This window comes from Diorhabda carinulata, chromosome 8 (assembly GCF_026250575.1).
Source record: "Diorhabda carinulata isolate Delta chromosome 8, icDioCari1.1, whole genome shotgun sequence".
In the NCBI taxonomy this organism is placed as follows: domain Eukaryota; kingdom Metazoa; phylum Arthropoda; class Insecta; order Coleoptera; family Chrysomelidae; genus Diorhabda; species Diorhabda carinulata.
The window spans coordinates 6,225,128-6,468,920 of record NC_079467.1 but is presented as its reverse complement, the minus strand read 5'-3'; the positions used below and the strand labels follow the sequence as shown (position 1 = coordinate 6,468,920).

Here is a 243,793-nt window from a genome sequence, read left to right as displayed (position 1 = left end):
AGGCACCTGACAACCCTATTTCCGCCACATTAGTTACTATAAGTTACTATGATTTTTCCAATTCAAAATATTCATATTGTTATTTACTTTGTTTTTAAAAGTGCTACATTTTGCATTAAAACAAAATATTATTATTTCAATACTAGACATGTGCTTTTAATTCATTTTTCAATAGTTTAATGCTTTAAAATTATTTCTGCTAATAATTCATGCATACAAGGCTGTGTGCAACGGCCCTGTACACATCAAAATGCTGTGTGGCCATGTTACAAAATGTTTTTTTTTGAAATGCAAAATTAGCAAATGGTCAACTATTTACAAATAGCATTTTGATCAAAAATCCCTCGTTTCCCCTATAACATAGTTTATAGTCATCCATCACTAGATTAATATTTCCACTCCAACCAGTACTTCCCAGGATTCGCTGTCCAATAAACTCTATAGATTCATATTTTTAATATAAATATCTCCTTTTTTATTTTAATCAAATGAGAAGAAAGGCTACCGAGGTTATTCATGGATACTTAAAAATAAGTGAAACAAATACATAATTACTAATACATATAATAATTCAAAATACACAGTATAGAAAATTATTTCAAAAAAAACAATAGTACTACTCCTGTATCTGCTGTGTAGCCCCTAACCTCGTTGGATCTTGACTTGGATAATGCACAGATTTTGGCAGTCCCACAGATTCGCTTCCACTATTAACACTACTAGTACTAGCTGGAGGAGCAGTGAAAGGGGGCAACTGAGGTGGATTAAAGAAAAATGGTGGAATCGGAGGGGGAGCAAAAAGAGGTGGTACCATTAAAGATGGTGGAGGCGGCATACTAGGCAATGGAATATGACCTGGTTCTAAATTAAAGAAGTTGTTGCTAAGCTCTGGTAAAGCACCTGGAAGTCCTGGTACCGGTTCATAGGTTTCCGCTTGTGGTCCAATTGATGAAGGTCCTGTTCTTCCTTGTGAACGACCCCATTTGATTGTTAGTCGTCTTCCTCCTAGTATGAGTTTATTGAAAGTTTTTTCAGCTGCAGTTTCTGCTGCTGACCTTGTAGTGTATTGTACAAATGCACATTGTTGTTTTGGCACAAGACTGATGGAGCGGATTTCACCATATTGATAAAAGTGATCCCTAAAACAAAAATTCTGGTGAACACAAAATATTTTGAAAGAAAGATTCCAAGGTTAATATAGAATATACATGTGTGGAAGAAATTACCTGATATCTTGCTCGGTCAAGTTTCCAAGATTACCAAGGTACAATGTTGTAATTGTCTTATCATCCGGAGCAGGAAGAGCAGGCATAGCTGCAGCTCTTTTTAGTAGTTTATCAGCAACTGGATCATTCACACCATAGTAACGATCTTTAATATTCTAAAAACCAATAAAAATGAGAAAAAAAGATGATATTTCTTGTATATCACTAAAAACAAACCTGATCTGCTAGAGGATCATCAGGATCTGTTGGTTTTTCATGTCTGTAAGGACACTCCTCCCCTCTACGACATTCACCTTTCACCCAAAATGAACATACATGAGGTCTATTTCTCTTGTAATAAGGTGCAGTGCGAGCCAAACGCATCAAAAGATCATTTGGTTCACTAAGTTTATTACTAATAGTATCTGGATCAGACCTTGCCAACTGAAATATATGGAATTTAGAAGCAGCTGGACTGATTTGAAAACATATTTGATATCTATAAAGTTTCTAAATACCTCACGTTCCATATTTTGAATGTAATATTCTTTATTAACATCACTTTTAGGTAAATCATCTTTCATTTTTAAAGCAGCATCTCTCACTTGAATAGGTAAACCATACTCTAAGTCTAGCAAGCAAGTTTGACAAACATTTTTCAATTTGCTACAAGTCTGACATACTTCTGTCTTCTTAAAGCGCATTCTAGCTCCTGGACACCAACGAAATACTGTAAAGGGACGTGAACATATTTTGCATTCCTTACCGTATTTTTCTTTTGTCTAAAATAAAGATTTAATAGAAAATTGTTCATGGTTCGAATCGAACGACTTACCATTCTAATATATGGGTTATCTCCCAAACAAGTTTGGCACAAAATTGGAAAATCCTAGAACAAATACAAATTTTTTTTCTTATTTTATGTAATTCAATCCTACTTACAGCATCTTCCCAATTCTGTCTATTGTACGTATTAGTTGTTTTAGATGTGGCCATTTTCTAATATATTGAAAATTACTTAATTTTGAAATTTAATGGATATATAACTTTGATAATATTGACTTCAAAATGCGTTAAATATGAATCTATATTATTATTATATTAAACTACTGATTCAAACGAATACATAATAATTCGTCAATAATGATTTCTTAACCTATTTATGAAACTACAATATATATGGCTATAAATGTTTAAAATATTTGAATGTCATTTCTAGGCATTTTTTAGGAATAAAATATTCAATACTCTAATGTTAACTAGCACCTCCGTGAAGTTGGCCCCTGATTTAATTATTTTTGAATTTCGTTAATACTTATCGCTAGAGAGCGATTAGTTTTCATATAGATAGAAACGATTTCAATTTATTGTGTGAATTTGCTGTAAAAATACAAGGACTCTTCCACAAAGCAAAGGATGGTCTACTCAACCAAATCTGCCAGACTGCCTTCTGACGTCACAAATTACACAACGCTATTTCAATTTATAATAAAATGTGAACAAACAACTTAATAATAAATAATATAGTTGCTTTAATATAAACATCACTTTACAAAGTGGCCATTGTTGTTGTCAATATTAAATAAAAACTTTCTTACGATGGCGACACGCTTATGACGTCATAAAACTGGATTGGGGTTAGTGAAAGTAGACAGTCTTATTATTTTTGGAAGAGTCCTTGGTAAAAATGGACTTATACGTTTAATTTTTTTATAATCCTTAGAGAGAGAGGAAAAAAATTATCAGAGTGTAATTGGTTTTTATATTAAAACGATTTTAGTTTATTGTGTGAAGCTGGCTCTCTCATTAAACGTCCATTTTCATGGCATCAGGGCTTAGATTCTAACAATTAGCATTAACAAAATTTTGAAATGATTAAATCAGGGGATTAACTCAACTGAGGTCCATTCAACTGTCTATATAGCTGATTTTATTAAATTACCTTAAAGTATAAAGTTTTTCATAGTACGTTTAATAACCATCAATTTATATACTGCTCAGGGTGCATTCCACTAAGCAGTCTCAACAATCACGAGACATTTTGAGCGTTGAGATAAATATTAACGAGTGGCAAAACAGAAAAATGAAGCGAAAGCTTTAAAAGGTTATGTTATGATTTGTAAGATATTGAATTTTTTAGTGGAGTGCTCAACTGATTTATATTAAAGTAAAATCAAAATATCTTCTATGGCTATAGTAAAATATTTAGTGGTGCGTCACAAGAATCTTTCAAAAGTACTTATAATATCCCATACCGCATCAAATAATGAGAAAGATTCTCATAGTTGCATTCTACATTGCTTGACTTTTGAAAATTCCATTAATTCTTTCAACTCTCACTTCGACCTACTTCTTGTCAAAGGTCGTCGTGAACGTTAATCAAACGTCATTAGTGAAGTTCTCGCCGCGACCACAACTATGGTAGTCGCTATGTGGAACGTCCAAAAGAATATTTCATCGCCGTGAACGCTTAAGTAGAATGCACACTCAGTAAAACCACTTTATATTTCATTATTCGTGAAAAAAGGTGAAAATACTATCACGTGTCAAATAACCGTTTATGTCAATTTTCAACTGTCACACGTTAAAGCCAAAATTCCCATACATTCATGCGTATTTTGATTTATGTGAATTGTGAATTTTTTAGTTGTAATATACTTGTGTTGATTCTGAAAGTATGAATTGTATTGAATAATTGTTTAATAATATTTATATATTTTCAAGGTAGGTGTTTCATTCGATTGAAATGGTATAACTTACCTAACACGTTAACTCAAAAATAATGTTTTTTTATTAATCCTTTCCCTTAAGATATTAATGTCAGTTCTGGTCAAGAATAGATTGTGTTCGTTGAATAAGTTGTTTTTTATATCTATAAAACATGTTTCTTTAGAAGTAGAATTTTGATTACAGGATATGTATGATCAAAATAGTTCATTTGAATATACGTATTTATATTTGTTGTGTATATTATTACATCACTTCCTGTGTCAAATTCCATTAAATTCTAAATTCATCAAAACAAAATATAATGTATAGCAAAACATGGAATTCATTATGTTTGTGATTCTGAGAATTATGAAAAAATAATTTGTATTTAGTAACATAAACACCAATACTTTATAAAAATATGTTTTTAAAAATGCAATTCTGAAAAGTGTAAACAAGAGTAAAAAAATAATGGTTCATATTAGTCATTACATTGTTTGAATGAAAACTTAAAACTTTAAAATAGTTATATAGTGATAGTTTATAGTGATTATTATATCAAAAATTATTTTTTTAAGAACATGAATGATGCCTCATCAGTTGGTGGCCCGGCTGGGCCAATTACAATAAATAAAGACCTCATTGTTAAGGAAGGATGGCTACAAAAAAGAGGAGAACATTGGAAAAATTGGAGACCAAGGTAGGGTAAAATGAAATAATATGTACATCTGAATTTATTCATAAATAAACATTGAATTCTTGTTAAAAATGAAATTGAAATTGAGTTACTCATATTTATATATATTTATGTAGGTATTTTGTTCTCCTCAATGATGGAGCTCTGGTAGGTTTTAAAAGCAAACCTGATGACTACTTTCATGTTGAGCCCTTAAATAATTTTACAGTTAAAGGTTGTCAAATTATGTCTACCGATAGACCTAAACCATTCACTTTCATCATTAGAGGATTGCAATGGACCACTGTCATTGAACGGATGTTCTGTGTTGAAACAGAACAAGAAAGGTTAGTAAAGAATTTTTGAAGTTATCTTTAATCACCACAGATGCTAGAAAGAAAGAAACAGTATGAAACATGTTATTAAAGTACTCATCTAGAAATTATAAATTCAGCTCTTTCATTTGCCACATCTGTAACATTTTGACTTGTTCTTCAATTAACCATTTTCCAGCATTTTAATGTAAATAACTATTATCTTCTTGATAATGATATTGACTTTTCTCATACTTGTGATCATATTATTAGGGAAGAATGGGTAGCTTCTATAAAAATGGTGTCTGAAAGAATTTCAGACTGTGAAGATGTAGAAATGAATCCTGCAAACAACGAGTCTGGTGCCATGGAAGATCTTTGTGAGAAATTCTCATTACAAGGTACATCTATTTCTAAATCAACGGGAAAACGAAAAGTTACACTGGAAAGTTTTGAATTCATTAAAGTGCTTGGTAAAGGTACTTTCGGAAAAGTTATTTTATGTAGAGAGAAAGCAACTGGGAGATTATATGCTATAAAAATTCTGAAAAAAGAAGTAATTATTCAAAAAGACGAAGTCGCTCATACACAAACAGAAAATCGTGTTCTTAGGACTACTCATCATCCATTTTTAACTGTAAGTGTGTGTGTAAAAATTTTTCCAAATTTTAACTGAAATCAAAATTCACAATGTGACCTGTGTGAAGTTTCTACCACTAATATTTTTTTACAAAATAAACTGAAATTGTGCAAAAAACGTAGATAGAGGAAGAAAAAAGATTAATTAAATGGATAAGGGATTGTACATATTTGACAATTCTGACCCAATACTCAAAAAATAAAAAGTTATTATCTAACCATTACAAAGTTCACTTAATTAGAAAAGAGTTGACCAAAAAAGTTTACATTTGAGCAATGTCGCACATCGCTCATTTTGAAATCGAAGCCTCAAAATTTTTCCACATTTCCTTCAACTATTGCAAATGACACTCAATAAGGAACCTATTAACAAAAAATGTGATGTAAGAAATTTTAAGAATGAAAAAAAATCCATAAAGTTTACATTTTGAAATCAAAACCCCAAAATTTTTTCAAATATCCTTCAACTATTGCAAAGTACACTCAATAAAGAACCCGTTAACAAAAAAATGTGATGTAAGAAGTTTTTATAATGTCAAACAAAATCCCTAAAGTTGATATTTGAGCTATGATACTTATATTCCGTTTTGAAATCGAAGCCCCATAATTGTCTGTTAATATGTTCTTCATTCTTCGCAATAACTGAAGAAAATTTTAAAAATTTTTGAGACTTTGATATCAAAACGAACGATGCGCGTCAGCGCTCAAACGAATACTTCATGTATTTTTTGGCATTACAAAAAATACTTACCTCACACATTTTATTCATTTGTTTTCTAATAATGTAAACTTTGTAATAGTTGAATAATTTTTTTTATTATGAGGGTCTACCGTTCAGAATAATGAAATATGTACAAAAACACATATGTACAAAAAATTTTTAACCACTTAATCTTCAATTTTTCTCCTCTATTAACATTTTTTTGCAAAAGTTCAGTTCATTTTATAAAAAATATTTGTATTAAAAACCAGTGGATAACTTCACATAATAATGTATCACCTATTAGAAAAACTAAAATTGAAGCTATATCTTTTAATATTATCAATATTTTTGCCTTATTTTTAGTCCTTAAAATATTCATTTCAAACAAATGACAGATTATGTTTTGTTATGGAATACGTAAATGGTGGAGAGCTCTTTTTTCATTTGTCAAGAGAGCGAGTTTTTTCTGAAGATAGGACACGATTTTATGGTGCCGAAATTATATCTGCATTAGCATATCTCCATTCACAGGGAATTATATACAGGTAATACATTTCTTAAACAATATTTATTTTTTATAGACTCTTTTATAAAAGTATAATAACCTACATTGAAGATACAAAAGAAATCATAAATCAATTAATATTCAAAATAGTTACTATATACAAAGTGTAAATAGCAATACAACAAAGGCTAGCCTCAGCAAAAATGGATATAGGAATACAAGATCAAATAGAAGAAATATAATACAAGTAGATAATAATACTTGACTGAAATAGTAGGAAGACATACAAGAGGAATATCAGAGAGTAACAAATAGAACATTTAGAGAGTTAAAAGAAGAAACCCGAAACTGGAATTTAGAATACAGATGGAAAAACTGGAGAGATATATGAGATAGCAGAAAATACAAGGATTGTAGGAAAACAATATGAGAGGACTAGATGGTGGACAAAAGAAAAAGGAGATAAAGGGAATTGAAGATACAGAAAATGGAATATTTTTGTGGATGCTGGATCATAGTAAAAGACCATAGTTTTGTCACCAATTGATTGGATTACACTTTCTTGGTCTTTGCGGTAAAGCTCTAGAAATCTCTCGTAACATTCTTCTCTAAGATTCTTTTGCATTGAGCTGAGAATTTGAGGCACCCACCTTGCACTAATTTTGTCATATTTAAATGCTCATGTAGAATCCTTAGAACACTTGTTTTAGAAATGCTGGTCTGTGCTGCAATTTCTTGTGTTTTTAGGCACCAGTCAGAACAATTTCTACAACTAATTTAATGTTTTCTGAAGTAGTTACCTTCACAAGACCTCCCACAAGTAGGTCATCATCTAATCATTAACTAAGTAGAAATTTCTGGAACCGTTGGTGATATTCATACAGAACTCAGTGCTTACACTACCACTACACCAACACTCACAATTACACCGTCGTCAGTCTCTCAAGACAATAACTTTGTTATCAAAACGCACGTCAGACAGTGTAATTATGGGTGTTGGTGTAATCGTAGTGTAAACAGTATCATCCAATGACTCGTTTCTAGAGTCACTGTAAATGGTTCCCTTTCTGATTTTGATTTGTGTTTTGATAACGGCTCCAACCTCAATTTGAGACATTTTTCAAAACAACTTGTCTGAATGAAAGTTTGAACTATACTATAATAGATTGGATGGAACCAACAAGTTGAAACTTTGTGTAACTTGACATTGACGTGTGCATATAGATTTTTGCAAACCCACTCTATTTACTTTATGAGGCCAACTCATGGATCATACTACGCATATATTTCAATAACAAATATGCTTTCACCAAACAAATGCTTCTGGATATTCTTAATAAGGTTTTTGAAATAGCTTTGATTGATTTGTTTACAAATTCTGGATGAAAATGCGTAAGCTCTTTGAGTGTCTGATAGAAAGGGCAGTGACAAATGGGGGATACCAAGGAAGCTCAATACCACCATAAAACAAATATATATAACATTGTTAATCATTTGTATACATGTTAATCTGCACATTCATGTTTCTGTCAAGCACTAACAAATTCTGTATGTCCATTAAAACAAATGTATTTCAAACAGCAACTGTACTTCCGTCCTACTTCCTTAATCTTCATATTCTGAGTATTCAAGGAAGAGCGCATACACGAACCATTCATATTTCAACTTATCTGTGAACTATATGGATTAAAGTATCATTTCATATCTTCATTAGCCCATGGTAATCAAGCATATATATATAAATGTGTGTTAAGGTTCTCTACTGGTGGGCACACAGAAAATATTTTAGGGGGAGGTTCTAAACCTCTTTTCATGCATTTCTCAATCTCTCTTCCACGTTCCCAGTTGCTTTATATGTATGGAGGTGTGTAATGATTAACTTGGAACCATCCACAACTCCTTTCAGAAGTTGTTAACTTCATCCACAGTGAGTTCATCTCTAGGCATAATTTTAAACAAAAATATAAATTTCAAATCGAGTTTGAATAAATCAAGTCGAACTTGTTCTTACATATTTTCCTATTTAAAATTAGGCAACATTGCATGAATGTAACCCAGACAAAGATACAACTTCTTGTGTGTAAATTATCTCACCACTTCTGATGGGAACTATTAGTATCTGTTGATCATATAATTAAGTGATTCCAAGTGTCCTTTATTTGGGACTAGACACTTGAAGTTCCATTAACGTATCGAATTACTTACTTTTATTTTGGATTGAAGTGACTCTAAACCTCCGTAAATATCCATTTTGTAATTAATTATAGCTTTTGTGTACCATAGGATTTGGTATTTAAGGCGGCTTGTAAACCGATAGAGGGTTCTTAATAGTTTGACATTTCTCGAGTACAGTAGTCGGATTATTGAAATCAAGTTTAATTAATTATTTTCTTGCTTAATAAATAGTTTTTTCCAAAGTACTGAATTGAGTTATTTAACTTGTGTATGTTGACCAACCAACACGATGAGACAGTTGTTGGTTAGATATTAAGAATTAAAATTTTGGTTATTAAGTAACAAAGTAGGTTTAATATGAAGAATATGGTCAACCTTCATTGGTTAAGATACAGATAAGATTACAGAGCTAATAACTAATTTCCTTGAAAATATAAAAAAGAACATCTTGCCTTGAACTTAAACACAAAAATTAGTTAGATAAGCAAATAAAAATTCCATACATAGTACACACAAAAACTAGGTGATTGAATTGACTAATTTTTAACATTGATCAATTATTTAAGAAGTATCCAAGTTTTGTTGAGCAGATTTTAATCAAAATGATCTTTTAGAGACCTAAAATTAGAAAATCTATTACTGGATAAGGATGGACATATAAAAATAACAGATTTTGGATTGTGCAAAGAAGATATTACTTATGGTCGTACTACAAAAACATTTTGTGGTACTCCAGAGTATTTAGCACCAGAAGTACTGGAAGACAATGATTATGGTAGAGCTGTTGATTGGTGGGGAATAGGTGTTGTGATGTATGAAATGGTATGTAATTTTAATAATAATACATAAAAAGTTTACTATTATTTCGAATAATAATTTTCCCAAAAAATATTTATTTAACAATTATTTTCATTAGTCAAATATAAAATTTTGTAAGGATCTAGAGCAGTGATTCCCAAAGTGGTCCGGGTGTACCCCCAGGGGTCTATAGGAGGCTTTAGAACAGGAGTGAACTTAAATTTCCATAGTTAGATCTGATTTGGGGATATGGTGTAAATGTATTAACTTTAATTAATAATAAGTACTTTGAAAGTGGCTTATGAGGTATTTTTGATCTAAAAAGACATAATAGTTTTAGATTATATTTATTTTTTATTATTTATCTCTTCCATTTTTTCATGTGTCAGCTGAAGTTTCTAGTCCCTGTTTTCCATTATCTTGTTCCCACTTCCTTTATTTGGTTTATCCATTATCTTCTTGTTCTCCTCCACCCTTATTTTTCTCGTTCATTTATTTATCAACGGGTACATGTTCATTTGTTCCTGTTATTGGCCATTTGTTAAATTTAATAAGTACAGGTGTAACTGCATATTATAGGAATAGAAAAATTTATAATTCAAAAGGTTTCTCAAAACTTGACAACCTGATTGACATGATGCATGCATGTTATGCTTAAGAAAGAGAATGAAGCAATGGCGAGAAACCAAGTGTACAACTTTTGCATTAAAGGAACCTCTTTTCTTCAGCATATTAGAGATAAAAAATGTTAGAATATAAAGAAAATGTTAAAGCACTTCGTAGAGCTTCTCATCATATTTGTTAATTCACTATCCGCAGAGTAGATTTTATTAGTTTTTCTTTAAGCCAAAAGGGACAGAGTCTTTTATTTTCCATTTGTTTATTTTTGTTCCATATTTTCTCTTAATTGTCCAAATTTTTTGCTGGCTATGTTATTGTTGAACCACATTTATTTTTATACACATATAGTAGCGTGTGAAGTGACATCCCATATTATTTCCAGTATACATTTAACTGAAATTATATGCTAACTGTATGATATCAGAACAAGTCCCTCATTTCTAAAAATTAATTTTACTAATAATGATACCTAGAGGATAAGAAAATTATCCAGCTTCATAGCGGTTGATTAATAGTTCATTTGGTTATTTTCTTAAAAAAGGTTTTTTCTTTCAAAAAAGGACTCCTTGGTTTCACAAAGCTCTATCAAAGTCAAAGCTCAACTGCTCTGACTTGGTTCATTAGTACCTTTATTGAAAATCTAAACAAAGTCTATATTCTTTTATAAAAACGTTGAGAACATTTCGTGTCTAGTTCACTGATCTGTGATCTTAACATCTGCAAGTAAATTCCACTGTTTTTAACGAGAGCCTAAAAGCTCTGCTTTATTTTTCAACAAATTCATATCTCTTATCAAGTCTTTAAAATCTACTGTAGTTATAAGATGGAGTTTTAGTGGTTCTGGTGTAGGTAAAAATTCCTTATCAGAATTACTTCTATTAGATCTAAGAGATGAGATAATTTTTTTAGGTGGCTCAGATACTAGTTGTGTCAGGTCATGGGCAATTAGAGCAGAAGATTCAAGATCGGGATATTCGATAGGTTTTGCATTTTTTCCTTTACGTCTTTTATTCATATTTAAAATGCAAAAGTAGCACTCATGGATGTGATCTTTCTATTCTCTCCAAATTTTTAGTATTACAAATTTCATAGACCTTTTCTCAACTCGATACCAACCTGAAGTAAAGAAATAAAAATTAATCTCTATATAATCCAATTTATTGATAAATTACTCACTTTCCAAACATCTTTTACAATAATAATAAGCAATATCTAGAGTCTTGATTCTTAACAGGATAGTCAAAATATGCTTTGTAGGCTTCATAAAAACGTGAGATGTTTTTAGTTCATATATTATATCTCTAACTTCAATAAAATGACCATATATAAAACAAAATGCATCAGCATTATATTTACACCTTCGCAATGACATTTTAACATTTTCTAAACATGTACAAAACATCTGATCTTTATTTATCACTCGAATGCTATCTTGAGTAAAATTGAAATTAAAAAAATTGAAAATGAGTATTATTTCTATAACTATCACAAAAGCGTGGGTAATAATGAATAGGCCCTTTTAATGAATATCACCAACGGCTTCAAAAATTCCAACTTAGTTAAATATTTTGTGTATATTAATGATGGATTTGACTTTTTTAAAATTTTCTACAAGTGGGAATGTTAGCTGTGCTACAGTGCTCATTGATTATAGAGTAGACAATTATTTCCATTCTCATGTATTATTACTTTGCTTGAAATTCCATCTGAGTAATGAACTTAAACTTAGAAAAAACGACCTGAGCTACCAAAACCGACGTGAGTGAGTGAGTGAGACAGCAAAAATGTTCTATCTTCACATTGTTAACAATCTTATAATCACTGGCACATATTTGACTTTCCATCATAGAGTTTATTGGTCTAATCAATAATTAAATGAGTGTAACATTAAAAACAGTTTTGTTTCAACACACGTGGTATGTTATATTCATTTATATTATGATGATTACATTTCATTGATTGCAAAATATAAATAATCGATTGTGCTCAGTAGTTGAAACTTTGATGTGTTATTTAGATGTGTGGCCGATTGCCGTTCTACAACCGAGATCATGATGTCTTATTTACACTCATACTCATGGAAGACGTTAAATTTCCTAGAAATCTAAGTACCGAAGCTAAAGAACTGCTTTCTGGACTACTTGTGAAAGATCCAACGAAGCGACTGGGTGGCGGACCTGAGGACGCCAAGCAGATTATGGCACATCCTTTCTTCAGTTGTATCAATTGGAGGGATTTAGAACTGAAAAAGGTATGCTATTGCAATAAAGTTGAATCTTATTTTGCTAATAATCACAAAGCTTAGTTCCTTTTGATAATTGTTAATATTAGCTGTACCTGAATATTAATCACTAATCTTTCTAACTCTAAGAACAAAGCTTTTTTAGTTATTCTAAACTACCACTCAAAAATATTTTTAATGGCAGATTCGCCACATGGCCACCAATTTTCCCAGAATAGTCTTTTTTATATAAAAAGCATATACAAGAGGGTAAACCCTATTACACTCAAGTAGTTCGAGTGGTGCCTGAGGTGTGGAGGTGCCTGTGGATATTGAACTTCTTCTGTAGGTTGTAGTGTTCAGTAAAGACGTGCTTTGGTAGTTGATTTCAGAGGCATGCACTTCTCCGAAGAAAGGAGTCCTGATAAATTGACGTTCTGGGCGTCTGCAGGTGAACTCTGTGTTCATGAGCCATGTCTGCCTGTTGTGTAGTCATGCAAATATTCCTCCAGGTAGTATTATGTTGGACAAATTATAATATGTCATTCATGTTATAGTTTGTTCTACAAATCTCCATAAGATATAAAGACAGTATTATATGTGATTTCCAAGTTAATTTTATAACATTACACATTTACATAACATAATTCTATTAGATTACATTGTTATAATTTTCATAAAACTAACTCCACTTAAACTTGTTCCAAGTGACTTTCTTATTTGGAGTAATAACATTTTCTCTTGTTTCCACATCAATTAAGTCGTTTTTTGTTATTCATGCATTCTCACGATCTTTCTGTAAAAATTGCTTTTTGACAATGGATATGCTGATAGGTTTAGCACACTTCACATTGAACTGTATTAAAAGTATATCACATTTACTTTCAACCACTTTGATGAAGCTTCCGATTACTTGCTCTTAGTCAGTTTGAATTACGATTGTTACATTAGTGGCAAATTTCTTAAAGAAAAATCAACAGTTTTCCTTAGTATGTTTTGTGGTTTTGAGGTCTCGTTATTGTTCTAACAATATACAGTATGGGAAAAATAATTAAAGAATATAGCAATATCAATACTGAATACACTGTTTTCACCATTACAACAGAACACTCACAATTACACTGTTTGACGCGCGTTTCGATAACCAAGTTATCGTCTTCAGAGACTGAAAGTATACTCAGTTAGTGTTGGTGTAGAGGTAGTGTATTCAGTATGAATATCGCCAACGGTTCCAGAAATTCTAACTTAACAACAATATCAATGTCAAATTTGTAAACTTTAAAATCTACCAATGTAAGTCTCTATAGAATGTCGTGATAAATTTAATAAATTCCCACTTTACTATTGTGTAATGGGAGTGTGTGAGTCAAGAGTTATTTTTGGTTAGTATTTTGCTGATTGATAATCAAGTTAAAGCACAATAAGCTTTAAGGGTATTATCACTGTAGAGCCCTGTTTTTGAAGATCATTTTTGGAATTTTTATTACAAAAAAACTTTATATCAGATGCAAAATCTAATTAGATGACTTTATTATACATGTTTTGAGGTTATCAAATTATTTTTTACAGAGCGTTCAAAAACAAAATGACGTTAAAAAAGAGCTATAAGCATAAGAGGAATTTTCACTACCAACTACTTTTCATTGCAGCTATTGATCTAAAACATACATTGAACTAAAAGCAAGAGAAGTACATAGGGATTTAAAAAAATATCAAATTTTAACAAAGTGGCAAATGTTCGAAAATCTAATAATCAGTTGCAAAACAAAAAAGTTTTAAATTTATTAATAAAATCCTACAGACATTGCAATGTCTGTTATAAACTACTGTCCAGATTATAGTTTTAAACTTGTAAATCAAACATTGTCCATAATGATGATGATGATCCTTTTTACAACAACCCTAATTGCCATCCACTATCACTGGCCCCTGTAGTAAATATAAGTGGATATACTTCTTAGAAATATACACATTTCATGATTTTGTCAATGTGCAACCATATCTTTCCATTTTTCATCAAAAATCTGTTTCGTGTATTATTCCAAGATTTTCCAAATGTGTATAATGGCTCATCTTAATTATTACCTAAACAGCCACAAATCAAATTAATAAAGAGATTACAAAATAAAAGCTATTTAAACGAGAAAGACCTCAATTGAAGCGAAAGTTGAGACATTGTCCTGCTAAAATATTTCAATCCTATTTATAGATTGAAGGATACATGCTCAATATCTTTAGAGAACTCTCAAATGTAACAAAAGATTTATCTATTTGGAATATTATTACAAAACTATTGGAGAGTAATAGTTTCATCATGGCATAAGTTAACAATAGAATGATTTATTATATGCACATGAAACAATTAACGATACAAACACTAGTTTGAGGCCAGTAGTTATCGCTATTAAAGAGTAATCCATCGGAGACATTGAAAAGACCTGTATATTCATTTCTGATTACCTTTTCATTTTGCTGTTTAGTCTAAATTTACTAGTATACTATTAGAAGCTTTTTATTTTAAATTTGTCTGTCCTTTAAATCAAAACCCCAATATTTAGTTTTTTTGTTATTTATATTTATATGCTAATTTTTTTGTAGATTCCTCCTCCTTTTAAGCCTCAAGTAACTAGTGATACGGATACGAGATATTTTGATTCTGAATTCACCGGCGAGAGTGTTGAACTAACGCCACCTGATACAAGTAGACCTTTAGGTTCAATTCAAGAAGAACCTTATTTTCCACAGTTCAGTTTTCAAGATTTGTCATCGACATTGGGTAGTTCAGCATATATAAGTAGTAGTATGACCAGTGTAGCGCCAATGCAATGATTTTAAATATTTTGTAAAGGTAAACAAAATTCATTCAACGCCTTGTATGATTTGATTTTTAGTAGGATTTATGATGTATTTTTCCTTTAAATGATTCGTTGTTCTGTTATTGAATGAAGTAGTTTAATTTAGGAAACTTTAAATGATTTTATCTGTTTCAGTTCTGGGTACTTATATGAAACCATCATACACACAGTTAAGTTATAAACCTTTATCATTTTTATGATAATATTTTATACATATTGTAAATAAAATAGAAAAAGTAATCTCTTAAAAAATATAAAAATAAATATCATACCATAATTTGTATATAAATAAGTTATTATATTTCGTAGATTTTGTAATTCAACAATTTTTTTATGTGTAATCTGGAAGAATTTTTTTGTTTTCGCTTATTCAAAAAAATAAATGTTACACCATTAACGGTTTCGATATACTTTTCCTTTTTTTTTAAACTTCAGTTTCTACTGCTGGAGTCTTGGAGCCATTTTGATTGAATGTTTTCCATGTCAGTTTCATTAACATATCAATTCTTTTAATTTGATACTCATTTTTTATTAAAAAATACTACAAGTAAGTTATGTTGAATACGTTTCAGTTCCCTGTATAATTTTATCAATTATAATTTTATATGTTCTCAGATAATCAATTATTTCCCGATACTGATAAATTCCAAACATTCCTTTGATTAATTTAGTTAAAAAATGGTTTTTCCAAGCTGAAGTCTAGCAAAAAATTTGATTTCCTAGATTTAATTTAGTTAAAAATAGCCTTTTTGGCTTCGTCACCATTTTTCCCTAATCACAATTAAATAAATTTATTCATATTTTATAATTTGGCATATGCATTCTATGATTCTTTTTCTTTTTTCAACATTATTCATAATAGGCATTGTAAAGTTTAATTTATTCAAAAGGGGCTTTTTGGAGTTTATGAAAAAACAATGGTTTCTGCAAGTTTAATTTGGCCAAATATTTTCTTAGCGCCGGCCAAAAATTGTCTTTTCTTAGTTTAATTTGGTGAAAATTGACTTCTCTTGATGTTTGTTTAGAATATGATTATTAGTTTATCACGATTAACATATTGCTATTCTGAGTTTATTCTATACATAAATTGCCTCTTAGGCAAGACGCAAATTTTTTACACGTACAGCACATGTGAGGTAGCGTGAGACGACTCGTACATGCTACACGTGTTGCGCGGTGATCCGTATATTGAGACCCGCGTTTACAAAGAGGAAACTATGGAGTTTGGATTTGATTGGTAGTTCGGGGACTAACGGGCATCTAAAAATGTCTTAACATTTTTGACAATGGAACAAAACAATTTTTTTATTGGATCAAAATCGGATAATAATGAGTAGGAAATGTTTTATTTCTTGACGAGGAAGAAATTTGAATTACCTAATAAATTTATTCTATCGAAGAAAAAAAAACAGTGAACGATTTACAATTACAACTAAAATAAGTGATACCGATTTTGCTATTTTTTTCCGAATGAATCGAAACCAGTTTGCTGAAGTACATAAGATGATCTAACAAGACATCGAGTCACATGGATGCGTTCCCTCGCCGCCTATATTAACTTTTATTCATTTTTTTGGAAAGACTTGCTCCTCACCCACACCTGCGGCACAGCAAACTGTGTTTGAACTACAGCAGGACACTTTTGTGAGCTCACGTGCGTATCTTGTCAGGTCGCGCTGCGTCGTCAATTTGCGTCAATGTATTCAATCTTGTAGATTATAAAATTACGTGCTGTGCTGCGTCGCCTCATACGTGCTATACGTGTCCCAACTTGCGCCTTGTCCTAAATCTAGGCATATTATTGACATTAAATTTTTTATTTTTTTGCAGAAATTCCAATTGAGTAGACTTTTATTCAATCAAACATTCTCTTTTCCCATTAAAATTGTATGGATTTTTTCTTTTTTTCAATTTAATTTACTATAGGCCTTGTAAAGTTGAATTTGTTCAAAAATGGAGATTGATTTATGAAAAAAATGGTTTCTGCAAGGTTAATTTGGCTAAATTTTTTTATCGCTGGCCAAGAACTGTCACTTTTTAGTATTGGGCAAAAATTCTCTTTGTGAGTTTATTTTGTTCAAAAATTGCCTCTTATATCTTGGTATATTACATGTTCCATTTTTTTGCAAAAAGCTCCATTAAGTACACTTTTATTTCATCAAATATTGCCTTTTCTCATTATTTGCGATTTTTTCTTTTTTCAATTTGATCCATAATAGGCTTTGTATTGTTTAATGTATTCAAAACTTGATTTTTGGAGTTCAATTTATGAAAAAAAAATGGTTTCTGTAAATTTAATGCGGCAACTTTTTTTCTTAGCACTTTTTAAAATTTTTTTATTTTAGTATTGGCCAAAAATTGTCTTCAATGTTTAATTTGATCCAAATTAACTTCTTTTGATTTAAATTGTTCATACACTGTTTTCACTACCTCTATAACAACACCCATTTGTGAGTGTTGGTGTAGTGTAAGCAGTATGTTTGGTATGAATGTCACCAACTGTTTCAATTCTAATTCTAAACAATAAGTGCTTGATAAATATAGAAATAAAAAAATATCAGTGGAAAAAGTAGTTATTGATAAAGAATGAAGAAAATACTGCACAATTCATTGTTAATTTCTGTGTTTATAAAATCTTATTCATTGATTCAGTGTCTCGGATTTCTGTCGTCAGGATTTGGCAACCCTGTTTTTGTTGCTACATCATTCAGTATAATTTATATAATTGTAGACCAAGTTGTTTTCTCTTTGTATTTAACTGTATTAGGTTGTATGAACTGATTTCCTTTCATTTGTTTCCAATCTCTATATTTTTTGCCAATTTTGTATTCTGTACAGTGCAGTCTGTAAGTCGTTGGACGCTCTACGTGTGATGACAGTATGGTGGTTTCATGGCCATACGTTGCTATGGAGGTTAAGCGTATAGTAGAAGTATCAACAGTGTATAACAAATAAAGTGTAGGTCCTAACACCTAACACGCCTGCTCGAATTAGTTCTATTTCTGTACATGTATCTTGGAGTTCAAGTAAGACTTTAGTACTTAAAACATGTCATGGCAGGAAGTGTTATTATACATATTAATGCTTAAGCCCATCTGGACATTCGGTATCCAGTTATGGGGTATTTCAAGGAACTCAAGTTTAGCCATTTTGGGAATATTTCAAAGTAAAGTGCTTCGAATATTGAAAGATCAGTGGTATGTCCCAACTGATATAATTGAGAATAATATAAGATTTCTACCAGTAAAGGAGATTCAGAAGTATACTGAAAAATATGGTGAAAGTGTCAAAGTGTATCCTAATGTGCTCATCAACCAACTAATAGAAGAGTGTTCCAAGATAAGAAGATGAAAGCCCTATATGCCAAGAAACCTGCGAGATCACTTTTAGACTTAATTAACTAAAAAATTTAGATTATATAAGGGTATAATCATTGGAACAATCCCTTTCATGTTTCTTTAAACAGTCATACCCAATACTAATGTTCTTCAAAACTGCAGATTGTATTATATCAAAATTAACATGGTTTAAAATTTTTTCCAAATTTAATGATAACTCGAGATATTGGGAAGGGAAAATCTTTATTGGTTCTTCTCTAACCTAACCTTCTGAGTTTCTTAATTCCTTCATATATTTTTCTAAATTTTCTTCCCATTTGTCACATCTATCATATATTTCATTCGAATTTTTAAAGCAGTTTATTTGTTTTGTATTCTAGTCTGTGGTGAAACCTATCTATCTTTTCAAAACAAATATAGGTACGTTCATACATTTGTTAAATTTATTTGTATAAATATATATTTAAATAATGTTAAAATGGTTATTTATAAAGTAATTATAATGTGAAACATACTCGTACAAAAGAAAGAATTCGTGTAATTCTTCAATGTATATTGCACTTTTATATTTAAAAACATATTTTCTTTCTCAATTAAAAACTACATGTTGATATTTGTTAAGTAAATAATCACAATTAGTGAACATTTATATTGATGGAACGAATGAATGAATCAATGGGACATAAGTGGTATTGAGCTTATTTATGTCTTTTTTATCATTCTTGCAAGAAGAACAAAAAATGCAACAGTTCTAACAAAACATGAAAAAGAAAAAAATCATCAGTTTAATTATTCAAATACAAAAATTATTAATACAGAAAACAATTTAAAAAAGAGAGAATTTTACGAAATGATAGCAATCCAAAAATCTTCCTGTATAAATGATAAAAAGGCATAAATAAGCTCAATATAATTTCATTCATTCCATCAATATAAATGTTCGCCGTATTATGATTGTGCTATCTTTATTGTGATGATTTAAGTAAAAAATATCAGCAATAAGTCTTGACCAGCTAGTTTATGAGCATTTTCATAGTGGGATTGTGGCAATATTAAAAACCAAATTTTCATTACTAAGTATTGGTTTGTATTCCTTGTAGTGTTTTATTTTTATTCTATCTTCCAGGCCAATTACTTGTGCTATTGCTCTGATGCACATTCAGTTTTCTTTTTACTCTTCAATGAGTTTTCAAATAATGTAGCATAAATCGTCATGATCCTGTGCTATTATTATTTGATCGTCTGCGAAGCAAAGCGTGTATAGTGTAGTGTGGTCAATGAGAGGTATTCCCATCCATCTGCATTTTCGCTTCCACATCTTAAGGGTCTGCTCTAAGTAGATCTTGAATAGCGTAGGCAAGAGACAATGCCCTTGTTTTAAACCTTCCTTGGCAGTAAACCCATCCGATAAATTCCGGTTTGCATTAATTTTTGTTAAACTATGTTCGTTGGACTGCTTTTATTAATCTGATAGTGATGTTTGTTTGTTCGTGCGTTGCCCACAGTTTGCTAAGAGGTACACTGTAAAATGCCTTCTGCAAATCCACATATAATAAATGATTTTCTTGTCCTATTACAGTTTTATTTTTTGATTATTTGTGTAATACAGTATATGTGGTTAAATTTGTATCAGCCGGTTCTTCCGCCTCTAAAGTCCTTATATCCTCTCTCGATTTTCGTTAGCAGTATTTTTTGTAATTTAATTTGATAAATCTATTGGTCGTTGCCTCATTCAAATTATCAACTAATAAAGTAGAATCACCAAAAAAAATTAATAACTGAATTTAAATGTGAGATTAGGTTTTTTGAATTCTGTATTTGAAGTAAGAATGTTCTGTTCAAAATCTTATTAAGTAGATGATTTACCAGAAGCACCTCGCATTCAATCCCTACAAACACTGTTGAAACTTAAAAAATACAAATTAGTTTCAACTATTTCTTGCTAACAATAAGAACCTTTTCTTCTGTACGCCTATCTTACATGTGATGATTTGCATTGAAACTTGCGGAGTAATTTAATATAAGAAGCAGGAGTAGAAAAATATCAACATGTATCAAGTTTCTTTATTAAAAAAAACATGTGTTCCAACCCCTTACAATTTAAACCAAAAATAACAGTGAAAAAAATTAAGCCACCCAGTAAAAAACAGATGTGATGATTAAATTAATTCATGCCTATGCTGTCAATAAGTGATTGCACCTTTGCGATGTATTTTTCTTTAGCTTCGTCCTTACTTATTCCTTTTTTTGAATTCCATGAGTCCCATTTTGCCTTTCCTTTCAAATCCAACATACCAGGACGAGCTGAAATAGAAAATAACTTGAATAAATGGTAGTACCACAAAAAATTATGTAATACATTGAGTTTTTTGATAACTAACAATGACTTTTTTGATTTTATAACAGTTATCGTCAGTATTATTGGAAGAACAAGGATTTTCCACTCAAAATTCGCTTTGAATATTGTAAAGAAATAATTTTGGAAGGCTTTTGAAAGAGGTATTTCTACATTCCTTGTCATCACTGCACAAAAATGTTTTACAAATATCATTATTAAGACATAATTTACTGCCATACAAATACATACATGTATTTACGTCTCCTTCGTTTGCTTGTTTGAAATATCCATAGATTTCGAGTAAATCTTGATCTGATGGTTTACTTTTCAATTTTTTGACATCTTCTGCTGCTTTTTGGAATTTCTGAAAAATTAATTACAATTAAAAGTAGATGCATAGTTATTTTTTTATATACTGAAAAAAAGAATTCAAAATTGATTTATAGAAATACCATGTTTAAATGATTATTTTATTATCTAGAAATATTATCGGATCAATATATAAATATCTCGGTCATTTGACAAGATCATTAAAAATAGAAGAACTAAATGCTTTGAATGGCATTAAACTACCTTCCTAATGACGCAAAAAATTTAATTACTTTTGATAGCTCTAGCCCCTAACACTTCCTATATTTAAACGGTAAGATCTTTATTAGAGTGGGTCAAAAGAATCAATTATTTTTTTTTCACAAAAATGACACCTTGAAAATATTCTCACCAAAGCTCTTAATTTTAACAGGAAGATCCTCCGCTTTGTAGCTTTTATTTTTTTCTCAGTCCAATAGAACAGAAATTCCTACCTTTACGGGGGACAAAAGAAAATATGGGACCTACTCAGGAATAGAAAAAATCCAATAAATGAGTACATACCGAACACAAAAATCAATGTGGAAAAATGGAAGAGGTATTTTAGAGAACTCTAGGACTCAACAACAACAAGTATATCAACACAGACTTATATCAAGATGAGGAACAAATTGATAGATGTACCATATCTTTGAAGAAAATACAACAAATAAAGACTAAACTGAAAAACAGAAAAGCTCAAGGTATTGACGAAATATCAAACGAGATGATTAAGTATAGAGGTACCACGTTACACAAAGACTGCAGACTATTTTCAATAAAATACTTAACACCAAGAGTAACCATCAGAATGGAGAGAAATTATTTTGATTTCAATTTTCAAAAAAGATGAAAACAACGATCCACAAAATTATCGAGGTATTAGATGTCATCTGGTATCTTTAAGGAACAGCAGGTATTCAGAAAAAACAGATCTGCTATAGATACTATTTTTGCGATTAAGCGGCTATAGAGTTCAATAATGTGCTTCATCGATCTCACTCAAGCATTTGATAGTGTACGATTGAGGGATGTAACAACTCTACTGAAGAGAAGGAAGATTCACCCCAACATATTAAAGTAATCGAAAACCCGAACACCAATAATTATACATATATCAGAATGGAAAATAAACTGAGCAGTAGAATACATGTGACGGCCGGTATCACACAAGGAGACAGCCTCAGCCCGCATTATAATGGATGAGATTATCAATGAGGTAAAGCAAGCTGGAAGAGGATACCGGATGGGAAACAAAGAAATAAAAATCATCTCGGAATACGAAGATAACTTAATAAGGTTTGAATAAATAGCGAAAGCTGTTAACATGCAAATATCCCTGAAGAAAACCAAATCTTTTACAGTATCCAGAGAACCGAGAAGATGTAAATTCGCAATATACGATCTGAGTGTAGAACAAGTGATGCCATTCAAATATCTAGGAGCGAACATAACAAGTGATAGAAATCTAAAGAATGAAACCTCAAACAACAAAAGCGTCATTAATATGAGGGTACCTGAGAGATGTAATTTGGCGGAATAAATATATGACTACCAGGAGCAAAGTCAGAAAATACAAGACCTGTGTGAGACCAGCAATGACATACGCGATAGAGACCAGAGCGGAGTACACCATAACTAGGCGGCTTTTTAGAACTACTGAAATGCGAACTCTGAGATCAATAGCAGGACACAGATTATTGACCACAAGAGAAATGATGAAATAAGGGTGATATGTGGCATCCAGGATGTAGTGAGATGGGCGAGAAATCGGCGAAGAGAATGGGGAGATCACGTGGACAGAATGCCCGATGACAGGTTGCTAAAGATGCAAAGGAAGAAAAACCTAATACATCCCGACCACCTACAAGATGGTATGAAAGTTGGTCTTCATCATCCCAGCTGCAGCTATGCAAACACAGGACTAAGTCCTAACGTGCGATGAAGAGGAATAGAACAGAAATTCTTACCTAATCATTAATTGATTGTACAGAAAAATGTTGCTGAAGAATTTTGAAAAAAATGTTATGCCCTACAAACAAAAGGTATCATGTATTTTTCCCGTAAAGCTCACCATTTGATTGATATTGAAAATTTAATTTTGTTTATTTTAAAACAAATTTCATTTTTGTTTATAAATTCTGAAATATGACAATAAATGATTTATAAAATGCGCAATACAATTTTTTGTAACCATTCCATAGTGCCCTCAGTTTTATAGCGTTTCCCTATGTTTTTTGATACGTAGAATCGATTTTTCGAGGGTGCCAAGCTCAAATCTGGTCGATTAATTTGTTATAAACAATTCAATGGTTTATAAAGCTATAACTCTTAAACAAAGATATGAGATATGAAAAAAAATTATGAATAATAAAGATACGTTTTAAAAAGATCTACAAAAAAGGTCTTTTTTACGGTTTTTTGCCATAAATCAATACTCAAAGTTATCGTCAATACAAAGCAAAATTGACGTTTTTTCTCACTTTTTCGATCATTACTTGGTTCCTACATAAAAAATTCAAAGCAGCTCATTTTAAATGTTAAAGTTTAAGCTTCAAAATGTGATGTGGTAGACCTTTTAAATATTATTTGTTACAGAAATTTGAATATACACATTTTCATGAAAAAAAGCACCGTAATTTGTTTATAAATGTTTTAAGGCTATAGAAATTAAAAAAAAACTAGATGCACCTTATAGTAGCTTAAAGTGGTAATCAATACGAAAATTTTTATCATTTCCAATTATATTTTTGACCCTTCGTTGTAAAGTTTTGCAGGTTTTAATCTGCGCGATCAGAGGCCAAAGTGCGCGCCCGCGATTACTTTTTTACTGTAACTTAATTGAAGTTAATTTTTCATGTTCTCAAAAATATATTAATATTGCACCTTACCTTTTTTAAAACTTGTTTTTGTAATTACGACAAACATTTAAGTACCAATATGTATTTTAAATTTACTTTCTTACCATAACCGTTTCAACACGTGTTATCTTTGTTACATTTACAAAAAGAGAAGCACAGTAATTTAAACTCTTGAAACTTTTTTTCCATATCTCTCTTTGTTTAAGAGTTATAGCTTTATAAATAATTAAATTGTTTATAACAAATTACTCGACCATATTTTGGCTCTAAACGCTCTAAAATTGAAGGGAGTATGAACGTACTATTAAGCATTCAAAAGATATTCATAATCAAAGTTTCATAGGTCTGATTTTAATAGTCTTTGACTAAATAATCGAGAAATTTCAATTTGATATATAAGTTTTGAAGAAATTTACACAAACTGACAAACTACAAAATATTTTTACTTTTTGTTATTCATCATATAGAAGATGTACCGCGAATTGTGTTCGGTTCTCATCGTCTTCCTGGGAACTGGGATCTGCTCTCCAAGTTTATCTAATTGACCAAACTTCTCCCGGAAGACGGTTGCTAGTCATCGTGGTTTCTTGGTATGGGCAGGTATGTTGCAGGTCGGCAGGTTCTACTTCACTTCGGATAATGGGGGATCCGGATAAGTTTACAGTGGGTAGGCTTATGCTAGGATGTTTTGGTCTGTCATTAGTGAATAGAGATGAAGAGTAATCCCTCCTTGTCTTGGCCAGTTCCTCCTGGGTATTTATAAAATCATTTTGGTCATTTTTTAGGCGGGTTTGATATTTCTTGTATACACGCGAGATCTCTTTAACCTTTTTGTGTAGTCCGAAGCTATCGCCCCTCGTTTATAAGAGTTCTACTTATTCGCAACGATCCTTTATCCAGTTTTCCTTTGCCATCTTAATTTTTGTTCTTATCATTTCTTGGGTTTCTTTGTATTTCTGTTGGGTTTTGTATAGTCTACGTTGTTCCATTAAATCAAGAATTTCGTCCGTCATCCACTCGTTTTTATTGGTTCTTTTTTTCTTCTTTGCGACTTCAGCGTTAGCCTCATTTATAGCTGTCTTTATTTTTTCACGTGTTCCCTCTATGTCCTGATGGTCTTGTTCTATCTTTCTTAGGTTCTCATTGATATGTCTACTATAAGTTGCTTTAAGATATTCCTCTCTCATTGCGGTCCATACGAATATGTATGAAATAAATTCAATTATATAATATAATGCTATTATGTTCTATGTGAAAAAAACCTGAAACAGGTCGATTTTCATTCTTAAATTGGCAATTTACAGTATGAAAATATTATCCCCTTCCAGTAACCCCTCTGAATTATAAACACCCCCTCGAAAATTTTAAATAAGAAAGGGGATAGTGTGGCACCTTGTTGGAAAGGGATTTTAGTATTTTGTTCAGAGATAAAAAAGTTTTTTTTTTTAATTTGGTGCAATCATAACTGAGAAAATTAATTTTTAAGATGTAAAATTTTGATAACGTCTCTATCACAAAACCTCACGCAGAATGAAGATAATAATGTCGCATATAGAATGTATTCTTCAAAGTACTTTACAATTAAATTAAATGTTCAAAATGTTCATTCACTTTTTGACAGTAACCGAGGCGATTTTGGAATTCAACTTTCAAACATTTTGTATAACTTCAGGGATTATTTTGTTAATTTCTTCCGTTATACTAACTTTTAAATCAGCAATATTGTCTGGTTTATTAAAATATACTTTAGTTTCAAATAACCCTATAAGAAGTAATCGAGAGGAGTCAAATCGGGGGATCTAGCCGGCCATTCGATCGTTCAACGTCTTTCAATCCACCTATTGGAAAAAACCTCGTTCAAATGATTTCTAACTGTACGTGCAAAATGCGGTAAAGCTTAATCTTGTTGGTAGCAATAGATCGATGTATATCATTTGGTTCATTGACATCAGGAAAAAGTCTTTATTATGTAGGCACTGAGAAGCTAATCAAAAAATCTAAATAAACCTCACCATTAACTGTGTCTACAAAAACAATAAGCGTCAATAATTTTATTGTTAATGATAGCAGTCCAAACATTCAGTTTTTCAGGATATTGAGTGTGAGTCTCACACATCCAGTGAGAAGTTTCTCTGCTCCAATATCTACAATTTGTTAACCGTTCCGTTTAAATTAAAGGTCGCTTCATCAGAAAAAACTATTTTGTTTATGAACAGCAAATCTGCGTTCATTCTGTCCATCTTCAATTCACAGAATTCTTGCCTTCTATACGGATCATTATCATTTAACTCCTGAACCAACTGAACTTTGGAAGGGCGGTATTTTTATTTATGCAAAACTTTCAAAATATACGATTTACTTACATCATTGTCGACGGCAAGTTCTCGAGTTGTCTTATGCGGATTTTCCTCAATCCTAGAAGTACATCTAACTTTTTTCCATCAGTAAATCGAACATTTCTATTCTACCTGGTTTTTCAATATTTTTTACATGTCCAGTTTCACGAAACTTTTTTCCAGTTTTGTTAACTGCGGACTGCGAAACGTGTTGACCACAAGGGTATTGTTAAAAATTTCACAAACCTCCTTAAATCTCAAATAATACTTATATTAATGACAAATAAAAGAAAATTTGTTTGAAATTATTTTATTATTATTTAATCAAAAACTCTTAAAATCAGCAGGGATGAAAGTTGGATGATGAATATCTTTCCTATAAAAATTTGTATTGTGCATTTTATAATAGTCTTAACATATTCAAAGTTAAATCTCCAATACCATTCCAATGGTGAGGTTTATGGAAAAAATGTAAGATACCTTTTTTATAGATCATTAAATTTTTTCCCAACATTTTTTCTGTACAATCAATTAGATAGTTCTATTGAACTGAGAAAAAAAAGAAAAACTACGATGCGGAGGATCTTCCTTTTAAAATTAAGAGCTTATATTGAGGTAATTACATTTATAAATTTCGGTCGGAGTCCATTGCAGAATAGTAGGAGTGGTTCGTTTTGACGTAGAAGGTTCGAGTTCGAAATCAACTGAATATCTTTTTTTAATTTGAATATAGTTTATTAGTATTCTATTGATAAAATAATTTTATAATTATAGCCGTCCAAAGGTTAACAAAGTTATTTCAAAAAATTATTGAATTAAAATTTTCATTTCTGTGAAGTATATATTTGGTAGAGATGTAATTAAATATGCCAAAGTACTCACCTCGTCTAAGGACATTTTGATTATCTGAAATAAAAAAAAATATCAATAATAGAGAAAATACATTTACGACAGGAATTTTCATTTTAAGTACTGGTAATGTGTAGAATATTTTTATTTTTTATTCTTTATAGAACAACGTTTTCCACAAAAAATACTGTTTTTGTATTTATCTGTAGAATTAGCTGACCGATCCTACTTCTTTTTTCTCTAATACTCTTCAATATTACTGAATATACTGTTTACACCACCACTACACCAACACTCACAATTACACTGACTGACGTGCGTTTCGATAACCAAGATATCGTCTTCAGAGACTGAAGGTAAACTGCGAAACGCGCGTCAGAGAGTGTAATTGCGAGTTTTGGTATAGTGGTGATGTAAACAGAGTATGAATATCGAGAATGGTTCCAGAAATTTCAATTCTTCAATGTTGTGGATTCGGTGTCCTTCCGTTCTTCTTTTCATGCGTGGAAATAAGAAAAAGTCACACCGAGCCAGGTTAAGCTAGTAAGGTAAGTTTAAAAGCGTTAATATGTCATTTTTAGTCAAAACCTGTTAAACGGAGATGACTGTGCAAATGTATTGTCATTTTTCGTCGCAATTTTAACGCTCTCAAATAAAAAGTTTGCTGCCTGAAGCACAAGATCTGTAATTTTCATGGATTCGAAAAAATGATAGGCGTCCAGAGCAATGTTTGTCGTCAATAGACTTTGCTAACCGCTAACCACTCATACTTACGATTTCTTCCATAATGCCATCTTTTAAAGATGATTTAATATAAAAAGAGTTTTATCTGTGTTGTTTACCGAGTAGAAAACAAAAATTTCATACGAAACAAAAACAAATAAGCGCTAGGAAATGACTGCAGATGAATAGAACAAGCCACGTTGATAACGCAAACAGCAAATTAAAATGAGCTAAGACATTCAACGTCCCGTGGAAGAAATACATACTACAAAAGCCCCGTCCACGAATAGCAATGCTATTCTAGTAATTATTGGGTTCTCGTATTATTTTAGTATCAAACCACAAGGAAAAATGTTCAAATTGTTGTTTGAACTATAATGCAATATAAGCAGTTCCATATTTCAACAGACAATAAAATAAGTTATAAAAAATTTATTTATTTAATTGATTTAATTGTTAATTTGGGTACCATGTTTGCTCAAAAACAAAATCGTAAAAATATTTGGCAGGTAATATGAAACTTTGATCCCCCACGAACACTAAAGACGAATCAGGAATCATGACAGTGAGTCGGCACCAAAGAAGGCCAATACCGTATAATTTACATCGACTACCTTCAAAAAGACGCACAAATAATAGTAAATATTATGCCCACTTACTGGGTGGATTTGTTGACGATTTAACAAAAATACCACCGTATTGGTCCAAGAAAGAAATTCGAAAAAGTCTACTGCAGACATTGCATGGTATCAGAAACCATTTTAACAAACAGCTCCGACGTCCGACCTACTTTCCGGATATAACCACAAGTGATTATGCGATGCTACCAAACCGGTTGAAATAGCTCGGCGAAATATGTACAAAACAATTTATTTTTTCCTTTTATGAATGATGGATGCAATCGCCATCGAACCGAATTTTTATTATTCTGAAATCTTGATAGAACCTTTAACTCTTCTCGTCGCTTACTAAATTATCAGGAAAAAGTGATAATAGAAATTGTGAAAATGAATTATTCACCAGCCAAGCGATTCGCAGGAAATTAAAAGTTCATTAACAACCTGTTCGTTGTTTACATCCATATTGTTGCTCAAAAATCCCCTCATATTCTGTAAAAACATAACTTTAGAACTATATTTCGATGAGTCTATGAACAAGAGCCATGCACAAGAAGATTGCGTAATATCGAGTTCCTGCACTAAACCATCAATATCAGTACAGGTATATAACGAACTTTCCATATTTCAAAAAATAGAAAAGGCAGAAGAAATAAAGGCGTTTCTGGGTATTCTAATACTCTGGTTATAGTGTTTGCCCAGAAATAAAAAGCTACTGGGATACAAAGCTGAACATGAGAAATAAATACATTAGTTTTTGAATGTATGCGGATGGAAAGATTTATATTCATTGCGAAATTTTTCACGTTGCTGATAATACCCTTCTTGACAATAATAATGATTATTCAAACTTCGCCTACTCATAAATCTTCTCAATAAACGCTTTATCCCGTGTTTGGTGAAGTACCTCGGACCACATTTTTGCAAACAGTGAATTCGTGGTAAACCCATGAGGTTTGGTTAAAAAGTATGGTGCCTAAATACCACCTTTAGGTACATGATGTATTTTGAAGTTAATCGGGGGAAAAATACGCCAGTACCAAACCCTGAATATGAAAAGTATCAATCCCCTTGATGTCATTTTAAGTTCAATTGATTGCCCCATCATATAAAAAAATAACCTTATCACGCAGTGAGGGACAATTTATTCACTAGCTTGAACCTTCTAAAGCATATGAAAGAAAGGAGGTGTTCGTATACTGGATCCATTCGATAAAATGTAAGTTAACAACATATGAACAAATGAAGAAACTGGATTTTGATTTCGAAGCAAAATAGAAAGAAAAGACGGATTTTCATTGAGAAATGTATGGAAAACAGTGTGGTAGCAGTTGCATCAAATTCTCTCGGAGAATCTCAAGTCACGCTTGTGAAGAGATATTCATGCAAAAAAGCATATAAATGTACCTCAGCCATCAATTATTTCCATCTACAATGAAAATATGAGAACAATTGATCAAATGGATCACGACATAAATCAGTACCGTATATCAATCAGAAAGAAGAAATTGTACTGGGCAAAACTGACATGGTTAATAGACGCAGCAATAAATAATACTTGGCAGATTTACAGAATTACAGGAAGGAGAATCACTAAATTGAAATTCAGAAGAGAAATCATCATAACATATCTGAGAAGATACAAAATAGTTGTGAAATCTGTGGGTCCAACAGCTACGTCGTCGAATAGGACATCCCGAGTTTTAGAAGACATACACAACGGTATAACTATCATTTACTTGGAGATGTGGAAACTAATAAATGACGGAGGTGTGTGAATAATGTTGGATTGTGTTTGAAATGCAATATTAAGTTTCATACAAAAAAATGATTACGTATCATATGAGATGAAAAAAATACTATTAAAAATGATTAATACAGTAAATAGTCTAATATTTTCAAATATAACACACAAACATTGTTTTCATACCAATCGGGCATTGAACCTCCAATAATCTATATTTGAAAATTTCACCTCAACTTAAAAGGTGATTAAATTTAATCGAAAATTTAAAAAAACGGTGTTGGAAAACGTTTATCAAATGTATTCAAAAATAAAATGATCCTCCGAATGTGGATAAAGTTAGCCCAGCCTTTTTCGAAATTTGTGATAATTTGTGCTGCGAAAAATATTTTTTTAATATTGGAAGTTATAAGAGCTGAGAAAAAATTCAACAAAACTGAGCCCAGCCATTTTCGAATTTCGAAAAAAAAAATAGGGTTCAAATGTGATGATTTGTGCTTAGAGAAAAATTGGAAAAATTAATTAGAACACCTCTAACCAAAAATATTTTTTCTTTTTTTTCCTAGAGGTTTGCTAACCACTTTGTCATTGACACAGAAAAATCGCAAAAGTGAAGGTAGTGCTGAGTGTGGTAGCATCTTAGGCCACCGTGCAGTCGGTATGAAATCTGAATTAATGATTAAATTTCGATAATTGTGGATATCATAGGGGCAACAAAGTTCACCATCTTCGTACTAGACAAAGGAATTTTTCATCATAAAAGTAAATGTTATGGCGAGTTGTGCTAGCATCCTAGGACACTGGAACTTTAAAAACTTGTTAACCTGTATTGTATATCTTATACCGTAACATATATTTTTTCCAGAATTATACTTATCATGATTATGATAATTATAATGATAACTACGTCATTCATAGGCAAATGAAAAAAATACCCATGTTTTTAGTCGAATTTTTCAAGGAAAAATTAGACTATTACGGTAGGCATGACTAGGAGAAAAATGGTGGGCACATCATTTTTCCCATGTTTTGAGACCTCCTGAACACAATTATGATGGTTTTTCGTAATTTATATATATATATATATATGTATATATACAGTGCTTTTCAGATAAAAGTATCCACCTTTAATAACTTTTGTAATACTGGTATTTAGAAAAAATCCAAAAACACGTCAATTTATGTTGGAAGGGGCAAGCATTATGGCTTATTTAAACTTACTGGAAAAGCCACCCCCTCACCCCTAGCAGCATCCCCTTTATTTTTATATATATATATATAGTTTTATATATATTTAGTTCAAAATTAGCATACATGGCTTTTTTGGCGGCGGATTAATATTATTAGAGTTTGGTTGAAAACATATGAATATTTTGAGGGGTCGCCGTGCAAAAAAAGTGGTTTTTGATCTCTGCTCACCTCTGCAGGTCAAACGAAAAGCGACTGAAAAATGAAATTTCACATGTAGGTTCAATTAGTTGCGAGATGATTTCCTGTCTAATGTCGAAACTTTCCATCTCCACCCCTCTCCATTTTATGGTCATTTTTGTTATATTTTCTTATTTTTTGGCCAGAAAAAGTTTAACTAGAGGGTTCGAACTTCGCATGCAAGTAGGGGTGATGTTGAAGAATTGTCTTTCTCAAGTTCAAAGTTTCCTTCTTCAGTTCTTCTAGCACAAAACGCCCGAAATCATTTTGATCGTTGTAATTGTTGAACTGGACCGCCTCCTATTTAATGAATAATACGGAGTATGATCGTTGCTAGGGTGATTTTTTTACTTTCTTGTCATTATGACAATTTTTTCTTTGTTGTCAATTGGAATTGAACAAGAGGGTTCGAGACTACCGGGTCTATTGAAATTATGAATTTTCATTCGAGAGAGAGAGTTAACTTGTGAAATGAAAAGTTATTGAGGAATAGCAAATGTTCCATATAAAGAAATAAGATTGAGAATTGATATCATTTCCAAGAAATTCATTTTATGGAAACATTTGTTTGTGTATTAGTTAAATTCTTCGAATTCGTGATGGAGCTCTGCTGCTCACGGCTTTTTCTTTTGTCATTTGTGATTGTTTATAAAAAATTATTCAAAAAAATCATGCTAGAAGTTGTTGTTTCGCAAAACCAATCAATTCTACGGGAAACATTATGAAGAGAAGTTCATTTTGTCAGCGTTAAACGGTAATAAACAATGAAACAATAAATGAATATTAGTACCACTCAGCACAATCTATGAAATCCACATTTATCGAAGTTTAATCACTAATTTCCATGAAATAATTTTTCGTACCGACTGCACAGTGGCCTAGGATGCAAGCATAACCTTTACTTTTGCTATTAAAAATTTCTGTGATCTCTAGAAAATCTAAAATGGCTGAGCTATTTTTTTTTAAATTTTTTATCAGCTCATAGAAATTCCAGTATTGTAAAAAAAATTTGTTTCGCAGTACAATTCTGCAACACTTTCATTTCTTGGAATTTCGAAGAAGGTTGGGCTAACTTTACCCACATATCCTCCGAATTAATGCCTTTACCACTATTTTTCTAATCAAAGTAGGTGTGTGCAATAAATGTTAGGCACTAAAAACTTTTTACAAAACCACACGTCGCTCCTCACATACTAAGGGGTTAACATGACCGTGAAACAACATTAACATACAAAAAAACACATTTATTATCTTTGAGGTCAATAATGTCGAGCTACATTCTATTTTTATAATTATATTCTGTACGGCGATTATGTTAATAGCTATAATGAAAATTGCTTCAAAATCATGTAGAATGGAAGAATAATATTGCTTAACTGCATCAATATTCGAATAAATTTGTTTTTGAATTAACCCGGAAAAGCATACTCTCATCTATGAGAGAATTTATTCCTCAACATAAACCTGTCTAGAGGTTGGTTTAAGGTTGAAAATAACAACTTGAGTGACCTCAAATACCGATGAAAAAAATCAACGATAAATAAAAGTATATTCAATTTCAAGATAGACAAGAAATAAATATGTAACCTAAGTTTGTGATCCCCATATGGACAAAATCACTTATTGGTCATTCCGTTGAAGTGCATAACCGTCACCTGCAGTCTATGTATCATTTTACAGGATTGGAATCTTAATTTCGTTGTTTTTGTAGATACAAACAGTTAATTGTTTTTTATTGTACCTTTAGAGCTTCTCCCAGTTTTGTGCATAAATTTGATTTTCAACAATATTTTATGTATTTGCAACTTCAACTCCTTCAAGTGGTGGATCACAGTCACTTACACTACATACAATGCATACAATGTGAGCAATACTAACCACTTTTTCTGCAGCCACATGCTGCACCACACCCTGTTTTACGAGAGCAAAATGTAATTTTCAAGACGTTCATTGATGCTGTAGGTTGCATTATTTTGATTGGTTTCAAGTATTTATCTGATTTCTAACCCCAATTTTAGGAAAATATCAAAGTATTATTTTTACATTGTTGAACTTGCAGGTACACTCTTTTGATATGTAGTTTTGCTGCTTCCCGTGTTGGAAGTTATGAACTGAGTTGTACGCTCTTGTCTTTTGACGCTAATGCTATAAAACACTTGTATCGCAGTTCATGTGGGTCACAGATCACAGTCACTTCCACTACATACAATTTGAACAATACTAACCACTTTTTCAGCAGCCACATGCTGCACCCTCTTTTACGAGAGCAAAGTGTAATTTTCAAGATGTTCATTGATGCATCATTTTGATTGGTTTTAAGTATTTATCTGATTGCTAACCCCAATTTTAGCGAAATATCAAAGTATTATTTTTCCATTGTTGAACCTGCAGCTATCGCAGTTCATTAAGTTTTTGGCGCAGTTTTAGCACTATACATAGTGAGAATACAATAAATACCTCCATTAAAAAGTATTTCTTCATTTTGGTCTTGAATCATAAAAGTTTCAACTGCTGCACGTAATTTCTGTTCTTATTGAAAATTTTCATAAAATCCTTTCCTCCATTATTATAAAAAGCAGATGTAGTATTACATACAGTATGCATGAATGAAAAAGAGATGATTTTGGTAATATTTGCATATTTTTTTAACATGGTTTTTGTTGCATAAACTCGTTGCAACTCATTATTTTTAAATGATTTTAAGAAAAACATTTCTTTATCATCAGGTGCTAACGCCATTAATATCACCAAAACATCAATCACTTCTGCTATAACGACCACATCTTGGAGGAACTATCAAGAGCTGATTGTACAATTAAACATCTGCATCACTTTCTACTTGACTCCATTCAATATTATTTTCAGCCAATTTTTCATAGAAAAGATATATAAATCTATTTTTATTTTTGCTGTTTTCTAAAAATTTCTCTTTAATTGAATTCAAAGACATATATTCCTCAAACAAATAATCGATTGAAGTATCACTTTTATGTCTGTTATACTGTTGAAAAATATCCATAAACTTTTGATTTTTCTTCCATTTTAATCTATGAAGTAACATATCACAATCGATAATGTAATCTGTATGGTGATGATTGAATGGGTTCCAGGGGGTGAGACTGTCAACCAGACTAACTATTTGTGAGTTTTGGCAACACTGCGAGAACGAGTTTGTAAAAAACGGCTCGATTTTACACCAGGACAACGCAGCCGCGCGATATCTGTGAAGCAGTATTTGGCTAGTAAGCACACTCCAGTGCTCGAACATCCGCCGTACTCACCAGAATTGGCATCGTGTTTCCGAAGATAAAACCTGCTTTGAAAGGGACCCGATTTGAGTCGATGGAAGCGGTAAAGCAAAAAACGGCGGAGCTCCTAAAGGCACTCACCAAAGAAAATCAATGGAAAAAACGTATGGAAAGGTGTGTGGCGAGGAGAGTATATTGAAGGAGAACATTCGAATGTAGATAATTTTTATACTAAAACCCTTTTTCGTAACCAGTCTGTTTTTCATAATACCTCAGCAGGTATCAAATTGAGTTTTCTTCATGGAGAGCAGCGCTCTCGCGGTGCATGTCGGTTAGAGGTTAGAGGCACTCTCGCATCGCACGATAGTTACGGATGGAACGCTAACGCTCGGTGACACACTTGGAGATTAGGTTAAGTTAGTCAATTTACTTCATGCCTAGATATTTTGAGTCATAACGGCCACGTACAAAATGAATATGTATTACTTTTTTTGTAAAGTTTTTTTTAGCTAAAGTTGGTGTTTGAAACTTTTTATATCTAAAATCAATATTTTTGGAAATATTTAGTTGTTAAAATTGTCTTTGTCTAATCAAAGACAAGCTTTGGCAAACATTTCTGCAAAATTTTCACTCGCAAAAAAAAACTGAGAAATTACCAAATTTTAAAATGTCATATATTATTATAAAGTGTTCAATTGTTCCATATCGACCGATCATATGCTTTTGTTCTCGACATGTTTATCTTGGAAATAAATAGATTTCAGATTTTAAAATTATAAATGCAGAAAACAATGGAAAATATCAATTTCACTAAGAGTATTATAAATTAAGTCTAGTTGTAGATACTATTTGATATAGTCAATTCTGTCTTTGTCAACTTTCTAATTTTTAACTATAAAAATGTTCAACCTCTACTCTTAATAGTAATATTCCAGCCATAATTAATATGCTTAAACGAACAAACTTGCTTTAGAAATAGAATGCTTCAAACCGATTGATTGGCCAAGCTGCTATTACTGACCCCTATCCCCATTCTTCAACTAAGCTATGGGCGAATAACTAGGTTTCTACCATCAATACTTCCGCTAATTGTGGGATAAGAAATGTGTTTTAGAAGCTCAGGGATGTAGTACTACTAACATTGATAGCAAGATGAATGTGGTGTACGGTGACCAATGTATGAATGACTGGCAGCACCGAGGGACAATTTTATAGAAAATTTACCGAAGGTCGAACTGATGATCATGGCAAAAGTGATCAAGGGCGCAATTGCAAGTTTAGTTGACTAGAAGTCATCCGGGTTACTTACAACGGGGGAACAAAGGTTCATGCAAGCACCTGGACCGGAAAAGCACATAAAATTTGTCGAATATATCACAATTATGTAAAATTACAGTTAAAAAGAAAATAGTAATCAACTTTCGAAAATTACTTAACAAGATTCTATAAATTGCCAGCATTGTATGAACCATCTATAAATTAAGAAATTAATTTGGATAAATACAAAGTGGTGAAAAATGTCATAAACAATTAACTTTCGAAGCTGGGGTAGGTTGCTAGTATTTTATTAAATTCATTATCATTTGTATAAATTTGTATAGTGACATTTTATCTACTTTTTAGTGTTTTATTCAATATAATTGATACTAAATATATTTTGCAATTAATATACACTTTCTCTCACATCAATTGTGATTGATGATACATGAGTTTTTCCATGATATCGAGCACACGATAAACATTTCGATATGATCACATATATCTTGTTTGTCCTCTTATCTCGACGTTTCGTTAAGTCTTGAGGCAGAATTTCATGTTTATTTTGCACTTGCCAGGGTTTTATCTAAAATTATTTTCAAATGAGCAGAAATATTAATGAAAAATGATAAAGAATCAAATCAAAAGTCAAATAAAAAGGAATTAGAAATATTATCTTCTGGGTCTGTTTTTTTTTTCGTTTGTTCGTAAAAATAAATTGCTTAGTGGCAGGAAACGGCTCTACACGTTTTATGATCACGCCGTTCCTTCACTACAGTTGCCGATAGTACAGTCCCAGTGCTACGAAGTTGAAGGTAGCAGTGTTACTCACATTTATCACAAAATGAGTGCAGTGTACAGTGAACCCAGTATTAGTGATAGTACAATCATCGTGAGAAAATACTCGTATGTAGAAAATTTGAAAGTCGAACAGAAGTCCATAAGATGGTCAAGGTCGATAAGTGCAAGTTTAGTAGATCAAGCCAAGTGATCCAGGAGACAAGGATGTTTGTGATTAAAGTCTATTTATCGAAGAAAAATAATGGACCAAAATAATTATCAGGGCATGATCATCACGTGAACGTCCCGGACGAAACGGTGTGCGGCATCGTTATTGTTCTATATCAGAGGCACCATAATATACCACAAATAAAAGACCGCTTGGTGGGGGGGGGGGGCTATACCGCATTGCTGCAAAAGCCGCTAGATCAGGTGTAGCACAGGGACGGTATTTGGCATGGAATTATCGTACTGCAATGAGATTGTTCAATTTTGTCTGCTGCGTAATTTTCTTAAACATTGGCATTTATGACACGGATACAGCTGATGAAGTTGTTGACATTAGCTATACTCCGCCAAGAGCTAAAAATATTCATTTTAACGCTGCGAAAAACAAATAATTGTGAATATTTATAAGAATGGAATGCAAAAAAATGATGACAATACTGCTGATGACGTTATTTTTAAAGCGGCAAATATTTCGGGAATGTCTTCTTTAATTGTCTACCGAATGGTACAAAGCTAATCATTCAGTGGCCGGCCCAAAAAAGTATCCATCAAGAAAAATAATTAACAATTCAATTGATCATTTCGACAAGAACGCCATCAGAAGAATTATGTACAATTTTTTCTTTCAATATGAGTTACCTGTGGATAAAATTGAGAATAGTTAACGAAGATAAAGACTTGCCGGATTTTAAAATATCAACATTCTATAATTTATTGAAAGAAATGGGACTTCAATAAAAAAAACGAGGAAGGAACAGTTTATATGAAACATGGGTAAACGCTGGACATGCAAAGGATAAGGTTTGGGTGGACTCTTCCATACAATCCTCAGGACAAGCACTCTTGGATAGATTTTCCACTGGATCAAAAAACCCATCAGGTAGGTAATATTTCAAAAAACTATTTTATTTAGTGTCACCTGTCTGTGTATGTATGTATGTAATCAAATCTAAGTAGTTCATTTTGATTGACATCTACTTATAGTAGATCTCTTCCTATTTGATCAAATGCTATCTCCAAAACTATAAAACATAAATTAATTTCCTTACCTTTATTTATAATTTCTCACTTAATTGTCTAATTCTAAATATCAAGTTATTTTAACTTATTTCATTTTTAAAGCCATATTGTGAGTCCTCTAAAATATCATTCAAATAAAAGCTTGTTTCTAAAGAGATTTTTTTACTCATTGGGTTGACTTGATAATTTCCATATTCATTACAATTCAAGAGAGTTCAATTAATAGCATATTATATGTTTGGTTGTATTCGTGCCTGTTTTATAGGGAAAATTTAATGTTTGGGGAAAGGACAGAGACTAATAATTTGTCACATCGGTAGTGAAGATGGTTTTCTGCCAGATGCTTTATGGGTGTTTGAATCGAGAAAAACCGGAGACTGTCACGAGGAAATGGACGGTTTCGAAAATTATTTTTCGAAAACTCTACCGCAGCTTGAAAAGAATTGTGTTGTCGTATTAGACAATGCTTCATATAACACGAGGAAACTTGAGAAAATTCCAACAATGGCAACTTAATCAGGTATTCAAGAATGGTTTTCTTCTAAAAATATCGATTTTGATGAAACGATGGTTAAGGCAGAACTGTCGATAAGCATGGAAATAAGTATAAGTCAAACATTATTGATGAACCGGCCAAAAAGCAAAATAAACCCATTTTACTATTACTGCCCTACCATTGTGAACTCAATTCCATTGAGTTAATCTGGTTGGATCTGGGCGGAAGCTCAGTGTCATCTCATGGAGAATAAGAAAATGTGTATATTGAGGTAAAAGATGAAGATACTGAAGGTAAACAGTTCATCTTCAGTCTCTGAAGACGATAACTTGGTTATCGAAACGCGCGTCAGACAATGTAATTGTTAATGTTGGTGTAGTTGTGGTGTAAACAGTATATTCAATATGAATATCGCCAACGGTTCCAGAAATTCCAACTTAGTTTTAGTGCAATAATTCTCGATACAAATTTAGATAGTTCGCAGTCAAGTCACGAACAGTTTAGTCTCGGTTAACGGTAATCAATATGCCTTCCAGTAAGATTCGCTACCCCTGATAATACGAGGGTTTGTAGAGGTGACTAAATTGTTAATTATCGTCTTGTTTCTGACGTCATCATCAACATTTTCGTGGCGGGATGAATATAGAGAACATAATTTCGAATATTAATTAAACATTGTTTTCTGTATGGAAAAAAAATTGCACAAACTGAGTTTCTCTTCTTTTAGAAGTGGCCGTATTGATACTGCTGACTTATCGAGATCGTTATTTAATGTGCTTACTCCATAAACCGTTAATATAATACGTGCCCATGTACTTACAATATGTGAGGTAGCTAATGAAGAGTAATATCCTTTCTGCGCATGTCGATGTTTGATTGTCATTAGTCAGCTTATTGTGTACTTCGGAGTAGTGTCAAAGACATTTTAAGTTTATTGTAATTTGTAATTCATTTCTAAATAATTTAATCTTAAAGCGTTATCAAAGATTTCCCACTAGAATTTTTGAAGTGGATAAGTCTTCTTGTAACATTAGCACTATACGATTGCGTATTATCCACCTCAGATTAGAGCACGCGTCAGGATCTCACAGTCACAAGAACGCCTTTCTCTTCCCAAAACCACGTAGATGTTGGTCATACTCTTTTTGAAATTTTTTTGTTTTCTGTAAAACGACTAGCCATATACTAGAAGAACATATCTGGTATTGTATGCTTTTTGAATTTCGCAAGGGTAATAACACAACAGTTGCAACCAAAAATATTTGATATGTTTATCCAAGTGCATTCGACTTCTTAAATACCAAAAGTGATTCATTAGACATTAGACAACCACATGCTACGGAGAAAAGTGGAAGCAAATCCATGTCAGCGTGTTGATGAATTCTCAAACACCCTTAATCATCCTTGGTTGACCATCCAAGAACATTTGCAGTAGGTTGGAAAAATAAACAGAGCAGGTATTTGGGTCCTCCATAAGTTAGGCTTATTAAATTTTTTGATCACCTAATCAAAAACATGTTCTATATGATAATAAAATATGCAAAAAGCAGTGACTCCCTGCAAATGAATCATCACGAAGCAAAGCTGGGTTATATTCCAAATATGTATTGGTGTAGTGTGCGCGGTATGGTTCATTTTGAAGTGCAGAAGTATGGATAAACTGTTAATGTAGATTTTTATTATGAAGAATTGAATAGAATGAATCAATCGAAAAGTTACCGTGATGGTCAACAGGAAAGCGTTATTCTACATGACAATTGAAGATCATACCTCAAGACGAACCTTGGAAAAAATTAATGAATTGGAATGGCAGTTACTGCCTAAACCACCATTGCACCCTCGGATCTCCATTTTATTATTATTCAGGCATTGAAAATTTACACACTAGATGGTAAAATGTTGTTGAAACGGAGGTGATTACGTTTTTGCTTAAAAATAAAATCTTAAAAACAATGTTTTCGTTTTAATTTAATGTAGAAAAGCAACGTTACTTTCCGGTCTCCATTTGTAAATATTTCAACAACTTGGGTATGCAATATTTTGCTTGAAAGGTTACGCGTGAAAAACCTATCTGCGAGATACTGGTCAAAAGCTCGTTCAAATTTAAACTTTTTTCCGTTGATATGTCATGACAGATGAAACTTGAGTACAGTTTTATATATCAGAAACCAAAATACAGTGGAAATAATGGACTTTATGCCAGGAGCGTGCTGCTAAGAAAGCTGATTTGCTGACAGGTTTTAATGCCTAATTTAAGAAACAACGAACGTATGTTCATTTTCAAGGGTTTTGTAAAATCAAAAAACGATGATGGTAGAAAGTGAATTCAGACAAATAAAGAGATTATAACAGAGAAAAACGATTATTTTGCTCTCGAAAGATTATTTTTTGGATGGTTTGAAAAAAATGGAAACTTGTTGGGCCAACTGTGTGAAATTTAACGTTCAAAAAATATTTGGGTTAACAGTGAAGTTACTTTTTCATTGAAAAGTCTTTCAAACCACCCTCGTATTACATAAATATATATTATAAGTATTTTTTAATCTGGTTTAACCTTATTGATGTGTTATCTCGTAACTTCTCTGAACGTTGATATCGGTTTCAAAATTCCTTTTTATGATTTCATGAACCAACAATATTGATTAAAATAATTATACCACTATTTTTGTGCTCCTTCCTACCCGAGGGTGTATGATTTAATATTTCAATTTGTGTGTGATTTTGACTTATTCTTTTTTCTTTTTGGCTGACTCAGAGACTCTTGCTATTTTCGCGGATTAATCTTTTTAGTACGTCCAGTACTTGCTTCCTAAACTTATATATTTCACAGTAATTATTACATATTCTAATCATGTCTAGACCAAAAAGCGAAACGAACGAGAAATACCAGTACATTGGCCTTAAAATTGATTTGTATTCTTATCTTGTAAGCAGTTTGTCAATGTTAAACTATTGCTAATAACTAGTTACACTAAAATATTCGCCAAATAAAAGCAAAAAACTGAATAAGATAAGAGTAACAAATTATATGGGGTGGGCATATAGAACACAATCCACTCCAATATTTGGCAATAGTCATTATACAACTGCATAAAAAACCGGACACTTTATATTTTTCTCATTAAAAGCTAATTTTCAGTAATGTGTTTGTTTTGTTTGGGTATTCTAGTTACTACAGAGAATGTAGGGTCTAAGTCGATTAAACTAATTCCTTCAGGATTAATAGATTTACCTGTCGGACCTATTCTAATCTGTATGTAGTTTTTCGCACATTTAAACATCTTCAATTTATTAACCAAGCCTTTTCTGTGATTAATAGCCCTTATTTTGGTCCCGAATAATGGTTCTTTCAAATGTTGACATAACCCGTGCCGATGCCTCGTCCAGAGAAGAAGAAGTACAGACACAGTGCGACGGAGACTCAGACGATCGAGACAGAGTGTGGAGACGACCAGGGAAACGATTTGCTCATTGTACCATTTGTGAATCACGGCCTTTTGAAATGTACATCGAGTAAGTCCTCCTAGAGGCTGTGATCGCATTTGCTCCATTTATTAGTGATCAATTCATATTAATGTAGGATAAAGCTCGTCCACATACCGCCAGAATTGTTACCGAATACTTGGAAAAAGTGAGAATCACAGTTCTGGATTGGCCTGTACGATCTCCCGATATGAATTCCATAGAGCTTTTGTAGGATAATTTAGGGAGGACTGTTAGATATCGTCATCCTTCTCCTATTGACTTAAATCAGCTTCAAATTACTCTTCGAGAAGAATGGGATACTATGGTCGGTGGAGTACGTCTAAAATTTAATTTCTTCGATGCCTGACAGGGTTAGAGCCTTCGCCGTAGCAAAGGGGGTGATACCCGCTATTAGAATTACATATATTGTTAGAAAACCTATTAAAAAACTAAGACTAACGTGTTAATTTATCATTTTTTCTTCATTTTGTATTTTTTTGTAAATAATCAATAAAAATTATTCACTTTTGGAAGATTTTGTTTAAATAACCTATGAATTAGCCAATTCTACAATAAATTAAAAAGTTTAAAATATTTAACAAAATTATAAGACCAAATCTAAGTGTCCGGATTTTTTGCTGTTGAGTTTATTTTGACGAAACATATTTTCACCATACAGATATCTAAAATATTGATAATCATTAATTAAATACCCTGTAGATCTAAAGGTCTTAAAGAAATGTAGATACTATCAATTCTAAAAAGAATATAATATATATAATTATATTTGTGGGTCAAGTCGGTTAACGGAAGAGATGTTTTCACCAAGGAATGTGTAGTTTCAACGTAATAAACGAAAACATAAAAAATAATTACAAATTCGCTTGACCTCGATTTCTTCTTCACAAAAATCATGGTTTGCTGAACATAATACAGATTTTTTCCTAGACTGAAATTAAAAAGATAATTGGTTTCATATTCATGGCACGATAATTATGAGTTCAGTATATTCAAGTCCCGAGCCTAACCATAAAACATATTTTTATTTAAAAACTCGTCATTATTCATCACCTACAAGAGTAATGTTTAGTATTCTTCCCTCAAGAAGTAAAATATTGGGTAAAAGTACAAAGCATGAACGATTCTTGCCCCACGTATTACATCCAGTAAATAAAGCAGTTATGGATTAGCACTTCGTCACTTTTAATTCACCTCGCAGCCGTTCATTAAACATTACCGGAATATATGGAATAGTCGAGTTATATAGATCGCAGGTACAACATTTTTAAATTTCTCACCTTTTAGGGAAGCCTTGTTTTTGATTGCCTCTTAGCGCTATAGAGTGTTATATTTTCAATCCATGAAATTAATTAGTAAATATTGAAAAATAATAATAATAATTAAGTAAAACATTTATCATCTTACATATGTCACAAAGTCACCTAAACTTTCATGTCATTAAAACAGTTTGGCAAGAACACCACCTGTTTCCAAAAAATGTTGAATTATTCACATCATTTTTAGGAGATACATGGAACGATGACAAGAAAAAAGGTTCACAAGCAATTATTCGAGTGAAAAATGGTAAGAGCTCTTGATGGTGTTATAGAAGGTCAACTGTCGTTCCAGCAAGCTGCAGACACGTTTCGAGTGCCCCAAACTACGTTATAGTCTTGTCTTAAGTATATTGGAGGAAAAAAGTATTGTAAATTCTTTATTTGCTGCCAGTTCACACAGCAAGTGCTATGTGAATTCGTTGAATAAGATTTGAACCGAAAGGATGTTTGTATTCCCGTGTTTCAAAATAATCTGCCTGGAAAGGATTGGCATTTAGCTTTTTTGAAAAGAAATCCTGAACTGTCTGGAAACATAACGCTCAAGGGCACAAGTAAAAATAAAAAAATTGTGGAGTATTTTGAGAATTTCAAAACAAGTTTTAAAGGTGTGTCTCCAAAAAAACATAATAAATTTCAATGAAACTAAAACATATGTCAGCTATTAGATGTCTCTTCATTTGAACCATTAAAAGAAGCATGTACAAGAAACAAACAAATGCCAAGAAATCACAATTTCCTGGCACGAAAAAAAAAATTATATTTCGCAGATCCAAAACCCAATCCAATAATATAAACAATGAGATAGAAGTTAGCGTATCAGAAGAATTTTTTTAGGAGGACCATTGTGACGATAAGTCTGAATGTGAAGAAGAAGAATACTTAAATACAAAATAGTTTCCTAATAAGAATCATTAACAGTTTAGCAATAATAAAACTGAAAGCTTTAGAAAATGAGATGTTTGTTGTTGTGCCACAATTGTACCAATATAACCAAAATTCTAAAAAAGAAACCATAAAGAAATTTGTCGCTAAAATTGTAGATTGTGAGAAGAGCAATGCCATAATTGTATTATCTACCCAACCGCTTTGCTTAATTTTTTTTTCAATGAAAGGTATTGATGCACAGATCAGCCATCAACCATCGGATTTCATCTAATTTTTACCATTCTCAAGTTATACTCAAATGCGATTTCCCCCTGTACATTACTATCCTCAATATCTCAGGTTCTATTCAAGATAGAGACTTCGTTTTGGTTTAAGACCACTCGCTGAAACACCTTCTTTCTTTTGAGTTTTTGAACACTTAAATCGGTTGAGTTCGAGAGGAGCTAGGCGCGGACATTCAATGTGGATTTATGGATTTTTGTAGGTTTTTGGCAATTTTTCTACATTCAAAGATCTATATCTCAGGTTCCAATATAACTACAGAGTTCATTTTGGTTTAAGAACACTCGTTGAAGCACCCTCTTTCTTTTGAGTTTTTGAACACTTGAATCGGTTGAGTTGGAGAGGAGCTAGGCGCGGACATTCAATGTAGAGTTATGGATTTTTGTAGGTTTTTGGCAATTTTTCTACATTCAAAGATCTATATCTCAGGTTATAATATAACTACAGAGTTCATTTTAGTTTAAGAACACTCGCTGAAGCACCCTCTTTCTTTTGAGTTTTGAACACTTAAATCGGTTGAGTTGGAGAGGAGCTAGGCGCGGACATTCAATGTGGATTTATGGATTTTTGTAGGTTTTTGGCAATTTTTCTACATTCAAAGATCTATATCTCAGGTTCCAATATAACTACAGAGTTCATTTTGGTTTAAGAACACTCGCTGAAGCACCCTCTTTCTTTTGAGTTTTTGAACACTTAAATCGGTTGAGTTGGAGAGGAGCTAGGCGCGGACATTCAATGTAGATTTATGGATTTTTGTAGGTTTTTGGCAATTTTTCTACATTCAAAGATCTATATCTCAGGTTCCAATATAACTACAGAGTTCATTTTGGTTTAAGAACACTCGCTGAAGCACCCTCTTTCTTTTGAGTTTTTGAACACTTAAATCGGTTGAGTTGGAGAGGAGCTAGGCGCGGACATTCAATGTGGATTTATGGATTTTTGTAGGTTTTTGGCAATTTTTCTACATTCAAAGATCTATATCTCAGGTTCCAATATAACTACAGAGTTCATTTTGGTTTAAGAACACTCGCTGAAGCACCCTCTTTCTTTTGAGTTTTTGAACACTTAAATCGGTTGAGTTGGAGAGGAGCTAGGCGCGGACATTCAATGTGGATTTATGGATTTTTGTAGGTTTTTGGCAATTTTTCTACGTTCAAAGATCTATATCTCAGGTTCCAATATAACTACAGAGTTCATTTTGGTTTAAGAACACTCGCTGAAGCACCCTCTTTCTTTTGAGTTTTTGAACACTTGAATCGGTTGAGTTGGAGAGGAGCTAGGCGCGGACATTCAATGTGGATTTATGGATTTTTGTAGGTTTTTGGCAATTTTTCTACATTCAAAGATCTATATCTCAGGTTCCAATATAACTACAGAGTTCATTTTGGTTTAAGAACACTCGCTGAAGCACCCTCTTTCTTTTGAGTTTTTGAACACTTAAATCGGTTGAGTTGGAGAGGAGCTAGGCGCGGACATTCAATGTGGATTTATGGATTTTTGTAGGTTTTTGGCAATTTTTCTACGTTCAAAGATCTATATCTCAGGTTCCAATATAACTACAGAGTTCATTTTGGTTTAAGAACACTCGCTGAAGCACCCTCTTTCTTTTGAGTTTTTGAACACTTAAATCGGTCGAGACAGAGAGGAGCTAGGCGCGGACATTAAATGTGGAGTTATGGATTTTTGTAGGATTTTTGCAATTTTTCTACATTCAAAGATCTATATCTCAGGTTCTAATATAGCTACAGAGTTCGTTCTTTTCTATTATAATGATTTCTGATACTGATTTTGAAGATATTGTTTCAATAAATAAGACTCAAATACAATGTGTTTTGCCTAACCCCATAGAAAGAAGGTGTAAATTTATTTTTGACAGGGAAGTGTTGTAATGTTTTGTTCTTAAGCTTCATTGATTTTCATATTTTTTGTTGTGTTTGAATAGGTATTCTATTTCATTTTTTAGTATCAAATATTTTTTAAATGAAACTATTGTAATTTCCATGGTAAATTAATGTTATTTAAACTGCTTCAAAACCATTGTTTACTACATATTGTAGGACTCTCCTTTGAAGACTGGTTGTCAGGCATATGAACGTTAAACATAAAAGAAACTTTTCCAAAAAGGATCCATTGAGTTGGGATGATATGGAACGGCAGAAAAAAATTTAAAAAAAAATGAAAGGTATTGCATTTACATTTTATAATACATCTGAACAGAATCCCCTGTTAAACTAATACCTGGCATAATTAGAACATTAGCTGTATATTAAATACCCTTGGAGATAATAACAAAAGAGTCAAAAAGGCATTTCTTATATTCCCACTAGACGGTACTTATTACGCATTAGTTTCGTATGTGTGATTCGTTTTTTACAATACAATTTATCATTTAAATTTCAACTGTATATTACAAAAACTTACTAACGTATCACCAAATTAATTATTATTGGCGTTTCGGGTGGTAAAATAAAATATTTTCATTTTCTTTGTGTTTAACAAATCACTTTCCTAATCCGATATACCTTGACTTATGTTTTTAATAATTATTACACTTAAAGTAGGATAGCGATTATATTTGCATAGTTTTGCTTTTCAAACCCTGGAAATCTTTTTGGAGGATATTTATGTTCTCAATATTCGGGAGTGAAAAGATGCGTTGTCCATTTGGCAGAATGTGTGGTAGGAGTTAACCATTTTTTCAAATAATGCCGCGGACATATAATCGTGGGAATCCACACAGGAGTGAGAAATGTTTTTGGAGGACGAAAGTAATGCATTTGGTACAAAACCATCTTTACTATCAGCGTGAAGAATAATTACTCGTTTTCCTCTTGAGCAAGGAGTATTTAAGCCACAATTTTCAGAATTATCAACACAACCATATTTAACAACGTCGTGTGTATCAAACCAAGTTTAGTCCAAATATATTTGATTTTATCGTGGGAATGGATCTTATAAGCACTTCTTTGAAACTTGCCCATCTATATCTTTTTGCAGTCGGAGATCTTTGAATCTTTTTTATAGTCCTTTAAGTAAGAATAGATAAAGTATACTCTACTCTAACTTTTCAATGCATTATCTGTATATATTGCTTTTAAAGGCAATCACCTCTTCATTGTTTCAAATCCATTTCTCCGAAACATTATTTTAATGTCTAGGAAGAGCTGATTATAATCACAAAACATTAGTATCAGGATCTTTACTAAAGGAAAAAACTGAGGAGTTGCTGAAAATTCATAATGTTGAAGCTAGCTTGTAGGAATTACATGGTAAAACCTTTACAAAAATTTGTTGCAAAGTTGCAATCGTAAACAAAGCAGTTTGCAAAAAATGCAAAAGTCAATTGCAGATTTTATTGATGTCTTTCCAACAAAACAGTAACATTTAAAATTGAAAATTTCATGGAGGGAACTACAGCGAAGAACGAAAAGATTCTACTCCTTGCCAATTCTGTGGGTACAACAAATTAAAGCCATTAATGATTAGCAAACCATGAAACCAATAACAAAGCATGGATGATTGGAGAACTTTAGAAAAATGGTTGCCGCATAACGAAAAATTCTGCTCCTCATAAATAACTGCACAACATATGGTGACAAATCTCCATTGAGGGCGAATTTCTTCTAAAAACACAACTACAACTACCGAATCAAGAAGAAACGTTAAATCTTCGAAACATTTTACCGAAAACAAATGATATTTAATAAGGATCGTTCCTTCCATCAAAATCTTAATGTAATGGGGATGGTAGATAAAGCTTGGCGAAAAATAGCATCCAATGCAATGAACACGTAGTTATCCAATACAGATGCATTGTAATGGAAAGTGTTAAAATGCATTCAGAATGGAAATGAACGTGTATTATTTTAGAGGGTCGTCACATGTGATTTTAGAGTAGCCTCAGCGGTATTAATATCGATGATATAAACGAGGATTTAAAGGTACAGTCACAAAATTCTCTTAAGATTATATCAATTAGCGGAAAAAGGAAAATTGGAAGCACTTTTCGATTTTTTATACAGCAATGAAGGATTATATTTTCCTTTTTTTATTTAACATTGAAAATAAAATTGATTTAGAAAATGTGTTTAAAACAAATAAAATACCGATATTCTGAGTAAATCGAATCTCTTTGAGTAAAAATTAAACCAATATAAACTCCTGTAAGTAAAAACCTTGGAAATTAAAAAATATTTAACATGGAATTTATCTTATCGAGGTTTTAATGTATTTTACTTATCAAATGTAAAAATTAATAGTTGAAGAAATTCAGGTACCTGCTAGAAAAATTAATGATTAATTAGGCGTTTGACCCAAGTTTACTAGACTATTGGAGACAAGGAGATAAAACACGATTGGGTTCAAGGATAAATTAAGGGAGATGACTACTTGACTTGTTCAGCTGCAATAGCTACGTAAAACCTGGTTCAGACACGGCTAGTAGTTTAGTAGAATAATGAGTAATTTAATGCTTGCTGGTATATAATAAATATCAGTATATTAGTATAATAGCTTAGTCCAGTCGATAGTTCTATTTTTGAATTTAAGTAGTCCCCTACCACGTGCAGCTAATTACTAAACTGCCACTAAATAAAGCTTGAACGTCCGTGTTAAGTCAAGCGCATTACTTTATACTCGTAATACAAAATACCAAAATATCGCATATCACTAAAGTTAGCAGAGCAATATGAGCAGACATAAAAAACAATGAGCAAAAAATTAAATGCCTTATTACGACAGTAGAATGCTTTCATAAAAATGTCTCCGATGTTCGATGATTAATGAAAAAATTTCCTATTCTTCCAAGGAATTGGCGACTATCACGCCTGTTTTCAGAGAGTAAAAAAGCATCACAAAAAGGCTTTTTGTTTAGCATTGATCGAAAACTTAATTATTTAGAACATAGAAAGGCCATATTTGTCTATATTTTCTCGGTAATGATAGTGTCTTGTTGAGAAAACTGGAAAAAAGTCATTTTTTTTCATGACATCGGCGAAAAAATCAATTTTTTCCGCAGCATTTAATTAGCATTTATCGAGCACTGAATTATTTAGACCCTAACGAGGCCACAAGAGTCTATAATTCCTCGCCAATTATAGTGTTCTGTTTTAAAAACTGAAAAAATGCCATTTTTTTCGTAACGTTCACAAAAAAATCATCTATTCTGCAGCATTCAATTAGAATTAGTCAAGACTTAATTGTTCAGGCCCTCACGAGACCACAGATGTCTATAATTATAATAATGATATAAATAACAGAGTAGTGAGACAGAGAGAGTCATTTCTTTCTTGAAGTCTCCGAAAAATTCATTTGTTCCGCAGCTTTTAATTAGAATAAGTCGAGCATTTAATTATACAGGCCGTAACGAGACCAAACTTGTCTATAATTCTTCGCCAATGATAATGAATGATTTTTTTCTCCACAAAAATCATCTATTATTCAACATTTACTTAGAATTAATCGAACACTTAATTATTCAGGGCCTCACGAGGCCTCTAATTCCGCGGTTCCGCTGATAAAACTCGGAAAAATTGATTTTTTCCGTGATTCCTTCAAAAACTTCATCTATTATACAGAATTCAATAAGAATTAGTCAAGCACTTGATTGTTCAGGCGCTAACGAACCCATACAAGTGTATAATACTGTGGCAATGATGGTGTTCTGTTGATAAAACTGAAGAAAAATCGTTTTTTTCGACGTCTTTTTGTGAAGCTTTTTTACCATCCGAAAACAGACGGGAAAGTCACAACTTTTTCCAAAAAATTTTTTTTCTTCATGGAACAACAGAGCACTTAATTAGAGTTTACTTCAATTATATATTGATTTTGCACATTTAACTTGCGTTGCTCTGCTAACTTTATTCAAAAAGTAGAGAACAGCCAATTTCTCAAAAACTTGGACAGCAGAAGGTTTCGAAATATAGCAGTTAATTTTCTGCTTATCGTTTCTTCTTTCTGCTCATATTCTGTTAACTTTAGCGACATAAATGTCGCACTTAAATGAAGATACAACATTGCATCTATCTCTTTGTAGGAACTGCATCATGAAGGTGAGTCTCTTAGTATGAATTAGAGATTTTGTTTTATTAAACAAATAAACGAAATTTCCGACATCATGAATAAAGTACTCTGAAGGAACTTCTATTTGTAGCTCTTTCAAAATTCAATTTGAAGCTCCCAACGATTCTCTTCTACGGATCCATGTTCTGACCCTCAAGAGCATTGATTTCTCAGAGATTTATTCTTCAAAATTTTTTAAAATAATATTCACAATATTTTTGGAGTTTACTCCTTAAGAATCGATTTGCATATATAAGGGGCCCGGTATGAGAAAAATGTGAGGAGTAAAATCTATCGATGAATGACCTCGTTACGTTTTTGGTGCGCAACTTTCTAATTTGTCAGTGTCGACATACTTATATTGCTGTTTTTATTATAAATATCAATAATTAATATTGTTATTCTAAAGTTTTAATTTTTATCATTGTGTTCCGCTAAAGTGAACTGAAAGTATTTTCAAATAACTATGGCAGAAAGAGGTGTAGATGATATTGCCGGAACGTCTAACAAACACGTGGTTGCAAGGTACGTTATAATTCATGTATTATATATATTTGTATTTATTAAATATTTTAATAATTATCGATGTAGTTCATATAAATATATATTTGAAAACAACACATAAAATTAGATAATCAACCCAATATGAATTATCGAGATTATTGACTATTGTAAAAAGTTTCATGTAAAATATTTCGTCGATTAGTTATAATAAATGTATATGAAATGAATAAATTGAATAAATATATATTTATATATGTATATAATTTTCATTAATTAACAAATTTACCCTTTTATACGGTATCAATCTTTTTTAAGTCAAATAAACTCTTTTTGCGTCTAGTTAGACTATCGAACTTAAGGAGTAAACTCCAGTCGTGCGTCGGAGCTGACACACACAATTTTTATTTATACCTTTATTTAATTCCGTACGACATCTTTGCCAGGAAATTTTGATACCACGCTTACACTGCACCAGTCTGAACAAAAAATGATTAGTGGATAGTGGCTTCTCGATTAAATTACTCGTTACCTGGCTAAATTACTGGCCGTGTTTGGACTAGGCTTAACGTAAAAGATGTAATTTTAAATAACTAGACTCACAGAAAGTCGATTACATCCTAAAAAAGCTAATGGCAAAAAATTAACCCACGACCCTCGCCAAGCGCAACCTCAATTTGCTCATTGTCACGCACTCAATAACAGAGGCTCGTACTATTTTTTAACTGGAAGTTATGGACGCAGAAAATTATGGTTAAGATAGATTTGAACAGCCTTGTATTGGAAAACGAATTGTTTTTGGAATAGATTAGTGGACTGTTTTTTGCGGAATTTCTTTAGAATGAAAATCTCATCGGACCCAACGATACATCCAGGCGGTATTAGAATAATATGTAGTACCATATGCCGATTTTATAGAAGTCTCAAGTTCATCAGGACAACGTCTGACGATATACGGTAGCATCAGTTTTTCAACACCCGAGGTGGAATGAGGAATGGATAAACATCTATGGGACGAGCTTAAGAGAAAGAGAAACACTCCAGGAGCTAAAAGTGGCTATCAAAGAGAGGTGGGAAGGTATACCTTAAAATATCATTAAAAAATAATAGAGTCGATAAAAAAACTGACCAAAGTTTTCTTAACTGAATCATTTTGCTTCATTAAAATGGAGGAATCCTAACAGTAAAAAAATAAGACGTTATGATGTGCTGGGTGATTAGGTGATATTCAGGCGAAGATGAGATTATACCTTGTAATTCACTCACTATTTTTATCACAAATTTAAACAACAATTAAAATATTCACCAATAATAACAACTTTGTTCGCGGTAGAGTTTCTAAACAGGTTCTGTGCTAATAAAGCACATTCGATATCAAGAATTCTTTGTTCATCGAAGACAAACTTCAAATTCTAAACTTGTTCAGAATACATCCAATGTATCCTCGATTTTTAATCCAGCGCATGCGTATTTATAATTACCATTTTTATGATAATTACCACGGGAAAAACATTAAGTGAGTCACAGACTATAGGAATAGCAAAGTTCATAAATCTGGATGAATGCGTGTTCAGAACGTCTTCTGAACAAAACATGCCTTTTTTGAAACGTTTTTTTTTTTATGAGTAGGAATAAAAGTTTTTGTTTATTATACTTAGAATTTTATTTATCACCCTAAACGAATGGCGTATGGGCTGGTATAATTTTACTGCAGGCCTGTGTACTATTGAAGAAAAATGAAAACTATGTTCCATTAAAACCCTCACCTTTTTTTAAAAATTGCTGTATTATTATTATCATGTAGATGAAATTTTTTTCTTAGAAACTGTTCTAAACTGTTTCATATCATTCGATTATTTCCATCACAATTATTACAAGTCCGGGAATAAGTATTAATGACACACCCAAAGCCATGTGTTTGCTTTTTATCATCATCAGGATATTACCTTGAGTTTGATAAAATTTAACCAATAAAAAGGAAACTACATTTATTATCGATTCTATAATTTAAGATAAGAATTGGAACCTGACGTACGAGTTTAGACTATATCGTATGAAAGAACTGTCATGTTTATAAAACGTTTTCTACGAACGAACACAGAAAATATACAGCAGAAACGATCGAGGGGCATTGTTCAACATTTGCTGCTAAAGTACCATAAAAATTTGATTACATCTGTATCAAATCCTCGAATTACAATGGTATTAATTAGACTTAGGTCTCTATCTTTGTGATGGCTTTGTCACTTAGAGATACTAATTGTTTCTTTACCTGATTGAGGCTCAGATATTTATTTATATTAAAAATTATATTTGACAGAATCAACCTGTACAGGAGTTGCTTCAGAATAGTTATTACCTGCTTATCGCATTGGGGAACACAATATTCAGAAGCACAATATTCAATAAAAAAATAGAAGACATGCTCGAGTATTATTGATTCGTTGGTGTCGATCTCGTGAATTACTATATTCTAAATTTTCAAGATATTCTCTTATAGCTTAGCTTCTTGATCTCTTATGGTGGGTCCACATGATACAGACTTGCATAAAATTCTATAGAATTTTGTCTGTGCAAACTAGAGAGTAAAGACAAATGTCGATGCAATCCAAAAGTCGGAATATGCATGTAAGTTTGCGTGTAAGTCTGCCTATTTATCGTAGCTAAGAAAATTAAATTGTATTTTCGAACGAAAATCCGCAACTCTTTGATTCCATTTTTGCGATTGCAATATTTTTAAGACCCACATAACTATTTGATAAATCAATAAATTAATTGAATAAAAGTATTTTCTTTTATTTTTGTCCAAAATTTTATCATCAAATAAAGATCCATATCTCTATGATTTAATGAAATATACATATCCACATAGATTATTGGAATTGGAGTATCTTTCAGCAACTGTGTTTATTATTAGACCCAAATAATTATTTAATAATCAAATTGTAAATTCTATATATAAGATAACCATTTTTTTCCAACATTCTAATATTTTATTGCGTTTAATGCTCAACAAACATTGACCTACTGTCCAAGTACGTAGCCATTAAATGATGTTCAAAACGATTTTTTTATGCTATATACATAGAAAATATTGACAATTCGTGTTACATACATCCATGAAATTCATAAAATTATCGTTCACTATCAGTCAAGTTATTGGTAAAGTTTTATTTGAATATTTAAAATTCATATAAATAAAAATGAGTGATTTTCGAAAATATTCCAAGTAATAATGAAAAGTCTGTACATACATTATATCCAAATGATTGGGTTAAATTTTTTACTTCGACTTCATAGTCTGTACAGATATCTGTACGCACAAAAGTCTGTGTGGTGTTGACCTACCATTAGATAAGTTTGCATTTTCATACTTTTCTTTTCAATTTTCCACAATATCACCTTCTACACCATATTTGAGAATCGTTAATTTTGTTGTATAGTACTCTGTTATAGCTGGAGGGTCTACCGCAGCTGTAACCGTTCCTCTATCATTTAGCTTGATACCGTTTGTTTTGGGTGAGTTATTTTTGCGCCAAAACATCATACAAAATATAATCACGGTACCCCCAAGTCCTGAAGAGGAAAAGAATCCTGGATCAGGGCGATCCAAGCTCAACCAAATGCGTCATAAAAAATTCTTGAACTTATAAAAAGGAAACCTAACGAACATCTCTAAAAACTGCTTCTTAAGTTAAATATTGCGATATAAGTTATGATTATTAATTTATTATTCATAAACATTATTTTACATGTTTTGGAATTGGTATATTCAAATTTAATCAAAAAAAATTTTCATCTCCCAATCCTACCAAAATCAAACTAGCTCATTTTAAGTGTAAAATGTGATGCCGATCCTGCATTCCACGTATTTGATAGGAAAAAATGTGTTTAAAAACTCTTAACGTGAATATAATATTCATCATAATATATATTGATTAACTCAATACCCTTATGTGGTTTTGGAAAACAAATATATCTTTCTAAACCGGTTGCTTAAATACTTAATGCCGGTATAATTCTAGCAATAAATTATTAATAATAATATAAATAACAACTTGTAATGTATGGTAAAATAAGTGAATCTATTATTAGGAATAGTTTATGATGTTTACTTACAAAATTTCAATTATTTCAATGGCAATGAAACGTCGACACAAACTGTTACCCCGCCTAGTTTTATTATCAACACAAACCCTTCTCACGGCTGCTTTCAAACTAAATACAGAATTAAATCGAGTGAACGTGGAACTCTAAAATCACCTCCACCACTAATAGAACAGATCCGGACTCGATCCACGTACACTATTTAATGTTTTTCACTACCCGAGTTTTTTTGCTCCGAAAAATATATTTTTTCTGTGAAATAAAAACGTTTTAATTCTATTGACATGTATCCAATGTCACTTTTTAAGATACTACTTTGCCCCGTTTCTTGTAAAAAATACCAATTCTAAAAAAATGGTATTCCTTTTGTTTGCTATCAACAAATTGAGTGTTTTGAATGTTGAGTACTACTTTTCTATTCCATCATCTACTCTGTCAATTTTTTTATGAGAATATAATGGGATCCAACCAATCCGAATGTCTTTTCTTTGCTGATACAATTTATAGAGCAGTTCCAAAATTTTAAGGGATTGGAAAATGAGAAGGATTTTTTGCATATACATTTAATTGCACTTTTGAAAAAATGATATCATTTGATCTATTGAAATTTGAGATTAATTGAATTAATTGAAATTAATTCCGTATACTTGTTACCTTTCGGATTTGGAAGTATCAGTGAAAAATATTGGACCAGAAATAGTCCATTTTGGACTGAGAGAGTTGATTATTATAATTATATAATTTAGTTTTTTGCCCTATGAAAGACGCGGAAATCTTGCTTTTTTTGGACTCCACCATTACTTTCAATCATCTGAATTAAAGGTGTCTGTAAACTGTTCTAACGTGAAAATGTCGCGAACACTGTAGGTTCGGAATTTGATGGCTTGGTAAAAACTTAAAGTTTGTAAGAAATATTTCACATGGACTGAGAAAAAGCATGGATACCGTTGGATATATCGTAACGTTACTTACACTGTAATGAAGTGAGAGATTATGAAGAGTGAAGTATTAATTCGTCACACTAGCTTTAACAGTCATCGGATCGGTGTCTTTTGACTCTTTTAAGTTGTAGTGAATTACGTCGAGACAGTACGGAAACTAAAGTCGTTTCTTGGACTATATCGTTCAAAACCTCCCTCCAATGAACAGTAAAAATCGTTTTCAATTTTATCCTAAAGGGAGCTCATTCAAGTGGACCCGAACTGCTAGTACTACTCTACTACTCTATCTCTCTCTCTACCCTATTTTGATTTGATAGCCTTGACGTCGAAAATTCGAGAGGTGTAATTCCATTTACATGCCGCTTACTTTATGCAAATTCGTTGATGTCATTTTTCCTAGTATGCGACAAACGAAAATAGATATCAAAAATTGCACCCTGGTTTACGAACTCAATTGTCCAGTCGGTAACTGCTCACATATTCTGGGACAAATCTCGTATATTCAAGTAAGGCACTGCTGCTCTCAGACTTGCGACTTTGCAACCATCTTCACCAGCAACTTCCTGTCTTTGATGTACGTGATCAGAAATTTATGAGCGGTTTAGCGTATTCTGCATCTTTCATCTCGTAAAGCAAGCCCTCATGCCACACTCGATGGAAAGCTTATTTCTAGGAAGATTACTCCTGAGGATTCTTTTCGGTTGAAAGCTTGAATAGTTAGTCTCAAGAATTGCTGTTCGGTACTGTAGTTTCTCCTAAAGCCAAAATGTTCTACTATTATTGCATTAGAGTTCTTGTTTGTTCGTTCAGAATACAGTTTTGCGGAAAAGTGGAATCTCTTTCGGGTTTTTTCAGCATGATGATATCTGCTTGTTTCTATCTCAACAGGAGGTGTTTCGTCCTCAATACACCGCTTATTATGTTCAAAAGATAAGTAACCCCTATTTTTCGGTATAATTTTCAGCGCTCTGTTTCTTGATTTCTTGATTCTCCTCGTCTAGGTATTCTTTGATGTTTTTTGTCTGAGAAATCCATGTCTTCGTTAGGATATTCGTTCAGCGTAAACTGAAGTTCCATTGTGTTTTGAAGCGTTTCTCCCTTTTTTTTTTCGTGTACGCCATTCCATTGCTTACGGGTAATTGCGGCATTAATTTCCTTTCTTCTCTCACGGGTTTTTGCGTGTCTAATTCGTTTATCTTTTCAGTTTTATTAACTAGACTCTTCTGTTTTCTGTCGGGTTTTTGTGTCCTTTGGGCTCTTCTAGCTATTCGATTTTTTTCCTAATCAAATTTTTTAGATCGTCGTTTATATTTTCGAATCTGTCATAAACTAACAAAACATAGAAAACAAAAAAAGTCTTGACAGCGAATACTCTACATGTTTCCGATCGTTACCGCTGAATGAGACCTATGACTTCAGGCTTTCTCATTGCGGTGGGTAGTGTGTCGGTCTTGCAGGTCTTATCGCTTGATAGAATGGGTAATCCTCTATGATCTTTTCCAGGTTTCTTCTTATACTGTACCACGTAGGGGACTTTCAGATCTTCTATGATGTCTTTTTCCATCTGGGAGTACAGCTAACACGTCTTAGTGATGTCAGGCCGTATTTATGCCGATATTATTCTAGTATCGCCATTTGTAGTTTTTTTTGTCGCCTTCCTGCTAAGTAGTCCGTCTGGTGTGGACATCTTGGAGCTCGAAGATGTCCGGAATTTTATTTTGCCAATTGCGCGATCTGATCAGTGTTGCTATGCATTCTCAGTAGCTCAGGCGTTCCTTGCGTTTTTTGCACTGCTGGCGCTGGTGTTTTCTTTGCAGCTAGAGCGTAGCTGTCTACTGATGCCATTGTTGTCGCTATCTATTTTTTTCTGGCCTTTTTAGAATTTTTTGAACACGCCCTGTAGTTGGCCGTGTGCTCTCCTTCGCAGTTATGGCATTTTGGCTTTTATGCATTACTGATAGTGCAGTCCGCCATCCCGTGCTTTCCCGCGCATCTTACGCAGTGCACGTCCATGTTGCACATGATTTGTCTGTGGTGGAAACCTTGACACCTGTAGCATCGTACAGATCCGTCTTGTTTCTTTTTTTTTTACCACACTTACTTTAGTGTGTCATATTAACATCAGTTTTTTGTATGCATGATCTTCTATAGATTCTATAAATATCATGAATATGGGTAGTAGGTAGTAATCTGCAGGTGATGGCTAACTTATAGTGGTGGGTCAGGTAGATAACATTTTATATGGGTCAGTTACCTCTGATTAGTACTATTGTAAACATATATAAAAATGGTGGTTACCGATCATAACATTTTATATCATTTTGAAGCTAATGTCATTAGCTTTAGGATTTTATGAAGAAAACACAATTTCGTGTTCAATTTTTTTGCCAGTGGCTCGTTATTGCAGTGGTGTCGCCGGAGTAGATTTTTATGCTTACGAATGTATAGAGTATACAAATTATTTTCAGCATTTGATTTGTTTTCGTTCATATTGTCTTTTTCATATATTGAACGAATACAATTTTTCAAAAATATGATAAAAAAAACAAAAAATTCCAGAAAAGTATATATCTTTATTAAAACGTACAGAATCAGTTCCAATAAAAAATACAACTAAGTAATATTATACCATGGAAACAAAAAGTGACCTTACAAATCACGATGACTTACTAACAGATGATGGGTTAAATGTAAAAGTATATAAGCAATATGTTTAAGAAGAGGATGTATCTTCAAGTATTCATTGAGAAATCTAGAAAATAGTTCGAAACAAAACGTTATTTTAACCAAATCTCCGTATTTGTGACGTTTTTAAATATAAAATATATGTGTAATGCAGACAGTCATTCAACATACAGAACTTAAAAGGAACGACTTTGATTGTCACGTTTTAAGAATACGTATTCGGATTTTTGTAAACTAACTTTAGCAAAGAATATTCGCGAATATATTTTAAAAAAAAACGGGGTGTATATACGAGTGTATAGCAATTTAATGAATTTTCTTATACCCTAAAATAATATGCAATATGAGATTCGGCCAGTAACCTAAGGCGTTGAAAGATTGGATCTAACAAAGGAAAAAACTCTAATGAAAAATTCCAAGAAAAAGGTGGAGAACACAAACAAGATGGGAACACCGGGTGAACGCAGATCTAAATAACGCCAATTTTGAGGAAACAAAGAAGAAAGTAAAAGACAGGCAGTTGCGGAGATTATAGTAGAAAAAAAAGTCTCAGTACAATATTTACATAACAGAACGAGATAAGATTGTTAGTGGAGTCGCTCACAAGGTTACGCCCTGAGAAATTATTGCGTGAAAATAGAGAAAAGATTAGAGCAGAGTTAGGCCAAGGTCTCCTATTAAATACTGTATGCAGCGTCCGATTTGAGCGTAAACGTTCCGGTCGACGTCTGAACGCCAGGTACAGCGTCAGCGGTCAATACATTTCATAAGCGAACAACGACGTCACGTTCACAACAATAGTGGACAAACAGTATTAGCGTGTAGTCGTGTGATATAAAAAGGATAAATTCGTCATTTTTGGCGCCGCTTGTGTTATTTGAAGAGGAGGCACAAGACGACTGCATACGAAGAAAACTTAGAGCAACAAGGCACCGATTATTTAGGAAGAAAGAAGATGTTTCCAGATTGTGATAATGAAACACTTAAAAGACAACAATACTAAATTTATTGAATATTTTCGTGTCAATCAAGAACAATTCAAACATATCGTAGAGCTATCGTGCAGGAATCTATAATAAAACTGCCATAAAAAAGGCATCCTAAGCCTATAACACCTGAACAAAAAGTTGCTTGTCACCTCTATTATATAACGAACAATAACATTGGCCTGATTCAATCGATAATTCGTCTTTTTCTTTATCGAATTTCGACATTTCATGCTTACGCCATATACGACGTTTAGGCTGCAATGTTTCGAAATAACTATAGATGCGGCGTAAAGCGTTTGAATGACGTCTACGGTGTGCAAACGCAAACGTCAGCGTGTGATAGAGACCACAACAGTACATTTCTATATTTAAGCAAGTAGAAACAACACGGGAGAGTCGGATCGAGGAGGCTGGAAGTGTTCCTCAATAATCGCCCGCGGATCAAAAAAGACATAGAGGAGAAAACTTCGAGGAAAGTCCGGGATCCTATGTTGTTTGCCACCGCGGCTGGGGGATAATTAGCTGCGTGTAAGTTAGTTTCGAACGGTGCCTCTGGGACACCTGGCGACCTCCCAGAGTATGCAAATTTAAATCCAATATATGTTTGTCCGTATAATTATCTCATTGTTTGTTTGTTCATTTATTTATTTAAGTCTCTGTACGAGTCTAAAATTATTTTAAACTCTAGTCAATTTACACTTTATGTTTTACTTTTTATTACGCTAAATCGACGCAATAGAGGTCCACTGTGAACGACGAGAGAGGGCACCTTTGGGACGAATGGATGGCCCAACTAAACATGATAGACATAAACAATGGAAAGCACATATTCATTAGAGGAAATAGCAAGAGTCACATAAATGTGACTCTTGCCAGGGCCAATCAAAAAAATCATAAACCTTGATGTCCTCCACCCATCATAGGTTTATCACCTATAAAGTTAAAACATAAATACAGAAGAGGTGTTAAGCTACGAGAATTTGAGGTCGGTTTTGGAACAAATAAATAATAAAACGAAAAAAAAGTCCCATATTGGTGGAATGATGAGATGGAGGAGCTTCAAGGGAAATATCTTCATAACCGGAGAGCTTATACAAGAAGTGGGGACGATGTGAACAATAGAGAGGAGTATAAACAACTAAAAAAAAGCAGTAGGCGAAAAAATCAAAAATGAAAAAATGACAGACCATATGCGATAGTTTAGAGAGCGATATATGGAGCGACGCATGTAAAATAACGATGAAAGCACTAAAGGTAATTAATAGCCCCATATAAGCTAAGTGAAGAACAGCGGCTGGAGTCTGCAGTGCTCCTTTTCCCAAACAAGAAAAAAACAACTTTCCAGGAGGGACGCGCCGTAGACGTACAAGAATTCACAATGGAAGAGATACTAGCCACTGGAGAAGATCTAAATCAGGGTATACTACCGCAGACAGTAAAAGCCCTTGTGAAAACGAAACCGGATTTGACGAGTTAAATTATAGCCACTAGCAGCGCTGAGGTGGTGGATGTGAGCTTCAGTTGGCTAAGAACATAGTTTCTATGACTAGTAATGGAAAAAATGTAACTTGTTATGTCGAAAATGTGGAAAACAATACTATAATTTCCCTCTTATTGATTGGAATTTCTAATATATGTTAAGATTAAAATTTATTTGATAATAATTATTTTGTAATACGTTTAACAAATCACATCGGAATTTTTAAAAATTATCCCTTTGAAGATACATCCCTTAATATTCCACTGTTTTTATTGATTATCATTTTTAATATACAGTTCTTATAAACTAATGTAAGAAAGTTTAGTGAGTTTCTGATTATATCAATAATGTCGAACATTTTATAGTTATAAAAAGATTGTTTCCTTATGCTCCAAATATATCATTAGTTAAAATATATGCCAAAAGTCTTTAAAAACAGTATATTTCATATAATGGTGAGGTAAACTATCTTTCGTTCATTTTCGTATCATCAGCAATCAATTTTTTTACACTAAACGACAAACAACTAACGTGAAGGTCACATCAATGAATTCAAATAACAAGCAATCGTTGGAAGAAGCTCAGTTAAGACGAAAATTGAAATTCCTTTTTTATACAATGTTTATAAATTTCTAATATTAACAAATTGTTTCAACACTTTATCGCATTGCTCCGCAATAATAACGTAATCTTACTTGTTTATAATATCTTCTTTCAAATCAATAATGTTAAACAGTATATAAGTAATGATTAAGTCCCCGTTCCAAAAGTTCTTAAATTTTAAATGATTTAAAGAAATAAAATTTCTAAAAATAAAAATTAGGATGAAATAGAATAAATACATAAGACCAGACGTCATTAAAAATTCAATAAAATGTTACAGTTCATTGAGTATACAGAATTTTGATTGAAGAAGAGATAACAAAATTTTGGTAGTTACAAAAAACCAGAGCTATTAATTGACCAACAACAACAGAATATACATGAAATTATCTATTTAATGAAGGAATGTTTAGAAAATGAGGATAGAGTAGGAAAAAGAAATGGCAGGAGTATATAAGATATGTGAGAACATAAATCAGCTAGCCAATGTATATGATAGAATTCATAAAAATTTGTAATCAGTTAATAGAAAGAAGAAAACTGGATTTATTAACATTTATTTAAATATTTACCACATGGACTAGATTATCTAAAAGAAAAAGAAATTAATGGTGTATTTAATCATTGACTGTGGTGAGCTCTTTCAACAACTAAATGGTCAATGATTTATAATAAAGCAACCGCAACTGTTCCCGCATCTTTTTTTGCTTAATAAACATAGTCTACAACTAACCTCATGGACCCCATACGCACACACTCCATTTAACCTGGGAGTGGTCGCTATATGAGATTTTCTCTCACAAAAGTTTCATTTCGTAAAACTGTAAATCTTTTCATCAAGTTTGGTACCTGAGACCCCCCCTAGTTTATTTTTAGAACCCCTTCTGACTAATAGGGGTAGGTCAGTTTACCCTCTCCTTTCACTTCCTGTTCAACTTCGTTGTAAACAACATCATCCCGTTTCTGTGAGAGATTCTCTCATCGCGCGACCACTCGTGTAAAAGTTTTATTTTTATTTTTTTCAAGTGTTATTCTTAATTTTTGGTAATTTTACTTATTACTAATTATTTTCATACCATAATGTTTCAACGGGGGAAAAAGTTGGCCGATTTGGGAAGAAAACGATATGAAGAAACACATTCACAAATAGGTAAATAAATTGTGTGGTTTTATATTTTAGATACTTTCTTTTTATTTTCGTTACTTATCATGTTTATTTCTATTTCTAGAGCAATGTCCATCTGAACCAGTAATTCTAGAAGATTTGGAAGATGATAGACCCGAAAACCGTCATGATAAATGTGAAAGTGACAGTGAAAGTGAGCATAGTGAACATTATACAGACACCGAACAAAGTGAATCTGAGATGGAGCCGGAACAAGATGATACTAATATACCAAGTTATTTAGGGAGAGATAAGAAAACCAAGTGGTCGGCCAACCCTCTTCGGTTGCGAGATCACGATTGTGGCCTGCTACATTTCCCCCAATATCTCTATGATTGATTATAGAAAAATAGTAAAAAAAATGATGAATACCGTCACCGGCAAAAAGAACTTCCTGATCGTCGGGGACGTTAATGCAAAATCGTCTCAGTGGGGTTCCTCTATTAGTGATGAGAGGGGTGACCTCTGGGACGACTGGATGGCCCAAATAAACATAATAGTTTTGAATAACAAAAAACCCACGTTCGTGAGAAGCATTAGCAGGAGTCACATTGACGTGAGAGATAGAAAAGGTGGTGAACTACGAGACTCTCCAGTTAGTATTAAAGGATATTAAAGAAAAAGTAATTAAGGAAAATAAAAACAAAAAAAATAATAACAGGCAAATGCCATATTGGTGGAACGATGAGATAGAGAAACTCCGAGAGGATTGCCTCCTTGCCCGGAGGACATACACAAGAAGCGGGGGCGAAGAAAGCTACAAAAATACTTACAAACAGAAAAAAAAGCTCTGGACAAGTTAATAAAAAACAAAAAGAGGAAAAGATGGCGGGCCATATGTGAGGACCTTGAAAAGGACATATGGGGCGACGCATATAAAACCACAATGAAAGCATTGAAGGCCGTCGCCCCATACAACTTAACCGAAGAGCAGCGGCTAGAGGCGGCGTCGCTACTCTTCCCTAAAAAAAGGGAAGAAAACTTCTTTAAGGAAGGTAGCATCGACGCGGCTCTACCAAAATTCACGACGGAAGAAATCCTGGCCGCTGCCGAAGATATCAAGCAAGGTAAAGCCTCCGGCCCTGATGGCCTGCCACCAGAGGCAATCAAAACCCTGATCAAAACGAGGCCTGAAATTATTACATCCGTTTTTAACGAACTACTGTGCAGGCAAGAGTTCCCCAGAGAATTAAAAATAGCAAATTTAATATTGTTATTAAAACCTGGGAAACCCCCCGATTCGCCGGCCTCATATAGACCGGTATGCTTGTTAGACTGTTTGGGAAAATACTACGAAATCCTAATAAAAAAAGGCTAGAAAAATTCATGGACAGCAGAGCAGCTCTGTCGGATCAGCAGTACGGCTTCCGCAATGGTTGTTCAGCAGTTGACGCCGCAAAGTGGGTACACGTTGCGGCGAAAGCTTCAAGAAGAAGATGAGTGGTCCTTATAATGATCGACATAAAAAATGCGTTCAACTCAGCCAACTGGGGCCTAATAATAAAAAAATTACAAGAAATGGAGGCCCCAGGATATTTGGTTAATGTAGTAAAGGACTACCTAACGGAAAGGAGAGTATGCGTATCGAGAAGGCAGCAAATCCAATTGACCGCCGGAGTACCTCAAGGGTCGGTGCTAGGACCGACCCTTTGGAACATACTATATAACGGGGTACTCCGATTAGAACTAGAGGGCGGCGCCAAATCGATCGCATACGCTGACGATCTAGCTATATTAGCGGAAATCGATATGAATTGGGGCATCGTAGATATAATTAGAGAAAACATGATTAGAATAAAAAGCTGGATAGAGCAGATGGACCTGCAAATAGCAGTAGAAAAGACGGAAATAATAGTGCTTAGAGGACCTAGAGCGTTCCGGGATGGAATCCAATTCGATCTCGGAGGCGGCCAACTTGTCAATTCCCAAAAAACAGTAAAATACCTAGGCGTAACCTTCGATAATAGACTGATCTTCTCGAAGCACGTGGAAGCAGCGGTAAAGAAAGCAGGGGAAAGAACTTCCGCCCTACAAAGGATGTTACCTAACATAGTTGGCCCCAGTAGCCAGAGGAGAAGGGTATTATTAGAAAATATTCATTCGATCCTCCTCTATGGGGCACCTGTATGGGCGGAAGTTATGAATATACAAAAATACAAAAACTTATATACGTCCGCACAACGAAAACCGCTGCTTCGGGTCTGCAGCGCATACAGAACCGTCTCTGCAATAGCGCTACAGACGATCGCGGGAGTGATCCCTATCCACATAATGGTGGACGAGAGGGTCAGAATCTACAGGAGAGTCCAGGCTGACAGGGAGAACACGGAAAGGAGAAAGAGAAGTCAGCTTGGACAAATGGCAGCGAGAGTGGAGAGAGGAGGGTCCCAAAGCCGCGTGGACAAAGACACTGATACCGGATGGACGGAGTGGTACAAGTGCGCACACCGCAGAACGAATTATTACTTCACACAATTTCTAACGGGGCATGGGTCTTTCAGAAAATATACACATGGAATAAAAAAAACGAGAGATGACCTATGCCCCACCTGCGGTGTGACGGAGGACCCCCGTCACGTGGTGACGGAATGTCGAGTCCACCGGCAAAAACAAAATGAACTAAAGAAAGTAATAGGAAGTAATGGCACCCTGAGGTGTAGAAATATTATGATCGCTGCCATTAGAGAAAAGAAGGTTTACGATAGGGTTAGGGCCCCCGCAGACTGCAGACTTTTTATCGGCCGATAGTTTGGTCGGTTTCTTAATCAGTATGGAGAGGAATGCATATGCGCACACTACAGCGATTCAGTATCGGCCGATAAAAAAGTTTGATGGGCTACTCGATTACATTCAAACTAATCTGTCGGCCAACTGTCGGCCGACTGTTTAATCAGTATTGGCGCATACACGCCTGCGCATACACGACGATTGTTTAGTCGGCCGATAGTTCAGTTCGCTCTGTGATTTGGCGTCGTGTGCTTCTATTCAATATGGCTTCGCCCAAATCACAATTGTTGATTATAGAAAGTTCCGTCGAAAACTTAATTGAAGAAGTCGAGAAAAGACCTGCGCTTTATAAAAAAAGTTTAAAGGAGTACTCCGACGCGAATATGAAGAAAAAACTGTGGGAGGAAGTTTGCGAAGCAGTTGTTGTTGATTGGAATTCGCTTAGCGCTGAGGAGAAAACAAACAAAGGTAGGAATGTAAAAATAAAAATATTAGAGTACTTATGTGAATTTTTATTTATTTATTTATTTATCTATTTACAATTATTACACTTTGTTATATTGACACGGAATCGCGCCTCCGGGAGAAATAAAGTATGACGACATGTACTGTCGCACGTTATTCATATTATTTTTTCCTCGGTTGTCTTCATTTATAGTTAAGTTATTCATGGGACAATTGTAGAGAGTTTCTGTGAAATTTATTCCATCTTTGATTCTTACATAATTATGCAGGATACAGCAAGCTTTAATTATTTTGACACAAAAATTGATATTGACATCCATTGGTCGGTGAAATATACGCCATTTGTTAGCAAGAATCCCAAAAGTACACTCAACCATTCGTCGAGCTCTTGTATGTCTATAGTTGAAAATTCGTTTGGTGTAGTTTAAATTTCTTTTTGCATAAGGACGTAGTATATGATTGCCAAGTCCAAACGCTTCATCCCCTACGACAGAGAATGGAATAACATCTCCGACATTATCATTAGGCAATTGCCTTCCGGAGGGAATATTTAATCGGTTTTGGGACAGCCGTTTACCCATTTCTGATGATTTAAATATTTCCGAATCACTAGCTGTTCCATAAGAACCAACGTCTATATATACAAATTTATAATCTGCGTCTGTCCAAGCCATTAACACGCACGAAAAAAACTTTTTGTAGTTAAAATATGATGAACCGGAATGTTCTGGCTGTATCATCCGTATATGTTTGCCATTAATTGCTCCAATGATGTTTGGAAAGTTTGTGCGACTATAGAATTCGTCTGCGATTTTAATCCAGTCGCCTTCTTCTTTGGTTGACATATACAATGGTTGAAGTATATTCCATATTTGCTCACATGTAGTTTTAGTAATATCTCGTATTGTAGAAGCTCCCATCAGATAATCAAAAGATAATGTATTGAAACTAGCTCCTGTAGCCAGATATCTGTAAAAAAATAAAAATTAATTATATTTCAATATCTGTAAAAAATTAAAAATTAATTAAATTTCAATATTTTTCAGGTCGTGATGTGCAAAAAAAATGGGCTAATTTAAGGACTTGCTATCGTCGCGAATTAAACGCTCAAAAGAACACTAAGTCGGGGCAAGCTGCGAATAAAAGGCGTAAATATGTCTACTTTGAACAGTTATTATTTTTACTTCCATGCATGGAAAACCGACTTACTGAAGGTAACCTGGAAGAGGAAAATTTTCTATCAAATGATGAGCATGATGATCAAGCTGGTTCATCCACTCCCACCCCTATTCGTCAGCGGAAAAAGAGACCTAATGTACCGAAGCAGACGGACGTGGATGAAGCATTATTAAAGGCATTAAATGAGCCTAATACTGATGAAGATGTGAACTTCGCTTTGTCACTGGTCCCTTCACTCCAAAGTTTAACCGCAGAAGAAAAACTTGATGCTAAAATAAGTATTCTTAACGTTTTTAAACAGATAAGATCAGCTAGGTGCGCTCAGTCTCCGCCAACATGTACGTACAACAGAGTTCAGCAACCCTTGTACTCTTTTCCAATTTCGCAACCGACAACCATTCGAAACATTTCATCACCTGGCAACTCCAACGATACAGCCCAGTCTTATTATTCAAATTTTTCAGATGAATCGCAAATATATGACTTGTAAATATTTTCCGAATTTTGTAATATTATTCTAATAAAAATAGTTGAAAAGTATTTGTGGTTTATCTTACCTTATCGTAACGCTCAATCTCTCCTCCACAGGTATAGAAAGTCTTAAATTTGTATCCTCCTTCGCTATTGCTGGTCCAATTAGCTTGACAAGTTCATTGAAGCTGGTAATGCTCATTCGATAATAGGCGAAAAATTTTTTCGGGTAATCAAGTAATTTGGAATGCATAGTGTAAAATTTTCCACTAACTAATCTGTCACTGAGAATGGGATGCACCCAATGCTCTCGCAATCTCTTCTTGATTATCCTCCTCCGGAGTATGATGAGAGCAATAATTTTTCTGGACAACATTTTCATATTGTGTGACCGCTTCAACAGTCCGTTACAAACTAGTTCGAGAATAGTCGGCCGACTGTTGGATAGTCTGCGCCCTGTTCACCAACCAAACTGTTTAGTTGGCTCGGTGTGCGCACTTTCAGCCCAACCCGACTAAACTATCGGCCGATAAAAAGTCTGCAGTCTGCGGGGGCCCTTATAGATATTGTTACGGGAATGATAAAAGCCAAGGAGGAGAAAGAAAGAAGGCGTGACGATTTTTAATATGTAGTAGTAGTTGTGTTTGACGTCTTAATTTATAAATTTTACTAATTTTATTTATACAAGTTTTTAAATTTTTATTAAATGTCTATACACGGATTTTAAAATTTTATATATACAACTTTGATTTAGATGAGCTTTTTATTTATACAATTTTAAAAATATACAGCAAATTTTAACGTAGAATAAGATTAGGATAAGTTTTATTTATATTAGGATAAGTCTTTTTTATATATACCTAAATTTTAAAGTAGGATTAAGCATAGGTTTAGGTTTTTATTTATACAACAACAAATTTTAAATGTAGTATAAGATTAGGATAGGTTTCATTTTATTCAAATTATTTAAAACTTTTATATATACAAATTTTTTAAAGTAGGGTTTAAGCATAGGTTTAGGTTTTTATTTATACAACAAATTTTTAACGTAGGGTGAGATTAGGAATAGGCATTTTATCTATACAATTTTTAGGGTGTAAGTGTTTTTAGATATATGTTTACATGTTATTTATTTATTATTTATTATGTGCTGTCCCTTGTGTGTAGTAAAGTTTTTTAAATTACAGACCCACAAGAAAAGAAGAGAGAAAAAGGAGTAGTCTAGAGTAAAGCCGGCGCATGTGACACGATGTTCGCTAAGAACGGTTCTACATGCCTAGACGGAGAATAGGGTGGGTTTTTAGCTGGTAGGCGCCCGGTTAACGGGCGAATCCAGCACACCTGGGACACCTTCCCAGAAGTCTTTTGAGGATTTTCCCACCCACAACAAAAAAAAAGGTTAGGTTAGGTTAGGTTAGGTTAGTTCAATTGTAAAATGAAAGTTATTCATTATTTTTTACTGTTAAACAAAATGAAAATATTTTGCAGAGTCGCACTCGGAACCATTTGAGGAGTCTGTTTCGAAATCGGACTCAGAACCATTCAGGACTATGGTTCGGAATTCGTGTTTTCAGATTATGAAGAATCATCAGACGAACCTTCTGTTACTGACCCCCCAACAATATCCAGGGATGTTAAGAGTAGATAGCGAGTTTGCCATGAAAAAAAGTGGAGTACAAGTGTTGCCAAGAAGAAACGATGTGCTGGTGAATAGTATACAACTAGATCCAATAGAGTTGTTCCTGCGAAGTCTTTCAGTCTATGTGTATGCGGTTGTAAACATCACTGTAACAATTTGATTCCTAAGGAAGGTCAAAGAGCTTTGCATCAACACTTTTATTCATTGGATAACTTTGATTTTCAAACCGCGCACCTGTTTCCCTGTCTTTATTTTAATAAATATGTTAACCTCGAATTTCTCTTGATGTTTCAATTTTTTTCAGGTTTCTGCTGGGAGATTCGACAGACTCTTGAAGAACAAGTCAGCAGGAGCACATGCGCCTCAGGACCGTCGGGGCATACATATTCCAAGTAATAAGACACCCATTGCGAAAACAAACGAAGTAAAGTCCTTTAGTGAAAAATTTCCATGTTACGAGTCTCATTATTCATGTGAGAAAAGCAATCATAAAAAATATCTAGCAACGAACTTAAGAATAGGAAAGATGTTTGAGCTATATAAAGCTGAAACAATGATTCCTGTTACATATGCTATTTTCAGAAGAATCTTTAATACAGAGTTCAACTTACACTTTCACCCACCTATTTCATTGTGTGATTTTTTCAATATCAAAATAAAGGCATCCAATAAATAGCAGAAAAAACAACTTGAAAAGGATCTAGAATTCCACCAGAGGAAGGCCAAAGCAGCAAGGGATGGCCTGAAGCATGATATTCAACTTGCAAAAAATGGTGAAGTTTCTGTTACATTACCGACACCTGTCTTAACGACTGGAATTTGTTATTATAAGAGGCAATAATGGACGTATATTAAGAATTTTCTAACATCAAGAAAAATAATCATAAATTCCGATCCGTGCGGGGGCCAGAACCGTAATATAAAACTGTCGCTGAAGAAATTGATCATAAATTCCTGGTGAGTGGCTATCCCTATCTCCCTTGCGATCAAGACTTTGGTCTAATCGAAAAAGAGAAAAAATTTCATCCACTCATTTTTGTACCTTCAGATTGGATTTCGGTCCAGGTCTAGGAAGAAAAATCAATTTAAGTTAATTCAAATGACTTCATCTGACTTTGTGTCGACTAAACCACTGGAAAGTAACATTACGAACAGAAAACAGTCGGACATAATGACCAAGGTGCCATGGCTGAAAATCCAATGGATACGGTTTAACAAAGAATCTCCTGATAAAATTCTATATAAATATTTGAACAACGGATATGTTAGTCTTGAAACTGTCGATATACGTAAACAAGGATCACGTTCGACAGAACTTATTACACTTCCACTACTATACCCCAAGGGTAATGTAATAAATGAGGCCAAAAAGAAAGATTTGCTTCAACTAATTGAATTTATTCCACCCGTACATCATGACTTCTACAGAAACATGAAAGCATCTTCCCAGGCGACAGGTGGAGAGTTACTAGAGGAACAAGATTAAATTAATGTAGATACTATAGGTTGAAGTTTTTTGTTATTTTCGGTAATTTTAAGTACAGTAATAATTTTTATTTAGTTTCAGATATATATATAGACACTTTTTACATAGTAAAGCGAATTGGAACCAAAATAACCATTAAGAAAATTATGTGTCGATCCATTTTGAACAAAACTTTACAGCCAATTATCTCCATTATGCAAATTTGGGGTTAGTCCACTTTTCATAGCCTCAAATAACAATCGTGTATACTAAAAAGTGTTATGTTAAAGGATGTGCCAAATATTATCTTACGCCCTGAATAGCTTTTCACAGTTTTGTACGACGCAAGCTGTTGAAATTTTTAATGATGAACTATGATATTAAATTTTTCAACTCTGCTTACTTCTGCTACCATACCATACCCTTTGTCTAAACCAGCGCCATTCTGGAAGATTTTTGAACCGATATTTATCGTTTACAACTTTTCTCCCCTATGAGATATTCCTCCTTCTCGCTACCTTCCATATAAAGAACAAGCGTAAATTGAAACAGACACCGACAGTGACATACAATTTTGTTTTGTTAGTTTTAACCTTCAACAAATTTGGTTCAGTTAGATATGTATAAGGCCTATGTATATATAAACCCACCGACGATACTGAACGCTCTGGTCGCTCAAAATCCGTAAGGAGATACTAAAAAAATATTCATAAAATCGATTTGGATAGCGGTGGCATTGAAGATAGCAAAAGGCAGTGTATTTACTATTTAACATGAGCAATTAGCCATAAGAAAGATTTGTGTATCCAAACTCTATTTAGAGCTCTTTAAGCGAAACGATTCAAGGAACGTGTTACAATGGATAAAACATGGACACATATAGTTAAATTTTGTATCATAATAGTAGAACTGCTATGACCAGAGAAAGGACGTTTGACTCTGTTTCATAGGTTATGAAAAGGCATTCGATCGCGTACAGCACCACAAACTAATGCAGCTCCTCAAAAGTCTCGATATAGATCGGAAAGACATCCGATGCATTGAAAACCTGTACTGGAACCAAACAGCGCAAATAAAACTAGACAACAATATGTCCGACAACATACAGATCAAAAATGGGTGCGACAAGGATGCGAATTTTCCAAGAGTCCCTAGAGGATATAGAAATGGGAATCAAAGTTAATGAGACGTGGATTAACAATATCAGGAGAATACAGCAAATCAATGGGCCTAAACATCAATACCAAAAAAAAAAAATTAGATTATTGAGACTGGGCATCAGACAAGGAAATAAAATGTCGCATTGAACAAGCCCGAGAGGCATTCTTGAGGTTTCGAAGAGTGCTTACTTGTCCCGATTTTGATCTTAATCTACGACTGAGGTTCGTGAAGTGCTTTGCATTGGTTCGGTGCTTCTCTACGGCATGGAAGGCTGGATATTGAAGACGATTGCTATTAACAAGTTAGAGGCTTTCGAGATGTAGCTGCACCGCAGAATCCTTAAGGTGCCATGGACGGCTAGATTGAAAAACGAAGAAATTCTGAGACGCATGGGCAAACAACGTGAATTATTTGAATTAATTAAGAAGAGGACACGGCGTACCTAGGGCACATTATGCGGAACAACAAATATCAATTTTTGCACCTACTGAAGGTAAAATGGAAGGAAAGATAGGGATTGGAAGGAAGAAAATGTATTGGCTGCGAAACATCAGGTAGTGGACAGGACTACACGATATACAATCCTTAATACACACCGCAAGAAATAGAGAAGCGATGGAAAATGCTATCGCGAACATCCATTAGTGGATATGCATTGAAAGAAGAATAGTAGAATAGTGGGCGGTTAAGCCTTCTGATAGGTCCGTCGGGCCCAGGTGTCATAATAGCTAGGCAGTGATTTGGAAGCCGTTTTGGAAGTTTTTCGCCGATTCCATTTACAACCTTAAGTAACGTTTGTCAAAAACAACATCAGCTCAAATGATCAAATATTTTTGTCGTTTGGTATTTGATTTTGAGAAAAAGATAAAATATGAAATACTAAACTTTATCTAGAATAATTATTGTGGTGAAAACAAGTAAAATGTGTTATTTCCTACTGAAAATACATTTGGACTGTGCCATTAGATACTTTAAAGTAACAATTCTTGAAACGCGCTTTAACATAATTTATAAGAATAATTATGAACATAACTGCAATAATAGTAATAAAAACCCACCATAAACTACAGTTGGGTCTGTATTATAAACTTTTCTTCAACCAATAGTTGCGATACTCAAATGGATTTTCGGTTAATTTGTGTATGTAGTGAAATACCAGCTCAATTCCTTCGAGCAATCTGTAAAACTGAACAAAAATTTATTTTTTGGAAATTGACTTACAAAACCATTTGAGTGACACATGTTTATTGCTGACAGATATTAATATAGTCATTTTAAAGAGTAGAACTAGGACCTTCCAAACAACTTAGTATTGAAATGAGTCAACAAAGTATTTTAATTTGGAAATGAAGAAATAAATTATTTTCTATGTGACCTTTTAAGTAGAATTTTCATAGACATACCTAATGTATCTGTATTTCTACAATTCCAAGTACTCACAACTTACTAGTAACTTTAACACCGTATTTTTTAATTAATACATTTCAGACTGTACCCAACTAATTTTGCATATAAATTTTGAGTAGTTCAAATATAAACACCAAATATTATATAAATGTTTCCAATACCACTACTGGATTAGACAATAATTTTGACAAATGTATAACTCGCTATGAAGCTAACATATACATCATACAAGGTGTTTGAAGAGCAGAGATCAATGCTATTCAAAATGTTTAATTAATCAATTTAAATAAGTTTAGTCTAATCACTTTCTATATTAAAATTAAAATATCATTTATAGTTGAGTTTCTACCAAGCACCTTATAGAATGCAAACAATCGTTAACAGATAACATTCGCTAATTATTTAAATATTTAGACTTTATTTTGATGTTTTACAAACATTATAATTAACATCAGTTCCAAATTTAGTTAATATCTATTCATAATAAAAATTTTGTGAATTCAAATCTGCATTCATCCCTATTTCACTCTCACTGAATGATAAACTACGAAGATTTCAACATTAGATCATTTCAATTGGTTGAAACCACCCCTACCATTTTTTTTTCGCCAAATTACGCTACCGGCGAAGGAAGTATAATTGGAGAGTATAAATTCAAAAAGGTCTTAGTGCCGCTTATAGTAAAAAGAGTAGACTGGGCTGGTTACGGTCCTGTTGAGTTTACCGTGAGTGAACATCTGTGACTGTGTAGTGAAGCGAAAGCGGACGCGGGTAAGCCCCAAATAAAACTTTTATTGCAGGTTGTGTCAGTTCGGCACATTTAATTTATACGCTTTAAGATTTTCTTCGCATGAGGAAAGTCTTATAATAAAGCATTTTGATTGTGCGGAGAATTCCGTTATTTAAAGTGGCCGTACACTTGGTACGGACAAATATTAAACTTTTAAATTTCAGGCAATTTTAGAGAATTTATAAAAAAAAAAGAAATACAGACGAGAGTACAGGCATGGAGCCTGAAAACCCTAAAGGTAGGGAAAAACCCTACGATAGGGGAACTTCGAGAGAAAGGATGTCGAAAATTCTCGAAGCGACAAACAAGAAGCTGGAAGGAGAATTGAAACGTAGGAACGAAGAACAAAAGAAAATGGAGGAAGAAAACAAGCTCCTAAGAAAAACAGTTGAAATGCAACTTTCGAAAATCGACAGCTTGACCGAAACGGTAGAAGAACTAAGCAGAAAACTAACAAAACTGCTAGAGCAAAATGAAAAAAAACCAAAATAAAGGACAAACCCAAACGGAAAACAAAATATGTGAAAAGAAACGCGAGATCCCGACAATAGTAATGGAGGAATCAAGCAGCGAAGACTGCGCAATGGAAGAGGAGGATTTCACGCAAGTGAAAAATAAAAGAAAACGTAAGAATGCGAAAAGCAAACCTACGACAGAAAATAAAACCGACAGCAACGAAAACGGAAAGGAAATAGAAGAACTAAAAAAAATAAAGAGAGACGAAGAGGAAAAACAAAAAAAACCGGAGAGGAGGCCACCTCCAATCATATTGAAATCCCCACTGATGTGGACTGTTATCAGGAAACAACTGATACAGAGAAATATCAACGCCCAATGCAAAATGGGCAGCCACACTGGAAAGATCACCACGCAATCAGTGGATGATTTCAATAAAATGAAGATGCTCCTGAGCGAGCACAAAGAAATAGAGTGGTACACGTACGCACTCAAAGAGGAAAAAGAAAGAAAGCTAGTGTTAAAGGACTAGCAGTCAACACCCCAGCTCCGGAAGTAGAAACCGAGCTGTAGGATTGAAACCGAAAAAAGTATGGCAACTGACGAGCTATACGCAAAAAAATCAAGATAACACCAGGAAATTACTACCAATATACATGGTAGTTATCGAGCCTGCAGAAGAGCAGGCATACAAAAACCTCAGATATCTCTGCCACACGAAAATAAGTGTGGTAGAACAGAAAAAACACGACGGACCTGTACAATGCTACAGGTGCCAAGGATTCCATCACGGACAAAGCACGTGCAACATGTACGTGCGCTGTGTAAGATGCGCAGGAGAACACAGGGCCGCGGACTGCTCCCTGAGCAAGACCGAGAAACCGAAATGCAGAAACTGCGCAGGTGACCACCCAGCCAACTACAGGGGGTGTCCGAAAAATCCCAAAAAAGAGGAAACCAAAAAACCAACAACAAAAACCACGATCCCAGGAGTCAGCTACGCCCAAACGGCCAAGAAAACGCCGTCAGCCTCAATTCCTCAAAAACAACAAGGAACGGGCGAGATATTGAGTATGCTGCAGAACATGCAGGCAGGCACTCAAAGCGACATTAATAGCCCAACAAGTCAAATAAAATGACGAACAACCCTCCCAGTCAAATAAAGATCGGCTCGTGGAACACAGGAGGACTACGAACAAACCAAAACACCATGGGAGTGATCTTGGAGGAAGAAGATTACGATATCTTCGCTCTACAAGAAACAAAATTGCCAGGTGACACACACAGATTCACCTGGCCAGGCTACAACGTTTATAGAGACGATATAAACGGACGCTCCGGAGGCACAGCGATCTTAGTAAAAAAAGAGTTGTGCCAACACCGAATAAATTCACCGGACGGACTACTTAGCATGGAGGCGACAATAGTAGTCATTAAAACATCATACGGCGATATTAGAATAATATCAGCATACGTAAGGCCTGAGACTACAATACACGAGGAAGACGTGCTAGCAGTACTCCCAGATGGTAAAAAAGGCATTATCATAGGAGATCTGAATGCCAAGTCCCCTGCGTGGTACAGCACAAGAAGAAACAGACAAGGAAGAAACTTGGAGAAGATCATAGAAGATCACCCATCCTATCAAGCGATAGGACCAGTAAGACCGACACACTACCCACCAAATGGAGGAAGGCCCAAGGTTATAGACATCGCCGTGTTGAGAGACATGACGATGCCTGTAGAAATCCGGACCATAGACGGCGGCGACGCTCATTCACCAATCGTCGTCACCATCGGCAGCGGCAACAGACAAGCAGGAAGAACCGTGAGAAAAACAAACTGGGAGAAATTCAGAAGGCTAACAGGACAGCTGTTAGGACCAATCACGGAAATAAAAAGCAAGGAGATGCTAGAAGAACAGGTCTGTTTCTTCGAAGAAGCACTATCAGAAGCGATAGAACGAAGTACCACAATGACCGTACCAGACAAATACGGCAGATTCAAAAATATAAGCGACGATCTGAGAAATCTGATTAGGGAGAAAAACCGAATAGCTAGAAGAGCCCAAAGAACGCAAAATCCAGGAGAAAGGAGGAGAGTGAGGGAAATGAAACAGGAAATTCAAGAACAGCTACAGGAGCACAGAATCGAGGAATGGAACAGAAGGATAAACGAACTAGATCCGCAAAAACCCGGATTATGGAACATATCTAAAGTCTTAAGAGAAGAAAGAAAACCAATGCCCCCAATACACGGAAGCAACGGGATGGCGTATACAGACAAAGAGAAAGCAGAAGAGCTGAAAAACACGATGGAACTTCAGTTCACACTGAACGAACATCCCGACGAAGATATGGACCTCTCAGACACGATAGAAGAAAACATCAACGAATACCTAGAAGACGAGGACGATCAAGAAACCCTAGGATGCACAACACCGATGGAAGTGAAAGAACTACTCAGGTTCGCATCAGCAAGGAAGGCTCCGGGAATAGACGGAATCACGAACAGAGCGCTGAAAAACATGCCAAAAAAAGGTATGGCATACCTTTCGAACATAATAAGTGGCATGTTGAAGACAAAACACTTTCCATCGAGATGGAAACAAGCAAACATTATCATGCTGAGAAAACCCGGGAAAGACCCCACTTTCCCCCAAAACTACAGACCGATAAGTTTGCTACCTGCCATGAGTAAAATCGCAGAGAGAGTGATACTGAGGATTCTGAACGAACAAACAAATACATTAAATACAATACCAGAGGAACAATTCGGCTTCAGGAAAAACCACAGCACCGAACAACAAATCTTGAGACTAGTAGAATATACTACTCAAGGTTTCAACCAGAAAGAATCCACAGGGGTAATCTTCCTAGACGTAAGCAAAGCCTTCGACCGAGTATGGCACGAGGGCTTGCTTTACAAGATGAAAGAGGCAGGATATACAAAACCGCTCATAAAACTCCTGAGCACGTACCTCAAAGACAGGAAGTTTCAGGTGAAGGTCGCAAACGAAAAATGGGAGGTCGGAGAGCAGCAGGCGGGAGTACCGCAAGGAGCGGTACTATCACCAATGCTGTACAACATATACACAGCAGACATCCCGAAAACGGAGAACACCTTGACAGCGCTATATGCGGACGACACTGCAATAGCAACGAGATGCGTTAAGGTGAAAAACATCACGAAAAGACTCCAAAACGCTGCAAAAGAGATTGACGAATGGTGCAAAACTTGGAAAATACAAGTCAACTGCGAGAAAAGCCAAGCAGTTCTCTTCAAGAAAAAAAGAAGCCACCAACCCGACCGGAAAATAAAAATTAACAACGAAGAAATCCAGTGGACAAAAAAGGCCAAATACCTAGGCGTAACGCTAGACCAAAGTCTCACTTTCAACGAACACGTGAAAAACACCGTCGACAAAGTGAGACAAGCGAGAGCAAGACTATGCGGATTAATCGGTAGAAAAAGCAAGTTAAAGACGGAAACAAAGCTCAGATTTATCAGAAGTATAATAATACCGATTATTACGTACGCCTCTGTTGCCTGGGGACATACTTGCAAAACAAACAGAAAGAAACTACAGGCTCAACAAAACATAACGCTGAGACAAGCACTAAATGTTCACTGGACAACAAGTAGCGAGGAAATATACGGAGAAACGGGACCCGAAAAAGTATTAGACATCATGGACCAAAGGGCAATAAAGCTATTCGAGGAGTTGGCAACACACCCCAACGAAGAATTAAGGGAAATCATAAAATACAATAAAGAAGACTACAAGAAATACAAGAGGCCCAGAAAACAATTGGATGGATAGGTAAAGTAGGTTAAGGTAGGCTAGTAGTTTAGGTTAGTATAAAAAAAAACAAAAAAAACCCAAAAAAAAACATAAAAAACAAAAAAAAATTCTATCCAAAATCCTAGGTTTTCAGAGACAACCCACAAGAGGCCCCCCCCCGACACGGTAACTCCGCATTTCATAAGCAAGTGTAGAGTTATACATCGGGGACAGCTATAGAGAAGGCGAAGGACCACTCGGATTAGATCCTTCCGACCGGTTTTAGGTCGGAAAAGGTTTACCCGAGGCCGCGAAACACACACACACACATTAAGACGTCCAGACTATGAAGCCAAGATAGTATAGCCAACAGGCTAATCTCTTAACAAAAAAAGATAGACATCCCAGAATCTCCCATAGAACTAAGGGGAGAGGAAGGATTCTACGCGCGAAACTGCGACGCGAAAGAGGATGAGGACCTGTCGGAATTGACAGGGGGTGGTTGGAATGTTCTTCTTCGCACCCACTCGCGGATTTATCCGGGGGTGGATGCTTAGAGGGACGGGATTTCTCACGCGCAAGTGTGTGTGTGTGTGTGCCGCTTATAGTTGCTTTCTTAGAGCGCTACGAGAAGGTCGCACGTACGGATACAAGGACTACTGTATAATCGGTCACTGTTTTATTTAGAAAACATACCGGTAAACGCAGGGTCGCCTACTGCGATTCAAACTCTCGCTGACAAAGAAAGTCGTCAAATTTGAGTGTACCGTTGCAAAAATGCCCCTTTCGGGGCTCAGTTGCTTCACCTATCTGCCTTTTTCGGGGCTTTTTTTATAATGAAATAAACCCTTTCGGGGGCAAGTGTTTCAAGAATCAACGTGAGTCATAGGATCAGCCAGTTTCAGGTGAATATTATTTTCATGTTAATAAAACACTAACAGGCAATCAAAAGGGTCAGGAATTCTTCAACCGGGGAGGAAACTCACTCCGGCAGTGAGTCCGCTGTCGGCTTTGATAGCCAACTCTTGCTAGGTACTAACAAAGGATTTCAATTTTCGAAATCCTTATTCCTTATATTCACTTGATCTCGATTCTCATTTAACCTATTTCCCTTTCAAAATGCCCCGAGTAGCCCGGTCCCCTATACAAACCCGAAGCAAACCCTTATCCTCCGTCGACGAGTTCCCACCACTCCCGACCAGTCCCAATTCTCTTCCTGAGGAGAAAATCTGCTCAGAATTGATCGCAAATCTCTCGCGGTTCAGTCCACAACTATTAAACCAAATTCGTAATGCCATAGATAATACCGATCGGAAATCACTGGAGAATAGTAGAAGCTCCTCACCAGCACCATCTGCGGATTCCTATGCATCTAGGGTCTCGCAGAAATCAGCCAGCTCTAAATCCCAGCAGGTTGATTATACCCGACTAGGCGCGATCCCCAAAACCAATATTCCCCCTCTAATTTCCAAGTCAATCTCAACACCTCAAAAGCCAAAAAAAATCACCCAAAATACCACTAAACCCCAAGCTCCAACTCAAACCCAGTCCTCCAGAACCCACCAACAATCCCAAACCATCACCCAAAAACAACCTCAATCTCACACCACCGCTCAATCTCCTCCACTTCAAACCGTCAATCTGAGAAACCTCCCAAAAAAATATACCTCACAGAGAGAGCTCAACAATCTCCTCAATACGCAAGAGCTATTGAGGGGACAAATGAGCTTTCTCAAAGCTAATCCCAACGGAACCTCCCTCCTCAAATTCCTTCCACGTTTCATCACGAAACGTTGGCAAGGAAAATCCGTTACGCCATAGGCGACGAGAAAATCGTCGTTATCCCGATAAACTCTCCCCAACGAGTCCAAAGACCCCTAACCACTAAAACCAGAAAAACTGCCTTCTCTCTGGTCTGCAAGAAGGAGGAGGAGAGAAGGAGATCCTGGAGATCCTCTCTATACTAAAATTCCCCGTCATGAAAACTTGGAGGATCATAGCTAGATCCACACAAATAAACCCACATCCATGTTTCGAATCATTACAGATTCCGAAACTGCCTACCATCACGCCCTAACCAAGGGTATAAACTTCCACGGGCTTTCGCACTACTGCGAAGCCTCAAATTCAAACACCATTCCCGCAGTCCCCAAATATTGCAACCGTTGTTCATCCACCGGCCACTCCGCAGACACCTGCAATGCCAAACCCATTTGTCCAACCTGTGGTGCTTCTGGTCACAAGCCAGAAAAATGCCCAAAAGCTAACTCCCCTACCTGTAAAAATTGCGGTGGACCTCACCCCGCCTTCCACCCCCGCTGCCCGAAAAGGATTGAATCTCCGAAAGCCCCCCAGGATACGGCCCCAGTCACCCTGGAAAAGCCTCAAACCCCTTATGACATGTCTACCGACACCAAAATCCTGATTGAAATCCTGGCAACAACAATAATGAATGCCATCCCCACTTCTCGGGCGCTAGTAGCCGAAACGCTACAACGCCTCATTCCCCCTTTTTATGGTTATAATTGTACCGTAACCAGCGGCGTGGGTAACCGCATTCATTTCGCTTTCACCCAAAAACCAAACACTTCCCACTGAAAAAGTGTAGGTTTAGCCCTAACAACACCATTTATGTCAATACTGACATAACCCCCATTCCAAACCGCCTAAATGACCTCCAAGCCTTCTAATTGATTCCCTCATCCTTCCTTAATTTCCTCGATAGTAGCTCCCATATCAGTCAGATAAATTCCTACCCCCAACACAACCTCACTGTCATTCATCGTCGGAGTTGCAGGTTTTCTGCGGTTTCCCTACAACCTGGAGAACCGATTCTCCAGACAAATGTCCGACGATAGGGAATAATACAGCCGCAGCTGTACCCGCCCACCCCCCAATTAGATTAAGAAAAAACAAAAAATAAACAAAAAATATATATAAAAAAAAACCAAAAAAAAATAAATAAAAAAAAATCTTGAACAAAAAAATAACTACACCGCTAGAAGCAGCCGAACAAGCACATCCCAACAAAATATCCACAATCCCCGCTCTGCAGAGGAAAAAATTCCTATATCAGGCCGAAGCAAATCATATCCAAATTACCAAAAAAAAAAACCTTCCTTCCAAATTCTTCCCAACGAATCTCTCTCTCTCTCTCTCTCTCTCTCTCTCTAGTGCCGCTTTTCAGTTGCTTTCTTAGAGCGCTACGAGAAGGTCGCACGTACGGATTCAAGGACTACTGTATAATCGGTCACTGTTTCATTAGAAAACTCACCGGTAAACGCAGGGTCGCCTACTGCGATTCAAACTCTCGCTGACAAAGAAAGTCGTCATATTAGCGTGTACCGTTGCAAAAATGCCCCTTTCGGGGCTTAGTTGCTCCACCTATCTGCCCTTTTCGGGGCTTTTTTTTATAATGAAATAAACCCTTCGGGGGCAAGTGTTTCAAGAACCCGCGTGAGTCCTAGGATCAGCCAGTTTCAGGTGAATATTATTTTCATTTACATAAAAACCCAACAGGCAATCAAAAGGGTCAGGAATTTTTTAACCGGGGAGGAAACTCCCTCCGGTAGTGAGTCCGCTGTCGGCTTTGATAGCCAACACTCTTGTTAGGTACTAACAAAGGAATTCCTTTTTCGAAATCCTTATTCCTTATTCTCACTTGATCTCGACTATATCGATCTCTCTAATTTTACCCATTTCCCTTTTGAAAATGCCCCGAGTAGCCCGTTCCCCTATACAAACCCGTATCCACCGTCGACGAATTCCCACCACTCCCGACCAACCCCAATTCTCTTCCTGAGGAGAAAACCTTCTCAGAATTTGTCGCAGACCTCTCGCGGTTCAGTCCACAACAATTTAACCAATTTCGTAAGGCCATGGATTATATCGAACGTAAATCACTTGAGAATAGCAGAAGCTCCTCACCAGCACCATCTGCGAATTCCTATACATCTAGGGTCTCGCAGAAATCATCCAGCTCTAAATCCCAGCAGGTTGATTATACCCGACTAGGCGCTATCCCCAAAACAAATATTACCCCCCTAATTTCAAAATCAATCCCAATATCCAAAAGCCAAATGCCTAAACAAATTACCCAAAATTCCATTAAACCCCAAACACCTAGTCATGTTGCTTTTATTTGATAGATCTAAAGCTGATCTACCTCCCGTGTCAGCCTGGCGTGCAATTTCTGGGACACCCAGTAGAAGAAACAAGAAGGAAAGCCTTGGTCAGTAAAAAGCATATACAACCGTACATCTACAATACGTCCCAACTTGAAAATAAACTGAAAATATCATTATACAACGCATACATGAAATCTATTCTATTATATGGCTGCACGGTATGGTGCTCAATAACAAATACCAATTTTAAGAAACTGCAAACAATATAAAACGCCTGCTATAGATTAATAGCAGGTAAAAACAGATTAGAAATCAACAACAGGTTAGGTACTAACAAAGGAATTCAATATTCGAATTCCTGATTCCGTCCAACAACATAAATCCTCTTTTGATCTCGATTCATCATTCCTTTCTTTTTCATTCAAAGAAAAATAAAAATACCTCGGTTAGCCCGTTCTCCGATACAAACCCGCAGCAAACCCGTATCCAAAATCGACGAATCTCCACCACTTCCGACCAAACCCAATTCTCTCCTTGACGAGAGAACGTTATCAGAAATCGTTGCAGACCTCTCGCGTTACAGTCCTGTTCAATTTGAAAATATCCGTAATGCCGTAAATTATATTCAAGATCTCCAACAAAAATCTCTTCAAAATAGCAGGAGTTCATTACCTGCACCATCTGCAAGTTCTTATGCATCTAGGATCCCGCAGAAATCCCAGAAATCCGCCAGCTCCAAATCCCCATAGGTTGATTACGAGGGTGAATCAAATATAAACGAGACTTTTGGACCTGCGCGCGCAATAGTGATGGAAGAACGTTCCGCTGTTATTGGCTGTTAGGTTGGTTTGCCAGGAGTGGGGGAAGCACGTGACTCATCATCATAGACTCGCTCAGTGTCCATCATTACGATGTCCGAGCAGGAGGTACCTCCCTCTATTGCGCAACGTATTGTTATAAAGTTTTTAGCTGCAGAAGGTGTAAAACCGGCCGAAATCTTGAGAAGATTGACTGCACAGTTCGGGGAAAAGACGCTGTCGCGAGCTAGAGTGTTTGCTTGGCATAAACAGTTCGTGGAGGGCCGTGAACGTGTTGAAAATGAGAGCCATGACCGCAGACCCCGCACCAGCATTACAGCGGGCAACATCGACAGTGTTCGTCAACTTGTTGAAGGTGATAGGCGTCTAACAACTTCGGATATTGCAATTAAGGTTGGAATAAGTTATGGGAGCACTTACTCTATACTCTCAGAGGAGCTAGGGTATCGCAAGGTGTGTGCCAGGTGGGTTCCTCGTCTTCTGACAGTTGACCAGAAACTGAATCGTTTTCAAGTGTGTGAGCGTCTTCTTGCTCGATTTCGGAAGAAGGAGACCCATTTCTTTCTCACATTGTCACCTGTGATGAAACGTGGGTGCATCACTACACCCCTGAGTCGAAACAAGCGAGTATGGAGTGGAGGAAGAAAGGAGAAACCGGACCAGTGAAAGCCAAGTCACGATTATCGGCTGGCAAGGTTTTGGCTACCGTTTTATTTGACCAGTGTGGCCTGCTGCACCTTGATTTTTTGCATGAGCGCAGAACAATTAATGCGGCGTACTACTGCAAAATTTTGACTGAGGTCAGACTTGCATATCGCCGCAAAAGACGACACCTTCCAATGAGAAAAGTGATTCTCCTCCATGACAATGCTCGCCCCCATACGGCAGCCCTGACAGTACAAAAATTGGAGCAACTGGGTTGGGAGACACTGGAACACCCTCCATACAGTCCAGACCCAGACCTGTCTCCCTACGACTTCCATGTCTTTGGTCCTCTCAAGGAAGCTTTGGGAGGGCAAAAATTCCACAGCGATAATGAGGTTGAAGCATATGTGCGCAATTGGCTACAAACACGACCTGACTCTTTTTACCTGGAAGGAATTAAAAAATTACCTATACGCTGGGAAAAATGTGTTTCTAAATCAGGAGATTATGTAGAAAAATAAACTATGATTGTTTGTGCGTTTAAAATCAAAATAAATATTTTAAAAAATAAGTCTTGTTTATATTTGATTCACCCTCGTATATCCGACTAGGCGCGATCCTTAAAAGGAATACTAATATTCCTCCCCTGAAATCCAAATCAATTCAATCATCCCAAAATCCAAAACAAATCACCCAAACTACCCAGAAGCCCCAAGCACCAACTCAAACCCAACTCCCCAGAACCTCCTAACCGTCGCCCAACCACAATCTCGCACCTCCGCTCAAAATCCTTCACTCCAGACACTCAATTTGAGGAATCTTCCTCAAAAATACACTTTCCAGAGGGAGCTCTACAATCTCCTCAATACGCAAGAGCTATTAAGGGAACAAATGAGCGTTCTCAAAGCCAACCCCAACGGCACCGCCCTCCTCAAAATACCTACCACGTTTCATCATGAAACGTTGGCAAGAAGAATCCGTTACGCCATTGGCGACGAGAAAATCGTCGTCATCACAATGAACTCTTCCCAACGCGTCCAAAGACCCCCATCCAAACCCAGAAAAACCACCTTCTCTCTTATCTGTAAAAATGTAGACCACTACCATACCGACGAAGAGTTACTAGAGATCCTTTCCACACGAATACTCCGTTCTCAAATCCTGGAGGATCTTTGCCAGGTCAACAAATAAACCTACCTCCATGTTTCGTATTATAATAGACTCCGAATCAGCCTACCAATACGCCCTCACCAAGGGCAAAAACTTCCATGGGCTTTCGCACTATTGCGAAGCCTCGAATTCAAACCTTGAATGAAAAAATTGCGGTGGATCTCACCCCGCCTTCCATCCCCGAAAAGGATGGAAACACCTAAAGCTTCCCAGGAAACGGCCCCAGTCACCCTGGAAAAACCCCAAATCCCGTACGACCTCTCCACGGACACCAAAATGTTAATCGAAATCCTGGCAACCACAATTATGAATGCCATCCCCCCCCCAAAAAAAAAACAAATATAAAAAAAACCAAAAAACACAATAAAAATAACCGTTTTCACTTGCAAGCCTCACTCGTTTGCTCGGTCAAAAAACCCCTAGAAGCACCTGGACAAACACGTCCCAACAAAACCACAACCTCAGCCCTGCAGAGGAAAAAATTTCTATATCAGGGCCGAATCAAACATACCATAAAAATCCTCTATATCCTTCAAACTTTACTTTACTTTGACAAACTTTTAGATTCACTTGTTATGGGGTCTATGTAGCACACAAAACATTCTATGTGGAGAGGAGAGGTTCAATAAACTGATCCGTAAACACAGGGAAAACTAAGATGTAGATACCGACTGATTATCACTTTGAAGGAAATTTTAAGGGTAATAATAATTTTATAATGAATTTAATTTTATATCAGTCGTGAAAATCACTTCTTTCGAATGGTAAAAGCGTAAGGGCAATCATGACCAAGGACCTCACGCTGCTCTCCCATGTTCCTAGGAAGAACCAAACCGTTTTACTCTTATCATCGATGCATCATACAAATTTGCAGATATCAGGACAAATACACCAGAAATAATAGGTTTCTAATGACGCCACAAAAGGTGGCGTTGATTGCATGGTAATGAAATGCAGCAAGGATATGGTCACTGGCAATTATAACTTGATTACTATGGCAAGTTCAAATGCGCATGGTATACATGCACTAAAGACAACAATGTTCTGAAGAGGTTTGACTTACTAGAGAAGTTGCATTCGGATTGATTCGTAATTTCGTTTAGCAGAGATTGCTAATACCTAATTTGCACCAAGACCTGAGGGCGATTATCTCAGAAGCAAGTGAATAGGCAACTAAATTGAAAGAGAAATCAGAAAGTCGTCTGCGAACAAATAATGACAGTCGTACTTCAAGCCCACGTCAAGAAACATCATGACTGATATTCCGTGTAACAGGGTACAGAATGATGTCCCGGTCAGAGGGTTAATAGAGGTTACCAGTTTTCTCCATTTTAACTGGAAACGAAATGTTTTCAATCTTCATAGTTTATTAAATAAATACAGATGAATAATATGTCATTCAATCGATGTCTTACAAAGTAGATGAATCTCTTTTTATTTCAGTATAAATATAAAAAATGAATTCGAGTAGGCGATTGGCACAATATTTAGTCTTGAGAATAACGATTATTGAGTTATTACCTGATAAATAGCATGATTTAATATAAAGTAGAATCAAATGTATGAAATTAGGTTAAAACATTCAATAATACAACATAAAAAAATACATCTTAAACAAATATTATATAGAATTTAAATGTGTAAATGTCAAATCACTTATTACATTCAAGTCGCTATTTGTATATCTTTAAAGAATATGCGTTTGGATGAAAAGAAAAGTCATTCATGGAAAAATTCTACTATAAAAGAGAAATAAAGAAAATAATGTAACTAAAGCTAATATCATTTCTAAATTAAAACTCATGTTTCATGTATTATTTAATCCACCATTTTCTTTTATTTTAATAAATCATAAAACCGAATCCATTCGAAGATGAAGTGATTAAATTAAACATAGGAAACATAGTACATAATGAAGAATTTGAAAATCTACAAAAAAATTATTAAAATACTACAAGATTCTTTGTCTCAAATACAGAGATTCCAAATCTTTATCACCACACCTCGATAGTCTGCTAGTGATGATGAATACATCGATAAAATATGAGCTTCAAGTTCTCAAAAATAACGGGGATATTTAAATTCAATTTTGATAAAAAAATTTTTTCATTCTATTATGTATTTTATTCAAAGGCTTTCAAAGTTATGTACGTTAATTTCTAGAAATGTTTTATATACATTTTATCCCGAAACAAATAATAATGATGGAGATAAAACCGTTCGGAGGGATGAAATAGGACCCTAATAGGACGATTTCGAATATCTTTTAACCCTCAGTCGGTTGCAATGTGATCTGTCAGATCAGGCTGAAGGGTTTTTTGTGCTTCCCTGTCACAAGGCAGTGCTGCGCTCCCTCCATTCCAGAAGCTTCCTAACTCGAGGCGGCCATTCAGACCCCCTACCTCAGTCGCGCCCTGTACCTCTCAGTGAACGGTACTGCCCACTGCGATCTGTAAAGCTCAATGCGACTGATTGCGTCACACTTTTGAAGGTGAGAATGTTTTCATATTTTGCATGCGTTCATCTCAAAGGGTTATATGAAAGATGATTATAACGTCATTTAGCCAGATTGTGTGATTTTTTGTTTTAAAACGATTGTTTTTAATATTACTCTTCATAAGCACAATGCGACTGAACTCGTTTCAAAGGAATCTTTTGTTTCAGATTTGAGGTAGGTATGGCTCGCAGGAGTTTTAACCTGAGTAATGAGGGAGATATTGAGGAAGTAAGGAATCTTTTGTTAGCATCAGATGACGGAGACCCTGCTGAAATTGAAGATTTGGGAGAAGAAAGTGATATAAGGTAAGATGGGGTAAGTGTGTAATCCAACGTTATTTCTTGAGTGGGTTTGAAACTGCTTCTGCCATCTATGAATAACTGAAGACACATATATAAATTCTAGAACTAACATATAAGGCAACAACAGATACCTTCAGTTGAGGTGAAAATTAGTATTTTCTGTTATTATGTTAATGTGGTCAAATCATCTAGTTCGTTGCTCTTTTTTCAATCTATAATCATCGGGACAAGTACATTGATTTTAAGCAGTTTTTTTTTACTAATAAGGTAAGAAATACTGTAGTATTAACTAGTTAATGTTATTTTCTTTTTATTTAGGTTTTTGATATATATTTTGAGCTACTACACACTTGCCTCCTTAAAATATAATACCAGGGAAGTGTGTACTATTTTGAGAGGGTATGTGTGTATGTAGTACACACTTTCCCCAAGAAAGAATTGTATCCAAGGAATATTTCTCTTTTAGGATTGCGAAAGTGTATCAGTCTATACTTTAACAAATAAAATGGTTAGGAACTACGTCCGAAAAAGCAAAAGGGCTACCTCCTATACAAAAGAAGATTTACAACGGGCTATGGAAGAAGTGAGGTCTGGAAGAATTACAGCATACAAGGCCAGTCAAAGATTTAAAATTCCTATGATGACCCTGAATTATCGTTTAAGAGGCATTCGAGGGGTAAAGAGCAGTAGTCAAGGTAGGAGTACAGCTATTCCTATTCAGGAAGAAAGAGAACTAGCAGAAGGCTTGAAAACTATGGAAAAATGGGGTTGGGGTCTAAGTCGAGGGGAAGTCCTTAAAATTGTTGGCGATTATGTTAAACGAAACAAATTAAAGACTCCTTTTAAAGCAGGATTGCCAGGGGAAGATTGGTTTCTTGGATTTTCGAAACGACATGGTTTGTCCATTAAGAAGCCACAGTCAGTAGAATACGCCCGCAAAAAAGTTTGGATCCGTTCATTATTAACAAATATTTCGAATTATTGAAGAATATTCTTGATAACTTAGGCTTGCGTGATAAGCCACACCTCATCTGGAACCTTGATGAGTCCGGTTTTTGTATGGATCCATCTAAAACGAAAGTTGTAGGCAAAAGGGGAACAGCAGCTTCTCGTACCACAGCAGGTGCTGGACGAGAAAACATAACGGTTCTAATGGCGGGAAACGCTGCTGGGCATAAGGCACCACCTCTTATCATATTTAAGGGTAAAAATATATGTAATGAATGGGTTGCTCCCGATGGTCAAGGATTCCCAGGTACAACCTACGCGGCTACAGCTAACGGTTGGATGGAGTCAGATATTTTCTTAAAATATTTTGAAAAAAGTTTCCTAAAAGAAATTGGCGATGCTAGACCAGTGCTATTAATTTATGACGGTCATACATCACACGTCGACGAACGCCTTATTGAGTGTGCTTTACAAAATAATGTGACAATATTAAAACTTCCCCCTCATTCTAGTCATTTGCTACAACCGCTCGACCTCAGTGTATTTCGATCCCTTAAATCAAGGTGGGATACCGAAGTTATCGAGTGGCAAATACATCACCAGGGCCAACGAATTCCTAAGAATCATTTTAGCAAGCTAATAGGAAAGGTTTGGATGGAAACTAACCCCGATATTATAATCAGCGGATTTCGAAAGGGGAGAATATTTCCATATAACTCTGAAGTTATTTCGAAAGAGCACTTTGATCCACTTGCAATGAAACGATGGGAAAAACATCAAAAGGATAACAACAACCGCAATGATATACACGTGAATGACCAAGACCAGGATGGTCCATCTGTTGATCAACCCAACCAGATTAACAGAGTCATCAATGAAAATGCAAGTGAAGGTAGCACTACTACTTTTGAAGAACTTTTGCTGGAAAAAGTGAAGCAGCACGAGAACAACAATCTAAAAAAAAAAGAACAAAGATTGCAAGCGGTGCGGAAGTTATAACCTCTTCGGAGGTTGTTGAAAGACTACAGGAGAAACAACAAAAAAAACAACCAGCGAAAAAGAATAAACTTCGTGAAAAAATTGTGGAGACAGATTCAGAATTGTCTTCAGATATGTATGAAGAAAGTGATAATGATATTGGCGAAGAATTTCGAGATCAGGAAGAACTGAATGACTTTGTTGGGGATTTGAATAAAGATGCAGGTGTTAATGATTGGGTGTTAATTGCATGTGCAGGGAAAACTACCCGGGAACATTATGTCGGTAAAATATTATCCGTTAACAAAGATGATGACGAGATAGAAGTGAAATTCACACGTAAAGTTCGTTCCATTGATCCTTCAAGATCCATGTGTTTTGTTTGGGCGGATCCAGAAGAATGTTGTGTTGTAGGAATACAAGACATTGTTACGATATTACCTAAACCTGATGTTACTAAACGAGGTCTACATCGTTTCGGGATTTCGTTTAACAATTTCAATATTAATTAATCTTTTGTTTTTAATTTTTTTATTATTATTGTGCTAATTGGGTCAATAATATTTTTTTTCTCGGAATTATTTTAAAGAACGATAAAACATGTTAGTTCATAAAAGTCTGTAGCTCCTTTAGTCTTTAAGTTAAATAAACAATTCAACCGGCAATCGATAGCTACGATTCTATACTTTTACACACTGACCCCAAGATCGCAATAACTGAATTTATACAAGAAATAATAGCCACCTACACACTTACCCCGTTCTGCGGGGAAAGTGTGTATTATGAACAGAGTTTTAAAAAAATATTTATATCTCTGCACAAAGTTCTTATAAAACCTTTAAATGAAGAACATCTAAAGCACACACCTATAGTCGTACTTGGAATAAAATTTTAATTTGAAATATCTAATAACTTTTTTTTTACACCCAGCTAAGCTTGAACTTTTGAAATTTTACTACACACCTACCCCACCTTACCTTAGCTTCAGAAGATGATATCGAAGAAAGAAGAGACGACTCAGACACAGAGCAAGAAATCACTGATGATTCTGATGAAGATATTTTAACCAATTTTAAAAAAGCTGTTAAAGAATAGTGCACTTTAAAAGGGAAAGAATAAGTTACTTCGTCTTTATTAAAATATGTAATAGCTTATAAACAATCACTTTCTGTCAAAAGAATTATTTATATGTCACTTTCTCGGACACCAGTGAAAATATATTTAAATAAAAGTGACAAAGACAACAAATTTCTCAATCAGTATTTACTTAGTATTTAAGATTTTCAAAAAATAAAAACATCATTTTATCTCAGCCCGAGAACCACTTGTACAATAGCTAATGCTAATCGAGTAACTTGTAAAAATAGAAAAAATATTTAACCTAATTTGAAAAGAGAAGATGCAGCATAATCATGACGTCGCAGTTGAAAAAGTATACATTCGAACAACAGTGAAAAGATATCTGAAGAAACATGAGTTTACTACCATAGCCTTGAAGATTTCATAGCTACTGTTCAAGCTAATCGACAAATGCCATGAAGTTCGATATAGATGGAGGAGGTCGATTTTTGAAAGTATGTGTATCCATCCAGTCTTCAGAAATAAATGAATCAGCGGAAGCCAAATCACGTCAGAAGTATATTAAAGGAATAAAATCAAAAATATAAAGCTTCTGGTGTGAAACAGTTATTCATATTAGCCGAGTACACAAGAAAACTATAGAAATGCTTCGATGTTGTTAAAATTGTCGATCAATAACTTTGGTGGAATGGAACGATTGCTACAGATCTAAAGTTGGTAAATATTCTAATCGGCATTACGACACATACAAGTTGCTGAGATACCTATGCCACACAAAAATAGGTGTGGTAGAACGAAAAAGGCACGACGGACCTGTACAATGTTACAGATACCAGGGATTTCACCACGGACAGAGCACGTGCAACATGGACGTGCACTGCATGAGATGTGCGGGAGCGCACAGAGCGGCGGACTGCACACTAAACAGTACAGTAGAACCAAATTGTAGGAGCTGCATCATTCGCCATGCTCTGGTAACTTTAATGAGCGTGAAAGTTCACTACATATTCTTATTTCCTAAACTCATCAGAGGGCGCAACACAGCTGCGCGATTGCGCATGGTATACAATTATTTATCGATCCATCAGCTGAGAGGTACAGCAACAAGTTTATTATTTCGTTATTACTATTGTGGTTATTATTGGTGTTTAGTAAATTGGATAGTTTGATTTGTGCGTTTATAGTTTTGTGTTATTCTCTCATTATTCGGATTCCGCCATTTTTTTGTGATTTTAAGCTTATTGATTAAGAACTTTTTCAACATGGTTTTTAACTGTTGCGTTAATGGCTGTAACAATTATAACAAGGATGCCCAAATGCATATTTTTCCAAAAGATCAAATAGTAAGTAAAAAAATATGCCATTAACTTTATCCTAACGTGCATGTCATACATTCTTGCCCATGCCAGGGTTTATATTTTGGAGAAATTTTATGTGGCCTGAAGTTAACAATAACAATGGTTAACAAAAACGGCATAACATCTGGCATGCCTATTTTTGCTTATATTTAAAGGTGTGAAAAATTAAGTCAACATAATGTTATATAGGTATATATAGTAATAATAGTTCACAGAAGACAGGAAAACTAACAAATAAAATTTTGTTGTAGCTGTATGATATTTGGATTAATGCAATTGGCCGAGAAGACTTAAAGGTGAAGCCTATGGAAAGAGTCCGAAAGTCGTACCGTATTTGTACTATTCACTTTAGTGCAGAAGCCCGCTATGTTGGAACCAGAAATAAATCGACCTTAAAACAGGACGCAATTCCTTCTCTATTTCTTAATGCTTCTAACAGGAAAGAAGGTGAGTTTAATCAATTTCCAAATCTATTAATTATAAATTTTTTTCTTTTCTCTTTCTCATGGATATCAGTGAAGCAGTAATACTAATAATAACTATAAGTATTTACGATAAATGAAAGAAATATGTCTTTTTACAGTTTCTTCTGCCAAAATGGTTAAACTACGCTCAAAGCATAGTTTATCAGAGCAAATAGGTTCACCTGAAGTAGAAACAGTTAACATCTCCATACCATCAACTTCAAAATTGATTTGTGAAGAAGTTTTACCAGTTTTACCAGAACAAAATATGCAATCCCAGGTCATGATGTGTACTCCAACAAAAATTTCAAGTAAGTTTTTTTGTAAAATAAATGATAAAAGATATATAGATTAAACAAAAACCATTTTTAATTTTTAGGAAATTAAATTTTTAATAAATAATGCTTCATAAAATACCTTACGTTTGGCATAATCAGATTTTAAAAATGGTTAGTTTTTTTATGTTTCAGTATGTAATTTTTAGTCCATTATATACTGTGTTTGTAATATGTGAGTTTAATATTTTTTTATTTTCAGGTTTAAACAAATCCACAAGATTGCTTTCTAGCATCGGTGTAAGAAAAGCTTCGGAACTAACACCAAAAGCAAAAAAGCTCTATAGGGTAGCTTCCAGTCTTCGAAAAATTTCAAAAAAATTAAACTTTGGTCATACATCCCTTAAAAAAAGGATAAGGGTACTGGAAAAAGTGTCTTATACTGCTGAAGTTTTAAAAACCAAAGTAAATAAAACTACTTATGATTTTATTATGTCCCAAGTGAGGTGCCAAGGAGTAAAACCTAAGGGAAGGAGGTATTCCCTTGATGAAAAAATATTTTTTTTGTCACTTCTTAAGCAAAGTCCTAAGGGATACAAACTAATAAGAAAAATATTTGCTGCACCATCGAGAAAAACACTCACAAACCTGCTGGGAAAAATTCCTTTTAACACTGGAATAAATCCAGCTATCATGGACTCACTCGCAGTTCAGACAAAAAACATGTCAGAAATGGATAAATATTGCAGCGTTATGTTTGATGAAATGGCCCTAGATCCTACTCTCCAATATAACAAAAAAAAAGATATTATTGATAGCTTTCAAGACAGTGATGGTGAAGAAGAAAGAAAACCAGTTATAGCTGACAAAGTCATAGTTTTTATGGCACGGGGAGTATGCAAGAAGTGGAAACAACCATTAGCATATTTTTTCAATGAAGCTGGAATGAAAACGGACATGCTTGTAAAAACAATAAAAGAGGTGGTCCAATCATGTCAAGATGCTGGTTTACATGTGAAATCAATTATTTGTGATCAGGGAACTGCTAATGCTGCAGCCATAAACAAGTTGTATGCCCAGACAAAAGAGTATTTTCTACGAAAAGGGGATGATAACAGGTTGTTTGGTGTCCTCATTGGAGGTAAAGAGGTCGTCCCTCTCTATGATCCTCCACACCTACTTAAAGGTATAAGAAATAATTTATTTAAGTATTCTCTTCGTTTCAAGTGGAGAAAAAATTCTAATGAAACTGCAAAATGGGAACACCTCAACAAATTATTTGAAATTGAGAACTCTGAGGATGATGACTATAAGCTCTGCAAAAAAATAACAGCGCATCACATAGAAAATACCAAAAAAATGAAAGTGTCTGTGGCAGCACAAGTTTTCAGCAACAATGTGGCAGCTGTAATGAAGAGAATGGCTATGGGCAATACTACAAATAATTCAGAGGGAATGCCAATTTGTGGCAAAAAAGCTCTTAAAATCGATAAAAATGTGCCCGCAGTGCCGACAGGATTTGGTAGGAGGTGACCGAAAAGAACCAGATTATTTTGTTATAGATGCTAGAGCATATTCTGCAAATGCTTTGCTGGCACCTTCTACCAATTTCAATAAAATTTTCAATAAATGTATATTTTTATTAAGTAACATTTTCCCTCAATTATGTCACTTGGCAAACATTACCTCAGTGTTGAGATCATTATTGAAAAATGAATTTACAGAGGATGTTTTTCGTTGTGAAGATCATGATACGTTCAAATCGTTTCTTTATTATGTTTCCAAATTTCATTTATTTGTATGGTTGAAAAACATTAATAAGATTGTGAAAAGGAAACAAAAAGTTGAAAAATCATCAGATAAGATGAAAATATATGCTGCACAAAAATTTGAAAAGCAATTAAAATATTCAAAAAAATGAAAAATCTCAAATGTTTGAATATAATTTAAGTACCTATCTAGTTATATACTTAGTGTTAATAAAAATATATTGTAAGGAAAGTATTTTATTTTTGCTTTTCGTAATCCAAATAACCTGAACATTGATTTGAACTGAAAATTTTAAACATTCCGCCAAATCTTTAGTCGTTGCTGTTTCCTAAACCCGCAAGGTGGCGCTAGTCGCAATGTTCAAATATAATGTGAACAGTTTCCTATCTATCCCACTATCCTTTATCTATGATCCGAGACTTCGACGAGTGAACAAGTGCGAGAGTGAAGTGAAGTGAAAGCGGACTCAGGTAGTCAGGTGAGACCCTGATTAAACTTTCTTCTTTTTGCAGGTAGCTGTGCTTTGACATAGCCTTTTATTTATAATGATAAAAAAAATTTCTGCATGAAAGAATTGTGTTTGTCAACACAAATTTGATTGTGCGGAATTTATCCGTTTTTCGAAACAGCCGTACTTATCAGTACGGCTTAAACTTTTCTTTTTAGGTAATTTCCAGGTACCGAAGCAAAAATAGGAAAACCGAGACAGAGAGTAACAGGCATGGAGCCTGAAAACTCCAAAAATAGGGAAAAACTCTATGACAGAGTATCGTCGACAAAGAAACAAGACGAAGAGAAAATAATTGAGTTATCTAAAATCATAATTCAACAAAAAGCTGATTATGAAGCGTTGGTTGAGACGATGGGACAGCAAATCAAATCCCTCGAAGAGAGGATGAGAAATTATGAAGAAACGATCATCGGTAATAACAAGCATATTAAGTCCTTAGAGGGCACTATTAGAGAACTCAATGCCGATAACAACACATTGGCAGGAAAAATAATAGATTTGAAAGATGAGATGAAAACTCAAGATAAAATAAAAGAAGGAACACAAAACGAAGACTGCCCCATGGAAGGAGACTTCATGGAAGTGAAGAACAAAAAAAAAGAAAGAAAGCAGAGAGACAATCCTCAGATGAAGAAGAAATATCAACGAACAAACAAATCCAAGAAGAATTGGAGAAGATAAAACAAGATGAACAAAGGAAACAGACAAAACCGGAGAGAAGGCCACCTCCGATAATTCTAAAATCCCCACTCATGTGGACAGCACTACGCAAACAGCTAGTGCAAAGAAAAATCGATGCCCAGTGTAAAATGGGAATACACACGGGCAAAATAACGACGGCGACGAAAGAAGATTTTAACAAGATGAAGATGCTCCTGAGCGAGTATAAGGAGATTGAGTGGTATACCTACCTACTCAATGAGGAAAAGGAGAGGAAGCTCGTCATAAAAGGACTGGCTGTTAACACCCCAGTGTCCGAGGTACAGGAAGAACTGAGGGAAAACGGATTAAGACCCAAAAAAGTATGGCAACTAACAAGCCGTACACAAAGAAAGGAGGACAACACCCGAAAACTACAGGGTGCGGCAGCATAACTTCCTTTTTTAAAAAGTTCGCCATTTAGTCGGTAGATGTCGTAACGGAGTGCTAGTGGTCTCGTTTGAGAGGGGGGACTATAAAGTTTTGTCCCGGCACAGTTCAGTCGCCATCATGCGTTGGAACAGTGAGGAGCGTGCGTTTGCCGTTGAGGTTTACTTTTCGAGCGGATGTTCTGTGATCGCAACCCAGCGCGCCTTTCGGAATCGCTTTAATTTAGCCCCCTTGGCCCCTGTCCCGGACCGGAAATCAATTGTTACGTGGGTCACTACGTTCAGACAAACTGCAAGTGTGACAAGACGAAGAACTGGAGTCCCTCGGCCCATTAGATCACCGGAGAACATTGAGTTAGTTAGAACTTCAGTGTTGCGATCACCACGGCGTTCTGCGCGCAAACATGCGTCTGCCCTTGGACTTTCCGATCGTTCTGTGAGGAGAATACTTCATGATGATCTTCATTTTCATCCATACAAGATGGCAATTGTGCAGGAACTTTCTGAACGTGACTTCAATTCTCGGAGGAACGCGTGTGAGGTTTTTCTGGAAGTCGTTCCTGAGGACGCTATTGTTTTTTTTAGTGATGAAGCCCATTTTCATTTGTGTGGATCCGTAAACAAACAAAACATGCGCTACTGGGCTGATACCAATCCTCGACAATTGCATCAACGGCCTTTGCATTCACCTAAAGTCACAGTGTGGTGTGCAATTTACTCACGTGGAATTATTGGTCCCTGGTTCTTTGAGGAAAATGAAGTCACAGTGACAGTGAATTCGCACCGGTATGTAAACATGTTACAGGAATTTTTTTTCCCACGGCTAGATGAGTTGGACTTAGGGGACACTTGGTTCCAACAAGACGGAGCAACGGCACACACTTCAAGAACATCGATGGCTGTTTTGAGGGAACACTTCCCAGAGCGCCTTATCTCAATTAGGGGCGATTTGGAGTGGCCAGCCCGCTCTCCCGATTTGACCCCTTGTGATTATTTCCTATGGGGTTTTTTGAAATCCCGTGTGTATGTGAACCGTCCAAGGACCCTACAAGATTTGAAGACGAACATCCAGGAAGAAATTGCCAACATAACGCCTGCTATGCTGGCAAGAGTCATGACAAACGCCAGAAATCGGTTTACTCAGTGTATGGAGAATGGGGGACGTCACCTAACTGATTTGATCTTCAAAACTCAGTAAAACAAAACTTTATGTATGTGCCTGTATTATAAAAAACGAATAAAAATTTTCTGATTCATACAATAAGTTTTATTAACTTTTGAAAAAAGGAAGTTATGCTGCCGCACCCTGTACTACCTATATATATGGTAGTAATAGAACCTACAGAAGAACCAACTTATAAGAAGTTGAGATACCTCTGCCACACAAAAATAAGTGTGGCAGAACAAAAAAGGCACGACGGACCTGTACAATGTTACAGGTGTCAGGGATTCCATCACGGACAAAGCACGTGCAACATGGACGTGCATTGCGTGATATGCGCGGGAGTGCATAGAGCGGCGGAATGCACGCTCAGCAAGACGGAAAAACCGAATTGCAGGAACTGCGGAGGAGAACACCCCGCAAGCTACAAGGGGTGCCCGAAAAACCCGAAAAAGATGGAAAACAGCCAAGCTAAGAACACCACGCAAACAGGACGCACTTACGCACAAGCTGCGAAGAAAACAACAACGACAGGAGAAGGAACGCCCGAGCTACTGAGTGTGTTGCAGAAATAACCAACAAGAGAACACCCCCGACACGGTAACTCCGCATTTCATAAGCAAGTGCAGAGTTATACATCGGGGACAGCTATAGAGAAGGCGAAGGACCACTCTGATTAGATCTCGAGTTTATGCTTAGAGGGATGGGATTTCTCATGCGCTTGTGTGTGTGTGCTTCAAGAGTTGACATCAGATGCTTTAAAGTGGGAGAATGCATGAAGTGTACAGCGTGAGATCACGCATGGCTCTTCAACTTTCAAGGGAAATTCAAAGTGCGGCTAAATAAAATAAACATCTTGAGAAGAGACTCATTGAATTGTTTCAAATACGTTAAAATATTTTATAGTTTCAATAAAGTCGTTGATGCAGGTTTCAAAGTGAAATTCGATTAGAACTACAAAGAATGTATCGAAGAATTCAAAAACAATTATTCAAATCCCTGTTATACCAAAAGTTGATTTAACGTTTTCGATTTTTGTTTTTGTTACAAGAATGGAGGTGGTTTAGGTTTTTACAGTAAACAGGCGGTGGAGTCAGTGCATCATGACTTCAATATCACATGAATGAAATATAAAGTTTCAAAGGCGAATCCCGATTACGATAAATAATTATTGCTGACAGTTTGTGAATGGAATTGACTTTACTCCTATATTGTATGTATAAAAAGTATGATATATTAATGTTTTCTAAAGAATATGTTATAATTCTTGATAGAAAAGATGTAAGTCATTTATATAATCATTAAATCAAAAATAAAAAAAAATTTTCGAAAAAAATTCAAATTCCCATTATTTTCCAAGAGCTGGAGAAACCGACTTTCTGAATAGGCTTAAAACATTGTACATGTGCTCTAGTTTAAATGTATACTGTTACGAACAAGCTCGCGAAATTTCAAATTAATTCACATGAAAAGCTGACCAAGAACATTAGTTTAGTTACTATGCAACTAGAATATTAAAAAACTGAAAGTAAATATCCCCTAAGAAAAAGCGGTATTTATAGACATCATCAGTTTATAGAAGAACCACAATATAAAAATGATCTATCATATTCACTATGAATGTTATTGAAGTGTCTGAAGAGTTGTGTTTGGTTACATATTTGTAACTTGGTTAAATAAATTTTATACTGAACCAGTATTCAAACAAAGTGTAAACATTTTCTTGTGCAAAGCTCATATATATCATTGCTTGTTGTTCGAGGTGTGCTTATCACATAGTTCTTCATTAAAACCTAAGAAAATACCAAAAAATGTCTATTCCATATAAAATGAGCATCAAATTGTTTATATATAATGAGTAGCCTATTAATGCGAGGAAGAATACAATTCTAATTCGAATATTTCATGTTAAATTTATTCTATAAAAGTATAACATCCAGTGAAATGGTTTTGTTGTTACTAAAACGATCCCTACAATTTTTAAATCATAAAAAATATTTCATCTCATACTATTTTGGTTCGTTATAGTAGGTTTTATGATATAAAAATTGTTTTTACTCGTTATTGTCAATTCAAATGAAATATTTTGTACATTTGTAGATATTTCGAATATTATATATATATATATATATATATATATATATATATATATATATATATTTTTATATATATATATATATATATATATATATATATATACATAAGGAGTTTTAAATAAAATTTTAAAAATCCCTATGGATCAATTTTGCCAAAGATAAGTTGAATTTAAAGGAAATTTTCTTCCTCTCGTTAATAGGTAGCTCTATTATTTTTGAAATGCGATAAATAATAATGAAAAATTGTAGCCATTACCGTAATGTCAAATAATTTCATTAGTTATATATATTTTTTTTGTAATCTTATCCCAATATTACTTTCTAATTTTTTTATATCCAACACATACTTTTTTCTAGAAAATCAACTGAAATTCAAAATACCCTTGACATAGACAAAAAATTTATCTCTTTATATAAATAACCTAGCAAATTGGCAGTGGGAATAAGGTATATTAATAATGTAAGGGTCTATAAAATGGACCCTCATGAAAAGTTTAGCTATGTTATGGAGCCTACTGAATCAAAAATAGTCACATTCAATCATATGCTGATGACATTCAGGTTCTACATTACTTTGATCCTGCAGATCCAGAAGCAACAGCTTCACACCTAATTATTCCATTGGGCATAATCTAAAGCTGAATGCAAATAAGACTGAAGTTTTGCTGTTTCGTTCTCAGAGACGTAGAGAGCATTTGCGATAAAATTTAAAGTTGAATTTGAGCAGTGAGACGTTGGTATTTGTTAAGAACTAATTCTAGATGTGGACTTGAGGTTTAAAGATACTTTTGCAGAAAATATATGCTAAGATGAAAGTCTATATAAACAGGTCTATTCTTAATTTTAAGATGTGGAAAAAAATTTGTGAAACTTATTTATTGTGAAAAAATACATAATGTCATGTGAGACATGAAAATTTGTTGAGAATGCGCTTTTTTCCGGAACAAAAAATATAATTGTCGCAGTCATAGTAGGATTCGTGCGGTTGTGTAATTTTAAGTCGCGATAAAAAACTCGACTCCGTATCTTAATACATAGTGCGAAAACCTACAACCCTAGTTGGCCAAGACTCCAGAAGAAGTTATTATAATAAAAGAATATTGCCCAATTTTAGAAGAAAAATATTATATTAAAGTAGTTGAATCAAAAGACAATTGTACTATAGAAATTCTAAACGGCCGTTCTCCAGAAAATTGTTATGCAAGTGATGTGAACCTCTCAGAAACTATCAAATAAGTAACTTATATTGAAATTTTAGTGTTTCCAAACTCATTAACTAAAGTGTTATCTAAATGTGCCTCAGGTCATTATTTGGAAAAACCCATCAATCATCAGGATTCAGAAAAATTGTAGAATTCAAACAGAAAATGAAATCTTTTCAACTAATATACAAATTAAAAAAGGGAAGTCAATAATTTTGCCACAATTAGATTTTCGATTTTTAAGCTGTCAAACATATAAGTCACCAAATTTAAGTTGAATACATTTTGAAAAACTTTATGAAATTGATAAATTGCCACCAATTCAAGATATACAAAATTCACTAAGCCATACAACAACTGAATAATATTGATTAATAACAATTTTTACAGTTCTTTAGTATTTTGGTTCACTCGAAAATTTAAAAGAATATTTTCAAGAAGAAAATGGAAGATGTAAAAAAAGAAGAGATAAAAAATCCACAACGTAAATTGGATTATTTTCAATAATAATAATAATTTGTATAGTTGTTTTAGATTTTGGTTAACTCAGAACTCAAAAGAATATTTTCAAGAAAGAAGAAAATTGAAGATAAGAAAAAAGAAGTCATAAAAAATCCTACGTCATACAATTGGATTATTGTCAATAATAATAATAATAATAATGTGTATTCTGTTTCAAAATTTTTGTTAACTCGAAAATTTAAAAGAAGATTTCAAGAAGAAAATTGAAGATAAGAAGAATCAGAAATTGAAGAAATAAATCAGAAATAGAAAAATAACTCCATTATTTTTCATTCTTAGGAAAGGAGGTGTGAGATCTAGAAAAATTCAGACGATTTTAAAAATTAAAACGCAAAAAGAAAATAAATTGTATATAAGTTGCGAAATACAATTTAATGAGTTTTGTTAATTCAATTCTTTATATTAATTAAATTCATTCAATATTTGTAAAATTGTAATGTGTTTTTGTGAATAAAATTTTTTTAAAAACAGTTTTTCCGGAACAAAAATATAATTTGAGGGTGTCAGTAACTGAGAAATTATGAGATAAATTCCTTGTCTAAGAAAAAAGTAGATAAGGAACATCTGACAGTAAAACTCTTTAACACATGAACATTATCACTATTACATTAGCGCAATTCTTGTATCTTTCAATCGACAGGATCTTACATAATAAAACAAAATAACGAGATCCCATTAAATTAATACCAAAAAGCTAATAACGAATATTTTAGTTGACTTATTAATTAGAACAGATTACTAAATTCCAACTCTAAACATCCATTTGGCGAAAACTTGTCAATCAATACTATCATCAACAGTTTCCGCCTAAAGACTATACATTAGAAGCTAACTACATCACTTAAACTCCCCATTTTTGCTTCCCACATACAGAAATACAGTTAAATGTATATATAAAAGAACATATTCATAATTTTTTAACTTTGCTCTTTTTTGCCTCGCGGCATAGTGTCTGGCAAACGTTGATCCACGTCTGTTCGTAATCGCTCGTAGATACACCGGAAGATGAGGAAGGACTATGCGAGACACATTCGCAAACTAACTTGGCCAGTCAATCGACTAAAAGACCTTGGGAGACGTTGATTAATGTTTCTTTTAACACTTTGAAAGATGGTCGGTTTTCGGGAAGTGGCGCCCAACATTTTCTCATTACCTATAATAATTTGAAATAAGTTATGTTTTAACACATATTTATCTTTATTTAGTCACGAAGATGATACTATAAAAAAAAAAAGAATAAACATTAAGCTATTAGTTCTGAATTAATTTTAAAAGGATTGTGTGTGTGTTATTAGATTTGTAATCAAATGTAAAATTCACTTGGATGGAATAAAAATTGTTTTGTCATTATGTCGCCGTGATTCAAACTTATTGACTGCAGACGCTGCGCTTCGATTTATGCTAGAGAAACTTGATCTTTAGTCAAACGATCTCAGTGGAAAACTGGCCAAGAGAATAAAGGAAAGGCGAACAAATGCATTCGGTGTTTGACAATATTTGTATAACAATGAGAAATTTTTTAAAGCTACTGCAACAAAATATTTCATGAAACCATCATCGGATGATATACAAATGTATATAGTGGAACTGGAATATAATTCTACACAAATATGTACAAATTGACAACCACAACCGAGTGCATCAGACGCAATTGCCACCGAAGACGAGGAGTTGACAATCGCACAATAGTTAGACAAAGAAATAAAGAAAATGACTACTTTCGATAACACGTTCAAGCCGAACGAGCCATTTCATCCACAGTATATTTTTGTAGTAAATTAAGAAGTTCCCTGGGCGACAAAACTTTAGGAAGATTCTACAGGATGTTTCAAAAAATGTGATCCCGTCTGTAGGATATATAGAAAACTGAAAAATATTTAGGGTGTGCTCAGTAAAAAATTTTCGTAACGCCATCTGTCTTCAAGGCGATAAAGGGCAACATTGTATTGAAATATTATATGAATATGTTTTTGAAACTGATACATCGAATGGATTCGTTTTTGTCTCTCATAGAGAGTGCTAGTTACACGGTTCGTACTAAGTAGTATTGAATATAACTTTTTCATTATTATATTTATTAAGCAGAATTTCAAGTGAACTTAAACATCATTTAATTTTACATCAAAAAAGGTAAAAACTTGATACTGTGTAGCGTTGATGAAAATTCAAAAAAGGCTAATGACATTAAAGAGTTCAATTAGAGTGGGTGTACAAAATGTGCTCCGTCTCCAAGTCTATACTTTTTTCCAAAGAATCCATCAATCTTCTAAACGGTTAAGAGTCAGCTATGAGGTCATTAAAGTTAAAAAAAAAGAATACATTTCAAAAAATTTGAATTGACCTGACCTTTCTTGTAATGTTTGGACAAACATCCACTCTAACTGGTAGATCGACTGGCAAGAACTCTTAGATTTGGTCTGTAATGATAAGGATGTAGCTGTTGCTCTTTAAGTATCCACCAAGTACTTGAAAAAGACGTATTTGTTTGTCTTGCCACATTCCTTACGCTAACTGTTGGATTTTGGTCAACTAAATTAAAAATCATAATTTATTTATTAATGGTTCTTGTTCTACCAGAATTTATTTTTTTAGGTCTAACATTCCCAGTTTGTCGAAAACGTTGTTCAATGGCTATAAATGTATTTTTATTTCAAGGAAATTTTTCTGCATAACCCGTAACAGCTGTACTAGAGTTTCCTAAATGGTCGACTAAGGTTAATAACATGTCAATGTATTCAAAATTTGAGTAAATTTTGATTAACAATATCTAATTTAACAAATAATAAGGTTTCAGAAATGTAATTATTATTGACTCAACGTCATAACTATTAATGAATGACAGTTCTCCTTGGCAAATCAGAGAAAATCCTATTGCCGTGTAAAATTCAAAGTTAAATAATTATGGATACTCAGTTATTGGGGGCATTGGTATGAAACAAACAACAGTTTCAGTCCCAGAACCATTAAATTGTTGTTTCTTTCATACTAATGCCTCCAGTGGCTCAGTGCCCATACTTATTAAACTTTGACAAGTTAGGCTGGATTTTTGTGAAACGTTACAAGAAACGAAAGCCATCAGTCCCAATTTTTTTAAATGTATCTATTTTATCGCTGGAGACTCTTTACGCGACAAAAAATTTTCAATTCACATAATGCTTACTAATTAATAATAATAATAATTTATAACTTTATCATTACTTCATACCAGCATCAGTTATTAAATATTTAAATCAAAATATTTCGAAAACGGCATAAAATTGGTATAAAATTAAATGATGTTCAAGTTCACTTGAAATTTTGTTAAATGAATCTAATATTGGAAAAGCTATGTTCAATGCTACTTTGTACGAATCGTGTAACTAGCGCTCTCTATGAGAGTCAGACAAAAACAAATTTATTGGATGTTTCAGCGTCCAAAACATATTCGTGTAAAATTTCAATACACTGTTCATCTTTTTCGCCCTTTATCTTGAATACGAAATTTTTTTACTGAGCAAACCCCAAATATTTTTCACTTTTCTATTTATCCTAGAGACGGGATCACACTTTTTTGAAACACCCTATATTCGGGACGAAAAAAAAATGGTTTGACTCAACTGATGTATGATGATAAGTTCTTGAATAAATATATTTTTGTTTAAATATTGTGTTCATTCTGATAATTCCTTGAATTTGAGATAGTAGAAGATAATTGTAAAAATTGTAGATACTCAATCTACAGTATTTACAAAAATTGATAGTCAATTAAAAAAATATGGAAAAAATTACGTAATTACGGAATTGGAGAAAAAAGTTGTGTAATTAGTTACGTAACTGATATTTTCGTAATTTTGAAAACCCTATACTTGATCAAATTTTCTAATGAATAATTCAATACTTACATCATACACATCTTTGTAACAAGCTTTTGGTTTTTCTAAAATTATGCATTTTTGCACTCTTTCGACCACTTCTGTGTTTTTTAATCTACCATAAGGCATTTTACCACAAGTAAATACCTCCCACATTAAAACGCCTAAAAAAAGATTTTAAAAAAATTCATTTGGTTATTATCAAATTTAAAAATTAAAAAATCAATGAAATTGTGACTTGTAAATGGTGCTTCGATAAAAACGTAAGATTTCAATGTTACATTGTTAAATTTGGGAATTATGAATAAAACGAAATATCTTATGAATGGTCGCCACGGATTTACTGGCATATGCGTACCCTTTTGACGAAATTTTTTAATAACGTTATTGACTACATAGTCAATAGTGTCTAATTTCGGCTTTAAATGCTTTGATCAGTGACAGATTTACTATTCATCTTTTGCAGCCTCTACTCATCTCTGAAATTTGATACCTTGGTTCACAATGATTTCAATACTTTTTTTTCAATAGAATTTCAACTTTATAATTTGATAAGTTGACTTAACGAGTCGATCGATAATGCATGCATAGATAGAAAAGCTTCTCTCACCTGAACAATTTGTCGCTGGTTAAACTAAAATATGAATACATTTTTCCTACATTTCGAAACAAAGGTAGACTATTTATTTCTATACAAATTTCAAATATCGTTTTCTCTGTGTGAAAACTACTCTTTTTTCAAATTGTAAATCGAAATAAAAAAGTTTACATCAAAAATTGCCACCTCTTGATATCTGCCGCAATAGGTTACAGCCTACTCAGCCACTGGCTTCGATAGTCACCGGCTTATTGGCATAAAACTGTGACTTCAGATAACCCCGCAGCCAGAAGTCTAAAGGCGTTAAATCGCAAGAGCGTGGCGAGGCCAGTTCTGGTCAAAAAATCGGGAAATGACACGACCAGGGGCAAACTCGTGCAAGATCGTTAATGTTTCACGGTATGATATGGGACACCATCCTATCGAAACCACATGTCGTCAAGGCTTCAAAATGAGGCACAAGAAACTTTGTTGTCATATTACGATAACGTTCGTCATACACCCTTACTGCATTACCTTCTTCAGATTCGATGAAAAACGGTCCAATTAATCCTCCAGACCATAATGCACCCTATAAAGTAATCAGTTGTGGATGCATTGCTTTCTGATGAATCATTTGTGAATTTTCTAAGCCCCAATTGCGATGTTATCAAAGCCATCGAAGTGAAGATGAGCGTCATTACAGAAAATGATTTTATTTGCAAAATCAGTAGGTTGCTCAAGGATCCAATTAGCGAATTCTCTTCGCTGTTCACGGTCTAGTGGCTGAAATTGTTGCGTCAGTTGAATTGTATAGGCATGCAAATGTAAATCTTTAGTTAGAATTCGTGTCTGTTAAAATGTCCAATTCTTGTGTCCGATGGTGAATTCTGTCACACTCTCGTGAACAGCCGTGATATTTAGTTCTGAACGACCTATACGAGCTCGTATAGTGTGTTTCACACCAGTAACTGAACCAATACTTTTGAATTTTTTTATTATTCTTTTCACAGTAGATAAATTAGGCACATTATATCGACCGAGCATTTTTGACAATTAGAACGCGTTGTTCTATAGTGTAATATTCCGTTTTTACTAACTCCCAACGATCTGTCACTTCATAATCATGTGACATTATGACTGTCAAGCAATTCAAATCTTGCGCTCTTATTGAAACATTCTTTATATAAAATCACTTTTTATTCTTGACGTACTCATTTAAAAATATGTGATACAAACCCATAAAAAATCAATATAAAAATATAATGAAGCGGTGATATGGTTTTAATCCAATCGTCCTAGATTACATTATAATTACCAAGCATTTCTGATTAAAAATACCCAAAGTGTCTCGTATAAAATATCAACTGTTTATATTTAAATGTATATAGAAAATAAGGATGATCCATTTTACAAATTAGTATTATTGCTATATAACACATCCCTCAATAAGTCGTGTGACTAATTAGGAAAACCCATTTTTTGCCAAAAATCGATTTTATTCATCAATGAAATCTCATTGTACGCTTCTCTAACTTCTCGATGCCTTGCTTATACAAACAGCTTCAGTTTCAGCAATTACTTCTTCATTCGAGCTGACTTTCTTACCCACGAGCATTTTTTTGGGAATAGCGAATAGCCAGTAGTCACTGAGGGCCACATTTGGACTATACGGTGGATTAGGAAGTAATTCGAAATGTTATTCGTTCAATTTAACTATCGTTGTCATCGATGCATTGTCTTGGTGAAACAATGGTTTTTCTTCGACATATAGAGTCTTTTTTCCTCAATTTCAATTAAAAATCAGACAGGGGAAGTACTAGTAAATGAAGTAGATATAATGGAGCTTCTGGAAAGAATATTTTGAAAGGCTGCTTGATATAGAAAATAAAAGACACGACAAAAAGAAACAACAAAGAGAGAAAGAAGATGAAAAACTCAAGAAGAAAGAAGTGAACAGCTTATAACTAAAGAGGAATTGGTCACAGCAATAAAATAGCTAAAGAATGGAAAGGCACTAGGAGAAGATAAAATTACATCGAAGATGATAAAGAACATGGAAAAAAGCTACTTCATTATTGCTAGAAATTTTGGATAAAAGGAAAGACCCCTGAAAATTGGAAAATGGGCTTTATATTACCAGTGCATAAAAAGGGTGACAGCAAAGACTGCAATAATTATAGAGGAATATCCCTATTATATACACAGCTAAAGCTTTTCGAACAAATAATCGAAAAGTGCCTTCAAACTAAAATAGAACAGACTTTGGAAGAGACGAAAAGTGGATTTAGGAAAAGCAGAAGTACACAAGGATCATGTGTTGACTATGAAAGAAATGATATATCAACTGAGAGAAAATATTGAGAGAAAACGGAGTGAAAATGAATAAAAAGGAAACCAATCGTTACACTAGTGGCAAATGTATAAAAAAAAATCGAAATCAGGGTTAGTTAGAGCTTATAGAAAAGTTAGTAGCCTCCAATACCTGGGAAATGGAAGAAACAAGAAGACAGGATTTAGAATTGAACAATAGAATAGAGAAGGCGAACAAGGTATACTATGCATTAAGCAAGCGGCTCATAAATAAAAAAGAAACCTTCAAATAAACAAAAATGAAAGTGTTCAAAGCAATTTACCAGCCAATTATCACATAAGGCTGTGATTCTTGTTAGAAAGAAAAGAGTAAAATTGGCGCACTAGAGTTGAAATACCTTAGAAGCAGTAACTAGATCAGGAACTTGCTTATTAGAGAAGATTAAAAAGTTGAGCCCATACAAGAATACATAGAAAGAAGAAAACTAGCATGTCGGGACCATCTACAAAGATTGGATATCATAGTGCCAGTTAAGAAAATTTCTGAAAATAAAATGCTAGGTAAAAGGAAAAAATGGAAGACTACGAGTAACATGGGATAATATGCTAGGAAAAATCTTAAAATAGAAGGGAAGGTCATGGGTTGAAGTGAAAAATTTGGCGCAAAATAGGAAAGACTGAGAACATTTTACAAGGAATAATTAAATTGAAAATTAACACCCTTACAAACTATTGGTTGTAAAGGGGAAAGTATGTATATATAGATTCTGATGGAGCAATAAGTTTATTTACACTGGTAAATTGGAAATAAATTATTTAAAAAATTTACATTGACATTTCTATATTCCATAAAATATTTTATAATGCCATTTATTGTCCTCGTACATTAAAATTCAAAATGTATATAATATGCCAATTTATAATGCAACTTCAATTATCAATAAATAAAGTAAATACGAAAGGAGAGAAAGAAGAATACTAGGAATTGAATATATTCCATAGTAAATTTCAAGTACTTGTTTCATCATAACAATTTCATTAGAATGAATACAAAAGTGTAATACAAGCAGACCATTAATACAAATTCACTTACCGTAAGCCCAAACATCTGATTTAGAAGAAAATCTCGTATAATTGAGTACCTCCGGAGGGGCCCATTTAATAGGAAATTTCGATCCACCTGAAGAAGTATACTGATCATCTAAAACGTATCTAGCCAATCCGAAATCTGCTACCTTTACTGTATTCTCAATGCCCACTAAGCAGTTTCTAGCTGCCAAATCTCGGTGAATGTAGTTATGCCTTTCCAAGTAAGCCATACCTTTACACACCTGCAGAAACAGAAAAAAAGATGTTTATCATTTATTTATCCAAAACATTTTAGGAAAAAAGTTTAGGTATATTATCAATGGTAATAACAAAACTAGTTTACAAAATTTATCTTTTTGTCTGACGCCGCATATTTTGTGGTTAATGATGTTCACTAATAACTTGTTTTTACCATTTAAGCGTATATATTAATCAATAAATCTAAAACATAATTATTTTTGTAGAAAATCGATGAAAGCCAAAATTAAATTGAATATTTTACATCAGCTAATTTTAATAAGGAAAATTTCATTATCAAATCAATTTTTTACGTAGCTCATATTTCACTGTTTGCCTCTAATTTGAAACAACCTGTTTTTCTGAAGTTATGTGTAATGTGGTTGAAAATTTGGTAATTAGAATCTTTCTCTAGTTGGTATTTGCAACATTCTTATTGGTCATTTCCATATCTAGAAATCTCACACATTAATTTTTTATTGAACTTTTTGTTAAGATCCATCAAATAAACAACTTAAAACTTTTTCCCTTTGATCTTTCAATGCAAAGTATTCATTCACATGAATTCGTTGCAATCGTCATAGTTCTGCATTAACCTCGTATAAGTACCGATAACTGCGAATGTAGAGTCGTTTCTGCACGGTTTTGTAAGCCATAATTGACTTTTTAATATTTGGTGCTTAAGTGAGTTGTACTCAGTGTGTTGCATGGTTTAAAAATAGCGATATAGATGTTTTTTATGTTAAAAGCAAGCACAAGATGGTAAACACTTTTACACTCGAGTAACTCGAGTGGTGCCTGCCATGTGGTGATCCCTGTGGATATTTATTTTGAGCTTCTGTTAGGTGGTAGTGTTCAGAAAAGACGTGCTTTGGTAGATGATTCCACAGGCTTGCTTGCGAGCATTTTTTACAAAATGCGAATAGCCAAGAATAACTGGGGGCCAGATTTGGACTATGCGATGGATGAGGAAGCAATTCGAAGTCTTATTCATTCAATTTAACCATTATGAATCGGTGCATTGTCTTGTTGAAACAGTGGTTTTTCTTCGACATATAAGGTCTTTTTTTCTTGATTTCTGCAATCGCTATTGATTGTCTTTGCCTTTTGGAAATAGTCTATGAACAATATTTTATGCGCATTCCAAAATATTGAAGCCATAACCTTTCCAGCTCACCGTTGTGCTTTTGGATACTTCGGATGTATCATCAACACGTTGTTTTTGATCGATTGTAAGTAAACGCAGCTCGCTCTTTGAAAAAATCTTTCCCATGGTTAAATGTGTTAAAAACATATTGCCTTCTGATATCTTTACGGCCTCAGCAATCTCACACACACTTGAAATAACGATTAGATATAAGCAATTTGTGGACATTTTTGATGTTTTCTGGAGTAACCTCCTCAATTGGACGACTAGAACTTTCAAGATCATCGGCGTCTATACGACCACGTTTAAATTGAGCAAACCAATAACAAATGGTTCTTTTGGATGGAGCAGAGTCTGGATAACACTTTTGAGGCCATTGTTGAGCTTGTACAGTACTTTTTTTCATCAAGAAGCAATGATAAATTAACACACGTTTTGAAAATAACAAAAATTGCTTCACTTAAATGGCTCTCACTTTTTTTACTAATCGAAATGTTTTGAAATTTTACACATAGTCTTTTGAAAGTTGGTATTTCGTAAACGTTATATGGATTTGACAATGACAGTGCCATCTGCGTGTCAGTTATACGACTTATTGAGTGATGTGGTATTCCAGAATTGGCGAAAAATACCTATTTTGAGTATTTTGAGATACTGTTTGATAAGAACGAGAAGTCTTGGGCTCCCAATTGTGTTTGTGAACCGTGTATAGAATATTTGAAATTACGGAAAAATAGTAAAAGAAGTGACTTTAAATTTGGACTATTTAGCGAGAATAATGAAATTATTTTGAAAACTGTTATTTTTGTAGAGGGAATATAAACGGTTTAAACACTAAAAACCGGTATTAAATGGCAGTATCCAAGTGCTAATTGTGTTCAATGTCCAATGCAGAGCTCACGTGATTCCTCAGTACCTAAAAGTGGATTTGAACTCTTAGAACAAGTTGTTAAAATCACTTTTACATTTTGAGTAAGTTTAAATTTATGGTAATTGTTGCGTCTTGAAGAACTAATTCGTCTCAAACCGATAGAAGTGACGACAATAAATATTTTGTACATTGTTAGTTGTGGTTAAAATTGTTAGTATATATGATAGAAATCAATTTTTGGTCAGTCAGCTAGTAGCTTTTCATAATTATTACATATAGTTGCCGGCCTGGCTTGATATAAATCTTTTATTTTTTGTTCCAGAAACATCTGGTGGCGCTACGATTTGTTAATAGTCATAAACCGCGATTAAAAAGATTGTATGAGTTTTCAGTGATCAATACGGACCACTTACAACATCTCGAATCGTATACAAGTCGTTGAAGGACAAAGTTCATCACAAAATTATGCTGATTTTGAAGATATGTCAAATGAGCCACACCGTTTTTTTTCCCAAATGAGTTAAGATTATCTTGTAAGAAATTTAAATATTTCTTAATAAGCTTCAGAATTGTTAGCATCAAGACTGAAAGATAATCATTTGCATTCCTCAGATACTAAAATAAGTTTTTATCGTGAATGAGATAAAGAATTACGGCGTTATTTTTCCAAAGAAAACGCTATTACTTTTTGTATATCAGATATCAAAAACTTGTTGATAAAAAGGGGATGGAAAGTGGTTACAACAGTATTGGGTAAAAAGATACTGGCCCTTGAGAGAAAATATCCTTCCACCAAAAGATATTAAACTGGGCATCACGAAACAGTTTGTAAAATCACTAAATAAAGACAGGAGCTGCTTTTCTTACATTTTTCAAACATTTCCACAGTTCAAGGAAAATATTGAAACCGGTATTTTTGATGGGCCACAAATTAGACAACTTATGAAAGGTATACAGTTTAGAAATTCCATAACCAAGTTAGAACTAAAGGCTTGGACAGGTTTCCAAAAAATTTAGGAGATATTAACGAAGAGCAGAGAAAGCGTATGCATCAGGAGTTACGCGCCATGAAAGAGTGCTGCCTTGGTCTCTGGGATACGAATATGATCACTATTGTTAATCTCTGATACGCCATTCTCCAAAGTCTACACATCAGAGAAATGCATTAGAACGAAGTTTTCAAAAATTGAACGAATAAAATGAATAAGTATGAATAAAAATCTTTCAATTAATTTCTGAAAACAGCATATCATATATATATGTAATGGTCATTAAAAACAGGTTAACTGTAGGACACAATAAATCAATAAACGTGCATTTCAACTCAACCAAAACAAACGTACCATTAGAATATAATAATCCTTGTATTTATATAACGTTCACCTTATAAGTAAAAACATTAATATTTGTATAAATATATATGAGAATCAGCAAATAGATAGATAGATAGTTGTCGACAGTGACATTGCATCAACGTATTCACTGACTAGCGTGTTGTCAGAGGTCAATGAAAATATATTAGTAATGTGATAATATGGTTTTATTCAGTTCCCACTTATTATAAAACACTTGTAATCAGCAACAGCTAAAATTTCTTCAGCAACCGATGTACTGTAAACTAGTTTCGTAATTGTTTTCGCAAAATTCAAACAATTCAACTCTTGGAATTCCGAAAACTCACTCGATTTATGATGATAGTCAACATGTTAAATTCAATCGATCTTCATCTACCTAGTCTACTTTCAGAATTAGTTAAGGGCTCAATACTATACAATGGGGAAAAATGCACAGTCATTTGCTAATTGAAATCAAATCTGGAACATCTTTTCCCTCTTTTATTTTTTTATTTACAAGCATATTGTAAACAATTGTTTGACAACAACGCATTCTCTCTCTTCCTCTCTCTGTTATAAGGAACAAAAATTGTCGGGATATTTAATTTGTAGTTCGACTTGGTAAATAAACTTTTTTAAAAAAGACTTTTCTTTTATCAATTAAAATTTTATCGTGGAGATGGATTGTTGTATGACTAATAGCTTGATACAGAATAAATTAAAGATATATGTATTAGAATCGATAATTTAGACTTTTTCAAAACTAAAAATATACAAAATGTTTAGTAACTTACCTGAATACACATATCAAGAAGCAAACCCTGATTGTTACTAAGTGATTGTTCATGCCTTCTTAGGTGATTTAAAAGGGAGCCGTACCTCATGTATTCTGTCACAATAAAAATAGGTCTATCCTTACTGCAAACGCCGTATAGTTGTACTAAATTGGTGTGTTGTAATTTTCTGCAGGAAAAATTTCGTCTTAAAAATAGCTATTTGTATAACAAGGGAGGAAGTGCTACTTTTCCTACCGAGGATGAAATTTACTGCGTCGGGCTGTCATCATTCAAGGGAGGAAAAGGCACTTTACTACTACCACGTTATAATAATTTATTTATGAAACTAACGAACAAAATTTATTAAAGGACTAGAACTAAGAAGTAGGTACAGATATTTTCATCTGTTTTTGACGTGGAAGGGCGACCTGAACTTTAATCATATTCAACATCCATTACCCCATTTTTACGCGATCATATCTACGGCAAAAGAGTAGGCTTAAGGCTTTACAGCTAACAGTCGTTAACCTTTGCCGCATGCGTACTGTTCCTGTAGCAGCGCTAGTCCTGTTCATCCATTCGAGTGCTCAACTGAGGTGGTCTATTTTCTTCAGTTCCACTTTTAAGTAATTACCAGATCATTTGCTTTTTTGTTTCCCCGAAAGCACCTGTGTGCTGGTAGTACCCAGATTACGAGAATAATGTTTTCTTTGCCTAGTTCCCTTGGTGTTTCTTGACATTTCATGACAACCTTAATTATTTGTTACTTGATGGCTACCAAAGTGCCAGATAGGATTCCTGTACCTCTTTTCCTATAATTCTTGTCCAAATTAACTTGTGGATACCTTCGAAGGGCTAGAGCTTTCGCCTGGAAGTTGCTACGATGGAATCCTATTGATCCATATACACCTATTCTTTCTAATGCGGTATTGGAAGTGGTATAACATATTAAAGTATTGCATGACATTGCTATAAATACTCGTTCGAAAACAAGAAACCATTATTGTCTCTCACTTTGTCTGACAACCAAAATCGAGAAACATGGCACTAACTTTTTATTAAATAACATCGCCATTGATGTCGTTGAATTTGTAAAATTCTTAGGGCTTGTTGTGGACAATTCCTTGAAATGGGAGTTACATATACCGCCTTATCTAAAAAATTAAGTTCCTCCTGTTTTGCGCTGAAATCAATTTCCAAAGAACTGAACTTACCACCTCCTTAACAATTTATTATGCCATTATTGAGTCGCATCTCCGATATGCCCTTCTCTTCTGGGATGTGAGTGATGTGACTCAATTTGAACTAATCTTCAAACTACAAAAGATATTCAGATATTTACTTTACTAAACAGCAGGGCTCATTGCAGGGACTTCTTTAAGATATTAAAAATTCTGACTCTTCTTTCTTATTCATCTTTGAATCCGTTTGCCTAATTTGTAAGCACGCTTCTCCAATTTCAGAAAGATCGTTACACGGCTATCCACGTTCATAATTAGTTAGTGGCTCAATATTTTGCATTGCAAAAAAATGCACAATCACTTGCCAATTGAAATTAAATCTATATCATCTTTTCCCGCATTCCGCTATAATTTGAGGGCATATTTACTAGAAAGTGCCTTCTACACTTCTCTCTCTAACAATGTTTGCTTCTATAGTAGCAAACTTACAAGTGAATACGACTAGACGATTAAAAATAAAGCTACAAGGTACTTTTAAATTTGAAATCAAACAAAAATATACTACCCAATATCAGACAAAGTATTCTGTAAATCAAGTTGGAGGTCACTATTTTTAGTAATTGAAGACCTCCCTGGAAAAACGTTTTTACTGAAATGTTTGTCATATCGGCGATTTTAGTGGAATAACATTCAATCTGACCTACGCACGTGGCTGGTAATTTGCTGTCGCGTGACAATTGAACAGTAAGCGGTGGGATGAGTTGGCAAGTTTTCTTAATAGTGGAATAACGTTTGAACCGTTTAGAAATGAACGAAGCAGTTGCTGTTGTGATGTCACCAGCCGGTTTAAAATCTTTAAATAAGGTGAAAACGAAAAACTAACGTCTCAGAATGGAAGGTCAATAAAAGACGCATAGCAAGACAAGCAGAAGAAAGCTATGTGATAAGGAAAGGATAAGAAAAACCTGGATAACAAGGATCTTTGCTGGCAAGTGATTGTATGTGATTGTTTACTCTAGTTTTTGTTGAAGAAAATGTAAATGTCAGTACAAATGCGAAGAAATAAGTAACTCTGAAAAGGAATACCTGTATACACACTTTTATAAAGCAAACCTTTCATAACAAAGTGCAGTTAAAGGTTTCCTGCATGGATTTGTACTGTAATATTAAAAGACATGTAACCAGGGTGAGCATGTTTTAAGCAAATTTTTTTTAAATGAGGGCGAAGGGAAAGTAAATGTAACTAAGACATTATACAAAGTGGAATTAGGTCATTTTTGATAATAAATATAATTTATTCTAATCTAATTATATTTGTATAAAATTTAGATTCTTACAAAAAATTTCTAGACGTTTTTTAGGGATGAGGGCTTAAGTCCGAAAGCACTTCATCGTAGATCCGGTACTGGTAATTTCTATCAGAGTTAGAGCAATTTTCTCATAGAAGTTAATCAAGTTAGCCCATATTTCTGGGCATTCTCTAATAGTAAAGTTGTCTTTCTGAACTTCATCTAGAGCAATTGATATTTGTTTCAATTTTACTAAGTAGTCTTGCCCATTTATTTTTAAGTTTAATTGGGCGTAAAACTTGTAATATTAATGGCAGCAATTTGGTAGAAAATAATTTATAATCATCAATTTTCTTGCTCGACTGATTTAAGCATGTTTTGAACACGTTTTTTGCAAATAATTTCAAACTGTTTAAAACACCAAAAAACAGTTTTTAACGAAAAAAACATGTTTTTTTTCTTAAAAAACATATTTTCTCCAACCCTGCATGTAACGCCACAAAATGTAATTAAACGACATTGTTCTTTCAGGTATTATCTTACATTTCATGGAAAAAGATATGTTGTATACTAAAAAACTATATATACACCACGAAGAATTCAATTGCTTCTCGAAAAACTTGAAAATGGGCAGTCTACGGAGGATAAAAGAGGTAAACACTTAAAACGCCCTCACAAAATTCAAGAAAACTTAAGAAATATGATAGAATGTAAAAAAAAATCTGCGTGCCTTCTATTCTTAGTGTGCAAAAAAATGTTTGAATTAGTCCAGGAAAAGTTTAAGCAGCCTAAAATAAAGCTTCATTTATATAGGGATGTTTTTCATGAAGATTTTGATCTTCGTTTTGGTGTACCTCGAACCGACATTTGCGCAGGATGTTATTTATTGTATACTAAGTTGGTGAACTCGGAAAATGAAGAGAAAAGAGAATGACATCTTATAAAATCCGAGAAAAGTTAGTACACCTTAAAAGAATATACAGAGCGTTTAAAAAATGATCCATCGATAGTGATGATTTGTACAAACGTACAGCAGGTACTTTTTTCTTCTACATTGACGCACAGTAATGCCTTCTACCAGCAGCATCAGTTTTCAACTTATCACGACCTCTAAACGTGGATCTATAGAAATCCCCTCCTGCTTGCTGTCCTTTATACTTTCACATTTTAAGCCGCTTGAGAGATGTGAATCGAGGTCTTTAATCATCTGGTCCGAAAGATGTGTCGACCAAAATAATATTTTTAAAATTATTGCGTTGTCCACCATTTAATTTTGTGGAACTATTCTTCTCAAGTAGAACAAGAATTTGTATGCAGTGGTCACAGTTTTTTGCCTTGTGATCGTAATTTCGCTCTCATCGAGAGGCAAAAAAACATCATTTGGACATCACTGTATTTGAAAAAATAACCTTTCAACCAAAAGAATTTAGAGTTACACAAGCAATGTGATTGTAATTAAAAAAAGAGGATCCAAGATATGTTTCTGTAAGGTCATCACAATCTGTTCTTATGCCGTGGAAAACTTTTACATTAAGAAGAAGAATACGTCCGTTAACTGGAGTTGAAAACGTGCCAATATTATAAGCAACACCAACTCCAGTTATAGCTGAGAAAAAGGCAAATTTAGTTAATATGTACAACTACATAAAAGATGAAGAGACGAGGATTTTTTTCTAACTTTTCCAAGTGAAGAAAAGTAGACAAATATGTTTTAAAATTTTAATTCGGGTTTACATTTATGATTACCTTATATTAAGATTTCCTGTTAGGTTTTAAAAATACATAATTATCTATCACTTTAAGAATACTGTTACGAACAAGTACGCGATATGGATCCTAGAGCCGGTCCTGTCCGATTGTAGTGGAATTATAAAATTCGGCTGAAGCCCGGCGCCTTTGATATAGGTTGGAAATACCCGGAATCCGTTTGATGTTTGTTTTATATAAGTTTTTATTATAGCAGGCGGTCTATTTACAATGTTTCCTTTGAATAATTTGTAGGAAGGTCTATTTATGTATTTGTTTTGTTTCTTTATTTTCTAGTTTCGAGAATTCTTTTGGAACATATAAAAGAAGTTTATGTATCGCAGTTAGTTTATAATAAATAGTTGTAGTGACCAGACCGAAATAGAAAGTAATAGAAGAATTTAAATAAATTATCTAAGTTAATTAAGTGATAGTAATAAGTTAGTATAGTGTATATGTGTTCTAGTTTAATACTAAGATTTAATAAACAATTTAAGACCTTACGAAATTGAGACTCTAATAGAAAAGAATAAAAAAACGCTTCCTAAAAAAGGTTATTCTGTTGCTTACACCGTTATTACAGGGAGTTCTTCAATTAATGATCGAATATTGATGAGAAATATTACTAACAAAATTTATCAATCCGTGGAAATTAACTGTCTTGATAATTCAAAAATTGTATTAATAAAAAAATGTTGGTTATTTATTATTAAGAACAGAATATAAATGGTATGTTCAAAACTTACGTCATAACTTTAGCTTCTTCTATAAAATCATCTTCAGACATAGTACCTTCTTTCATCATTTTCACAGCTACATCAATGGAGCCCCTCCATTTCCCTCTCCTTACAACTCCAAATTGTCCAGATCCAAGTTCCTCTAATAGCATTAGTTCATTGGGGTCAATTTCCCATTTGTCTTAAATCGAAAAAAAAAGTTCAGAAACAAAGATTCAGTCCCAGTTTGTTTTTTCTAAGAAACAAAAAATCATATAAAACTTACATTGTTTAACAACTCAACAAAGTAAATACATCTCTAGATGATCAAGTTATTTCATTTTTGCCTTATAATTTTTCCTAATTCTGCCTAGCAATAATTTATTAAACAGAACTTAAACGAGAAAAAAAGAGAGAAATATACCCTCTAGGGAGGGCTCTGGGAATTTTTATAATCTGAATAAATCTGAGCGGAAAGAGGACCATCCCAAAACAGCGAAGTTATGGAGAGTCTTAGGACTTGGCACCTCCATATCGATTGGGGGTATGTGATATCGACAGCATCCTTCTCTTGGTGACCCTATTAAAACTAAATTTAGCTTATATAGACCAGAAGGTCGATAAACATCCCCCGAAGCCAAGTTGGAGGACATCGTGGCAACGGCCTGAATGGAAGTCGGTTGATTGCTGTCTCGAATGATTCCCCTGGGGCACTGGATCACACCCCACTGTATCCAGACCTTGCTCCAGCACGCGTGGATCTAATAGAGTGGATCAATCCTTCCCTAGCTATTCGTGGGAGTAAGCATGAATGAAAGGGAACAAACAAAAAAATCAAAAACAACAAAACACCACAAAACCTAAGACGACATCAACCTTTCAAGTGAGAATACCTTAAAAGGAAGGGAAACAGGGAGAAGAGAGATCTCCCTCTTCCACAAGGCATGAGAAAAGAATACCGGAGCTGGGCCCACCGGAAAGCAAAGACGACTTACTGACGCGTGGACTCAGTGGAGCAGGATGCCAATGATATCTTTGCAACCTCAGCAAAGGGTTTGCACCGGAGGAGGGAAAAACCAAAGCATTGGAGCACAAATTCAAGGTTGGTGGAATAAAGCACCATCTTTAGCTTCAACAAAAGGTATTGAAGCTGCCCCAACCCAAAAACCTGGAAAGAAGAAAAGAGGAGAAGCGGGCATATTCTACGAAAGGTAGCTACGCAGCTGCAGTCAAACTTATGAGTGTGATTATTCTACCGCTGGTGTTCTCTAAGACTAATCTCAGTGTGAACAAGCAAACTTCGGTGGAAGAGGCACTAGTGGAAAATATATTTCCTGGATGGAGCTTAAGATCCAACTCACAGGCATCCACTTTCGGCCGGGACTAATTATCGTGGAATGTGAAACACAAAAGTCGGCAGAGTGGTTACGGCGGAAGGCTCCACACCTCGGAAGCTGATCTAATGACGTGTGCACTAGAAGATATCTTGAAAGCACCTGAAAGCGTCACTTTAGAACTCCCTAGGAGTGAGAAGATGGAGGAAAAACGACTTCTACAGCTGATTACAGAACAAGGAACTGCACACTTCACAATGGGAAGTCCTGAATCCAACGAAAGCAATGCCATCGTTTGAGGGTAGGGATAGACGAACCGTCGTACCTGACCATCAAGGCTAACGGTTGCACCATCCACTACAGGTTTGGGAAAATACCAGTTCACGGCATAAAGAAAAAGGAAGACAACAAACCCACTACCAGCAGTTCTAACGAAGGCACTGAAGATGCTAAAGGAGATGTGGAGGAGTGGGATTAATAGATCAGCGGTAAACACTGGGATCCCTAGTATCGTAAGAAAGGGGGACACAATAGATTCTTTGGGTCTCTGTATACATGGTAACCTAATATACACATACATACATACCATAATGGGGAAGAAGGAACAATCTATTTACGCGAAATATATGCAGAATTCTTGCAGCTTTGATTTTCTAAGATTTGTGCTAGCTGACAACACAAATGGGTAACAGACGCCACACAAAAGTTAAGGCCGCGATTAGAGCATTTTCATTTCTTATTTATATTACTCAATATCTTCCGAGAAAATGTGAAGGTAAACAAAAATTCATTTATTTGGGTTTTATTTAATGTCTAACACTGCAAACACTACTTTATGGAAGGTCGTTACCACTAATATAAGGATTGAAAACTCTAAATTTCAGTTTTGATGAGCTAAAATAAAATAAAACGTTCATATTTATACGAATTTGATATAAAACTTTGAATCGTGGCAACATATTAATGCTAAGTACAGCTTTTGATTAAGCTAACTCCTTAACGAATTTTTTCAAATCACCTCCATGTAACGATTTTCTTATCCAGACATCGTGTTATGGTAAATAGAATAGGAGTTTTGTTTTATTTTTTTTTTTACATTTTATAATATAGTATCAGCAGGTTAAATGTCGACCAAAGTTGATCAACGTTGCCTTTGAACCTCGATATATCAAAATTTCACCAAGTGAACCTCGAAATAACGAACCTCGCTATAACGTAATCCTTGATACAACGAATTTTTTGTTCGGTCCCGCGAGATTAGTTATATCGAGGTTTGTTTGTGTTAAACTTTGAAAATTGACCTTAACCTCGTGTTCTCTTCCAAAAAGCAATTTGACATGCATTAGTGTGAAGTTTGGCAAAAATTATTGTATCCATATTAGCTTAATAGCTTTATCTAAGCTGTAGTATTTGCTTGGACAAATTTGAATTAACAAATCGGACAGTATTTGAGAGACTAATTCTCGAAATAGCTCAAATATATATCTACAAAGATATTCACAAATTCATAGAAAAGTAATTAAGGGTAAGGTTCAAATAGAATGAAATAGTAAGCCAAATAACCTCAAAAAGCCGCAATATCTCATTGTGCACAATGGAACTATCGTAATGTAAAGATATTTACTTTTATCAGATAGTAGAGCAGCCCTCCAAGCATATGACTTCCAAAGACATTGAATCAAAGCTAGTTTGGGAATGCACACAATCTTTGAACTCACTGGGAGCAAACAACAGTTTGTTCAGTTACTCTAATGTGGGTACCCGAGTACACCGGAGTGCACGGCTTTGAATAAACTGATCACTTGGCGGAGAAAGGTGGGACAATTCTTTTCATAGGACCACGACCTTTTATAAGTTTTTCAAAGTGCCATCAAGACTTGGTCATAAAAAAATGAGAAAGCAGAAACGTGTAGTAAGACCCCAGGTGTGAAACCATCGGAGAAATTTCTTTCTTATTCTACCCATTGATCCAAAAAAGCTCTTTCATTAAGCAATGATGAACTAAGAAGAGTTACTGGTATGCTCACTGCACTGTCCTGTGAATTACTATCTGAATAACATCCTGATAGCTCTTGTCGTTTCTGTCAGGAAGCTGAGGAAATAGCCGAATACCTCCTATGTGAGTGCGAGACTTCTTGAGGCCAGAAGAGGAAAGCCGTATAGCCCACAAGCAGGTAGTTCACTTTTCAAAGTAAATGCTACCTGACTGGTAAACAGTTACAACAGATACAAAATAGATCAATAAGTCAAAGTGTTAGCGAGGTAGATTCGCAACTTCTAAACTCTAGTTCATCTAATCCAATCAAGACAGCGAGAACAAATTAAAATATCAAGACTCAAACTAGGCCATACTCGAATTAAGGATATCCCAAGAAGATCCCTTAAAATATAACAAGTGTGATATGAGAGCGACCGTTGAACATAATCTTCTGGACTGTCCAGTGAACAAAAATCTAGTAACTCTACAACAAATACAAATAACATTACAATACCTAGAATAAATACATCAAACTGTAATGTCTAGTGAATGTTAACTCTCTGTAGGACAAGATATCAAATTTTAAAAATAAGCAGTGAAAAACGTTGCATCATAAAGGTAGCTTATTTTGAAATTGTTTGAAATAATTGTTGTGTTTAATGCAGCGGAAAGCAACGCCACACTGCTAGCACTTCATTTGCAACCCACAAGAGCACTTCTTATACTAATAGTGTACCTTTGTGTCGTTTGATTGAAGTTCGTTTTCGACAGAGCGACAGTTTTTCATTTTCGACGGTACACCAGGCTTATAAAAAGTTGTAGCAACTTCGAGCCGGAAATCAGCTGAGTTCAATTGTTTTTCCTCCAAACCCTCAGCTTTATGAATTCTGGTTGCAAGTACATTACATGTTCATTGAGAAATAACTAATTTAAAAAGACAATCGGCTGGTAATTTGTGAAGGAGTTTTTGGAGGTATGCTCACGTATAATCTTGGTAGTCCAATGTTATGTTCCCGTTATATTTTTATGTATTCTTTTCTCGGAAAGAATGTTATCCATAAGTAGCGTTTTCAATTTTTTTTTGTTTCCAGTAAGGTATATCTATCTCGATATAGAGAAACTTCCACTTATAAACGAAAATTCAACACATTCGATAATCGCTCTATGAGATGGAGATGAGACGATATTTGTCCCCGGAATAAGTACACTTTGGAAATCAATATGAGATAAATGGATATAATTTAAAAATTTCTGTAATTTTACAAAGATTCTGTGACAAAATGCACCAAAAGAAAACTTGGAGAAATTCTGAAAAATTCAATACTTTTCATACTATAACTGATTTATTACCCTGAAGTCGTTTTCGAGTACGTTCGATATCAAGGTTCAACTATGTGAAAACCATTTTTCGAACTTAATCAGTAGGATATGCTCAAAGCAACATAAAAATTCTAGAGTGAGGATGTCCGATCCATGACAAAAATATTGCAATATTGCCCATTTCTGTACTATACAACTTTTCAATCCATTTCTCCCGAAAAATCATAACTTATTCACCAAGGGGTCGGAAGAAACGGAAAGACCCAATTACAGAATTATTCCAGGCCCTCTAATGGGGAAAGTAAGCAAAACTGGAAAAAAGTTGTGCGAAATTTTATGCTCTATAAGGCTGCCAATTAACTTTTTTCTCTAGGATACATAATTTTCCTGGAAAATCGGAAAAACTACCCCTAGTGGCAATAATTTGCGTTATTCAGAAACAATTTTCGGACAAAAGCTGTCGGGAACTTCGTATACTACAACTTTGCCATTTATAATTTCCCCGGAAAAGCATAGTTTTCCAAAAAATGCAAGAAATGAGGTTTGAAAACTTCCGCGCGCCGTCTAGTGGCGTAACTATGCAAAACAAAATGTTCAATGGTAATGTTGGAGGAAATTTAATTATCTACAACTCGTCTGGGTTAAGTTCAACAGAAATTTTCGGTATACATATGTCAATTTCTCCACCCCCCCCCCCCCCATTTTCAAGACTGCGGTAACTGGAATTCAATTTTAGACGGCCAAAATACATCGGAATTGACTGGTCTCGTTGCTATGGGGAAAATGTTTAATTTGAGTTGGCAGCAGATCTTTTTTTTCGTTTCTCATTTTATTTGAAAACATCTCTTACTTTAAATGAAATATAAAAATAATTATGAGTTTTTCGTTTATTATCTATTATTTACTTATTAATGAAATGAAAATAGTTTAAATATCGCTAGTCATCAATATTAAGTATTAATTAGTAATCAATGTAAAATTTCGAAAAAATGTCATTTTAAACAAATATTTGAACAGTTTTAACAATTTTGCTGATAATCCTATTCATATTTTACATAATAGAATGGCTTTACACTATGTGGATTGAAATGATTTTTTCATGGGTTCCGACGGATGAACCTATAGAAGAAATCCTTTATGGATAGTACTTACCATGACTAAGTCCTGCTGTGGCTGGGGCAGGTCTATCACAAGGGCTCGTCTTCAATCTCGACGCTAGCCCACCACTGTTATGCTTATGATAGTTGATCAAATCCGGTATAGAACTACAACAATGTTTTTCAGAGAGGAAGTATTCACCTCTAGCATTCACTTTGATGTGGTAGTGTTTTACGTGCGGATGAGGTCTAGAATATAAAAATATAATGGTCAGATTCAATATAGTAAGTGAATAATTCAATATATTATGTATGTATTTATTTTTTTCTTACTATATAGCCTAGATGACGGTTGTCTGCACCGAAAACTCTTGCATCATAGATTTTTGATTTAACATCAACAAGACAAAGTTCATGATCATTAATAAGAACAATAAAAAACCAAGAGTGAAGACCAAGCAAGAAATAGTTACAACAAATAAGGGAACTGAGTGCAAAAGAAGAAAAAACAAAAAAAAAGAAAAAAAAGGAATTGAGGAGGATGGTAAAAGCAGTAGAATGAGTAACGGGTGGGAAACTAAATACATATATCAGGAGTGGATTATATTACAAATTCAGGTAAAATAAAAAATTATCATAAAAGTAGCCTCGAGAAACACTTAGAAATCATCATCATCATCATCACTAGATGACGTATTTGAAAATATGAAATTATAAAAGCGAATTTTTTTAAAATGTACCTAATTAAGTGGTAATTTATATTAGATAATCGAATTCTTCAGCAAATTCTGCACAGAACACACTGTCTACCTTACCACTACACCAACACTCACAATTACATTATCTGACGTTTCGATAACCAAGTTATTGTCTTCAGGTAAAGAGTTTACTTTCAGTCTATAAAGATGATAACTTGGTTATCAAAAAGCGCATCAGACAGTGTAATTGTGAGTGTTGGTGTAGTGGTAGCATGAACAATGTGTTTAGTATCATCTAGGTCTGATTCGAGTATCGTAGCGAGACTGAAACGCGCTTTAAACAGTGAAATTGTGAGTGCTAGTATAGTGGTAGCGTAAACAGTGTGTTCAGTATCATCTAGGTTTGATTCGAGTACCGTAGCGTGACTGAAACGCGCTTTAAACAGTGTAATTGTGAGTGTTGGTGTAGTGGTAGTGTAAACAGTGTGTTCAGTATCATCTAGGTCTGATTCGAGTATCATAGCGAGACTGAAACGCGCTTTAAACAGTGAAATTGTGAGTGCTAGTATAGTGGTAGCGTAAACAGTGTGTTCAGTATCATCTAGGTTTGATTCGAGTACCGTAGCGTGACTGAAACGCGCTTTAAACAGTGTAATTGTGAGTGTTGGTGTAGTGGTAGTGTAAACAGTGTGTTCAGTATCATCTAGGTCTGATTCGAGTACCGTAGCGTGACTGAAATGCGCTTTAAACAGTGTAATTGTGAGTGTTGGTGTAGTGGTAGTATAAACAATGTGATCAGTATCATCTAGGTCTGATTCGAGTATTGTAGTGAGACTGAACTGCGTGTCACAGTGTCATTGTGAGTGTTGGTGCAATGGCATTGTGATCACCAAGTATTCCAAAAATTCTAACTGCGCATTTTTCATTTCACAAGTTTGAATCTACATCTTCAAACTTGATATTGTAAAAGGTTTTGTCCAGCAATATAGAACATATAAATTCTAAACAATTTAATTAGCAACGTGTATGCTAGAAGGCGTTGTCTAATTATATATTAGATATTGTAATTTTACTTGACAAATTTAAGTAGAAACAGAAAAGTTGAATTCGGTCTTTTAAAAGTGAACTAAATTAACAATAAATTAGCGATAACCGCAAGTCTTTATAAATACCATATTTTGTTATACTCTATGTGATTGAGATGAAGCGACCTGGGTGGAAGCGGTAGACGAAGGAAACCTTAAATTTCTATTTCTTCTGAAACCTCATCAGCTCGTTATGGCCTCGAATTACCATACCAAAAATTGGCAGTATGTTTACCACTGCCATTAGCATTAAAAAGTCTCCTTTTTAGGATTCTGTAGGTATTTAGAGGATTTCTACGATCATCACTACTGGTTGTTGTCTTCCAGCTCTTCGTCTTTTGACAACAGTTCCACATTGAATTAATTTGCAACATTGTCGAGAAGACTGATCAATAGTTAATGTTCTTAGCATTGTTAAAATTGAGTGAACTCTTTAAATATTTTCCGCAGTCGTTCAATATTTTTATACAAACAAAAATAATCAGCTCTGACTCCAGGCTGCTTATCACACAAAACCAAGTAAAGATATTCATTTAATGATTTGTTCTTATTGTTAGTAATATTACCTTTACATTTGGATAATGCCATCTTATTGCAATAATAAGATTATGAGTACAGTTTAAATTACTACAGTTAGGCGAATGTAAGAACATTCCATCCAGAATAAATTTTTAATATCCGTTCTCGCCTTTCATTTCTTAGATATCTCGGGACAGAAAAAAAATATTAACTTACGGTTATCGCTAATTTAATGTTAATTTAGTTTACATTTAAAAGATCTACTCAAATTTTTATGCTTCTATTATATGAAAATGAATCACAATATCTAAAATGTACGAAACATGCCCTCTAGTATTCAAGTTGCTGATTCAATTGTTTAGAATTTTGTATTGCTGGACAAAAGGTCTTTCAAACAACATCAAGTTTATAAAAATCGGATTAGCAGAACCGAACTTACAAGCATTTTTTCATAATAAGGTTCCCACTCTCCCCTATCTCTTATTTGGAGGGTTAGACTAAAACTTGTGAAATTAAAAATGCGCAGATTTTGTTGAAGAAGTCGATTTTCGTATGTAAAGTGCCACTTAATTGAGTGAATTTTAAACAAAATCGCTTTTGTAATTTTATATTTTCCAATACGCCCTCTAGTGATGGACCTAAAATTCTGAAAATAATTTCTATGTGTTTCTCGAGGTCACTTTTAATACAATTTTTTGTTCCCTGAAACAATAATATGATCCGTTCCTGAGATATGCCCGACGGTTAATCTTAGTTGCTCACTCGGAACATGTGGAACCAGGACCTTAATTCGGCACCTGAAAAGGTACTAGAGAAGAACAAGATTTTTACTTTAACATACGGAATGTAGCTGAGTATTAGTATGAAATGACTTACATAAATAAGAGAAAAATATTTACCAACCAGGGTCCACTCTTATCTCAAAAAAATGATTATTTTACGAGGATGGTCCCAGAAATGACTTGCCTGACTTAGAGATGGCGGTAGCAGCTTAAAAAATACCACTGTATTCGAAAGTACACAATCTATACAGCAGTTATTTTGAGACTGAAGATGTTACGTTGTTTAGTCTTTGTTTCGCAGCCATCAAAAGCGAACGTTTTCAGTGAATTTGTAAACAAGGAAAGAATTGGTCATCGTTATGTGATACAATATTTTTATTTGGAAGGCTTTAGCCCAACCAATATAAAAACTGAACTAGATTTTACTCTGGATGAGACTGCTCCTTCGATATCAACAGTAAAATAATGGATAGCAGAGTATTAACGAAGCCGTACGACCTGCGAAGACCATCATCGCAGTGTTCGACCAAATGAGGTGACGACTGCAGATATATTGAAGAAAATCCATAAAGCGGTTCTAGATGATCGTTGACAGCCTAGCAGACATAGTAGGCATTTCAAAATGTGGGGAATATCACATATTAACTGAAAATTTGGACATGAGAAAGATGTGCGCAAGATGAGTGCTGCGTTTGCTCACAATGGAACAACAACAGCGTCGTGAAGATGTTTTCATCCAGTATTTGGCACTGCTACACAAAAATAAAGCCGACTTTATGCGCCGTTTCATAACCATAGCTAAGAAAAAAATGTTTCCTCAAGACAATGCACCAGTTCACTTATCTGTTATTGCAATGGCCAAAATTAATGTATGAAAGTTTCAATTGCCACCATATCGCTAGATTTAGCCTCCTCGGATTATTTTTTGTACTCAGACTTGAAAAAATGGCTCAGTGGAAAAATTTTCCAACAATAAAGAGGTGATATTGGCGGTTAATGGCTATTTTGAGAAACTTGACGATTCTTATTATAAAAAGTGTATCGAACTAATTGAACATCGCTGGAAAAAGTTTATGGAAGTAAAAGGAAATTACGTTGAAAAATAAATATATTTTTTTCTAAAATTTTTGTGTTTTCTTAGTTGGGTCAGGTACTTCTAGGACCATTCTCGTACACTATTATGATGAAAAAAGAACATTTTAACAAAAAAAAACTGAAGATTTTCAAAATGTGTGTTGTTCCGCTTAAAAATTCTAATAACCTTTAATATACAAACTAATGCAAAAGTTATATCAAAGACTCTTACACATTTATTAATGCTTAAAAACTATAATGTCTTGGGTACAGAAAGAGCTGACATAAAGAAACTTTTAATGTAAAGTTTAAGGAATAAGAATCTGGGTTGAATAATAGATGGCGCTTTACATGAAAATGTTAGTAGTGACTTTGAAATGGTTTGACCTGGAGCAGTATTTATAGCCGAGATAAATTCCTCAAGATAGTTGCAGGTTTTCTGCGGTTTCCCTGCAACCTTGTGAACCGGTTTTCCAGCCAAATGGCCGACGATAGGGAAAAATGCATAATTTAAAATAAACAAATGAATAAAAACACAACATTTCAAAAAACGCTCCTCAAAAATAAAAAAAAAACAAATCGAGAAGGGCCGTTTTTGCTTACAAGCTTCACTTTCGTTTTCTTTCGGCCCTCCTAATCTCCTTTTAGAAATAGTTAGGCAACCACAACCCAACGAAATCACCACAACCCCAGCCCTGCAGAGGAGCTATTCCTATATCAGGGCCAACTTAAAAAAACCACCTTCCTTATAAAAATCATCCTTATCCTACCAAACATTAATTAACGAATCTCTCTCTCTCCTCAAGATAAATGAAACATTTTTTTCTGTAGACGCACTAATACTTACATTTTGGTATATAAAGATAGAGTATAGAGTCCTTTTGTTGAAGAGTTTCTAACCACAAAACATCCTTCTTTATCTTCATGTTTTAGCAGCGATTCTGCTCTCTGTCTAGACATATCATTAACATACCAACTGAAAAAATATATTTTTTTAATAATTTTCTACTAAACCGCATAAGGGTTACAAGGAATAAAAATTCTGTTCTATTTAATGAAATAAATTTGTTTAATTTCTTATTTCAGTGCAGGTAGTACCACCCGGGTTTGGTTCAATTTATGGATTTACCCTATTGTTATCCATTCACAAACACTGCAAATATGGTGCCAAAGGCGCGCCGTTAGGATACTAGTAAAAAGGGAAGAATTTTATTATAACAGAATAAAGAGTAGGCATTATGTACATAGTATTAGGTACGCTTATTTTTTATTGAACATTATACAGAAATTAAATTATAAAAAATCACAACATTCTTCGTCATATGAGGAGCTGTCATTTCCTCTTGACGTTATAATTAACGGGTCGACGATCCGATCGATCAAGTAGTCAAGATCCCAAATTTCCTCCTCTTCTTTAATGACATGCTGGACTGCTTTTCACCAGTTCTGTAGTATCACCTCTTTAATAGCTTATAAAACAGAAGCTTAACGTCTTTCATTTTGAATGTCGTGTTGTGTCTTGCTACAAATCCTTTCACTTGCGCCCATATAAGTTCTATAGGGTTTAGTTCGCAATGATATGGCGGTGTGCGCAGCACAGTTACACTATGTTTTTCTGCTATATCTTCCACGGCGTATTTCATAAAACGATGTTTGTGTTAATTTGCTATAACTAATAGTTCTTTTTTTATCAAATTATCTCCAAATTCAATACTTTTGGTGGTTAACCAGTCAATAATTTCTTGTTTTCTCCAAGATGAAGTTGGAGTCTTTTCTATGCGTCGAGAATGATAACTTGCGTTATCCATAACTACTACTGAATCAGCCGGATGATATTTTATCATTTCACCAAAATACTCTCCAAAAACATCCGAATCCATGTCCTCGTGGTAATGTTCATGGCACGACTGAAAGGTTAGCAAACCTTCTTTTAAAAATCCCTCTTCGCTTCCAATATGGACGATTATTAGTCTTTTTCCTTTACCTGAAGGCACCTTAATACCCGTTGACAGGCCTTCTATGAAATCTTGGCGAGCACTGGTTATATTTTTGTCTTGCCACATTTGTGATACTGTATAACCTTCATTAATCTACGTCTCATCAACATAAAAGATTTTCTTCTACTCCGTTCTGTACTGCTTTATACTTATTAAGTATTTTCGCAAACAATTTCATCGCTTTTCAGTAAAAGTGTTTTACGGTTATGCTTTTCCCAGGCAAAATCCATATTTCTCAAAGTGGTCCATAAAAGGTTTTTAGTTATCAACGGAATACTGTGATCCTGGCCAAGCTCCATTAAAATTTTATCTAGTGGGTGTATTTCTTTTTTAAAATAAAAAAAGAGTGAACTTTACTTCGAATTACACTTTTGGTGTCTTCATCAAGGACTTTTACTGGTCTGCCTGGACTTTTCTTAGGAGGTTCCACATGACCTGCTATCTCGCAATAATTTAAAAACGGTGGACTTTCCAACTCCAATCATTCGGGAACATCGGTCGACAGTTTCTTGTACAGTAAATTTCGGGTAATCGTATTTTATGCAATCGTGTACATTTAAAATAATTAGTTTTTCATTTTCAAATTAAAAAAATTGGAGAAGATTTAAATTCTTGATTGTGTTATTTATATTATATATTTTGATAAAGACTGAACTTAAGTCGAAACGTTAATTTTTTTATCAATCTCTCAAAAATTATTAAAAAAAAACTTATTTTGAAACAGATGAAACCTAAAATAAAGAACATTTAGAAGCATTAATATATTAAAAGAAATTTATATCATTTAATATACATTATTATATTATTTTTCTGCAACTTTTAATTTCTCAGAACTTTTTATATGTTTTTCGTGATAATTTTTCTTGATTCTCTTTTCTATGAGAATCAGTTTATAATAACATTTTAAAATTAACATTTCCACCTACTTCCGTCAATTTGCGTAATTATATTAATCAATAGATCACCTACACCATGAATATTAGAATAAAGATAAAATCAAAATACAAAGACTGTTTTTTAACTTGAACAATTCATTTTTCCTTAGTTTTTACATATCAAAAATTTGTAGCAGCTAGCAGCTAGTCAGCACCTGTCTATTAGGCACGGTTGATTTCTTTTCGCTCTAGTAGTGCTCGCACTGTTTCACTGTTGGACTTGAGGTTCTAGACGAGTCTCAGAGCACTTGTAGACGACCGTTTTTTTTCACCGAAGAACGGACCGTCAATAAACGGCTATCCTTGTATACATATATTTTTTACCGGAAGGATACACTGGCGTGGAGTATTATATATAATTTATTCCTTTTAGCTTTTCCACGTTGTATGATTATTAATCAATTTGTAAAAGGTGATGCTTTATACTCACTCAATGAGCAGAGATACAAAATATTGAATAATAATTCAATTTGTTTTACTACATAATTATGTCAAACAAGAATTATCCAATCGAGATAATTCATAAAATTTATGCAATTCAACACGACAATAAAAACAAATATGAATATACTTACTCATACTGTTGAAGTCCAAGAGATTCTTTTTCTTTAACATAGTTACTAGGAATGTATCCAATGTTTCTAAAATGAAAAATATAATTGAATGAAGTATAAAAATTTTTAAAATTAAATACTCTGTTGTTATTATAAAGGGTGTTTCAAAAAAAGGTGATGATAGAAAACTGAAAAAAAATTGGGGTTTGCTCAGTAAAAAAATTTCGTAACGACATCACATTTTTTCGGATTTTGCCGCAACTGCTGGCAACATTGTATTGAAATTTTATACGAATATACTTTGGAAGCTGATACATCCAATGATTTCAATTTTATGTCTGACTCTCATAGAGGGCGTTAGTTATACGGTTCATACCAAGTAACATTGAAGATAACTTTTTCATTATTATATTTATTAAGCAGAATTTCAAGTGAACTTAAACAACATTTAATTTTACACCAAAAATGTACTCTTCACAAAATTCGATACTGTAGCGTTTTCGGAATGTTTTGATTTTCAATTATCTAATTAATAATAATAATTTCCAGAGACTGAAGGCTTCATGATGGCTATCCAGGATCAAGTTATTCACACGAATAATACAAGAAACATATGATTAAGGATCCGAACACTCAATCTGACAAATGCGGAAAGTGCCAACAAACATCAGAAACCATCCAACATATAACATCTGTTTGTAGTGTGTTAGCTAATACCGACTATCTCTACCGTCATAGCCAAGTGTGCTACTTCATCCACCAGAAACTGGCCAACAAGTTATACAAAGGAGAGGATGTGTTGATCCCGCTTATACCGATGATTCCAACGGATTTACCATTCGATTTTAAACGTTTACAATTTCGGGAACGTCTGGCCTTTGCGATGACCATAAATAAATCGCAAGGCCAGTCGTTAGAAGTATACGTCGCGTGTTCGCACGTCGGAAAACCGTCATTTTTGTTTATTAATGCATCTCAAAACAAAACAAAAAATATAGTTTATCAGAAAGCTTTAAATTGATTAACAGACCATATCATAACTGTGTGTGCCTGTCAATATCAAATTGAAACCTTATAAATAGCCAGTATTTCAAGAAAACTCTGCTTTGTAAGTTAGCAATACGATATATAATTAATCGAAAATAATAATAACACTTTATTCAAAGGATTCCTTTTGTTTGTTTTAAGCTTATTTTGTACAAAAGTTCAGGTCTTTTATTTATCGATTGAGGAGGTACGAAGTCTGCCGGGCCAGCTAGTGTTATATAAATATTTCAGATCTTACACATATTTTATACATTTCTGTGGTTTATACATGAGAAGAATGGAGATGATGGAAGTCACTATTTTTGACTGGTATTACTACAAACCGTTCAAGGCAAATTGGTTATAAGGAAAATTCAAAACTAATGAAAAAATAGCAATAAAACGAATTAAAATGAATGCCCACCATTGACATGAATACATTGCGAGTCAAATAGACAGACGGTAGATTCATCTCACCGATGAACAAAGCCTTTACGGGTGTTCGAACCTAACACACGTGAAACGACTCCACCCGCATCTTCATCGGTCTTCAGTTAATACTGGAACAATCGCCACTAACCCATTTGGGCTCATTGCCCCTACTGTCCTTAATAGATCCATTGTCCTTCAAGTACGATAAATCACCTCCCAAAAATTAGTTAGAATCTCTAACGTAAGAAGTGATTATTGAAACGTGCGTCCAATAGGGTAATTTTGAGTATTCGTGTAGTTTTTAGTATAAATCCCCTTTAAATCGGTCTAAAGCAGCAGCATCGCCGAATGATCTAATCTAAAAGCAGCAATACTGTCCAGTAAATCATTGCAGTAGCTATTGGTACCTTGGAACTCCAGAACTTTTCTCTACTTTGCCATCAAATTTTCACTTGACTTCTTCTTAAAAAAGCACATTACACCATTTCTTCAACACACCAAACAGTTTTAATTTATATAGTGTTTTCCGGGACTTAATGCAAAGAATTCTGGTGTGAGTAGATGACGTGAAAATAATGCTGTAACATGTAAAAAATTTTCTGATACGACAAACTTGCATTCCAAGATTCTGCCTTATAACGTCACAATGGAAGTTTATTCTATGGGTGGGAAATCATTTTGGAGAAAATCTGAGTATCTCTGACCATTCAGGTTGGTTTAAAAAAAATATGGACCTACGAAATTATTACCCACTATTCCTATCTACACATTAACACAAAAAATTCTAGGCTAACCAACTAATTTTTTTTACATTTCAATTTTTTCCTTATGTAAGTAACACTATGTTAGACATTATGCAGTTCAAATAGAAATATTTAATTGTGTTTTAAAACAATTATATATAATTACAATTTATGATAATTTTCTTCAGAATGTCTCTTTATTGTGAACGGTTTCATTGGCAGGTACGACACATATCTCCTAAACCATAAATTTTATCGAGTTAAACAAAGAGTATCTTTTTGTTAAAAGATCGATTAAAAAATTCATTTTTGCTATATCTAAATTGTACAGGTTGTCCCTGTAAAAGTTACGGATCATTAACCTTTGGGCACGAGCCGCCTCAGGCCTTCAGATACTAGTGTAGAATTATTTATTTCGTTAAACACATACATAGAAATACGTGATCATCCATTAAAAATTCATAATGTTCGAATGTATAATTTAGAAAATATACTTAAATATAAGTTCTGCTTTTTTTACAGCATTATTTTCACATTATCTACTCACTTCCGAATTTTTGGCATCCCGGAACACCCTTATACAGGGTATAAGGTACAAGATATAGACAAGTCAACAAAACATCTAAAATAAATTGAAACTGCTAGTGAAAGTGGAGGAAAATTATGTCATATTTTTAGAGTGAGAAAGAGAGAATACTAAGTAAATACTGAAAACTCACTTGCCGGTGATTAGTGAGGCAAAAAGTAACCAATATTTTATAAAAAGAGGATAGAAGAAAACGGGTATGCGTTGTAAGCGAATGCGAAGCTCTCGCACTACACACTCCGCCATTGTTGACATTCATGCGTCAGTCGGCGTTGTGCTACAGCCACGTAAACATGTCCGCCGTTATTGATGCTCCCGCCAGATATGAATTGTGAAGTGTGATTCGTTTTCCACAGGTTAAAGGCAATAGTGCTACACTAATCGGGAAAGGGTATGGGAAAAACTTCATGAGTGATGGTGATGTGCTTGAATGGTGTCTAAAGTTTGAAGATGACCGTAATGATGTGCATGATGAAGGGGCCAAGGTCGCAAATCTGTCGTTTCAGATGACCTGGTTCAACGAGGTTAAAGAAAACCTCAGATTCATCATTACTGCTTTTCAACGGAATTTCCAGAAGGTTCAAGGTCTGTTTTGTATGCATTGGCGGCAACTTTCTTTGAAGAGGGTATTGAGAAGCTTGTCCACAGATGTGACAAATGTCTCAATCTCTTCGGTGATTATGTCGTAAAGTAACTGTAGGTGTACCAATCTTTTATTTAAAGCCTGTCGGAGGTTGAAAAAAAAACGGGCCTCGTACTTCCTACTTCAGATATTCCAGAGTGTGATCGGAAACGTTTAATTGACTTTGTATTTTGATTCACTATCTGTGTGTTTGAATAAATTTAAAACTACAACCAACTTACCCTTTTGAATCTTTAACTTTCCACCAATGCTCTTGCGAATCATCGATTACATCATAGGATTGATTCTTTTCTAATGATAAATCACCACTTTCTATTGCTTTATAATTATATAAGGCCACGACGACCTTTGTCCTAGGTATATTTTTTTCTTTTGATTTAGATGAAGGAGTACTCGGTGGACCTTCGCTAGGCATCATCTGACCCGAGTTAGTACCTGAAAAAGAACAAAAAAAATTATAAAAAGTGCTAGTTAACGCTTGATTTTAACAGATGCTTATGTGTATTGATATCAATAGATTACTACATAGTTAATACGAGGATTGTTATACAAGTTTTGAGATATGGTAACACTGATGTGAATATGTCAATCGGATCGCCGTCATACAACAACACAACAAGTTTCACATTGTTTTTGGTGAACCTACTCAGAACGTGTTACCATGCAGACAGTTGAAACATTTATCTTGGCCAAAAACTGGAAATAAATTGCGATAATTTCGTTAAATTTGAAAACCTACCTATCAAATCTGAGTTTTTCAGTACAGAATTCGTTAGAGTTTATCGATAAAGTGAAGACTACAGAAATTGAAGATGGGGAAATTTCAATCTCCTTTGATGTAAGTTCATTATTTCTCAGAGTGCCGAAACCCACAGACCTTGGAGTACCTTGATGATAATTTGGAGGCTGATGTAGTAGAAGAATATTTACAGTTAACAAAGATATGTATGAAAAAAAAACTATTTCCAGTACAACAACGAATTTTAGAAGCAAGAAGAAGGAACACCAAAGGGCAACTGCCTACACCGTTTATGGTGAACTGTTCATGAGTTATTTTGAAAAGCAAATCAGTCAAGAGTTTCAGGATTTTCCCAGGGTGTGGTATAGATATGTGGATGCTATTTTCGCCATATTCAATACAAAGAAAGCAAACGTAGACAAACTTATTTTGGAACTCAACTCAAAATATCCTTCTATAAAGTTCACCTATGAATTGAAAAATAATGGACAGTAATTAATTTAGATACTTATATATGAAATTAGCTGTGATGATTGTGACGGAAAGTATATTGGGCAGACTAAGAGATCCGTTATTGCCCGGATTAAAGAACACATAGCTCATTTAAAATAGGGACGGAAAGGAAAATCAGATATTGCCGATCACGCTGCCAGTCACATTTATGACATGAATATAAATAATGTAAAATTGTTACAAAATGTATCCAATAATAAAATGTTGGATGCATTTGAGGTGGGAGAATTTAGAATAAAAAAGGGGGGTCAAATTATAACTTGGTTATCGAAACGCGCGTCAGACAGTGTAATTAAGAGTGTTGGTGTAAACATTGTTTTCAGTATGAATATCACCAACGGTTCCAGAAATTCCAACTTAGTCACTTCGACTTTTGGTGATGAAGCACCATCTCGAGCCATCGTGTTTCACTGGTTTTCCGAAGTCACACACTTCAGAATGAATTTCGTGAAGGTCGTCTAAAATCGGCTATGCCAGAAAACATCGATGCTGTGCGTAAACTGATATGACATACCATGAGATTGGGGCAAACTTGGGCATTAATTCCACTCGCATTCATTTCACATTGCATGAACATTTGACCGTCGAAAAGTTTTATTCGTTTCACATAATGTCACATTCGTTCAAAAAAAAGTTCGTGTCGATTGGTACAAAGAAATGTTGAAAAAATTCAATCACGGTGCTTCAAAACATGTCTATCAGATCGTGACATGCAACGAATCATGGATCTATGGATGTGAACGCGAAGCTCCACAAAAATAGACTGTATGGGTCTGGAATAACTGAACATTTCGCCACCCTTCCATTAGAGCATCGTAGGACGGTGAATTCTGCATGGTATACTAGCATTTGATTACCAGAAGTGTTTTAAGAAATCAGGAAAACCAATCGCAGAAGACGAATCATTCTCCACAACGACAATGCGAGCTCTCACACATCAGTTGAAATAAAAACGTTTTTGATCAGTCAAAAAATCGAATTGATGCTTCATCCGCCGTACAGTCTTTGTTTAGCACCTAATGATTTCTTATTTCCGCAGATCAAAATTAAATTGCGACATCAATGTTTATCTGAAAAGGAACTAAAACGGAATTGAAACAATGCTTTGACAATTGGTTCAAATTCATGCAAAAGTGTATTGATCTTAATGGATAATATTTTGGAAAACAATAAAGCCATATCCGATTATAAATATTTGTTTTTATTTGTCTATCTCAAAACTTGAGTAGCAGCCGCCGTATTTCAAAATGCAGTTTTAAAAACGGTTACTACCTATTTTAATAAAAAAAAAGAAAAATATATTAGGGAAAAAACCTTCAAACGCCTTTTTTTATCTTATTTGTTCGGGAATTCCTAATACGAGGTCAGCACTTATCAACATAAGTTGGGTAATATATTTGAGCATGCGTTAAGAGATTCTTATTAAAATTCAGTCATTTTGGATGCCTAGTTTCGGATCGACAATCGAATAGATTAGTCGTTGTCAAGATATTTCTGAAATGTAGAAAAATTGAATATCGAGCTGTCATTATTTGTTTTTGATAAACAATACGCCTACGCAAATAAAATACAAAGGAGGCTCTTCACCATCATTTACGAACGTAAAATTTGGGCTAGGTAAATTCAAACGTGACCGTTTCAGCTTGACTGATCGTTCGGGACGAACAAAAAAAAACTCTAAAGTTCACCAAATGGTACTGGACGACCGTAAGATTAAGGTTATTGATATAGAAGATGCTATCGCGAACGCCATATACTGACTGAAGAATTATGTATGTGTAAGCGCAATGGAATGAGCATTTCCCAGTTTTATACCTAGTATACAAGTGTATTCCTAAAATAAATAATAGAAAAACAGTCAACACAGTGGATGTCAAAGAGTGAACCTGTTGCGGAAAAAGCAATGGTCTTCGTTTTTTTCGATAACTTCTGAGAATGTCTTCACCGACTATCTTCAAAACGGTGCAACAATAACAGGCGAGTACTACGCATCAATGCTTGATAATGTAAAAGATGAATTGCAAAAAAAGGACCGCATTTTAAGAAAAAGAAGTGCGTATCCATCATGACAAAGCACCCTCTCACACTTTGGTGATTGCCATGACTAAAATTTACGAGCTGCAATTGGAATTAGTTGACAAACCACCGTATTCACCAGATCTCGGTCATAGTGACTATTTCCTGTTTCTTAACATTAAAGGTTTATTTGCGGGAGAGATTGTCATCAAACAAGAACGTTATCGCATACGTAAACACCAACTTTGAACCAAAAGTTTAGGAACACATTAAAACAATATGAAGAAATGTACACCTGCTTATTATAATGTTAATATCGTATATTTAAAGTGTGGTAAAGTCGTAATAATATTTTTATTTTTATGATGTAGCAATAAATAATTGCATTGCTGTTATTTCCCATAGGTCGATAATTATTTAACTTCTAAAAACACGTGCTTCCGACTCATTATTACCTGAGGTTACACGGTTTTGTTAACAAATAAATTCAATTAGTCTAAACTTGTGGTTGCTGCGGTGAAGATCTCAAAATTGGAAAACCGCGCGAAATTAGCATTGAAATGCGTTTTGTCATCGTTGTTTTACATAATGAAGTCAAATTCGAACGTGACATTTCTTTACAATTTACTTAATCGAAGTCTTGTGTCTATGGCTCAATAACTCGATACAGGGAGACAGGCAGTTTTCAAGTTCGTTCACGCTCAGGAAGTTTGTGGGATTGCAACCCTTGTCCCCCGGCCGACACCTTAGAAAAAGGGATGCGAACACCTTTTTCGTTATATATTTTTGCACTCCTTTTTCGTTATTCTATTCGTCTTATGAAAAATTTGTTGCAGCATTCCACATTTCGTCTCGCGAAGATGTTTCTATCAAGCTTCTCTCACAAAATGTCAATAGAATTGAGATCCTGGCTCTGAGAAAACTACAACATAACACTCCTTATTCCTCTCTTCCAAATATCCTTCCAAAACTATGATGGGGATCATTGTCCTGTCCCCAATTAATTGCAAACCCGAAGGAACGGCACTTTGCTGTAAAATTATTTTGTACTGTTTTTTTTTTCATAATTCCACCAATTTTTATAAAATCGCCCGTTCCATGACTAGAAAAGCAACCTCAGACCATAATTGAGCCACCACCATACTTGATTGTTGGGACTACACATAACATATATCCGATAAACTCAAATCTAAAAAAATATGACAAACAGCGAATCCGCAAACACCAATAGATGGTATACAAAATTTTTTATTTATATATTATAATTAAACCAAGAATTCGGTGCTCCGTCCAAATTCGAGCCACTCCTGTTCTGGACTAGAAAGGTTATTTCGTCTGAAGTTTATTTATACAGAGTTTTCCGGGACTTAATGCAAAAAATTCGGGAGTAAGAAGCTGACGTAAAAATAATGCTGTGGAATCAAAAAATTTCTCATACGACCCCTCGTTTCTGAGTTATAGGCCTTCAAAGTTACGAAACCATAACTTATATTTAAGTATATTTTCTGAATTATACATTGGACCATTACTAATTTTTAATGTATGTGTTTGACGGAATAAATAATTCTACACTAGTATCTGGAGGACATAGACGGCTCGTCCCCAAAGGTTATTGATCCGTAACTTTTACAGGGGCAACCTGTACAATTTGGGTATAGCAAAAATGAAATCTTTGATCGATTTTCAACAAAAAGGAACTCTTTGTTTAACTCAATGAAATTTATGGTTTAGGAGATATAAGTCGTACCTGCCAATGAAACCGTTCGCCATAAAGAGACATTCTGAAGAAAATTATCATAAATTGTAATTATTCATTGAAAATAATTACAAGAGGTATTAAAACGCAATTAAACGTTTCTAATTGAACTGCGTACTGTCGAACATCGTTTTATTTACATAAGGGAAAAAATTGAAATGTAGAAAAATTTAGATGGTTAGCTTACAAATATTATAAATGTTCGAAGTGGGCACCTTGCATTTCTAAATACTTCTGGAGTCTACGGAGGATATTTCTTTGAACCTGGAAGAGCATTCCATGTATGTGATATCCCTCTAAACATTCGCAGAGACATGTGGTTCATGCACGATAGAGACTTTCACCACTACCTAAATGATGTAACGTTCCCCTGAATTAAATACGCTATAAAGCAGAATGTTGAAATGATCTTCCAACTCCAAAGAAATATCTTCCGTAGACTCTGGAAATATGTAGACGTGCAAGGTGCCCACTTCGAACATTTATTATAGTTTTTTTTTGTGTTTTTATTTGATGAAGTTGTAGGTTAACCAACTAAAATTTTGTTCATTTCAATTTTTTCCTTATTTAAGTAACACGATGTTAGACAGTATGCAATTGAATTAGAAATGTTTAATAAATATGTAAGTATTTTCAATAAATAATCACAATTTATGATTATTTTCTTCCTAATGTCTCTTTATGGGGAATGGTTTCCTTGGTATGTGCAACGATCTAAAAATATATATCTCCTAAACCATAAATTTGATCAAGTTAAGCAAAGGGTACCTATTTGTTTTGAAAATAGATTAAAAAATTCATTTTTTCTATCTCTAGCTTGTATAGGTTGTCCCTGTAAAAGTTGCCAATCGTTAACCATTAGCCGCCCCTGGCCTGCAGATTAGTAGAATTATTTATTCCGTCAAACAGTACATGGAGATACGGAGAAAATTCATAATTGTCGAATAATTTTGGAAATATACTTAAATATAAGTTTTCATTTCGCGACTTTAAAGGCTTATAACTCAGAAAAGAGGGGTCCTCACTCCCGAATTTTTTGCATTAAGTCCCGAAGCACTCTGTTATAATGTTTTCTTTTAGAAGTTGTTAAATAGTTGAAATTATTGGCGAAATGCTTGATGAAAAATAAAATAGTTCCAAATATTTCTAACAACAGTTCTTCTTCTCTAAATATTTTAGAGGTTTGCCAATTGAAACGGAACGGTACTGTAGATGATATAATAAAAAAGCCGTGAGCAGCAGAGCTCCATCACGAAAGTCGAATTTTTCGTCGAATGAAGAATTAAACTAATACACAAACAAATGTTTCCATAAAATGAATTTCTTGGAAATGATATCAATTCTCAATCTTATTTCTTTATATGGAACATTTGCTATTCCTCAATAACTTTTCATTTCACAAGTTAACTCTCTCTCTCTCGAATGACAATTCATAATTTCAATAGACCCGGTGGTCTCGACCCCTCTTGTTCAATTCCAATTGACAACAAAGAAAAAATTGTCAAAATGACAAGAAATTTCGAAAATGGGAAGTAAAAAAAATCACCCTAGCAACGATCATACTCGTATTATTCATTAAATAGGAGGCGGTCCAGTTCAACAATTACAACGATCAAAATGATTTCGGGCGTTTTGTGCTAGAAGAACTGAAGAAGAAAACTTTGAACTTGAGAAAGACAATTCTTCAACATCACCCCTACGTGCATGCGAAGTTCGAACCCTCTAGTTAAACTTTTTCTGGCCAAAAAATAAGAAAATATAACAAAAATGACCATAAAATGGAGAGGGATGGAGATGGAAAGTTTCGACCTTAGACAGGAAATCATCTCGCAAATAATTGAACCTACATGTGAAATTTCATTTTTCAGTCGCTTTTCGTTTGACCTGCAAAGGTCAAAAACCACTTTTTTGTACTGCGACCCCTCGAAATATTCATTTGTTTTCAACCAAACTCTAATAACATCAATCCGCCGCCAAAAAAGCCACGTATGCTAATTTTGAACCAAATCGGACCCATAGCAATTGCTCGAGAGACGAAAATAAGAATTGTAGCTCAAACAGATATATAGATATATATATATAAACTACAGACATTCGAAAAACCATCATAATCGTGTTCAGGAGGTCTCAAATAGTCTAATTTTTCCTTGAAAAATTCGACTAAAAATATGGCTTTTAGACCAAAGAAAGTAGAACAAAAGTATGTCATAATCTAAAAGTGAGAGAGCATGTATTTACAAAAAATTTTAAGGAAATTGTGGGAAAAATAACTAGGATATGAAAATTTTTGTAATTATAGTACAAAAAAATGTTCTCTTCTTGGGCTTACCAAAAATTAAGGTTATGAATAAAGAGATTGAAAAAAATTATTGCAATACAATATAAAAATAATGTTTTAACTTCGAAAAAATAGTCAACAAATTTTAATACTCCCACAAATAGTTTGATTGGTTCCATCAAATATATGCTTATTCATTTTCCTTACATTGTGCGCACTCATCTTTGAGTATTGTGTACAATATATTGGAACTTGGTTGGTGTAACCTTACAATTTTTTGAAAAAACAGTTTGTTTAATGTATTCAACCCAAGTCATTTGGCTTTGGAATGCATATAAACATGAAAACACCAACTGTTTCCTAATCACTTTGTATAAAACTTTCAGCAACCAAATTAGTTTAGGCTTGTGTATGCTTCTAGTTTACATCATACCTGAATTTAGTAATTTTATCATATTATTTGGTAAACAACAAATACTGTAATTTTGGAATTAAGCTTTCTTCAGTAATGATCTAATGTTTGGATAATAATTTTAAATTTCAAAATAGAGTTCTTCCAAATAGTGCTACGCAGTGTCTATTTCAGTAACACTCTTGACATTACTTTTCAGTAAGTATATTAAATTATTGAAAGTGATCATGTAAACTGATTTTCATGGATCTTGGGAAATAAAGAATAATCATAGTAATGTGTTTTTAATTATAATGGAGACGTTAGATATGTAATTGCACATAACAATCATTCTAAAATAAGTTTTTTATTAACATTTCCTTCATTTTTGTGTACATCTAAGTTAAATCTTATATTCTAATCTTGAATTTAACAAAAATGAAGGCATCAAGCAACCTGCCCATTTTATACAACAATAGGTTTTAAAAATAAGTCATTGACTATACCAATTATTCTATGTTATTAAATACGAGGGCATTTTGATAGAAGAACGACTGTTCAGGGATTGACAACACTTTCGTTTCCCATGTTTCTGGTGCCATTTGTCAGAATTTCACTTATAACGGGTGGCGCAATAAAACGTGCATATTGCATCATCTTTTTTCGCGTGGTAAATGGTGCGTGGGCGGGGGGAACCTAACGTGCTTGGATAGTTGCAATCGTGGAGTGAGTCACTTCGACGGAAAGCGTCGCGCTTTTTGTGTTCGCACGTTTTACGAGAACGGTCGTTCATACGTCTCGCCAAGGCGACTGTATCGTTCAGGATATTGATTAAGGCACATTAATGAAGCTTCGAGTGCAAATTAAATTAAAATATGGGTTAAGCTTTTTGAAGAGACTGGTTCCACGTTTAAACCACCAGTTAAAGGTCGTACAAGAACGTCTAGGACCATAGACAATATTGATAGGGTGAAGGAATCAGTACGAAAAAATCCGCATTTGTCTACTTGGAAACGATCGGCGGCTTTAAACTTGCCGCAACGAAGTTTACAGCGAATTTTGAAGTTGGATCTTATACTGCATCCTTATAGCAGCAATCTCAACCAAAGGAATTATTGGCCCTTTCTTCTTTGAAGATTCACAAGAATGAAACATCACCGTTAACACTGACCGCTATGTTGTTGCGATGTTAGAGGGATATTTGAATCCAGAACTTGCGAGATCAAGAATAGCGAATATGAGACTAATTTCCAACAGAGGTGATATTCCTTAGTAGCTCCCACGTAGCTCTGACTTGTCGCCTCTAGATTTTTTTTGTGGGGACACCTCAAACATAAAGTCTACATGAACAATCCGAGGGACATCAATCAGCTAAAAGAAAATATCTGCCAGCATTCCGACAGCACATATCCCAGATTTATTGACAAGAGTTTTCACAAATATGCGTTCGCGTTTAGAGGTGTGCCGTCATTTAGATGTTATTTTTAAAAAATAAACTTCATTTAATTACCAAATCATCACATCTTTTATTTCAACAATACCTTATCTATTGCGCCACCCTGAATTTGAGAGATAGTATTCACGCAGGAAGTGGCTGAAGAATTTCTAGGATACCAAGAGACACAGAATACAAAAAATTCGTAATGGTATACAAAAACAATAAAAGGACTGATACAAAAGAAAAATAACGTCCTATAGTATATACCTTAACAGAAGACAGAAAATTGTATATGTACTGGAACAGAGAATTGTAAAAAGAAGTCATAAAAAGTGAAAATGAAGCACGGGAAAAGAAATGTGAAGAGATTGATAGTTATATTGGAGGAAAGAAGGTGGCAATGGCGTGGATAACAATAAAAAAAAATGAGAAATGGAGACAAACAACAGAATAATTTCAATCTAATAATCAATGGAAGGATCATTAATTATCATCAGTTACGGTATAATGATTCGGAAACTGTCAAAAAATAGAAAGGCAGCAGGACCCGGAAATATTCCCATTGAGTTGGTGAAACTCAATAAGTGCCTGTTGAATGGGGACGAAATCCTAAAAGACTGGAATATAGCGTATATTACATCAATATACGAGAAAGAAGATAAGAACAATTGTGGCAATTATCCGTAGTGTAACTAGCGCAATAGGACAAACTTTTGAAAAATATAATTGAAAGAAAAGTGTTTGAAATAGAAAAACGGACGGATGCGGAACGCACATGTATTGATCATATATTTGGTTTACAGCAAACACTAGAGAAACGTAAAACCAGAAATTTGGCCACTCACCTCGTATTTGTTGATCTCGAAAAGGCCTACGGCACCACGGTGCCGTTAAATACGCTTTTTGATATATTGACGAAATCTGACTTCAGCAATGTTTATGTTCGAGCTATTCAGAACATATACAGAAAGTCAAAAGTTGTAATCAAGTTGGGAAATACCCTATCAAAACCATTTTCGCATTCGAAAAGTTTGAGACAAGGATGCAGTTTATAACATTATTTAAAATATACATTCAGGAAACTCTGAGTAGTTGGAGAACTAAAATTGTTAGAACGTATATTGAGATAGAGCATAAGTACTTAACAACTCTATTTTTCGTAGACGACCAAGTTATTATAGCTGGCATCGAGAACGATGCATATTATATGCTGAGAAAGTTGGACGACGAATATGTAAAATGGGGTTTGAATAAGAATATGTCAAAAACAGAATATCTGCCGATAGAAGCATAATTTCGGAAGATGGAACAACAAAAGAAGATATACGACGAAGAACAGGTCAAGTATACACGACTTCAAAAGAGAATACAGACTAAGCAACTGCTCTGGTACGGATATGTGATGAGGATGGAGCAGAACGGGTGACCGAAAAAAGCATTGATGTATCAACCGCAGAATAGAAGACCCTCAAGAACCTGGACCAGCAGTGAGTGTGATTGAGGCCTTGAAATCAACCGAAAAAAGGGGTGATTCGTTGCGTGGACTAGGCAGATTGAGACCATGGATTAAATACGGAAATTTATAAGTTGATGATGTTAGTTGGTTGTTAATGTTGTTGAATTTTTATAGAATATGTTTTTTCAAAATCTAAAAGATATACATAAATTACACAATTTAAATCAGTTTTCTTATTGATGCATTGATCATTTTGGGCAAGTTTTTTGTAGTTTTTTCAGTTGTCAAAACTTTGAGAGATTCATAATTCATATTGTGTCCTTCATGATATACATGAGTCGCTAATGAACGAATTTTTCAGTGCAAGAATGATATATTCACAATTTATTAATAAGTAACTAAGACAGTTTTAAATATCAGTTAATTAAGTGATCTCATGTAAATAAACACGTGTTGTGAGCTCCCGCATCCATCTGTTAGATATTGGCGATGGGAATGTTGCTGTACATGAAAATACTGGATGCATAAAATTACAGACGGACTTCTGCACAATCATAGACTCGATAAAATATTACCCGATGTACATACACAATATGAAAATCATAAGTGGCTGGCAGAAAGAGCAATTTTGGCAACAAAAAATGTGGACGTCAATGGGTAAAATTTAAAGATACAACAGTTGTTGCCTGGGGACTTGGTGTCATACAAATCTATCGATGCAGTTTGCGATACCAACGAAAGTGCGAATTATCTAATTGAGTTTTTAAATTAATTGGACGTTATTGAAGCCAATATTTTGAATGGAAAGGCGAAAATGTGTTGCTGCCACGAATCCCTATGATTCCTACAGATGTGCCAATTGAATTCAAGCACGCTTAATTCCCAGATCAATAAGGCACAAGGCTAGACATTGTATGTGGTTTAGATTTGGAAACACCATGCTTTTCCCACGGACAACTATATGTGGCATGTTCTCATCACGTGGAAAAACCATCCAGTTTGTTTGTGTTGGCTAAAGACCGACTAACCAAGAATATGTACATTCTATTGCACTGAAAGATGAATCTTCATTTTTTTTCAACTGACATAATAGTAAAAATATGAATAATTATTTTTGATGTTTAGATAGCGATCGAGATATGTAATTTAAGATACATCTGTTAATTTAAACTTTAGTAAAGATTAATTTATTCACCTAAATAAAGAATACTTTCATTATCTGCAACGCTTTAGATTACAAGTACATCCCTACACACTTACGAGGATGTATTGATATCTAGTTAGCCTAGACCAGTTCCGCGCATAAACAAAATATGGCGTTACCATAGCAACGAACAATAAATTATTAGAGGTGTCAGTGTAAAGTTTGGCGTTGAAAAAGTAAACCAGAGTTACGCAATAAATTAAAAGAAAAAAGATGTCCACCTAAATTGTGAAAACCAAAAAATTGGAGTATCAAGCCACCATCAAGTACCTGTATTTAAAAGGGTTAAGAGGTAAGCAGATTTACGAAGATATGCTCAATACCCTTGGTGATCACTGTCCTTCGTATGCGACCTTGAAAAATTGGACTGCAAGCTTCAAAAGAGGTAAATTTTCCATTAAGATGATGACCGGTTGAGAAGGCCAGTTTCTGTGTCATACGGACGCGTTCATCATATAGTTCAAGTCAATTTGGACATGAGAAAAATTGCTGCAAAATGGATCGCCAAATGTTTGAATGTTGACCAAAAGCGTGCAAGGGTAGAAGCACTGCGTTCGATTTGAAAACGATGTAGACTTCTTAAACCGAATTGTTACTATGACTGAGACTTGGGTACATTTCTACGATCCAAAAACAAAGCAACAATCGATGGAATGGCGACACTCTGGTTCTCCAAGACCTAAGAAGTTTCGTGTCCAAACATCTGCTGGAAAAGTTCTTGCTTAAGTTTTTTGGGATTGTCATGGAGTAATCATGATTTATTTTTTGGATAGAACAATAACTGGAGATTACTATTCGACATTACTGACCACTCTAGGGGAAAAAATTAAAGAGAAAAGACGCGGAAAAATATCCAAAGGTGTTTTGTTTGGCCGGACAACGCCCCTGTACACAAATCTAATGTTGCCATGCAAAAAATTCGTGATTTAGGGTTTGAATTACTAGAGCACTAGAGACTATCATCTCTTTTCTCAACTGTAAGAAATAAAATATTTTGACACTGAAATTTTCTTTGGTTCTATAGTAGGCTAAGAATTTTTCAATATATCCTCGTTTAGTAAGTTATTTGTATTGAACTAAAAAAATATTTCTTAAGAAATAATTTATATGGTAGAACAACGTATTCCGTTCCGTTTTTCTATAGGAACGAATATTTTCAGCCTCATTTTTAGATGTATCTGCATCATCAAGCAGTGATATTTAATTCTGTTTCAATATTCTCTTTAATCGCTTCATTAAAAAATTCCGTTTTATAGCGAGGATCTAGATATGTTGCTATTGTGAAGAATTGTTTGAGTGAAGGTCGCCAAATCTTGAATTTAATTGGTCGATGGTACATTTCATTATACTATATAAAATTTTCATTCGTATCTTGTTTGCTTTAGTGTGTGTATAAGTGGAATTCCTATACCACTTTTTTGTGAAACTTCTAAAACCACAAACAGAAATATTCCAACTACTTTCGTTCCTGAAATACAAGGCGAAACCAAAAATGTTCACTTTTGGAGATGTTCTTATTCCTCAGGTCCTGTATAATATAGAAAAAAATGAAAACTGCTTATAATAGATGTTTACATAAAATTCAATGACGTATTTAAAAATTTTTTTAGAGCACTGTTTGTAATATTGTGTATTAGTATTTTTTAAATGGAACACCTTGTATGTTTTAACGAAAAATTTTGCAATTTTTTTTTCTGAATACATTGATGTATGACGACCTAATCAAGGTCATGAATTCTTATATACTCCACCGACTTTTATGTAAAAATATCTATTATAAGCAGTTTTAATTTTTTTTTCATCTTATACAGGACCTGAGAAATAATAACGTCTCCAAAAGTGAACATTTTTGGTTTCGCCTTCTATTTCAGGAACAAAAGTAGTTGTAATATTTCTGTTTGTGGCTTTAGAAGTTTCACGAAAAAATGATACAGGGACGCGAAAACCGCATGTCTGTTTCTTTAATAATAGCTGAGAATACAATGCAATTTCAACCAAAATGGGAGTGTACTGCATCATGAAAAAATTTTAAAAATCAAATGAGCTATATAAACACTAGCCAATTAAAATGTCAATGGTAAATTTCACAAATTACCCTGTAAATTAATAAAGAAGATTTGACACTTTATAGTAGTCGATTGATGTACTCCCTGAAAGGTATTATACATACGGTAGAGTTCCTCATGATTCACCCTGTATATGTGATGGGTCATCCAGGAAAAAACAATATTCCTATTTAAAGCAGTAATTCTTAAGAAAGAAATACCAACGACCACCATCCATTTTTGACATTTGACAAGTATACAAAAATACTGACTAATTATTATTTTTGAACCCATTAATAATTTTATAAGTTCATAAGTTTATGCTAGTTCATATGGCAAGTCTGTCGTGTTGGTCGTTGAAAAAGTATTGTGTACAACACTTATGGAAACAGGATGTTGTGACTTCAAAAAATACCTATCTTTTTAATTTAGCTATTAGGTGTATAAAACACCAGTACTAGACCTAATACACTTCTTCGTACTGATACAATTGGAGAGGTGTTTCACTTTTCTGCATTTAGTCCAACTTCAAACTTCCTTTTGTTTGATTATGAATTCAGAAATGGAAAAAATGTATAAGATGTCATATTTTTCACTTGTACAAGAGTTCTTATTGTCACACCTAATATCTAGAAATAATGCAAAGTAGTGCCAAAAACCAAATTGGGTATCAAGGATATATTCTTGAGGTGTTATGGATTCTTTCAGTCCATCAAGTTCAGTTATTTGAATATTCATCAAAGCATTTTCGTCACTGTATAAAAATACTCGAAATCATTGACATTAAATGTCAGTAATATTGAGCCCATGGAAAAATATTTGTCAACTATAATAAAATCGCAATTGTCCTACTTCCTTCCTTCATACAGTCACTGACTGAAAATATTTATTTCTAGTAAATAACATAGTACTAATATTACTGCTTTTCAATTTGAAAATTTATACAGATTACTTTCCAACATTATTGCTTTACACTTTAATAAATTTTATGTGTGATAAATCTTGTCGAACAGGTTTATCGCCGAAAACTATTTTAAGTGTTTATGTTTTATGATGGATTATGATTAAACACGATTTATTGATGTGGTTTTCAATTTATTTATTGAAGAATGTAGTAAAATGAATACTGGGTGATACTTCAAATACCCACTAAATATTATACATCAGCAAAAATTTTTTTTATTGCAGAATTTACACATTAGACCAGGGCAGAAGTGATCGAAAATAATAAAAAGGGAAAAAAATGTTGTAGTAGAATGAAACCCATTAGAAAAGGCATAGAATATAAAAAGAATGAAGAGAAAAATAAATTATGGGCTATCTGAGTTCGGGAAGTGGGTGGGGGTGAGTTTTTAAGGGTAAAAAATGTTTTTTTTTATTTCCGCCAAAACTATAAGTTCTACAGAAAAAAGTTGTATCGTAAAGTTTAAGGTAATCAAAAGACCTACAACTATTGTTCTTACACATATTCCACATAACCTCAAAATTTATGTGAAAAATTGAAAAAACCATGTTTTTGGTTTTTTATTTTTTGTACTAAATTATACAATTATACAAAATATTCGATTTTTTTGAAAAGTTGGTGGGTTTTTTGTTCGGTGAAATGTCTACTTTCTGATGGTATAAAGAAATTTACAATACTCTAGAAAATTTCTTAGAAAATGCAAAAAAACGAAAAAAGCTCGAAACTGAATTTTTTTTTCGTTATTATGGACAATTTTGAGTTATTTATTTAAATGTACACTTTAATCACTCGAAAAATATAACACGGTTTAAAATGCACAAATTTATGGTCAAATTATCATGGTTCTGAAAAATGCTCCAATGTGGAAGAAAAAAACTACGAGAGAGATGATGATTCAGATGAAAGGCTGGATGAAGAACCAACGCAGACTAGAAATAATATTGGAGACGAAAATGGAGATAGTCTTGAAGATTTCTATGGTGTACTGGAATCGGGAATGGTTTGTCGAATCTAACGATTAAGAAATGCCATTGAAGAGACAAAAGCTTATGGATAAGTAATTACAATTCAAGATAAGGATATTCTAAATAACAAGAGATTAATAGATTTAAAAATATTATGATGAATAAAGTAATCAGTACAAAGTAAGTAAATTCAACAGTATTACTTACATTTATGAATGGCATTTTCTAAGACATAAATGTAATAAGAATTTAATAAATTAACTTTTTTACTGAAAACAATGGCAGCAGTCTCACTTTTTACCTTTAAATCCTAACTTTAATATTTACCACAACTATTTCCCCATGTTTTGTGCAATCTTTATGTTTTATGATTTGCAATTTTTTTCGTTTATCAATATGAGATGGAATCTTATATTTTTCGAGTAATTAAAGTGCAAATTGAAATAAATATTTCAAAATTGCCCATAATGACGAAAACAAATTTCAGATTCGAGCTTTTTTCGTTTTTTTGCATTTTCTAAGAAATTTTCTAGAATATTGTAAATTTTTCTCATGCCAATAGAAAGTAAACATTTCAAGGAACAAAAAACCCACAAACTTGTTACAAAAATTGAATATTTTGACGTGAGATTTTTCGATTGAAAATTACGGTACTTTTGAGTTATGTGTAAAAAAGTAACAACAACAGTTGTAGATCTTTTGTATACCTACAACTTTATCATTTAACTTTTTTCTGTAGAACTAGTTTTGGCGGTAATAAAAAAAAATTTTTACCCTTAAAAGCTCACCTCACCCACTTACCGAACTCGAATTGCCCGTGATTTATTTTTATTCTCTTCATTTTTTTTTATATTCTCTGCCTTTTCTAATAGGTTTCATAAATCTATAATTGTTCAAAAATTATCGACCCTGGTGTACATTATATTTGAGCAGTTTTGATACTCAACTACTTTTCTACTAGTTAGATTCGTTTTTCAGAGAAGTTCCTTTTTCATTTGTGTGAACAAGAAAGGCCGATCCTCACTATGATGCAGGTCACAAATTGTTCTTGCTTTGATAAAATATTATGAAGTAAGAAAAATGTGTGTATATTCTCACTATCTGTAACAGTCAAGTTTTACTCGAATCCCTTCCCAAGTATAAATGCACACATATATTTTTTGCTTGATACGCGGACAATTCAGTAATCCTTTCAAAATCGTCAAACGAGCTTAAGGAAACCTGCAGAGCCTTCATAGAAACTTCAGAGGCAATGAATCTTCGAGTCAACGAAGATAAGTTAAAGTTCATAATAATGACAACACCACAAAGGAAAAGAGCAACGAAAAGTTTGTCAATACAACTGAACAAAAAAAATGCAATGCTTTTAGAACAGGTTTCAAAGTTATGTATATATTGGGATGGTTATCAAGAAAGACGTAAACAGTTGGGAGCGCTGAACATGATAATGTAATCCCAAAAAATCTCCAGAACAACAAAACAATAATAAGACCAACAGTGAGTTACAGAGGCGAAACATGGATTCCTAACAAAACCGAGAAAGAGAAGTTAGATATATGGGAAAGAAAAATACTCTGGATACTAGTAGGTAAAACGGAGGGAGAGTTATGGCTGAGGAGAACAAATAATGAAATAAGGAATCTATTTGGAGAAGCAGAACTCAGTAAAATAATAAGATCTATACAGGGAATACCAGATTTTAGAAGAACAAAAAAATGATGGACATAGAACAAGGAGAAACAAGAAAAAAAGGAATACCAAGGAAAAGATGGTATGCAAAGGTGATGGACGACCTAAGAGAGAGAGAGAGAAAGAGAGAGGAATTCACGACTGGAAAACGAAAGCAGAAAAGAGAATAGTGTGGAAAGGAATCACTTCCATGCTATGAGCACAAAAGGCCTGCATGAAGTACCTATTCATAATATTTTATCAAACTGAAGTTGGACGAGAACAAACTGTGAATGGCATTACAGTGAGGATTGAACTTAAGTGTTATTAGTAAATGACTCTATTGAATTCTTTTTGACATATTAATATTTGAATTGTTTTTTGTGCATCCACAAGTGTGGTTTTATCAAAACAAAATTTTGGAAACAAATATTCACTTCAACACCAGATACATGCTAATAAAGTTTATCAAAAAAATAATAGTCATGCAGAAACATAAAATAATAATAAAAAAATAAACGAAGTGTAAAATGAAATACCATTTCTTAATCATATAATGAACATGTACTAGAAAAAACCAGAGAAATTATTTGCAAACTTAATCATTTACCTAAATAATTAGTTTTGCATTAATCACCCTACACAGTGGTTAATAACAGTATTTTTCTCACATATTATCTGAAATTATTAAACAGTAGTTATATAGTTTTCTCATATATCAATCTATATTTATACATAATACTTGAAATTTGGTTTTGAATTATGTATCATGTTCAATATACTATTTAATGGTATAACTTTTATTTTTGTATCATTATGTATTCAAAATATATATCATAGTTTGGCTACATTCGTATCAAGTCTGCATTATAAAAGAAAATAGTGCAATTTCTACAAAGGAATCAGGCTAACAAAGGTAGATACATAAACAAAACGAATAATTAAAGAAGACAACAACATATCCCAAATAAAAAATGTTTCTTACTGTTTCCACTGAATACAATTCAGAAATTTAACCAGATACAACAACTTCTTTTCTTTCAGCTGCAAAAATACTTGCAATAAAAGAAGCAATAATTCTTCTTCAGTCAACTGGCACCCACATCAACATAAACAGTCTTCTCTGCCTGCTTAAACCAATGAGTAATCAAACATTTTAACAATAGCAATATAAAACTAACAATGTTTCAAAAGTTATAGAAAATAATGTGAATTCACTAAAATACGGTGACTATTAATATATTTCATATTATAGAAAAAAAACATCGTTTCTAACATTGAGTTAAGTATCTAAAAAATTATTGTATTGAATTTATTCATAAACTTATTTGAAAAGTTTCACAAGTCTGTTAAAATAATTCATTGTTGTTTAGAAGGCAGAACTTTAGTTTATGGACCATCAAATTATTTTTGAGAATTTCATTTCACTGATAATTGATATTAATAAATCAATATAAACTTCCATTTTCTTGATTGGGTGTTAAATCAGCAGCCATATTCAAGAAGAATTATTATGAATTTGCCCACACCATCCACATTTAATTCAAGAATTTTTTTATTCTGTATCTGTTTAGTCCCTACTTCTCTTTAATATATTATGACTAAACTTTTGATAAAACTTATTTAACAATATCAATTAACTCTCAAACATAATTTGGGTCTATAATCAAAGTTTAGTGGTTGGACTTGAGTGATTTATGAGCATCTCAGAATCATTAATACATATTATATCCTAAGACATGTTTAATCCTATCAATAAAAAAGTGCATTCACTTACTCTGAACCAAGAATTTTATTGCAAATTTCACAAGAATTAAAAAATTCAGTACTTACATTGGCAAAAATTTAGTATCAATTGTACTTAATGTACCAATTTATGTCAAAAATGAATCCCTATAAGCATTCATACAACCTAATTAATTATAAAAAGATGAAATTATATATGTAACCAAGGTCATTACTGAACATTTGAAATTTAATTTAATATTGATTGATATTGAATAAACACTATCTGCAGGTAATGATTCTTACACTAAAGGGAAGTCTTTAAGCACTATTCTACTATATTTTGTATATTCTTAATCCATATTTCGCAGAATTTTTATTAATTAGTGAAAGTAATAGAATAATTATAAAACTTAATGTAATACCTCTGTTCATATAAATATTAAAATGGAATAGCAGAAAGCAACTTCTTATGAATGCATAATTACTTTATGCATAAATTAAGATATGTTAAAGGAATGAAATACTCACCAGATGATTTTCGTTGTAATTTGGGAAAAAGTGGGTTTTTTTTCATGTAGATTGAATATAGCATATCGCTATTTTTTACACTGTCACAAAAATATTTTCCTTGAATGATCCCATATAGGTTATAACCAAATAATTTTTGTGTACCATATTAATTAAACTGGATTATTTTTTCCGAAATAGTTGAAAACGAACTGCTTTGGCCGAATTATTTTTCTTATAAAATTGGGTTGGTACGTAGATATATCGATCTCTTTTGTACAGTTAAGGGTTGAACACAGTAACTTTACTGCTTTGCTGTCATTGAATATCACAAAACACTTCAGATGCTATTGAAATAAATCAGTTGTCAATTGTCATTGGCTTATTTTCGCGTAGACACAGTAGTTTCTATTTGTCTAATCAAGAGAAGAAGATCTAATGCTGCTAAGGTAGTTGTAGTAGTTAAAATACACCGTGGGAAATTCTAAATTTTTGTATATTATAAGTCCTTATGAGACAATTACTCTTAAAATTTGATTACTTATAATCCGAGATAAATTCAATCAAAAATTGGAGATTTAACACCGATTGTATACGTTCTCTGCAGTTATATACCAATTACTTAGAAATAAAGAGAGTTACTAAGTCTTTTAATGGATTTAGCTGGAATTGAAAAAAATTTGATTATTGTCTAGTTATTTATAAATAACGGAATAAAGTTCAGCAATTATTAATGAAAAAGTATATACATATATCTACGGAGTCAGACGAGAGCAATTTGGCAACGCTGCACAAAAGTTTAAATATGATTTGCGCGGTAAATCAAATGGGTCATTAAATATATATTTAAAACGGATAGAAAATTTTTAATTTTAACTTATGTAAAAAATTATAGTATAATCTTTTCTATAAATAGAAAGATAACGCAACATAAAATTTTACTGAATTATCCGAAATATTAAATAATTTAAATGTTATAGGACATAATTTTGTTAATAACATTTATTTTTGTCTTTTAACAATTGATCAGTATATACTTAATCCTAGTGACTTCTTTGAACAAATAAAAATAAAGATTCAATTGAATTTCAAGTAGAAGTAGAAGAATATTGTTAAATTATATTAATTATTAATATAATTTTTATATTATACATATAAAAAAACATATTGATACTCCGATTTAAAAATATAGATTGGGGGACTGGTACTTGTTATAATTTTCAAAAAAATTGATTTTTTTTCCATTTTTCAAATCCTTTCATTTTCATAGCGAGATTTGAAATAATAAGATAGTTATAATTCGAGCGTGTACGCGTTTTCGGTGTTCTACAAGCATTTTGGAGCTGCTCTTCTAACTAAACGCATTTTGCTCGAAATGACATTTTTTAATCTGCGCTGTGTTATACTTTGTAACCAATCGACAGTTTTTTTTATTCTTTGTGTGTTTTATTTGATTTTTTGGGTGATATTTTACCGTCATTTACCAGAAAATTGTAAAAAAATGATAATTTTTTGCATTTGATTTGTTTTTTTTTTCAATTTTTTATTCAAAGGTGGTGAATTACGATATAAGCTACCTTCCTCTTTAAAAAGCTTTTTGAATTTTTTGTTTTAGATTCACCAAATTCGAGATTATCTCAACGCAGTGGAAGGCTACCATTTTCGCAGTATCAACTTTGGCGACCACTATAAAATGATAGAAGTGGATAGTAGGAAAAAAATTTTTTGCAATACTTTTATATCAAAAAGTTTTATATGGAATTATAATAAACAAACAATAAAAAAATATTTAATTGTGCGTCATTTTTTACCCTTATAACCGGTACTAGTCCCATACGGAATTCTAGTTAAAAAATTAAATATCACAGTTCATTATTGACAATTCCAACGCCGCCACCCTTTTTCAACACATTTCGACAGATACTTTTTCATACACAGATGATTTTCCTTATTATTTTAAATCGTTAGATCTAAATTCTTTATCTGTTCTGATTCTTGATATAATATACAGTATTTTGTTTCTTATTATTCTATAAAATTCCATCAACTTCTCATTGGCCTCTTTCTTAGCCAATAGATAATGGTAAAATGCGAAAAATCTGGAGTAATCTTTTCTGTTGAAAGGTTTTCTCTCTGCCTTTCCCTTTTGGAATGAATCACATATTTCATCAGACTAGGGTAGATTTAAGTGTTGAAAACCTCGTCTATTTAAATGTCCCAATCTAAAATGCCACGGATCACTGCGCTTTTCTGTTAGAAAACAACTCTTTGTTTCTTGGTCAAGTTTGAAACTAAACACAAATAGGTTCTCCTACTCTTCATTAGTTCTGGTTTCATCATTATTTTTGCGACTACAAAATTTCACGCAAATCCATACGCCTTGATGGAACAACAAATTATGAACAAATGGTTCGGACAATTTGTTTTATGGAAATATGGCCTATTTCAAGAAGATAAGGTCTATTGACATTTTCCGTGTAATGCATATTTAAAAATTTATACATTTTTTGAAGGCGACGATTTTTACTAACTTTCGAGGTTCATAACTTTTGAGCAACTGACATTGTTTAAAATTTAAAAATCGTATTTGTTATATGAACCTTACTCTACAAATTGGTATACTTCGATATTAGTGTAGGTTCGGAAAAATGACAAGAGACTTCATATTTGCATAAGAAAAATTGTCCGAACCGAATAAACTATTTGTTCATAAACAAAATGTAGCAGTTTTTCGCAAAAACGTCGGGCATATTTGTATTCAGCGGCAAAACGTCGGGCATTTTTGGATTCAGCGGCTCAAAATACATAAGAATACCACTGTTTTATCCTTGGCCATATGATTTCATACGGCGGTGTTGACCGCCTTCCTGCATAAAATTAACTAGTGTCCTTGGATTCACGCCCCTGTGGCGAAAAATAAGACATATCCCACATTATATCTATCTCCGTGCAAGAGAGATAGTGTTTAAATTTCCAAGTAATGAAAATATAAAACTTATATCAAAATTTTTAAGTTTTTCAAACATCAAAATATAATCCTAGAACTTGGTCACTATTAGCAAGTCTACAGTGTACGAGGATATATTGAAAAATTCTTCGCCTACTATAGAATCAAAAAAAATTTCAATGTCAAAATATTTTATTACTCAACATATTTTCCTCTAAATTGGATACAGACCTTTCGAAAAAAATGTTTCTTCTTGCTCTGCATACCAGACCTCCAAAGCTTTTATTATCTCCTCGTTGGAAGAAAATTTACGGCCTTTTAAACTTTTTTTCAGTTGAGGAGAGAAATGATAGGCGGACGGAGCCAAATCTGGTGAATAAGGGGGGTGTTCTAGTAATTCAAACCCTAAATCACGAATTTTTTGCATGGCAGCATGAGATTTGTATGCAGGGGCGTTGTCCTGCAAAAACAAAACACCTTTGGATAGCTTTCCACGTGTTTTCTCTTTAATTTTTTCCCGTAGAGTGGTCAGTAATGTCGAATTGAAATCTCCAGTTATTGTTCTGCCCTTATTCAAAAAATTTTTCATGATTACTCCATGGCAATCACAAAAAACTGAAACAAGAACTTTTCTAATAGATTATTGGACACGAAACTTCTCAGGTCTTGGAGATCCAGAGTGTCGCCATTCCATCGATTATTGCTTTCTTTTTGGATCGGAGAAATTTGCCCGCTTGCCCGCTTGCACGCTTTTGGTCAACATTCAAACATTTGGGGATCCATTTTGCAGCAATTTTTCTCATGTCCAAATTGCCGTGAACTATATGATGAACGAAATATTCAGTTAGGTCTCCAGGGGTACAGTTTGCATACAAATTATGGATTTCTTAGTTACAAGCACATATATTTTTGCGGTGCGTATATCTAATTGTTTGACAATATTTTACTATGACAACTACATTAAGTATATAATATTATATAATTTATAATGATTCGATTTCCTTTTAACGAATATTTTCTCGCATAAGATATTCATATTTTTAAATGTATTTATAAAAAAAATAACTTTATAAAATGAGGTATCTCCGCCTATGGTATATTAAACAAAATAGTCAGCAAGGGTTTTTATAATCTGCAATTGATATTGGAAAAACTATATGTATCACTAGTACTATTTTTAACATACGATACAGAGAAAACATAGTTATTTTCTTCCTGAAATGTCTATAACATTTCTATATTGCCAAGTTCTGTGGGATAATTTTTAATTCTTTTCCAGAAAGGGTATTTTGTTTTTGATTTTACAACAATATATTTGTCGCCCTTCACGTTTTATATCGATTTATTTATAATACGTTTTATATTGATAGAAAAAGTTTAAATAAAATAACGATGAAATTCATTTACTCACAGTTAAGAAATATTCGCAGACAAGATGCAGGAAAACGATGGACTATATAGGGTGAAACTTTTTCTATTTCTATGTACAAAAGAAGTCCTAACACCTATGTTTTAACACTGAAGGGAATGTTAGCAAGAATACCTTATGAAACTGGTATCTATGGTATTATCATGGAACAATTGAAGATCCAAGTGAATAAAATTAATTAACTTGATTGCCACTGTGTATTAATAATTGATGAAGTTTTTCTGCCTATAGAACTGTACTCCAGAAGCAGTTTACTCCCAACGAGGGAAGCATCATTTAATAGAAGTGGAGGACGAAGAGATGTATTTGATGGAATAAAAATTTTTCTTTGTTTATTATCGAAGGCTGATTTATTTTACTATTTGATTGATTAATGTTTACAGAGAGAATATTTATTTTTGTTTTACAAAATATTTGTTTATTTGTCACCTAAGCCATTGCCCTTAGGTGGACAGTACATTGTACTGATTAAGAACTTATTTTATTGTAGAATTGCTTAGTTTGTGTTTACTGAAAGATTATTTAATTCACGATTGTAATAAAAAATATCAGTCTTGTAATTGAAGTTGTTGGTAGAATTTATGTTAGAAATAAAGTTAGTTTTTAAAAACACGGTTCCAGTAAATTAAAAGTTAAGTTTTTACTATTTGATTGATTAATGTTTACAGAGAGAATATTTATTTTTGTTTTTCAAAATATTTATGTTTATTTTTCTTTAAAACGTAGTATTATGTGTAATTGGTTTATTTCCTTGTTTTGATTTTGATACACATTTATGAATTGTTTATGAGTTCTCGAGATTTTTCCTTGTATATATTTCTTGATATATCCCAAAATGATATAATTTTACTATTTCTTGTTAGTATTTATTTACATATTAGACTTTTCAATTTTTTTGTTACAAAAATCTGTAATTTGTTAATTCTTATTTTAACAGTGATATTCTAATCATATCTACCAATTTTCATGGTTTAGTTGAAAATGTATAAGTATGAATAAATATTATTTTGTAAATTCTCAGGTGTTTTTTTTATCGTGAATTCGGAAGTGGATGGAAATGAAGAACACAAAATACATATATAACAATATATTCTTTGTTATAAATTTAAATGAACCGCGAAAATAGATTAGTTCTGCCACCTACCATCGAGGGCACTGGCATCGAAAATCCGCCATGTTGTTTCCACTAAATACTAACTTAGTTTGTATTTCTTCTTAAGGTATGTTCTGTGCGTTTGATGGAGTAAACGATACACACAAACACGTGGTAAAGTTCATTATTGCATTGAATATATTTCAATTATACTGTAAATTTACTAAGAAAATATGTAAAATATAATACACTTTATAAAATTATTGTTTAAAGAATGTAAAAATAATTTCACAATACAAATGCTCGATTTTATCTAATTACATGAAAATATCTGGCAAAGAAATTTTTGACATTAACATATCATCTGTTATATCCTGCTTCAGGGTTTTTAGGCGATAAGCCAAATTTTTTATCCTACTTATATGCATGGACATATCACATCCTTTTTCGTAAGAATAATTAAAAAATTCTTGCAAAATACTACATTTGTGTTGTTCAGTATTTTTTCTTAATATTACACATAATTTTTCATACATTTCACATGAGGTGTTGCAGTTAATAACATGCATAAGTACCTTATTATTTATTGTGCCAATAAGTATCCTTTCTGCACGAGCATCGTTCTTGATACATAGCTTCTTTTTCTGTAATAACTTCATACTTTTCTTCACCCTGCACATTTCAATCAAACAGTTTGCTTTCAGGATGACTTTTATCTGGAAATTCCACACTTCAAATGAAGATACGTCGCTTAGCTTTTCATCATTTGCAAATTTCTTCATTGCTTACGCTGCAATCACCTTCCATGGCTCCACTTCCTGGTTCCTGGCTTTACTTTAGGTTTTCTTCTTGCTCCTCAGACTTTCTAGGGCTCAAACGTTCCAAAAATCTTTCTGCTTCAGTTGGGGTTTTTAAAATCTGTCCTGGTTCATCTGTTCAACGATTCAGATCTGAACTGGGACCTGAGCTCTAACCTGTTGAGTTTTTATTTTATTTTATTGTAATATTTCTTGAACCTTAAAACCAGCATCCAAATAAAATCACCAGCACTTGTATTCAGGAACTAATGTTAAAAAATAAATCCATTAACAAATAAATGAAAAATTGAAATATGGTATTACATCCTTAACTTAAAAAACGTGCTCCTAGAATTTAGGATCTTCAGCTTCTCGCTCTAACCTCTTTTAACCTTCAAAATCCAAGTACAATATTTTTCTGTGCTGCCATCTATTATCAGGTTTCACAACTTTATCTTCACCTTTATTTTATATATTTATAGATTTCCATTTTCTAACAAATAAATTATTTTTCAATTAATTTAAAAATAAAGTAAAAAAATATTCAATCGACTTACCTTTCATAATATTTAGATTTCACTCGAAATTCTTTGTAACAAGTGGAACGATAACCTATTACTGTAGGAAAATATATTATTTCATTTTTTTACTTAGTTATCGTTTTTTGTTTTCTTCCATCTCAATTATTTTCGGTGCTCAGGGCATCGTGAATAATCCAGTTTTAAGAGGGGTCGCATAAGATTTACATGAAAAAGCGCGCGAGAGTCAGTCCGTGATTTATAATATTCTGTGAAGACGTAAAGACGACGGATCGCTTGAATCCAAAACTTGTATAGATAAACCATTATTTTATTTTGTTACGTTTTTATCTCTAGTTCTTTTTTTTTAACTTAACATTGTTAACGTTTATTTTTGCATATGTTATAAACTTTTCATCTAACTCGCCAAAATGTTTTATTCCGAAATACCCTAGACAACACGACCTAAATTAGAATCCTACCTTACTTGGTCATTCCAAATTTCAGGCAATACAACATCTCGATACTTATGATAATGCTTTCGAGAAGATAGATAAGTTTTGCAAAAAAGCCAAATGACTTCATTACATTTCTTTACTTACGAGACAAAATAAAACACGTGGTCAACTGAAAAAATAGTTGACACTAACATGGGATACCTAATATGAAGTAAGCAATGCTTGTACCGGTGTGACCTAGCTGTAGTAGCAAAATAGAGAAAGAGAGAGAGAATGCTTTATTGTCAAAAAATTGTTACAATTTGTAGACAGAAGCTTGTAATAAAATAAAATTTTAATATACAGAGGAAAGTCACAATGAGCAACAAAATTATAGGTAATAATTACTATATGAATTTATAGCAAAAACTAAACCGGTATGCAGCATGCCCGGAATCAAATATTATTAAAATAGAAGTTATTTACAGAGTAGAAGGCACTTTCCAATAAATATGCCCTCAAATTATTGCGGAATGCGGAAAAAGATGATATCGATTCGATTTCAATTGGCAAGTGATTGTGCATTTTTTTTTACATTGTAAAATATTGAGCCCTTAACTCATTCTGAACGTTGAGTAGGTAGGTAAAAGTCGTGCTCTGCGTTCCTAAGTGGATAGCTGTGCAACAATTTTTCTGGAGGAAAGAATTTTTAATCTCTTAAAGAAGTCCTGCAGTGAGCCCTGCTGTTTATTCGAGTAAATATCTAACAACTCTCTTTTGTAGTTTGAAGAATCACTCAAATTACTCGCTCAGGACACAGAAAATAAATTGCTTTTCAAATTCATGAATTTCAAATATGTATTCAATTGGAGGACCGGAATAAGATACCAAGCAATTTGTAGGACAATGTAACTGTTAAATTATATAAATATTAACTAAGTAAGAAAAGTCAGCTGGTTAGTAATCATTTTGATAAACTCATTATCGATATACGTTAGAAGGAGGGAGAATCTGATCAAACCATACATTTTGAAGGACAAAATTTTTTTCGAATAATTTACATCAGATTTAACAAAAAAAAGTCCAGTTAGTCATACATTTTTGAGAATTATCAAATCAACATATTTTATGTCTGCTACCCCTGTTACTTACCACAATGCAGACTTTTCGCACAGGAAAAAGTTGAGAGTCTCATCGAAACGAAGCTACTCACGGAAAATTAACTTGATAGTAATCAAGTGCAAAAATGATCCAGGGATCCAGGACTATAAAGAATTTATAGTGATAAAAGAAAAGTGGATTTTTTGAAGCTTTAATAGTATAAATATAAAGAGGCTATAAAATTATAAATATATCCCATTATAACATGTCTGCTTTGAGCAATGTTATGCATTTTTTTTGGCAGTTTTTTATTATATATGTTATTTTTTTTGAAGTAAGTAATAATGTGAAGTATTAATTTGTAGTTAACTTTATGTGAAATCCGATGACAGTTTTTTGGAAATACATTCTAAAAGGGCATCAAAAAAATTTGGAAATCCTTCATAACCTGAAACAAAATACAATTATGTTTAAATATAGATATTTTCAAAAACTCCGACGAAGATTAATTTAGTGATGACGAACCACCATAAACTAGTAACTAATGCTTAGATTGTTAGTAGTTTTTTATACATATCCCTGTTCCGGAAAAACAAATCTCATATACGGGGGATGGAAGTAACAGTAGTTCCACTCAGCCCCGCTTTTGGGTATTGAATTATAGTCGAAATATCAGCTGTTGTTACATTCGCAAGGCTAAGTTAGGATCAAAAGTGACAACAGAGTAGTTGAACACACTGTTCACACTACCACTACACTAACAGTCACAATTACACTGTCTGATGAGCTATCGATAACCAAATGATCGTCTTCAGAGACTGAAAATAAACTGAGTAAACGAAACGTGCGCCATTGTGACAATTGTTGTTATAGCAAATTAATTGGAAAAGACGCTGTTATGTAAACGGTTTGTATTTGTTGAAACTAAATCGAGTAATAATATGACAGTGACAGAATTAATTATTGCTTGATTAGAATCAGGAGTACCACAATAACTGTAGATATAACAGATCTCCCCCACTAATATGAAGGTTGACGGAAAGATTGGATATAGTCCCTGGGACCAGCCGGGGCTTTTTTTGATGCGAATGGAACAGCGCACAAGAGTATCACGTGGTTCCTGCGTCGCAAGTAGTGGCCGTTCTTTTTGGGTTGCTGGCTGCTACTGGAAAAGCAATTGAACTGGACCACGACTCTCAGAAAAGTATGACTTTGAAAACAATCTTAAAGAATTCCAAACACAATTTGTGGTGGATAACTGTCTTTCCTTTCATTAGTCTCTGTTCTTCTTACTATAGCTGGTAATACTTGGCATGGATTTTTATTTGAACAGAAAAGCTTCTTTCGATCGACATGGCAATCACTTGATCGATGGAAGGACGAGGAACAATTCAATCAGAGATTGTGAATACCCAACGTGCGATAATAGGCTTTCCGCTGCTGACTTTGAGGTTGCGATTGGGTGACTTTTTGTCGGATGGAGAATGGTAGATACGGTCAAGGTGAGAGTCACGACTTCGGCGGCTACATGTCACCTTGTTAACATCAGACTCGAGATTTTTGCCTTGATTAACTAGCTCTTTACTATGAATGCACTAGGCCCAATAGCAATCTCTCGAATTTTTCAAAAGTAGCTTCCTTTTCGTCGGATATATGGAAAAGTTCTCGAAACCATTCGTTCCGTAGGCCTCGAAGAAAAATATCAGCTACAGACACTTTAGCTTTACACCTACAAACGCCATAAAAGATACCATCAAGCTGATGGCGTCGAAGGCTAGTAACAAACTCAGAAATGGTTTGCGTTTCAATCTGGTAAGTTGACAAAAAGTAAATGCTGTAAGACAACAACATTCGGCTTTGGCGAAAGTATTTTCTGTAATTTTTAACCAAGTTTGTATACGTCTGATTGTTGATTGGTTCATCAGACCCCAAAAGGCAGAAGTATGTTGAAATTGGTCGATTCGACTGAATAACTGATCTTGCTTCTTTAGATCAATGACTTTTTAAATGCTAGATAGTTCTCAAAACGATGACTGTAACACAAAAACGATTCGTTGCATGCATGAAAGTTTTCAAACGGGGATAATGAATATTCGGTTTGTGTGTAACCATAAGATCTTTGAGAGAGCTCTTGGACTCGGAAAACTGATTCTCATTCATTATGTTAGTTGGGCGATCAATAAAATGAGGGAAACCTTTTTGGTTAATGACTTATTACTTACATGATGATGATACAAAGGCGCGCGCTCTGAAAACTTGCACAAGACACACTAAACGAATGTTCACTCGGTTTTGCTCTATACTCGTCGCCAATTGATTAACGCTGGTTATGTATTTGTTGAAACTAAATTGAATAATAATATGACAGTGACAGAATGAATGACTACTTCATTAGAATCTAGAGTGCCACCATAGCTGCAGATACAAGTGGTAGTGCGAACAGTGTGTTCAGAATGAATATTATCAACGGTTACTGGAATTCCAACTGAAGATAATAGTTGTAAGTGTAATTTCTGACAAAAATCTAGATTGAGCTCCACTTGATTTCAATTTACAAAAATACATGATTTCAAGAAAACTTTTCCCAAAAGCTTCGTCTTTTTTATTTATTCACTGACGAAAATTTTATGAAATCGCTGAAAAAATTAATCGTCGACAGTTTGTGTCTACAAGGAACGATTTTAAGAAAACAATGCTGCATCTGAGCTTAGGGGTTGAAATTAGGGTGATTAAATCCTGAACTTTGGAAAATGAAAGTTGAGGACATACGTACAGTACCGGTCAAACGTTTTTATCCACCCCATTATCCATTCATACAAACCAAATATGTGTACGTTATTTATTAAATTTATACAAGGGCATGTTTATATTTTGTGGGTGAATGCGACAAATTGAAACTAGCAAAGACTTGTTAATTATTCTTTAACTGTAAAATATTTCTTTAGTGTTTATTATTGTAGTTTAGTCTCAGTTAGCCTTGTGAGACGCAACAACGTACTACGATTTATAATTTTTGTGACGTTTTTGTACGAATTGTTTTCGTTCTCGCAAATTCAGACTTATTCTTCTTCCTGCTGTGTATAGGCATCATTGCCTGTTTTTCTTCACATCATTGCCTCTGCTCAGAGTCACCTGGGAGGTTGTCACTCCATCTTTTCCTAGGTCTTCCAAGGCTTCTTTGTCCTGCTGGTGATTTGTCCCTTGATATTTTCACAAATTCAGACTTAAAAAGTTAAAAATGGGTAAAACTAATAAACAATCGGTCGAAACTCATTCCTCAATCACAAGTCTTCATAGTCTAGGCAAAAGTAACCTTACTCTTGTCGCCGACTTGAAAACATCTCAACATATTGTGGACTACAACGTGAAAAAATATGCAGCCAACAGGAGCTTTGGCAATAGAAAACGTTCAAGGTAACCTTGAAAAACCCCAATTGATGAACATAAACGCGTTTATCAATGAATGGGCCCAGACATAGCAGATCAGATCGATGAATCTAGGGATCTGCCTTTGAGTTCTTCTACAGTAGGAAGCATATGCCAAAATTGTGCACTGAAATAATGAAAGCAAAATGTATATAATATCTTCTTCTTTTTCCTGCTGTGTATAGGCATCATTGCCTCTGCTCAGAGTCACCTGGGTGGTTGTCACTCCATCTTTTCCTAGGTCTTCCAAGGCTTCTTTTTCCTGCTGGTGATTTGTCCCTTGATATTTTCACAATTCATTCTTCCGTCATGCGGTCAATGTGCTCATTCCATCCAGTACCCAGTCATTGATCATGTTCGTCTTATGTTTTCACTTCTTTCTCTATCCATTAGTGTTCTTCCCGCTTTTCTTCGAACTATTTTAGTATAGTTCGTATATAATATGTTCTTTAAAATATAAATATCAAAATCCCATCGTATTGTATTTATTTGTTGTGTATCACGAAAACTATAGGGCGTGAAAAATTTTTTGACTAGTAACGTACTTGCCCTCAATAAACCTTCATTTTATGTCACTCACGTCATTTACATCTGAAAATCGTTTTTCACTCTCCTGTAAATTTTTTTAGCATTTACGTCACTGTTCTTCCGGAAGGGCGATATAATGAATCATTTTCTTTAGACTTGTATTAGACTAAATTCTAAAAATGAAATGGTTTTGAAGAAATAATTGAAATAAATGAATTTTTGTTCACTGCTCTACCTATGAGATTATGTCAACAGACCAACGACTCTCCATTCGATTGCTACTTCTCGTTTAAATAAACTCTTGGACAAAATTAACAAATTTTTTTATGAAATTATTTTAGAAAAATCCTCGAAGTCATCTGTCCGTATTTAGTAATTCGTCCTCGTAGTAAATTCAAATAAACTTCACTTTTAGTTGTCTAATAGTAGGCGACCTTTGATTTCAATGCTATTCAAGAATCTCTGGAGACATTCGCGAAATGGCAGGAGGGAGAATGCGTCAAGAACGAACACGCTTGTGAGGAGACATTGTTTTTTTATACATAGCCGTATTGTTTTGTTATATATAAATTTCGTTCAACTAAATAAAGTGTTTTTAGTTTTCTTAAATAAAATGAACGACGAATTACTACAACCACCACACCGTAATTTACACCATCAATTTTTATTTAGCAATGGCGATCGTCCGATACTTCATTAAAAGGATTTGATCAACCAATTTTATGACTCAAATAAACAGACACATAATGAAAATATACCGAAGGTATATACGAAAATGTATTGATATCTAATTAGCCTAGACCAGTTCCATGCTTTAACAAAATATTGCGTTACCATAGCAACGAACAATAACTTATTGTAAGTGTAAGTGTAAAGTTTGACCAGTAAACCAGAGTTACGCAATAAATTAAAGAAAATCGAAAAATTGGAGTATCGAACCATCAAGTATTTCAAAGGGTTAAGAGGTAAGCAGATTTACGAAGATATGCTTAATACCATTGGTGATCAATGTCTTCGTATGCGACCGTGAAAAATTGGACTACAAGCTTCAAAAGAGGTAAATTTTCCATTGAAGATGAAGACCGATCAGGAAGGCCAGTTTCTGTAACAGTCTCCGAAAATATCAATGCAGTTCATGAGATGATTTTATCAGACCGTCGAATTGGGCTAAAATTGAAATCTGAAGCACTGGTTATTTCATAAGAACGCGTTCATCATATAGTTCACATCAATTTGGACATGAGAAACAATGCTGCAAAATGGATCCCCAAATGTTTGAATGTTGACCAAAAGCGTGCAAGGATAGAAACATCGCGTTCGATCTGTGCTCGATAAGGATAGAACAATAACTGGAGTTTACTATTCGACATTATTGACCACTCTACGGGAAGAAATTAAAGAGAAAAGACGCGGAAATCTATCCAAAGGTGTTTTGTTTTTGCAGGACAACACCCCTGCACACAAATCTCATATTGCCATGCAAAAAATTCGTGATTTAGGATTTGAATTTCTAGAACACCCCCCCCCCTTATTCACCAGATTTGGCTTCGTCCGACTATCATCTCTTTCCTCAACCCAAAAAAAGGTCAAAAGATCAAAAGATCAAAAGATCTAGAGATGTTGCAGGTTCGCTGTAATAAACGTATCCAATTAGGAGGAGAATATGTTGAGTGATAACATATTTTAACATTGAAATTTTGTTTGGTTTTATAGTAGGCTAAAAATTTTTTAATATATCCCCATATTGTCAAAAATTATAAATTTTATTTTATGGGGCAATTGAATTGGTTCTCTATGGACATGACGAAACCGATACTTTTGATAATCCCGGATAAGAATCCCTGTAAAAACGTAAAGTATTACTTGTGATTATTTTTCTTGTGTACCAACCATTCCAACATACATTTCAACACGGAAGATGATAACATCAATGGACATTTGAACGACAAGTCTTCTACAAGGTAAGTTTTTTGGAATCAATGCCAGAAGATTGTTATGGGGTTCAAAAATAACAACTACACTTGTAATATGTGTAATTATCAGGCACAGATATGAATGTTGGCGTTGATTTCGTGATTATTTTTTTAATTTGTTTTCTGACGTTTGTTTAAAAGTTACAAGAACATTTTAAAGGAATAAGAAGCCTGTTGGAACATTTAAATCTCACATGTGAATAATACTGAACGAGACATCACAACACGACAACAGCGTGACTATCCACCTACGAAGACAATAGGTACCAACTGTAGCCCAATATCCAAAACAGCAGCCCGTCGATAACCAACCAGGGCCAATGAAGCGGACGAAGCATCAGCACAATCACAATGACAGCAATAGCAAAAATGGCGTTCAGAGCTGCGTTATTAAGCCGGGTTTTCGTGAAAGCACACACTCATTCACACTTATGCATACACACACACACACACACACACACACACACACACGAAAACAAAAACAAAATTTGATAACTTCAACACTGGAAGGGGTGTGAAGGTTGTTGAGCCAGAAGAATTGTAGGCCACGATAAATCAAAAACGTGTTATTCTAGTCGACTAACAAACACTAACTAAGAAACGAGACGCTGACTTGTATCTATAACATTCACCTTGTAACTCATGACATCAATATCTAGTGGTGCCACAGGGCCTTGAATTGCCGAAAATAGCTCAAGTTTATTTTGTCTCAAAGATATTTGTATTTATCTCATCGATCAATTCATATATTGAGAAACATTAACTGAAGGAATAAAGTGTTCTATTTTTAGACGGCAAACAGTCTAATTGTGTTTAATCTGGGTCCCCGATAAAGCTCTCCGTTGATTTGTTTTACGGTAGTAGTGCGGTTATACTATAAACGGTAAATCTGGGGTCATCAAAATATTAGAAAATAGACTGAAAGCTTTCCAATGGATAATTTGTCTACTAAATACAAATGAACTACTGGTTCTCGGGGACAGATTTTCGGGTCCAATAGGCAAACAGTTTGAAAATTGCGAAAAGCTTTCAATTGCAAATTATAAAAAAATTGAATTGAATTTGCCAGAAATTGATTGGAAGTGATGACCAGAAGTACATATTTGAAAATTGTCAAGCAGTATTGACAGGACTTGGCAAAAGGAAAACTAAGAAAAGTTGCTAATTCTCGCTCGTTAACGAGTGCAAATAGAAATTTTACGTTTATATGTCTCCTCGAAATTTTGTAGTTCTTGTCAAGGTTTATAGGTTTATAGTCAAATGTGGTTCAATATCAAAGTTAAACCTTCTTGCAAGGAACAGAACTATTCATTCGAGGTAAATAATAATCAAATACAGTTATTCAAAAAAATTAGTTTTTTTGTTAATCCAGAAAATATTCTTTGAGCAATGGTAACTGACTCTAGGAAACATAGTCTTAGAAGGATTATGGTCTTGATCGAGAACCAATTAAAGTATTAGGTGCTTTGAAGTACCTCCTCTTCATTTTGATACATCTTATATATAGATTTAATAAATTGGAATGACAAATGTACTCATTCTTGTCAGAATTGACGGAGGAAGAAATTAAGAAAATGGTACAGACGGGAAATACCCCGGATTTTCCTTTATTTCCAGTCATTCCCAAGCGATGAAGAGATGTGTCAAAATTGTCGCAGATACCGCACTACCTGTATAAGGATATGAAGCTACAGATAGTTTCATTTTGGGAAAAACAAATTCATTAAATATTATGATGAAAATTGAAATCAAAGAAGATTATGAGCCGGTATATTAGAGATATATAACACTTATGTTTTTAAAAGGATGGAAGGTGGGTGGAAGTCGATGCCTCATAGTGACTTCTAATCTATATTTTGCTTATTACAAGGAAATATGAGCTAAGAGTTGCGGAACCGGAAGACGAACTGTTTTGCATTGCACATTTAATGTACTAGTTTAGACAACAAAAATATATTTCATTATTACAAGTCAAAGCAAACAACTTTTTTTATTATAATTAAGTTCCACCCTAGTGTCGCGTGTCAGTACCGACAAGTTAGATATTGTTAGTTGTTATTAAAAGTTAAAATATACCAGTGATTTTGAAGATATGGTTTTATTAAGTTCCCACTGATTGGAGGCGTCTCACTTTCATTTAACACAGTGGGGTTATGTGGCGACCACGCCATGTATCCTGGCAACCAAAAATACAATTATTCACGAAATTTTTTCCTTCGACCGTTTCCCCAAACCACTTCGTCAATAACCCGATAACCCTTCGACTCCTGAAACTCCAAGTTGTCCTCTTTTAAGAATTCCAAGTTATCTTTCTTTTATAACCTTGTTAATGTCTTAGTATCATGCAATTAACTTAATCCTCTCCGATATACCTTGTACATTTCTTTCTATTCCTTTACTTCCTCGAATTCAGGAGAGATGTTTTGGATCAAAGTGTTTAGGACACTCTTCCTCGGGACAGAGAATCGAACTGATCTCGAACGCCTAGATCTCACCGGAGCTACGTTGTCCCTAGAGATTCGGTACGCGCGACTTGAGTTAATTTTTCGATTTGTATATATTTTTGTGTATATTGTTTTGTTGATATACGAGGATAGTCCCAAAAGTAACTGGCATAATATAGAGATGGCGGTAGTTGCTTAAATAAATTCCACTGTTTAGTATTGTTTGGCAGCCATCTAGTGAACGTTTCCAGTGAATTTGTAAACGTGGCAAAAATTATTCGTCGTTATGTGATACAATACCTTTATATTGAAAATAAAAGCTGAACTAGATTCTACTCTAGATATGACTGCTCCTTCTTTGGTGTAAATGTAATGTAATGAAAAGAGAGGCTCCAAAAAAGGCAAAAACCGTTCCATCTGCAGGCAAAGTCATGGCGTCGGTTTTTACGATAACGGTGGAATAATTTTCATTGACTATCTTGAAAAAGGAAAAACCATCAATAGCGAACTTATTGCAAGTAAAACGGCCGCATTTGGCCAAGGAGAAAGTGTTGTTTCATCAATAACGTGCACCAGCTCACACATTCGTTATTGCAATGGCCCAAATTAATGAATTAATATTTGAATTGCTACCTCATGCACCCTATACGCCAAATTTAGTTAGTGATGTCGACAGTTAATCGCTATTTTGAGGAGCTTGACGCTTTTTATCATACAACGGGTATCGAACTTACTGAACATAGCTGGGAAGTGTATGGAGCTAAAAGGAGATTACATTGAAAAATGAATATATTTTTTCCAAAATTTTTGTGTTTTCTTTGTTGGGCCAGGTATTTCTGGTATTATCCTCGTATATATATATATATATATATATATATATATATATATATATATATATATATATATATATATATATATATAAGTTTAAGTAGTTATAGAATTTTGTTTATTGTTCTACCTGTTCACCAACCTCGACCTTAAGACAAGCGATCATAATTGTCTATCATATTTTTCAATATATTATTACCTGGATAAGCATTGACATCTATAATAGCGTATTTCCTCGTAGTTTTATCTATGACAACGTCAACCCCCAGTAAGTCCATCCCGAAGGCTTTTCTCAATGTAGTAGCTATAATATCGATTACTTCTTCATCTGGTTTCGGCTTTTGTATGATCAAATCTTCGGGATCTAGTACACACAACCTACTTTTTGAATCTGCTTTCGATACATCACTTGTATCAAAATAAATAGTTTCTCTATCGGAAGCTTGAAAATTCTTCAACGAAGGTCTTTCCACGTGACAATGTCTTTCTCCGGCTATATATATTTTAAATAAGACAGCATCGTGATTAATAAAGCTTTGTGCTACACAGGGAGTCCTAATATCCGATAAAAATTTTTCATTAAAAATTATTGACATCTCGTGGGCTTTCTTTGATCCGTGGCCTAATATTGGTTTACAAATAAACGGGTATGTTACTTTGGCCATTTTCAATTGTTGTTTCAAAGATTCTCTATCACCTAAAACAAAAAAAAAAACTTTGTAATTTTCATATAATAAAAATTATTTATGATAGTTATAATGATAATACACTTATTTTTGTCCCTCTTAAGTCATTAATGCTCAATATCTCTCTTTCGATAGAAAGGATTCTAAAGGTAGACGTCTCAGTTATTGGGACTGTCAGAAGACTTTGAATTTTTAAGAAAATGGTGGGAAAAAAAATTGGAAATGGTACTTTTAAACTTTTTTACATGTGGGAAAGAAACCTATATCTAGGATAGAGAGGTGAAATGTCCAGCAACAATTCCTTCAGTTTAATTTTCTAAGCATTGAAATTTATCATTTAATAAATCTTCACAAAAAATTCTGTACCACCATATGATATTTTTCAAAAATTCTTAACCTTTGGAGTTTGGAAATTTTATTTTTCCATGTGTAACCTGGTAAATTTTTAAATATTGTTTTATGTGCCGACTAAGTTTTTCAATATTAACTTGTAATTTAGGATGTTTAATTAATATGGTCAATATTTATCATATCAAAGTTTTACTTCTTATCAAGCCTACAGCAAAGGAAATTGTTTATAATTAACTACCCACCTCCGGATTTTATCATTCTACCTTATTTACATGTCCTTGTAAAATTTAATAAATTCATTTATATATTCAAGAAGTCACATGAAAATCACAATCATTATTTATAATGTTAAATAACATCACATGTAGGTAATATTAAAAAGAAAAAAACTTTAACAATTGGTACTTTGAACCACTACTTCGTGAATTATGCATCTCGTTGTATGTTAATTTAATTGAAATTCTATTTGTTCATTGTCAAAGTATAAACAAAAAAAGCACTTCTAATAAATGCATCTTTTAAAACAAATTGACAATATCTTTAAATAACTCTGGAAAAAATTTGTGATTTAAAGCTACAATAAAAAGATGTTCCTATGGAAAAAGAAAGCAACAGATTTTTGCAAAAAAATTATTCTTTTCATCAAGTTATTTTCAAGTTTCAACTGCAATTGGCATTGGATTTGTAAAATAAGCAGAACCAACGCCATATACACCATCAATCATGAGGAACTTTACATACTTCTACTGTAAAATGTAAAAAATTGATAGTGGTTGTTGGTATTTTTATCTCAAGCTACTGATTTGAATAGAAATATGTTGTCCAGGACTCATAAGGAACTTAACATACTTTTACCATATGTAGAGCCACCCAGGAAGCTTATCATGGTGCTACTAGGAACTGTCAACTTCTCTTCTTTATTAATTTAGAAGGTAATCTTTGAAATTGACCAATGACATTTTAATTGGCTACAGTGTTAACACAGCTAATTTGATTTTTCAATTCTTTTCATGATGCAGTACACTACTATCAAGCATTCGACTGGATTAACTAAATTTAGAAATACCAAAATTGTCTTTGGAAAAATGAATTTAGGGATTGGTATTGAATATTTTTTTAATGCAATGTGATAGAGACATCAAATCTTATCAAACATAGAGCAACCATAATGATGTATCACATTATGAGGTATTAATTTAAGCAAATATTAATTTCGAGTGTTTTAACTAAAATATTAAAAAGATAAACTGTATAGAGTTACAATAACGACAAGCACCAAACAACAAACCAGTAACTAATTACAATAATGAGCAAAATGTAGTTAAGACACTTAAATAAGAGCTGAAGATTACAAAAATTGGAACAGGGCAAAAATTATTCTAAAATAGACTCTCGAAATGAAACCCAGCAGCGTATACAGATTATTGTTGCCGAATTGTTAATTGTCCCATTAAATTATAGATACTCTGGGGATCGTTTCTAATAGTATTACAAAAAGTATAATTCTATCAATTAATTGTTGTCGGTTGTTTAAATCTTCCCCAAATATAGGGGCGGCGCAAGACCTAAACTTAATGTGGGCAAGGTACATTTCGTGAGGCCCTCTGATGGTGCAAGAAGGAGGGAATATAAAATAAAAAATCACTTGAAATTAGGTTAGGTTAGTTGAAATTAAAGTTTTTTATTCATTAAGAAAAAAACTTAATTTTTACTTATACTTCTTTGGAAAATTAAACAAAAATGATAAAAATAATAATTGAAAAAACAAAAATTTCCTACTTTTTATTTTACTGAACTCCTCAATGTTTGGTTCGTAATTTATTTTAGATGATATATCTGTTTCAATAGATAAATTCAATAAATAAAATAGTATTTCTTAAATAATTTTTAATTAGTTTTAATTTTGAAAAGCTTCTTTCATCGGAAGCAGTACTTATAAGTATTGTTAACAAAATTCTAATGCCGATGTTAATATTTGGGTTAATTTAAAGACATAAATCTCGATTCCCTGTTACTCTATATCATACCGGCTTTTAACAGTCTCTATAGGTTGATCGCTGCCTTCATAATCAAACAACCCTTTTTTTTGCTATTCTTTTATTTTTAAAATCTTTTGGCAAATCACAACAAACTGACGAGCGTCAGACAACCATTTTATGAATCCAGTTTGTCGATATTCTTTGATCCAGTCACAAAATGTACCCAAATCTTCAAGAGTAATGCTTAAATATACTTGTACAGATTGCCATAATTTGCTTATGGTATTGACACGCGTTAATAACACATACATGTAATGATATGATAAATTCCAAACTAAACGTTTCGTTTAAAACGGAATCGCAATCACTGAATGTGTCCGATTGTTCCGTTTGGTATTTCAAGTTTCCCATGCATTCAACAACATCATCAAATTGCAATAATACAGTCTTCCCCTCCTGGATTCTGCTTTCCCACCTTGAAAAAGGCTTCATGGTAAGCTTTAATGTATCTTTGATTATTTTCCAGCGTTCGCTGGAACTTGAAAATAGCAAAAAAATCTTATGAATAGAACCAAAAAATGTTTTTGCTGCCACCGAAGAATTAGCTGCTTCTATCAACAACAGATTCCAGCTATGACAACCTCAAGGTGTGAAAAATGACCTGGGATTTATATTTAATATTCAAGTTTCAACTCCACTATTTATGCCTACCATATTTGGTTGGGACAGTTCTGAATATCCAAGTCATTCTTTTCTAGCTCTCCCAGTATTACATTAGACAAATATTCTCCAGCCGTTTCAGTTGACGGCAAGAAATCCGATAAAATTTTATTCTATAGTTCCATAAATGTATTACAATATCTTAAGATAATCGACATTTGTTCAACTCTACTGCAGTCTCTTGTGCAGTCGAGTAAAAAGAATAATATTTTGCCTCTTTTATTTTACCAATCACTTTACTGATAACTATGCTTGAATCAATGTAATTAATTCATTTTGAATATCACGGCTTAGATAATGGTGTGCAAGTTTATTATTAATGCGTTACCAGAATTCTTCGTTCATTCGAGATTCTCTGTGAGTTCTAAATATCAAATTATGAGAGGCTAAGAAATTTATTATATCAATTAATCTCTCAAGCAATTTTTTTTGAGATTCAAGAATTCGCCTTTCGTTTTCTTGGTCTCATGTTTTTCCGTGTTCTTTAGTATTCTCATGCTTGTGTTCAATATCACTCAAGTGTTTCCAATCACAACACCCTTTCTGTACCATTTGAGTTTGTGAATTACTAAATAGTCTGCATGGAAAACAGAAAACTTTATTTTTAGAACTTGAATAAACCAACCAGCGACGACGTTGAGTTTCACCATTATTTAGTTTTCTTGAGAAATAAAAATTAGAAAATGTAGTGTGGTCGTGTAGTGGGGCGAATGTGTTCTTGGCGCTAAAGATATACCAGATAATCTAGAATAAGAAAAACCTTATGGCGTGTACTTTTGGATTTTCCATACTTTTTTAAATTTATTTTCGGCTGTGAGGCGCCTTACGCGGCCTTTGCCCAAATATGGTAATCAAATGGATTGAAATCAAGTAATTTTGAATGCCATGAAATAGAATTTTCACGTCCTATCCACCTGTTGCCATAATATAGATGTTGTCTCACTGCCAGTAAAAAGTATGGGGACCCCCATTATGCTGAGAATACATCCCTCGGATAACAACAATCGCGTGGGTCAACGAATTCGGCAAAATATTTTGTAGAAACTCCGAATAGACCTGTCCTCTTAAAGGACCGTGAACAAAGTGAGGACCTACTAATCGCTCATTTATGACACCAATCTACAGGATAAAAAAACCTTAACTTGGAACTACATTCTCGAATAGCATAGGGATTTTCTTCTGCCCACACATGGAATTACGGAAATTATTTATCCCGCCTCTTATGAATTAGGCTTCATTTGTAAAGAGTATCCTGTACAGCGTTGTTCCTGAACAACAAAAAGATGGCAAATATTATTATCTACAATAATGATTTCTACAATTTTTGTCGTACGATGCGCGGTTCGCGAGATATTTAATAAAACGTATTTTTGAAGATAGCGGCTGAAGTGAAGCCCCCAATGACGCCCACTTGGATTCACATTCAGGGGACACTCCTGAACATATTAAAAAAAAATACCTGTTCCCGTACGCTTTTTTCAGAACCTACTTTTTTGGTTGGGGCTCTTGGACTACTAGTGGTAAACTGCATTATGAAAAAAATTCCAATTAAAATTTATGGTAGTCTGTAAATTAATAAAGAAGAGTTGACACTTTTCAGTTTTCTCATGGTAAAAGTATGTAAAGTTCCTCATCCTGTATACATTAGGAAGATTAAAGCCGAACAAGACCAATACTTAATATGCAAGACAAAAGAATACGTATCCCTTCAAAATTATGAGTTTAACGGCTGGTTCCATAATCCCACTCTAGCTGACACTTTAACTAAAGGTTCCTTTAGATTAAAGAGCCCTTCAACTTAGTTGTTAAAGTGAAGTGGTCCCATAATAGATTTGTAACGGTCTCTCTAGTGAAGGCTCCTTTAAGACGTCAAAAGGAGATTGACAATACTCTGACCTTTTCCAATATATTTCTTTAGAAAAAGAAACAAAATTAAACGTAGAAGTGAGTGTTATTTTCTGACAAACATTTCTTTCGGCTTGATCTTTGGGGACGTACTGTTGTGTTTTGTACTTGGAAATTTAATTATTCAATTAAATTTTGAGTAAGTATTGAAGGTTTTTCATGATTATTGCAAAATTTTTATTGCAACGACGTTCCTTGTTCTTATAATAGATTCATTGTATACATTTTCATCTCTAATATTCGCTGTCGCCCACTAAAACAAGTCTTCCAAAGTATCCTTCCTCAAACTGCCTTCTTAAAACACTGTTATTGAATATTGTTTAGTCGTAAACGGAACCTGGCCAACGAGCTACAATGTTACGAATCTGAAGCAGAGTATCGGATACAGTTGGTACGTTAAATGGAAAAATCCTAAAAATTTTTGCGTCTTCGCTGCCTGATGATTGTATATTAAGGTGCAATCGATTGCACCTATTGTTAACGGGAAATTTGCTATTCCATTCATCCAGAATTTGATTAAATAATGTCGTAAATGTGAGCTTAGTAATTCGAAATCGTTTGAAAAAATACAAGTCATCCATATGTCTCCAAATAGTTTCTTCTCCGTCGATATATTTTTCGTTTTCGAATGAGTATGAATTTAATGTAGCATGATATCTAGCCATAATGCCATAAATCTTTTATTTGTTAAAACTTATTAAAAATGCGCCTTGGTTAGCTTAGAATTTGAACATAATCATGTTTCTGAGTTAACCTCAAAGTTCAAATTCAAAGAACATTTAGGCTAAATGGCAATTATGAAGCGCGCGATTTAATTTAATGGAAAGTTTAAATTTAAAGCTTCCTGAAACTGGTCGTAAACATTTGTTATTATTTGAACATATGCTTTTTTTTATGGGAATACCTTGTTTGTATATGAAATGCTCAATTGACCTGCTGCGTGAAAATATTACTAGGAAATTATCAAAATTATTGGCTTTGAAATTAAAGTATCATCAAAGATAAATTTGTGTCTATGGAGCTGAAAAACAGGGGCAAATCCACAGCAAAATTTTGGAAAGAAAACAATTCCGAAAAATTTAAGGAATGGCATTTGACATCTAAAGGTTACCTAGAGATTTAACTGTTTATGGCCACAAAAAGAAGGTCTACTGAGTAATGAGATTCATACCAGTTTTCGAATTTCTAGAGATTGAAAAAAAGTAGTAAACAATCTCAATTTTAAATACAATTAACTATTAATAATCACCCCGTATGATAATCTATTTAATGATTGACATAATGGATGTGTGTACAAATGACAAATAATGAGTATTAGATTGTAGGTTAGCTATTTAAAATTGTACAAACACGATAAACTCAATTTGTTAATGCTTCAATTACAGTAATGTCAATATCAAATACTTGTTAAATGATGTAAGGTAAAGCCGATGAGTAGTAATTAAAATAATCATTCAATTCCGAGAATGGACAAAGTGTGTAATGCGGTTAATCTTGTAACTTTGTTTATTACCTTCTAAGTTTAATCCAATTTGTCGATAGGACTAGCTTATATAGCTGTTTCCAGAATAAATTGAAAGCAACACATTTTTTTAATATAAAATACTACACACATAATATGGTGTCTCAAAAAGTCTTCTATCACCAACCTCATTAAAATAAACATGAAAGAATCACTGAGTAAGTGCTGTAGAAAATACAAATAGAGAAGGAGGAAAATACATTTTTTCAACAAAGCTTTTGGTGATAACCAAACAAAAATTAGTAATGATGAGTATAAAAAAAAATGTGGATTACGAAATGAGAATACATTTGCGAAAGCACAGAACTAAATATTCCGGAATAAAGAATAAAACGTGGAGGAAAATAATTGGGAAGATGAGGTAAATATGCAAAGACACTTCATAGCAAAATTGAAGAATAATTCATATTATTCAATAGTTAAAAATTGTTTGGTTGTTTCCAACAACCAAGCCAAATCAAGAACAGCCATACAAGAAAGAATACGAAGTGGTTAGGCAACAATACAAATAAGAACTTGGAACATAACCTCACTAGATGGAAAGGAGCAAGAACTGCAACTGGAAATGGGGGAACACAATATCAAGATAATAGGACTGAACCAGACATAAAAAAAACTAATAATGGAAAAATTTTAGTCATGGGAGAATACAGTTGGTATTATCCAGGAGTACAAATAGAAATTAGAGCTAAAGGAATAGGGATAATGGTAGCAAAGGACGTAGACGTAAACATAGAAAAAATCAAGGCTATTTTGCCAAGAATGATATACGAGGATATATTGAAAAATTTCAAAAAAAATGTTTCTTCTTGCTCTGCAAACCAGACCTCCACAGATTTTATTACCTCCTCGTTGGAAGAAAATTTACGACCTTTTAAACTTTTTTTCAGTTGAGGAAACAGATGATAGTCGGACGAAGCCAAATCTGGTGAATAAGGGAGGTGTTTTAGTAATTCAAACCTTAAATCACAAATTTTTTGCATGGCAACATGAGATTTGTGTGCAGGGGTGTTGTCCTGCAAAAACAAAACACCTTTGGATAGCTTTCCACGTCTTTTCTCTTTAATTTTTTCCCGTAGAGTGGTCAGTGATGTCGTATAGTAATCTCCAGTTATTGTTCTACCCTTATCCAAAAAATAAATCATGATTACTTTATGGCAATCTCAAAAAACTGAAGCAAGAACTTTTTCAGCAGATTTTTGGACACGAAACTTCTTAGGTCTTGGAGAAGCAGAGTGTCGCCATTCCGTCGATTGTTGCTTTGTTTCTGGATCGTAGAAATGTACCCAAGTCTCATCCGTAGTAACAATTTGGTTTAAGAAGTCTATATCGTTTTCAAATCGCGAACAAGATGCTTGAATCCTTGCACACTTTTGTTCAAAATTCAAACATTAGGGGATCCATTTTGCAACAATTTTTCTCATGTCCATATTGACGTGAACTATATGATGAACGCGTTCTCATGAAATATTCAGTGCTTCAGATATCCGTTTTAGCCCAATTCGACGATCTGATAAAATCATGTCATGAACTGCATCGATATTTTCGGGGATTGATACAGAAACTGGCCTTCCTTATCGGTCATCATCTTCAATGGAAAATTTACCTCTTTTGAAGCTTGCAGTCCAATTTTTTGCGGTCGCATACGAAGGACATTGATCACCAAGGGTATTAAGCATATCTTCGTAAATCTGCTTACCTCTTAACCCTTTTAAATACAGGTACTTGATGATGGCTCTATACTACAATTTTTCGGTTTCCACAATTTCGGTGGACATCTTTTTTCTTTTAATTTATTGCGTAACTCTGGTTTACTTCTTTGACGTCAAACTTTACACTGACACTTCTAATAAGTTATTGTTCGTTGCTATGGTAACGCAATATTTTTTTTATGCATGGAACTGGTCTAGGCTAACTAGATATCAATACATCCTCGTATATACAAATAGATGATTTATACATAATGCAGATTTATGCACCGGTGAAATGCCCACAAGAAAGGGCGATTAATCCATCCTACAGCAAAAAATCGATGAAATAATAAAAAGGTGAATGCCAGAATAGGAAAAGACATGGAAAGAAGCATAAAAAGTGTAGGGAAATATGGCACGGAAACAAGAAATAGAAATGGAGAAATAATGCTGTAGTGGAAAAATCATCAAAAGAATATATGGAGCAATTAGAATGAATAAAAATCCGAAATAACAGAGAAATCGATGAAATACTAGGCAATGGAAATATTGTCCGGCTGAGACAGATTGGCCACATTCAAATAATGGAGGACAAGTGAATGCCCAAGAAAATCATAAATGCCAGTAGAAAAAGATACAGACCCCATATCAATTGGACTGACCAAGTTCTCGAAAAATAATTAATAAGAGAGGATTAGTACGTTGGTAAAAAATAAAGGAATTATCGACGAGACCAAGGTTCACACCGAACTGTAATACTAATTGGTAAGTTATTGTAGGAAATACTGAGCTTTAAAGAAATGTACAAAAAATAATGGAAAAACCTATTTGGTAAGCATGCTTCAAACTTTTTTTCTGATTTCATTTTGGTCAAGAGCATCCCATAATTCAAATTAGGTCAGAGATAATTCAGATAATCACAGAGATCTCCACCAATGGGAGCAATAGATACACTTGCAGTTCTAATAAGTATGTTCGAGCATTATAACAACCTCTTTCAATGATCACCAATAAGGTATGGCTCTCCATATTATTGCCACCCATTGCACAAAACTTTTATGTGCCTTACTATATATTAAGTTCATCATTGTCAAATACCCAAAATATCATCTGAGAACATTTTATTGAATCATTGGTGGTCTTCCTAGTCCAAATGAACTCTATCAAATTGTGGTTGTATGTCTTGTTGATAGAACCAAAGTAATGTAGACACAATAAGTCTTTTTTCTTAGTGCTGCGCTGTTTTGAGGTAAAATTGCCAGGTACAAATACTGGGTATCCACAAAATTAAGTTGGTAGATAAACTTAAAGCTTGACCAAACATCAAATTATGCTTTAGTTTCACTGTCTAATATAGTTTAGTTCACTGTCAAAAAGGAAATCCTGATAATTTTTATAACTGGAATATGTATCAAACACGAGAGGCAAGTAGAATGGATAGAGAAACAACTGATTGTTGTATATCATAGTTGCACCAAAGTATAAAACGTTTCTGCTTATTTTGGCCTGAAGATCAAAATATAATATGTATTCACTTATACAGGGTGTTCCGGGATTTGATGCAAATAATTCGGTACTAGATGACGTGAAAATAATGTAGGCCAGGGGCGGCTCATGACAAATGTTTAACAATCCGTAACTTTTACAGGGAAAATATGTATAATCTAGAGATAGCAGAAATGAGTTTTTTGATCAATTTTTTAAACAAAAATAACTAATAACTGTTTAAACCAAGCAGTAAGCATTAAGGAAACACAGCAATAGCATGCTTATATGCATGAAAATTCAAATGCATGACAGCAATCATCCTAAAAATGCCCTGAAAAATTACAATTGACAGAAATTCTGGATATATAATGGCTATATACGACCAAAAGTGGTGGCTGGCATGTGATGGATTACAATTACTGAAAAATTATTACAATTATTTCAAAAAAAGTACCTGAATGGTTTTCGCGCCCTAAATATATATGATTTCAAAATATGTCAGTTACATTTTTTGTATATTTTGGAAAAATTTACATAGCCCTAATTCTGAAACTGTTTAATATATTTAAGAAAAAAAAGACATTTTTCTTCCTCTCTGTGAGGATAACCTTCATGCCAAATTTCGCCAAATTCTGAGGGGGCCATGTAATTTTTTTTTAATTTTAGTGTGTTGTACCCTATTCCAGTTTATTATTTTGTGTTTATAATAATTAATAGCTAATATGACCTAACGAATACAGTGTGTGCTCTTGTGTACTAAAAAAATAGTGCATGCTCTGGAAGTTTGAAAATAATATTTCTTATTTTACTGCAATGTGAATCAATAATGTAATATTTGAAGAAAATGATTTTTATAGGTACTTACCTGACCTTAATGTACAAAAATTTGGTGTGAAAACATCATATGTAGCTAAATTAGTGGAACGAATAATGCTATAACAGTTGCACCTATCAATTAATCTTCTTACATTAGCTACTGGATCTATCACAACAAGAGACGGGTTCTGAGATATATATGTTTCCACCTCTTGAATTAAATTAGCACACTAAAAATCAATATAATTATTAATAAATAAGTTATTCGATACATTCAACACTGTGGTGTTTGAAAAAATAGATGAAGTAAGAATTAAAACACCGTCTTTTTCTGGTGGATTTTTTATAACTCGTTGGTAGATGAAAACCCTAAGTTTTTATTTTTAATGTTTATTTAATAACAATAACAATTTACAATTCTATAGGTCATTTTGTTAACTTTGAGGTTACAATGAAAAAAAACCTCACTCATGTCCTGATGAGACTTCTCCATTGAGAAGATCTCCTCCACATCTCATTTAAGATCTGTTCGCAAGTCTTTCTTTAGTCTTCAGTTGTCTCTTCCTTGCATCAACGGTTGGAATAAGGGATTAACATTTGATTCCGGCCTTTGACAATGCATTTGTCTTAACTGTTGTATTTTTTCTTGTACTATTGCAATTAGAAGGTCTTCAAGTATCATCTGGTTTGAAACATACCAGGGAGCATTGACAATCTTAGATTATGCCCTTTGTATAATGGCTATACTCTATAGTCCAGATTGGAATCATGACAAATTTATACAATAAGATTTTATTTTCTATCAACATTTTTTATTTTCTGCCAAGAAACTAATACAATTATCTCATTTTAAGGTCTATATGTATTTGTTTCTTCTTAAAGTGTTTTCTCCAGTTTAATTTGGCATCTAGATGCATTTCTAGATATTTCATGCAAGATGTCTATGAAACTTCTACATTATTAATGTATATTGAACATTTTTCATTTCATAGTGTGAAAGTTATGTGTTACGATTTGCTTTTGTTAATAATTATCCTCCATTTTTTGAGTAATTTTTCTACTTCAAATATATCTTATGTAGATTTGCAAAAGTTTCTGTGGGATCTATGTGGATCAAGAGAGTAACAATGTGGTCCACAAATATGCTGGTTATGGTGTAATTAGAAACTGGGAGGTCAGCAGTGAGTATTATGTACAGTATTGGCCCTATGACACTGCCTTGTGGAACTTCAGATTTAATGGGTTTTGTCTTTTATTTCTGGTCTAAAGAATCTGTCTAATAAATATGATTTCAGTAATTTAAAAAAAAGGGAGTCGGAATAGTCTATTTGATATTAAATAGCAAGCCGACAAGCCATACCTAATCAAATGCTTGACTTAAATCTAAAAATACTTCTGAAAAAATACTATGTTTTTTAGGGGTACATTTATTTCATGCATAATGCGATGACACAGTTAATTTGTTGAGTTTTTTGCCAAAAACCAAATTGTTTTTGTGGAGGTTGAAATTAATTCCTTGCAGTAACAATTTCTCAAAAAGTTTCAAAATAAAGCCCTAAGCTACACCAATTTTTTAGGTGCAAGTCACAAGGAATACGCGTATTCAAATAATAGAGTTTTGTCTCTATATTTAATCACACTTTGTATTTTAATTTCTTTTAACCAAATAAAAAGTTAATTTATATGTAACAGTTGAATATTCAAATATTTTTGACACTATGTACCTAAATAATAAAGCTAATTCGTAAATTTTACTTTTTAAAATAATAAGAAAGTAAGATATAATTCCGGCATGTAAAAATTTTTGAAATTTTTGGAAAAACATACCCTAATATCACCCATATTTGCAGATGCAATAATATCCGTCATTTTATGCACAAATACACAGAATGGTCCTTGTGATTCAAGAGATTTTTTCAAACATAACTGAAAAAAAATAATGAAAATATTAGTAATTACTCTAAACTAACAGTAAAAATTAACACACAATTTACGCACTTTGAACACCTCAAACCCATATTTCTTGCTTATTGTCTCTAGTTCTTGCCAATTCAGCTTTAATAACTTCTTCTCCGATACCCAAAAGGCTATTCGTTTATTGGAAGGCATTCTATAATATTTATTATCAAAACTACCTACAACACAACTAGAAATACCACGCTTTTTAATACCATACTATCATGTCAACAATAAAAGGTCGTTGGTTTTCGACAAGTACATTCGTCGTATGTCACTAAAATCGAGGTTTAGCCGAATGAAATTCATTCGATTCTTCAGTAATAAAATCATTCAATTCGAAAAAGCTTATAGATTTCTATGACCCAATACTTTAATATGCATTTTCTCAATTAATAGTATGTCCACTTATGATAGTGACTTGTTATTTCAATAATTATGAATTCTCATTTTGACATAACTATTTACGGATATATTCGCAATTTAGATTATTACCAAAGTGAACAAAATATTTTTAATGGATCCCATATTTAAAGGCCAATTTACACGTATCGACGTATCAAATCTTAAAAAATTATGATGCTGCGCCAGATAAATCACACATCAGCTGATTACGGATCCTACCCCATAAGATTTTTATCACTATTGTTTGTTGTGCTGATTTTTCTTTGATATTTCATATTTATTCCTCTATAGTTTTCTATGTTTGTAGACCTTCATCCAGTTATATCCACTCACAATGATTTTAAGGAAACATTAAATGCGCCTAATTTAAATCTAATTTGTGTATTTATTTCCCACACAACATGGTAACTTGTTTTTGGATATTAATAAACTGTAAAAAGAGAAATTCTATTTCAGTCCCATTCCTTCAATACAGATTTTGAACGTTTAGACGTAGAACATAATGTATCATTCTATCATAAAACATTATCAAATCTTGTCAATGGAGTATAGTTTATTATTATACATAATAAAAAATATACGTATCGAATAATTGTGGTATTCCGATTCGTTTGCTATGGACTTATTTACTAATTATTACATATTATAATTACATATAATTTAGTTACTCATCTTTATTCACTTTTTTAGTTTTTACCAGCTTTTCTCTACAAATTGTGACAATTTTTTGACAATAAAGCATTTCTCTCTCTCTCGCCCTCTCTTAATTGAAAGTGAAAAAATAATATTTAAAAATTTAATGGAAAATCGCAATAATGTCAAATTTGTAACTACATAAGAAAACGATTTTCATTGGTTTTCAGTTTAACGTCATAGGTTTAATAAAAACATTGAGCAGTCGTCTGCTTGATGATCATGAGGTTATCGTTGCTAGCAACGTAGCCTGTGCTGTTATAATACAGTTTTTATTCATTAGTTACGTATAAATAAAACATTTTTCTACATATAAGAATAAAGTGAAAAGGTTAAGTTCTTACATTATTACATAATTAAATTATTACATAATAAACTTTACTATAACATATTAAAATAAGTTAAATTTGAATCTTACTTACGTTAAAATGATCCTGGCAACAAAAATAATTACATCTTGCAGGATCGTCTAAACGATCAAGACTTTTAAACAATTTTTGTTGTAGTATCTTCCAGTTTCTTGGCATCATAAAAAAAACCTCATCAGGTGGTTTTAGTCGTAGTATTTTTACATCCTGGCACAAAACACGATTTTATATACCATTTTTCAGATTAATCAAATTAATAATGACGCTTATTATAGAATAATCGAGAAAATAACTATCGTATTTATTCAGTATAATATGTTCAGTGTTTATTTTATACCTATGACGTCACGCAATATGGCGGAATTACTAAAATGTTTTAACTACCTATAATTTCTTCGAATTTTCAATATTTTTTTTTCTCTATAAATATTGATTTAAGAAATAAAAAAAATATTGTGATAAAAGTTGTATATAATTTATCCAAAACTATTTTTTTCTTAAATTATACAAGTACCCTATTTTTTGTTTGCTTTTTTTGTTTAGCTTAGATGAGGTTAGGTTGGGTTAGATTAGGTTAAATTGTGTTGCCTATATTAAATATACAAGTTATATTCGTATCTAATTTATAAGCACCCTTCCCTTTTTTGGTTGGATCGTTTCAACTTTCTTCATTACGATTAAAAATACAGGAATTATATACAAATATAAAGCTCATTAATCTTTGATAACCTAAAATTGTTTTAACCCAAATCAACCTAACTTAACCTAATGACTTAACCTGACCTTACCCAAACTAAAACAATATAAAGCAAACAAACAATTGAAAAAGAAACGAATTGGAAGACTTTGTTGCATTTATTTCTTATTATAATATTTATAACAGTAAATTATAATTCATAGGCAAGATTTTATAATATTTTATGATAGAATGATATATTGCTTTCTACATCTAAAAGTTCAAAACCTGTGTTGTAGGAATAGGAGATTAATTGGAATGCTCTTTTCGAAGTTTAATAACATCCAAAAACAAGTTAACATGTTGTGTAGTAAATAAATACACCAATTAGATTTAAATTAGCTAAAGCCCTGATCAAAAGCCACTAAAATCCCCACAATTACTAGTGATTCCCACTAAAAAAATTTAATATTTATAAAATAAAGAATTTAATATATATTGCAGTAAATAACATTAAGAATCATAAAATATCATTAAACAAATAATAAATTTTAAACAATCAATAAATAATTTCATTCCGCAACATCATTTTTTTGAATTCTTTATTCAAAAATTATCGAAAACTTCAAGTAGCAAATCTTCAAATTCTGATTTTTTAAAATCGCAAATATTGACATTGAATGATGTTGTGCATTATTCACCATTCCGTTGTGGATCGAACCATGATCATATTTTGTTACGCAACTTTTTCTTTACAATGTAATAAATCGATATTGAGTTATAAAAATTCCTAAAAATGTCCCTAAAGGCATCCCATCCCACCTTTTCCCCTTAAAATTTACAATACACTGGGAACCCTTTAATGTATTATGGAATTTTAATTCATCGACTTATTAAAGGTTATGGACCAGCCCAAACGATTTTAAATCGATACCAAAAAAGTGCAAGAGAGCCAACATAAGAAGGATGGGGTTAAAGTGGGCAAAATAAGAGGAATTTATATCTGTAGCCTGAGTTTTGAGTGATTTTTTGAGAAATATTTTATATCTTGAGTTCATGTTTGTGGTTTAAGAATGGTTCAATCTTCTTGTGTCATAAATTATACGGCTATAAAGAAGAAAGATGCAAAAATAAAAATTTTCAAGTAAGAATTTCCACATCAGTATTAAAGTATTAATTCTTTTTCTCCCAATAAAAATTAGTATTTTGTAATCATTGCAATCAAAAATGATGTACCTATATTTTAAAACACCAAAAGACTTCAACTTTAGGAATAAATAGCTAGTGGTTATAAGAAGAGACTATTTTAAACCAAGTGACTATATGCAATTTGTGAAAAACACTCCAAAAAAGACTGAAGTTGATGCACATGGGAATGGGGTTTCAAAAGCAGGGAAAGTTAATTTTGTTTCTAATTTCAGTATCGGATTTAATGATCATACATATATACTATTATCATTGACCATAAACTAATTATCGTTAAGGCAAATAAGTTTTATTATTGTTGTAACACACCCTATATAATGTAAATATTAATTATAATGATATCTTGTTATCTTGTCTCTTCGTTGTAATTTAAATTTCTTTGTTTATAATCTTATTGACCATTTCTATTATTATTTAAGAACAAGGTTTTTACATTCCCTACAAATATATACCATTACATTTTATGTACTGTCCTAAACAAATACCAGTGACGTAATATAATCCCTTATTTTTAAACAAGAATTTAAGATGTCATTACTCATCCAACTTCCAGTACAGATGTAATAAATATTATTATTATTATATTGTATAAGTATATCTTTTCAAATTTATAAATAAACAAGTTGACTTGAGATCTTTTTTTCATTTATCATTTATTTAAAAGCATCCCTCACCCTAAATGAAATAGAAAAATAATTATATCTGAAAAGGAAAAAATCTAAATCAAACCAATATTTTTATGAAATATGGGAGTCATTACTGGTTTAGGAAATGGCAAGATTTCATATAAAAAATTATTTACTTCCACCGTTTATACCTATCTGACTAACAGTTGATTGAATTACCTCTATTATTTTATTTATATATCACTTATTAACACAATGAAAGTATTAAAATATAGCTAGCGACCAATATTAAGTATTAATTAGTATTCAATCTAAAAAAATTCAAAAAGTAACATTTTAATTCTAATATTTAATCAGCTTTGCTAATAATCCTATTTGTATTCTACATAATAGCCTGGCTTTTGGCCCTCTTTAAGTCTATGTTACTCTCGACCTTCTCTTTCCAATGTTGGCACCTCGGACTACTCGTGAAAAGGTAAGTCCGGTCCATAACCTTTAATAAGTCGATGGGTTAACTCTATCATCATATATGTAATATCTCTATAATATGGACAGTTTAAACGGGAAGGAATGTCCCCCTATTAAAGTACTGATAATATATTATTTTCTCTCTTTTTCCAGATACTTCGTAGATGTTGCGCATGCTTGAGAATGTGCAGCACCCAGCTGGAACCTCGGAGGATAGAGAAAGCGTTATCATTCTGACGTCCTTAGTCGGAACAGTTTCCACTTACAGAAATTGTCTATATACAAGTATTACATATGTATATGGTTTACGAAAACATCGCTGTTTTTTTTTCGATTTAATGCATCGGATAGTGATATCTATCTAAAATCGATATTTTCCATACATCGATTGTTTTTCTATAAGTTAGATGTGTAAGTGTAATATATTGTGACATATGTCTTTCATAAAGTTCGTATACGCCGATAGTAAAACTTTTCATATTTAACATATTAGATCAAATATCTGTTAACAAGGTTATGTCTTCTATCGTACACAATTTCTTTTTGGAAGTTTTTGAAACAGCTTCATATTTATCGTCTCAGACTTGTTCTGCTTGTTATTTTATATTGAGGAGCAATGTCCTTCATAAGATTTTTGAAATCTTTACAAATCATATATAACGAATAATTGTTCAATTTTCTTGATTTCATGTCAGATTCTGAATAAGAGTATATATCTTGAAAACTGGACTCGATAGTTTTTTGTCGTTTTATAGGGATTAAGTTTATAAGGATAAATTTCAATGTATTGAATAAAAAAGCATCGATGTATATTCTATGATGAAAAATTCACAATACATCGGTTTGATTCGATGCATCGTTACTATACATCGAGTGTTTTTAATTCATCGATGTATATCGTCCACTCCTACGTATGTCACACTAGCGCCAGTTATTGAATCCGTGTAAATCAGCCTTAAAGACTTATAAATAATTGAAGTGCCAACTTTTCAAAATATAAACAGAAGCAAATCTAAAGGAAAACGTTTTTCGAAAATTGGAAAACATGTCAGAATATGATAGGGGCAAAATATATCCAAAGAAAAAGTTCTTTTCTCCAAGAGAAAAAGTATATTTTAAAATTTGTGAAAACTCTCTTCCAAATTTGCTAATTTTAGGAATCTCCAGGTCACACTAAGATTGAAGGAAGGAGTTATTCTGGTAATAAAAATGAAAGTCCTTTAAAATCAACTTCAAACATCAGTGAGCCTCCTAAAAAACAACCAACAATACTATTGAAAGCGAGAGAACCACATGTAGATGATGTTGCAGCTTCACCAAAAAGATATCAAAAAGAGGAAACTTCTAATTCTCTTCCAAAAGATGACGGTAACAAAAAAATATTAGTTTAAAACAATTCAATGCACATGATTTTTTTCAGTAAATGCAACACCAAGCTTAAGAACTATGACTAAATCCATGAAATTAATAGATGAAGGAATTATATGTACAGAATCTTTACAAGATTATTTCAATGAAAACAACGAATTCCTTGTAGTTGGAGTTGTTGGAGCACACGGAGTAGGAAAATCAACTGTAATGAATCTTCTAAGTCATAGTAAATTAACTGAAACATTGAAGCAAGAATTATTTAAAACTGAAACCAGCTCCCAGAATTTGGATAGTGACATCAAAATTTTAACTGACCACTTGGAAAAAATAGATTTGCAATCAGAGGAGAAATTGAAGCCAGAGATTTTTAAAATTGAAACAGTTGAAGATATAGAAAGAGGTTTCAATAGAACACAAGGAATAGATATATTTGCTACATCCAACAGGGTTTGTGAACCAGTATAATATTAATATCTATTTAACCAACATGTACATTAATGAAGGTGATTAATGATAAAGATATTTTAATATTCGAAATCATTAATTGCATTTTAATGTGAGAGTTGGTTTTCTGTCAACATATATTTTTCTAAATTGGATAAAAACAGTTCACAACTTTTATTTTATTTATTAATCATCATTTTTATATTTATAACTACAGTAAACTGTCGATTATTCGAATTTTCGATTATCAGAACTGGTTTTTAAAATTAAACAAAAATAATATTATTTTTCTGAGAATTTCTATAACAAAAGCCAGCATTAATTATTTCTCAGAAACTGCTTCATTACATATTTGTATCTGGTTTATAAGTGTGTGTCTTCTGAATGAATTAGACGTTGAATACTTATTGGTTGACTTTGAACTGTATACTTAGTTTTTCTATTGCATTTGATTCTGTGGAACTCTTTGTGAGGTGTATACTGCATTTGTGTTAAAATATGTCAACAAAATAAAATGAGTGGTTTTTTCATCAGAAGATATAATGGAAATTATTATGCTGCTGAAAAAAGGTGAATTGGATCAGGCATTAGCTATGGAGTTCGGTGTTGATAAATTAATAATAACAGGAATAAAAAATAAGAGGCAGTTCAAATCGTAAAACTATGAATAAAGTGAATTGGTGGAAGCTGCTGTTTACACTTGGTTTTTGCAAAAACGGTTTTCTGGAAGCCCAGCCCATATAGGGGCCCAATTTGTGTAAAAAAGCATTGGAATTAAACATGAAGCTTGGTGGTGACCCAACCTTTATCATAAGTTCTGATTGGTTAAAAAATTATAAATTACAACATGGGATAAGGCAAATTGAAATTCATGATGAAAAATTAGGTGCTAACACTTCAGCAGCAATTTCTTTTTCTGAGAACTTAGAGAAATATCTTGAAGTTCAAGAATATTATTTGGATTGATAACAATAACAATACAGATGAAATGTGCCTTTATTGGAAAACTTTGCCATCTAAGTAATCGGTGGCTCGAAAAGAAGCCACAGCCACATACAATTCAGATGACAATTTTACACAAACAAATAATACAAAATGAAGAATTAACCTCACATTTTCTAGCTCTTTTATTTAAACACACCCTGACCTTTCGCAGCATTGATACGCGTACGTTTTGGAAAACATTTGATGTCTTAGAAATTCAAATTTATTTTGACTTAGAGTATTAGGAGGTTTTGGAACAACTGTGTTGTTAAAATGAAATCGTTATAGTTTGATTTATGTGATGTTTATGTGAAAGTATGAATTACAAGATGAATTATTAAAAAATATAGAAAACAGATTACAGTTTTGAAAAATTAGCTGATATTCATTTAATTTTTGGAGAAAGTTCACTAAATTCGAGGTTGGCGGAAAATTTGTATATAGAAAGGTTACCTTATAGACATCATCCGGGCCATTCCATTTTTGACAGTATTGATAGAAGATTAAGAGATACAAGAAGTTTAAATATTAGAAGGAATAACGCCGGACATCTGCAAACTACCCGTACAGATAATTTCGAAAACAACGTTTGGAATAAGGTAGAGAATCAATCATCTTTAAGTATGAGATCCTTCAGTTACAGATCAAATACTAATAAAAACTCTATATGGAGAATTGCTAATGAACATCCTTATAAATTCATAAATGTACAAGATGTTTTACCAAGAGATTTTGCACCTCGCATGGAATTTTATAATTGGTAGCTTTAACAACCTAAGGATAATGATGAATTTTCTAAATTAATATTATTCACCGACGAGGCAAGTTTACTAGAGGAGGCACGTTTAATTCTCGAAATAGTTATGTATGGGCGGATGAAAACCCGTATGCTACTTTTACCCATGCATATCAACAAAAATTTTCTGTAAATTTATTGGCTGGAATTGACATTTTTAAGGGGCATATTACCAGAACTGTAAAACCTTCCTCTTTATACCCAACAAAATATGATATATCAACTTGATGGAGCTTCTGTACATTTAAATGAACAGAATTAGATTGGTCGAAGTGTAACAATAGTTGGCCAGCTAGGTCTCCAGATCTTACTCCCATTGATTTTTTTCTGTTGGGCCATATGAAATATCTCTTCTTTCAGAGTCCGGTAGAAAAAGAGGAAGGTCTTGTTGGTCGTATTGTCACACCTTCTGATTTATTTGCAGATGATATTCCAAAGCAACCAGGGATACCAGTCTTGGCTTCAATTGGAGGGAGAGTTGGTTGAAGACTATTTAAACTGGAGACTGAACCAGACATTTGGTTGCTAGGATTGTCTTCTTCGTCGTTTTGATGTTCAACTAAGACTTGTATTGCCCCTTGATCTGGTTAGAAATCCTCTATCGTAAACTTCTTCATTGACTGGTAATATTGGGAATGCATCGAGTGGCTGTAGTAGTCGATAGGATGTGTGAGGGATTGAAATTATATAAATATAATTATCTCTACAAAAGATGTATGAGTTCAAGGCAATGTGACTTCGATGATTATTAAGCACTAGCAGCACTGGGTCGTTTTAACTGCGCGTATGAAATGTGCTGAAGTTTCCAGTCTCCAGTCTTCCAGCTGAAATTCCAGCCTCGTCTAAATTGAAAATTCTGGAGGCGGGGAAATTATGTTTTTTCATAACTGTGACAATGTTTTTGAAGAAAAGATCGAGTACTGATTCCTCTTCCTTGCTGAACACCGATGGTCTACCCATCCGAGGATTTGATACGTTTTGACTTTTTAGTCTGTCACGAAGTGTTCTTCGTGGTATTTTATACAATACGGAGACGCTTTTCACCGATTTCCCTTCGGCTATTTGATGTAAAATCGCCTGGAGTTTTTCCTGGTTCCAGCTACCCTTCTCCGTGGCTCTTTTTCTCACCCGCACCATCTGAAATTACATAAAAATCACAAAAGGGTTATGGCATAATAATAAAACATCAATCTGCTGCTAAATAAACACACTATTCATATTTAATAATAATATACGTCTGAACATACCTCAGCTGTCTGGAAGTCAAAAGTTAGATCAGAAGCTGAAAAAACACATTAAACGACGCTATTCCACAATGACTCCAGCTACGACTAATGGCGCCACAGGTAATAGTCTGCGCATCTCCCACTGCAGCGCTTGTTACGTAATTCACCTCCAACAGTTCTGGTGGGATAACCCGGTGTGGCGGAATTCCCCCGGTCTCCTCAACAAGCAGCAATAGAAGAAATTTTTAATACGCCTAATGTTTTCCGCAAGTGCGCTTATCAATGCTGCGAAGAGTCAGGGTTTGTGTGAACGAAGGAGGTGGAAGATTTGAGCAGATGCTTAAATTTATTGTGTTTAAGATGTGTTACATTTTTATTTTGCATGATTTATTTGTAAAATTATCATCTGAAAGGCAAGTGTTAATGAAGAATTTCTGGAAAACTATTTTAGCATAGTAGAAGACAACTCTTTTTCAAAAAGTGCTAACCTATCGATGTAAGTTAATTCGGAAGAAACTGTTTTGTCTTTTTTAAAATAATCACAAAATGATGTTTTTCTCGCAAACAATTTATTTTAGCGTAGTCAAATGTTTTACTTTTTTATTAAGTAATGATGGTAGAATTCAAAAATTGAAATAAAAAATATTCTATCGAGTGTTGGAATAATCAGGGGTGGAAAAAGGGTTACCGATCTCTGGAAAAATTAGAAACATCTATTCATGTTAGAACAAGTAGTTTATCAATCTGATAATCGTCAAAAAGTTTCAATAACAATCGATCACATCATTTGAAATTTATCGACAAAAACTCGTTTTGTTTTCAAAACTTTAACACCCTGTATAGTTCTTCAAATATCAGTTGCAGATTATAAAAATCCTTGCCGACAATTTTGTTTGATCTACCATAGGCGTAGATACCTCATTTTATAAATTTATTACGGCATTATACGTCGTTATTTAGACAGATGCACTTAAATATAGTCCTACTTGAAATATAGAAAAAAATCATTATTATACCTCGTTAACTTGCTACAACTGAATGAATTTCATTATAAAACGTAAATAGACGAGTAAAATGTACCTGCTTGTAAGGGAGTTTGGCTTAAACAGGGTACCAGACGTGAACTGAGCCCTTTTTGTACCCTATTCGTTTTTTTTTCTGGAAAACGAAATTTCAAAGCAAAAACCATAAAGGAAAATTAATTATTTGCAAATAAAACAAAATAAAAAAATACATTTTAATACCAAAGTCTCTTTATAAATAATAATGGTAGTCAGGATAGTCTGAACTAGAATCATCATTTGATTAAATTATAAAGGGTTGTAAAGAGGGTGATACCACGTACTCATCTTCTTCTTTAATAACATGTTCAACACAGTTTTGCCAAAGCTCTTAGCGGTGTGCTGTTAGAAATTTTTTTTACGAGTTCTACAACGTCTTTACTCAGTTCTGGAGACTGTTTAAATTTTCGTAATTGTAATCTTACGTTTACCCTTATTAAATAGGGTTAAATATGCAATAGTAAAAGGTAATCTGAGAAGAAGTATTATAATAACAATAACCAATTCATTGTTTGTTGGGCCTTTTTTACGATCGCTGACAGGAATAGGAATATTTTTTTCAGACATAAATACTAAAATTTAAGCTTTGGTAGGATGCGTTCTCCATAATGATTACTGGTGGTGGAATGTTGGGTAAAAGCTGTCCAATAAACAACTTTTCAAATAATTCTGCAGTTATATCTTCATGATAATCAGCTGCACAGTTTTTTATGCAAAAATAATATCTTTTAATATGTTTTGCCATGATTGTAATCAAGGATTTTACACGCAACTCCAGTTCTCAAATTATACACTTGAAATTTTATTGATATTGATTTTATGATTTCATTTAAGAGGTTAGTAGAGGCGGCAAATCTATAAATCCCCCACTGACCGTAGTACAAAAAATATTTTTTATGCTCATATTATTTTTGTAGCTCATTCTACTAGATTGTCAACCTGTAGCTTCTATTTCCGTTTTGGAAGAATTAATCAAAAGTGAAACAAAGAGAACTAATTTAGTGAGTGAGTTTATACCATTAGAAAATAGTGGTGAGATACAAGGATTACAACTAACCGCCTTTCTTATGTCTACTTGTCATGTTTTGTTATTGGTGCAAGACTGGTTTTTTGATAGTAATATTATTAGGTAATATGTTTTATCTTCAAATCACCAATGTTCTGTAAGATTTGACATGTTTTCAGATTCCTTCATTCTGCAGAAATGCTAAAGCCCACAATTCCTAATCCAGAAGATGAATTGACCGATCATTTTCCTCATTTAATGATTGTACATAATAGAGCACAAATGGAGGATTTTTCTCCAACAAAATTTAAAACAATGCAAGAGGTAGAAATTTGTATACATACATTCTAACAATTATAATTAATTTTAAAATTTTAGGTATATCAAACTTTATTTTCCAAGTCAAAATTGAACTTAAAATCTGAAATGGGATTAGGTACTGGTAGACTGATTAGTTATCTAAATAGCGATAACTGTGGAAATCCAATAAATTTATTTATGATTCCAGAAATCGACTTGAATTCGCGTAAGTACGAATATCCTGTTGGAGCACTCTCCAGCAGATATTTTTTCTTTTACTTTTACTAGGTATGAAATGAGGGCTCCGGCTTGTATCCATTTCTCTTAATTCTAGTTCCACGCCCTTCTGGATTTCCCCTTTATCTTTAAATGGAGTTTCCAACCTTCCACAGCTTAATTTTATTTATTGTTTATTTAGTAACAATAAGAATTCACAATTCCATAGGTTATTTTGCTGAATTGGCGGCTACAATGAGAAAAAAACCTCACATATGTCCTGATGAGATTTCTTCAGTGTGAAGACCTCATTTTAGGTCTGTTGGCCAGTTTCTCTTTAGTCTTCGATCGTTTCTTCCGTGCATCAATGGTTGGAATATGGGGTTAAACAATGATTCCAGCTTTTGATAATACATTTGTCTTCTCTGTTGTTTTGTTTCTTGTACTATTGCAATTAGAAGGTCTTCATGTATCATTTGGTTTGAAACATACCAGGGAGCATTGACGATTGCTCTTAAATTGTGCTCTTTGTATAACGGCTATACTCGATTTGCTGGCACATCTCCACAGTTCTATGCCGTAAGTCCAGATTTGAATGATGGCAGTCGTCTATTTATTTGGGTTTATTTTTAATGCCCCTAGCATAAATTTGAACAAAAAAAGTACTTTATGGAGATGGAAGTGAGATTTCAAAATGTAATAGATGAAGTTAACAATTTGATCTAAAAAACTATGAACTATATTTTAATATCAATTAAAATTAATCAACATCTAGGCATGATTTGATTTAATTTCTGATTTCTTTTTGGTGTACAAATTACTTTGAGTTTAAGTGGTTACTTATATAAATTGTTAGGCGGGTTTAATAGATCTGGCTGTAATTTACATCCCAAAGAGGCTCTATTTAATTGATTGAGATTAGAGTTTTTAGCTGGTCATGTAAATATAGATTTGGGGTCTCGTATACACTGCGACCTAAAGGATCTCTTGTGACCCCTTTATTGCTAGGATTCTGGAGTACCCTGTGTTTCCAGCTGATCCAAAATCCCATTCCTTTTAAAAAGTCTGGAGTATAGGATGGCTTTAATTGCCAAAAATCTTCGTCTTTTATTTCAAGCTCTCCCAGGTGTAGTACTCTGGAGTTCCCACAGAGAATGTGGATAGAGATTTCGTCTTCTGTGTAACAAAATCTGCACGCCGCTTTATCTGCTGGGTCTAGCGTCTTCAGGTGTTTGTTGAGGAAACAGTGCTCCGTTAGAACTCCTGTTAGTATTCGTAAATTAATACATTCAGCAGATCTACTCTGGTTATAGTTTCCCAGAAGTGTCTTTCCCTGTCTTAGCTCCTGTAGGTTGTCCCAATAATTGGTTTTGCTCATCTGGGCATGATTTGATTTAATTTCTGATTTCATTTTGGTCAAGAGATTACAAATTTCTATGAGTTTAACTGGTAGCGCATATAAATTGTTAGGCGACTTAGGTTACATTCCAAAGAAGGTCTATTTAATTGATTGAGATTAGAGATTTTAGCTGGACATACCATTGCTTTGATTTCAAATTTTCCCAGTGTTAATTGGAGGGTCGTCAAGTGTTGTAGTGAGATAAGGGCCTCTAATCATTGGGAACTTAATAAAACCATATTTTCAGGTCACTGATATCTTTTCAACTTAGACATTTAATAACAATTTACAGTAATCTGATATTGATGTTACTGACCTCCGACTACATGTACATTGATAACAAGTCACTGTCAACAACCATTTGTGTTGATTCTTAATTTGTACAAAATATTATGATTTACAAGGTTACAGATACAAGGTTTGTTTTATTATTATATTCTAGTGTAGTGGTCGGCAAACTTATTAATCAAAGAGCCAAATATGAAAATTATAACAATTTAAAAAAATTGGGAGCCAAATCTGCTCGTTTAGCAATCTTTTATTATTACAATTAATAAGTAGTACACTAAATAAAACTAAATTTCATACTTGATAAATACACAATGTGCTTGAATCTCTTTAGAAAATTTGAGAAGTCGGGTTTGTAATTTGTTTTGTTGAACCCCGGTGCGGTCCATAGGCCCGCATTTTTCCCCATAGCCCAGAACGTTGAATGCACGACCTATTTTATTTCAAACCTTCTCCACGACCCAAGGGACTGTATTTAAATAGGTTTTACAGTTTAGTTAAGTCTTTGAAACATCACCCTACACTTACTTGGTCCATTTGATCTTTTTGCATGATCTTAAACTATATTGTAAAACAAAAAACCTTACTTTTCAATTTTTTTTTGGTTTCTTCAACATAATTTAAATAATATTTGATTAAATTCCTTTATTTGTGCTACCTTCACGTTACCTTGATCTGACAAGTTGGAGATTGAAGAAAAATATTTTTTTTTAAAACTTTATTTTACAAGAAAACATAATTCACAATTTTACAAGTTTACAAGCGAATTAACTAGATTCATTATTCATATTTATACTAATAAAATGATGGAAGTTGTTTACGTAATTTGATCTTTATGCGTTTTACTTTTTAGAATGTTCTGGATTTTTCTTCACATAACTCACATAATATTTTTCAAAACACATCGCACATTTTTGTACAAATCACATAAAAGCATAGATCATGGTTCGAAGGATAAAAAAGCAAAAAAAAAATTGTTTTCCATACCGCAAGTGCAAGTGAAATTTAATGAAAAGATTTATTTCGGAGAAAAAGTGCAAAATATGATGTTTTTTACGGGTGTACGGTCCATAGAACCGCCCTTGTCCCTGGGGAAAGTTTTAGTAGTAAACTTTCACTAGCGGCCAGAGGGAGAACACAAAAAACATAATTTTTTCGCACTTTATGTTTCTAATAACTTTTTCCTTGAACCCACACCTCATTTGGAGTGTAAAAACACAAAAAAATGTTTGAGCCAGGGAAAAGTTTAGTTGGAGCTCAACGTATTAACTTTAGATTTCAAGTTCTAATTAATAAGACGACTTCTTAGTTTTCTCTTGATAAAGTTAATGCTTGAAAAAAATTATTCTCATTTTTATGTCGAAACGGAAAGGAAAAGAACTTCAAACGCGAGTTTTTTCAGCTGATCGTAACACTGAGGAATGCTATTCCAAGCGTTGAAAATGATCATGTCTTTCTTCTCTAGGTTATTAAAAGCAGACTACTTTTATTGGGAGCTAAGATCACATGTCTACTTCTCCAATATTTCCAATTCAAAGAAGTTCGATAACCAAGTTATCATCCTCAGAGACTAAAGGTGAATAGTTTACCTTCAGCGTTTACTCTGTCAGTTAGTCAGTCAGGTAAACTCTAAAGGTAAACTGTTTACCTTCAGTCTTTAAAGACGATAACTAAGTTATCGAAACGCGCATCAGACAGTATAATTGTGAGTGTTGGTGTAGTGGTGGTGTAAACAGTGTATTGAGTATGAGTATCACCAATGGTTCCAGAAATTTTAACTTAACCAACGTATCTTGTTATGAAGCAGAAGATCAGCGTACTCACTTTCCATTTCAAATAAAAATTCTTGGCAATAATAATGGTAATCACTAATTCCATAACTTTCTTTCGGAATTGTTTGTGTACGAAGCGCTTCTTGGTGAATGATACAATTGTAAACAAGTATCTCGTGATTTTTTCTATCAAAATAGCAACAAACCCTTTTCTTACGTCGGTTATACATTTTGCCCCTTCTGTTGAAATCGACACAATTCTATCAAGGGAAATATGATGTTTTTTTTCAATAATCATTGCGCCTTCCTTGGATATTTGAGCCAGAGCTGCACGTTCTAGTGGTACGTGTGTTTTGATTGAGTCAAAATGCACGAATATTGATTTATTGTAGGCTTACTATTTTTTAACGACCTTCTGATTTAATAACTATCACACTAGGTAATTTTGGACTATTCTACGATATGGGGTTATCACACATGTAGAGAAAATTACCTCCTACAAAGATTGTGTAAGGCAGGGGTCGGCAACATTTTTTGGCGCGGGTCAAAATCAACTAAAAGTATTAAATAGACGTTTGGGTCATGAGATATTTTCGTATTAAAACAGCACTTTAGTGAATAATAAGATATATTTTATCAAGAAAATAATTACATAGTTGAATAAACTTTCTCTATGATATCAATGGCTCCCCTGATGTTAAACTTGTGACGTCAATTTAACAAAGTCTGGTTTATATTTAGTTGTTTTTAGTCGAACACAACTGAATTTTCAATAGTTAACCTGCTCCTGGTTTTACTTAAAATAAATTTTAGATGTGAAAATATTTGTTCACATTTATAAGTAAATCCTAATGTGGACAAAATGGCGAAGCCAATTTTTTTAATTATGAAAACATCATAGGAAGTAATGCCCAACATGTTGATATCATGAGAAAATGATTATTTCCTGTATTTTCCAAATCTTTCCGCATCGATCATTTTTAAACTGAAATTGTCAATTCTTAGATATTCAAAATACTGCAAATTTATAATATTTTCTTTTACTTCATCGGTCTTTATTATAAATGAAAACATTCCACCATGTTTCTAAAGACTTCGAAACCGAATTTCATATTCACTTTTAATGACCGAAATCCACCTTTCGAACACATTTAGATTGCGTTCGTAGATATTTTCTTTTTCATGTTCCCTCTTTAATAAGGGAAAGTAATGAAATTTTTTGGTTTTTATGTCAGTTCCAAATAATATCAATTTTGAAGTAAAACTCTTCCATTTATCATACATTTTCAAAATTGTGTGGCTATTTCCTTCGAAATCATGATGCTTTATGTCTGTTACCAACAAAAATCTTAAAAACCATTGTTATCATTGAGTTCGAGATCATTTCCACCGATTTCGTGAAGAAATATTTGTATCAAAACATTCTACAAATCTATTAAGAACTTTTCCCCGTCTTAACCATCGTAATTCAGAATGTTATAACAAATCTCCATATTTCGATTCAATTTCCTCCAAAAAAGCTTTAAAGCGCCTGTATATTAATGCTGATCGCGCTATAATCATGTTTACGATATTAACAACTTTTTCTATTACATCCTTAAGTTGTTGTGTAGATGTCTTTGCAAATCAGTTTTCTTCGTGTATGATACAATGAAACAATAAAAGTAAACGGTTAAGTTGATTTTCTATTAGTTTTACAAATTCAACAGTTTTTCCTCTCGTACTTGGAGTACTGTCAGTTGTTATGGAAAACAATTTACTTCTTAAATCCAATACTTGCCCATTTTTAAAATTTGTACTTGACGAAAACTACCAGTACCTTTGGTTGTGTCATTCTTTGAAACAACAAATCATAGTTCTTCATTGACATCCGAGCTATTTATGGATGCAAATCTAATAATTATCATAAGCCTACCAATACTATTTATTTCTGTACTTTCGTCAACTGCAATGCTAATTATGTCACAAGATAACAAATCATTTTTGATCTGTTCATCAATATTCTTGGCTATATCTTCAACGCCGACGCTGGACTGTTCTAGCTGATAATGGCATTTCTTTGGTTCTCTCAATTATCTGTTTTTTATTTGCCAAGTCCTTAAATAAGTGCTCGGAACAATTTATGAATGCGTCTGTAATTGGTTTTCCGTTGGTACCAATGCTAAGAGCTGCAATAAAGCTGGCAGATATAGCGTGATTGTTGCTGGTAACAAAACTCTTTAAGAATTTATTTTGTTTTCCAAAATTTAATACACGTTTAGCATTGTATTCAGATTGATCTTCATTTGTCAATTCACTCACATCTTTATGTTCTGAAGGAAAGTGTCCTGGCGATAATTATATCTGTACATAAAGTACAGGGTTCTTCACGACGAGCTGAATTGATATGTATATGGGAAAGTACTACGACTAGTGTTCTGAAAATTTGCTTGCATGGGTTTTCCAAAATGCTCGATTCAGCTGAAATAATTTCAGTTTTCTGGAATTTACGGTTATACCGGAACCAAACTTCGTTATTTTAAACGGAATACTATGGCTTGTATAAAATTTGGAATCCACGCAAAATATCAATATAACTTAGGCATAGTATAGGCATAGTATACCTAAAGTCCACCATTTTATAATTATTTCACATTTTCGAAATTTTTGGACACATACAGCCCTCCACTAAAAAAATTACATTTCTAAGTTTAAGTGAGTCAGGTCTAATATTTTTGGGATTTGGACAAATGACACATACAGCTTTCAAAATCTGTGAAAACCTTGACAAAATTTTATGTAAGATGTTCACAAAATGGTGCCGAATTTCGCTATCTAAAAACTTAATTTTTTCAAATAACAACCCCCATTTTTCTCTTTACCATTGGATGCTACGTTTTAAATTAAGGGGACTTCGTTAGTAAATTCATATATCTAAAATTAACGGTTTTTGTAGAAACTTGACGGGCGTTTCGATAACCATGTATCGTCTTCAGAGACTGAAGGTAAACAGTTTACCTTTAGAGTTTACCTTCAGTCTCTGAAGACGATAACTTGGTAAACATTCACCTCCAGTCTCTGAAAACTATAACTTGGTTTTAAAAACGCGCGTCAGACAGTGTAATTGTGAGTGTTGGTGTAAACAGTGTATTCAGTATGAATATCGCCAACGGTTCCAGAAATTCCAACTTAATTATGTATCATTGTTTATTTATTTGGTGATGAAACCATCCAAAATCTTTGCCTTAACGCTGGAAGTCGGAAATTTTGATTCAAATTTGCAGGTCAATGTGATATTTTATGCTTCTAAATATTCTTGATTTTATGTCTCTTCTGTTTTAAAATTAGTTTTTTTTTTTAATTTTTGAAACAGTTGAAAATTTACGACTTTTTTAGTTTTATCAAAATATTTTGACAGAAACTAAAATAAGTCGAAACGTCAATTTTTATCGATGTTTTAAAAATTATTATAAAAACTAATTTTAAAACAGAAAAAACCTAAAATCAAGAACATTTAGAAGCATAAATATATCAAAAGGTCTAAAAACTAAGACATTGTAGAATTGTGATATTTTATTGATAGATGGCGGTAGCTATACCGTTTCCATTAATGCTTGAGTCATATTGATATAGAGGAGGGAAATTTCAATTTATATTTTCAAAAATTAAAACTGTTTTTTTATCATAACACACATTTTTCAACATCAAAGCATGATATCTCGTCAAAGGAAAATACGGCGTCCTATTATAATGTAACCTGTAAAATATGTAATGTGGTAGCTAATTAAAAAAATTTTTTTTTAGATTACATTTACAGTGGACATCCGCCATTAGAGGAATTAGTAGCAAAATTTAGAGCTAATATTCTTGGATCTACTCGTAATCCCTTGACCCATGTACAACTGACGGAACGAACTTGGTTACTTTATTGCGCAAAAGTTTGGGATACCGTCAAGAAGAGCCCTTTCTTTGTTGAATACACTAAATTAATGCCATAAGTAATGGGAAATGGTTTTGATACACAATTTACCGAAGTTAATGATTTCCCCAAAGTTTTAAATAAGTTTGCAGTGGTAAAGTGTAAATATTTAGATAATGAATCAAATGTAAAAATTCAAATATTAAAAATACGAATGATCCTTTTGGTTGTATTTGGTTACCATGTTTACTAGTTATTTCTTATTTTTCTTTTCAACACATTTTTGGAAATGGGTATTGGACAGTCAAGGACCGTTGCGAACTTAGGTATTCTGATAATTCCATTTTTTGAAAATGTTGTTAAAGAACCTTTCAAATTCGAACTACGCATGAAATATTCTCAAAAATATCTCTCTTAGTCTTGCCATCACACCATATACTTCCCAAACTACTTTTTTGTTATTCATTTGTTTATTTGCTGTATAATAAATAATTGCCTCTTCTAGAACTAATTTGTTAATATCCTTTTCCATGTACTTTTCACTAAATCCTACAGGTTTTTGATTCCTTTGTTGTAAATTACGGTGTGGTGGCTGTACTACTTCGCTGTTTGTTTTATTTTAGAAAACTAGATATACTTTATTTAGTTGAAGGTGATTCAATGTCTCCTCATAAGTGTGTTCGTTCTGAACGCATTCTCCTTCCTGTCATTTCGCGAATGTCTCCAGAGATTTTTGAGTAACATTGAAATAATTATTCGCCTACTATTAGGCAACCAACAGTGACCTGTACACTGCGTACACACTGTCACTGTTCGAACTTTTCTTGTGAAACTCCATAATCCTACCAAGTTTCCAGTATAATGAAGGACAATTGTCATCAATAAGTAGATCCAGGATGGTTTCACAGGAACTGGTCTGCCATCTGGACCTATGTTGTAAGTTGTTGATGTAATCTTTGAACCATTGTTTCCAGAATAACTGCACTGCCTTTTGCAAGACCTAAAGCAGCTCAAGATGGTTGTCGAGTAAATGGGTGATGTTTGTTTGAGGTAAAGTATATAATGATTGTCCAACGAGGAAATGATCTGGATTAAATATGGAAAGGTCATTCAACCAAAAGTGTACTGCATATGAATAAACTACAAGGGCGAATAACTAAGTACGGACATGCCGCCACCCTTGGAAGATCATAGTCTTTCAAAAAACACAAATAATAAATCCTTTAATAAACGATAATAGAGTACTTTAACAAAATTAGTAGTCACAAGTTGGGAGAACACAAAGGCTTTGTACAGCACGCACCGAAAATCCTGACTGCGTACGCACTGTCACAGTTCGAACTATATCATCACTTTTCTTGTGAAGCTCGATAACCATACCAAGTTTCCAGTATAATGGAGGACAATTGTCATTAATAAGTAGAGCCAGGATAGCTTCACAAGAATTGGTCTGCCATCTGGACCTTTGTTGTAAATTATTGAGGTAATCTTTGAATCATTGTTTCCAGAATAACTGCACTGCCTTTTGCAAGACCTAAAGCTGCTCAAGACGATTGTCGAGTAAATGGGTGTAAAAGAATACTTTAATAAAATTGGGAGAATAAAAAGTCTTTGTACAGCGTGCACCGAGAGTCCTGACTGCGTACGCACTGTCACAGCTCAAAACTAACCCTACCAAGTTTCTAGTATAATTGTCATCAATAAGTAGAACCAGGGGTAAAGTATATAATGATTTTCCAACGAGGACATGAACTGGAGTAAGTACGGAAAAGTCATTCAACCAAAAGTAAACTGCATTTGAATAAACTAAGAGGGCGAATTACTAAATACGGACACTTGTTACATTAAGGCAGTGGCTCTCAACTTTCTAAGGTCTGTTATCCTTATGACCTAACTAGGGTCACTAATTTTACTCCTCCCAATTGAACAATGGGTACACAAATACGTTGGTAGGCTGTATTAAATATATAAACAATAACAAGCTAGGTAATTTCTAAAACTTTGAAAGCATAAAATAAATTTATAAACTTCAGTGCGAGGTTTGGTACTTTACAAGATTGATAATGTTATTGAACTTAAAGCGCATTTCAAATCGTATTCCACATTGAAACGATTTCTGGCCTTCGTTTTTAGTGTCACCAAAGTTGAGAAACCACTCTTACACATGTAAGTAGTAGTAAACGGTACCAACATTTTTAAAGCTCTGTCTGCTATGATAGGATATTCAGCACCTGCTTTTTCCCAAAATGTACATAATTTTGGAATTTGACTATTAAAGTGCAATCCTCACGTAGTCCAAGCAATTTTACTTTAGCTGACAAATTTTCATCCTTAAAAATACATTCGTTGTCAAAAAAAACGCACCACCCCGGTTTCTGAAAATATTTTTTAGTTTAATAAATTTAAATTAATATTTTCAATCATTTTGACGCAATAATTAGGAATGTGTAGTAATTTTGAGTGATTTTTAATGAGTTAAAAAAATAAAAACATTGCAATAAAACCAAATTTTCTTAAAAATGAAACTTGCAATCTAAACAATAATGTTCCTTTTTTTAAAACGCTATTAGCGTGTATTTCCGCCTCTGGATGTAATTGTTGCTAAATTTCTCCTGGGGTTGCTTTCAATTAAGTGCTGTATCACTTCTTGAGGTATGTTCTCCCATTCCTCTAATGCCGCATGCTCAAGCTCATTTAAATTTTGAGGAGTTTGATTTCGAAGACAAATGGGGTGTTTTAAAATGTCCCAGAGATGCTCGATAGGATTCATATCTAGATTTCTTGGTGGCCAGTCCAGGGTATGAATTCCTACTTCGTTTAGGTAAATCAGAACATCTGCCGCAACGTGTGGTCGAGCATCATCATGCGTTAAACGAAAATCATCACCAAAAAATAGCCCAAACGGAACGACGTGATTTTCAAGAATGACGGGTCTAGAAAGAGACACTAATTCTGTGTGGAAATAAAAAAAAAAATCCTCGCCAAAACATGATAGACCCTCCTTGGAATGTCTCCATGGGAATGATACAAAACTGCGCAAATCTTTCTCGTCGCCGTCTCTTAGACTGATTCTTGTCTCATCAGTAAATGAAACTTGGCATCAATTTTCTAAATTACAATCTAAATGTTGCCTTGCAAATCTTAGTCTAGCAACACGACGCTGCCTGGTTAGCCTGTCGTCTTATTGATCTATCAGAGATATTTACATTTCGGACTTCTCGTAAAAGGCTGTTGAGCTTGACACTTGTCATTGACCGATTTCATAATGAATTTAATTGCAGAAAACTAATCTCGACTTTAACACACCTTGATGGACTTAAATTACTGCTGTCCACAAGTTGGTACACCAATAGAATGAAAGAAACATTAAAATGTGCATAGAATTAATATTTTAAAAAACCACAAAAAGACTTGTTTGTTGATAAGAAATTTTGCTACAAAAACTATCTTTTTTTGGTCTTTGATATTATTTCTTCATGAAGCTTTAAAACTTTTCCCTTTGACAGCTAGCAAACATCTGTATGATACAAGAGGGAGTTAAATTTATCGCCAACTTCATCGCAAAACACTTTGAACAATCTAGAATTGGTAGCGCCCACACGATTATGATTTACAATTTTTACAATATCATCTAACTTGTTTAATAAATTAGTAGGAAGCGTCTAGACAGCTAAAGCGTAGCGATGTATCAGACAATGATATGACAAAACTTGAGGAGCAACTTGTTTTACCACGCTTGGAATCCCGAACAAATACCCATCATGCAGATACCAACTAGCTTTGACCAATCAATTCTGTTTTCTTCAATAAAATGTTTCAAAGTTAAGAATACGTCTTCGCTAGGAGTAGTGATCAAAGACTTACAAAACAAGTATTCCTTTTTTAGATTATGTTTTTTTTTTGTAACGTGTAAATACCAACAATTTCGAGTACGAAGCTCAGTCGACTCATCCAATTGCATTGCAAACACAGGACTCTTTAATTTCAGAAATTACAGTTTCTAAAACGTTACTACTCATATCTGCAATACGACTTTGAATTGTTTTATTGGCGAGTGAGATCTGCTTTATCTTGTTGCTCGCCAATTACAAGGGGTACTGCATCACATGAGCAATGCTTAATGAGATCCTCTCCACTGTTATGAGGTTTTTTGTTAACTGCAATGCGATAAGAAATTTTGTATGAAGCTTGAAGACACGATACGTTTGCCTTTCGTACATGTCCCGAAAAATCCATCCGCGAAGACATCAGAGCACGATCTTTACTTTGAAAAAAATATATATCCTTTGCTACGACATCCTTTTTCAGGATGTTCTTTTAATTTGCTTGGTTTCATACTGTCTGCAGAAAAAACTTCACTAAATAGAACATACCGAGGCTTTTCTACATTCCTGTCAGCTCACTTCAAAAGAGGTAAATTTTCCATTGAAGATGATGACCGATCAGGAAGACCAGATTCTAAAACGGATATATGGAGCACTGAATATTTCATACGAACGCGTTCATCATATATTTCACGTCAATTTGGACATGAGAAAAATTGCTGCAAAATGGATCCCCAAATGTTTAAATGTTGACCAAAAGCGTGCAAGGGTAGAAGCCATGCGTTCGATCTGTGCTCGATTTGAAAACGTTGTAGACTTCTTAAACCGAATTGTTTCTATGGATGATGGGTACATTTATACGATCCAGAAATTAAACAACAATCGATGGAATGGCGACACTCTGGTTCTCCAAGACCTAAGAAGTTTCGTGTCCAAAAATCTGCTGGAAAAGTTCTTGCTTTAGTTTTTTGGAATTGCCATAGAGTAATCATGATTGATTTTTTGAATAAAATGTTAAAAATGTGTCTTTTGCTTCATTCAACGATGCAATTCAAATGCGCACGTTGGCCGGATGATAGCGAGCGGCGAGGAGAGGGAGCACTCATTCGCACGAGCGGCAGTGTGTAGGTACACTTTGCGCGCTAGTCGGCGCTCAGGCTTGTCGTTTTCAAAATCGGCGTTTGAGACAACCAGCTCATTATTACCCCTCCTAAACACAAGTTTTAAAACCCCCCTCCCCCCCGCCCAGGTTGGGATTCAATGCATTAGGGGAACTTTGAATGAAATGAGACATCATTACATATATTTTAATTTTTAAAACCAATAAAAACATTGTATATAGTTACATTTATCACAAAGATGCCTAACAAAATGTTTATAAAAAACTAACCTTTTCAACTTTGCTGGCAGTTAATATCTTAGGCAGGTGGAATAATAGAGTTGAACGGATAACAAAATTCAAAATAAAATACACTACGTCACAAAATTAACACATTTTTGTATTATTAAAAATTATCATGGCGTTGTGTTAACATTAGAATCTGATAATTTCTCACTCACCTTCATCCTTACACATACATTTTGTACACTTCAACATCGTACTTTGCTGCAATCAAACTTCACCAACTCGAAAGGTTTAATCCTCTCTTCTCGCTATTGAAGCAGTGTTACAACCTCAACGTTGGTATGATGATGAAGTCTTAGTTCATGAGTCGACACTCACAATTATACTGTATGCCGCGCGTTTCGATAAACAAGAAGTGAGTCTTCAGAGACTGGAGGTGTTGGTGTAGTGATATTGTAAACAGTGTGTTCAGTACACAATTCTTAAGAATTGAAAAAATTTTCAAATTCCAAAAAGATTACATTGAAATAGTGTGAATATATTTTTAAAGTTTCTTAATTTAAAGTAAAAATTAAACAAAGTTTTAGATTCAAAAATAAAAAAAATTCATTTAAATCTGAATATCCTTGTTTTACTTCACATCTAGGGTCAATAAAGTTGGCAACTCTAGTACGCCGATTGATCAGGTACTTTAGGATTTTGTGCCCTTGCTTTTTCGTCATAAATCTAACTTTATTTCTTTGAGATTTCTCAATTTTGATTTTTTCTGTCAGCTCAATGCATTTTGAACATTCATCAAATGCCGGTTTGCCAAAACCTATGTTGAAACAACTAAGATAGATGTATCAAAATTTTTTTTAGTTTTTTTAAAGTTAGAGATGCAGTTTCTATTTCCTGGGAGTAATTTTGTACTACTTTAGCCACTTATGTCCCTGTATTAAATTAAAAATGTCTGTTACAGGCTTAAGGGTGAATATGATATCGTGAGAATCTCCAAACTAATCCCAAAACATCATAACACTTTCTCCATCATAGCAAGACGTCGATACAATCTCCTAATGTGGTTATTTTAGAAGAAAACATGACTCATCACTAAACATTACCCCATTGACGTTTTCCTCAGTAATTTTTCGATGGTCTAGGGTTAAAAGGGATACAGAAGAGGTTCAATAGCAAATGAGTTTGACTCCTATCAACCTTCTTTACACCATATGTTGATTATTGCTGGAAACTTCTTGCTGCGCTCAAAGAAGTGCTTATTTACAATGATCGCAGAAGTACCTGGCCAGATTTGGGGTAGTTGCTTAAAAATTACAACTTTATTTGAATGTATACAACTTATGTTTCAAGTTTGAAGACGCCACGTTGTTTAGTAATTGTTTTGCAGCTATTATTAGTGAACGTTTTCAGTGTAGCAAGGTTTAAACGAGGCTGTACGATCTACCAAGACCAGCATCGCGGTGGTCGACCAAATGAGCTGACGACTCCAGAAAAGTTGAAGAAATTACACAAAGCTGAATGAGCATCGGCTGAAAGTGCGCGAGCTAGAAGGCATAATAGGTATTGATGAATGAAAATTTGGACGAGAAAGCTATGCGCAAGATGGGTGCCACGTCTGCTCACAACGGAACAAAATCAACGTCGTGAAGATGTTTCCATCGAAACATGGGTCTATCACTTCACACGCGAAATAAAAGAACAATCAAAACAATTGAGTGAAAAGCAAGAACCGGCTCTGAAGAAGGCAAAGACTATCTTGAAAAAGGAAAAACTATCAACGGCGAGTATTATGCAAACAAAGTGTTGTTTCATCAAGAAAATGCACCAGCTCACACATCTATTATTCCAATGGACAAAATTAATGAATTAAAGTTTGAATTGCTACCTCATGCACCCTATTCACCAGATTTAGCCCCCTAGGATTATTTTCTGTTCCTAGACTTGAAAAAATGGCTCGATAGTCGAAAATTTTCCAACTATGAAGAGGTGATGTTGTCAGTTAATAGCTATTTTGAAGAGTTTGACGATTCTTATTAAAAAAAGAGTATCTAAGTTATTGAACATCGCTGGGAAAATGTGTATGGAGCTAAGAGGAGATTACGTTGAAAATAAATATTTTTTACTAAAATTTTTGTGTTAGGCCAGATATTTCATTTTGACTTCAATAATAATCCCTGAGTATGAAGGCATTTTTTTTATAAATACATATTTTAATTGTAGCTTTCTATTCTATTCTATATTGTAACAATATTATAACAAAAAAAAATTTACCATTGCTGGCATAGAAAATTTGTGTGACGAAAATTAGAAACCGATAGTTCCAGCTTTCCATATACCTAAGAAAAGACATTGTGAAAAAAGATTTTCATTTCATTGGAGCCAACTTAATTTTAATTTTTTATGCGTTAATTTTGCGACCTAGTATATTTGAGAAATGTATAATAATTAATAAAACATGTAAAATTCAATGTGTAATTCATAAAATATTAACATTTAACGTATAAATATTCATAAAATTCAGTGCTGTTTGTTAACATATTTCGAAGATCTTCAGATAGTTCTCTAATCGATAGTGTGATATATTTTCTAAATTATATATGAAATATCTAAATATTTATTTAATGCAATCTATTAATAGATATCGAAGTTTATATGTGAACAAGATACCGTAATACACTACCGAGACAAGGATTTGGGTCACCCCTTAATTTGAAGTTATTTGAGAAATTTACTCAATGTTTCTCGTTTTTTTTTCGGTTGTACGAGGATATATTCAAAAATTCTTAGCCTACTATAGAACCAAAGAAAATTTCAATGTCAAAATATTTTATTACTCAAGATATTCTCCTCTTAATTAGATACATTTGTTACAGCGAACCTGCAACGTCTCTAGACCTTACAGAAAAAATGTTTCTTCTTGATCTGCAAACCAGACCTCCACAGCTTTTATAACCTCCTCGTTGGAAGAAAATATACGAACTTTTCACCTTTTTTTCAGTTGAGAAAAGAGACGATAGTCAGACGGAGCCAAATCTGGTGAATAAGGGGGATGTTCCAGTAATTCAAACCCTGAATCAAGAATTCTTTGCATGGCAACATGAGATATGTGTGCAGGGGCGTTGTCCTGCAAAAACATAACTCCTTTGGATAGTTTTCCGCGTCTTTTCTCTTTAATTTTTTTCCGTAGAGTGTTCAGTTATGTCGAATAGTAATCTCCAGTTATTGTTCTACCCTTATCCACAAAATCAATCATGATTACTACATGGCAATCCCAAAAAACGGAAGCAAGAACTTTTCCAGCAGATTTTTGGACACCTTAGGTTTTGGAGAAGCAGAGTGTCGCCATTCCATCGATTTTTGCTTTGTTTCTGGATCGTAGAAATGTACCCAAGTCTCATCCATAGAAACAATTCGGTTTAAGAAGTAAAAAGTTTTGAAACAAAGATTGCAAACCAGTTGATCTTGCAACAGTTTTTTAATCAAAATAAAACTTGAGCGCACACGGATACGACTCGTAATTAGTATTAAATCGGTGCTAACAGTGAAACGTAATTTTTCAATGTATTCAGACTCAGATGAGGAAGACGCCATTGATTATCATCAATATCGCAGACAACGCAAGGTACAGAGAGAATATTGGATCCATCCATACCCAGACTTTTCGTAGCAGCACGAGAACTGTATCAGACAGATAGAACGTTTATAGCTTTTTATCGTTTGTCGCTAAAAAGCTGTTTTTCCACTTCTCCCACAAATTTGAGATTTAGTTCTTGATCACTCATATTGAAAAAAAATTCAAATGAAACAACACCTTCGACCGCGGAATCATTGTCACGAACAACCGATTATAAACTATTTTCATTCGAGTCACCTCATGTGCGGCTCCACGCTGTTAGACGTTGCCAAATCGTTGCAAGATCAACTGGTTACAAAACATGGGCGACGACGAAGTACTACCGACAAAAAAATTTAAATTTCTAATAATAACTAACAAATTACGGGGTGAATATAATTTTATGCTCGGTATATAAACCATTGCCGTGGCTGTCGAGCTCTTCTTGAAAGAAGTCTGAAACTAACTAACTAACTTTCTGCAAAAGACTTTTCATAAATATAGCTGTTAACTATACAGACCAGTTCATTTATTTGGAACTGAAACTGCTTGTTAAGTTATTTAGTGATTGGATAAAACATTCTAGATTAAATCACCATACCAGCTTGAAACACATTTATAACAAAAAACAAATAAAATTGTTTTAATACTCTTATTGTTTTGCTTGATAAAATTAATTACAAATCAACAGGGTTACATAAATGTAATTTTCTGAAACTATAATAGAAGTATCTACAATTAAAAACGAGTAATAATCTAAACGAAATTAATAAATCAACATTTTACTGATTAGGTTTTGTCCATTGACCTTCTTCACATCTTCGTTTTTAGAATCATTTTCAATTAATTCTTACGAAAAATTGTTGCTTAGTTTTAATTCTGAAACAGTGTTTATTTCTTTTAAATATGTTAATTATAAAATTCATTTGGACATTTATGATCTTTGGCAGAATATTGAATAAGAACTACGAAATTTTCAAATGTTATATCGTGTTCATTTTCATTCCTTTACAGCTAAACTAACTGTAATATTACAAAAATAGTGGGAAACGTTGTGGGAGATCTGGTAATGTATCTATGGAATGGAATTTTGATTTAAACAATGACATGTTACGAAAGTAGTAGGAAATATTATGGAAAACTTGGTAATATAAATGAGGAATGGAAGGTTAAGCTTTACAGTGACTATTAACAAAAAAGTGGAAAACGTTAGTGGAGGTCAGCTGATGGACATTTTACAAGGATAATAAGAAATATGGGAGTTCTAGTGATATATTTAAGATATGGAATTTTGATCTTTATATCTTTACTCAAAAATAGTGGGAAAAATTATAGGAGACCTGTTACTAGATCTAAGGAAAGCTATGTATCCATTTTTAGTGACATACATCAGTACGCTTGTAACATAACTAAGAACTGGAATGTTTACCTTTATAGTGACATGCAAAAATGTGGGAAATTTTATGGGAGACCAGTCAATTGAACTGAGAAATGGAATGTTGACCTTTATAGTGACATGCAAAAATGTGGGAAATTTTATGGGAGACCAGTCAACTGAAGTGAGAAATGGAATGTTGACCTTTATAGTGACATGCAAAAATGTGGGAAATTTTATGGGAGACCAGTCAACTGAAGTGAGAAATGGAATGTTGACCTTGATAGTGACATGCAAAAATGTGGGAAATTTTATGGGAGACCAGTCAACTGAAGTGAGAAATGGAATGTTGACCTTTATAGTGACATGCAAAAATGTGGGAAATTTTATGGGAGACCAGTCAACTGAAGTGAGAAATGGAATGTTGACCTTGATAGTGACATGCAAAAATGTGGGAAATTTTATGGGAGACCAGTCAATTGAACTGAGAAATGGAATGTTGACCTTTATAGTGACATGCAAAAATGTGGGAAATTTTATGGGAGACCAGTCAACTGAAGTGAGAAATGGAATGTTGACCTTGATAGTGACATGCAAAAATGTGGGAAATTTTATGGGAGACCAGTCAACTGAACTGAGAAATGGAATGTTGACCTTTATAGTGACATGCAAAAATGTGAGAATTTTTATGGGAGAACAGTCAACTGAACTGAGAAATGGAATGTTGACCTTTATAGTGACATGCAAAAATGTGGGAATTTTTATGGGAGAACAGTCAACTGAACTGAGAAATGGAATGTTGACCTTTATAGTGACATGCAAAAATGTGGGAATTTTTATGGGAGAACAGTCAACTGAACTGAGAAATGGAATGTTGACCTTTATAGTGACATGCAAAAATGTGGGAAATTTCATGGGAGACCAGTCAACTGAACTGAGAAATGGAATGTTGACCTTTATAGTGACATGCAAAAATGTGGGAAATTTCATGGGAGACCAGTCAACTGAACTGAGAAATGGAATGTTGACCTTTATAGTGACATGCAAAAATGTGGGAATTTTTATGGGAGAACAGTCAACTGAACTGAGAAATGGAATGTTGACCTTTATAGTGACATTCAAAAATGTGGGAATTTTTATGGGAGACCAGTCAACTGAACTGAGAAATGGAATGTTGACCTTGATAGTGACATGCAAAAATGTGGAAAATTTTATGGGAGACCAGTCAACTGAACTGAGAAATGGAATGTTGACCTTTATAGTGACATTCAAAAATGTGGGAATTTTTATGGGAGACCAATCAACTGAACTGAGAAATGGAATGTTGACCTTTATAGTGACATTCAAAAATGTGGGAATTTTTATGGGAGACCAGTCAACTGAACTGAGAAATGGAATGTTGACCTTTATAGTGACATGCAAAAATGTGGGAGATTTTATGGGAGACCAGTTAACTGAACTGAGAAATGGAATGTTGATCTTTATAGTGACATGCAAAAATGTGGGAATTTTTATGGGAGAACAGTCAACTGAACTGAGAAATGGAATGTTGACCTTTATAGTGACATGCAAAAATTTGGGAATTTTTATGGGGGAACAGTCAACTGAACTGAGAAATGGAATGTTGACCTTTATAGTGACATTCAAAAATGTGGGAATTTTTATGGGAGACCAGTCAACTGAACTGAGAAATGGAATGTTGACCTTTATAGTGACATTCAAAAATGTGGGAATTTTTATGGGAGACCAATCAACTGAACTGAGAAATGGAATGTTGACCTTTATAGTGACATTCAAAAATGTGGGAATTTTTATGGGAGACCAGTCAACTGAACTGAGAAATGGAATGTTGACCTTTATAGTGACATGCAAAAATGTGGGAGATTTTATGGGAGACCAGTTAACTGAACTGAGAAATGGAATGTTGATCTTTATAGTGACATGCAAAAATGTGGGAATTTTTATGGGAGAACAGTCAACTGAACTGAGAAATGGAATGTTGACCTTTATAGTGACATGCAAAAATTTGGGAATTTTTATGGGGGAACAGTCAACTGAACTGAGAAATGGAATGTTGACCTTTATAGTGACATTCAAAAATGTGGGAATTTTTATGGGAGACCAGTCAACTGAACTGAGAAATGGAATGTTGACCTTTATAGGGACATGAAAAAATGTGGGATTTTTATGGGAGAACAGTCAACTGAACTGAGAAATGGAATGTTGACCTTTATAGTGACATGCAAAAATGTGGGAAATTTCATGGGAGACCAGTCAACTGAACTGAGAAATGGAATGTTGACCTTTATAGTGACATGCAAAAATGTGGGAAATTTCATGGGAGACCAGTCAACTGAACTGAGAAATGGAATGTTGACCTTTATAGTGACATGCAAAAATGTGGGAATTTTTATGGGAGACCAGTCAACTGAACTGAGAAATGGAATGTTGACCTTGATAGTGACATGCAAAAATGTGGAAAATTTCATGGGAGACCAGTCAACTGAACTGAGAAATGGAATGTTGACCTTTATAGTGACATGCAAAAATGTGGGAATTTTTATGGGAGACCAGTCAACTGAACTGAGAAATGGAATGTTGACCTTGATAGTGACATGCAAAAATGTGGAAAATTTTATGGGAGACCAGTCAACTGAACTGAGAAATGGAATGTTGACCTTTATAGTGACATTCAAAAATGTGGGAATTTTTATGGAAGACCAATCAACTGAACTGAGAAATGGAATGTTGACCTTTATAGTGACATTCAAAAATGTGGGAATTTTTATGGGAGACCAGTCAACTGAAGTGAGAAATGGAATGTTGACCTTGATAGTGACATGCAAAAATGTGGGAATTTTTATGGGAGACCAGTCAACTGAACTGAGAAATGGAATGTTGACCTTTATAGTGACATTCAAAAATGTGGGAATTTTTATGGGAGAACAGTCAACTGAACTGAGAAATGGAATGTTGACCTTTATAGTGACATTCAAAAATGTGGGAATTTTTATGGGAGACCAGTCAACTGAACTGAGAAATGGAATGTTGACCTTGATAGTGACATGCAAAAATGTGGAAAATTTTATGGGAGACCAGTCAACTGAACTGAGAAATGGAATGTTGACCTTTATAGTGACATTCAAAAATGTGGGAATTTTTATGGGAGACCAATCAACTGAACTGAGAAATGGAATGTTGACCTTTATAGTGACATTCAAAAATGTGGGAATTTTTATGGGAGACCAGTCAACTGAAGTGAGAAATGGAATGTTGACCTTGATAGTGACATGCAAAAATGTGGGAAATTTTATGGGAGACCAGTCAATTGAACTGAGAAATGGAATGTTGACCTTTATAGTGACATGCAAAAATGTGGGAAATTTTATGGGAGACCAGTCAACTGAAGTAAGAAATGGAATGTTGACCTTGATAGTGACATGCAAAAATGTGGGAAATTTTATGGGAGAACAGTCAACTGAACTGAGAAATGGAATGTTGACCTTTATAGTGACATGCAAAAATGTGGGAAATTTCATGGGAGACCAGTCAACTGAACTGAGAAATGGAATGTTGACCTTTATAGTGACATGCAAAAATGTGGGAAATTTCATGGGAGACCAGTCAACTGAACTGAGAAATGGAATGTTGACCTTTATAGTGACATGCAAAAATGTGGGAATTTTTATGGGAGAACAGTCAACTGAACTGAGAAATGGAATGTTGAACTTTATAGTGACATGCAAAAATGTGGGAAATTTTATGGGAGACCAGTCAACTGAAGTGAGAAATGGAATGTTGACCTTGATAGTGACATGCAAAAATGTGGGAAATTTTATGGGAGACCAGTCAATTGAACTGAGAAATGGAATGTTGACCTTTATAGTGACATGCAAAAATGTGGGAAATTTTATGGGAGACCAGTCAACTGAAGTGAGAAATGGAATGTTGACCTTTATAGTGACATGCAAAAATGTGGGAAATTTTATGGGAGACCAGTCAACTGAAGTGAGAAATGGAATGTTGACCTTGATAGTGACATGCAAAAATGTCGGAAATTTTATGGGAGACCAGTCAACTGAACTGAGAAATGGAATGTTGACCTTTATAGTGACATGCAAAAATGTGGGAATTTTTATGGGAGAACAGTCAACTGAACTGAGAAATGGAATGTTGACCTTTATAGTGACATGCAAAAATGTGGGAATTTTTATGGGAGAACAGTCAACTGAACTGAGAAATGGAATGTTGACCTTTATAGTGACATGCAAAAATGTGGGAATTTTTATGGGAGAACAGTCAACTGAACTGAGAAATGGAATGTTGACCTTTATAGTGACATGCAAAAATGTGGGAAATTTTATGGGAGACCAGTCAATTGAACTGAGAAATGGAATGTTGAACTTTATAGTGACATGCAAAAATGTGGGAAATTTTATGGGAGACCAGTCAACTGAAGTGAGAAATGGAATGTTGACCTTTATAGTGACATGCAAAAATGTGGGAAATTTTATGGGAGACCAGTCAACTGAAGTGAGAAATGGAATGTTGACCTTGATAGTGACATGCAAAAATGTGGGAAATTTTATGGGAGACCAGTCAATTGAACTGAGAAATGGAATGTTGACCTTTATAGTGACATGCAAAAATGTGGGAAATTTTATGGGAGACCAGTCAACTGAAGTGAGAAATGGAATGTTGACCTTGATAGTGACATGCAAAAATGTGGGAAATTTTATGGGAGAGCAGTCAACTGAACTGAGAAATGGAATGTTGACCTTTATAGTGACATGCAAAAATGTGGGAATTTTTATGGGAGAACAGTCAACTGAACTGAGAAATGGAATGTTGACCTTTATAGTGACATGCAAAAATGTGGGAATTTTTATGGGAGAACAGTCAACTGAACTGAGAAATGGAATGTTGAACTTTATAGTGACATGCAAAAATGTGGGAAATTTTATGGGAGACCAGTCAACTGAAGTGAGAAATGGAATGTTGACCTTTATAGTGACATGCAAAAATGTGGGAATTTTTATGGGAGAACAGTCAACTGAACTGAGAAATGGAATGTTGAACTTTATAGTGACATGCAAAAATGTGGGAAATTTTATGGGAGACCAGTCAATTGAACTGAGAAATGGAATGTTGACCTTTATAGTGACATGCAAAAATGTTGGAATTTTTATGGGAGAACAGTCAACTGAACTGAGAAATGGAATGTTGACCTTTATAGTGACATGCAAAAATGTGGGAATTTTTATGGAGGAACAGTCAACTGAACTGAGAAATGGAATGTTGACCTTTATAGTGACATTCAAAAATGTGGGAATTTTTATTGGAGACCAATCTACTGAACTGAGAAATGGAATGTTGACCTTTATAGTGACATGCAAAAATGTGGGAGATTTTATGGGAGACCAGTCAACTGAACTGAGAAATGGAATGTTGACCTTTATAGTGACATGCAAAAATGTGGGAATTTTTATGGGAGAACAGTCAACTGAACTGAGAAATGGAATGTTGACAATTTGCAGAAACAACAGGAAATATTATGGGGGCTCTGGAAATATATTTGAAATATGGAATTTTGAACTTTACATTGACATATATCAAAAAGAGTAAGAAACATAAGAGACCTCTAACTATATCTAAGGATATCTATGTATCCATTTTTAGTGACATACATCAGTACGAAATATTATGGGAGAGCTTGTAACATAACTGAGGAATGGAATGTTGACCTTTATAGTGACATACAAAAAAGTGGGAAATTTTATGGGAGACCAGCCAATAGAATTGTGAAATGGAATGTTGACATTTAATAGAAACAACAAGAAATATTATGGGAGCCTTGGTAATAAACCTGATAAACTGAGTTTTCATCTTTATAGTGACATGATACAAAACTAGTAGGCAATATTATGGGAGGCCTGTTAATATAACTAAGGAATGCAAGGTTTTCATTTTAAGTCGCATACAATAGCAGAAAATATTAAGGGAGTTACAGAAAAAGTAGAAAACGTTATGGGAGGCTAGATAATATAACTGAGAAATAGTCGTGATATCTCGAAAATATAAGGATTCGGGAATCATGGTAATATAACTAAAGATATTTTTATTTTTAGTGATATACAATAGGGAGGACGTGGTAATATAAATAAGGAATCAAATTTTAATCTTTACGGTTAGTGACAATGTAGAACTAATGTTATTGTTCTCAATATGTCAAGAGATATTCATGAAGATATGATAAATACATTCCAAAGTCATTTTTCATGTAAAAACCAATTTAAACTAGCAATAGTGACGGATTTATATATAATCCAGGGTTCAGCTGCAAGGTAGATAAAGAATTATGTTAGATAGTGATAATGTATTGGATGTTGTAAGAAAGAATTCTGTGATGAATGTGAATACACAAAAAAATTTAAAAGGTATTCTAATTTAAACCTTTGGCAAATAATTAGAAGAAGAAAAATGTTCAATATATGAGCAATAAATGGACTTATTTCCAGAAATAAATACAGATCACTTTTCATTCTTTGGTGTTTACTATTTCCGGGGAAAAATTATTTAAAAACAGTTTGCATTAGTGGTCTTTTTCTAGCTTGGATTGGTTTATAAGAATGTTGATAGACAGTGGCCAACCTCCAATGTTCAGGATAGTCCTCCCTCTTCTTCTTCTGTAAAGAAAAAGGTGGTGCTAAGCTATCAATGACATAATTCCTGACCATATATGGATTTTTGGGTTTAGGAACATTGAGGTGGTAGCTACGTCTACTTACTATTTTATTGGGTACGCCGGCCTTAAACGCCATCTTGTACTCGCTTTTTGGCCTATTTTCAGTCAAAGAAACTTTTCGCATTTCGCACGCCATGCAGAATTTATTGTGAGGATATTTGATGTATTTTTTTCGTTTTTCATCAATACATTCCTCTAAATTCTGAATACTTCGATGAAGATTTTTATTATCTTTCGAAGTATTCGAGTTTCCGTCAGGTTCATTCAAGTTATAAGCACTTTTAGCTCTTGACTTGGCACTTACATTGCTAGATTTTGAGTCTATTGAGATTTTGTCGCCTTCAAAAGCACTTTTAGCTCGTTTTTTACTATCGGAATTATTAGAACCGCTACTGATGCTTTCGCGAGAGCTTCGTTTTGATCTATGGAAGAAAAACTCTTTTTCTTCATTTCCTTTTTCACTGTGCTCAAAAACAGCACCACAGCTATGTAAACCATCACATTTTATATTGGCTTCTTCCTCTTTAGGGGTATGAACAAGACTAAATACAGCCGGAGCCGCTGATCCATTTGAACCGTCAATATGTTTCGTTCTATCTGGTTCATCCTTCGGATTTTCTGGAGTCAAATCCCAGCAGATTGCTAAATCCATAGGAGTGACTTTGGCTTGTCGTATGAACCGCCATTTTCTGTCAAAACTACAGATACTTTCGTCTTTAGGCGGACCAGATGTTTTGGGTCGATATATTTTGAGTTTTGTACATCTTGTAGGACCATAACCTGGATAACCTTTCCAACCAACTCCTGTAAATTATAATTTGCATATAAATCAACGCTATATACATATATATATATATATATATATATATATATATATATATATATATATATATATATATATATATATATATATATATATATATCATACCAGTGGCAAAATGTTCATCCTGTCCTTCTGAAACCTTTCCCTGTCTTTGCATTACCATTCTCCTATATATAGCATCAGTTAAAGTATCTGGTAGAGGATTATGTTCCAGATTTTCCTTATGTAGCTTCTTTGCTAAATTGAAATTTGAAATAGCAGCCAATATAGGAGACAAAACTCTATCTTTCTTTGATGCAGAAGCCTGTCTAAGTGGTTGTACCTCCACCATTTGTTTATGAATTTTGTAAAATTCCTCTACTTCTTTATTCAGGTCAGATTTAGTTTCTGGTAGTTTAGAAAAATCTTCTCGTACCCTTGGAAAACCCTTCGGTGAAAGTTCTTCTGCCGGAAGTACTTGGTTGATGACTAACCCATCGCAATTGGAATACTGTTGGTGTTTTTCTGTGAAGTCCCCAGGAGTGTATGGAGCTGCTGGAGGTGGAGTGTTGTTAATGTTAACATTTTCCTTGTTTTCTTCCTGTTAATAGATATGTCATATAATAATAATCTAATATTAAATTCACACCACAATGCTTCATCAACTTAAGGTAATATTGTTGAAGATTAAATTTGTATGAAAAACAAACACATATATTGTAACGCACGAGATTTATAACTTTCTGTTTGAAATTTAGATATTTTTCTGGATTCATCTATTTGTGAACTTCTTCTCGTGCGCTATTTTTACAGCCAATTCTTTCTCGAAGTTAAGAACACTTCAGAGAAATCAATAATTGCGTTATCATATAGGTAAAAACCAAGTTATAAAGGAAAAAATAGTGATACCTACAGCAGTCAGTACAATATTTTGAAATTCGCAAATATGTCAAAATGGATAATTTTGGAATAAAAATCTGACCACCTGCTTTGCTTTTCCTGAGCCGAGACAAATATTAGTTATCAAGGCCCCAAGATATTTGAATTGGTAGCACACATGAAAGCGATATTCTCTGGCGTGGAACGTGGTTTGGGAGGTCGAGGTTCTCCTTACCGTTTCTCATATACATGTTTTTTTGTTCATTTATTTTGAGTCCTCTTGCTTCAGCTGCTCGCTCGAACTCCTCAACCGCTCGTGAAAGAGTCGAAGTGGTTCATACCATGATGTTAACATCATCCACATAGGCAAGGTGCTGTGTGAGCCTATTGCAAATAGTTGTTCCGGGATACGTTTGAATGCTCCTTGTGGCACCTTCCAGTGTTATCGCTAGTGAGTCTCCTTGACGCAAACTACTCTGCCAGAGGCGTTCCTCTTTGTCATTCTAATCATACGCACCAGTTTCTTTGAGACGCCAAACCTCACCAGGTCCTCATACATCTGGTGTCTGAGGATCCTGTCATACGCCTGGTGGAAGTCAATGAAGAGGTGGTGAAGATCGACATTGTACTCGCAGCTTTTCTCTAAGGTCTGACGGAACGTAAATTTGTGATCAAAAGTGGAATGGTTACGGCGGAAACCGCACTGATACTCACCTACCTCTTTCTTCATGTACTCTATCAGCTTTTGGTTCAACCAGCAGGTAAGTATTTTGTAGCCTGTACACAGCAAAGCGGTGCCTTCGTAATATAATAAACAGATCATCTTATCTCCTTTCTTGTAGATAGAGCAGTTTCTTGCAATGCTCTACTCATCTGGCATCTCTTCAGTGTTCCAAATTAAGAGAATTAGTTCCATTCATCCCCCTACCGCATTCATTGTTGTCTAATTTTTGTCTCACAACAATTATTATTAAATATAAAACCAATAATATTTTGTGTATTTTTATTTGAAATAAAACCAAAAATGATATTGAACTGTTTTTTTTATTGACTCAGATCTATCAAAATATGAAATTATTATCTTCAAACGTCATAATCATTCCTCTCAAAGTCGCTGTTGTCTTGATCATCAATTTTGTCTTCTGTTTCCAATTTTTTATAGAAGTCATGGTAGACTAACGGAATAGTGTCTTTTGTACAGAGTTTTAATCTTGTAATTTTTCTTTGTTGATCTTGGGTTTGGCGTTGTATAGCTGTGGTATATTATCATTGCTAGTTTGATTCCGAAGCCGTTGTCGCTGTGTATTTAGTGATTGGAAGTGATTATTTAGTGTTTCTTGCGATACTGGAACCATTTAACTTTTAGCTACTTTACTTTTTCCTCATTTTCGGACAATGTTTTGTTTGTTATAACTTGGCTACTGAAATGTTGAATGTCAAAAAATCTGTATGTGCCATTCCAACAACCTTATATGGTTTCCTGATCTTAGTTGTCTACCTCGAGCCTCTATGGTGGAGTGTACAGTATCACACTCCATCTCAGAGCTGCCCTGAGTCCATAAACTTTTGGTTTATCATCGTTATGGGCATCTGTTCAACAGCTCATAAAAACATTGCAGACACAATTGCATTACGATTTTGGACGGATGTAGTGTCAGAATAATAGGAAATTTCATTCTTTTCTCCCAATGAAACTAATTGTTTCCACAAACAAGTAGAAATTTCTGATGCTCTCTTTGAACCAGTACCTTCGTGCCACATGGTGGGTATTTTCTCTTACTGCTACTCCGACAATAGTGAAAATCAACTACAGACATGGATTTGATGTGGTTCCTAATTATGTTTCTAATTTCTTCTGATTTTTTGTTGGGGGACTATTTTTTACCTCTATGATTGATATTCACAACCGCTGTAGGAGACATTTTTTCATTCGCTGTCCAAACCTTTTTTTCTAAAATGTCATGGGTCCCCAAAAAGAATCTTTTACACAACTATATCAAGGTAAGCTTGCGTCTGTTAGTACCTCCTATGAACCTTCTTTTTACACAGAAATACATTGCACACTTTTATCAACCACATTCTTCTTTATTCGATCCTGTAGCGTACTGAAGGATATGCCCAATGGTTGATCGTAGAGAATTTCCAACACTAATGGCTTCAAGAGCTTTTTCGAACTCCTCTTTTATCCATTTTCCTTTCGTTGTGGTTCTTTCCCTGTGTCGCGGCATCCACTTAAGTATAAAAATAAGTGGATAATGAGACATTATTTCACAAACACACTAATAATAATATGTCTTATTATTCCATACGGGGTAATACCGGCCACTCACCGGTATTACCCGGTTAGAATTATTGCCATAACCCCAAAATATGAAAGCAGTTTCTTTTGTTTTTCACGCAAAACGTGAATAACTTTCACAAAATCTAACGAACACATGGGATACGATAGTAAATGTATAGTAATGAACTTTACAAAATATATTCAATGGTATAAATCACTTTAAGCTTACCATCAACTAATTTTTTGATTTTATAACAACACGTCCGTACGTTTGCACAGCTGTCAAACTCAATACGCGCGATTCAAAATGGCGCCGCTTGGTAAATAAGTTTACTTGTCCCCATACTAGATGGCAACATTAGTAGCAATGGCAGAATGTTTTTGTAAGTTTAAGATTTTAACGTGACCGGAATTGCTCACTGACCACCATTCCCCCATCTCACCCTATTCACGTGAAGGAAGACTTCCACCGTTTCTACTTTAGTAAGGAAGAAGCAATGCTTCCATCGATCAATGTTTATTCGCGAAAATTACTAAGTGGGCGACATCTGTGGATTTTCTTTCAAACTTTAATAGAGGTGAACAACAAAGCCAGAATATAAACTAATTCTGCTATAAACAAATTGTAAAATAGTGTATCTGTTTAAAGTGCTTTTCTGAGATAAAAACAACCACATATCCATAAGGTGCACTTCGAGAACAAGTCTGTAAATACAAACTTTTAATAGTTTTTGAATTTGTTCCTTCTATGACACATAATACTATATGTCCCGCTTTAAAAACCTTCTTTTAGTGGTCTGCTTCTGTCTCCAATATATTCCATGATGTTCAAAAGGGTTACTTCAATTTTCATATTTTTAGACCGATTCTTAAACACAATTTTTTGTTCAAACCACACAAACACATTTAGGAAACAACGGACATTACAAAAATAAAGAAAATTCTACTAAAATCACTGAAAGCACATAAAAAAATTGAACAGCATCAAACACCCTTCTAGATTGTGTTGTTCACCGCTATTGAAGCCAAATTTAGCGCCATCTAGTGACACATGATTTTCGCCAATAATAGTTACGTAGTACGTAGTGTATATATTGTAGAATGTTTTACCTTATTTTCAGTTTCCAAGACGGGTTTAATCGATTCTGTAGTTTTGTCACTACTTTTCTCTTCTTTTGTTTCGTTTTTTAAGAGTCCATTGAGCTGCAATGCTGAGAAATCAATAGTTTGGAAATTCAGTTGTCTTGTATAACAATTTTTAACTTACCAGTCTTTTTATCAATTTTTTTAGGGAGGTTCCAAGTTCCTACAAAATTTCCCCAAGGGTTGCTATTACTTCTACGAATTTCTGGTAGTAGGTGACCTCTATCGTTGGAAATAACTTTAGTCTTTCCTGTTCTTTTTTGAGGCTTATTGACATTCAGTTTAGGTACTTCCCAGTTTTTCAACACCTTCGGTTTAAATGTCTGCTCAAACTAAACAAAACCATAAATTATTGAAATGAACAAATTAACTATTACATATCTTCCTTTTTGCCCTAAACTGTCCAGAGAATATTATCAACCACACTCTTTTAAAAAAACTGTAATCCAAAAATGGTATAAGTATAATTAAGAGTGATAAGTATGAACGAATTTGAAAAAACCAAAAAAACAACTTTACAATTTTTATAAATAAATATTTAGCTATGGTAGCAGATTATATTACAAAAATTATCATTAACAATGTACAAACTACTATTTTTTTGCAACTTTTTCTTTTCTCTTCTTTATATGTTTTTTAACTTTAGTTTTCCTTTTTTCAGCTTGTGCTTCTTTGATAGCCTTTTTTCTAGCTTTCTTTTCATCTAACGTTTCATGTTTAGGCCTGGAACAATCTTTAAATTTGCTTTCTTCTTCATCAGATCCATCATCACTATTTATGTCATCAGAGCTTTCTTCTGAACTTTTACTTTCCAAGATTTCTGGCTTTTGAATGGTTCCACTAAGATCAGATTTTAAACCAACCAGAGTCTTATAAATCAAACTTTCAGTGGTGCCTGCTTTTGCTTGGTTTATATCTCTTTCAGCATCAATTACTTCAGTTAGCCTTTTTGGAATATATGCTTGTTTAAAAACTTCTTCCTCTATCTGAAATGAATGAAATTACAATTAAAACATTTTATAGCGAGTCAAACTTTTACAAATGACAATGACCTTCAATCACACCTGGTTCGGTTTTTTGCTGATAAGGACAACAATTTTATGAGCGTGGAATCATGAATCTGGAAGAAAGATGGCAGAAGGTCATTGAGCAAAATGGAAAATATATAATTGATTAAAAACTATTTGTTAAAAAAAGTGTTTTATTTTATAATACAAAACCAAAATACTTTATCGCCAATCCAATAGCTAGAAAGCAGAATTTCAAATAAACTAGGAAAAAGAACATGTATCATACTCGACAGTTTCATATGAAAAGAGAGAGAAAAATCAAACTCTATGGCAATCTTTTTGAAATGCCACAAAAATGGAGTATACGAAAAGCTTTGTCAAATTGGTTTAAATAACAAATTCCAAACAATGAATTAATTCTTAAACAGAAAGTAATTTTGCTTAAGTTTTTTAGTGAGTCATGATAATAAGTAGTGAATTTCCATGTTGATGAAGGTGATGTAAATTAATAGTTGTCACCAAAGTAATAAATATTATATGAAAACAATATAATGCGACACCTGATCAAGGACAACTTCACAGATCACAGAAGCAAATTGTCTTGAAGGATGATTATCCAATAAGAGACTAATAATCATAGTTACAGGAAGTATGGCAGGTTCTTATTTAAGTTATTGGGAGACACGCCACTAATACATCAACACAATCACAAGATGATTATCAACCAAATTTAAAGCAAACAATAAGAAAGTTTTACTTCTGATGGTTAAGTATCCTATTCATCCAACTGCTACTAATCTAAAATACATTGAAGTTTATTCTTATCACTAAATGTTAATTTGTAATGCAACCTATGGATCAAGATGTAATAAAATCTCATTATAGAAGACTGCAAATGTTACAATAAAATACTGACACATGATACCCTAGTTAACAATTTCAGAGACAAAGGTTTTGAAGAGCTCTTAGGAATATCTTCATAAAATGTTACTTATGATGATGAAGATAACAATATTTTCTTTGGTCCAATTAGTTCTAAAAGTGACCTGATTTATTCAATCCTAAAACAGAGGTAGGTAGATAGATAATTTCATTGCCATCTGTGCCACAGCTACTGGGGGGGGGGGTAATTATGTTGTACAAGATGCTCAAGAAAAAAATAACTAACAGAAAGACTCATAACGCAGTTTAAATGGTAGTCTCCAACGCTGTTAGTATATTAAAAAAGATTTTCATTTTTAATCAATAGTTTTACATGATTTGCTGATTATAATAAATTCCAAAATGTGTATGCCTGATAGAACTGTACCAAGAAAACTAAAATAACAGATTTTCAGTTTCATTTTTTACTCGACTCTATATTTTTATTGTTAATATATATAGATTTATATGTACCTACATATACAATAGTACTACTTCATTAAAAAATCTTCAATCTTTCTTTTCTGTCTTATCTGCGTCTTGTCAGCAAGTGGGACAAGTGTGATTGAAAGTAACTGTGTCTAGATAGTAGTTGGGTAAGTTCACCTCCCTGTGATTTCTCTCTATCCAGCCTTTGACATATGGTGATAGGAGAGCAGTGCATATACCTTATTGATCTGTATCATATCTTTGCTGCCATTAGTTCATAGTCACGAGTATTTCTTTGTTCACGATTCTAGCTGATGATGATTTCATTGGCATTTCTCTCCTTATTTTCTGGTATAAAACAAGATCGGAAAATTAACACTCGAGAATATTGTATGGATTATGATCATAAAAGAAGAGAGCTGAGATGCTGTAGCTGAGTACGCAGACACAATTTCAAGGAATGAAGAAACGGCTTAGTTTGGTGTATGATCTACTGACTTTAGCAACAGCTAAAGAGATCACTGAATGAATGAACAGAGCAAATGCAAATCAAGCCAAGAACAGCTATTCCGTGGAATGCTAACAAGGGTCCAGAATGGAAACTTCCAAGGACTTTAGGTTAAAGAGGAAGAGTTTTAATATGATTTACAAGTGTAGTATACCCCCGCACATTTTCCTTTTCTCTCAAAAAAAACTTCATCAAAAAATAATACACTGAATATCACTGTTGCTATGACTATTTCTTTTTATAACTAATATGTGCTGTAGAGGGTTAATTAACCCCCTGTCAAAATTTTACTAGTAAAGAGCTTTGTCAAAGTAGAATTTTGAAAATAAAGTTCAATATGAGCAGACAGAAAAAACAATAAGAGGAAAATATTTGCTGAAAAAACTTGGGAAAAGTGATTTTTTCATGACATCTGCAAATAAATTATTTTCTACAGTATTTAATTAGTATTAGTCAAGCATTTAATTATTGAGTCTATAATTTCCTACCAATGATAGTGTTTTGCTGAGAAAACTCTGAAAAAGTAATTTTTTTCATGACGTCTTTCAGTGAAAGTTTTTTACTCTCTGAAAACAAAAGTCATCAATACCATGCAAAAATAGGAAAAATTTTTTTGCCAAAAAAAATTATGTCTATTGCAATATTTGATCTTATTAAAGAACATGGCCTGTGAATATCTTGTAGATAGTACAAAAATGGATTGTAATGCAATCAATAAATTTATAAACAAATAGTATTTGTACCTGTTCACTAGAAGTAGGATCTGGTTTATCAGCTGCCTTTTCAGCTAAAGTATCTAAGCAAGCTTCCATATTATTCTCAGTAATACTAGGATCTGTGATGAAATCAAATAATTCCTTGATACTGAGTGTAGCTACCTCCTTCTTTTTGAAAAAGTCTGTGATGTTAGTGCAATCTTTCCTTAAGAATTCAAGAGCATGGGGATGATCATGTTCAACAGATTGAGAAACATCAATAATGAAAATTTGTCCATTTTGATATAGCATGTTGAATTCAGACAAATCAGCATGAACTAATTTACATTTATTGTACATTTTCCACATCATAACTATGACTTCCCTATAAGCTTCTCTTGCTTTTGATTGACTAAGTTCAACATCTTTAAGTTTAGGAGCTGGCCACCCTAAAAAATATACTCTGTCATATATTTTATGATTATTTATTATAATTTGACTATTTCATTGAGACTTACCTTCTTTTCCAATAAAAGTCATTAATAACACATGCGATCTCAGTAGAATGGGTTCAGGTACATTTAAACCATTAGAATGCATACGAAATAAATTTCTCATTTCTTTCTCTGCCCAGGTTCGTACCATTTTTCTTGGATTATGTTTACAATAACCATGTCTAAACCTGAATTCACCACTAACATATTTATCTCTATCTTTAAATACTAGAATTGAAGTTTTATAAACTTTGATAGCATAATCTTGATCAGTTTTTGAGGAAGCATGATATACATTAGCTTCTTTTCCTGTAGAAATGCAACCATTTACTTCTGATATTATATTTCTATTTAATAGTTTAAATAATATCATTCTTGTCCTGGGATCCATAACTTGTTCCGCAGTAGCTCTATCATGCTTATCTTTGGTACGATTTCTCTCATTTTCAACACGTTTCTGATTTGCTAATAATAAATTGGTTGTGTGTTGCGGGAGGGAATTCACTTCATACTTTTCAACGTTTATTTTGTGTGTATATTTTTTGAATAAATTTTCATTTGGTTGAAAGTTGTTTACTTTAACTGAAGTTTTTTGTTGATTAGAGTGGCTTGACTGATGTTCAAAGTACTCTTCGTCACTGTCATAATCTAAATTTTCTTCATCTTCAAAATAATTTTGATCTTCATCAGATTCTATTTTTACGTTCTCAAGTTTTTGACACTCTTCTTCAGCGTCGCAAAATAATTCATCTTCTGTTAGACTCGTCATTTTGGAAATCCACTTTTTCACACATGCAACAGATTTATAAATTATAAAAACATGCCACTTTTTAGGTTAATGGAATGTAGGAAAAGGTAGGTTATGAAATAGAGATGCAATAGTTATTTCAAATATTTAGCCTTGATTCTCGTATGCAGCTACAATATTTTAGAGCATTATTAGAAAGAAATTAATTAAAATAATCAAAATGTTATTTTAAAGACAGGTAAAAATTTGAGGTTTCGTCCTGTTGCGGTTTTTATCAAAATATGACATTGACAACTTGCAAAATTATATTGTTTAATAGATAAACCTACGACATGAATATCAAAGTTTTAACCACAAAATTTTTTTCCTGTTTTCAGTTGTTAATTTTCAAAAATAAGTAAAAGCTATCAATTGAATTTTTTAGTTCCATTCATATTCATGAATTTTTTAAATTCCATAGTAGTTGGACAGGGCCGGCCTAGGGAACCATTTTGCGAACTCGTAACATTAATGTCAATATTTCAAATATGCTACCAGTTTTATCAATCAGTTCCAGTTTTTGAGGTTTGAAAAAACTGACCGATCTCATGTAAGACCGAAACCTTTCAAAGGAAACAACTAAAATACTTGCATCCAGATGCATCCAGAATTATAAGGAGTTAGTTTATCCAGGTACTTATTACGTGAGGTACGAAAGCTCGGTTCTCGGTGGTCAATATAAATTAGTAATGGTGAATTAGGTAGCGGCGGCTTCTCAATAAGTGCATAGGTGCACCTTCAATTTTAATGCATCTCTTTAAAAAAACTAATTTAATTCTGTCCTCCCATTATTTTAATAATTATTTTTATTTAGAAAACAAAACTCCAAATCTCAAGACATTAAAATTGACTCGAAAATCAAGCTGTCCGCTCTGTCCAGTATCAATCGCGATATGTTAGTTCACTCCACATCGGAATATTAGATCTGATTGGTCCATCCCATGCCCCCCATAGCCTAGAGCGATGTTCGAAATTTATATTAATCTGTGTGCACATGAAATCAGTGCACACGGATGGTCGTGAATGTGATAATCGGTGTCGAAACGGGAATTTTGATAAAATGGTGAACATTAGTGTGCAATATTTCAATAGAAGAAAAAATTAAGTGTTGGGCGTCTGAAACCAATTACGATTATAATTACCTAAATGCAAAAGTCGCCAATATAAACATATTTTTAAAATAGAAACTTATAAATAAACTAACTGGTTGTGTGAGTGTGATGAGATAAATAGTCTTTACTGCTTTCCGTTTGTATTATTTGGAAACGACGAGACATCAACACCACCTAAATTCAGCGATTATGATTTTTTTAATAAGAATAAATTGAAGACAGAAAAGAAAATAATATACACAAGATCAGATTTTAAAGAAGTTTCAAGCTACCTCTTAAAGTTTTAATTCAAATTTAAAGTACATTTTCCAGAGACGTCTTTAGTGCTTCAAGCAATATTTACGATTTTCATAACAATCGCGATAGGAGAACGTTGTTTTTCCACATTAAAACGACCTAACCAAGTGCCTGCTACTTTACCTCATTGGACCAAGACTATTCTCTGCGTTGAATATAAGAGCCTCAACTCGCGGCATTTTTTACAGAGCTCTCCACTTTTGTTGCGTTACGTACATACATTTCTGTACCTCCAAATCTTCTAACTTACTTATCGACTCCACAAAGATTTACTTTTTAAATCGATCAATTGCATTTCTAGAGATGTCTAGAAATGTCTCAATATAGATTTCGGTACTCTTTGTGTTAAGAAGATTCACTATGAAGGCTAGAGTGGTTTTGTTGGTTTTATATTGCTCAAATCTGTCAGTAAATTCATCTTTAATTTTGTTTATAAATATGCTGAAGTAATTTGTGTCAACAGTTGCAGTGATTTTATCGCGATATTGCTTTAAAAATTAAAAATTAAGTAATTAACTTATTTGAATATCTTCTGCTAAAAAATTACTTCAAAACAAATTCTTCTACCACAACACAATACTTGCGATTTTAGATTCAGTTCATTTAATTTCGCTGTGATATCCATCATAAAGTCAAATTTTTGCAACCATTTGTTGGCGATGGTAGAGTGCTTTTGACAAGACGCTTTTAACAATTTTTATTACTCAATTCATAACCTCAAGTACTTATTTTGGTCGGAAAAGATTGCGCACAAAGTGCTTCTTGGTGAATTATGCAGTGAAACTTCTGAATTTCGTGCTTAATTTTGCTATGAAGAATCGTGGTCGCCCTTTTATTTTTTCTTGTTATACTTTTGGCTCCATCAGTTGCTATTGAAACGATTTTATTTGAATTAATCCCATTGTCTTCAAGGCATTTTGCATGCATTTGCTATTTCGTCCCCTCTAGTTTGTCCCGAGAGCGGTAGCAATCCTAGAAGTTATTCTTGTGTACCTTGGGAAGACATATATCTGACAATAAAAGCAGCTTGTGCCGTGTCTTTTATGTCGCATGTCTCATAGATAAGGTGATAAGTGATAAAGCAGAAGAAAGTTGAATACCTTCCACCGGCAATTTGTGACATTAGAAGACATTTTAGTTATTCTATATTTTACTGTTTGAACGGGTAATGGCAAATCTTTGAACTTTCTCAATATTTCTGGTTTATATTTGAAACCAAGACACAGATGCATGTATAAAGCAATTCTTGACGTTCATCACGGGGGAAGAGGCGAAAAAAAGTGAGTACAAGTCGCTAAGAGATAGAAACGATGCCTAATCCTTGTTAATAGATTCAGAAAGTTTTTTAAATATTTTTTTTTTGATAAAATCAATAATATTTCCTTATGGAATTGAAGAGCTGGAGCTTCACATCCAAAGAGCAGCATATGGCTCCGAGGCCGCAGGTTGCCGGCCCATGCCGGTTTCTTTTAGGTCGTTTTATATTTGAAAGATTGGTATATTTGGATTTTTGAAAACTATTTTTGTAGGTAGAGAATTTGGTAAATCTTTCCTATTTTCATTAGCTTTTGATATCTCTTTGGTTTCCTGCAATGACTTGTTTATTTCAGAATAGAATAATTTCATTTTTTCTTTATGGTTACGAATATAATTATTTATTAATTGTCTATCAATGTCAAGATCAAAAGAAGAGTTATTCCTTAAGTGACATGTTATAATTTCATATGGTGTTAGTTTTGTTACTGAGTGAAAACTGTTCTTATGTACCAGAAAGGCGTAAATTACTTTCATTTCTATAGGATGTTTTCTAAATTCAGTCTGATTATTCACAAGTCTTATATGTTCAATTATTGTTGAAATCCCTCCACCATTTGATTCAGAATGTTTTGAAATGATAAAATGGATTTTAATTTTATGAATTTCTAATAAATCTTTTACTTCGGTTTCTATAACATGATTGTCTTTTACGTTCTTCATGATATGAGAAGCACTGTTCCCCAACGCTAATAAAAACGATTTTATTAAACTTTATCGAAGCAAAACAGTCGTTTTCCGAAAAAAGGACAAAAAACTGAATCGAATTTCTCTAAAATGAAAACTTTACATACTTTCGCAAAAATTTGTATTTTGGGCTGTGGCCTGTGTCAGATATTTGTCGAAAATGATATGTTTTGGTCATGTTTATTGTACGAAACGATTAGATCATCTTTTCTCTTGCACTAACGCTTAAACGGTGCACAGAATGAACGCGAACATGACGCTTCTAGACGTTCGTAAATATTAAATATACTCCCCAGATTGAAAGCTGCACATAATTAACGCGAACATGATGCTAGTTCGCTAGTAAATTTGCCTAATTCGTAAGCACGCTTTATCAATTTCAGAAAGATCGTTGCTCGGCTATCCACTTAGTAACACGAAGCACAACCTCTACCTACCTACTCCACTTTCAGAATTAGTTAAGGGCTCAATATTTTACTATGCAAAAAAATGCACAATCACTTGCCAATTAAAATCAAATCTATATAAAGTTTTCTCCCATTTCGCAATAATTTGAGGGCATATTTAGTGGAAAGTGCATGCAGTTTACTGGTTTCAAACATAACCTTAAATATTCATGTATATAAAGAAATTTGAACTGTGATCAACGATTTTGAATTATTTATAATGTAATATATATTTACATTACTGTATGAAATGTGAAGATAAATATATACAAAGCGACATTTGATAAGGTATTGGTGGGTGAGATCCCTCAATTTGAATCGAAATATCTACAGTTACTTGACTACAATATATTTCAAAATGAACTAAATAGCTCCAGATGACTTTTTGACTTTCTCAAACATAGATGAATGAATCGGAGTTTATATTGTCGATTAAATCAGGAAGTTAATCACCAGTTCTTGTCATGGAATTTTCAAATGTGAAAATTAGAAAATTATTCCCTAAATAAATCTGGCAAATTTTAGTGTTCTTGTTTCCACGGGACTGTTTTTTATATAAACACTCATGAGCACGTACAAATTCTATCAGCTTTTCTACTCAGAGAAGTTACTTTTCAGTGTATCGCAACTACAAACTACTTCGTCGTCAATTGCAGGTACAAGCGCGGTCATTTTGTGCGTTATCACAGTTTCTCAACAAGTTGAGCTACCTTTGATATTTATGAACGTTTAGAGGGCGTCATACTAACGTTCATTCTGTATATCGCTTTACCTGAAGCGAGAATCGTTTATTGCAATCATGATAACCTCTGCTTGGAGCCATTTTCCCTCGCTACCATAGATTATCGCAAACAGTAGATATTAAACTTCAATTTTGGATTGAAGCTTAAAAAAAAACAGTTGGATGTGGATAATTAACAATAATAAGTTTGGCAACCCTAAAGTTGCGGCGCATTGATAGCCGTCAACCATATTTTTATTCTTTACATCTTTTTCTTCTAAATGACGTAAAATTGATTGAAAGATGCAATTTATATAAAGCATTTGATTATATTAAATTCACTTACAGGTAATTGTAACTAATTACTTTGCATACTCACTAAACATATACTATAAAAAACAGATACCTGTAGAATCTAATATTATTCATCATCATCCTCATATTGCTTCCTAGGTTTCCGTCCAATTTTGCTGGCTATTTCTGTAGTCTTTTTCCATGTTAAGTTTATCTGTTGCAGCTTTTTCTCGATAGTATTTCACCATGTTCGTAGAGGTCTGCCTTTTTGTTTGCATATTGTAGTATAATTTCTTGCTTGTTTGGTTATGTCTTGATGGTTTCCGTTTTCGCTCCGTAATCGTTGTGCTTATTTTCTCTTCTTTAGTTATATTCCAAAAGAGTTAATTACTTATCCTTTTAGGCAAAAAAATTGCGTATAACCCGTAGATATCTGTCGATGCACGGTTGAATTATTATATTTCCAAGTATCGGCCCTAAATTACAAAACAGATTTTACATTGGTCTGAAATAGTCTTAGTTTTCTTGTTTTTGATGTACTTATTGGAAACCATATTTTACTCAGTGACCTCAAAGTGTTCTGCGCCAAGGCTTCTCTTCTTTCGATATCATTTTCCGTACCTTCTTTTGCACTTACTATTCCGCCTAAGTAGCAAAATTACTCGACCTGCTATATTTCTTTTGCTTCTAAATAGATGGCGCTTTCTGTGTCGCTTTTGTTGTCTTGTAATAACTTCGTTTTTTCGCTGTTTATGTTTAGTTCAATTGGTGTTGAGTTATTATGTAGTCTGATAGTTTTCTGTTGCATGTTATTTCTATTTGTTGTTATTGGACACATTTCATCTGCCAAAAGAAGGTCCTCCAGTTTTTCAAATAGGTCCCCGTTGATACCTGACATTTCAACTTCTGTTTTCCTCATTATCCATTCTATTACAATGGTTAATAGAGTTAGCGACAGAACACATTCCTGTTTTACTCCCTTTTCGATTTTGATTTGTATCCAATGGTATCACAGAATTGTAAACATACATTCAAATTAAATAAATTCTTAAATATGCACAACATTAACACATAAAATTCCTCCTAATTACAATTTGTATTTACAAAAAAAGTAACAATCAAAAAAAGATCCCTCCTCTTATTCATATCTATTTCGAATTCGATTAGGCTTCACTTAATGATTTCAGCGCGAATTTGTTGGGGTTGAATAGAACGTTCTATCTTGTAATGACACCCTCACACAATTGAATTTCACACGTGTTATCCAACCCCCTAGTGACCACCTAAAAAATTGATACTGTTTGAATCGACGGCCTTAAAGGCGTATCGTTTTTTCGATTGTTGTTTACATTTCGATAATCCGAAGGTTATTTATCATACAGAATTACCGTTGTCATAATTTTTGTTTGTTATTTTGTAACATGTGAAGACTAATAGGCCAGGAGATTATTCGCATATGCTCTTATTTGCATTGTCGCGATGTTCAAGAGTACTTGTTTTATTTTTTTACCAAATAGAATATTTTTCAAGTGTATACAGAGTATTTCGTGGATAAGTTGTAAAAATAGTCTTTTTGCTGATGGTGTTGTACGTATTTACTGGGTTTCTGTCTGTTTGTGATCTTTTTTTCTGTCTAGCAGCTAGTATCGAGTTGACCTAACTGTTATTATTTTCTTTCAAAATTTTGTACTTTCTATTATCCATAATGACGTCGCTGCATACAAAAACAGGTATCAAATACTTTGGTTTCCAAAGAAAAAAAAGTTTTGAAGAAGCAGTGGATACGAGCCTGAGGTAGAGAGGATGAAATTAATTTAAAATATGGTAAATGTGTTATTTAATTTGTTTCTCAATAGTTGACATTACGAGGGTAGTTAATTCATTTTCACCCATTGTACTTCGAAGAAAAGTTTTTGTTTGTTTTGGAGAAACAACGTTGATTATGGTAGGAATCGTAACAATTGATTTTAGCACTAAAAACATCTGTGGAAAATCTGGCTGCAAATTAATTTCATTTAAAACTCTAAGTAAGGAATTTTGAGCGAACTTTGGCAAACACCAGATTTAGTTTTTCATAATTTGATGCAACATTTGAATACAGAAATTAGGAGAGCGAGCCGACTGAGTGCTGATTCAGTCATATAAAAAGTGTGTATTTATAGTGTTATAACTATCGTTTCAGAGAGTAAAGTCTAAATAATTAAATCAAAACAAACAGTTTGTACGGATTTTCTGTTCCCACGCCCTTAGGTGAACTTAAATATTTATTATTTCTATTTTTGTCTTCAATATAGGTACTGTTGATGCCTCGTCGGTTCCCAAATAATGTACGCAGGGAGCAGTAAATAACAGTCAGTTTTTTTTGTAAGTTCCTGTTTTAAAATCTAATAACATTCGTAATTATAACACTTGGTTTCGGACATTCAACACTTTTAATTTCAATATTTTCTCCCGTAGGACGTAAAAAATCAATTGTCTCTAAATATTGCACTTTAATATTCGTCATTCTATCTAAATTCTTGTTCCGACACCAATTATTATATTCATGAGCTACAAGTGCACTGGTTTCATGTGCACACTGATCAATATAAACCTCGAATGTCGTTCTGGACTTCAGCAATGGGTTTTTTGGCAGGATTTTTCAGGTTAGGTACTGTTGATGCCTCATCGTTTCCAAATAATACACGCGGGAAGCAGTAAAAACCAGTCAGTTTTTTAATAAGTTCCTGTTTTAAAATCTAGTTACATTCGTAATTATAACACTTGGTTTCGGACGCCCAACACTTTTAATTTCAAATTTTTTATCCCGTAGGACGGAAAAAATCAATCGTCTCTAAATATTTCACGCTAATATTCGTCATTTTATCTAAATTTTTATTCCGACACCAATTTGGAACAAATTCGTATACCAATTCTTCTAATTGCCCGATTCACATATTAGGGACAACTTTATCTAGTTATCTATAAATAATCGAACCATATAGTGTACAGCTACCAATTTTTGTTGAGCTTTTTTGTTGTTAATATTATCAAATCGAGTGCTTTTACAAGAAATTTGAAACCATACCCGTCCTAACCTCTCAATACTTCCAATGATTGTCGATCACTCCTTAGTATCTTAGCTGGGTAAAGTAACGTTTCTAACTCTAAGAAATCAGTTGAGAAGATAGCTGGAACTATGCTCTCTGCTGTGAAACACAGAAACTTGGTAGTTCAAAACATATTCTACTCATCTTATGGAATTAAATGCGTCTGACTGAAGCTTAAAGCAATTCAGACAAAAACTTATGCAGTCTACCGAAAATTCATTGTCGAATCAGTTTAAGGTATTATTTTGCCACTTGATTATATAAATAGTAAACCGATTTATGAAAGTAAGTAAGTTAAAGATCTTAAATCGGATAACTTGCTCTTGACATTTATGTTTAGTGTATCAGCAACACCTGTTAAAGCCATACATGGTCTAATCCCATAGAGGGATACAACTACAAATCACATAAAAGATAATCCCTTTAAATACCGTTCGACACTTTAACAATGAGGAGATACACTGCGCCCAATTACAACCACCCCAATTTAACTCGGTGCTCTTGGAAATATATTAGAGTTACAGTGGCATGTGTTTTACAATATAAAATTCACCCCATTCGCTTCGTTCTCAGTTAGTTAGCTTTTTAAATTGGTTGAACAAAACGATTTCATTTCATAATTATCGGTATTGAGTTTCTTAGACAATCACATATTTTGTATTACTTTCTTGCTTGCCTCTTTATCGTTATGGGTGTCGGCTTAGAGTAAGTTTTCAGGCTTCAATTGCCTCCACGTCAGCTGGAATAAACATCACTAATTGTACAGGTGTTGTGTTTAATTATTATAATAAATGAGGTTTAATTTTTTATTCACGAGTTCTTTACACTAGTGCGGTAAAGTATCTCATTACGAAACTCATATTAGTATCGTAATGTTTGATACTACATATTGGTAGTAGGTAAACATTTGTTACAAGTCAAAATTACTCTAGACTCCATTCTTCATCCGCTGGTATCATTTATACAAGGCTCTGGAGCAGTTTCTATAGACCATATTTCTATACCACTGCTGGATTTTCTGTGGAATAATTAGTTCAACATAAAGTTGAATCAAGTCTTTTTTCTTCGCTGTAATTGGGCACTATAGGCAGGGAGAGTTGGGAAACAATTGTCATAACTTCGTGACCTTCAACGATTTGATGAGATGTTAATATATAAGGCCTTTTAATTCTCTTTGTGATTGTACTTAAAAAAATTAATTACTGTTTTTCATTTAATTTTTATCCAATTAACCTTGTTTTCTCTTACATCTATCTTGAGTTCTTCAAATATTCGTTTGTAATCAATCATGATAAATATATACTGGTTTTTCATTTTCCTTTCCATAATGGAATACATGGAACCACATTTCATGTGAGTTTGGCAGGATTCTAAAAATTTAGGTTTAATCAACTCTGAATGGCTTCATTTCAAAACGGTAAAAAAAAAGAGCAGTGACGATTTGCTGGTTACGATGCTGTCCTGAACAGATATTGGAAAATAAGGAGATTTCTTCTATTCCAACTGGTACCATGGATATAAATTCCATTATAACAGATCCTATTTCATCAGAGCCTTTTCTACCATTCATTTCATTCTAAATGAAACAATTACCCTCTTTGTTTTTTATTTCAAAGAACGTCAAGTTATACCCTGATATTATTCTACTACAATAACATTGGGAAACTGCAGATGTTGGGAGATGCATTAGTTTTGCAGATCAAATGTAAAGGTTTGAAAAATGCTATCAAATCCTGCACACTCTTTGTCCTTACTTTATTTTGTTTCCTTTGATATCTGTTCTTTTATGATCTTAGAACTTAGATTTCCCAAATCTGTATACTTTAGCTCAAAGTATTTGTAAGGTGTAGTTTTTCTGTTCTGGCTCCTTCAAATATTCGTTTGTAATAATTTATGATGACTATATCCTGGTTTTTCATTTTATTTCAACGGCTAGTTGCGATTTTGTCTTGAGCAGGTGTCGGAAAATAAGGAGATGTCTTTTATTCCAGGGGGTAGTATGAATAAAAATTTCATTAAAATAGATCCTATTTCATCAGAACCTATGTTCCCATTCATATAATTTCAAATAAAATAACTTCCCCCTTTGCTTTTGCTTTGAAAGAAAATTTATAGACTGAAATTTATCTGCTGTAATAAAATGGGGAGACCGCAGATGTTGGGAGCTGCATTACTTTTTTTCAGATCAAATATAGAGGTTTGAAAAATGCTATCAAAATCAGCACGCTCTTTGTCCTCACTTTGGGGCTCTTGGAAAACCTTTCTTTTAGCTAGATTGTATTTGCTACATAACATACATTGATCTTTTTCGAACATAAAGGCGAATAATTAAATTCTGTACCAAAGATTTCTCTATATTGATGGATGCTAATAGTCTTTATGTTTTTTATTTCACACCATTCTCTATTAAGTCTATCGAGGAAAAATTTGAATACTTTCTCTCACTATTCTTTCTGGTATAGTGAGATGCCACAGTAGGCGAAGAATTTATGTACTTTTTGAAATTATTTATTTCCATATATATATTCCATTTCCTCAATATCCGTTTGGAGTCGAGTAGGTTCTTGATTATCTATCTAATATCTATCCAGGCAGAGAGGCAGAGTTCTTGTTCATTCAATTTTGGTGCCGTAAACTTAGGTATCTTTGTGTTACCCAATTAGTTCGATCTTTTTTAACATTGATTCCTAGTCGGTTAAGTCCGTTATTTCCCTCCCACAAGGTGATCTCTTCTAATGCCCTTTTCATGATTGTTTGTGGGTATCTCTCCGTAAGCAATACGCTATTTTTTTATGCTTCTTTCTTCCTATACATCATTTAGCAATTCATATTAAAGAAGTGGAGTATTCACTTTTAATCTAAAGATTCCTAACTGAATGTATTAAAATATATATTTCAATTATTTCCTTTCACATACAAAGCATAGTTAAATCACTTTCACGACGGACGAAATATAAGTTGAATGGATAAATAGAAAATTTTCGATTGCTACAACATCGTTTAGCCTACTATTAACAACGGATGTAATAATTCTAACCCTTTATAATCAGTAATCAACTGAAAAATAACACCCTTTCGTGAAATATAAAGAACATAAATATGCCACCGCCGTTTTTGTTCCGCCGACAAAACTTTGATTGATTAAAAACCGCATATAACTGACTATAGTGGGTATATTTCTGTTTAGAATTTATACACCCCTGCGCGCATAAAGAGTAATTTAACATTGAAAATAATCAAAATAAATAATTGTTAATTATGATGTTGTAGAATTTAAAACCTTTATCAAATATTACATGTTACTATTAAATTTAGCTGATGTAATTCTTAAGAAAAGCTTAAAAATTAAAATTACTGGAAATAAACTTCATCAAATTTATCATTAAAAATTCAAGTGCTGGGTCAATATATTGCAAAGATGCATAGATGAATATTGCATTTTATTTACTCCGCCTAC

The 243,793-nt window shown here is 33.6% G+C and overlaps 10 protein-coding genes across 12 annotated transcripts; 3 read left to right on the top strand and 7 right to left on the bottom strand.

The window, feature by feature from the left end:
• Positions 1-548: 548 nt before the first annotated feature.
• LOC130896979 (pre-mRNA-splicing factor RBM22) lies at positions 549-2,742 on the bottom strand. The gene is made up of 6 exons (XM_057805426.1): positions 2,148-2,742; positions 2,041-2,094; positions 1,724-1,987; positions 1,443-1,649; positions 1,227-1,381; positions 549-1,139 (listed from the first exon to the last, which is right to left on the bottom strand). Exons 1-6 carry the CDS (start codon positions 2,199-2,201, stop codon positions 617-619), a joined length of 1,257 nt encoding a protein of 418 aa, XP_057661409.1. The 5' UTR covers positions 2,202-2,742; the 3' UTR covers positions 549-616.
• A 1,003-nt stretch (positions 2,743-3,745) lies between these two features.
• Positions 3,746-15,818, top strand: LOC130897232 (RAC serine/threonine-protein kinase). The gene is made up of 9 exons (XM_057805987.1): positions 3,746-3,929; positions 4,493-4,614; positions 4,728-4,937; positions 5,178-5,541; positions 6,610-6,791; positions 9,541-9,748; positions 12,363-12,596; positions 15,165-15,414; positions 15,557-15,818. The coding sequence occupies exons 2-8, from the start codon at positions 4,496-4,498 to the stop codon at positions 15,393-15,395; spliced, it is 1,548 nt and encodes a 515-aa protein (XP_057661970.1). The 5' UTR covers positions 3,746-3,929; positions 4,493-4,495; the 3' UTR covers positions 15,396-15,414; positions 15,557-15,818.
• A 4,991-nt stretch (positions 15,819-20,809) lies between these two features.
• LOC130897287 (acyl-CoA-binding protein-like) lies at positions 20,810-55,921 on the bottom strand. Its single transcript, XM_057806060.1, has 4 exons — positions 55,682-55,921; positions 27,525-27,548; positions 21,347-21,461; positions 20,810-21,063 (listed from the first exon to the last, which is right to left on the bottom strand). Exons 2-4 carry the CDS (start codon positions 27,537-27,539, stop codon positions 20,924-20,926), a joined length of 270 nt encoding a protein of 89 aa, XP_057662043.1. The 5' UTR covers positions 27,540-27,548; positions 55,682-55,921; the 3' UTR covers positions 20,810-20,923.
• A 3,242-nt stretch (positions 55,922-59,163) lies between these two features.
• Positions 59,164-86,984, bottom strand: LOC130897615 (uncharacterized). The gene is made up of 2 exons (XM_057806550.1): positions 68,461-86,984; positions 59,164-67,693 (listed from the first exon to the last, which is right to left on the bottom strand). Exons 1-2 carry the CDS (start codon positions 68,754-68,756, stop codon positions 66,805-66,807), a joined length of 1,185 nt encoding a protein of 394 aa, XP_057662533.1. The 5' UTR covers positions 68,757-86,984; the 3' UTR covers positions 59,164-66,804.
• LOC130897616 (uncharacterized) lies at positions 66,485-68,593 on the top strand. Its single transcript, XM_057806551.1, has 2 exons — positions 66,485-66,727; positions 67,771-68,593. Exons 1-2 carry the CDS (start codon positions 66,523-66,525, stop codon positions 68,391-68,393), a joined length of 828 nt encoding a protein of 275 aa, XP_057662534.1. The 5' UTR covers positions 66,485-66,522; the 3' UTR covers positions 68,394-68,593.
• Positions 86,985-100,577: 13,593 nt separating the features above from the next.
• LOC130897251 (tyrosine-protein kinase Btk29A) lies at positions 100,578-156,029 on the bottom strand. 2 transcript variants are annotated; one of them, XM_057806010.1, is made up of 11 exons: positions 155,709-155,841; positions 154,438-154,579; positions 136,241-136,454; positions 132,611-132,676; positions 129,951-130,079; positions 125,001-125,194; positions 119,247-119,418; positions 114,303-114,471; positions 109,924-110,161; positions 105,971-106,104; positions 100,578-103,242 (listed from the first exon to the last, which is right to left on the bottom strand). In XM_057806010.1, exons 3-11 carry the CDS (start codon positions 136,435-136,437, stop codon positions 103,141-103,143), a joined length of 1,401 nt encoding a protein of 466 aa, XP_057661993.1. In that variant the 5' UTR covers positions 136,438-136,454; positions 154,438-154,579; positions 155,709-155,841; the 3' UTR covers positions 100,578-103,140. The 2 variants fall into 2 exon arrangements, with proteins under 2 accessions (XP_057661993.1, XP_057661992.1); XM_057806009.1 differs by lacking the exon at positions 154,438-154,579 and having other exon boundaries at positions 155,709-156,029.
• An 8,175-nt stretch (positions 156,030-164,204) lies between these two features.
• LOC130896995 (inositol-tetrakisphosphate 1-kinase-like) lies at positions 164,205-186,582 on the bottom strand. 2 transcript variants are annotated; one of them, XM_057805452.1, is made up of 5 exons: positions 186,365-186,582; positions 186,194-186,292; positions 184,416-184,596; positions 173,408-173,905; positions 164,205-164,457 (listed from the first exon to the last, which is right to left on the bottom strand). In XM_057805452.1, exons 1-5 carry the CDS (start codon positions 186,473-186,475, stop codon positions 164,381-164,383), a joined length of 966 nt encoding a protein of 321 aa, XP_057661435.1. In that variant the 5' UTR covers positions 186,476-186,582; the 3' UTR covers positions 164,205-164,380. The 2 variants fall into 2 exon arrangements, with proteins under 2 accessions (XP_057661435.1, XP_057661436.1); XM_057805453.1 differs by having other exon boundaries at positions 186,354-186,549.
• Positions 186,583-191,658: 5,076 nt separating this feature from the next.
• On the top strand, positions 191,659-205,755 carry LOC130896990 (nonsense-mediated mRNA decay factor SMG9). Its single transcript, XM_057805442.1, has 7 exons — positions 191,659-191,872; positions 191,922-192,132; positions 192,185-192,582; positions 197,564-197,775; positions 197,832-197,976; positions 198,031-198,178; positions 205,411-205,755. The coding sequence occupies exons 1-7, from the start codon at positions 191,810-191,812 to the stop codon at positions 205,602-205,604; spliced, it is 1,371 nt and encodes a 456-aa protein (XP_057661425.1). The 5' UTR covers positions 191,659-191,809; the 3' UTR covers positions 205,605-205,755.
• Positions 205,756-215,114: 9,359 nt separating this feature from the next.
• LOC130897412 (uncharacterized) lies at positions 215,115-228,108 on the bottom strand. The gene is made up of 6 exons (XM_057806249.1): positions 228,097-228,108; positions 227,657-227,864; positions 227,500-227,600; positions 223,356-223,830; positions 222,471-223,231; positions 215,115-215,186 (listed from the first exon to the last, which is right to left on the bottom strand). Exons 1-6 carry the CDS (start codon positions 228,106-228,108, stop codon positions 215,181-215,183), a joined length of 1,563 nt encoding a protein of 520 aa, XP_057662232.1. The 3' UTR covers positions 215,115-215,180.
• LOC130897322 (serine/threonine-protein kinase RIO1) lies at positions 228,054-232,750 on the bottom strand. Its single transcript, XM_057806106.1, has 3 exons — positions 231,614-232,750; positions 231,144-231,544; positions 228,054-228,518 (listed from the first exon to the last, which is right to left on the bottom strand). Exons 1-3 carry the CDS (start codon positions 232,356-232,358, stop codon positions 228,126-228,128), a joined length of 1,539 nt encoding a protein of 512 aa, XP_057662089.1. The 5' UTR covers positions 232,359-232,750; the 3' UTR covers positions 228,054-228,125.
• Between the last annotated feature and the right edge of the window lie 11,043 nt (positions 232,751-243,793).

Coding starts and splice junctions, on each gene's coding strand:
- LOC130897615 (XM_057806550.1), bottom strand. CDS start 68,756: ATGAAAATGTTGTCCAGAAAAATTATTGCTCTCATCATACTCCGGAGG. Junction 67,694..68,460: donor AGATTGAGCGTTACGATAAG/GTAAGATAAACC, acceptor ATTTTTTTACAG/ATATCTGGCTACAGGAGCTA.
- LOC130896990 (XM_057805442.1), top strand. CDS start 191,810: ATGTCAGAATATGATAGGGGCAAAATATATCCAAAGAAAAAGTTCTTT. Junction 192,583..197,563: donor TATTTGCTACATCCAACAGG/GTTTGTGAACCA, acceptor TTATTTTTGTAG/CTCATTCTACTAGATTGTCA. Junction 197,977..198,030: donor AATTTAAAACAATGCAAGAG/GTAGAAATTTGT, acceptor TTAAAATTTTAG/GTATATCAAACTTTATTTTC.
- LOC130897287 (XM_057806060.1), bottom strand. Junction 21,064..21,346: donor CGAAGGAGACGTAAATACAT/GTATGTATTTGT, acceptor TTTCTATTTCAG/CTCGTCCTGGTATGTTGGAT.
- LOC130897616 (XM_057806551.1), top strand. CDS start 66,523: ATGGCTTCGCCCAAATCACAATTGTTGATTATAGAAAGTTCCGTCGAA. Junction 66,728..67,770: donor TGAGGAGAAAACAAACAAAG/GTAGGAATGTAA, acceptor AATATTTTTCAG/GTCGTGATGTGCAAAAAAAA.
- LOC130897322 (XM_057806106.1), bottom strand. CDS start 232,358: ATGACGAGTCTAACAGAAGATGAATTATTTTGCGACGCTGAAGAAGAG. Junction 231,545..231,613: donor GACTTTTATTGGAAAAGAAG/GTAAGTCTCAAT, acceptor TATATTTTTTAG/GGTGGCCAGCTCCTAAACTT. Junction 228,519..231,143: donor ATCCTACTTCTAGTGAACAG/GTACAAATACTA, acceptor CATTCATTTCAG/ATAGAGGAAGAAGTTTTTAA.
- LOC130897412 (XM_057806249.1), bottom strand. Junction 227,601..227,656: donor AAAAATTGATAAAAAGACTG/GTAAGTTAAAAA, acceptor TTGATTTCTCAG/CATTGCAGCTCAATGGACTC. Junction 223,232..223,355: donor GGATGAACATTTTGCCACTG/GTATGATATATA, acceptor TATAATTTACAG/GAGTTGGTTGGAAAGGTTAT.
- LOC130897251 (XM_057806009.1), bottom strand. CDS start 155,772: ATGCTATATTCAATCTACATGAAAAAAAACCCACTTTTTCCCAAATTA. Junction 132,677..136,240: donor AAAGTTAAAGATTCAAAAGG/GTAAGTTGGTTG, acceptor TTTTCATTTTAG/AAACATTGGATACATTCCTA. Junction 119,419..125,000: donor CACAGCAGGACTTAGTCATG/GTAAGTACTATC, acceptor TTTCGATTTAAG/ACAAATGGGAAATTGACCCC.
- LOC130896995 (XM_057805452.1), bottom strand. CDS start 186,475: ATGCCTTCCAATAAACGAATAGCCTTTTGGGTATCGGAGAAGAAGTTA. Junction 173,906..184,415: donor TTTTTGTACATTAAGGTCAG/GTAAGTACCTAT, acceptor TTTTTGTTTTAG/GTGATAGAGAATCTTTGAAA. Junction 164,458..173,407: donor AGATGTCAATGCTTATCCAG/GTAATAATATAT, acceptor ATTTTGTTTCAG/GTTATGAAGGATTTCCAAAT.
- LOC130897232 (XM_057805987.1), top strand. CDS start 4,496: ATGAATGATGCCTCATCAGTTGGTGGCCCGGCTGGGCCAATTACAATA. Junction 4,615..4,727: donor TGGAAAAATTGGAGACCAAG/GTAGGGTAAAAT, acceptor ATATTTATGTAG/GTATTTTGTTCTCCTCAATG. Junction 9,749..12,362: donor GTGTTGTGATGTATGAAATG/GTATGTAATTTT, acceptor TGTGTTATTTAG/ATGTGTGGCCGATTGCCGTT.
- LOC130896979 (XM_057805426.1), bottom strand. CDS start 2,201: ATGGCCACATCTAAAACAACTAATACGTACAATAGACAGAATTGGGAA. Junction 1,650..1,723: donor TTCAAAATATGGAACGTGAG/GTATTTAGAAAC, acceptor CATATATTTCAG/TTGGCAAGGTCTGATCCAGA. Junction 1,382..1,442: donor ATGATCCTCTAGCAGATCAG/GTTTGTTTTTAG, acceptor ATTGGTTTTTAG/AATATTAAAGATCGTTACTA.